We start from the raw sequence: 251,420 nt of genomic DNA, 5'->3' as shown, positions 1-251,420 counted from the left end.
TTTTGGTAGGTACCCTATTGAATGTACTCGATGCCACACAATGCCATTCATTTGTACAGAGAGGGGAATTTGTTACGGCAGGGTTTGGGTCACGAGAACAAAATGGGAGGACTGACATCTAGTGGTTACTAATGAAAATGTGCATAATTTGTTACTATTTTTTCCTCAGGACAATTAAAAGTAAAGCAATTCCTAATAAATGGCCCAAGAGTCACTTAGCATTTATAAAATTTGAAGTTTAGAGAATTTCTGATCAGTTCAACCTTCTGTATTCTGTCAGCCTCTGGTAAGCAGGAACTTTCTTGCTCGATGACTGATGCCAAGGGCTGAGTTTGAAATCTGATGCCAAGGCATAGTTACTCTCAACACATTCTAAGGTCTTTCCGTTTCTGCTTTTCATTTCATTGTTTGTTTTTAGGAATATTTGTATGTGGCTATCCCTTTCCCACAGCCAGAATGACTTTAGGATCATATGATTTATTTTATCTTGTTAGGGTGTTGAAGGGAAGAGCTTAGTTGTGAGGAAAAATTATTTGAAAATCACTCTTTTCTTATGTTGAGAACCTGTCTTTCTCATTTATTGCTCCTGGTGTTAGAAGAGTTTACAGTGCTCACTTCCACTGGGAAGGATTCTAGTCTTGGACTTGACTTCTATCATACAGCCTAGGCCTCTGCTAGCTCAGGCAATTTTGTTGAATGGATTCTGTCTAAGGGTACAGAATGGATTACACTGGTATGATGCCTGATGGAGGAATTGGGTGGTTTTAATAGGTTCTTTCCTCTTGTCATTCCAAGGACTCATTTGCTAGGCTACCAGTACAGACCAGTGTAACTGATCTTTCTATCGAATAAAAATTTCAGCTGTTTAGTTCCCATTGAAGCAGGAGCTAGGGAAAATTTCTCTCGCTTCAGGGCGGTGCTTAGCTTCTTGTGTTATACAACAGTATGTTTTCAGGTTAAATTTGAAAGGCCAAGAAAGGAGCTACTGTATGGTTCTATTTTTTTAGATCTGAGTAATGAAAAATGTGCCTTCCCATTGGTCTGGCAGGCTTCAGAGAGGATTCAAAGAGACATTTCCTCAGATTTGAGAAAGGAGTGAGCTCCACTGAAATTAGATCAACCTCTCTCTTCTCTGAATTCCTAGGAAGTCATAAGTATATTCAGAAATCCTTCTGCCTTTCCCCAATAGTATGAATGGTCAAGTTTAGACTAGTTGAACCAGTAATTAAAGCAATATGGCAAACTCTGTGCTCCAGAAGGCTGTTGGGATTTATGGTATATAAATACATATGTTGCTGTGGAAAGTCTTGGGAAAAGAAATGAGAAGTAGCTGTGTCAATCTGTTTGGTCATATGAGTCTTTGATTGGGCTTGGATATGTCCAGATGACTCAGTATCACAGTATCACCAAGGTTGGAAGAGACCTCGAGGATCATCGAGTCCAACCTGTCACCACAGACCTCATGACCAGACCATGGCACCAAGTGCCACGTCCAATCCCCTCCTGAACACCTCCAGGGACGGGGACTCCACCACCTCCCTGGGCAAGGTAAAGAAGGAAATAGGGAAGAAGTGAGGACTCTGGCCAACTTTGTTTCGTTTCAGTTCTTCAGAGGTGCAGAAATGGAGATAGAAATATAAAGGGGGGTTTGGTACATGTGCTGTGTGCATTAGTGACATATGCATCACAGCTGTGGGGCCTGAAAGGAAAAGGAAGGAAACAGGTGATATCTGTTGTGCTCAGAGGAAGTCAGTCTGGTTTTGAATGGTAGCAAATGACAGATTTTTCTTTTAAAAATCTCTGCTCTCATATTGTATGAAAGGTACAGGCTTGTTAGATGCTTTATGAAGCTATAAGGTGAGCTCATTTGGTGCAAGTTTTGTGGAGAAGCTTATACTGGAACAGGGACATAGCCTAGTGATGTCGTTGAGCTCCTCTGGAACAGGGAGTGTTATGGACAGGAGCTGCATGTAGGGGAGAACAGCGATTTTTCCAAAACTACAGGAGTTACAGCTACGGGGATAAGACAGAAACCACTCTGAATTTAGCTTCAATGCTCTAACAGGTGGCAGAACTTCTTCAGAATGTATGCCTGTTGCATTTTAAATTCTGCATACAGTTTTGGTGTGGTGTGTGGTATCACAGAGATTACAGGTGAAGCCACAACAGCTTCTTTTCCTGCAATGCATCAGGCCTCTTAGGCCTATAGTGTCAATCACGTTTCTCCAGCCATGGTTTCATGCATAAAAGCTTAAGAAATACTGTACTGGGTCAAATCTATGGCCCACCTAGGCTGGTATTTCTTCCTTGGACAGTAACAGCAGGCAATACCATATTGGTCTCCTCAGTCATATGTGAGCAGAAATTCACTGCTTGCTGTGTTTGTAAAGGAAAGTTATTGCTTTTGTCATTTTAAACCTATCTTGCACGTAGTTTGAATGAGTGCCCATACTTCTAGTATTGCAAGATTTGGTGAGTAATAGTCATGCTCTCATTTTCTCCACTGCCTTCATGATTTTATAATCCTTAGCTGTATCCCACTCAGCCTGCGTGTCTCCAAAGTGCAGAGGGAAATCTCTCCTCGTAAAGCAGCTGCTCCATCCACTAAATTCTTGTTGTAGAATTAATGTGCTTGCATGAAACACAAGTGCTTATATGTGGATACAAATCAATCTCTCACTAGCTGCATTTCCCAGCTGTCTGTCAAAAGGCAGCGTTAGCTGCCCAATTAAAGTAGCCAGAGCTATCACAGTGTAACTATTTTTTTGAGGACCTTCTATTTGACCTTTTTTAAAGCTGTAGCAAGCAGATTCCAAGAACATTTGTGGGTTGAGTTGCAGCAGCTTTCTGTGTTTGTGGATGGAGACTGGCCAATTGACAGCCATCCCTATGGATGTCTAGCTTTTTCTTGGCCTGAAACCAGCTGTTACTAAGGCTAGATCCTCACAAGTTGCATGTGGAGTTTCTGGTCCTTTGGGTTGCAGTAGGTCTTTAAAGGAAGGTGACACAGGCAGCATCTGTCATCTCAGTGGCCTCTGAAAATGGTGGAGGTTACCTTCAGGGGAGTGGTTATGATAAAGCTGTTTCTTGTATGTTACTGTTCTTGACAACTTATTATAGATTGAGTTTTCTTGGTTTATTGAGAATAATCCAGATATGGGTTTTAGACAGAAGCTAAGGAATTATTTATTTCATAGATGACCAAAATAGCTCTTCTTGGGACCAATGTTGAACAAAGACAGTTTTCTCAGTTTTAAGTCCTGTAGCTGATTTGACTGGATAGTGAAGAAAAAGCTGAAATATTTAATCTTATTATATTGGTAATATAGGAAGATGACTGCAAACAGAAAATTATTTTTGGTGGTTTGGTTTGTTTGTTTTAGAGAAGTAAAAATTATAAAATAGGAATGAGAACAAGTGTTGGTTTCAGATTCTGGAATAAAATAATATGTCCACCTTCTTTCATTTTATTGCTAATGTTATGTGGGAATAATGTGAGCTACGACAGTTTTGTGTTGTAGTGACCCTAATTGTGTAAGGCATGTGGTGTATTTTCTCTTGCAAATTCTAAGTTCTGCAGCACCTTTTCTGTATTGGAATGTTTTTCTGTCTCAAAAATAATACTCCCCAGAGCTGATCTTCTATGTCCCAGCTGCTGCAGTTTCACTGCCAAGAATGTAACCTCGTTCATCCTTTGCACCAAGTGGTGTCCTGGAAACTTGATAGGTCAACTAAGAAATGACTGCATACCAGAATAAACTCTCCCAGACAGCTAGCAAAGAACAAATGCATAAACGTTTGGTTCACCCAGTCTCTTATTATCAAGGCATTTTCTATAGACAATCTTAGGATCTGAAATTGTGGACTCAGCAAAGATACTGTTTTTGTAGTGAATCACAATCTTCCTTCCCATAAACTCTCAGCATTGCACACCATGATTTCTTGCTCTCTTCTTCCTTAACAGAAACACACAACGTTCTTCCTTCACAGGTACAAGCTGTTTTCTCTCTCGGATGCTTTACCAATGCTTATCTAAGTAAATGGAGAGTTCATGTTCTCAGTATGTACTTGGCTGTGCTTGGAAAAGATTTCTGTTTTTGAAGGCTTTTCTTCCAGCTATCATGTTTTGTTTAACAAAAACTACTACAGTGCTCTACAGACTCAGAATAATTTGCAGCTACAGCAATGCTCATGATGTGAGGAAAAAGCTGACTTAGGGCAACTGCTCCTTCTGCTGTCTTATCCACCCGCCAGAAGCTCTGCACTTACAGTATTCATTCAGCTTTGTTTTCCCTGTAACACAGTTATGTTGCTTGGTGGTGAATCCTTGTGCATTGTAGAAATTTTGAGACTCTTTCAGTCCCTGGGCTTTCAGCAATAAAGTCTTAATTTCTTAGTCACACAGAAAAAGTAGTACATTTTTACAGGTATATTAGCATAAAAATAACAATTTTGTAGCAATAAAATAAATATACAATATTTCCAATTCCATGAAGCGTCACATTTATGCAGATTTTAAATACAGTCTTTCTAGGGTTTGGCTTTATAAAGTGACACAAGGAAATGTTTTATTTAATTGAAAAAGGAAGCATCCCTTGCTTTCAGCAATTTTTCACGTACAGGACATACATTGCTACTTGAGAACCTTCCATGTTGCATAGATAATATTAAAACTTCACTGGTGTCCATGTAACACAGAGCTAATAGGGTAATAATTCCTCGGTGGTTCTGATTGTGTTTTTTTGTTTGATTTGGTTTTATTTTGTAACTTTCCTTCTGGGAAAACTTGGTTTTTTAAAGAATAGATAATTGCCAGTATTGTGAATGAGATTCCTGTGGTAGACAAGGCATTTCAAAGGGAAAGCAACATTTCTTGGAAGGTCATGCAGCAGTCACTTGATCTCTTAAAGCCTGTTTTCCAGGCAAATGTCCTAGGAACAACACTGTGAACTCTCACAAGTTCTTTGCCCCTGATATTTGTGAACTGGCTTGTCCTAGGGGGTTACAGCTTCAAAATGCTTCAAAGGTGGATATTCAGTCTTCATTCTAGCTGAGACTTGATCTGCAAACTATTGTAAAGATCGAGACAGTGGCCTTAAACAACATTAACAGCATCTACTTTAATCTGCTTTGTTTCCGAGCAGTAGTGTGCTTTTAAAGCAGGTCTGGTTGTCCTCCAGTTACTACATGGCGTGATTCTTGTGTGCCTGAATCACATATGAAATCCTTTGGACAATATGGAGCCAAAAGCTGTGATTCCAGGTATGCACCAGATGCATGAAACCCACAAAAAGCCACAGAAGTGAGAAGCAAAGACTGATTCTCACTTCTTCAAAGCCCTTAACAATCTTGCATCATTAGAAGGGTCTCAAACTACAGAGAACACTTGCAGTATAGATTCATGCAATAGTTTGGGTTGGAAGGGACCTGTAAAGGTCATCTAAGCCAACATCTCTTGCAGTGAGCAGGTACGTCTTTAACTAGATCATGTTGCTCAGAGCCCCATCTAATCTGACCTTGAATATTTTCAGGGGTGGGGCATCTATTACCTCTCTGGTCAACCTATTCCAGTGTTTCACCACCCACATTGTATGTTTTCTGTATATCTACTCTGAATCTACCTTCTTTCAGTTTAAAAATATTACCCCTTGTCCTGTCACTACAGGTTCTACTAAAATGTTTGTCCCCATCTTTCTTGTAGGCTCTCTTTAAATACTGAAAGCTCACAGTATGATCCCCTCGGAACCTTCTGTTCTCCAGGCTGAATGACTCTACTCTCAGCTTTTCCTAATAGGTGAAGTGTTCCACTCTTCTGAGCATTTTCGTGGTCCTCCTCTTGGCGTACTTCAACGGGTTCATGTGTTTCTTGGGCTGAGGACTCCAGGTGGGGTCTCAGCAGAGCAGAGAAGAGCAGGAGAATCATAGAATTGTTAGGTTTGGAAAGGACCTCAAGCATCATATAGTTCCAACCCCCCTGCCATGGGCAGGGACACCTCACACTAGATCAGGTTGCTCAGAGCCACATCGAGCCTGGCCTCTTGACCTGTTGGTCATGCTTCTTTTAATGCAGCCCAGGATGCAATTGGCTTTCTAGGCTGCAAGTGCGCATTGCTGGCTTATGTCCAGTTTTTCATCCACCAGAACCCTTGAGTCCTGCTCAGCTACTCTCAATCCCTTCCTCTGTCAGCCTTTGCTTAGTTTCTGTTCTGTGGAAAAAATTTGATGTAGTCCTGTGAAAAGGGGCCATGGGACTCCTATTAATTGACTTCCATAAGTTTTGGGTCCTTTATGAGCTCGTGATGAAAAGAGAATAGACTGTGAGGTCTAAGCAAATGATTTATATGAGCTTCACTCAGAGGTTTAACTGCAAGGCTCAAGCAAAAGATTAATTTGAACTTCACTCACAGATCTAATACACCACTACTACAGGTTTTCACAGATAGGATGGAAGAATGCATGATTACAAATTAAAACCAAGAATATTGTACAACAACCTCAAAAGCATCAAACCCAACATTATCTCTGTGTTAGATAATCATCTGAGGACACAAACTTACAGCATGCTAAATATTCACTTACCCTTCCAGGTAATGACTCTCAATTCCACAAAAGTGATGGTGTCTGGTGTCCTGACCAAGAGGGAAAGCTCTCCATGCAGGCAAGATGTAGCAGTGCAAAGGCAACTCCTAATCCAGTTCTTAGGGGTTTTTATCCCCTGATTTACGTGACTGTGGGCAAGACTGTGCCTGAGTGGATTATGCTGTCTGGAATGTTTATCCATGGCAATGTAATGGAGTTTGCCCTTCTCTTTATTCCATCCATGGGTGAGGTTCACTATGGTGAAGGGTAGTGAGGATCACTGTGGTGATCTTCTGAATGTTTGGATCCACAAGATTGTTGGCTGAAACTGGCACTGAAACTCTCCAGCTTATCTTTATTTTATTTTCTTGTACAATTGAACAGTGGTTTGAATTGAGAGTAAAGAGCATATTTTTTGTTGGATTTCAAGGCACAGCTCAGGTTTTGGTTCTCTAAATGATGTAGTCCTGCCCTGTTTGGTCTATGGCTTATGGAGTGCTTGGAACTGAGCACCTCATGGGTCATCTCTGGATAGATACAACTTCAAGGCAATCCAAGGCTGTGTCGCTTTTACCATCTCTTTGAGTCTCCTACATGCACTGGACATTGCCAAAACATGTTTAGAACTATGAGCTAGACAATTCATATGGGACTTCATTATAAAACCCAAACTTTGGAAATGTTTTTTTTCTTACGGTTGTGACTATTTTCCTTATGGAAATCAGTGGACTAAGAGAGAATTGGGAGACTGTAAGTACAGCTCTGAAGCCATAAAGGGGATGTTTCATTGGAGAGAATAGTACTGAGGATTTCTATCACCAGGAACTGGTTTGGGAGAAAAATAGAGTGAGTGGAATACTGCAAATAATGGAATTTGTGAAGGGTTAATAGTTTTCCTGTCAAAGGAGAACTAATAAATAGGCAGCCTCAACTTTCTAGTTCTCCATGTGAAGGGGGAAAGGAAAAAAATCAGTATTTTTCCATGACAAAAATATAAGCAGCTTTATCCTGAATCTGCCAGCAAGATCAAACAACTTATTTTTGTGTTTCAGTTTTCTTCTCTGCAAATTGAGGGTGAGAATATTGGGCAGTTTTTGTAAGGTGGTTTGGTAGCTGTGACTGAGTGCAAGCGAACACCACATTCTCCTTTGAGGCTGAATGCTCAGCACAATGCAAACCAAGAAGTTGCTGGCTAAATAATAGTGGAATTTATGAGCATATGACAGTCACAAATAATGTCAGTTGCAACTTTACAGAAATTCACATGATTTATTCTATTTCCTTCTGTGTTTTTTTTTCCCCTGGGGGAAAATCAGGCAATTGCTTTTTTTCACTGCTGATCTAGCAGCTGCAAAGCTGATTCTGATGACCTCTGATAAGTGATCACAATAGTTCAAAAATTCATATTATTTTCAGAGTTGGTTTTGTGGAATCTTTTTTAAATGCCTGATTTTGTACTTGCTTTTAATAAATTATTTAAATAGTATGCAAAATTTAAAAAGAAAAAGCACTTGATTGACTTAGCCTTTGCTTTAACTTTTTTTTTAATTAATTCCCAAATAAATATTTACACTCAACAATTTAATTTGTTTCACAGTCAACAATTCAATTTGTAGCTTGCACTCTGATTTTCACAGGTCTGGTGGCACCCCTTGTGTCCTTGAGCTACTGCATGTAACACTACAGTTCATATGGTACTGCCTAATAGTTCTGCTTTCCCCCAGAAGCATCAGATCTCCTGTGTGTGTTGTAAATGCTCTTTCTGTGTGAGTGTGAATGGCTGCTTCTGGTATTTATGGATGTAGGGCAAGAAACAGACACCAGAAGACAGCAAATCAGAGAGGTAAAGAGTGTGCTGAGAGGTAGTGTCTGAAAGTCTCCCAAAACCTGATAAACTCCAGGGGTTAGTAATGTTAAATCCACAAGCATGGGTATATTAGTATGCTAGTCAGCCAGATTTATTGATGGCTGTCAACAAATACCAGGATCAACAGTGAGATGCTTGACTTGCCACATCTGAGTCAGTGGTGGCTGCTATCTGCAGACAGGTATATATACAGGTATATACACACAGCAGGTGAAACAAAGGAACTCCTGAAGTGCTTTCTGAACAGCTGCCTGGAAGCCCTTGTATCAGTACAATCCCCTGCTTCTAGTGAAATGGCTGGATTTGGCCTTGCAGCTATTACTCCAATCTAGTAACTTCAAGTTAGTGTTGACATGCTTGTGAGTGAGCTGTGAAGTGGATGCACTCTGTGTAGGTACCTGCTATTCAAATTAACTACTTAATTTTTTTGTTGTTAATAACAGCTTTATTAAGAAAAACAAAGTGTTCTTGTAAATGTGGGCTGTGATCTCTGTCTGCCTCAAACTTGATGCTCTCTCAGGGAAAGAAAGTTTCAACAGGTGCACTGAATAATCCAAGCATATAGATAAATCTGTGTAAGTTTTTCAATGACTTTTAGCAGGTAATGAGTCCAGAACCAGTCTGGAGGACCAGTCAGGGAACTTCTGCTGGTACATACAGGGTCTGTATGGCATGCTTGGGGCCTGCCTGTAGTTCTTTTCATATGCTCTTCATATTCTCTTCATAAAATTAATTGAATAGGCTTATTTAGACTAGTCAGGTTATTTTAGTGGGTACCACATTCTGAGGTGCTGAGAGATGTGGGAGTTTTTTGGATTTGGCAAGCTGAATTTTGGCAAAAAAATATAATTTACTAAAATTACAAGTTTGTTAAACTACTTGAAATATGTTAGCCATGGGGTTTGCTTTAATAAAAAAATATTAGAATACAGTCATTTTATTATTATTTGGAAATTTGATTAATGGATACCTAAACTGTATCCACTTTGCATCCTGGAGGATGCAAAATTTTGTTTGAAAGGAGAAATAGTGTTGGAATGTATATGGGAATGGACTGGAAGACCTAGGTCTAAGTTTGCCACATTTTGGCACTAGTAGATATCATTCTTTTTTTCTCTGTATCTTACATGTGACTGGAAACAGGAATATTAGTTTCCTTCTTTCTCAGTTCCCAGAGGAGTTTCAACTGTCATTGAGTTAACGCATATTAAGAAACTGATAGGAAGCTTCAGCAGGGCTTTCGACCCTGCCTGCCATAACATCCTCATAGGTAGGTTTTGGATGTGTGGGTTAGATGAGTGGACAGTGAGGTGGGTTAAGAACTCACTGAATGACATAGCTCAGAGGGTTGTAATCAGTAGTGCAGCATCTAGTTGGAGACCTGTAGCTAGTGGTGTTCCCCAAGAATAAGTACTAGATCCAGTCTTGTTCTACATGCTCATCAGTGATCTGGATGAAGGAACAGAACACACTCTCAGCAAGTTTGCTGATCATACAGAACTGGGAGCAGTGGCTGACACACCAGAAGACTGTGCTGCCATTCAGTGAGACGTGGGCAGGTGAGAGAGTTGGGCAAGTACACAGTCCTGCACCCGGAGAGGAATAACCCCATGCACCAGTGCAGGTTAGGGGTTGACCTTCCTCATGAGCACCAAGTTAACCATGAGCCGCCAGCAGTGTCCTCTTGTGGCACAAAAGGCAGTGGTGTCCTTGGGTGCACGCTCTTCTGAGTGTGACCAGCAGGTCTAGGGAGCTTCTCCTCCCCCTCTACTCTGCCCTAGTGAGGCTGCTTCTGGAGTACTGTGTCTAGTTCTGGGCTCCTCAGTTCAATAGGGATAGGGACTACTGGAGACAGCCCAACAAAAGACAACAGGATGATTAGGAGAATGGAGCATCTCTCTTATGAGAAGAGGCTGAAAAACCTGAGGCTGTTTAGCTTGTAGAGACTCAGAGGGGTTCTTATCAATTCATGTAAATATCTACAGGGTGGAGGTCATGAGGATGGGGCCAGCCTCATTTCAGTAGCGTCAAGTGACAGGACAAGGGGCAATGGGCACAATCTAGGACACAGGAAGTTTCACATGAACTTAAGGAGAAACTTCTTTATTTTGAGGGTGACAGAGCCCTGAAACAGTCTGCCCAGAGAGGTTTTTGTGTCTCCTTCTCTGGAGACTTTCAAACCACCCTGGATGCATCCCTGTGTAACTCGATCTAGGCATACCAGCTTTAGCGTGGAGGTTGGATTAGATGGAGTCCCTTACAATCCTACCTTTCTGTGATTCTGTGAATAGTGAAACTAATTAAGGCATAATGTTTGGTGTTGGGTTTTGGTTTGTTTTGTTTTTAATTCAAAAGCTGGAAAAATAGAGGGACAATCGAAATACAATTTTTTTCTTCTGTTGTGAAGACTGGAAATATGCTCATCATGAATAATGACGTTTTATAGACATGAAAGACCATTATGTAAATTTGCATTTGTCAGAGCTGCAAAATGGAGACTAAGTGCCAACTGTGCTGGCAGTGTTATGCAGACCTTTGATTATAAAAGGCTGAATTCTGTAGAGCACACCAGTGCTCAAGAGACAGGCTGGTTAGAGGAAAAACTCAAGACTTTTATTAGCTGCAAAGGCAATTCAGTCAAAGAGGTGTTCAGCCTGCAGGGAATATCCGTTTCACCCTAGGCATGCTTTTACTGTGTGCTTCACATAGGGCACAGATTTAGCAGTCCCCTGAAAATATTAAGTCTGCATGAAACATGGCACAAGCTTGCAATGACAGTAGGATGGCTTTTGGGAGATCATAGAGCAGCTTTTAATATTCAAGTGCTGTGACTGTGTATCCATTAAAAAAAATAAATCTGTGGTAAAATCATTAGCCCTAAATTTTAATGGAAAAAAGTAAAACTGGTTAGTTCTTTAGACCTTTATACCAAGATTTCCATTGACTTTGAGGCAAGGATTTTGTTCAGTAATGAACCCAGTAACTGATTCAGTCTTTACAGTTATTACTTGTTTGTGTTTTGCTGAAAGGTGATCTAACAAAGAGGAACTCTCTATGATTTTCAATATGATGCTTATAAAGAGTCATTTAAGGGTTACCCTAAAATTTCAGGAAAAGAAAAAGCAGCAGCTATTTGGTTAGCTAAATATTTATTTTTCCAACATAAATGCAAACATCTTACATTAATGAAATGATTAGTAACTTGCAAGGCTGTGCAATACAGAAGAAAAGCTTATTTTCTTATTAGCTATTTCTCAGTTATTCGCTTCACCCTTGGGTGAATTAATCTTACACTAGACACCAAAACATCAATTGTGATATTAACTGGTGGAGGATGTTGCTTTCCTCATATTGCTCACCTATTTTAGTCTTCAATGAAAAAACAAAAGAGAATCCAGCTCTCAAGACAAAGTCTCCCACCTAATTGATCAAACCACTGTAGGAAACTGACCAGGGATAAAACTTGGTGCAAACCTCAGAGTGATGGAATAGTTCCCTGGGTAAATAATTCCAGCTGAACAACATTTAATGTGTAGCAGAACTGTGAGGAGGGAGACAGTGATATCTAAGTAAAACAGTTTAACCCTATGAAGGAAGCTCTAGGGCAAAGATGGCTACAGTTGAACCTTCTCTTTGCCCTTACATTATACACCTCTTCCTTGAATAAAACTTATGAAGTGCATACATATTCAGGAGAAAAGGTTAAATGTTTGTGTTAAGTTGCCTTTATTACCTATTATAAAATCTTCATAACCTATCTGAGACATGAAGGTCTAAAATAATGTACTTACTAAAAGCAGAAAAAGCCCTATGCTTTTCCAGCCTTACGGCAATTCCAGGCTCGTAGTTTGAGCATGCTATTCCAAGAAATGCAACATGAGAACAAGGGAGGAAGGAGAGAACTGTTGACACCAAAATCACAGATTTGCTTGCTCCCCTTTGTTCCATGCCAACCATGATACCTTCTTCATTTTCAGTTACAAATCAAGTTTATATCCAGAGTATTCTTTGATGCTGTTCTTATTCTACCAGCTTTTCGTCTGTAAGTTTGTGGTCTCCAAGATGGATTAGTATACCAGTGCTGAACATGTCCTTATGAGTCAAAAGACCTTCAGCTTTGTGGGGTTTAACTTGCCTTTACTTAAGGGAGTCATTGCTCCAGTTGTGTATCTGGTTTCTCCCATATTTATCACTAGGGTTGGAAGAGACCTCAAAGATCGAGTCCAACCTGTCACCACAGACCTCATGACTAGACCATGGCACCAAGTGCCACGTCCAATCCCCTCTTAAACACCTCCAGGGATGGTGACTCCACCACCTAACATGGTCCCACATGATTGTGCTCTGAGACTGGAGTCAAGTCCATGATGAGCTATGGAGAGTGGGAATTTCATGACTGATGACTGAATTTATCCTGCTGTTGGGTAGGTCTGTAAAAAGAGAAAAATCTCAGCAGAGCATGCTGGTCAGTAGCAAGGTGAAGTCTGGATAGGGTGAAAGGGCCCTTCCAAGTCTTGTGGTACCTGTCTGTCTGAGTTAAATGGCACCTAACCTTGGTCAGGCCTGGAAGGACACTTTTTGTTCAAAAAAAGAAAAAAATGTACACGGTGATAAGACCATTTCCTTTCTCACAGCGTCTCCTTTAATGTCAGGCCTGAAATATGAAGTCATTAGGGGATATTAAAACAGTGCTGACAAACTAATTAACAAAAGACATTACGCCGGATGGGCTCAATTTATCCTTTTTAATGGTTCTTATAAATGGGTGCCGCCAATTAAAATTAATAAAGATTTACCAGCGATTGCCCAGCTTACACTGCTAAGGAGCTCCACTGAAGGTCGCCTTAAAGTCAGCCTCCTCAAAGCTGCAAGTTCAGCTCCCCGTACCAAGCCATGCTGACTTACTCTCAGTTATGTTTTTCCAGGCAGTTTCTCTGTATTTGTCTGAAGTTTATACACTTATGCCTCTGCCTCTCTGATATGTCATCCATCTGTCCATGGACTCAATGGAAAAATATCCCCCCCCCAATGCATTATTAGATTGGACACAGCTTCACAAAGGAGAATCTCAACAATCGCTATAATGACAACTTTGTTCTTTCCAAATCTGTCTGTTATGAAGAAAATCTTGACATATAACTTTCTTTTAAACTGCTCTTTGGTTTTTTGCTGTTAAAGTATAGCAGTGTCCGTGCTTAAGAGCAGAGTAGTGCTGATCAAGAATGCCCTGTCTGGCTGTAGCTTTGTTCAGCCCAGACCAGACTGAATTCTGCTAGGCCATGAGCTGCTGTGTTCCACCATGTTTGTTGTTTGTGTGCAGTGAACAAGGAAGATTTGGAATTCATTCTTCTATTTGGACAACAATGAGAGCCCTCACATTGAAAAAGATTCAGCCAGCTATATGGGAAGTTAAACACTGGCTTGCATAGGTGATTAAGCATTAAAAATATTGATTAGAAATGCATCAAGGGAGAAGTCTCTTAATACTCTAGTGTCTAAAACTTGATGACAAACAGTAACTTTTCTGCAACCAGTTCACTAACAGCTAGATAGACTAGACATGCAGCCACTAACTAGCCTAACTACCTCATCTCTGAGAGGCTGCCCTCCATTTCCATTTTACAAGGCAGTGGGGCAAGTAAACTGGCTGAATATCATTCTGTTCTCCTTTGCTTTCCTTGAAACAAATGCTATAAGAAAGACTTCTCTAAGTGGCTAGGTGGAGACGCAGCTGTAGCTTGTGCTGGGCTGTGTTTGCATGTCATCTTGATCTCTGTGTCATGGGAGTTTATTGACTGTAATGGGAGACAGACTGTATGGAAATGTCTGAATAAAAATTGAATGATTAGGTGCAATCCTTTGGCGGTGGTGGTACGGATTCCTTGGAAGGCATCACTCAGGGATAGCTGCTGTTGTCTTCTCATGCATGTTTAGAACTAGAACTCCAATGTGAGATAGCAAGAACGCTCTTTGAGATAGCAAGAACGCTCTTGGCAAATACCAAACAGTTCCAGATTTGTTATTTATCATGCCTGATGAATGACTGCCGAATGTTGGAAAGAGGAGACTACAAATGGTGCCCTCTGTTTTGTTCTTTCATTTCTTTGAAAAATACTGCTTAAGCACAGTAATTAACAGCTACAAAAAGCAGAGGCCCATGGGAGCAATGTAAAGACAGTGTTACATGAGCTGGAGAAACAGCTCAACTGCTTTTGTGGCAAACCACCTCAGATTGCCACAACCAAGTCAAAGTGACCCTGATGGGTCAGCAAATGAAAATCCAGGGAAATGAGAAGAATTAAATGTGTGAGAACATCAAGAAAAGTGAAGCTTCGTGTTGATGTATATCTGTAGCCACCTTCCTGGAGCTAGTTTTTTTACTTTCTTCACTTTTGCCATCTTACATCCCAACTTCTGAGTAAGGTAAGCACATAGAGGAGTTCTATACAGTATATTCCAGGAGTGAACATGTCCTCCTTGTGAAGCCTAAAGGACAGGATAACTAAAGGTTTTCAGATTTTCTGGAGGGGATGAGGGGGAGGCAGTGGGAGAGAAAGGAAGGAGAACTGGAAGGAGAAGAAAACTAAGGAGCAGTTGGAGAAAAAAACCCACAACACAAAATATTGTTACTGAGCATAGTCTCTCAAATTGCTCCTAACCTTGTGCACAATTTCAGTAACTCCTCTAGATGAACATTAAGATTTTCCTTGCTTACAAGTAGTATTCTTTGGCAGAAAGGTATATTATTTCTTCCAAACAGAAGTGTGGTAGACTGGGAATAGTGGACAGACTTTGGGTATTGAAACTGAGTTCTCTGGTCTGTTGAAACAAGCCTACTGCAAGATTATAGGTTTAGAAATATGAGTCCATCTAGGGTTTTCCAAGAATCCCTTGCAAGTTTCCTGTCTAAATTTCTGTGTTTGTTATATTTGCTGCATGAGAAGACATGAGACATGGGCTGGGAGCACTGACACAACACAGTGGTATAGCATTTGATGAAATCTGTGGTGTGGCAATGGATGTATTCTGAGCACAGAAAGGCTAAATCTATTACCAGGCTTTCTGTAAAGTTCTCATCTATGGCTAAATCTGATAGTTTCAAAATACATCTCATTGCAGAACCCTCAGAATTCCTCTTGAGCTGGATATCTAAATGCCACAATAGCAGCAACACCTATGAGACCAGTTGCCCAGAGCAAATTCTCTGTTGGCTTGCCTAATAAGTTGATATTTAAGTTGATGACAAGAAGGTATTTGCACACCTCTTCAACGTTGATTTTAGTAGTATGCAGCTTCTGCACTCTGCCTATTCCACTTGATTAAAGTCTCATTTTCAGTAGTGTTGAAAATATCCTTGAAATAGGTGTTTTGTTGAATCCAGTTCCTACTCTATGTACTATCACACTTAATGTCGTATTATCAGAGAATATCATAAAACTATGCATTCTTTACTATGACATAGTACATCTTTGGCACAGATATTCATGGCAGAGGTCTTAATCTTTGAAAATCTCCTTAAGTGTCTTCTATGCTAGCATATGGGGTGAAAGAAAACCTTTATGTTTATCATAGTGTGAATGCCTGCCTTTGTACTAGTTAAGGGTATTGCTCTTTTGTTAATTGTATTAAAATAACCACAGACCTTTAGGCTTGTCTTGCCTAATAGTGATGCTTAAAACAAAGATTGTTTATCATCAGGTACTTCATTTTTCATCTTAATTTTCTCTTCTCTCTCTGATCCAAATGTAAGAAAGAGCTTTGTGGTGTCCCTGTAAACTGTTTGTATTCAGTTTTCATGTGACTCAGGAGAATGGAAACTGAAAAACAAAAGAGAGAAAAAAGGAAACACATGTAATTTAAGAAATACTCAGCTAATGGCAGGATATCATTCTTTTGCATATTGAAGCTCTTACCTGATCCTAACTGCCTGTAGAAGAGGATCTGAGGCTATGCATTTTCTTCTAGCTTTGTACTACTCAAGGGGTCCTACTGGAAAGCTGGAGAGGGACTTTACATTAGGGTGTCTAGCAATAGGACAAGGGGAAATAGTTTTAAGCTGAAAGCAAGTAAGTTTAGATTGGATCTTAGGAAGAAGTTCTTCAGTACAAGGGTGGTGAGGCACTGGAATAGGCTGCCCAGGGAGGTTGTGGATGCCTCCTCCCTGTGGGTGTTCAAGGACAGGTTGGATGAAGCTCTGAGCAGCCAAGTCTAGTTGAGAGACTTCCCTGCCCATGGCAGGGAGGGTGTAGTAGATGATATCTAAAATCCCTTCCAGCCTAAGCCATTCTATAATTCTTAAATTCCCAGTTGTGTTGCAGGTTTGATTTTCATCCCCACTGAAATAGCAAAGTAAATGGACAAGAAAACAGATGAGAACCAAAGGTAAAAAGAACAGAGCACTGTGATTTCAAAATGTCTAAAAAGCAGGAAAGAAAACCCTAAGAATGTAAGAAATTTCACTTTCTCATCAAGTTTATTTCATAAACCAGTATCATTTTGAGAAACTATTTTGGAGCTTTCCTAGTTTCAGCTCTGAAAGTGTGCAGGGCTGAGGAGATAAAGTGATTAATAGTGGCAGTTCTCAGTATTTGTCTGGATCTTCCCATTCTAATGGGCTATACAGCTAAACTCCTTGGCATCCTAGAATCTCATTATACAATACCTACAAAAAACCCTACAGCTGTTCTGTAGCCCGAAGCAAGACCATATAAGATCTAGAAAATAAGATCTGCTGCCAATTGCCCCTCGTGACAGAAGATACTGGTAAGCTATTTGGTACACCCTTGAAATTGATTCTCCCCTATGCAGTGACTGCCAATCAGACTTATTCAGGAAGCCCCATTCCTGGATGTTTTTAAGGCCAGGCTGGGTGTGACTCTGTGCAACCTGGTCTAGTGGGAAGTGTCCCTGCCCATCGTGGGGGGTCAGAACTAGATGATCCTTGAGGTCCCTTACAACCCTGGCTATTCTGTGATTCTGTGAAGTTAAAGGGGAATATTGGGGTGTATGTGTTGCAACTGCTTTGCAATTTCCTCAAACAATCCTGCACTAAAAGATCACCAGCTTTTTCCTGCACTCTTGATGTACAATACATTAATTGTGCCCTCCCTAATTCCTGCTTCAAGATAAATCTCTTGCGCTCCCATTATTTGGCTAATTGCTGTAGATTATATGGCAGTCAGGTGCTCTTTGGCAGGGAAAGATTAATGGAGGACATTTCCTTTGTTTTGATTTCATTTGCTAATTGCTGTGTGGAGAGGTGGTTATGTTAATTCATCCTCTCTCCTTGTTAGATAGCAGGGTTTTGTTTAGCATCTACTGGAAAAGGAGTAGATTGCCAAGAATCCTGAATTTTTCTTTGTCTTTCTCTGTGGATTTTGGAGGGGAGAGGTCTTCAGTCAGATGGATATATCACTAGTTAGATGGATTGCTCACATGTTTATGTGCTTTTGTATGTTTTCAAGCATAGGAAGTGCTAATTATTGGTGCAAATATAAGGCATAAAGAATTTTCTGCAGTTCTTCTGAAAACTGAATCATCTGGTTATTGGCTTCTTTGTACCTCTGTCAGACTTGTGGTAAAAAGCCCAATGAAAAGTCTGGGCCTTTTAACTGAGCGTGTACATCATCATTCTGGCCACTGGACAAAATGCAGGATCAGAGACTGTGGGCAGCTAAACACCCTTGCTCTTCCACCCAACATGATAAGAATTAAGTTCATCCAGTTCCAACCTTCCTACCATGGGCAGGGACATCTCACACTAGACCAGGTTTCTCGGAGCCCCATCCAGCCTGGCCTTAAATCTTCCAGGGATGGGGCTTTCACCACCTCCCTGGGCAACCCTCACCACCCTCATGGTGAAGAACTTTTTCCTAGCATCCAATCTGAATCTACCCACTTCTAGTTTTCCTCCATTCCCCCTAGTCCTGTTACTAGTTCTGTTTTTATTAGGTAATTTTAAAAACAACTGTCACCAAATGCGTAGTTCTTTCCACTTTAGATATAGAGGCAGAAGGAAGGGAGGGAGTTTGAGCTATTCACACTTGTTATCCAGAAAGGAGCCCAAGCCAGTCACTGGTGGCTGAAAATTGCTGCCATCTGTTGCTTGTTCACTAGCTTTTGCAAAGTGTCTTGGATGTCAGTCTTTCCTGCTGAGACAGATGTTCCCATTGCACATCTGCAGTCAGGGATTTGTACTAATTGCCCTTTTCCATTGACAGGTTCATCCACAGCCATGAAAAAAATCCACCTTCGCTGCAACAGAGACATCTCAAAACAGAGATTTTATTGGAGTAACATCTGAAAGGCATAGTTGGGAGGAATCTGCCCAGTGCCTCCTATAATTTAATTTTCTGTGAATAAATGAGACACCTCAGTCTCCAGAGTTATCACCTTGACAGTTTTTACTGGAACAAAATTACTTTGGTTCAGTGGCTGCAGCTATTAATTTGGGGAACCAGGCATAAAGTCTTTATTATGGAAGACTGCCAGTCTTTCTACCAAGAAAACTGCCAGCTAGTCCTCTTACTTTGGGGAAGATGAACAATCTGGCCATCTTTAGATATGGTTGTTTCAAAGATCTTTAAATTGAGAACAATAAAATCAGCCCTGGATAGTGGTAGAATAAATTGTGCTAAGCTGTATGTTTCTGATAGTTTGTAGCAAAATGGAGGGGCAGGGTTTAGTTGTCTTTGGATTTATGAACTCTAATTATTTATTTTTTTTAATTCCTGATGCAAGCCTTTCTACTTTCACTTAATGACTGTTCATTATTTTTCAATTACCATGACAGTATCTGCTTGTCTCTTTGGTAAACTCAGAAGAAAACATTTTAGGGCTTCTCACTATTTTGTCGCTCTGCTGAGGACACAGTCTCAGGCTGCGCCAGGGGAGGTTTAGGTTGGATGTTAGGAAGAAGTTCTATACAGAGAGAGTGATTGCCCATTGGAATGGGCTGCCCGGGGAGGTGGTGGAGTCACCATCATTGGAGGTGTTCAGGAGGAGACTTGATGGGGTGCTTGGTGCCATGGGTTAGTTGTTTAGGTGGGTTGGATTGGTTGATGGGTCGGATGCAATGATCTTGAAGTTCTCTTCCAACCTGGTTTATTATTCTGTTATTATTCTATACTGTTCCAAGGTAGACTCCCTGTGCTAAGGCACCATCCATTTCTGTTGTGCCTGCATAATTCCTTTATCCTTTCTGCATCCTTTATAATTGTCTCCCCATTACTGTGAGCAGAGCTATAAGATGGCCTTAGCCTACAGCCAGTCTTGGATGAGCAGTAGAATTCTACCTACTATAATGCCCATACTTTAAATAACCAAGAAATGGCTTATCTAATCTTGGACATCACTGGATTGTAAACTAGGACCCTTCAGACGTTTCCTTAAACTTCTTTGAGTGAACCAGGATTTAGTGTTCAGAGTGTGTACTGTATGAAAGCTGTTAGAATTTCTTTGTGTAGGTCTTCAAACTATATTTCACATCTCCCAGAATGGTATAGGTTTCAAGAGGCTTAAGATGCTGCCCTACTTGTGGTCTCCTAGAAGCTGGCTGTGCAGCCTCAGCTCTGCTTTGCTCTAAGTGATTCCATTTGGAGCACTTGGAACTCCTCTCATATCAGGTTGGCAGACTCTGGCCTCAGGCAGGACTCTTGGTGTAAAGTAGTCATCACTAGGAATGTGGAAAGTGTTTTTCAGGAATCTCTTCATAGATGCTGAGAACTTTAGGAGTTATTGCTCATGGTCCAGCAGGGAGAACTGCTTTATTTTGCCAGATGTGTCACTGCTAGAATGTTTCTGTAATTGTGGGTGAAGGTGATGGAAACATGAAACATTACAAAATGTTTCATGTTGGAATTTGTTTAGAGAGAAGTTGTGACTAAGAGTGGTTTACAGTAGGTGTCTGAGAAAGGCCCGCCATGAACTAAGTCATGTGGAAATGATTCCAAAGCACTTAATGTATTTTGCAGTTCATAGTACTTATTATCCATGGCTCTCAAACCACTTTCAAGAGAGTTTAATGTTGTGAGAAGTCTTTAACACAGGGACTATTGTTTTGCATGGAATAAGCTCACAAAATCACAGAGTAGGCTGTTGAATTGGGCAAGGTGACTGGGAAATCCAGAGAGGAAAGTTGGGTAGGAAAAGGATGAGGCTCAAATCCTCGGATGATTAAACAGCCTATAAATGCACAGGGTACTCATTGTTCCAAGTAAACTCTCTGAACTTTGCTTTAGGAGTTGTAGCTCTTAATTCATGTCTAAACTCTGGCTATTGCTCCCTACTGTGATACCGTTAATGAGACAATTGCAAGGCTAAGGGAAGCACTGGTCAGTATAAGGAGCAATAGCATCAGCAGACTAGGGCGTCTTCAACACTAAGTGTTAAAGCAAGCAGAAGCCCGCGTTTTATGGCAAGAGGATCAGATAGAATAGAATAGAATAGACCAGACCAGGTTGGAAGAGACCTTCAAGATCATCACGTCCAACCCATCAACCAATCCAACCCACCTAAACAACTAACCCATGGCACCAAGCACCCCATCAAGTCTCCTCCTGAAAACCTCCAATGACGGCGACTCCACCACTTCCCCAGGCAGCCCATTCCAATGGGCAATCACTCTCTCTGTATAGAACTTCTTCCTAACATCCAACCTAAACCTCCCCTGGTGCAGCCTGAGACTGTGTCCTCTTGTTCTGGTACTGGCTGCCTGGGAGAAGAGACCAACATCCGCCTGTCTACAACCTCCCTTCAGGTAGTTGTAGAGAGTGATAAGGTCACCCCTGAGTCTCCTCTTCTCCAGGCTAAGCAACCCCAGCTCTCTCAGTCTCTCCTCATAGGGCTTGTGTTCCAAACCCCTCATTGCCATAACATTGCCATCATGATATTGAAGTCATTAAGTTTACACATATAGTAGCTAGTGCTGCTTGAAAAAGCAAAGGAAAAATGTGTCACGGGGTAACATGTTGTGGCCAAGCAGTGACACAATACTTAGCTAGAAGGGGTCTTTATCATACATATATATGTGCTTCTGAAGATTGAAGTGAGCTAGTAAATGTTTCAGTGTGTGAGAATGTTGTTACTGGAAATATGGGCTTGTATACACCAGCCATTTGGAAAGAAGTTCTCAATGAAACATCATGAGCAGCAAATTCACCAGAAGAGTGGAAATTAATGGAACTGAAAATGGTAGTGCAAAGTGTTTGGTCCAGTCCTTGCAGTTTCTGATAAACTTGAAAGCTGTGTATAGGGAAGAAGGTTAGGACGTTTAGTCAGATGTCTCTACTGTTTTGCCAGCTGTTGTTAGTGCTAGTAATAACTGATTCCTCAGGGTGACTTTCTTGATCTCCTAATCTTTTAATTAGCAGGGTCTGATAACATGGAGGTGACCTCAATAGACAGGGCAATGGAAATTATATTGAATCCCAAACAGAGAGGAGACTTTTGCACTATTTTAGAGTTGAATACTATTATTTAACACGTTTTTTTATATGGCAGCATTGTTCAGAATATGGTAATTCACAGAATCACCAAGGTTGGAAGATACCTCAAAGATCATCAAGTCCAACCTGTCACCACAGACCCCCTATTAAAATAAACTAAACACATGTGGAGGACAGTAGAATATGTAGCCTTGAAACCCACCTAATGCTCTTGCTACAGGAACAGAAAATAACCTCTGCATAGCTGTACCACACATCTGTTTTACTTCTGTCCTAAGCAAGAGAAATACTGTCTGCAGCAATGGAGGGATGGAATTGACAATCCCAAGCACTGATATAGGCTGCGCAGTGACTGGCTTGAGAGCAGCAAGAAAAGGACTTGGGGGTGCTGGTGGATGAAAAGCTCAACATGAGCCACCAGTATAGACTCGCAGCCCAGAAAGCCAACCAGATCTTGGGCCGCAGCAAGAGAAGCATAGCCAGTAGGTTGAGGGAGGTCATTCTCCTCCTCTACTCCACTGTGGTGAGACCCCACCTGGGGTACTGCATCCAGTTCTGGAGCCCCTATTACAAGAAGGATCTGGAGGTGCTGGAACATGTCCAGAGAAGGGTCATGAGGATGATCTGAGGGCTGGAGCTCCTCTCCTGTGAAGAAAGACTGAGAGAGTTGGGACTATTCAGTCTGGAGAAGAGAAGGCTCCCAGGAGACCTTATTGTGGCCTTCCAGTATCTTAAGGGGCCCTACAAGAAAGCTGGTGAGGGACTTTTTAAGGTGTCAGGCAATGATAACAGTAGGGGGAATGGAGCAAAACTAGAAGTGGGTAGATTCAGATTGGATGTTAGGAAAAAAATCTTCACCAGGAGGGTGGTGAGACACTGGAACAGGTTGCCCAGGGAGGTGGTAGAAGCCTCATCCCTGGAGGTTTTTAAGGCTGGGTTGGCTCTGAGCAACTTGATCTAGTGTGAAGTGTCCCTGCCCATGGCAGGGGGGTTGAAACTGGATGATCCTTGAGGTCCCTTCCAACTCTGACAATTCTGTGATTATATGGTTACCTAAACATAAAAATCTCATCCATAATGCTCTGGACTGTTTTTATCTTCCTACTTGGAAATAACTTGTTCAATAGAAATGGAAAACTCATTCTCCTGTTGCTTGCCCTTTCTGATTTTCAGATAGTCAGAAGATGTCTGTGGAATTTGCATTGTCTTGTGACAATGTTGTGATACCTCTTGAGTGTTTGTCTTCTTTCCAAGGGTGCATTCACTGTGATAAGCCCATACTAAGTGGTCTGTTGTGTTGTTCCCTGGAAGCGTTTGTCTGCCTAAAACTGAAGCTTCCTTTGTTCTGTGTGCACCATGTAAGTCTGTTCAATTCCTCTTTTGTTGCAGCTTCAGCTTACTGACAGCATAGAGGCACCGATCTCTTTCACAGGAAGTGAACTGGATATTCTCCTTCCTAAAAGAGGCCAGAGAGATTGTTACCTGCTGTTTGATGTGCAGGATGCACCCTTGAGAATCCTTGTAAACAAGCAACCTTGTAAAGCAGCTGCCAGCTGATACCCAGTAAGGAAGACAGCCTGTAGCTTTCTAAACAATAGTAAATACTACCATTTATTTATTGTTCCATGCTACTCTAAGAGAACACATGAGAAAAATATTTATTTTTCATACTTTCCCTCTCCAAAAAGAAAAATCTAGTCAAGGAAATACAGAAATTGTAATCAGGAGGAGTTCTACCTCTCAAGTATGTGATGGGTGTTTCAGGCAATTTTTTCCTCACTGAGGAGAGGTCCAAGGGCAGATATAAGGTCATGTGAAGTCATTCTACTTTGCTAGCAGTGCTGCTATGCTATAGCTGTGTTTTAACATTGCTATATATGGCAGTTGTATGGCTATTTCATAGACACCACATCTCACCAGCTGCTGTCACAGGGTGAGCTGATTCCTGAGGTTCATTATTATCTGTGCCTTATAAGGCCAGAATTGGAGGGTGCAGGGAAAGCTCTTTTATGTTATGGTACTTTGACTTCCAAGGAGAGGTGTTGAGCAGGCAGAAGGTAGACAGGGACCTTGGTGGTATGTGAAGGATGCTGGGTAGTCTTGGAGTCCTGAAATGGATCTGTGGAGCCCCTGCTTTGATGCTGTTCTATCAACTTACATTTTAACAGTTTTAGAACTGTGTTACCTGCTTGTTTATATTATATAGGAGGATGCTAATTCCTCATCCTCCCCCCAGCTGAATTATACATATCCAGTGAGGTGCAAATGTGTGTTATTTTTTTTATTTACTTACTGATGCAGAGAAGGTGAAACCACAGAGATGAGCTATGAACATATGGGTCCAGTCACTGCAGAACTGCAGGAGGCACTGATCCTTACTCTAAGAGCTGTAACTGAGTGGATTTCCATGAGAAAAGAATGATTTTTACATAGTTTTTAAAGCACTTGAAGCACATCCTTCCAGTGATGTGAAAATATATGGAATTATCAATGGAGAATATGATGCCCAGCTGTGAAAAGACCTGGGAGATTAATAAGGGCTGGCTGTGAGAAATGATTTAGAACTTGACAGCTCAGTCTCAGATTCCCAGGGGAGAATAAGCCAAGCAGTCTTATAATTTCCTATAGTCTCAGAAGAAATGCCATAAAAAAATTAACCTTATTGCAAAATTAAATTTTAAATGCAGAATGCAAACAGGCAGTGTCCTTAATAGAGGCCAGGAAGGTCATATCCATTGATTTTGTTTTTCACCTTGTGGTCTTACCATCTGAGAGTACTGTCATCCCCCAAGTTGAATTCTGAAATAGGGAGTTTGCAAGTGCATTTAATCAATCTGTAATTATTGATTTGGTTTGAGAGAGGAAAGTGTGGTCAGTGAAATGACTGGCTGGCTATACTTTCTATTTTCCCCACCAGGACCTAAGCAAAGGCCGTGCTAGCCCAAGACCATGGCCTGAATCTGTCCTGGGGAAACTTTCTGCAATGACTTCCCTATCTTTGATGATTCCTGCATTGTAATAAGGGACAAAAATTATTTCTTGTTGTCATACATGTTCTCCTTGCTTGTTCGGCCCTTCAGAGAGAAAATTCCTCCAACAGAGCAGATGACAGGTGTCCAAACCAGATTATAGCCAGAAACCACCCCCCCCCCCCCCCCCCAAAGAGGGTATCTGTTCTTTCTGGGAAACAGCAAATGCACATCAATCATAACAGCATAAACAAAAGGCAGCCCATGAAATGTCAGTAGACCTGACCATAGCTGAAGCTTTCTGGCATTTCAACAAATCTAACTGTATCATGCAAAATCAGTTCTTCCAATGCATCATAACCAGCAAATTTTCTCAGGTAGATGAACCTCTTTCAGGACAAACTCGACTGTTCTTAGGCTGAATGGGTCATTTCCTTCACAGATCAATGATTTTGACATCAGTCCAAGAGAACAGGCTTAGAGAAATCAAAATATGGACTTGAAAAAACTCTAGTGATGACACAGTGAGAGGAATTCTGAAGTTGTGTGTGAAGAAGTCAACAAACAAATATAGTTAGGCTTTTGTTAAGCACTGGCTTGTGTTTGCACATAGAGAATATGGACAAAGGGGCCTCCAGGTAAAGCAGCTGGGGTCTGCAGTAAAGGTAAATGGCTTCAACGAGGCATACCTAGCATCTGTTTTTATAGAGCAGTAATTTCCAAATTGTTTTGATTGGGCATGCCAATCAATAAAAAATGTTGAGCATGCTCCCCCAAGCCTGGGACCTCGCAGGCAGATCTTGAATCTGCTAGGCTGTGAAGAAGCTGTCTGATTTTTCTGAGCTTGTGTACACCCATTGCTTCAGCTGCAACAAAATCCAGGATGCACCACTCTGTGCTGGAGATACCATCAGGCCTGGTATGAATGCAACTAAACACTTCATTGTCATGATCTCAGACAAAGAACAGCACAAAATCCCCTGAAGAACAGCTATTGAATGATATTGTTTCTCTAGCACGTTGATGTTTTTGTCTTAGAACTACCTCGGGGAGAGATACCTGTTATTTCCATGGTTATGGCCTTGCCCTGACAGGGTGCTCAGCATAGCACAAGGCAGTGTTGTGGGCCCTTTTTTAAAATGCATAGGCTGCAAGCCCTGAAGAAGTTAATGGGACTTGTGTTTGCTGATTTCAACAGATTCAAACCAGCTTTTTCTCTAAAGCAGATACAGCACACTGGGGAATGAGATGAGTAAATTACTAAGATTGATGTCTTCAGACAAAATCAAACTTGCAGAGCTTAGATGTCCAATACTTGATTCTCAAAGTTCCCTGTTTTCATTAAAGCTGAAACATGCTAGGAAGTGTTTTCACTGTTGTTGGGGTCTATGGAGAAATGAGAATGATTTCTGCTAGCAGGTAGCAGATTTGGCACAAAAAATAACATTTTTGGGGAAGTAATTATATCCATCTGGTTGTAAACGAGACATTAAACCTTCCATTAGAACACTATCTGAAATACCAAATCCTAAACTGAGCAAAAATAGCACCACTCAGTAGAGGTTTGACAGCTTAGGGTTCAGGATCAAGAAATTTTTGGAAGCTCATTATCTTCTTCTAGTCTTAGAAGTATAAAATTTATAGATTTTCAGTATGGTTTGAAAAATGTAGTTCCTAATTTTTCCCCCCCTTTATTTAATCAAAATCATGTATTTTTGAGTTGTGTGATAGCATTTTTGATTTTTAGTAAGAATATAATTTCTTTTAAAATGCCAGATCTCTGAAAAGTGCATTTAACTGATTTCAAGGAATCCCTTTTGGCTGTAGCCTCCTGGGAGGTCAGCCCATCAGGTAGCAGAAGCTTAAATTCCAATGTGTGTATGTGCATAAAGGTAATCTCAAAAGGTATTTCCTTGCCTTTCCTATTTGCCAGGGATAGAAAGAAAGTTGGTACTTAGTAAAATGTCTTAGTTTGCTGGAGTAAGGAAAGGAAATGGCCTCTGTGTTTGCTTTGTAAACTAAACTTCTGTTTTCCTGAGCAGGAGTTTGAGAATCATTTGCAAATGAAGTATTTTCTCACTGCTGAGCACCATGCAACTCCAGGAAGATTAATGTAATCTATCTGGTTTAGTCTCTTGTTCTTTAGATTAACAAATTAATCCAATTTCTTTGTCCAATTTTACTTCCACTCTGGGAGTTTGCAAGGGTATACGGATTCAGGTTGAAGACTCAAACTGAGAAGCAGGAAATGTGATCTTTAATCTGCTTTAATCTTGCCATGCAATTTTACATTTTCTATTGCTAAGGAAATGCTAATTTTATATTGGTGTTCACCATTGCCCTCTTTTTGATACATGCATACAAGCTGGTATGCTAGGTATGGCCTGACGAGAAGGATATGCTGTACCTGTACCAGTTTCAATTAAACAATGCTGTAGTTTTAATGTGCATGCATTTAGTATCCTAGTTTTTATATTTTATTATACTAGAAAATCATGGCTTCATTTTTATCAGAAGATTAATTTATGTCAAGATCTAATTGGATTGAAAATGCAATTCAATTACAGTGCACTGTTGAAAGTAGTTTTACTTAAAGCTAAAGAAAATGTGAAATCTGAGTCTAAAATACTCACCTCTACATAGAGAGCTGAACAGATTCTTTCCATTTGGTCATGTCTTTTAAACTATCTTAATTTACACTCTCACACCTTATTTTTCTTAATGTTTTGTAAAGAAAAATGAGCTTTCCTAGTTCTTCAACTCTCAGGGTTGAAAAGTTTCCTAAAAGCTTGTTAGCTTTCAGTCAGTAAGTCTTTGAACTGGCCTGCATTAGGAATAGTGTGGCCAGCAGGAGCAGGGAAGTCATTGTGTCCCTGTACTCTGCGCTGGTTAGGCTGCACCTTGAGTACTGTGTCCAGTTCTGGGTCCCTCAGTTTAGGAAGGACATCAAAACACTTGAATGTGTCCAGAGAAGCGCAACAAGGCTGGGGAGAGGCCTTGGAGGTGTTCAAGAGGGGACTGGACGTGGCACTTGGTGCCATGGTCTAGTCATGAGGTCTGTGGTGACAGGTTGGACTCGATGATCTTTGAGGTTTCTTCCAACCTTGGTGATACTGTGATACTGTAACTGAACTAAGTGAATAAACCAAAACATCTACTAAGAAAAAAGGGTCCTGTTGTCAAAATAGCAGTCTTGGTTTAAGAAGCCATGGGTCTAGAATTTTGGACAATGACTTATATAGTTTTAGTGGTTCAACTCGAAGTGCCAACCCAGAGCCTGTACTGCTTGCTCTTTTCAAGGTGAATTTTAAACTAGTTATTAAACAAAAACCAAAAGGGAATATGCTTCCACACTTCACCTGCTCTAGTTTACAGTCCAACATAAGGTTAAACTGCAGATATTGATTGCTTATTCTACATGTCTTGGGACAGCAGCAGTGGCTGTTGGCTGACAAAAGGAGCAGGTACCAAGTGGGTTACATATATATACATTGCTCTGAAAACAGTAAAAATGTAATCTCCATCCTACTATTGCTGGAAAGTAATGTTCATAATTTCATTATATACTTTCTGTTTGGAGGTGAATATGTTTCCTTCTAAGATAATTCTGTGGTGTCTTTTTTGTTGTCGTTGTTGGTTTTGTTTTGTGTATTTGTGTGTGTTTGTTTTTTTTTCTCCCCCGAAGAATAGAGAATAGACTTCGGAAGCCCATTGTAGATTAAAAGTCTTGGTTTGACCAAAACTTAGAATTAAGGTGCAGGAATTTGGGTAATGTTGGTAGAAAATACTGCAAAATCCTGGCTTCTAAAACCAGCCCATGACTGCTTTCCCTAACATCTCTTCATCTTCAGTTATTCCTAAAAAGGATTAAACTGATGCACACCAAGGGAAAGAGCCTGCTCAGGTTTTCTTAATATGCAGCCTGCATTTTCCCTTGCTTTGTGTCATCAGGTTATCCTATTTCACTGTTGCAATATAACTAGTTGAATTTAGCTTTATTTTCTCTCTCTTCATAAATCTGTGTTGCCAAACAGTTGATAGGAGGTCCCAGCAGTGAATACTCATGGAGAAATTCCAGCAGGTGGATGTTTGTCCCTCTTTTTCTCACTGAAATGTCTGTGCCCCTATACATTTGGTACTTGCCATATACTCTGAGTGTCCTCTTTCTTCCGTCTTCCACTGTCGTCCAGACAAGGTCTTACTGCTTCCAGGCTGTGTACCTGCACTGAGTATGTATCACTGGTATCTTCATTTCCCCTGCTACCTTTGAATTATCTTATTTGATGCCTGGAGCTCTCTTCAGTCAGCTATTCAGTCAGCAAAATTTGAGTCCATACTGCTTTTCCTCAAGTTTTTCCCTTACCGTGTGTTTAAAGAGAGATTTGAGGGAAATCAGGCTGGTGGCTCTTGCTCTTTCAGTGGGGAATAAATGCCTCCCATTCTCAAAAATATCTTCTCCCCTCCCTTCCTGCCCCCAGGGAAAAAGCATCCTTCCTTTGCTCTATTTTTTATGGGTGGACTCGAACAGAGACAGGGAGCCTTCATGATTCTTTATAGAAGACAGTTGTTGAAGCCTTTTCTCCTAAATAACAAATACTATCTATTACCATTTTTACTCTCGCCTGCGCTTAGAACCAGAACAAACTTAAAGCTTTGCTTCTAGCTGTGAGGCGGGTCAGGACGTCTCCGTTCCTGTAAAGCAACTCGGAGACTGTCCAAACGTTGTTTCTCACGGAACTCTCCGGGTCAAAAGCTTTCGGCCCACCCCGCCGGGGAGGCTGGATTCTGCTGTTCAAGCTGGTGGCCACAGAGGGGCACCAAAGCCTCACGGTTAGGGCAGCTCAACTGGGCGGGCCGGTGTGGGCCGGCTGCCCCTAGCTCGCGAGTCGGACGGGCGCTACTGGCGGCAGGGCTGCGGGGAGCGGGGCTCTCCTTCGGTGACTGTCGCCAGTCGCAGGGGCGCGTTAGAGGCAGAGCTGGTGGTAGGGAATGCCCGAAGCTACGGATGGCCCCGGCTATAGGGGTTTGACACTTCCCCGGCCGGTGATCCAGTCTCTGCGCTTGCTGCCTTGCTCCCCGCAGCATAGTGTGGCCATCGAGCCCCGGGCACAGGAGCGCTTCGGGCTTCTGCCGCAGCCTGCCTTTTGTATTTGATTGCTTGCGTGGCAGCTGGGAGGAGAGGAGCTGAACGAGAAAGCGTGTCTTCCTTGGAAAGTTTCTCGTGTTACCTCATACATGACATGGGTGCTGTCCTCTACCACCATCATCTCTCCCAGCCAATTTCTTCTGTGCATACTTATTTCAACGATGCATTTAAAAATTCCTCAGAAATCTAGAGTAGTCTTTCAAAGTCACATCTTTAAAGGATCTTCCTTTTCACTGAGAATGGCAGACAGTCAGTGAAGAGCAAAGATTGGTCCAGACTTCCAAGGATTTGAAACAACTACACAAGCATTCCTTTCAGTCATGGCACAGACTCAAAGAAATACAAGTGGCAGGTACTGATGGGAGTCTGCCCCATGCTGTTTTTGTAGCTTTACAGGAAGAGAGTTGGGAAAGGCTGTTTCTGCACTGTATCTGAATTTAATGGAACAAATGAATGCTGGCATCTCTGGGGACCAGGGCACACTGAATACTGCAGTGGAAACCTTTGAAAATCACTATCGTATGGTTTGCTTCCATTTAAGGCCACCGTTTCACCCTAGGCTGCCTGCGGCCAATAGTTTGTTGTACAGCAGCTAGCTCCATTGGGAGGTGGGATGAGTTACTAGTGGATGGTCATACTAGGCAAGGTGGCAAGGGAATCCTTGAATACAGTTTGGTTTCTGAGATAGGGAACTGATTAGATCTTCCCTTCACATCAGAAGGAGATTATGTGAAAGAAAAGATACCATGAAACATACTGGTAAGAGGTCTTTTTACTACACAAAAAAATGCTGGGTGCTTAGGCTCCACAGCTGATGCTCTGTCTTCAGTGATGTTGACCAGGCAGTGCAGTTCAGAACTGGGACATTTCTGCTTGTGCTGGCAAAAGGGCTAAACTCAGAGCTAGCTTTAGGCCTTTGTTCTCTTTGGCTTCTCAGATCTGAGCTGTGATTCATGAGGGAGTCTGGAGGTGTCTGAGACCAAACACGTTGTGGGACACTAATGGAAAGTGTAAAAAAATATCTGGCATGTTACTGAGAAAAAGACTTATCAGTCATGGTTATTTTGTGCATTGAAGAGATGTGTTCATAGGTGTTTACAGAGAAATTGCTAACTCAAATGAGGTTGTGAATGTCTTTCAGTAACTTTTCAAGGTAGACATGTCTTTGCCTCAGTGGAAGGTTTCTGCCTCAGTGGAAGATTTTGTTCCTGAACTCTTGCTATATAGCCATATAGTAATAGATGGACACGAAAATGCTGAGTATTTGTTTGCAGCAGCGTAGTCCTTTTTTGATAGAGACACTGAATCCCTTAATCTGTTGAGGAAACTACCAAAAACTACAGAGACTACAGCACTGAGAAGTGTAAGGGCAGACTGTGGCTTCAGGCTTCCTACAGATACCAATTTTCTTAGTTTTGGGGCCTGCCTGAAACAACAAAGTTGAGGAACGTGGTGAGAGGTTAGAGACCAGAGTACAGGTCTGTGTTCAGGGGATGAATCTGGCAGCAAACTCTGGCTGCCTGGTGCATGAACCCTGATACCCTGCAGTGCCATGGTATATTTCTCAACACACACTAAAGTACTTAGCTAGGTTTTTAAATGTTTCATTGTCCTATAAGATGGTTCAGAGTCTTAAGTCCTGAACTGACTAATGGGGCCCCAAGGCAATAGGACTGGGTTACATGGTTGTTGCAAGGTCACAGTAGTTTATCAGCTCCCATTTGCTGGCTTTATGCTTTGAAGATTTTACAAAGCTTCAGAACTGAAATCCCTTTTCAGTTCTCTGGCTCTGTGATTTTTGCCTTTACTTTTTTAATGTAAACCAATTAAATCTCTTATGGGAGACTTCTCTGTTTGTAGAAGATCACATAATCTAATACATGATGGGAAGAGACTTCCGAAGCTATACATGCTAGAGAAAAATCCTGCCGAGTTTTCTGTAGTTTATTTCACCTCTGCAAAACCTGACATGTGCAAAAAATATTTTAACCCTATATCTGGAGAAGGCAATGTGCTTGTGCATCACATGATGCTCCATAGGCTTTTCCAGTCCATTAGTTTTAGTTACCACAGAAGAGTGTTAAACAACATCCAAAATGAAAATGCAGTCACAGCTTGGCTGCAAATGGGAGAAGTGCAGGAGAGGAGATGTGTAGTGATGTAGTCACCCCAAAAGACAACACCAAACAGTACTGATAGGAAATTACAGCCCTTCCTGCTAGCTTCCATTCCATATCCAGAGTGAATCTTCTCCAGGGTGGTCTCATAGTCCTTGAAATAGTGAAGAAATCCCCAGATGGAACAAAAGCTAATATCTGCTATTCAGAGATTTCACAAGACACTTGACTTGCTTATTTTAAAGGTGGGTGGTTTTTTAAAGAATAGAATAGAATTAACCAGGTTGGAAAAGACCTTTGAGATCACTGAGTCTGACCTATCATCCAACACTATCTAATCAACTAAACCACGGCACCAAGCGCCCCATGCAGTCTCTTCCTAACACCTCCAGTGATGGTGACTCCACCACCTCCCTGGGCAGCCCATTCCAATGGCCAGTCACTCTTTCCATGAAGAACTTCTTCCTAACATCCAACTTAAAGCTACACCAGGGGAGGTGCACACTACACATCTCCTCTCCTGCACTTCTCCCATTCACAGCCAAGCTGTGACTGCATTCTGCCCTGCTTTTGTGTGCCAGAAGTCAAAAAAGAAAGAGGAAGTAATGGGAAATTTGCTATGGAAGTCAGCTGATAAAGAATAGGGATATAACTAAAGCTAGTCGACACAGCTTTATGGAAAGTAAGTCTTGTCAAGCAAACTTCATCTCAAGAATGTATCTCAAAGAATGGATTGTTAAAGGCAATTGTGTAGATGTGATGTTTTTATTCTTTCATAAAGCATTTGATTCAGTACTGGATGATAGTCTGGCTAAAATTTTAGTATCACAGGATATCAGTAAAGTGCCTATTAAATGGATTAAGAACTGGTTAGCTAAGATAGCTCAAAGGCATCATTTGTGGGAAGTATCACTGAATGAGAGAGCATCCAGGGGATTTGGCAAGAACTGATATCAAGTTCAGTGCTATTCAACAGTTTTGTCTATGATTTGGAAGTAACTATAAACCATAGCTGAGCTTTTAAGTTTTGCAATGTCACAAGATAGGGTAATAAATAGAGGGGAAAACTATATAAAAAAGTGATTAGCATCACAAGGAAGGCTAATTCTAGCAAAACATGTATTAGCAGTCATACACTTGGGACCAAGTACTATAGCTCTTCCTGTAGCTCTGTACTGCATAAAGGCTACTGCAATCCCTGGAGCTGACTACAGGAGCAGGAAGTAGGAGTGATTTTTAACCTACCTATATGGCATTGACAGACTGCAAGTAGAATATAGTGTATAGCTCTAGTATAAACTTTTGGAAGGAAGGTAGTAAAACCAGAGACCACAGCAGAGGAGTTTGAATAGGCAAATAGAGTTCAGTTTGTTTTGTTTCAAAAACATTGAGAAGTTAATTAATTAAAGGTACCTTCATGGAGGAGAAATGAAAAAAAAAAGTCAGGTGTGCCTTTTTGCTCACCATTTCTCAAAAGGAAGCAATATCTGGAAGCTAGAGCAGTTCATATTAAAACTGCTAGTGTATTTTGTATTAAAAACAAGGTACATTTCTTTCAGTAGAAGAATGATTGAGTATTGGAAAGACTAGCAAGGATGGGTTTTGTTTCACAAATACTCAGTATGTATCCAGTGCCTTGACGAAAGAATAGTTTTAACTCATTAGCATTGTGCTTAAAGTGCAGTTCTGTGGCCTGAAATATAAAAGAAGGCATCCACATGGTCTTTCTGCCCTTAAGTATGACTCTGTGAAGTAAACAACAGGCTGAAGAGATTCCTGTTAACTAAGCATTGTCCTTGCGTCATATTGAGGCTGTACACAATCCTCCTGTATCTCTCCGTGCCAGTATGCAGAAAGAACAAATAGGATGACCAGATGATGCACTGTCTATAGGTATACACTCACTGTATGTAACCTGCAAGAACCTGTCGTTCTTCTGTTTTGTGCTCCCAAGCCTTCTGTTAACAGCTTAGGCTATATTTACAATCTGCCACCTTCAGTGATTGCGCCAGGTCAGGCCAGCCTGACTGTATCTCAACCTCTTTTTTGGCCCCTCAACTTACAGTTTGAGCTCTTGGCTTTTTTGAAGACTTTGCTTTGTCCATACTACTCTACATCCCTCTTCATCAACTTGGAATCCAGGTAGGCTGTTTCTCACCATCTGTACTGGTAGGAGTCAATATGAGAAGCTGTGGAATATGAAGAGGTGCCAAGTCCTAGTAGGTCCAAGTTGTAAAAAGATCTTCTGTCTCCCCTTTCTTTGCACCTATGGGTTTTCAGATTGAATAGAGAGGAAATACTTAGAGGCTTTTGATGGAAATTAATAGACAAAGGTGGGGAAGAGCCAAACAGGCACCAGAAGCTATGGAGATACAAGAGAGCAGAAGAAATGGTATGAGGAGACTGAGGGGAAGTCTTCAAACTAAGAATTCCCATTAGAAGATTTCAAGAGACTAAGCAAAATGGTTTTCAAACAAAGCTGCTTTTTTGAAAACCCAGAGGCTTATGTATCCCCTTCATGAAAGAACTGCAGCACCATCCTATTTTTTCAATACTAGTGGCTATGGGCATATATCCTCTTTTATTTTATGCTTCCAATGGAGTTGGATTCACTGAGCTGAGGCAATAGCCAATCCTATTGTAAATACTAGTGCTGCTTTCCTGGCAGTACCCCTGCATTCCCACAGTGGTTGTGGCCTGGGTGAGTGACCCTTGCAACCACTTTGTGCCCTTTAACCTCGCCTTCTTTCTCTGTAATGGCACTACCAGTGATTTAATAGCATTAATGTTTAAGCCTTTCTCAGATCATTCTACTTCCATTGGCCCTCCTCTTTCATCTTAATTTGGCTGAAAGAAATGGCAGCTCTTTCTTGCTGTTTGCTAATGAACCTGCCTAGAGCAACTTTACAGTTGGCAAGGAAAGTGATGTGTCTGTGACAGAAAGCAAAGCCTACCAGAGTCTCTGTGGACCAAGACTGTTTCTCGTATATGTTTTATTTTCTCAAATTCGATGAATTATTTTGTGAGTATTATTTTTTTTCCTGTTGCCTATATGATTAATCATCATTTTGTGAAGCTTTGTCAGAGGAAAAGAAAAATCTTTGGCTTGAGGATAGACGGTATCCAGGTGGTCAAGATTCTTATGTGGAATACTGCAAATATTTACTGAAGCAAATCTGAGATGGACTTTTCCACAGGCTAGTGCTGTGGCAGCTGTAGGACTGAGCTCTTGCCAAAGCAGCACTTATTAATTCACACAGTGTGAAAAAATTCCAACAGCAGAGCTGTTCCCAGAAGAAGAAATTACACCAGTCAAGGCATTTAGCTGTGCTGGAGAAGAGCCAAGTCAAGTCTCAGGTCCAGAAAAGCAGACCAGGAACTTGAGCCCAAATCTCTCATATCCCATGTAGGGCTTCTATGTACAAGCTTCTGCATTGCCCACTGCAAATTAGGGAACCTTCTCTAGAAAAGATTTCCTCAGGAGAGTGAGTTCCTGCAAAATAAGTAGATTTCAAAACATGGATTGTTTCCCAACAAAGCTGGTTATGACAAACATGGAAAGAAAGAAAAAAGCAGCTTGTGAGCAGTTCTGTGGACTAGGGACAAAGTAGGGAGAGAGGGAAGTGCTAGGGAGATAATTAGATAGTTGGCCAAGCATGGACAGACTTGTGGCAGCCACTTAAGCCATGTCTCTCTTGAATTCCTGCAACTGTCTTCCATACTTGGGCTGAGGCATGTGGTAAATGAAGAAATTTTATATGGAATTGTAAGGAATCTCCTCAATGCTGTGCATGCCTGAAAAATGCCACACGCCCTTTCCTTTGCCTGTTTCCTTTGTGGAGGAAGAATGGAGCTGTTGATTGATGTGTGCTGCTTTCATGTGCAGACATGGACTTTAGAGATTTTGGTCTGTGTGAAAGCAAGTGCTGCCTTTACATTTGCTCTGCTTTTCCTGTTTTCTGTGCCATTGTTTTCAAGCAGCTCCTAGGGCTGTTTGTTTCAGATACGTGTCTACTTCCTCTCTCTGCTCACTCAGACCAGGGCTGCTAATCAGTGCTATCAAAAGAGATATGAGTAAATCTTTGATTCACTGCTTTCCACTTCCTAGAATTATTGTTGTGCTTGCTTGTAACTGGAAAGATGCATTGCTTCCAAACACTTGGTGTTGCTTTATGCAAGTGCAAGGTCACTTCCACAGCACTGGTTTTCATTCAGTTCCACGGCTGCTTGGAAAGCATTCTCAAATAGCTGTTTGGCCTTTAGAGTGAGTTTGTCTTAGTCTATTGCCAGTGGACATCTGGATTAGGATCACAGCTGGCACTAACTGGCCCACTTAACAGTAGTCTTGGCAAATAAGCCAAGGCTTGAACAGACCATTAGAAAATTAGAATTTCAGTGATTTGCAATCAAAAGACTCCAAAGAAATGGATGCAGATGGTCCTCTCACACTCCTAGAAATGATAACTCCAAAGGAGTAAAACTGGCACTGAAAAGGCTTCTTTTTCTCTGGGAGACACCCCTGGATGTATTGCAAAACTTTGCCAAGTTTCCTGACCAAATGCTTTGTATTCCTGGTGGGGCTTGCAAAGCCAGGAGGCCTATAGGAGACAGGCCTTCATCTTTCTGTGGCTTGTTCATCATCCATATAGTGGCTAAATGTTTCCACTATGCAGTTGAGGAAACAGAGGGAATGTTGCTGGACTCTCAGAGTCTAGACAGGATGGTGGGACAGGCAGCTAAATGAAGCTTCTCTTCCTCCAGATCGTTCTTCACAGCTTTTGGGTAATGCTTCCATCAGCAGCAGTTGCATGGTGCAATTTCTGCAAAGAAACTACTCTCCTATGAACGTGAAAAAGATTCACATCTGTACCTATAGACTTACAGCAATTTGAAACTAACACTCTAAGCTGAAGCTGGATTTTCTTCAAATATTTCCACTTAGGGAAGAAATTCACTAAACCAGAGGTGTTTGTGTCCTTTGCTTGCTGCTTATCTGATAAATTGTGATGAAAAATAGTCAGCAGTCAGTAACAGCCTTTATCTGGATAGCCCTGAATGAGGCTTTGAGGTGGAGTGTGTTGAGTCTTCCTCTTCAAAATCAGAGTGCTTCTGCCTGTGCTATTAGCACCATTTTACAGTTCAGAATCTATCTGAACAAACTAACCAGCTTATTACTATTTGGTAACATATATCAATCTTAATCTGGAGGGAGATGTGTGCCCAGGCAGCCAAGAGGGCCAACGGCATCCTGGCCTGCATCAAGAACAGTGTGGCCAGCAGGAGCAGGGAGGTCATTCTGCCCCTGTACACTGCACTGGTTAGGCCGCACCTCGAATATTGTGTCCAGTTCTGGGCCCCTCAGTTTAGGAAGGATGTTGACTTGCTGGAACGAGTCTAGAGAAGGGCAACAAAGTTGGTGAGGGGTTTGGAACACAAGCCCTATGAGGAAAGACTGAGGGAGCTGGGATTGCTTAGCCTCGAGAAGAGGAGACTCAGGGGTGACCTTATTGCCCTCTACAACTACCTGATGGGAGGTTGTAGACAGGCAGAGGTTGGTCTCTTCTCCCAGACAGCCAGCACCAGAACAAGAGGACACAGTCTCAGGCTGCACCAGGGGAGGTTTAGGTTGGATGTTAGGAAGAAGTTCTATACAGAGAGAGTGATTGCCCATTGGAATGGGCTGCCTGGGGAAGTGGTGGAGTCGCCGTCATTGAAGGTGTTCAGGAGGAGACTTGATGGGGTGCTTGGTGCCATGGGTAAGTTGTTTAGGTGGGTTGGATTGGTTAATGGGTTGGACATGATGATCTTGAAGGTCTCTTCCAACCTGGTTTATTCTATGTATGTATTCTATGTATGTATGTATTATATTTAATCAAAGGCCAGGACACCTGTGTGAATTATGAATTGATAAATGAATGATAAATGTTTAAGAGCAGGAGTCTTTCTGCTTCAGGAGGAGAAACAGGCACTTGTTAGAGGTGGTTCAGGTGAAATTGCTTTGTGACTGCCCTCTGAGGAGATTCTTATTCAAGCAGTGGGTGCTAACAGTATAGGAGAGGAAAGGGTACTTGGAAGAATACGGCTATTCCTCAGCTTGATAGTACACAGGCTGCCGAAGGATATGGCTTGTCCCAAGTGCTTCCTTTGTGTAAAGAGGGAGGACTGGCTGTGGGATACAAATCCTTGTTGCCGTGCGTATGCACAAATTAAATCCCTCTTGCGTCCAAAATGATCTTTAAGAACTTGATTCAAGCCTCCACCAAGGAGAAACAATATCATACCAGTGCCTTTTCTGCACAGAGAAAATAAAATTCATTTTATGCTTTTGTTTTAAAGAGAACCTTCATCCTTTTTGTCATGCTGTATCTGTAGGTGTCAACAAGTAGGCTTAGATATCAGATGCAATCTACATGGTTTGGATCCTTCTGTCTAGGAGATTGCCCTTGATAGAAGACTATATTGTAACCTGCTTGTGTCTGAGGTAAGAGAAATCATCTTTAAAATGTGAGAAATAGTACTGTCCCAACTATAGCTCTGGGACACTGTTGTTCAGAAAAGGATATGGCAATGAAAAACTTTCTCTACTATGAATTAGTGTGTCTGCAATCTTATCTGGGTGTCTGTTAAGCTAGCCATTGGCTATAGAACTGGAATAGCACCTTGCCACTATGGTTGTGTTGCCTTTCAAGGCAGCTAAGAAGGTGGTGGTAATTACCTAGTGATGCCTGAGCATCAGATCAGTTCTGAGGAAGTGGATGTTTCAAAACATTACTTATTTGTTCACTTCACCAACTGAAAAATATGTTGTGTTTAGCTGACACCAGTTGTAGTATACACACTGGCACAGAGTATGCTTGAGAAATGTGGGGTTTTTTTCAACCAACTGCTTTTCAGCCCCTCAGCCTCCAAATGCTTGTGCCTTTCTACATGATATGCTGGAAATGCTCTTTCCAAACTTCTTTACCAAGCTGCTTTGAATGTCTGTGATCACTCTCAACACTCATGTCTTCTTACAAAGCCATCCATGTAGGATGTTGAAGTTCTACAAGGAAATTGCAATGATGGCTCAACTGCAGTTTATTACTACTCTCTGAACTGTCTCTCCCCGTTTTTTCCTTCCCCCACCCCTTTTTGTGTGTGTATGTGTGTTCATTACCTTAATAATTGTTTATTTATGACTTTAGAAACTATCCTTCTTCCTGTGCCTTCTTACACATCTGGGCACTACTGTTTCAAAACATTCTTGTCCTGGACTTGAAGGCTGTTGCCGGTCAGTGTCCCCAGGACACTGTCACCTACTCTTGTTTGATGCCTGCCTGTTTTGGCAGCAGTTTGTAGTGCATTTTTCTATCAGCATCAGTCCTGTGCTACATTTATTTCTGTTGCTGATAATTTGGCCCAAATACAAACTACTAAGAGATTTCTCCAAAGGGAAGACTTCACACTCCACACAATCACCTCCCAAAATGACTATAATTTTTGTTATTTGATTGACCTATGATAGAGACATTATTTTTACTTTAATTGGTGATGTGTAACAAGGGAGTTAAACAGATTTCAGAAGTGTAGATCAAATGCGTATCTGAGTGATGGAAAACCAATGAGAAACTGACTGTTTGTGAGTTCCTGGGGAAAGGTCACTGTTGGCAGAATTTCCCTTCAGCACTCAGAGGACTGCAATGATATAGTTTGCCAGATTTCAAGATTTTAGTGTCGAGAAATTTGGTAACTACGTTTAGAAATGGTGTATCTAAGTCAGCTAAACAAAACAGAGGAGGTCATGGTGCTTGCCTGAGGTTACAAATAAAGCCAGTATCAGAGATAGAGTATTGCATCTGCAGATTTGGTCAGGCTGTGTGGCTCCAGTATAGAAATGTATAACTTGTCCGATCTTATCTCCATGGGGCAGTGTTAATATGACTAGCAAATGCTTCAGAGTTCCCAACAAACTGGTGGTGGGGACTTCTAATTAGGCAAAATCTGTACCATTCAACCATGTGGAAGCTTACTGCAAGCTGAAAGATTTGAATGGGATGAAAATATTATGTTGTCACTTCACACCTGATCCTCCAAAACGATGCCAGATGTTTGAACAACATAACTCTTTGTGCATGTGGAATATTTTTCTCATTTCATCTTGCTGATTTTCTCTCATTCTTGATTCTCTCTGCTGATTGTCACATATCATTTCAAGAACTAACCCTGTCTCTGACTGCAGCTATTCGTTATCAGCCCCTTTGCCTTTACCCACTTCCATTTGTAATTTAAACACCCTAATTTAATAGGTTTGTCTCATTATTTTGATTAATCATATTAACTCGTATTAATTAAGAGATGGATTTAGGTAATGACAGAGGTTAATGGAGTCAGTTTTCGCTTTCCCCTGGTTTTTCAGGGAAGGGGGGACACAGGGATAGGAGGGGAAAATAAAAAGAGAGAGTAAAAAGAGTGAAAAAGAGAAACTGTTGGGGGGGAAATCTCAGTTAGCAATCAGAAATTCCCTGCTAATTGAATGTCTGATTTTATTAATGATGAAATTTATAAAGGTCCTTAAGAAAAGAAAAGAATTTAGCCAGTTCAGCAGTTAAGTGTGAATATTAACTAACTCCAAGATAAAAGTTAAAATATCCATTTTCTTTTCTTTTCTCTAGTTCTTTAAACAAAAAGCTCTCTTTGACACTTCATCCCATTAGAGCTTTAGCTTCTTTTGCTATCCATTGCTAAATGGCTGCAGCCTGTGCAGAGAATATAATGTCCTGGATGGTTTAAGAAATGCTGACCTTGGAGGGCAGGAAGTTAATACATGCGTCACCACAGTGCTTATTTTCCTTGATGCATTGTTAAATGGAAGAAGGATTCCAGCTCTGTCCTACACTCTGTCTCTATCACACTTGTTTCCCTCAAGAGAAAGATCAAACTGTAAACAGTGACACTTCTTGACTATCCAGATTTGGGGACTACAATGCAGTCGCTTGCCCTCAGCTATATTAAGCTTAAGTTTGGAACACAGGCAGTCTCATGTGAGTTTTTAATTTCATCCAGCTGCTATCCTTATACCTAACTTGACTGCCACCCAGAAGAGATTTTAATATAAATTCCAGAAGTTGATTACTTTTCAGTGATCTGTGATTAAAAATAGCAGAAATCTAAAGTGGAATTTTTTTCATAATCAATATTTCAGAGTGGGTGAATGAAACAAATTTCAGTTAAAAAGGCTCTAGAGGAGTTGAGATCTGATAAGACTGACTGACCTTTCTGTGACTTTGATAAGAACTTCTCAGGATATCAGGTAGTGATAGGACTAGGGGGAATGGAATGAAGCTGGAGGTGGGGAGATTCAGGCTAGATGTGAGGAGGAGGTTCTTCACCATGAGAGTGGTGAAACCCTGTGTGGGGTGTCCCTGCCCATGGCAGGGGGGTTGGAACTAGATGATCCTTGTGGTCCCTTCCAACCCTGAATGAAACTATGAAAAAACAATTTTGCTTTTGCAGTGATTTTCATAAGAGGTAAAAATATACCACATTTCAAGATTGTTGGCAATTTGAGGATGTTGACAGTCTGTTTCTATGATGTTAGAAAACACTGTAAAATTAGCACCCTTTGTTGTTGTTGTTGTGTTTTATCTTTGCTTGATTAAGCATAGGTGAACTAGGGAATGATTCCTGTGCAAAAGGACAGTTGACCTGAAGAGTAGAGAACCATGAGTTCAGAAGATCCAGCTGGTGTTCGCTTTAGCATGTGGGACTTGCAAAGTACAAAGCTCAAAAGAGAGAAAATTCTAGGCATGTAACATTAAGGGACTTCAGAAATAGATGACTGGAAGCATCTAAATGCAGTCTGACATTATGAAATGACCCAATGAAATGTCACCAAATTGGGAATGAGAACAATGTGACTGGAAGCATGTTTTTATTCAGAGAGCTATGGCCTTGTTCAAGCAGGGAAAAGCCTCTCAGGCAGACTTTGTCTCTGTGGAGTCTCCCTGCATGGTTACCGACCTATTACAGCTGCTTCTCTGCCTGGGAATTTTCCTAAAACTGTAGGCTCTGAAATCCTGCTTTCCCTTGAAGAATTCACATTTTATTAAAAGCATTCAAAACTTTTATCTCTACAGAAAGGCTTGAAACAGTAGAATGTTAAAAGCTCAGAAAATGTAAAAGCCTGAGAGGAAAAACCAATACATTTATATGCATATATATATATATATATATACACACACACACATAAATGTATATATAAAAAGCAACAGTACTCCATGGTGTTTTAAGACAGTTTGGGGATTATTTTTGAACCTGACTCAAATGTTAAGTCTTTCATTTGCAAAGCTGTCAATGATTTCAGTGAAGTTTCAGATGGACTCATTGAGGGTTCAGCTGGACAGAGGACACAAGATACAGTATTTTTCATTGTGGGATTGGGAAGATTGAGCTACTCCTTTTTAGAGATTTTTAGTATTTGTACTGTTTGAATTAATATGTGTTTAAGAAGCAATTGTGCTTAAATGAGATTGACTTTAATGCTTATATATATTTTAAAAGGAAAGATTGGAAAAAGTAACAGCATGGTGTAGATACGATATTTTTCTTACGAAAAAGCCATAGGAGTCTAATTCTGATTTTACATGTGTTGAATTTACACCAGGCAGAAGGCAATGGACCTGCTTCACAGTATCGAGTAGCATGAGGTCAGAATTGAGTCTTCTGTCTTAAAGTATTCCACCTCAGTGTATACACACTTCTTTGTGGGTGCATTGTATCTCTTTGTCTGTGCCTATTCAAGTGTATATATTTCACAGCTGCTGTCTGCATCATTCACTTCCAAAACCAGCATGCATTCATTTTCATAACTTTTTGTTCTATTACAATATTAATGGGACTCTCAATGGGGAAGGACAAGAGAAGCATTTTTAATGTTTATCTGACAGTTGCAAATTTCACTTGAGGTTGTTTACTGGGATCTGATTGTTGGCAAAGAGGAGTAGGAAAGGCAGCAAGATGAATGGGATCACAGGAAGAAGAGATGTATTTATGGGCCCTCTTAGCACCATCTAAAAGTAATAAAAAGTCTTGTCTTACCCCTCCTTAAGTTTTAAACAACAAAAAGTGAGGGATTGTTTTAATTAACTTCTATTTAATCCAGGTGGCCTGTTCAAAGCGAGACACTTTGCATTTAGATATGTGAAAATTAGATTCAAGTCCCAGTGTATAGGTTTATTCTCATTCAACATATTTTCCCTATTGGGGAAAATACCTAGAAATAAGGGAGTTTGTGGATGAACATACATGCAATGTCAAATTGTGTATCAAATTGTGGTTGGACCTTGCCTTTTTTGACCTTCACAGTATCACAGTATCATCAAGGTTGGAAGAGACCTCAAAGATCATCAAGTCCAACCTGTCACCACAGACCTCATGACTAGACCATGGTACCAAGTGCCACGTCCAGTCCCCCTTTGAATACCTCCAGGGATGGTGACTCCACCACCTCCCTGGGCAGCACATTCCAATGGCGAATGACTCTCTCTGTGAAGAACTTTCTCCTCACCTCCAGCCTAAACTTCCCCTGGCACAGCTTGAGACTGTGTCCTCTTGTTCTGGTGCTGGTGGCTAGAGAGAAGAGACCAACCCCTTCCTGGCTACAACCACCCTTCAGGTAGTTGTAGACAGCAATAAAGTCTCCCCTGAGCCTCCCCTTCTCCAGGCTAAATAATCCCAGCTCCCTCAGCCTGTCCTCATAGGCTCCTCCTCAAGGCCTCTCCCCAGCCTTGTTGCCCTTCTCTGGACACGTTCAAGTGTCTCAATGTCCTTCTTAAACTGAGGGGCCCAGCACTTCAGTTGTAGAGCTATTGTAAGTGAGGCTTATTTGTTATGGGGAGAGCTGAATCTTTTCCCAATTTTGCTGTGCAATTTTACAGACCCTACATTTTACAGAACTGGCTGTCGCATCTCCAAATATTCTGTGCTGCAACATCACCTCAGCTAAAAGAAAATTAACAGTCTTGTAATTCTGCTGTTCTTTTGAGTCCATGCTTTAAAATGTTCCAAATATCAGGTTCTCAACTAGAAATGCAGAGAGCCTAACTTTTCACCAGCCAATGTTCAAGAATAGAATAAAAAAAAATTATAGACCATAGATAACACAAAAATTGTAGAATGATAGCCTAAGAGTATTGTGTTAAGCTCTGGGCACCTCTGTCACAGGCTGCTACAGAAATAGAACAATTTCAGAGACAGGTAGCAGGTTGAGTTGTTTGGAAACCCAAACTATCTCATCTGAGGGAAAATCATTGGAGATGATCATGGAAGTGTGAGGGGAAGGTTTGATTTTCCATGCAGAAGGAAATCCAAAGTAATTGGTTATATATACATTCAAGGATGCTGAACTGTTAAATGCTTATTCCTGGGAATTACATCTTATGTAGCTCTCTTTCTGTTTTTCTCACTAGGCTGGACTTTTTTTTTGTGGATTATAACTCCTTTGACTTCCTTGACTCCCTTGCTGAGAAGCTTTGGTGAGGATTTAGACCACTGTTACAGAGCACTGTAAAAACATGAAGTTTCCAGAGGAAGAAGAAACATTCCCCAACATTTCGTCAAAGGTAATTGATTTGGGGAAAGCCTTGGAGGAACTTTCAGTTATCACTATCTGTGAGCATTTGGGCTGGATGGTTTATGTAGGGGCTTTCTTTCCAGGCATATGGTCCTGTTTTGTCTGGATCCCTCCCTTCCCCTTTCTGTGGGCCAGAACCATGCGGGCAGAGAGCATGTAGTCATGCACACAGTCCAGTTACTTTGAAAACTGTCTTGTGGCAGTGAGGAAGGAGGTGAGAAGATACTTGAAGAGACACAGAGACATCAGAGGAGTCCATATGTCACTGCCTGTAACTCTGATCACTGCTTATCAATTACCTGGACTAATTCCTATTCAGTGTTTAGGGTAATTACAGTTAGGTTCCTTTCAATAGTTTGGTTAATTACAGTTGCATATTCCCTCTTGTCATTGCCCCCAAAAGAGAGGTCTGATCCTGGCCCTACTTCCTGCTCGCAAAACCCAAGTTTGAATGGTAACTAAGATTGTCTGGAGCAATGCTTTATTAAAAGCACAGTGCAGCAGCAACCATGTTGCATAGGCCTTCATTGCCTAAGGCTTCCACAGCACTTTTAAAGCAGTGAAGATTTGGTGTGTCGTTGCTCAGAAACACTCCCACGTACTTTACAGAACAGACAGTGTAAGCTTGGCTGTTCACTTACCACTAGGCTGCACATGCAACTCTACAGTGTCACTAGTGACTGGCCACATTAAAAACTGGAACCTTCTTATTTGGAAGACCTCTGCAGGAAAAGAAGAGTTCTAACTTTTAATTTAATAGTGGAATTGCTTGTGCAGTATCTGCACATCTGTCAGCTGGCTGCTGGAGCCAAAAGCATGGTCCACATGATGAGCCCAGGTCCTGCTCTCAGAACTGCTGCTAGGGACTTGCTCAATTTGTGATTATGAAAATCTGTTCTGAACTGAAATCCTGCACTGATCTCCCACTATGCTGTGCTTGTGAGATGGCAACGTTTCAGAGGCAGTTTAAGGCTTAGGTCCTTTCATGTTGGTACAGGAGCTGATGTTAACATCGTTGCTCTAGAATTTGATAAATGTGCTAATTAAATTCTGTGTTCTGTAAGTGCTGTTACTGCAGGACTGTTCACTTTCTGTCTTGACTATTGCTGCCAGAGTTTTGAAGTAACCTGACACATAAATGTTTTAGAGGTGACAATATTTTAAATGGAGGTGAAATAATTCATAAGATCATAGTCTCATAGAATCACCTGAGGTGGAAGGGACATCTAAAGGTAATCTAGTACAACCCCTCTGCACTAAGCAGAGGCATCCTCAACTAGATCAGGTCCCCAGAGCCCTGTCGCCTCACCTTGAATATCTCCATAGATGTGGCCTCAACCACCTTTCTGGACCACCTGTTCCAGTGCTCAACTGCCCTCATTGTAAAGAACTTGTTCCTAACATCCAGTTTAAATCTTCCCTTCTCTAACGTAAATGCATTGCCCCTCTTCCTATCACTGGAGGCCTTTGCAAACAGTCCCATTCCAGCCTTCTTGCAGACCCCCTGCAGGTACTGGAAGGTGGCAAATAGGTTTCACAACCCCAGCTCCCTCAGCCTGTCCTTGTAGCAGAGGTGCTTCAGCCCCCCGATCATTTTCACAGCCCTCCGCAGGACCTGCTCCATCAGATCCTTGTCCTTCCTGGATTGAGGATTCCTAATTCCTAACTACAAATTCCAAGCCCTTTTTAGAATGAAACATTATGTGTACCTTGCAGTAGTAGACAATGAGCCTTCTTTCAGGCTTCCATTCGAGCTACAAAGCTGCTGCCATCTCAGTGGGATTTATACATTTGTAAAGCACAATGGTCAGTGTTTGTCAGTGTTTAGAAAAAGCATGCAACCTGCATCAAAACTGTAAGACACAAAATAAAGCAACTAGGGCAAAGGTTCCCCAGACCCCCTCCTTATTTTCAAAACTCTTAAATCAGTTTAAATTTGAAATCTGTGTTAACTGGTGGGCTGCACTGGCAGGATTCAGACTTGCTCCTGTGATTTATACGGCTGGGAAAGGAAGAACTTTTGGAGCATAGTGGAGGTTTTTTCACAAAACACATGCCTCATGTGTCTGCTTGGGAGGAATGTAAATATGAGTGTGTTCCCTGGTGGTTGTCCAGGTGATAGCCTCTTCGGCATTCACTGAACAGCCACCTGTCTGCTTGTAATAAATGATGGCTATAAAGGGAAGTGATAGCAGCCATGATACAGCCAGAGGCATTTGTTTATATTTTTATAATATGTATCAGATTGAATAGAAATTATCACTTAAAATTGACAAATGGAGAGTGGAGATAGTTGATTGGTATGAGGAAGCTCAGCCAGAAGTGGGCCAGCTGTAAACTTTCTTCAGTGAAGGCTATTTGCAGAATGCAGGTGTTGAGCCAGCCAGTGATTAATAGTAAAGCTGGAGGCTTGCATGTGTCAATGGAATCATAGAAACACAGAAACATTTAGGTTGGAAAAGACTTTTAAGATTGAGTCTAATCATAAACCTAACTCTGCCAAGTCCACCACTAAACCATGTCGCTGAGCACCACATCTACACATTTTAAATGCCTCAAGAAGTAGTGACTCAGCCACTTCCCTGAGCAGCCTTGATATCCAATGCTTGATAATCATACCTTTGTATGCAGAGCACACAGTCAGTAAAGCCCATCAGAAGGGATCCTGATAGAGGATAGAGGGTAGGGGCCACTGTTTTGGGTGTGAAGTAATTAAGTAAATGGAGGCCAAATCAGGGGTGGACTCTGTCATTTCTCCAGCAGAACAGTACTGACATCTAGTGTTGCCCTTTGCAATTTAAGTGATGTACATGACCAGGATTGATGAAACTAAGCAAAGTACACCTGGTTGGATGCAGAAGTGCTGTTTTATGTTACTATAATGATAATACTGTTATGTGAACAGAAGAAAGCAGTATTAGCTTGGAATCATAGAATGCATTGAGTTGGAAGGGACCTTTAAAGGTCATCTAGTTCAAACCACCTGCAGTAATCAGGGAGATCCTAAACCAGATCAGGCTGCTCAAAGCCCCATCAAACCTGATCTCCAAACCTGGTCTCCAGGGATAGGATCTCCAGCACCTTGCTATGCAACCTATTCCTGTGTTCCACCAGCTTCATTGTAAAGAACTTTGTCCTAATGTCTGATCTAAATATACCTTTCTCCAGTTTAAAAACATTGCCCCTCATCCTATCACTACATCCCTTGGTAAACAGTCCCTCCCCAGCTTTCTTGCAGGCTCCCTTCAGGTACTGGAAGCTATGAGATGTCCTTGGAGCCTTCTCTTTTCCAGGCTGAACAACCACAATTGTCTCAGCCTGTCTTTTCTGTGATCATTTTTGTGGCCTTCCTCTGGACTTTCTCTGTGAGGTCCATGTCCTTCTTGTGTCAAGGGCCCTAGAGCTGGACACAGAACTCCAGGTGAGTCCCATCAGAGCAGGGTAGATTGGCAGACTCACCTCTTTTGACCTGATGGCCATACTTCTTTTGACACAGCCCAGGATGTGATTTGTCTTCTGGGCTGCAAGTGCACATTGTTTGCTCATGTCCAGCTTTTCATACACCAGTATTCCCAAGTCCTTTTCTGTGGGTCTGCTCTCAGTTATATCATCCCTCAGCCTGTATTGACTATGAGGACTGTCCCAGCCCAGGTACAGCACCTTGCACTTGGCCTTGTTGACCCTCATGGAGTTCAGCTGGCCCCATTTCTCCAGCTTGTCCAGGTCCCTCTGGATGACATCTCAACCCTCTGGCTTGTTGACCTCACCATTCAGCCCGGTATCCTCTGCAAACTTGCTGAGGGTGCATTTGAACCCACTGTCTATATCATTGATGAAGATACTAAGCAGAACTGGTCCCCATATGGACCCCTGAGGGACACCGATTGTCACCCATCTCCATCTGGTCATTGAGCCATTGACCGCGACCCTCTGCACACAACCATCTAGCCAGTTCCTTATCCATTGAACAGTCCACCCACTGAATCTGCATCTCTCCAACTTAGAGAGAAGGATGGTGTGGGGGCCTGTGTGAAAGGACATCCATTGGCCTTCCCTTGTCCACTGATGTATTCCTTGGATCTCTTTCAGTTCAAGAGACTGCCTTATATGACTGCTTTCTTGAATGGTTGCTACTATTTTTTCCCTTTATCTCTGTGCAGACTCAGCATTTCCTCTTCTAGATCTGGAAGCTGAGTAAGAAGTCTAAAAACTGATCAGGGGCTGGAGAGGGAGCCAAGTAAATGCAGTCTGCAAACCAGCTGAATGTTTTAAACTCCCACTAGCTTTTGATCCCTTTTGGCAAGCTTCAGGGAGGGATACTGGAACTAAAGAAATCTTAGACCAAAGATAGAAAAACAGTTTCTCAAGACAAGTGATATCATGTCTGCTGCTTGGCATAAATGTAAAACTAGACAGGACAAATACCTAGAAAATATGGATCTACTAGAAACAGTGAGCCATGTGCCCTCTATGAACCGTTTGTCAAGAGAGCTTTTTGGATTCTACATGTGAAGATCTATTCCTGCAGGTATCTGCAGTGACCCACCATGTTATTTGCTGTCTGAAGCTATTTAGATTTGGAGTTGTTGCAAGAAATTAAGTGGGAGTAGCTAAGGAAAGTAAGTGCAGGCAAGAGTGCTGCAGTGCAGGTCAGTTCTGTTCATTGTGCTTGCCTCCCATGCTGGTATGAAGGAATAAACATAGAATCATTATCTCTACATATTTTGTAGAAGAAAAATTATGGCACATGCAGCAAGCTCTGTCACAGAGTTTAATGTCTTTTTACCTGCTTGCTACCCTCTGAAAACGTTCCATTTAGGCACAGCCACCAAGCCACAGATAGGCGTCTGTGAACCTATGGGATACAGAGCTGACTTCAGTAAAAACTCCACATAAGAGGGGCTCATCACATAGCTACTGCCTGAGTGGGAATAGACTTGGTTATGAGCTGTCCTCGTGCTCTTACTTCTGTTTACTGAAGTGCTGCCTTATGCCTGCTAGGGGGGTTACCTTCTAACTCTTGGAGTCTTGCCTTAAATCTGTCCTTTCATTTTGGTAGGAAACATATGTCCCAAATCTCTGAGAAATCATTACTCCTGATGGATGATAAGTTCAGGGAGTGCTGCCAGTCAGCCCTCTGCAAGGACTTTCAACCTGGGAAGAAACTCTCTCTCTTTGTTTTCTGCCCCAATATTGAAAGCTACTGGGGAAAGGATTATACATGAGTGGAGTCATTCAAAAGGGCATTACAAAAAAGTGAAACATTTGAAAGAAGCATCACTTGCTCCAGTGTGAAGAAGCCATCAATGTGTTAGCTCTGCTAAGGGCTGTTACTTTAGGTTTCTCCACCAGCAGTGGAAGCTGCTGGGTACAATTGAGCTCGTTTTTCTTATGCTGCTAGCACCCAAAATGCAAATGTTGCTTTGTCTAGCTTGCATGGAACAGCAAACTGTTCTGACTGCAGACCACTGGCTTTGACTTGCTTCCTTATCTTAAATTTCATTTCACACCTCATGTTTGTGCAGTGCAATGGCTTCTCTCCAGAGATCTGGCTTAGACAGAGTGTACTACTCTACTGACTGCTGCCTGATCTTGCTGGGACAGACAGTTCCTTGCATAACTTGACAAATCACATAACGCATGATGTGATCAATACATCCCTTCCATACTAAAATTCCAGTAACTGGCTTGCTCAAGCAAGTAGGAGACCAAACCTAGTACACATACAGCTCAATTTGTGCTATGTCTATCAGCATGTTGCTTTTAGGGATTTTTGTCACAGATGTTGCCACTGTAAGATCTCTAGAGCTGTAATTCTTTGTGTTTCTGCTGAAGAAGCATCATTCAAGAGTAGGACATTATTTTTATCCCTGTGCTTGGAATGATGTGCTTGTTTGAGCTTTGTTGTCACAGCTGTGGGTTTGTATTCCTAGTTCATCACTGACTCCTGTGCCCAGGAGAACTCAGTATTGGTCTCTGTAGTGCAGCACAGCACCATAGAGATTCTGAGACAGCAGTACTAACTTCTGAAACCACTCCAAAGACTTCAGGCAAGAAGAACCACTGAAGCAATGCTTTTTGAGTGTTGCAAGCGCAAAACAGTGAAAAGGCACAAAAATTATTATTCATAACTACATAGTGACTGAAGCAGGCAGAAGGGCTGGGTAGAGATGTGGGCTGGCATGTCATTGGAAAGCAACATGGAATGAGTGTGCCTGGAAGCTCATTCCTCCACTGGTAACCTACAAAACAGCCTAAGTGCTTGTGGAATTGATAACAGAACCATGGCCTGACCATAGTTCAACCCTCTACATTCTACACAATAACAGATATGAGATGTAAATATTGTCTTGGTTTTGTATCTAAAGTAGGGATGAGAATTTCAATGCCAAACGCAGGGACAGGTCATTGAGCTTGCCCTCCTCACCACCTCTAGAAGGCATGTCTTTAGAGCTGTAATCTCAGCTACACCTGAGTTATTCCCTGGGAGATCTTATGCTTGTAAATAGAGTCATTGTGCTGTTAAGTGTACATATCACTGTCAGTCTCAAAGCATCTGTGTATGTTGCATGTAAACAAACTGCAATGTTTGTGCACCTGACTGTTTCTTTTGATTGCAGCTGGACCCACAGCAGGCAGGCTGTTTGTACATACAGTGTCAAGCCTATAGTCATGGCAATAACTGGCATAACTATTACGAGAGAAGACCATCTGACCCTAGCCCCTCTAATCTCTGAGGAGCAGCTAGAATGCAGGGGGATTCATCTTTTACTACATTTATCCTTCAAAAAATGCATCCGTGAATAAAACCACTGGGCTGAATGATAAAGGAGAAACTCAGCAGTCTCTTTGCTGATTTCTTAATATCTTTATTTTGAAAAAAGTAAGCTATCCTTCTTGTAAAGCTTAAAACAGCAGAAGTTTGACACTTGTTTTAAACCTGAAAGTCCTTATTGGAAGAAAAAAATCTGTTTATTGCCTTATCTTTACCACACTTTCTTTCTATGTTACATTGACCAGTTCTTGTCATATTCAGAGAAGCACAGAACATTCAAGTCTGGTACTGAGATGAGGAGGTGCTGAATAAAGTACCTATAACTTTGCTTAGATAAATGCCACTGTCATGATACTATAAATAGAGGCTGTGCAGCTGTAAAAATTAAATTAAGTACTGGCAGCAATTAGGTATTATCTCCTAAATATCTTTCTTGGCAGGTGCTGACACATACCTATAATTGCAATGTGTGATGGGGTGGAAGAGATGTCTTATGAACCCCTTAAACCAACAAAAACATGTAACAAAGCAGCCAGTTTCTCCTACTCTTTGGTGGTTCACTTTCTGATGTCTGATGGAACACCATTGATCTGAAGGGCAGAGCTGTTGAATCCATCTGTCTGGTATTTAAGTAATAACTTAATTTGCTGCAGCTTCGGTGTGGCCATGCTTACTCTCTTTTAAGTTTAACTGGTCATTATCTTGCATGTTCTTACTTTGTGCTCTTCTCGTTTCTGAAATTGAAAGTGTCTAATGCCATTTTCATTTGGGAATGCTAATTTTCAGAGATACAGTTGAGCTATAGAAATATTTAAAATGAACTAGAGGTAACAGTCAGTGATGTGACAGCATATATGTTTAGTGCTAAAAGGCTGTGAACTCATATCAGTAAAGTTATGGGAGATACAGGAGACCATGATATATGTCGATTATGTAGCTGCAACCATGGGTTTTCTTTTTCCAACCAGGACTTCTGTATATAGAATCCTGGCTTTTACTCCAGTCTGAAAAGTCCTCCCTATTTCATCAGCACAGATGTACAAAAAAAGCTGTGGAATGAGAGAAACCAAAAAGGATCAAATTAGTGTGCAGGGGATATAGTCAGTGAAGCTAAAAGCGTGAGCTGATAAAAGCTATTGCAGTACCAGGGAGAAGCAAGAGGCTCGTGCATGGTTCCTCAGCATGCTTCCCAGAGGAGAGTATCTTACCTCTGCTTTTAGTAGGGAAACTTTCTATATTTGTCCTCTCTATCCTCACTGACAAAAGCTGTGTGAACTATGGCAATATGAAGCAGATGTAAAAGTTTGAACAAGAATTTGTATAACTTGGTAATGACACTACTGCCTAATTCTGGGAAGAACAGCAGTGTTTGGTAATCCAGAAGTCTAGGAGCTTCCTGAACCAAACATTTCGTATTAATGTGATGAAAGGTCCTTACAAAGACCTTTGTAAGCCTAGGCTGGACTACATTTAACAAAGCGAGAGGGGGAGCAGTAGGAATTTGATCTCTCTCCATGCCTGAAAGACACACAAAAGTGTAAACAAAACACCTTCATCCAGCTCCAAACCAGCTTGTAGGGCAGCAGTGCCTTGGATGCTTTGATGGATTCAAATTAAAAATGCAGAGCTCACCTTTAAAGTAAGTGGGAAAGAGTTAAGTGAAACCCTGTGACCTGAAAGAAGAGAGGAACAGAAAATACCATCTGTAAGGGGCATTGTTTCAGAGCACAGGAGTTCACATTTGTTTGGTATGGAATTTGAAACACTGGAGGAACTTGCTCTTACGCCATAAATGAATGACTACTTGTCATGTTAAGGAGAGCAAATGTAGCCTTGTTAATATGGCTGCCAGCAGCCCTGCCATCGCCTTAATCAAAAGTCTTGATTTAATTATACCAAGGACCTGCCAAAATTGTCACCTTTCTCAGAACTCATGGCAGTCATAATACCTATGTGAAACAAAACTGTTTGTAACTACCTTCCATGCTCAGCACAGGGTGGTGAGGCTTAGAATACAAAGGAATATTTATGTGTGAGTGACTGGGCTGAAGATGTACAGTGGAGAAGGGGCAACTCCTCAGATGCAATATAGGAGCCTGCAGACTGTTCTTACTTGTGCATGTTATAAGCCCAAAGAGCAACAGGTTGTGCACAATCCAACCAACTCCAAATGAGCTCAGCCACAGATTCCTGGCAAAAAAATAATGAATCAGGAAGCCATTAGTTGTTTGATACATACAAAAGCTGTAACATAGTGTACATGACTTCCCCTTTCTTACAGGTTTGCTGCTTGCTTTCTCAGGGATTTGAGTCAATTGAGGGCTTTGCATGTGTGCTAGCTATTGTCGTCGTCTTTCTTTTCCCCCACCTCTTCTCTTTATCTGGGCTTCTGGGCTGATATATACCTGCAGCATAAATATGAAGGTGTCCAGGCCACCCCATCTCCCTCTTTACCCCCACAGGATGTTTCAAATATGTTAAAAGTTAGTCAAGAGGACAGCTACAAAAACAACAGCACTGCCATTAGTTCTGCTCCTCCTACTCCCCCAGGGCTCTCTGTGCAGGACATAGGCATTGTTGTTAACAGGATGGTGATCCTGCCTTCCTCTATGGTGCTTGAAAAAATGGTCCCTCTAACTACTGTTAGACTTTCATCTCACTCTTGAGTTTTGTTTCCCCTCCCACTGCTTCAGCTGTCTAATTAGTCTCAAATTTCTGTCTAGAAGGTGACCTCTGCATTTTTGCTCTCTTGTTGTGGGTAAGGTACGAGAGGACACTGGAGCACTGATGCTCTCATTCTTCTCTTTCCCTAGAGATCCTGCATGCAGGTGACTCCTCTTCCTATATAGGAGTGATAGCAATTCCCTCTAGAGTACATCAGTGCTGCCCCCCTGCCCTGGACTGCTGCATGGCTATGAGACGTATAGTGTCTCAAGTCCTTCTTCAGTAACAGTTATTGAATCATAGAATGCACTGGATTGGAAGGGACCTTTAAAGGTCACCTAGTCCAAAACCCCTGCTGTAAGCAGGGACATCTCCAACCAGATCAGGTTGCTCAGAGCCCCATGAAGCTTGACCTTGAATCTCTCCAGGGATGGAGCCTCCACCACTTCCTGAGCTACCTGTTCCTGTGTTCTACTACCTTCATTGTAAAGAACTTCTTCCTAATGTTCAATCTAAATCTACCTTTCTCTCCTTTAAAACCCTTGCGCCATGTAGTAGTGCTACTGGCCTTTGCAAACAGTCCCTCCCCAGCTTTCCTGTAGGCTTCTTTCAGGTACTAGAAGGCCACCTTCTCTTCTCCAGCCTGAACAACTCCAATTGTCTCAGCCTGTCTTCATAGGAGAGGTGCTCCAGCCCTCTCATCATCTTCACAGCCCTCATCTGGACCTTATTCATCAGGTCCACATCCTTCTTGTGTCCAGGTCCCAAGAGCTGGACACAATACTCCAAGTGAGCTCTCACCAGAGCAGAGCAGGGTGGCAGAATCACCACTCTTGATCTGCTGGCCACACTTCTTTTGATGCAGCCTAGGATGTGATTGGCTTTTTGAGCTGCAGCTGTGCATTGATGGCTCATGTGCAGCTTTCCATCCACCAGTACCTTTTTGCCCTTTTTTTCCATGTGAGGGGTGTGATCTAGGGCAGTGCATCTCAGCATATCCTTAGTGTGTAATGGTGGTCTGTGACTTTTGAAAGTGATAATTACGTTCCCTGTAGTTTTCTACTGAGAAACATCCACATGCTTTACATGGGTTAATGAATTAAGTACCCCATGTGACATCGATCTCTCTCATTGTGCTTGTTCTGGGGGGATGAAGGAAGCTAAGCATCATGATGGCAACTGACAACAGCTACTTGGAGCTACATACAGACCAACCAGCTCTGCCCACTAAGCCAGTGTACATTCATTATGAGCTGGATAGCTTCTGGGTCCCGGCCTGTAGCCACTATCATGATATTAGATAATGCTTCCTGTTCTCCTTGCCTCTTTCCTTTTCACTGTGGCTCTTCCTACTTTCTACCTGAACCAATTCCAAAAGGAGAGAGCTAAGAACACAATAACTTAGGGTGGGAATTTTTCCACTGCACCCTCTCCCCGCTCCCGCTCCTGTCCATACAAGATTGATAATGAAACCGATACCTTTCACCGGCGTAATTTTCATATTTAATGAGCGTGACTCAGAAACTATTACATTAATTAGTCAAATCCCACAAACCGCTAATGGTGCACACAGTAATTAATATTGTATTCAATTAAAAGCTGACCTGTTTCAGGTGCCTTCCACTGGTTCGGGAGGCTCTTTGCAGACAGCGTATGTTCTAGTGCCTGAGGCCAAGGCTTTTATTTTGTTCCAGTGGTGGGCAAGGGAGGTAGTCTTTTTTTTCCTGTTTTGCTTTTATGTTTTGGGTTTTTTTTTCCCTACATGAACATATGCTGGTTTCTCTCCTCCTCTCCATCTCTGGATCTGGCTGCTCTCACTATACAGACAACCTGCTTGCTGTGATTTATGGGTTAGCACAGTGTGGGGCTCACAGACTGGAAAATTTCCAGTTTACACAAGAATTCCCTGAAAAATGAGCTTGGTTAATTTATTTCTTTCATTAACGAGTTTGAACTGTGAGATAATCTTTCTGAAGCCCACTACCCTTGCCTTCACAAACCCTGAGAAGCAATGAGGTCTGCTATTTTGCTTCCACAGGGCTCAGACTTGTGTTTTAACTAGCTGTGGACAAAAAATGTGTGGTCAAAACATTCTGAGAACCCTTCTGAAACTTTTCCAATGAGGTGTTTTGTTGGGTTTTTTTCTCACCTGAAGGTGAGGGCTGGAGGTCCTAGAACCTAATGTTAATGTTTCAGACCTGCTCATCTGAGTTAGCTCAACTGCTGTATCCTGCTGAAGATGGGGGGGCTGCTGCTCATTGGTTCTGTGGGAGCAAAGCCTCTTTGTTGTAGCGGCCACCTCCTATTCAGCTGTGGTCCACTGATGACTTAAAGTCCACAGACCATGCCCAGTAATCTCCTGTCCTGATTCTTCCTGTTGAGCAGGGGGTGAGGCGTTGTATATAGATCCAGTCCTGATGTTCTCAGCTGCTGATGTGATCTGAGGACCACTGGATACAGTGACCTCGCAGTTGGGTGATGCTGCTTCAAATCAGTTTGGGCCATCCCACTGGAATTATTAAGAACTTTTTGTGCTATTTTTCTTTCCCTTCTTTTCTTCCCCTGCTGATGTGGTCATGGTTATGGTCCGTTTCCAAGTGCTCCACAATGCCTCTAGTCCATGCCAAATGGCTTGGAATATGCTAGCTAATCCCTTCAGCAGATTCAGAGAACTTGTTTGGACTCTGATTTTCCTATGTTCTGATATGCAAGAGGGCAGTACTGAATACAACCCTAAAATGTCTCACTGGAGTTGAATAAAGAGTAACTGTCTCTCATATCAGTTGTGTTTGTAGCTAAATATTAAAATAACATTTGTAACAAAATCACCCTGATTTCTTCTGAATTATTTGGTATCTGCTTTGACCAAAGGCTTTTCCACTGAATTGCTGCTCTCTAACCACAACTCTTGGGTTCTGTTGCCATGTTCTGTTATTTTCCTCTACTGATAAATATGTTCATACAAAGTTTCTACAGAACAGAAGGGGAAAATATGCTATTGTTAAAAAGACTTTGAATGAGAAGCACATTAAATATAACTGTGATTTCTTCCTAAATAAGTTTAGTCACCTTAAGAAAAAAATAACCAGAAATGCTCTGAAACAAAATAATACAGATGTCTTATAAACATCTATTACTATCCTTTAAATCAATAGAATTTACTGAGAAGGAGTTAGCTTAATATCATTAAAGACTTTCATGGCAGATCTAATTATGGTGTCTGCACACCAATGCTTGTTCATTAGTCCAGCTAAAATGCTTCTGTTTGTGTTACATTTGCTACACTTGCGATGTCTTTCAGACTTTAAAAAAAAGTTTGTGGACCTCTAAACCACCTTTCTGTGGATGTGTGAACTCCTCTGTGGTGATACTGAGCCTCCTGACAGTCTGATTGTTTCTCATAGATGTCTTTTATGGGGTTTTTGCAAATATTTTGAGGATTTCCAGTGGTCTGCAAACCATGAGTTGAAAACCATTAATGTGGATGATGTGGGCATGCAGCATTTGACTTTAATATTGTGTAAGACAGGAAAAACGGTTCTTTATGTTTGTTGTCAGAAGTACCCTTTTCAGTCAAAAAGTTCTTCAGACACTGGTGTTTCCTCACTGGTTCTGTCTGTATGGAAAAGGGCATTTCCCTCTGTCACTTTAATATCATGCAGAGCCCACTGTTGTTTTGTGTCTGAGGGAATGGACATGTGGACATGGCATTTTGGGGTGTGGTTCAATGGCCATGGTGGTCTTATGCTGAATGTTGGGACTCAGTGATCTTAGAGGTCTTTTCCAAGAGAAACAGTTATATGATTCTGTGAATTTCATTGGCATAATCAGTTCTGTAAACCTGCCCATAATATGTCTATACTGACAGGCATGTAAATACAGGTAGAAATGCCAGCAGTGGTCATACACAACCATAAGGATGTTCTAAGATTGTAATGTTTCTGTTACTGGTCAGCTATTTCGGTAGAACAAATATACAGTTAAAGAACTTGACACTGACAGTCCTTTGCCATATATTTTCTGTTTTAGCTCTAGCTGTTTGTTCCCTGGCTTCTTATAAAGCATAATGGTTTCTTCATTGTTTCAATGACTTGCAATCCTTTGCCTGATACCTGATAAATCTTCTAGCCCTGAGCCCAGAGACTTCTCATTCCTTTTTTTTCCCTCCCCAGAGACTGAATGAGTAAATTCCTGGCCAATGCCAAATTTGTAGATACCCAGAAGCTGCCTGGTTTGAAAATACCTGCTTTATTACATATTTGCATATCTGATTTCATATCTCATGTGGACAGGGACATTGTCTTGGCTTTTACCAAGATTCCTGCAGGCCTGATGGAAGATGCTTGACTGTGCCTGTGAACATATACGTACATCATCAGAATATACTTGCTAGGAAAGTTACCTTTTCCTTCTGTTCCAGTTGAGACTCCTCTCTCTTCATCATCTCTGTTGCCTCACTTCTATCATGCCTTGGGACAGCTGCTCTCACTTACTTATGCACTCTCTGAGACATTCCCTGTCCATTCTGCTTGGAATGGAAGTCACCAAATTCTTGCCCCTATTTGGAACAGAGCAGGATTGTCAAGAACCTGTGTTCCAAAGCATGCATGGTTCTCTTCATTCAAAGAAAAAATGACTGTGGAAGTGCTATATCCTGATTTTAGATTTAATTTTTTTTTCATGTTTACAAAGAAGGTACATAAATCCTTGTTTGGTTTTGGTTTGTTTTCTTTCATTTTTCCTGATAGGACTGGCTAAATCCCAGCCCAGATCAAACCTCTCTCTCACCTTCCTTCTGAGGACATTTATATTCACTTCCATTATTACCTTCTGCTGCTGCTTTTATACATCTCCACTAATACAGACACCTAAATAGAATAGAGTAGAATTAACCAGGTTGGAAAAGACCTTCGGATCATCAAGTCCAACCTATCATCCAACACTGTCTAATCAACTAAACCATGGCACCAAGCACCCCATCCAGCCTCTTCCTAAACACCTCCTGTGATGGTGACTCCACCACCTCCCTGGGCAGCACATTCCAATGGCCAATCACTCTTTCTGTGAAGAACTTCTTCCTAACATCCAGCCTAAAACTCCCCTGGCACAGCTTGAGACTGTGTCAAATGAGTAGTAACTGATTCAAATGATTTTCTTTTGTAGCCCATCATCTTGGATGAAACATCTGAAGGTGGCACATGTAGTGTCATCTAGAATTGGACTTGGAAACTGACATTTGCCAGCAGTCTCAAGAACAACAGAGTATATTGTGATCTTAAACTTTCTAAGAGCAAAGTGAGAATCTTTGCATTTCCCCTATTAAGTAAATGGTGGTTGTATTTAAGAGCACAAGATGTAGCATGCTCAATGTGGATAGCTTTCAGAAAGTAGGAGACATCTGCACTTTTCTGTTCATAATGCCAAAGAGCTGCTTGTGAGTATGATAGGACCCTCCCATGCATAAGGAGAGCATCTGATGTGGTTGGAACCTTCCCAGCAGACTGCAGATTTCCTCTCCAGTGAGTGGGATTGTTTAACTCTTTGCCATCCAATATTCCCTTTGATGTGTTAATGATGATAGGGCATGAGCCAGATAAGACAATTGAAAAGGTTCAGTGAGGTAAAAACTGTGCTTTCCAGTGCTGGAAAATGTAAGATATCTTTTTCCTTTCTCCCCTCCCTTCACCCATTCTAAATTCTCCCCTCTCTGTGTCCCTTGCGATGTGTAAAAAATCTAGTACTGGAAAATAGAGCATGCTTCAACAACATCATCAGGAACTGGAATTTCTGTCAAGTAACATCATTACACTCTTTACCTGTTCATCTGTGGTGTCCTTACCTTTGTCTGTTCAATGACTTAGCTTTCCAAGACGGGGACAAAAACAGCCGCTACTGAGCCTTCCCTGTGGATGCTAAGCACTGGCTTAATGTCTCTCATCAACACAGCTGCTCACACCACACTGCTCTCTAGTTCTCTTAGATCCATGTTTCAAATTTGCTATTTGCTTTGCCTGTTCAGACGGAGGGCAGTCAGGAAACTAATGTGTTTGTTTCCATGTATTTGGAAAGTAGTTGGCACAATCCTGGAATTACAATCCTGAATCCACTGCTCCTTTTGGTCCTTGCTTAGGCAACTGGGTGGATGTAATTTTAAAATAAAACACTTCTAATGTGCATCATAAATTTACAAAGGCCTGCAGTGACAGGATGAGGGGCAATGGCTTCAGACCAGAGAAGAGAAGATTTAGATTGGATGTTAGGAACAGGTTCTTTACTATGAGGGTGGTGGAACACTGGAACAGATTGCCCAGAGAGGTGATTGAGGCCACATCCATGGAGGTATTCAAGGTGTGGCTCAACAGGGCCCTGGGCAGCCTGATCTAGTTGGGGATGTCCCTGCTGACTGTGTGGGGTCAGTCTGGATGACCTTGGGAGGTCTCTTCTGACCCAGACCATTGTGTGATTCTGTGATTCTCCCTTCTCACCTCCACATTCTGCAACTGACATGATGTATTTCTAACTGACGCTGTTTTCTGACTGGTGATCTTCTGAAAACTGGTAAGAATCCAGAAGGGTTACTGACTTAGTGACATGAAGAGCAACAGGTTTTTAGTGAAAAGTTAGCTTGCTCTCTCCTAATAGCAGCTGTAACTGATAATGGGTCTGAGCTTTCGTGTCCCACTGCTCTCCTGTGACACCTGAACCACTGGGCAGTACAGTTGGAGAAGTCATGATGAAAACTTTTGCCACTCACAACAGGTGTCCCTCCAACCTTGATGGAGTGGCAGTATTAAACACCAGCCAGGCAGGCCAGCTGCAAAGTCTTGTGGTGTTGTCTGGTGGTTTAAAATAGGTTGGCAGCAGAAGTGCCAAGGTACTGACAGGCTGAGTCCTTTCTTACCTCTGCCATCAGAGTGGTTCCAAAGACTGTTTGTAGATATGGTGATAGGTGCTTTATATATATAAATATATTACATACAGTGAACTCTGTGCATCTATGTCTCTGTGTGTATGTGTGTGTGTCTCAGCACAGGAGAGAATCCAACAATATTTCACCCAAATGAGAAATGTTATTCTGCAGATTAAAACCACGCAGTGCCTGGTTTTGTCTTTATTTATGCCTTTCTATTTCCTTCTCTGCTGACATGGGTGCACATGCCAGGAAGCACTGAAGGACATAATTGGCGTTGTGAAAAATTATTGGGAAGCCAGGACGTTCCCTTGCAGTGATCCCCCCCCTTCTCTTTCCCATCTGTCACCATCTAATGTGACAAAGTTTTTATCGGGCATTGAGGCAGAGGAGATTAAAAGTAAATACTGCAATCAGGAAGCAGCTGGGGGGAAAATGTAACACATTTCACACTAAGCTGAACAGCTCATCAACTTAGCCTTGTATATCTATGTTGGAAGAGAAGGAGGGAGGGCTGCAGGGGGATGGTGTGGTTCAATATGCTCCTCCATGCTGGGAGTCCGTGGAGGATCATGTGTTTTCCTGTGCAAACAGAACTTGTGCTTTCTGGCTCTTGCTTTCTTTGTGAATGAAAAAGTCCCAAATACTGTTGTCCCAGGCACTGATTTTTATATATATATATATATTTTGGGACTCCCTTCCTGTTTTAGTGATGGCCCTGGGTGCTGTTCTATCCTGTTCAGTTAGGAGGGCTTTACTAGATCTGTAAGTCTGGATGCTGTGGGCTCCTGTTGCACAATCTCTGGGGAGCTGCAGGATGGAAAGTTTGTTGGCTGAGAGACACTGACTACAGGCAGATAAAACAATGTTTTAGGTTCGTGAAACTGGACATTGAGATCTTTGGTACAGCCTGTACTGGGTGCTGTTATATTCTGTCCAGACTGATCTACCTTCAATCGCCAAGAAAACTGAATAGTTGTGTGCTACATTGCTTTATTCTTATTTGTGTGCATAAAAATTAAGGTCTTTGAGCACTATCAGTTGCATTACCTTCTTGCATAGCTTTCTAAAGTATTTTTGTTAATTTTCAAAACTGTCACCAGTGTCCTCTTCCATTTCTATAGTGTTGCTATGAAGTGAATTTGGTGCTGGTGAACAAGAGTAGACTGAAGCATGTGGAGAAATGTCAGAACCGTCTCTTTATCTTTGGGATAAACAAAGCTTTGGAAAATGATACAGGCTTACTCAGCATCCCTGTCCTGTGAATGTATCTCCTGCCACAGAGAGATGATATCCTTCTAGATCAGGAGAATCTTGGTTTCCAGCATTTATTTCATCTGTGGTTTTGATCTCTTAGTATCTCTTAGTATCAGTCAGGGTTGGAAGGGTCCACAAGGATCATCTAGTTCCAACCCCCCTGCCATGGGCAGGGACACCCCACACTACATCAGGCTGGCCAGAGCCTCATCCAGCCTGGTCTTAAACACCTCCAGGGACGGGGCCTCAACCACCTCCCTGGACAACCCATTCCAGGGCTTCACCATTCTCATGGTAAAGAACTTCCTCCTCACATCCAGCCTGAATCTCCCCACCTCCAGCTTCGTTCCATTCCCCCTTGTCCTATCACTACCTGATATCCTGAGATGTCCCTCCCCAGCCTTCTTGTAGGCCCCCTTCAGATACTGGAAGGCCACAATTAGGTCACCTCTGAGCCTTCTCTTCTCCGGTCTGAACAGCCCCAATGATGCTGAGTTCCAGTAGAAGTCCACTCTTTGTCATTTATGCTGGTATTTCTTGTGAGGTGGGAAGTGATTTTGCCAGCAAATGGGCTCTGTTCCTCTTACTTTAATCAATCTTATGTGATTTCCTTAATCTACAGCTACTTTCTGGCTTTCTTGTAACCTGCTCTTCAATGTTGATGAGGTGTCCTGTTATTGTTAGCAAGTTTTCCAAAGATAAAAAAATCATAATCTTTCCAACTACTTGCTGAACAGTTGAATTGTGGAGTGTCTCCTTACATGGGATCAGCTCCTTTTCCTGTGCTTGGTAGTGTTTCAGGTTGTCTGAATGTATAGAGTTTGTTCCCCTTCTAGACTTGGTTCTGAGGTAAGTTACTGTCACTTTTAAAATAATCTTTTTTGGCCAGCAGTTTCCTAGCACTCCTGGCACAGCTGTAGTGGGGAGCCACCTGGGTTGCCATTTGGTGGCGTACTCTGCTGATGCCAGCCTAGGGCCATCCTGCTAGAAAAACTTGGTCAGGCTGTGAAACATGACAAGGAGAAACTGCATCCCAACCTCAGTAACTATAAGATGATTCTGTGGCTTCTCTAAAGATACCAAAGAGCAGATTGTGAGAATTTATTGATAGTCTACCAACCTGCTTGTGCTTTCTTATACATATTTGTGCCTAAATATTTGTTTGGTAACAAAAGTGGAACCTGCAACATCTTCCAGTGTTCACTTAAAATAAACTCCTGACACTGGACTGCCAGCAATGTATATTTTGTCTGTATAATAGCATTTACATGACTGGCTAAGGAACTCTGATACCTCCAAAGGATGAAGAGAATGAGGCAAGGATTCAAAAACAGGCAAATGGTCATAATTAGACTTTTTCTGGTATCCCTGTATTATGAAAAATAGGTAAGTTATTGAACTTGGTTTTTTTTCAGTAGCTCATATGAGCTCAATAGCTGCTTGCTGGAGTTTGGCAGCTAAATACTGATAACACTATCTGCAACAAGCAAGTAGCTGCCCTCATTATGGAAGTACTCATTTGCTCTCATGTTGATGCTGTCACATGCTTTATCTTAGGTCTGTGAGACTTGATCTGGTCTTCTATGTCATTGTTTCTCCAAACATTTGATGGCCATTGTCACATCTTGTAGACCAGAACTGGGAATCTTGCTCTTATTCTCACTCCCCTCCTATTGATATCAAAGCCAGGAGGAGAAAAAGGAGCCACACTGATATGCAGAATGTAAGATACAAGAGGAGTTAAACAAATGATGGAGAGGCTTGGGAAAGGAGGTAGATGGGCAGAGAAGTGTGTCAGAGAAGTAAGGCTGGACCTTGAAAACCTCCAAGGATGGAGATTGCAGTCTCTGTAGGTAACAGTTTCTTATTATTATTTATGGTGAAAACATTTTTCCTTGCATTCAGTCACAATCTCCCTTACAATTCATTCCACAGTCTCTTGTTCTTCTGTCACGTGCCTCCATGAAAATCCAACTGTATATTAATAACCTTTTATGTGTTGGAAGGTTGCTTAGGGTTCCCCTCTTGCTAAGCAGGCTATTTGTATCAAAATGTTCTTTTTATCTTTGTGTGTGCAAATACAAATACCTACTGCAAAGCTGAAGGTGAAAATTAAGAATTTGAAGTAAAAATGAGCTGAAATTTGGCTGTACAAAAGTTGTGAAAGCTAGGCTGATATAATAGGCCTTCATCACACATCATTTTATGATGGTCCCTTAAAATGAAAGAATATATGATGCAGATTTTAGGCTGTATCTCTCTTCTTGCACTGTTTAACACCATGAGCTCTAATGCAGATATTCTGAAGCTAAATTTCTTAGTATTTATGACATAGCTAGATATTAGAGGGGAGATGTCCGAGAAATACCTGATACTCCTTTTAAATTCCATGCTAAATGCAGCTGTCTGTTAAATATAGCTGAGGTTCTCACTTAAAATATAGATGATAAATGGAAATACAGTAATGTTCTCCTGTTCACTGAAATGGGGGAGCAGTCTTGCTGTTGGGCAATGTTTTGTCCCATTCTCTCTGCCTGTACCACAGGCTTCCTTATATATACTTCAGCATTCTATTTGCTGTGACAGTCACTGCTGTAACCAGCTTCCACTGAGATAAGTGGGCAGGATATTCACAACAAGGAGAGAGAAGAACATGCCTGCCTAGAGTCTTAAAACTTCACTCACTTGCTGTCCAGAAGATTTTACTGGTATTGGGCAGGCTATGAGATCTGACCAAAACAGAGGTGGGATGTGTATGTCTGGGGGGCTGACTGCAGCTATATTGGCTTGAATGTGTTATGAAACCACTGGATAAATGCTCTTGTGTTTTCTGTGTGATTCCCCCTTCCCTTGCCCCAGGAATGCATGTTACATGGGGCCTTTCAGGCTGTTGTTGTCTGATAGATTTGTTTTTCAAAATATTCATATCTTCAAGAAGGTTTTTTTTTCCCCCTGTCTTAATCTTTCTCAGGTTTTGATCTCTCTATTTTTTATTTTTTGGTTGTAGCTATTATTGTAGTATTCCAGCATGGTAATTTTGATAGGCCAAGAAAGAAAAGACAGTGGTCAAACCCTGAAAGTTACATGACTGCTAGCATTAGATTGATACCTTTTACCTTCAAATATCTACAAGCTATTTCTTTTTGGATTCCCAGATAAAACATTTGTATTAAAATCCCTTAGGAGGTGAGTCTTTCACACAAGTGTTGGATGACTTGATATGACTTTGTCCTTGATCAGATTAGAACGAGCAATGGTGCTGCAACCATTTCAGAACTAATATAAAGGGGAGGATAAAGGTACTTGGGAGCTTCTTCAGCTTGCACCTGTGACATACTAGTAAGAGCTACTGTTGGCATCTCATTTCTGCATTTGTTTTTATGCATCTCTCTGCTGAAGTCATGATGGCAGAGATGTTTTTGCTCCTTAAAGCTTTTAGACTGAGTGGTGAATGTAGAAAAAATACTTGAAGTTTGTCTCAGTCGTGAGTTCTGCACTTCAGTCTGTGTCCCTCAGGCCTAGAAGATGTGAAAGCTAGAGTCCATATTTTGGATTCCCCTTCACAAGTCATCAAGGTGAGGAACAAAAGCAACTGCGTAAAACCAGGCACACACATGGGGCATTTCCTTCCCTACCCCTAGTTAAACAGAGGAGAAAGCAAAAAAATACTAATGCAGATGATCATGGTGTGGCTAATAAATTGCTAAAAAATATTGCCAGGAAGGTTGCCTGTGCCTTCTTCCTGTTTCATTCTACTGCAACCTAGAAGAAACCCACACAACCTATATTGATGGCTCCTGATGTTCAATCACTAGTAGCTTTCTGTTAAATAATGCTTTAAAAAGAGAGAGAGAAGAAACTGATTTGTTTTAGCAGTTACTGCCTCAGGGTGCAGTCATGTGCACAGGCAGGCTCAGCTCTTGGTGGTGTCCTCTCCAAGGATTGCTTTGCTGCAGGAAGCTCTGTTAGTAGAGCAGAAAGTAGCACTTCCCCAGGGTTAGGTGGATGCTTTGCTCCTAAAGATTCTGCCTTTTGGATAAGGCACAAAACTGAGGCTCTGGACACTTGCATATTTGAATGTCTTCCTTGTCTTTCTTCTAGGTGTGTTACAAGGAGTGCTTGTGCTTTGTTTGGGCAATGCCAAGTACCGTGATGAAGTGCAAGTAACTCAATGGGATTTATAGGAGCTTATGAAGCGGAGAATAAACCCCATAGTTTGCACAGTAAATCAATTTGTAAAGCGCTTTGGGATCTTTCTGGCTGAAAGGCGCTGTATAAATGCAAGCCATGACCATTCATCATTATTGAATATGAAATAGAGATATACACTCTATCACACCAGCAGCAATAGGCTTGGGCTCATGATTGCTCACAGGACCCAATCAATCATCAGATCACGACATAATGCAGCTAGAATTAAAAAAAAAAAAAAGGGGGGGGGGGGGAGAGAGAGGAAAAAAAACCCAGAGCAAATCATCCCAAGCAATGCAATTAATGGGTATCCAGTATAAATGGTGATTTCAGTCAGGGAGACTGGGCTTTTCCTGGGTAGTAGAGTTGATACCAGAGCCATACAGAGCAAAAGAGAGAATTGCTAATCTATTGTTAATAGGGGAAGACTCCTCACCAGCAGTATGCCATGTAGACATTCACTACAGCTAAACTGAAACCTCACTCTTTCTGTGCTTTTCAGAATTAACTTTTCTTGTTCCATCTGGGAAATGGAACAGAAAATGTTTTAGTATAGAAAATGTTAGTGTTTGTTCTACATTGAATCACAGATATACTCTTCATTTTTCACACCAACCCTGTCACTTTACCTTGGTCATCGTCTGTAGCATATGCACAAACACACAGTCTTGGTAGGACAGAAGAATTTGATCTAGACTGTGCCTTACATGCCAGGTTGTATTATCTGTTTCTGTTGCTTATCCTGGGAGACGCTGTCTGCCATAATGTTCTCCATTTTATGCCAATTAAGTTGAAGTGTAGACTGTTCCAGTACGCTGCTTCAAATGCCAGCCAAAGAGGGCTTTCTTCACTTCTTCAAGAACTTTTTCTGTCTACATATTTGCTTTATGAGGGAAGGCAATACCTGGGATGAGCTTCCCCTCCTCCTCCTTTCAATTGTGCTGATGTAGCTGTCTCTCAAACTGCTGTGATGCTATGGAATATAATATTCTACTCTCATTTGCTGTTTGTTTGCTATTACCAAAAAGAGATTGAAATTTAATAAAATATAAGGGAGAGGTTGAGAATTGGAATAAAGTTGGTGGAGGGTATCAGCAATACCATTACATAAAATGGTTTTACCACAGGTCAGCTTAGGAAGAATGGGTAACTCCCTTCAGCTCTTCTACAGAAATGATCACCAAGCAGCAGCCTGCAGATTATACACAGTCTATAGTATCCTATATTGTTGCTTGCAGCTGTCTTCATCTCCAGTACAGAGGTGTAGCCTGACATACTCTGGGATTGTTAGGTGGAGCAGATCCAATGTCTTAGACACAACTTCTGTGCCAGTGGTGCTGCTATTGCAATTCAATATCCCATCAGGAGTATGATGATTGGATTGGGAGATGTAAGATGCTAAACAATCATCTTCTTGTTCTGGTAAACCTTCTGCTCAAGACTTTCTGTCAGCCATCAATGTGACTGTTTCAGCCACTTACCTGCCATCAGGGGAAACTGTATTCCTTCCCCTAGGGCTTGGCTCTTCCCCATCATGCTTCTCTGGGAATGGGAAGGTTCTCCATGTTTGGGTGCAGATCTTGGTCTCCTCTGTCTCTGTTAGAGGCTAACAGAAAAGCTCCTGCAAAGACTTCCTAGATTTAATTGAGTAGTGATCATAGAGTGAGTGCATGTATCGAGTAAGCCATTAACGTCTCCTCATCAGACATTAATTAGTAATTTTACTTCTTATCTCAGCAGGTCTCTGAGAAGCTATAATGAAGGTAGCAGCTGATACATAGGTTGATAAAAGAAGCAGAAGTATGTTTTCTCTTTTCTTCAGGATGGGAATTACTTGCAAGGTAAGATCTCAGCCATACCTTGTTGTTTTGCTTTTGAAAGTGGTGCTACATAAAACAACCCCTTACAAGTATGTTTGACAAGGCTTATTCTCACTGTTTTCTGGTTTTCCATGCCATACACCTTTAGGGTGCATCTCAAATCCCCAGAGATCTGCAAACAGTTGTTCCCAACTCTGTAATTCTTATCATTGCATTACAACATTGCAATTGCATTGTTTGTGGAGGTTTTTTGTTTTGTTTTGTTTTTTTTCCCCAAGCAGAAATCAATATCCTTTCAGTCAGGATTTAATGGCTTCTTGATTAATTAATTAGTTAATGTAGCTAATTTTATAGCTTCTTGATTAATTGATTAATCAAGTAATGTTTTTTGCAGTACTTTGAAATGTAAAGTGTAGTATAAGTACTAAGCAATAGGATATTGTTAATTATTTGGTTGGTTTCAATATGAGATCTGCTAGGGAGTTCTTTCAGTTTGTGTGAGTGGATGTTTCTTATATATCACAGAATCACAGAATCACCAAGGTTGGAAGAGACCTCAAAGGTCAGCAAGTCCAACCTGTCACCACAGACCCCATGACTAAACCATGGCACCAAGTGCCATGTCCAATCCACCTCCAGGGATGGGGACTCCACCACCTCCCTGGGCAACACATTCCAATGGCAAATGACTCTCTCAGTGAAGAACTTTCTCCTCATCTCAAGCCTAAACTTCCCCTGGCACAGCTTGAGACTGTGTCCTCTTGTTCTGGTGCTGGTTGCTTGAGAGAAGGGACCAACTCCCTCCTGGCTACAACCACCTTTCAGGTAGTTGTAGAGAGCAATAAGGTCTCCCCTGAGCCTCCTCTTCTCCAGGCTAAACAATCCCAGCTCCCTCAGCCTCTCCATGTAGGGCTTGTGCTCAAGGCCTCTCCCCAGCCTTGTTGCCCTTCTCTGGACACGTTCAAGTTGGTTTTGTTTGTTAAAGGATATGTATTGTCCTTAATTTATAAACAATATGGCAAATACTAATATAGATATGAATAACCTTTTATTAACATGAAAATTGCCAAAATGTGTCAAAAGGTTCGATGTATGGTTAGAATATATCTACAATGGGGTGTATTTGGGCAACTGTAACAATTGAACAATGTTATGCAAACCGGGAGGAATATAGCAGAAAAAGAATAGCCTGGGAGCAAAATGGCACTAGACCATAGTGGGGGGGAGGGGGGGGTGGAGACTTGACAAGAACCGTTAAGCCAAAGAGGCAATGAATTAATTACAGCTGGTTGTATCCAAATTGGGAGTGCTGCTGTGTAGTAGAGGCTTTGGTGTGCTCATGCTCCAGGCATGGTAGGTGGCAGGAATGCCACATGGTCTTTGATGGCTGGTCTGGCTTCAACAGACAGTGGGCTGTTAATGACGCTATTGTGACGGGTGCTTGCCTTGTCCTTGGGGAAACTGAGGCACAGCAAAATCCTGGTTGCAAGGGGAAGCAGGCTTGACTCCAACACCTAAGCTCATGGCTTCTCTTGTAGCTTGCAGTATGTAAGCTCATGGCTTTATCCCAGGTGCTGGACTGGGCACTTGAGGCAATGCAGCTTGAAGCAATGCAACCTTGTCATGCCAAACAATGTTCAAGCATGCAAGGCTTGAGCAAGGCAAGGTGACTAGAAATCAGCCTGTATATAAATCTTGCCTGAGATTCAATTGGGCCAATAGGGCATGTGAAACCAGCACATAGTTACCCAATGAGAAGGAATTCTGCTAGGCTGTGGCCAGAACACATGCCCTTACCCAGATACAGAGTTGTTTACCAGACATGCATGGTCCTGTCCCCTTTGTTCCTTTTCCCGAGTCACCCTGAGTTTCAGCAGAAAGGAGGGGGAGAGAGGGACCATGTCTGGACACCTTAGGGCCTATCTGGATTTGTGCTGGGGCCATTTGGCCCTACCATGACATTATTATTTCAGAGTCAGTCTGTACAAAGCAGAGTAACATAAAAAGAGAAACTGTTAACATAGAATCATAAGGTTGGAAGGGACCTCAAGGATTATCTACTTCCAACCCCCCTACCATGGGCAGGGACACCTCACACTAGAGCAGGTTGCTCAGAGCCACATCCAGCCTGACCTTAAAAACCTCCAAGAATGGGGCTTGTACCACCTCCCTGGGCAACCTGTTCTAGTATAATAATAATAATAATAATAATAATAATAATAATAATAATAATAATAATAATAATAATAATAATAATAATAATATATTATTATTATTATTATTATTATTATTATTATTACTATTATTATTATTATTATTATTATTATTATTATTATTATTATTATTATTATTATTATTATTATTTAAAAAAAACAAACAACAGGTTGGAAGAGACCTTCAAGATCATCGTGTCCAACCCATCAACCAATCCAACCCACCTAAACAACTCACCACCCTCATGGTAAAGAACTTCTTCCTAACATTCAGTCTGAATCTACCCACTTCTAGTTTTGCTCCAATGTCTCTAGTCTTATCACTACCTGACATCTAAAAAGTCCCTCACCAGCTTTCTTGTAGGGCCCCTTAAGATACTGGAAGGCCACAATAAGGTCTCCTGGGAGCCTTCTCTTCTCCAGAGTGAATAGTCCCAACTCTCTCAGTCTGTCTCCATAGGAGAGGTGCTCCAGCCCTCTGAGCATCCTCTCTGTTAAAACTCTGTCATGTTATAGGAACCTGTTGGCAGTGTATGTTTCTTCAGTTGTTGTATGCATCTGTTGTTCAGAGTGTGCATTTATATGCACAAGAAGATATCCTTACCAGAATGCTGGTTGCCTTACAAGATATTTTCTGGTATATAAGATTGATATATTTAAATAAGCAAGTAACCAAGTGAATTTCTGTATTTGATGGTGATTACTTACTTTCTTTGGTTAATAGTATAAATGGAAAGCTTTACCATGTCCTGAGGCCAGTGCTTAGCACTAATACAGCTAATATTACAGCTGCTGTGGAGCTTTATTGACAAGGCTTGTACCAGTATCATCTTTTCCCTCTCAGCATAGTTCCAAAGATATTGCTAAGTTTGCATTAGCAGGTTTTGTAAATGTGTTTGCCTTCATCACAAAATCACATCTTCCTAAGATCACACGGAAGTGGCAGAGACATGACGTAACTCCAAAACCAAGGAAGTTTTCTAGGCCAAGCAAATCACTAGAGGTAGTAACAGGCAATTAAGTATGTTAATATGTGAATAAATAAAAATGGAAGAGTCACCACAACAGAGGATTTCACAGTATAGAAAAATGTGAAATCAAGCCCTGGGCAAATGCAGGGGGTGAGAGGAAATGACCCAAGATATGCTGCAGTTTTATATTACCACCTAGAAAGAGGTTTTGGATCATTGTAGTTAGATGTCCAAAGCATTCACTCAGTGGCCCAAGGACACAGTCATTCTGTTCCTGCTCTGTCTCTAATCATCTTTAAATATCTGCTCTAGGCCATTGCCAGAGGTAATGTTCTAACATTGATTGCACCCTTGACTGACATACCTACAGTGTTGGACTAAATGGATCTTGTCTTAGGAGATTATAGTACTTGGGCAAAGTGGAAAATAGAGCAGACAGAGGGGAGTAAGCAGCATGCTCACAGAGTGTGAATTGTTTAAAATGCAACTAAATAGAGTAGATACTTTATTTAAAGTTTAATAGCTGTGAAATCTGCTCAAAGCACTCACGGCAAAGAGAAACATTTAGGATAAACCTTTATTTAGAATAAACCAAACCAGGTTGGAAGAGACCTTCAAGATCATCGCGTCCAACCCATCAACCAGTCCAACCCACCCAAACAGATAACCCATGGCACCAAGCACCCCATCAAGTCTCCTCCTGAAAACCTCCAATGATGGTGACTCCACCACCTCCTTGGGCAGCCCATTCCAATGGGCAATCACTCTCTCTGTATAGAACTTCTTCCTAACATCCAACCTAAACCTCCCCTGGTGCAGCCTGAGATTGTGTCCTCTTGTTCTGGTACTGGCTGCCTGGGAGAAGAGACCATCATCCCACAAGTTAAAATGTAAATAGTTCCAGAAATAAAATTCATCAGAATACAAAATCTGGTGATGTGTACATTGGGGCAGTAGGTATGACCAGTTGTGGAACTAGATTTGGGGAAAAGGTAGAGCTGTTCCTGGGGCAGAGCTAACACAGGGTGTTCTAGTGGAAAAGCACAGCTTGATCAATACATAATGGGCTCCTCAGGTTTTTCCTCACTGCTCCCTGCTATGATCTCCTCTCTGGAGAGCTGCACTATTTTCTGCTACTATCTTGACCAGACAGGTCTTATTTTTTATATCCTCCTCCCTCTGTTCATTTAAACTCAGAGTGAGAAGGTGTGTGTGAGTGCTCAACTCCTGGCCTTTCCTCCACCCTCCACTCCCTATCCTCTGCTCCAAATCAGAGAATTTTCTTTTGCCCATAGGTTGGAGACTGTACTGCTAGAATGTTTTGCTTCTGCTTCCTTTCACTCTGCCAGGAGATATTTTCTCCTTGTTCACTCTCCTCAGTGGACCTCAGATGGTGCATGAGGTCTTGGCGAAGGCAAAAATGGCATTTACACAAATATGTAAGGCACAGATACTGTGCTGGGAAAAGAAGTACAGTAGGAAGTGAGGAATTACAACTTGTAAATTATGCTTTAATACCCCTAAATTATCAATTTCCAGCACATTCAGTCACCTCTACAAACCGTCTCTTTTCTGTTGTCCTTATGTGTTGTATTTACAGCCTTTGAATTACAAATTACATGCTTTATTTGTGATGTTGCTAAGATGTGTTGAAAAGTTAATGCTGTGTTTGAGAGAAGTGTAGGTTAGGATCCACATGACTAGAGAGCACCTCTGCAGAAAAGGACCTGGGGGTCCTGGTAGACAAGTTGAAGATCTATCAGCAGTATGACTTTGAAGTAGTGAAGGCGGAGTACATACTAGGTTGCATTAATAGGACTACATCCAGGAAGCGGAGGGGTGATTATTTCCCTCTATTCAGCAAATGCAAGACTGTCCCTGGAGTCTTGTGTCCATTTTTGGGCTGGGCAATACAGGGACGATGTTGGCAAACTGGGGCATGTCCAGCCAATGGTGAGAAAGATGATTAGAGAACTGCAGCACATGAGATAAAAGGAGAGTCTGAAAGACCTGAGTTTATTCAGCTGGGGAAGAAAAAAACTAAGGGAGAAGTAATCATAACCTTTAAGTACATAATGAGTAGTTAAAGAGAAGATGGAGACAGTTTCTATTTGGAGGAACACAACAAAAGAATAAGAAGCAATGAATACAACCTGCAACACTGGAGTTACAACAGCTATAAGGAAAACGTTCTTCATAATGGGAGCAGTTACAGAGCAGTTGTCATCTTCAGAGAGAGTCACAATTTGCCTTGAGCAGCCTGATCTGTGTTCAAAGCCCGTCTTGCTTTGAGCAGGGGTTTGGACCAGATGACCTCCAGAGGTCCTTTCCAACCCTAATTCTGTGATTCTAAGAACACCTTGTAAGACAGCTACACTAAATTGTACTGTCATTTAGCTTACAGTATGGGAGACCAAAATAAAACTAGTTCCTTGCCTTAGCAAGAGAAACGGGCAGAGAGCCAAATGAGATACATGAGTTTTGGTTCTTTAGCCTTCTCTTGAACTGAATCAGAAGCATCTCCTGAAGAAAGGGCTCCCTTCACTCAACAGTCCCTTTGTTTGTTATTACACAGTAGGTGTTTCTTGCCCTCACACACCTAGTTAATGATGACTTTCAATGGCATTAATTAGAACTAGAGGAGGGAAGTGTCCCCCTGTGAGTTTATTTGTACTTGATAACTACTTTGGAGAAATGAGCATCACAAATGAGGGGTCATAATCAGAGATTAAAGTCCCTGCTCCGTAAACTGCCCTACTGAACAGAGAATATTGTGGAAGCTAGGTTTGCAGTCAGACATTGTTTAATGTCTTCGTGATTGTTTTCTTGCAGCTTTATTTTGTCTGAGGGAGTATCAGAGTATCATAATCTTTCCTCAGTTCTGCTGACTGAGAGAGCTTTTGAAAACAGAAATCCTGAAGGAGTTCCTGTAGTTAGTGCTGAGTTTCGGGTAGCACGAGAAATGCATTTGTGTGTTGGTTTTGTGAGCCTGTTTGCAAGTGTTTGCCTATTTTTGCTCATTTTATGCTTGCAAGTTTTAGAATAGTGTAGGTAGGACTTGGTATTCTGCCAGCTATGGCTGGCAGTAAATACAGTGTCTTGGGCTATTCAAATTAGGCGTAGCTAAAACTTCCCTAGGGAGCTTGTGCTGCAGTGAAAGACATTACCTATAGAATGGTGGAACTTCCATCCTTGAAAGTTTTCAGTACTCAGCTAGACAAAGGCACAGCTGACATGTTCCAGTGGTGGTAGTAGTCCTCATAAGGCAGTGCTCCAGTCCCTTAATCATCCTTATAGCCCTCTGCTGGACTCTCTCCAGTAGATTCCTGTCCCTCTTGGACTGGGTTGCCCAGAACTGGATTCCCGGTGGGACCTCACTAGGGCAGAGTAAAGGGGCGGGAGAAACTCCCTTGTTCTGCTGGACACACTCTTCTTAAAGCACCCCAGGATACCATTTGCCTTCTTGGCCACAAGGGCACATTGTTGTTCCCTGCTGGCAAGCAAGAAGAATATGAAGAAACCGTGGTTCACACAAGCTAACAGAATTAATAACACTTGCAGAACTGCAGGTCTAGCTCTGCTACACTGAAGATAAAGTGTCTAATGGAAAGACTTCTAAGGCCTGTCTGTTGGAGACAACTGAACGAATTAAGCTCATAGGTGACCTCTAAACCTTAGTCAAACTGCTACTGGTTCCACTACAATATTCTTGTTTCAGTATGAGGGCAGCTCCTTGTATTTTGGCTGGTAAAGGTAGAGAACACATTTGAAATTATGTTTAGCTTGGACTGGCAAAGCTTTCTCATGTATGCAAGTGACTGTGTATTGTTTTCAGTACTTTACTGCTAGGTTTATATAGATGAAGTTTCACTAGCCAATGCCTAGCATATAAAAAATATTTAGTAGGATGAATTTCACTGCAGCAGTGCATCCTCAAGGCTGCAAATAGGCTTGTGTTCCCCACTTGTATGTCCACGCTCTGCTCCCACTCTTCAGCTGGCAACCATCTTGTATCACATTTTATGGAAAAAGGCATGACTGGTACTTTGCAGAGAAGCCAGAGCTTTTCTGTGCCACATAGCAATTCTGTAACAATGAAGTTATTGGTCAGAACTTGGGACCTTTTCCATTTATACCACAGCTTTCCCAACATCCATAACAGAGGTAAGCTTTATACTCTGCATATTCCTTGGACATGCCCTGAATGATCTCTGGAAGTCCCAGGACACACCATACCCTAATGGGTTGTGTGGCCTGTTCCAGGATCTCCTCTGTCCCTGAGCTTTTGACATCAACCTCACTGACATCAACTTGCCTTTTTTTTCAGAGGCTTGCTATGGCTGATGGTAGGGTATGTTCTTGGTGTGGTGTGAGCTTTGAGTTGTCTGAAGAAGAGGCAGATGCACCATATCTGTTGCCTTCCACTGTGTCCCTCAGAGGTTATTTTATATCTATTGCAGCTATGCCCAACTAAAAGTTGTAATTACAGTTATATACAGGAAAGTCAGACACGTTCTGCTGTGGGTCTACATGGATATATGAGCACATCCTCCATTAAGCTGCTTTCCAGTGGCACTTCACTGCTGCAAAAGGTTTGTTTAGTTTTTGTTTCCTTTATCAAATCAATCTGACTTCTTTTAAAAGAACCAAACTTGCCTGTAGTATTGTCACAAGAGGGCAGAATCAGGGTTTGTACATGAGGTAACATTTAGCACAACTGAACAAATTGCTGTGTATCAGCTGAGATGTGGTAACAGCTGTGTGCACAACTAGCCTGCAGCAGACATGGGGTAATTCCACTTAATGCTGTCTTCTCCTAGGTTAAGTCAAATGACCTTGCATTTATCACATGCCAGGAGCATGCACATGCTCAATTATCAAGCTAAGATTACATGCCACGACTTCTTAAGGCTAAGTAACTTAATCCTCTATCTGAACCCTAAAGGCTGTTTGTGTACATTGAATAGGTGTCTTCCCTAGATATTTTTATAAAGTCAGACTGCACTGTTAGCCAGAGTTGCATTTTATGCTCTCTGGAATGCTCTGAAGAACCTGCAGCTCGTTTGCTTGCCAAAAAGCTGCTTCTGGAAACCTGGGAATATGTAAGAGTAGTCCAGGCCCAAGTGATGATATCTTCACCCTCTGAGAGTTCCTCAGCATGAGCTACCTCTTCACACATGGCTGAGGTATCTCTACTACTGCAACAGTCTCAATTTAACAGTAACTAGAGCTGTTGACTAGTTCTGTTTGGCTGTTATGATAATTGCACACATCACAAATCACCAGAAATTTGGTTTCCCATTGATAACAGACTTTGAAAATGGGTTCAGTTTATAAAGAAGCTGGGCACACCTTTGAAATTAACAAAGCACTCACTGGGAAGTTCCTACTGAACTAGTCTGCATCAATTTGACTGATATCTAAGACAAGTTAAATGGATACATGGCCTCAGATATGGTAGGGTTAATTCTAGTGTTAGTTCAATGTGGAAAAGAGAGGGCTCCATAGAGACGTTATTGCAGCCTTCCAGTACCTGAAGAGGGCTACAGGAGAGCTGGAGAGGAACTTTTTACAAAGGCATGGAGTGACAGGACGAGGGGTAATGGCTTCAAACTGGATGAAGCTTGATTTAGATTAGACATTAGGAAGAAATTCTTTCCCATGAGGGTGGTGAGGCACTGAAAAATGTTGCCCAGAGAAACTGTGGAGGCTCCAACCCTGGAAGTGCTCAAAGCCAAATTGGATGAGACTTTGAGCAACCTGGGCTAATAGGAGGTGTCCCTGTCTGTGACAGGGGGCTTAGAACTAAATGATCTTTAAGGCCCCTTCCAACCCAAATGAGTGTATGATTCAAAAAAGTGAACAAAAGCTCAAGAGAATGTAAGTTTCTCACTGTCTAACTGACTGCTCAATGATCATCAGCAACAGTGGAGAACTACATGCCCCCTGCTTTCGGGGTGAGTGCCATGAGGGTGTAGTCCAGTTAGGGCATAAAAGGTGTCCTTCAAGATGGCTAAGTCTTTACCAGCAGGTGGCACACCTACAGGAGGTGTTGCATTTAATTTTTCCTGCAAATCCTCTGGATACTAGTCATGAAAAGGGAAACAAAAAGGAGACTAAATTCATAAACAAACTTCATGTCTGAGTTGTCCAGGTTCCTGAGTGAGCCACATAACTGATTAACTCTGTTCTTTCTAAGATAACACCTATTCTAGTTTGTAAGACTAGTATCAGTAGCTTCTACAGTGCTATACACAGCTGAAATGTAATCATCCCTATTTAAGAATCATCTCTATGGAGGCTACAGGTCCCAACATGTACTGGGGAAGGCCATTCAAACAGAGGTGACTTGTTAGATGGGATTTGTAGCTCTGGAACAGTGCCATGATACTAGAGAAGATTGAAGGGTTTTACTCAAAAAAAAGGTGAATTAGAAACTTGTCTTGAACTCCCAGCAAGTTGCTCTCATTCAGGCAAACTTTTGGTGACTACCGTCTGATTCCCCTTTCTCGCAGCTGCTGCTAAGCACTTGAGATGGCTCTGGCTTGTTATCTTTGTGGGGATAGAGCAACCTGTGCTATGTGTGTGTGCGAGCATGCATGTGTGTGTCTGGCTGCCTGTCATTACAGCACTAATGGAAATACTGCACGGATCACAACTCTCAATTAGCTCCTCAGGAGATTGCTGTGACAGCCAGTTACTGAACAGCAAGGCCTGAAGGAATGAATTAATTTGTAGTACACGGCAGTTAGAGTCACAGTGTTAGCAATGGAATGAGACAGCAATAGACCCTTATTAGGCTTAAAAGCTGTGTGATTCAAGAAACTGTTACCTGGGGAACAACTCTTTCTTTCTCTATCACCCCCCACTAGGGTTAGGAGAGATCCTGGCCCATGAGTGAGTGAGTTTGGAGCTCTTAGTTTGGTCCTCGGAGTCATTGTCTGCCTGAGGCTGTTTGGCAGCCAGCAGTGGGCTTTCATTCAATGCAGACAAGGGCATGCTGCTCCACTCCTGGCGTGAAGCCAGGCCAAAGCCACTAAGTGCTATTCAGGGGAGGTAAGGCTATCTTTCTGTCCTCTTCAAACAATATCTCTCTTCCTTATTAGTTCAGATAACTATATCACAGAGGATATCCTAAGGCTGCTGCACCAGGGGATGCTAGTGTCTTACCTTTGCAATGCTACATTTATACACAGGGGAGCAAAATGTGCTCTGTAAGACATGAGCATGCAGGTAGTCTTTGGAAAGTGTTCCTTGTAAAAATGGAAATCTTCATAGACAGTGTGAAGTTTCCAGAGCTTCTGCCACAAGCAGCCACAGGTTCCTTGTATCCTGAAGTACCACACTATGGGTAAACTATACAGTCTCTTATTCTGACATTCACAAAGCTGAATACAAAGTTAAGTCTTGTAGTGCATCAATGATGCAATGACTTTTCCTTAAAACTTGTTTTTAACATATTGTGTAGAGATGTCTTCATAGTGTTTTTTTCACAGTGGGTCACCAGCCTTTCTTTTCCCTTGATCAACCACCTAGTGAGAAGTAATGCCATGCCAATGAAGTTTTAGGCAGGTTACTTCTTTTAGCTGGGATAGATCTGTCTCTAGAATGGTGTGACATACAGAGATGGAATGGAGTAAGGTAAAAGTAGAAGAAAGTTCTCAGAGCAATCCTTGCAGAAGGTAAGAAACAACAAAGGAAAGTTTCCTAAGGACTGTTCCTGTAATGAATTTGGTGCTTGAGAACAGAACTCTGTTGTGTTCTGGTAGCCTGAGGAATACCTTAAGTACCAGGTAGGAATAAATGGCCTGTGTCTGAAGTTTTTTATGTTCTGAAAGAAAGATGTTTAGAGTGGTGAGGAAAAGAGAAATGGTTACTGACAATTCAGCCCCCGAGGGTGATTGTTCTCTGTTTGTCTGTTGAAAGGAACAGCACCAACAGAGCCTTTTCATGCCATCCTGGTCTTGAGGCACAAGGGGAGTCCTATCTTTTGAAGGAATTTCTGACAGTCCTTGAGTTTGTGGTCCTTGCATTGTCAACCAACAGACTGAGCAGTTAACATTACCTTTGTTAACAGAAAGCAGGAAATAAGCCAAGCTCCTCTCAAAGCTTGTGTCTTCACAATTTGCAAGTCAGCAAATTGGTTGTAAAAGGATTTGCAGCTCTGGCAGTGCTCCTTCTGTAGGCAGTATCACTTTGGTGTGTTTTTATTTTCCTTCACATTGGAGTGCAAACAGTCTTTGATCTTTGTGTCTGCTGCTTGTATCAACTGTCTTGTTCCCTGCTGCACATTCTGACCAGTAAGTGGTGCTCCCCTCTTCCTTCCTACCACTCCATTCCTTGCACAGAGCTAAGAGGCGCTGTCATACATTGCTGTCTCACCCAGACGGTACATACTCTGATGTAGCTACAGTAGTGGTATTTCAAATGTGAGCCCTAAAGGTGTGTCTTTAATGACCAAACTTCCTGGCATTGTCCATATTGGAGATTTAGATACTGCTACAGAGGTCCTCGGCTAGGTTTTTCTGATGAAAGACCCAACTTGATTTTCATTCACAATGCTGAAAGTGGAGAACATTTATGTGGCTGATATGGCCCTAAAGAGGTTAGAAATCTTACGAAAATGAGACCTTGGGATACACCATTTTTGGGATCCACACATCCCATTGCTGTGTTCTTGCCAATTAAAGGAACATACTTCTTTGCTGATATATGTGATATGGCTGATAGGGCTCCACTGGCCCTTTACAGCCAGGATGTTTTCAGTAATACAATTCTACTATGAATTTTGAATGGCCACAATCCAGATGTTCTCCTCTGGATCACTTCTCCTCTGGATCACTACTGTACCTTTTTTTTTTTCCCCTTTCCTCCCTCCCCCCCCCCCCCGAAACTGCTAATATTCTGTCCTGGTACTCGTATTGAGTTTGTCCTTCTAGGTGCAATTGATGACAACAGGACCAAGGCAGAAGCAGGTCTTGCCTTCTGTTTTGTTCTTAAGGTGATGGTACAGGTTTTGGAAGTATCAAATAGCTACCTGAATGATGTTTTGTTACAATGATAGAGAGTAAAAGGTGTATGAACAACATGGTGGAAGAACATGGTGGGAGAAATGGACCAAAACAGAGAGGCAAAGGAGATGGGAGTACAGAAAGAGAGGAAAATTGGTAAATAAAATAAAAAAAAAAAAAAAAAGAGAGAGAGAGAGAGAGAAGTGACTAAAGCAAGAGAAGAGACAGGGAGATTCTTTCCTGATTAGAATTCATGAACTCCATTCTTACATTAAGTCTATATATGACACCTGGCCTTTAATGTGAAGCTGCCTATGAGCATTAAAAATTAAAAGCAGAAGGTAGGATCCATCCATCTCGGGCAGCGCTGCTCCCCTCCTATCTGGGCTCTGCACAAAGCTATTACACATTGATAAATTATTTTGGGTAATAGCTGAGATATTACATTGTTTCTGAGTGAAGGTAAAATCTCTTCATGACATGGGCATTTATCAGCAGCGCATTTCATCCTATTTATTATGGCCGAGACGAGATCGTAGACTGCGGGCAGAGCTGGCACATCGTGCTGATCACCTCCCCCATCACCTCCCTTCCCTCTGTCACTTAGATGATGGGATATTGATGGAGCTCATGACAAGTTAATTATTAACTAAAGATATGCAGTTCACCTTTGCCAAGGGAGGGGGCATAGAAGAGAGCAACGATAGTTCTTAAAAAATAAATATATCCATTGTATCTGAGGATTCTTCTCTCCACCTTCTTCTCCCTTCTCCCTGTGATACTATACAACCCCCCAAATAAATCAGATGGGTTATTGAATTCTGGTGTGGTCTAGAAGGCCAACAGAATTGGAAGAACCTCTAAGAACTTTAGATCTTGTTCAAAACCTCCAACTTTCCACAGAAGTTTTCTCTGTTGGTTTGTCACTGGAAATAGTGGGGAGACATTTTCACTGCCCACTGAGTAACAGTGACTTCTTTATCTCTGGGGAGGACCAGAAAGCAGAGGCACAGAAATTCTGACTCTGTCCCATAAATTAATGCTTTCTTTTTCTGTAAGGAAGAGCTGCCTGGCATCCTCTGGATAGTTCATCTATTCCTTCCCACTGAGTGCTGTGTGTTTCCTGGAAGGCTAGCTGGGTTTGAAGGACAGAGACAGGAAGGCAGAGGATGCCAAACCAATTCTTGCTTGTTTGCTCCTCTGAGCTCCTAAGCCACAGAGGATGAGTTTGCCAATACATGAGGTACTATGTCATATTTGCATCCTGGTAGTCTTGGTCACTGAGGGAGACAGCTGCTCTATAACTTTTGGGCTATAGTATCAAATACACTGTGGTACAATAAATAAGAGTTGCTCAGTTGTTTGGCTGTGGATTGAGTAATCCTTCAGTCTGCATCACTCACCTTGGAATAACACAGCCATCCAGCACTACGTCATGGCCATGCACGATGAGTTAGTGTCCTAGCTGAGCTAGCGTCTTTCTTGTTTTGCTGAGAAAATAGCTATGAGCTGCATTGGGAAGTTTTCTTGTTGGCAGTCTCATCAGAAAAGCTGAAGTATGAATAACCCCTGACTAATTCTGCAGTTTATTGACTAAGGGTTTTTTTAGTAACTGTGTTATTTGATGTAAACCATACCCTCCTCAGTGCTGCTGCACAGGAGCATAAGGGAAAACAGAGCACTATTCTTAGAAATCCAATAACTGTGTTCCTTTGGATCGGTGCCCTATGGTGGAATTTCAGGAGCAGACATTTTGTTTCATGGATTTTTGTCTTCTCTTATGAAATCTGGCAGTTCTAGTTCTGGGCTAATTCTGGAATATTCCTTTGTTAAAGTAATATTAGTATGTGTTTATTTAAATCAGATACATTTCTTATTCCATAGATTGGAGGATTCTCTTGGGAAATACAGATTTCTACTTCTTGGCCTCAAATTGAGAGGGTTTAGGCACTTTTACAAAAGATGCATTTGGATTCTCAGGACTAAGTCTCTCTGAGACTACTCTAGATGCTCTTGCACTGAAATTGGTATATGTGAAAGCAAAACTTTCAGCCTTCATATGCTTCATACACTTTGGCTTCCTGAAATATCTTGAAAATCTAGCTGCTTGCTATTAAAAGTATGAGAGATGGGATTTGGCTCCCAAGTACAGATAAAATGAGCAGTTTCTGAAGCATGGTGGGTAGATTAGCTGTCTGGACTCCAAGTAAGAAACTGCCCATCACTGCAGTAAGGCTAATCTCCCTGTCCTTGTCTGGTCATAGTGATCAGTTTGCCCTCTACTTAATATAATAAAATATATAATAAAAATGTATTAACAACTGTGAACCACCCTCATCCCCTTTCCAAAACCCCAGGGACCATCCAAGGTTAGAGGATGTGTAGTATATTCACCTCAAAGAAAATCCACATTCATTATCTTTAGCCTTTTACTGCACACCTTGTCCTTGCCTGTTGCCTCTCTTGCAGCTGCTTTTTACTCTGGGCCTTGATCTGCAGTCCCTGCCTACACAATGTATCTGTGTTGACATCAGTGACAAAATACTAATGGTGGAATACCTGGTGGTCCCATTTATCTTCCAAAGATAGTTTTCTGGTGAGTTTTGTGAGAACCACATCAACCTGTGAACTTGTAAATATGTGTTCAGGAGGTCTGGGCTTTTATACTGTCTGACCCCTTCAAGGCAGTGACTCTATCATTGTTTCCAAGAAGGCTGCCCACCTGCTGGGTTTGGTCATGACAATGCTTAGAGGTGTTTTCTAGTTTTTTACTATACCTAGTCCTTCCTTCTAAACACCTCATAATTCAAACTCTGGTTATTTATTCAAAGAATGCCTTTCACAATATCATAGGTAGCAGCAGGAGTTCAGTGTTGTCAGGTTGTTCAAATAACACACAGTTCTATAGTAGTATGAATAAGGAAGCAATGGAGATGGAATTGCTCCGCTTGAACCTGAAGATCATTTGCTGTGACTGACACAAAATGTGTTGATAGGGTGCAAGGACTCCACATAGTTAAGGAACAGCTGGACAGAGGGGTCACATCTGCTGAGAATGTAGAAAGAGGCTTCTTGGGCAGGGGCTCAGCTGTTGGTGTCCACACCAACAAAGCTACACCTTTTCAGTTGTGCCAAGCTCCTGGCATTAGAAGCAGCTGAGATGAAGACTGAACCAGCTGATTACCTGTGTGTGAAAATATCTTTTAATTTGGGTGAATAACCCCTTTTATTTTTATATCTTAGTTCTAGACTAATGACATCAGCTCCTGGCTTGTCTGTTCTTGTCCTTTATTCCTGACTATTCTCAGGAACTTGCTCTTCAAGTCTTTCTCACTGATAAGGGAAGGTAGCAGAAATCTAGCCGTTCTATCTCCTGTGGTACTCTATGTGCTGATGGGCAAAACGTTATCCTTCAAATCATTCCTTGTGATCCACTTCAGTATTTTGCTGTCCATAAGAAATGTGCTATTTAGTAGTATTTATTTGTCTTACAATTTATTTTTTTTAATTAAAAGGACATCTTAAATGAGTTTATCTTAAAATCACGTACTCTTGCTTTTGCTGAGTCTGTCACTCCACGTCACCTCCTTTCTGACACTTGTTTCAGTCTTGCCTGTCGTGTCTTACCTGAGTCTTCCTATGGATTTAGATAAATTGAACAGTGAGACCTTGAGCCTGAGAGAGGTGTGGTGGCTTCAGGTGGTACCATAAATTAAATCATTCCTAGTAATAATCTCATGTGCTCTAGGCCATGCGTGTTCCTGCTTTGCAAAGATGGCAAGCACACACACACAAATGGTGGAAGCCATGACGTACCACTGTGCTTGTTCTGTGTACATGCAAGCATCACACCCCCCCACCCCCACCCCTACATTCCCCTCACCATAGCATAAATGGTATATCATGTTCCATATCCTCCCAGGTCAACCCTGAGAAATAGTTTAAGCAGCTCAGAGAAACACACAGCAACTTAAAGAGTTAACCCCACAGTAATTGGAAGGTGGTGGTGGGGAATAGTGTAATGGAGGGGTGAAGAGTTTCCATAAACCCATTGCTTCAGCTCAGAGAACCTGCTAAGGGGCAGTGGTCAGAGAGAAACAGAAGGAGAGAGAGAGATATCAAGTGTAGTAATCAGAATGAAAAATGGAGCTCCAGTTACTTTAAACAAGAGCTAATTTATCACGAGAACGAGTGGATAAGTAGCTGAGTTTCAGGCGTTCAGTAAGTTCCCCGTTCTGCTCCAAAAATTATTCCACCCCTGTCTGCATGCTCCCATAAATCATCTCCTTCTTCACTTCTGCTCCGATTACCAATTACTCCTGCCTACGACACGCTTTCCCCTGCCCGACACAATCTGATGGGGCCCTGCCTTTTAATTTTACAAATGCTTTTTTCTTCTTGCCTCTCAGCTCCCTGCCCCTACTCCTCCCCTCCCCAGTTTCTTTCTGCATCTTTGTTTCCCCTTTCCCTCCTCATCTGCCTTTTTTTTTTTTTTTTAATTTGAAGAAAGGGAGGGCAGTAATGTTTTCTGGCACCTCCCCCCAGGAGGTTGACTGAGCTGAAGGAGAGGAATAGAAATTAATTATTTTCCCCAATCTGAACTCTCTTTGGGTTTGTGAGTTCTCTCCCGGAGCACATGACAAATTCTAAATCCAGTACAGCTGTATCAAAGATGGAAGTCCTGTTCTTGAAAGGATTTGTTGCTTTTTATTGAGTCTTTGAAGGAAAACATAGGGTTTTTTTCCTCCCCCCCTCCCTTTTCTTTATTGTACAGAGAGCATTTTGCAGCATAGAGGTATTTTGTGAACTTCACAGCTGCAGGCAGGAGAATTTTAATTTCTACTACAGTGTGTTATTTTCCTGCATGATCATCACCACTGTTAATATTTGCACTGAACTGGTTCTAGCTAGCTGTCATACAAATATGGAGGTTCTGTCCTGGACCCAAACCTTGTTAATTTAGACTAGGTCCACACAAGAAACTTTTATGGGCTTCATTGATTCTGTACACTTAAACCCAGCTTGTACTAATAGGCAAATATCTACCTTAGAAGAATGTGTTGAATGCATTGATATAGGTATGCCTTTCTAATATAAACCCCTTTGATACTGCTATGAGTGGTGTTCCAGTGTACTGTAAACCTGGTGCACTATTTAGATGCTGGATGGATTACATATATAAAAATCCTAGAAACAGATTTCAAACATCAAAGGACTGCCATGCAGTTGTGCATTGTTTTGCTTATATGTATTGTCTCACAGCATAAATGATTGCTGAATGTTTGCATGAGCTACAGTTGGAGCATTTGAAGTCACTGTGTGTCAAGTTTATCAGTTCAGCAGAGATACAACAGATCTGTTTGATTTCAGTAAAATAGTTTTGTGGATGCTTTGTTAATTGATGCTTAAATAGCCTGTGGGAAATAAAAAGGTGGTTGAAGGCTAATTTACACAATCTTATAGATGCTGGCAAGTCCTAAGTTGAAGAGAGATATTTACATAGGTTATCAGTCTAGCCTAATGTGCCACATTCAGCCAAGTCGCCACAAGGTTTAGTGAATTTGAAAAGACAAAATTCCCTTCCCCTGCTGGGAACAGGGTAGGCAAAGTGACAGCTCTGCCTGCTATGCTGCAGAGAAAGTGGCTGTCCAGAGTTGGGTTTTGTGCAGGATAATGGATGGAAGAGATGGATTACTGGGTGATAAATCACACAAAGGAACTGGCTGGTGCCAGAACCCATGAGCTAGGAGGTAGCTGGCACATTCTGCAGTGGGTATTGTCATCTCAACTGAGGAGCAGTAGTCCTTATGCATAAGCAGTAAAACAAAACAGGAGTTAATTATAGTGCAGCTTTCTGACAGAAGGACTTTACAGCAAAACAAGGATGCAAAGGGAATATGTCAGCTCATGTTTATCCAGCATTTTACCTTTTTCTAGTAGAAGTAGAATTATTCCTTTGTGTCCTCATTCTCCTTTTTTTATTCTCATTTGTCTTTATTCTCATTCTTTAAAGCCTTCAGTGTCATTTTCTGATCAAGGAGTATCACAGGCATCTTTCAAGAAAGGAATAGAGGACCTAACTGAGCATGACTCAAGTCATTCCTTTCCCACATCCTGTCAGAATGGTTGCTGGTACTCACTAGGTAACTCAGTAATTGATTTTACTGCTCCACATCACCTTAAGGACAAATGATACTCTGAGCTCAGTGTACTCTGGACTGGGCAATCCATGAGTAAGGAGTTACTTCAAGATGGTGGAAATTTAGCTTCATCCTACAGCACCTTCCTGTGGGCCAGGCTGGATGTGGCTCTGAGTAACCTGATCTAGTGTGAGGGGTCCCTGCCCATGGCAGGAGGGTTGGAACTAGATGATCCTTGAGGTCCCTTCCAACCTCAACAATTCTATGATTCTATGATTATGGTGGGCATTGTTAAGTGCATCTACAGAGTGGTGCACTCTACATTTGAAATCTTTTTCCATGAAGAGCAATACAGGGCAAATCTTACTTCTACTGGCTGCACACCTGAAAGTAGAGTCTAGAAAGCAAGCTATGATTCTGACAGTGAGGGGAAACTGCTGGTTCAAGTTGAGACTTGTCAGGATGAAGTGTGTTCTGTTTACCTGTTCATAACAACAACACAACACCAACAATTTCTTATCACTAAAAGCATAAGGGAGAAAGGGCTATAAAGAAGGATACCCTGTTTTCACTATCCTGCAGTGAGCTGTCATCACAGGGTAAACTGTACTAAACTAAAGGGAATTATTCCTGACTTGGGGTATCCCAGTCCCCACTGCCTGTGTAGATATGGAGATGACATTGGTGATGTTTTTTAAAGAGAGCTATCGAGGAAAGTTGATGGCAAAGAATCATAAGGGGAAGCTACTCAAATGATGCTTGTGCAAAGTGTTTCCAACATGCCATATTTCCTGAAATATGCAGCAAAAGCAGAGCTTGTGCAATTCTCTAGGAGGCTGGGGAGGGGGTGGGAGCCCCCAAAGAGCAAGTCTTTGAATTCATTTCCTCATGAGCACAGTAGTCCATGACCAAACTCTACATCATCAAGTTTTGCATATAATCTCTAAAGCCTTGTGCAGCCTTAAACTTTAGTACTTTCAGGTGGATACTGTTGTTTTTAACAATGTAAAGGGTTTGACTGAACCTTAGTAAAGTCATATGGAACTAGCCCATAACTTGTAAGGCAACTGCAGTTCACTCTACCCAGACATAAGGGCTATCACCTGACATACCAGCAGGCTGGTGGCACTGACTATCTCTTTTACATAGAGATCCTTGAAGCTTGACCTATATTTTTTGAACATAATTTTAGAAGTGTAGTTCAATAGTAGATGAATCTTCCAGATGGCTCCTCCCAAGGACCTGGCATATACTGAAGATTGACATGACAGATCCACTACCTTACTGTGCTGTCTCATTGTGGAAAAACTCTGTGTGACTGATTTAATGTGCAAGTTTTCCCTAGGAATCCCTGCTATTTCACAGCAGCCTCGTTCAAGAGAAATTACCTTAGTCTGCATTGAATCAAGCTTTTTACAAGTTACATCTTTGGATGCTCTGACATCTCCACTATTTTATGGCCATATAAAATTGGACAGAGAAAGAATGTTTAGAAATATTTTGTTCTACTCTGCAGTAGATGAACATGCAGGTTCTGTGCCTAGCTGGAAGCGGACAATTAAGTTGAATGACTTGAAACTTGGCAGAGTTGTGTAAGACTGCAAGCAGAGACTTCTAAATTTGCCTGGACTCTCTTCTGCCCACCTCACCTTCTTTTGAACTTGTTAGGTAGCTTCCCCTGAGCCCCCCCTCCCTCCCCTGCCCCAGGGAGCAAGGGCCATGTGTTCTCCTTACTACCTCCCACCTCTATGTGGCACCGTCCTTAAAACAGTACTGGCTGCTATCTGGCAGCAAGAGCATATCTGAAGGCTTCCGTGGAGGCATGGATATGCCCGAGGCTTTCTCTGGAGAGAGCTATGGCAGGAGCAGTGGCCATCAACACTTCTCCCTGCTTGTTCTCAGTACTGCCTGTGAGAGCACTTAGCTCAGGAGTCTGGAGAGAAGCTTGTCCCTCCCAGCCCAGCTGAGTGTGTTTATGCACCAGGAGCAAGGCTGAGAACTACCTATTTGTTCCAGAGAAGAATGGAGGGCCTTGATTAAGTGACTGGATGTTTATGATAGCACCACTGTGAGAAAGGACCTTTCCCATATAAAAGTATCTCCAGGCTATACTAATGCTACCTGCCACATCCACTGTGTCTTGTAGACAAATCTTAGTGAGGAAGGTTATCATGGAACTCTTTAACCAATCCCCTCATATGTCCATCACGCCTTCTTGCCTAAACCTCACTCAGAAGAGAAAGGACATGGCAGGTTTAGGGATGCCCTGGGAGGGAGGGATATGGTTGTATTTCAAAATCTCTGCTTAGCAAAAGTCTCTAGTACCCTTTTTAGTCTTGAGGTTTTTCGGTGACAGCAACATTAGTGTAAGGGAACAGGACTTAACACTTGAGCTGCCTAAAGCACTCTGTCTGAATGACTCATTTAATACATTCAGTCTGTTCCTATTCTAGTGCTTGTTTGGCTATTACTTAATTAGCTGACATAGAGTTTTCCAAATAGTGTATACTTCTGAATTTTCTGTGATGAATTTTATTTTACTCTGTCAGAGGAGGAAATGGAGTTTATGTGTGTTCTAAAGAGAGACAGTTTCTTCAAGATGTCTGCTTGCAAAAGGTTGAAACAGGACAGTGGCAAAAAGAGACAAGTGGATTTCAGAAGTAACACTCTAGTTTATTAACATTGTTCCCTTAACATTTTCTGGAAGTTGACTCTGGAATTTCTTACTCTTGTGACATGGCAAGTGTTACCTCTGACCTTTCTAGAGTCTTAGAGAAGCACAGTTTAGCTCTGCTCTGCAAAGTGATCACAGTCAACTTTTCATTAACAGAGTGCTGGGATGCCCCAGATAGTGGGGAAAATGGAAAATACATTCCTGATAACTGTATTCAAATGTGTTACTTTCTTGTTAGTAGTTTAGTTAATATTGCCTCTGGAATAAAAAAAAACATTTGTGATCTTTTAGTTTGTAGTTTGAGTGAGGCAGCAAGGCAATAGGGCAGGCTGCAGGATTCTGCTCCTCCCTTATCAAGTGAATGGGTCCGATATGTGGCTTTCCAGAAGATATGTGGATAGAGGCAGGGGAACTCTAGCATTGTGCCTGTCGCATTAATCAGGGCCAGACAGCATTTAAGCACCAGAGTATTTCTTACTGACAAGGCAGAAGGAATCAGAATATAGTGTGGTTTTGTGAGATCTGAAGGAGTTGACTCATGACAAGTTATGATAGCCTTATAAAGACAAGCACATTGTGTTTGGAGTCATTAGGCTTTGAGTATTCACATTTTCCCCTAGGGTTTTAGCCACTGTTTCATAGAATTATGGAATCACAGAATGCTTTGGGTTGGAAGGGACCTCCAAAGGTCATCTAGACCAACCCCTTCTGCAGTAAGCAGGGGCATCCTCAGTTAGATCAGGTTGCCCAGAGCCCTGTTCAGCTTCACTTTGAATATCTCAAGGGATGGGGCCTCAACTACCTCCCTGGGCAACCAGTGGCAGTGTTCACTATTCTCATGGTAAATAACTTGTTCCTTGTTTCATTTATGGATGTGCAGGAGAGAGAAATAGGTGTGTGTTTACGTTGCAGTATGAACATGTATACATGCACTGATGGCCAAAAAGTTTCAACAGAAGCCATTCATGTGGTGCATTGGAGCCCAGCAATACCGACCTCAGGAGCCCTACGGGGCTCATCTATTCCTTTGGCAGAAAAAGCCTCCAGGGTTTACGGCAACAGGTTTTCAACTTCCAACTGAGAAAGTTTTTGAGTAGCTGGTGTTTCCAGGAGCCCAGTACTGCATTGAAGCATAACTATATTCTGCATTGAAGCATAACTATATGTTGGAGTAGCCTGGCTTTTTTTGTTTATGTGCTTATTGATAAGGGTCTTCTCTGTGGTTTTGGTGCACTGTTTTGCTTTATTCCCCCCCCTTTCCTTTTTATGGACATGTCTGAATTTTATAATAGGACACATGCTATAAATGAATGGGTACACATTTATTGCAGTTACATTTAATACACCCTGTGATTCACTGTACAAAAATGTACTGTTTCAGTTTACCAACAGTCTACTAACTCAGCTTGCTTTCTTTCAGTCTCTCTTGCTGTGTTTGGGTGTTTCTCAGACCAAGCAATATTTTTATTGCTATTAAATGCCCCCCTCTCTAAGTGACAGAAATCTCTCTTCTTTAATTCCAGACACTAACTGGGGCACTCTTGGGAAATGTTTTTTTAATATTAGTTCAAAACAAGAAGAGACTGGATTAAAAATAGAGGAGTACAAAGACTCTGGTTATACTGCTGAGATGCCAAGGCATGTGCAAGACAATATGGCTGTAGTAAAGAGACTATATCACCATTGCTCCCCCCAACAAGGGGACAGAATTACCTACTTTTGTACCATAAACAGCATACTACTAGCAGGCAAGAGAGATTTATCTTTAGCTTTTATAGTAGTTTTGTACTCTTCAAAGAAAATGACCTGCACAAGAGTAAAATAGAAGGTGGGATAAAATGCAATGAGATAACTGGCTGTGATAAGATAACTGTTAGAAAATCATTAGATAAGGTGTCACATGATGATTAGCAAAGGAGCCATAAGGGTGACAGCAACAGGTAGTGCTGAAAGTTGGAAGTGTTATGCTGAAAGGACTCTTTTCTCAGGACTGATCTTGTCTTGACCATTAACGGCCTCGGCCAAATGATCAGCATGGTGCTGATGAAAGGTACAAAGCTAGAAGGCATTTTCAGCATAGAGAAGCTTCCACTAGAGAAATAGAACCACTGTACAATTGTCCAAGACTGAAACAGCACATAAAATTCCCATCCCCCGTATCCCAGAAGATGAGTATGAAGTGGAAGAGAGCACTGAAAGATAGTAGGATGGCCAATGATATGGAGAATCTGTTTTACAGAACATTAAGAGCTTTACTTCTTCAGTCAGGCCAAATGACGAAAGAGGGGATATGATTTCTGTCTATAAATACATCAAACTACAAAGCCCTCAAGAGACAGAACATCTATTTAAGCTTAAGGACAATGTTGGCACAAGAACAAATGGGTATAAACTGGCTGAGAATAAATTAGTCTGGAAATTAAATGAAGGTTTCTAACCATCAGAAAGAAAAGTGAGATTCTCTAGCATTCTTCCAAGGGAAAAGAAACAGGATGAGAATGATCTTGCATGAAAGGGCTTCTGTGATGGTTCTGGTAGCAGGAAGAGAGTGGGCTACATGACCAAGGAGTCTTTTCCAGAGTGTGCTCCCACCCCACTCTCCTTCCCTCACCCTATACCATGCCCCTTGTCTTTCTTGGTACGCTGAGCTCCACTTGCTCCTGCTCTGAAGGCACTATGGACCCCTTATCAGAATTCTGCATTACAATAGGTTGTTTTTAATCCTTCCCATATCTCCCTTATTTTTTTCCTTGCCAAGCTTGCTGGGCTGTAATGTTTCCCTTCGTGTAATCCATCACAGACACAATGTCGCTTGTGCAAATTAAAATGCACCTCAGAATAATAAAAAAGGGCCTTTTTTTTTTTTCCCCCTTCCTTCCCAGCAGCAGTTCCTCAACACAAACCATTTGTCTCTGGGAATAAATTCACGAATGTTAACCCTGTGTGCACTCCTGTGGGGTATACAGCACCTCCTGTGGGAACAGTACTTAATGGAAACTTGTTCAGTGGAGCAAGCTGCCTTGCGTTGTGGACCGTGGAGGCACCTGAAACTGTAACCCACTCCTTTCCTTGTAAACACACTGGTGAGAGTGTCTGGTGCAGTAAACTAAGGGTCCTCCATGGCTGGACAAAGAAGTACCACCTAGGAGAACTACATAGAAAGCCGTGTGGTGCTCTACAGAACTCAAACAAATGGTCTGAGTTGAGAACTGTAAATTGGGACCTTTAGAAACAACCAGTGGAAACTACTTGAGTGATAAAAAAAGTCACCAGGTTATCCCATACTGCTCTAGAGTTCTGGAGGCTATAATTGGCCTGTGGGTCAGGCACTGGTCACTTGTGATTTAGAAATAAAGCTACAATGAACTGCTGCTCAATGAATTCCATCTTTGCCGAGACAGTGCATGTAAAAGGTTAAGTCAAGGACAGGATTTTATTTCTTTGTTCTTTCATTTGGGGGGAGGATGTGAATTTCTCCTCAGTGGCATATAAATTCTATGAAGTTAAATATGAGTTTAAAAAAATCCTTTTTATGTGACAAGAAAGGTCCAGAATTGGACTGAGAGGTAGGCAGGTATTAGAGGATCTGCATGCTTGACCATAGACAGGATGGGGCATTGCACAGCCATCTAGGCTGGAATGGTGTGAGAAAAGCAGTGGAGATGATAGACAAAGACTGAGTGCATTCCCTGTGGAAATACTCCTATAAGGTCATTATTGAGAGATATCTTTATGGCTTATGGTATAGGTTTTTGGCTTATGGCTTAAGCTTTTATACATCTTAGATTTTGCTTACACAGAGCTGGATGATTTTTCTTACTTCCCCAAACAGCTCTTTCACTCAAGAATTTGACATTGTTTTATTTACAGTCACAGTGAAGGTCTCGGAGGGTCACCTTGTGTTCTGACAGGACCAGTATTCCTCACTCTTCAACTCCTTTCTTGTTCCCCCTTTTCCAGTTCAGGAACTTGCTAAGCTCTTCAGTGTGTGACCTAATTTGGAACTAATGTTTCGTTCTTAGTGCAGCAACACTTACACAGCTTTCAAGCACAGGGCTTGACTCATCTACTTTGACTTGGGCAGAAAGTATGTCCCAGAACAGGAGCTCGATTAAACCACACAGGATACAGAAAAGACAGCTGATGCATGAGGGGGGAAGAGGGCAAACTCCAGCATGAAAAAAACAATCCAGAGCTTCAGATCTGTGGCAAAGAAGATCACAGTATCACAGTATAACTAAGGTTGGAAGAGACCTCGAGGATCATCGAGTCCAACCTGTCACCACAGACCCCATGACTAGATATATTCCTTGTTCTTTGAAATAACAAGGCCAGGGGTGGTTAGACAAATGAGCAGTGGGGAAATGTACAGGCATGCTGAGTAGCACCAGTTAGATTGCCAGAGGAAGTTCTTTCTTCAGGAGGGCTGATTTTCACCTTACTAATTCCAGTGACCTCAGACATTATATTATGCTGTAGAGTCTGGGTAGGTGGCCAGAATTCACTCTGTAGAGCAGCAACTTCTATTCCTGTAACATGCTTTTTCTCAGCAGCAAGGATGCTCTATTCTTCCTATTTTTGAGGGTCCCAAACAAAGAACATAAAATCCTGGGAGACTGTTCCCTTTCAAGTCATTATTTTTACCCACTTCTTACTGCAAGTCTTGATGTTTCCAAGCTTCATCTTTGTCATCTGAAAAGAATAATTCCAAGTTTGATCTCTGCTCAAAATTTCTGGTGCCAAAGAAATACTGCTCTTTCCTTATGGTGCCATTGCCTTTCTTAATCTCCTTGTTAAAAGGCAAATTTGCCCATAATTCAAAGACCCACCAATTTTCTGGTAAACTTTCTATTTTCAGTAGATACAGGGAAGATTTTAATTCCTTCCAGCCTCTTTTCCAAAGGAAACAAGGCTTAAGTGACCACACTGTCTGTGTGTTACTGTCTTTGTATTTGTTTTTTCATTCATTCACAATAAGTTTTGAATTGAACCTCTCATCCCCAAATTACTTTACCTGAAAGAGATGCAGAGCTCATATACTAGGTTTCAAACATTTCCCTGAACAGAGAAGGCAAATTTTCAGTGTCTGAACCCCTTCTTAGACAGACAAAAGATAGTCCTGTGGAAAACTCTGGAGTTCACCTGTTGTTATATGCAGCATAGTAATTTCAGCAGAAGACACAGGAAGCTGGGATTCATTTATCCCACTGTTCACAAAGCTATGTTTAATGGATTTAGTAGGTGCTTTCAGAATTCCCCAGACATGCTACCTGGTACGTGAATTATTATGTTATTTTATATTGCCTTCTTCGAGGTTGTATTCATATTTGCCATTGCATTTTGTACCATTTCCACCGAATACTCACACTTTTCCTGTTTTGTTTGTGTTCTTGAGCATAGGGTATCTTTAGCAAAGCAATTCTTCAAATTTCTAGTCCATGGCCACACCTCACAGCAGGAGGGAAAGTAGCCAGCAGTATTCAGAAACGAAAGCAGAAAAGCCCAAACTGGTATTGAAGAGCCTTACAGAGTTGTCTGCAGTGAGATGAGAAAGATGCCTACCTAGTTTATGGACAGTCAGGTGGTTAAATATGTTGTAGAAGTTTTAGATCGTCTTCAATGAGGGTATTTGCAAAACAAAGGGTTTGTAAGCAGTAGGAGAAGTAGGAAGTTGTGAAAGCCTATGTTTAAATCCTCCCTGTGTTTGACCTTGGAAGCTCACTTCCTTTAGAGTCTATTTCTCCAGATGCAAGCTAAGGACAGTAACAGCTCTCTGTGTCTCTTGCCATTAGTGGAGGAAGATGAGATGTGGTTGTTAAGGGAAGAATCATCAACTATTGTTACTGCTCTTTTAAAGAGACCTGGAGTTTAACAGGAATGACTTTCAATGGAGTTTAGCAGGAATGACTTTCCAGCACCACCTAATATTGAGAGGAATGGTCCTGTCAGGCCAGTAGTGCTTGAAAGTCCTTCCTGGCTACTGGCACCTAGGTTCTCAAAGTGTCCTGCTTTCTGTTTGATTCAGGGTGGGGAGAGGGCCAGCTCTGGGCATGGAAGGAGACAATAGGGAGCTGGTAAAAGCTAAATAAGGCATGGCACCTCATCTCATTCTTAACTCTATGCTGGCCGTTAATCTTTTCCTCACTTCCAAGCTTTGGACTGCAATGAAGGCAGGAGAGCAGCTGCACTTAGCAGAACATTAATTGATTTGACCTCACAAAGCCTGACAGAGGTGATGGCTCTTGCAGCACTGCCTTTACTGGCTATTGCTGGTCACCTCCTTCTGTGAAGATGAGGTAAGCCCCAGGAAGGGATTTTTATTCTTACCTGCAGGATAGCAAAGCTTTCTGTGGAGTTTGAATCTGGGGGGCAAACTGTGAAGGGTATTAGATGCTGTGATCCTTACCTTCTGGGCTGTTTTTTCCTTTCTGTGTTAAGGCAGTGTCCCACAGCACCCTTTGGTAACTACTAGGACAGTGTGGGAGGAAGTCCATAATAATCTAGAGCTCTCAGCCCACATCCTCTTAGAGCTCTTCTGCACTGGCATCCAGAACTGACCTGATCCCATCTGTTGAATTCAATGCACTGTGGAGCAGCTGAAACTCTTAGCTAACTGGAGAGAAATTACTACACCTTTGTCCCCTGCCTTCTTCTGCAGGAACCCAGGGAAGATGAATAGGTCTGTTGATTCAGAACAGAAGTAACTTGATAGTTGTGCACTTCTCTGGAAAGCAACTGCACTGCCCTGTGCCCATGTCTTGTTATGTGCTGGCTTCATTGCTCTGACAGCATGAAAGATGTTTGGTTTTGCTTCTAATGTTGTTATCATTTATCATCCTCTTGTAAAGCCAGAACCCACTGCTCACTTGCCCTCCCTCTATGCTGGGTTTCCTGCTCCCCCTCTATTCCTGCCCTGGTAGGGAAACAGCTTGTATGCCAGAAACAAACTGTCTTTAGGTACTAGAAAGGACAGCATCTTTTCTGCTCCCTGATGCAACTGTTGTGACCAATAGTGGTTTCAGGTCTTGGACTTTGAAGAAACAACTCCGGCTATTAGAGTGGAGAGCTGATAGAAAGTTTCCTTGACAGCTTGGTCTTTGTCCCACAGAGATGGTACCTGTTTCTGAATCTGAGGAACTCTTCTACAGCTGATGCTTACAAAGAACATAAGCTGGAGAGGACATAATGCTAGAGACAGAGAAAGGGATGCAGTGTGCAAAATGCAAACACTTCAGCTCAGCGCAAGCTTTCAAAGCTTAAGGCTACAACATATCTCTCAGCGGAATATATGGAACTAGAACATAAGTGAAAAAGTGTTTGTCTGTGGTAACAGGTTGGACTTGATGATCTTTGAGGTCTCTTCCAACCTTGGTGATTCTGTGTGTAGGTGATTCTGTGATCTTCTGTCGTGCATCCATGTCCTAGAATAATCCACAAGCAGGATGCTAACTACAAAGCAGTGGTCCATCAGTTTCTGTGGACAAGCTAAAATAGCTCAGAGGCAAGCAGAAAGGTTGGGACTTGGACATGACAGGATGAAGTAAACAGACTCAGCATTCACCCCTTCCTTCCCAATGCAACAATTTCAGATAGCAACCTGAAGCTTGCAAAAATGTAGTTTGGAGCTGGAGGTATGCAGCACAGTGTTGTCATTTGTGGTGTAACCATGAACTGTGACAAAGGATTTGTTTCTCCTCCCTTCCCTGTCTCACTCTTGGTCCAGCAGTACTGATGAGTCTCATCTCTAGAAACCTACAAGCATTGTACTCTGTTTGTGGAAATAATGTGGTTTTGATGAGATCTGAGCCTCAAACCTCAGGCTCGGAGACAAGGCCTCTAAATGTTCCAAAATCCTCCTAGGACAAAGGTGAACCCAGCACCAAGCAACTGTTGAACCCAGCTGAACACTTTATTGAAAACAATCAGCAATGGCAATGCAGAAAAAGAGGTGTTCTTCAATTTTTTCCCTTATCACATGTAGTCAAAAGGAATTAGAGAAGGTTAGAAGAGTGAAGGAAGAGAGGACAGAGATAACAAAAAGTAGAGAGAACTATCACCACCTCAGGCTCCAGCACTGTGCACTGTTGTCTCCAATCTGAGGTTCCTAGATGGTGGGGCACCAGCCTGGCCTGGCTGACTTTGCCCCTTTTATAGTATCTGGTGCCTTGGGGTTCTCCCCTTGGGCAAAGTTTGTGAAGCATGTGTGCTTAGAAGGTTCTTGAAATGGGTCTGGGGGTTACAGGGAGTCTCAGGGCTCAGCTTATTCCCTGCTATGATGACTGTGGCACAACCTTTCTGTACATGCATGTGGCCTCCGTCCCGAGCCAGAGCAGGGCAGTTGACTTTGCAAAAACAGCATGTTTAAGGCATACTCTTTAGGCCAAGGCTGTCATAGAATCAATAAGGTTGGAAAAGACCTCAAGGATCATCAAGTCCAACCTGTCACCTAAGACCTCATGACTACTAAACCATGGCACCAAGTGCCACGTATGACAGTCTTCTCAGCCTACCTTGGAAAGTCAGGCTGTAATGGTAAGAATGTTTGCACATGGACCAGCTTCATGAAGCTTTTAATAATGTGAGCTCCTTTTTGGGGAGGGGGCAGCACTGGGGGTCTGGTATCCTCTTAGTGGTTTAGAAATGTATGCATTAAAATTCTGCAGCTGGGTTGATGGCACCATCTCTGATTTCAAGCTCGTGGAGCAGGTTGGCCCTATGCTATTAGGTGTTTTCTAGAAAAGCAAAAATTACACTTCACTGAGTGGCATATCTGGACAGTATTTCTCATATAAACTCTATGTAACTCTATGTGGCTTGCCAGTTTGGAGGGCAATGCTGAGAACTGCTGCTTTTTATCATCTCCCTCACACAGCACAAGCTTTGCTTTTGTTAGGCTCAAAAGGATTTTGATAGGTATTGGACTCCAGGCAGAAGCCTGTTTTGGTATGAAATCTTCCAGTAAGCAGAATGATCTCACTCCATGGGCAGGCCATCATCCTTTTCCTATGCATCTGCTGGAGCTGCCAGCATTAGTCTCTTACTATCCTTATTTACAGGCAATAGAAATGTTGTGCACACTTTACAAATACATAAAAGAGAAGATTCTCACTCTGCAAGGAGCTGTCAGTAACTCCTATGTACAGGAGTCACAGAAAAATAACCCAAGTTCTGAGGAAGGCAGACAATGAGGATGAGCTCTGGGCACAAGTCTTTGTAAAAGGAGGCTGTGGGAAGAGGGAAACTATTTGCAACAATTTGGTACAGGAAGCAGGTGTGAATGATGCAGCTGAGGTGATGATGGGAGAAGTTAAGAGAAGGTTGCAAGGTAGAAGGCTTATGAGCTGAGTCGAAGAGAAGTAATACTGCTGTCAATGGATGGCTGAAAGCAACCTAACTAGCAGTGCTCCACTAGTTTTCTGCTCCCAGCACTGAGAAAATTGAGGACATACACACCCTTTCCACTGTCTTTCTCCCACTGCTCTGGCTTCTGAGAAGGGCAGGGAATGATGTTAATGACTATCATTGCAGTACTTTAAGTTCATCTGCCAGGAAGGGACAAGGGTTGCATTTGCCAGAGAATTCAGTTGTAGGTGGTCCTACTCACTCCAGACAGGGCCCTGCCTTCGTGGCTTAGGTAGAGCCCATCGGTGCCTGACAACCATTCCTGTACAGTCACAGGTAGCCCAGTGCAGGGACTTGTGCTGTGACCTCACCAGGCAATGGCTGTGGGCATTACAGGGCTGCCACCATCAGCCTTGCAGAGCTGGCACAAGAATTGTGATGGTGTTTCCCTGGTGACACTCAGGGCCGGTGTGTAATGTGTCTCATCCTTTATGACATGCTAAACAAATCCTTGCATTATTTCTCTCTAGTTTCCATTGTCAGCTTGTGAGCCCCTAGGCTGGATGTGAACCCCTGTTTGAGGTATCTGTAAGCTTAACAGCAGTGGAGTTTTAATCTCTCCTTTATGGATCTTTGTTCCTCTGTGAAACGGCTTACAGCCGGAAAGTGTCACCTGTCCAAGTCAGTGTATGTCACCTCTGCTGACCTTCATCCATAAGTGTGCTGGAGATTGTAGAAGAAGGCTGCAAGGTTTTGCCTTTTTTATGTGTCTGTGGTAATGGGCAATGACTGCTAGACAGAAAGACTCCCTTGTCCTCACTCCTCGCCTCCCCCTGTGACTCTGTGCCCTGTCTTTTATTAATCTTCTAGGGCAGCACTATCAGTGGCCCATCAAGTGTTCAACATGCCCTCAGTTAGTAGTGCTAACTCGATTAGGGCAGTGAGGAGTGACTTACAGGGGAAGCTCTTCTCTACAGGCAGTATTTGCATACAGTGATTGATGCTGATATGTCCTCTAAACACATCCACATTTTGCATTTTAAACAAAGCAACTGCTGTAGAACTGCTCCCAGTGCCAGTATGGGGCAAACCTTCCCTTTCTTAAAGTGGCCTCTCTCTTCCCAAAGAGGACTTTCAAGTGGGATGAAGAGAAGGTCACTAACCTTACCTTATATATTTGGAGAGGAAGAGACAAAAGCCTGCTGTATGTCTTGGCTTGTGAAGTTGCTTGTGGACGGTTTTGGGCTGTGTAGGCAGTGTCACACAGTCAATAGGCTTTCCACCAAGAAGGTCAAGCTTGAATAGGATGCACAGTCTGACATGCTCCATGTTTCTTTGAAACAGTCTTTCCTGGTCAGATTTCAGGCTCAGGGTAGGCTCCTGTGACATTCATCAGCATCTCTCTGTATTTGGAATACTCGAGCTGGCTGGCACCCATGCAGCACTGGATATGTATGTGTATTATCTGTATGCACAACATGTATTGCATGGATGTACAGCACTTTACCTTCTGATCTTTGTGCTTCTCTTGGAGGACTTGCAACACACTGCTGGTTGCTGATTTTGTGTCTGAAAACTTCATGGTTTTGCAAAGCTAGGCGCTTCATTGTCAGCCTGGTGCTGTCTGGCTCCATAGATGTGGGAGCTCCATGAAGAAGGTGGCCCTTTCATCTCCTGCCATCCCATATTAATTTTGCAAATGTGACAAGCTCAGCTTTGCAAAAATAACATATTGCCCACGTCTTGTTCTATTTAACATTGTATTCAAATGGTCCAAGTGCTTGGTGACGTGGGCCGGGGGAAACAGAGCTGCAGACTTTTCTGTCACTTGACTGGCAGCTGGCTTCCAGGAGTAATTATAGCTGTTCCGTGCCGTGGTACACCAACCCTCTTGGGGACTAGCGAGGCGTCAGGTGCACAACCACTCAGAGGCGAGAACAGAGATGCTCCAGTTCCCAAGCCATAAAGTCCATAAGCTTTATCAATCCTAATATCCACTTGGACTTGGGACTAAAGTGAAAAGAAAGAATTGTGGTGACCTTGCTGAAGGTGTTCTAATTTTCAGGAATCCAAATAGGGAAATTCAGACCTTAGGAGTTTGAAAGTAAATTGCATTGCCATCCTGTGGATGGGATGCATGGAAGCTGATGTCTATTCAGAAAACCCCTAGTTTCTCAGTTAGAATGATGAAAATTGTAAAGTTGGAATGCTTAACAAAATACAGAGTCAGCTTCTAATAGCAATTTAACTATGGTAGTGTCCAAGTAAGCTCTGAAGTTAGTTTGATCAAAGCAATGTGGGTCATTAGTATGAATTATAGTCTAATGTGCTTGTTAATGTCACTACTTAGTGACATTTTCTGCTTACAGAATTAGGTGTTAGAAACATTAAATACTTAGAAAATGAATATACAACATAGATAAAGTAGTACAGGATCAGCATGGTTCTTTGAGGCCTTCTTCAGGATGGTGTTTCCAAGACTGCATATGGAGGTATTAGGTAAAACCCTATCTGCTCTGCGTGAACAATAAAAAACTGTTACAACTGGTAACTTGTGACATTTCTGCTAAAGTAAATGTGATCTTCTGTAGTAATTACAGCACCAGAAGCAAACCTGCCAAAGTAATGAGTGTTAATTAGGCTCTATGTAATCTTAAACTAATCTAAGTCAATAATTACTAGGCAAGAGAGGGTTTGCAAATATTCATGGCCAATGATCTAAACAAAATGAAACAGTAATCATGGCTAGCTGTGCATATACCAGCTGCAGGCTGGGTGCCTTTACACCTCCAGCACAGGTTTCTGCAGGGCAAATACCAGAGCATCTGGGTTTTTTGGTTGGGATCTCTCTGCCTTTAGTCTCTGATGTTTCCCCACAGATAGGAACTTAAATACATTGCCTGCTGTCCCAGGTGAAACCCGTGTTGGTTTCCTTCTTCTGCTTTGTCCTGGGTTTGGCTGGGATAGGGTTAAATTTGCTTTCGGGAATCTGTGAAGGGCCACCCAGGACAGCCACCTGAGCCACCCAATGGGGTACTGGATACCATACTGACCTCATGCCTCCTGTATCAGTTGGAGGTGGGGGATGGCCTGGGCAGGTGAGGTGGTTTGGGGCACATCTTCATAGGGTGAGCAGGTTGCATTTCATAGCACTGGCTTTATGCATTACTTCACTAGTACTGTTGCTATTCCTGTTGTTTCTTTGTTCTTTGTAGTGTACTACTGAATTCTCTTTATCTGAACCCTCTGGGTTCTGCATTTTGTTCCAAATTCTCCTTCCCATCCCACCAGGGGATGGGGCTAGTGGAGTGGGTAAGGCATGTGTGAGCAGCTGCCTGGGGCTCAGCTGCTGGCTGGGTTTGAACCATGACGTGCTTCAAGCTCCCCTGTTCCCATTTCCTTGAGTGGAGCTTACTCTGAATTTATCACCTGTTCTGCTTCTGGCTTCTCACATCCTGACTGTGCCCTCAGTAGCATTACCACAACTTGGCCAGCATCTTTCATAGGTCACTGCTTCCTCCCCACTACTTGTTCAGAGAAAGGAGCTGTGCTGCAGTAGAAAAGAAAATCCTGAATCAGTGGGGAAGGAATGTGGATGGGAATGCTTATTTCCAGGAAAAGTGCTTCCAGGCACAGAACCAGGACACCTGATGGATCATTCTTGTTGGTGTATCTTGCCAAGGAAACTGAAGAAATCATCTGGCTTTTGTTCCATCTTAAGGCTCTATATGGATCAGGCATTGTATTCATGTTGCTAAAATGTTCTCACAGGCTCTTGCATGGTCTGCACATGGTAAAGCCCAGTATGCAACAGTTTAAGCAGTTAGCCTCCTAGAGTGTACAGTTCTCATCTGTTCAGACTAGGACAGCTGAGAGCCCCAGCATGAATCCCTAGGACATCAGGTATGATTTCTGCTACCACTGCTTTCCTCTGTACCACCCACCATGGCAATACAGTTATTCCATAAATAAGCAGAAATATTTTCCTTATGTATTTTTCCTCAAGATAATATTAGGTGGAATAGGGGAGGATGAAAAGCCATCTTTTCTGTAGGACATAGCCAGATAAAGTAATGAGGAATGGTCTAAAGCAGGATACTTCACAAGAATAAACACAACTTTTAAGATACTGAGGAGAAGTGGCAAGAAGGCAAGGACACTAGAAATGAATTATTTGTCACCATCCTTTCCTGTGTTTCTAATTTTACTTGATAATTCAACCAATTTACCTGATTCAAAGTAAAGTTCAGTGGTCTGTGACTTCCTAGATCACCCTATATACTTTTTTTTAGAACAACTTACAACGTTTGCTACACTTCATTACTCCAGTAGAACAGACAATTTTAATGAGAAGATTCATGTTTTCAGCAGCCCAGCTACTTCCATTCCAAACTCCTACAGATCTCTTGGGTGTACATGGTACACTGTGCTGGTGATTTGCTGTTCTTCAGCAGTTCATTCCAGCATATCTGCACTCCTGACACTTCAGTCTCAGAAGATGTCTCATCTTCCTTACCTGGAAAAGGGTAGTTCTGGGAGAGAGATCTCTCCAGTGGAACTCTCCCTTTTGCAGTCTTGTCCACAGAAGCCCTATCTTTTGACATCTGGGTAAGTATTTGCCTTGAAGGCCTGCCTATCAAAGAGACTTTCTTGTGTGCTGCAGTGACACAGCCTTCTTTCCTCTGTGAAGAATATTAGGAGCACATGAATGTGGGGACAGGAAGGACCCTGTGACTCACATAAATGTTTGCAGGTTGAGCTGCATTTCAGAGATAACCATACATTTTGCTGTTGTACCTCCTGCTGGGAAGCAGCCTCAGAACTTCCTTACTCTGAATCTAATACCCCTCATTCCCTCTGCTTTGGATTCTTTGTTCCTGGCTATCTAACCTCACATTCGGGGTAATAGTGTCAATTCTGCTTCTCATTCAGGGATGACAATTCCCAGAGAACAGAGCATGTGGTGAGGGTATGGGGAAATCTCTTGCTGGTGGGAAAAATACCTGTTGGCTTTGAAGAGTGCTGGACTCTGCCTGCCTTGTTCTGATGGACCTTTCTCAGCCTGCTCAATATTAATGTCCCATCTGCAAGTACAAAATATGAACTAGAAACATGTAATAGCTCCCTGTCACATATCTTGTATGTGGGAGTCTGAATAGGCTTCATGGATGTTTTCAGGAAGTCTTCAGCTTTGTTGACAGTGAAGCTCTGAATTGCCACGTTCCCCTTTTGCTATATTTTTTCTTTCCCTTTCCCTTCTTGCATCTACTTGCAAACCAGGAGAAATCATCCAAGATTCACTTGAGGAAGAGAAGGAGCAGAGCAGTCACCTTGAGAACTGTGTCCAGTTCTGGGTGCCTCAGTTTATAAAGGACATTGAGGCACTTGAACGTGTCCAGAGAAGGGCAATGAGGCTGGAGAGAGGCCTCAAGCACAAGCCCTACGAGAAGAGGCTGAGGGAGCTGGGATTGTTTAGCCTGGAGAAGAGGAGGCTCAGGGGAGACCTCATTGCTGTCTACAACTACCTGAAGGGGAGTTGTAGCCAGGAGGGAGTTGGTCTCTTCTCTCAGGCAACCAGCACCAGAACGAGAGGACACAGTCTCAAGCTGCGCCAGGGGAAGCTTAAGCTCAAGATGAGGAGAAAGTTCTTCACTGAGAGGGTCATTGGTCATTGGAATGTGTTGCCCAGGGAGGTGGTGGAGTCACCATCCCTGGAGGTGTTCAAGAGGGGATTGGACGTGGCACTTGGTGCCATGGTCTAGTCATGAGGTCTGTGGTGACAGGTTGGACTCGATGATCTTTGAGTACCTTGGTGGTACTGTGATACTGTCATAGTGAGTGCTAGGGTGAGGAACAAGGAGGCATTAATATATATATTTTTTAATCATTACTTCTCTCCTTCTTTGCCAGGAGCATGCTGGCCTCTCATTTGTGCACTACATTCTCACTGATGCAAGGGCTGCTGATGAAGGTAGGGTGAAAATCTTCACGCCTATATCATGGTTTCCTACTATGCTGTTGAAACAGACAGTAAAGCTAGTCAAGACGACTAGCTAAGAAACAAACATTGTGTTTTCTCACCTTTGTCCTGCTTTACTCATTTCTTTCTCCTTGGAAGCTCAAAATATATCTGAACACAAAGGTGAGAACCTTCCTGGTCATGTGAAATGATCCAGCAGAAATAAGTGATATCTATGGTGTGGACTGGCAGGGAAATAATATTATGGTCACATCTCCTCCCTTCCATTAAGAACTGGCGGTTGAGGACTGTGAAGAGAGAGAAGTAACAGAGGAGGGATTATTTTCTTAATTGCTTATCAGCAGTAACTGTGAAGCATAAAGCTAACTGCAAAGGGCGTTTCACTCCTCAGCACAGACATGCTGAGATGCTGCTTAATGTTCTTTCTGTGTTGTTATTATGTATAGTTTTTCTTTTTAACCTCTCCTTTTCGTTTTGGAAGCACTGCCTGTTCCCAGCTCACTGGATAGCTAGTTACCTGATGAGTGCTCATGGAAGGCATGATGCTCTCACTTCTCAATCGTGTCTGGGAAGTCAACAGGTCACTTTTGTGAAGAACATCTAGCCAAGTTCTGCTCACCTTGCAAAAAACTTTCCCCGTGCAGGTTACCCCCTTTCCCGTGACATACCACAACTGAATGGCAGCTACTCACTGGCCTGGTCAGTTCTTGTTGCAGTTTCTGTTCTTTGACTCTTTTGATCTTTGAAAAGAACGATTTGTGCTGTGGATTGTGTAGGGCCAAACTCAGTGAAAAGGGCATTTTCTGTGATCACTGTGTGAGAGCAAATGTTACCAGCCGAGTATGGAACCTAGTACCAAGGAGATGACAGTGTTTGCACTTAGCATGGTGTCTCACTGACATCTTGGGGGTAATGCACATCCTTATATTGGGATAAATAATGTGCAGAGTAGTCAGGTAGCTGTAGGTAGCCTAGTGGTATCTTTGTGAGAATGTCCAGAGGATTGAGAGGAGCAGCTTCACAACATGCTGTGGAGCACCTGACAATCACAGACTCCAGGGTGAGTCATCGATGCCCCCTTTTGTGGACATGTTCTGTATACAAAGAAAACACAAAGACAGTTCTTGAGTCACAGTCCAAGATGATTCAGCCAATGCAGTGATTAAATCTCCCAGGATTTGGCAGGTCCCAGGCATCGTTTATCTGAGCTTTCAGCATGCAAACAGCATGCCCTGGGGAAGAAGAGGTGAGCTATAGGCCTGTTTTAGGAACACTGAGCAGCCATGGCACAAAATGGAGACTCCCGCCCAAATGCTTGCAGCAGGCAGTGGATGGCTCAACATGCTGGGCAGCAGGGTTGTGCAGCTGCAGTCCCTCTTACAGAGTTAGAATACACTCAGGGTATGAAGCTTGTACTTGTCTCACAGTTCTACTCTGTGTTTTACTAAGGGGAGATCTGCAGAATGGGATTACAGTTACTTTTCTGGCAATTAAGATTTTACATAAAATGTTCATACTACTAATAACCTTCTCATTTTAGTAAACCCCAGGTATTTTATTTGCTTCTCTACTGAATTCTTATCTTTTACTCATTTACAGCTGACAGATTACATGGGTCATGAGGTAGTCCAAGCATTTTCTTTTTCTTTCAAAAAAGTAAGGTAGTCTTTTGAGTCAAGAAAGCTGAGAAACAGAGCTCAGTGTCTGCTCAGTGCATGCCCAGGCTTTGCACTCTCTTTTTGCCTGTTCCTTACATGATTGCGTTTCTAGGCACATTCTCAAGGTGTTTATTATTTATTTGTAAAATGGTTTTATTTTCTGTAATCATTGAGTGTGATCATGATGGTGTTTCTGTAACTGCTATAACTCAGTTTGGGTTAACAACTATTTTGCCAAGTGAACACAGCATTGTGGGAAGAGCTTTTCTAGTTCAGCACTGGCAACACCATATGTCCCTGCGTGCTACCCTGCAGCGTGGCCTGGCTGCCCTGTGCAGGCTGGATACTGAAGCTCTTTTGAGGTGTGTTGTGAAGCCTGAGGTGAGCAGGTTGGTTCACATAGTTTGTCTAATTAACCAGAGCTGCCAGAGAAGCTGCTCTGATCTAGTCTGACTGTGGACTGTGACTGAGGCTAGTTCTTCAGTCCTGTCTACAATACAACCTTGAGACTGAAAGGCAAATGGCAATAAAATTGTCATTGTGCAGAGACCCTCCTGCAGCTTTTCCCTTAGTTTGGTGTCACTTTGGTGACGCTGCATTCCTTGCAGGGCTGGAAAGCCAAGACATCTGAGCAATGAAAAACAATAAACATTCTTAACTTTGGGGTGACCCTACTTCCAAGCAGAAGGTATCCAGAACATTCTACTCGCTGCTAGCCACAGGGGCCTTGTTTATAGGAGAATTGGAATAGTCTGTCCCACAAGGGATTTGGAGCAGCTCAGGGTAGTCAGCTTTCACAAGAGGCTGAATATTCACTCGTGGCCTCTTCACCCACATGGGCTGTGTGAGAGAAACAGGACAGGAGGAGAGAGGCTGCAGGAAGAAAGGCTGTCACAATAGTGAAGAAAAGGAAATGTATCAATGTAGCAAAGGCTGCCCAGGGAAAGAGGATTATAGCTGGTGCTTCATCATGAGAAATAACGGAGTTGTGGTGGAAAGAGGAAATGTGAAGAAGCATTTCCTGCAACTAGAAAAAGTGAGTTTGAACTGGAAATGCTCAAGACAGTAGAAGGAGGGGATAGCACCCTGGAAGACTGATGCCTGTGCTATTGCTCTTCCCATAAGTGTTGCTGAATTTCTATGATATGACAACAAAAACAGTGGGGGAAATAAGTGGCTACCCCAGGATTGGTTGCAAGGGTTCGTTAGACTGAAAAATATCTCATGAAATTGTGCTTCCTAAGACTGACCCCAAGGCTCATTGACTTGCAGTAGCATTAACCATGACAAAGAAACCCCAACAAAACCAAGACCAAAACCAAGAGTTTGCTTAATGTGTTCAAATTTAATAATGCAAATGGTAGTAGAAAATTACTTGCAGCATTGACTGCTTCCAGTGTTGCAGGGGAAAAGAATTTACAGTGCTGGAAATGTAATCATTGAAGGTGATTATAGTTTTGGCTTCAGTTAAATAATTTTCCTTCCAAATACAACACTCCTCACTCCAATTAGATTATTCATGACTTAGGTACTACACTTGACTTGATTGGCACGTGGTGTAAATTAATCCCTCTCCAAAACATGATTTATGTGCTTTGTTCTAACTGATCTGTTAAATGCAGCCTTGTTTTGTGGTGATTCTTGCCAGTTTAGGTGAAGTGATTTCAATTTGCACTGCTCTAGCCTCACCCCATCTGATCACTGCCCTGCCTTTTATTATTCAACAACTGCAAGTATATCAGGGATGTGTGACAACGCTGATTGAAACCCTAATGCCAATTTCTTCAAATCAGAGAACAAAATATGGAATGATTTCATACATCAAAATAACGCACTTGATTCTGAGACTTTTTCTGAATGTGCTGGTCTTAAACATTTAGAAAAGCAAGAATTTGGTATTTTGGAATTAAGCAAGCTGAGGTTCCTAGACAGAAACCAGCTTCTAATTGTGCATTAGAAAGGAATAGATAAAAATAAAATCACTTAGTCGATGCATCAAGGAATACATTAAAGTCTGCTGGTTTTAAACCATTATTTTTTGTCATAATAAAAGCATTATATCAGAGAAAATCCAAGGTGCAGTTTTGGTTTCCTCTGTTTCAGATGGATGAAAAAAGAGGAAAACAAAGATCTCTTGGGGAAAAGGCTGCATCCATGTAAAGGAGGAAGGATTAAAATCTGTTACTGTTACCACTGGTAAAAATACACAGTTTAAATAGGCTAATCATAAGTTATTGTGGAGGTAAATATGAAGTCCAGAAGTTCTGTGAATGAAAACATAACTAGGAGATGCAATGGGCTTGTGTGTTTGTGTGTAGACAGCTACAGAGAGGTCTACTTTTGTCTTTGTGTCTTGGCTAAGGACTAGGGTTTTGTACTTGCCTTTAAAGCATCATTAAGTGGTCACATTTTCCTAATTTAATTGGTACAGTATGCACCCACTGAATGGGGTAAGCCTGGTAGCTCTGCTTCCACCCTGAGAGGAAATGACTGTGTGAGTGACCTAGAAGATTGTGAATAGTAGGGACAAATAAGCAGGGAACTGTTTTGTCTTCTAACACAAGCTGCAGGAGCATGAAATAGAGTGAGTTGATTACATGCTCAGAACAGGCAAAGGAGATACTTTATTGAACAGTGATCCATGGAACTCATTGTTACAGGGCACAAGGGCCTGAACCCTTGTGGTTGACAACAGGACTGAAGAAATTAATGAAGGAAAAGTTATTGAGGACTGTTAAATGCAAAGACCTCAGGTCTAGCTCATGTGGCCTTTGATCCTGTTTTTATGTTCGTCTCTGGTCATCTGCTGCTGGCCACTTTAGCAGGGATGGGAGATTGGGCTATATTGGTCTGCAGTCTGAGCCAGTACAGCTGGTTTTGCAGAGAAGGAACTGTGGATGTTGACTGATAGCTGGCTGAACATGAGCTATGAGCATGTCCAGATGGCCAAGAAGGACAATGGCGTCATGGCCTGTATCAGGAATAGTGTGGTCAGTAGGACCAGGGAAGTGATTTTTCTCCTTGTTCTCAGCACTGGTGAGGCTGCATCTCAAGTACTGTGTTCACTTTTGGACCCCTCACTACAAGTAGGATGTTGAGGATCTGGAGCATGTCCAGAGAAGGGCAACAAAGCTGATGAAGGGTCTAGAGCAAATGTCTTGTGAGGAATGGCTGAGAGAAATGTTGGTGTTTAGTCTGGAGAAAAGGAGGCTGAGGGGAGACCTTAGGACTCCCTACAACAACCTGAAAGGAGGTTGTAGAGATGTAGGGTTCAGTGTGTTCAACCAAGAGTAACAAGCAATAGGACAAGAGGAAACGGCCTCAAGTTGCACCAAGGGAAGTTTAGATTGGATATTAGGAAGAATTTCTTCCCTGTGAAAGGATTATCAAGCACTGTAGCAGCTTCCCTAGGAGTCCCCACACCAAGAGGTGTTTGAGTTGTATAGATGTAGCGCTTAGGGATACAGTTTAGTCAAGGACTTAGCGTTAGGTTGATGATTGGACTCAATGATCTTAAAGGTCTTTTTCAGTCTAGGCAGTTCTGTGATTCTACGTGCTGTACATGCTGCCAAGAGCTGGTTGGAGTCAGCATGTGACTGGTTAGATGAGGGGCTTGGTGAAGCATTGAAGTCTTTAGCAAACCTATGATGTGTCAGTGGTCGCTGTTGTCTGTCTTTGCAGTTTCTCTTACACAGCATGTTTTGAACCTGTGGCCAGGTCTGATCTTTTTGTGACTTCATTCCTACTTATAATTATTTGGATGTTGCTAGTCCCAGAGCTGAAGGCTTGTCTAATCTCACCCAAGCCCGGTAGAGACAAGCACACAAAGGTCAGAAGTGTGATGGGGCTCAAAGCTAATTATCACTAAGGTAAAGAGACTCACTGGCTGCAGTTCTTTCGGAGCAAGGCTGTTGGTTTGGGCTGGTTGGCAGCAGTGTTTTGCATCTGGGCTGTTGTGTTTTGCTGAACCACCCTTGTGCTTTCTAAACCCATTAGTCATTTATCAGCATGTCTCTTCCAGCCACTCCAGCAGACTTCTAGGCTAGTCTTCCTGCTCCCCAAGTGTGGGCATCAAGTTTTGCCATGTTATCATTTAAAATTGGGTGCAGTGGGAGAGGATGCCTCTAAAGCAAGCCAGGCACACAGCACAACTGCTCCAGCTTTTGGCTACTGGAAAGTTGTACACTGAAGTTTTCTGTATATCAGCTAATGTTTCCTTTGATTCCCAGTGTAATACCTTAGTGTGAAGTGGGGGGGGGGGGAGGAAAGTCATGTTGGTTTTCCTTTTATGTTGTGTGCAGGTCACCCCAAACAGCTACTGCAATCATGTTTTAATGTTTGGAGCATAAGAGCATATACCAGCAGTTAAACATACCTTTGACTTGGAGGGGAGAAAAACGTTTAGAGAACTCAGCATTGATTAGTAAAGAAACCTCCCCGCTCCCGCTGATCAGAGCAAACAGAAGATCTTCCTAGCCTTTCCTGTGAAGCTTTTCTGTAAATGTCAGGCTGTCCTCAGTTCCTGCCAGTGCTCAACACACTTACTGAAAGACACCCCCCTCGCTCATTTTTTCTTTAGCATTTCAGTGTGAGTGAACAACAGTAAGGAAAGCCTTGAAAACCCCAAAGCAAAAGGGCGCCCAGGCAATGTAAAGAAGGCAGCTGCCACTTCAGAGGTAAGGGACTGAGGATGGTGTTTAAAGAGACCACTGTGGCATGGACTCTCCATAGTCCTCTGGCTACCCATACCAATCTCTTGCCACTGGCAGCTCCAGTACCACATAACCTTTTCAGACCTCCAAACCTACTGAATCATAGCATCAATAAGGTTGGAAGAGACCTCAAAGATCATCAAGTCCAACCTGTCACCCAAGACCTCATGACTACTGAACCATGGCACTTGGCCATGTCCAATCCCCACTTGAATACCTCCAGGGATGCTGACTCCACCACCTCCCTGGGCAGCCCATTCCAATGGCTAACAACTCTCTCTGTGAAGAACTTTCTTCTCATCTCAAGCCTAAACTTCCCCTGGTGCAGCTTGAGACTGTGTCCTCTTGTTCTGGTGCTGGTTGCCTGGAAGAAGTGACCAACCCCCTCCTGGTTACAACCTCCCTTCAGGTAGTTGTAGACAGCAATAGGGTCTCCCCTGAGCCTCCTCCTCAGGGCAGGCTGCAAAGCCTCTTTGTTGCCTGGTTTAGACACATCATGCCAGTGAGTGCCATTGCCTGAAAGGAGAACCTTGGCAGTGCTAAGTAAGGCATATGGAGATGACAATGCTTACACAGGGTGTGACAGTGTCCATATTCTACAGTAGAGTCAGAGGTGGAATAAAATCCTGAGGGTTGTTTCTCATGTCTCTCTCACAAGTACCACAGTAGATTTCCTTCTGTTTTCTCAAACAGACATGAGCTTGGCCTCCTGTATTGCCTGACCACCAGTTCAATGCAAATGCCATGAGCTCAGCACTTGCACCCACTTTATAAGCACTGGACAGCTGCTGTAGTGCTTGCCACACTCATGATGTCACTGTTGGGTTTAAGCCAGTGGTCTATTTTATGATTAGATATGATGTTTTTCACTGGAATAACGTTAAGGCTTTTTCATTGCCAGCTCATGTTTATTCCTTGCACCAGTGAAGGGCAGAACATGAGGAAAAAAGGGTGAGGGGAAGAAACAGACCAGTCCATGGCAGAGACTGACAGCAGTGCCTGTCTAGGAAGTCCTCAGCAAAGCAAATGTCACAAAAAAAGTGCTTGGTGAGAAAATTTTTTTCCTGGATGAGGGAAACCACCAAAGTAATGTTTCTGAATGCGAGGGCTGGGGCTCTCCTCCCCTTCCACAGCATGCACAAACCACGCCTCCCACCTCAGCCTCTCCTGGGGGGGGGGGGAAACAGAATGAAGCAGCTCCTAAACACAACAGCCATTACTCTGAGTTAGTTTTTCCATTTCTGTGTTTTATTTCTTGTCTTGTTTGAAATGACCTGTACCACAAGAATACAATTTATTTAACAGGTTGTTACTTTCTTTCTTTTTATTTAGTTATTTTTAATAGGTTTTTTTTTTAGGAGCAGATAATAGTTAAGTAGATACTGTTTATTTCACTGTCTATAACTCCCTGCATCATTCTCACACCCTCTGTCTCTCTGGCTTCTCCACATAACTCAGCCACAGAGTGGCCTTTGGCCATGTGATTGATTATAGCTTGTGGATACAAAGTGGAAGCTCTTTTCCTCAGCTCCAATTGGTAATAAAAGCTCAACAAGTTACATTCTAGGGTCTTTCTCAGTGACTTTCTCCTCTAATAGCTGCTTATATGTTTCTGGTGCAGCATGTTTTATTTTATATATCTGTAATAGTTAAAAAAAAAAAAAAGAAAAGAAAAAAGGTGACAGCTTACAGAGGAAAATGCTGCCCCCGTAGCACGAGCGGCACTGCAAAGTTCTGATTGTTGCTGGGGCATTTCTTGTCGCTTCACAGTTTTGCTGCAAGGTGTAATGCCCAAGTTTCCCCAGAAACCTGCTTCTGTGTGGTATTTTACCTTTTCTTTTAATTGATCCCCATGAAATTTGTTTTGCATTAGAGGCCAGACACAGCTGTTGGCAGAGAAGAATGTGCCCAGAACAGAAGAGCTGGTCACTTGGGAAGAACTGCCTTTTGTAGCAGCTGATGGCTATGTGGTTTCTGCTATCCACACCCGCAAAGCAGGGGCTGGAGTTGCTTTGAACGTATTTGCTGCACATGGACTTCAATGCTTATTCACCGTCACTGACACACTTACCTCTACCACTTTGCTGTAAGTCACAGAAACCTTTTGTGTCCCAAGGCTCAAGCTCCATCATCTTTTGTCCCAGGTAGAAGGACAGCTGTATGGTGCTGACTCTGTGATGCATAAGGAGCACTGACCCAGAACCCATTTCCTAGTTTCTGCCTCAGCTTCCACATACCCAGACCTCTGTGTAAGAGACTGTGAGCATTACCCTTCTCTGCAAGCTTGGCTCACTGTGTAGCTGGACATGCTCCTCCTTTGCAGCAGTGTGGTAGAACTAGTGATGCACAGTGGATCTGAACAACTGGGAATTGTGTGTGATTCCTACACTGGTCTCACAGTTCTGAGTAACTTGACCTGATTCCCAATTTAAGGTGATACAAGCCTTTTAAGGGTTAAATCTAGACAAGTATTTCTGTCTCAGTTCCTGGGGAAGAGTTTGCATTCCTTGCTTAAAGAAATTAATATATGCTAATTACTGTCTGCTTCAGTTCCCATCCTATTTCAGAAGCAATGCAAACATTTCCAGGGATATTATCTTCAAGCAACAGGGGACATCCAGATGGGCTCCAAGGTTATGCAGCTGTAATGGAGAAAGGTGGTCCTGGAAAAAAAAATGCATTTGGTATCTTTATGTATTGCTCTGCTGAGGCAGGAGCTGCCTCCATACCATAGCCCTACGCTAAACAGCCAGCAGTCTCTAGGGGCTAGAAGCTAACTTGGCAGCTCTCCATAATCATGTTTTGTAGACAGTTCATCCTCCCTGGTCTGGACAGCAGGCCTAAGTCCAACTATAACCAAGCCAAAAGAGCCCTTCTGGGTTTTTTGGTTGGTTGGGTTTTTTTTGGGGGGGAGGAAATTGGTTGGGTTTTTGTTTGTTTGTTTGCTTGTTTTTAATCTAAGTGACCTTTTTAGCCAGGGCCCAAAAGAGTAAGAATCATCTCTCAAGATCTTTTTAGCCCATTTTGGGACACCTACCTTTGCACAGCAGTCAGGACACAATGTGCTGTGGCTGAGCTGAGTGGGACTTGGCAGAAAGCAACTGTGGTCAGGTGAGTCAAACTTACAGCACATTTGTGAGAGACTTATGCCATAGGCAGAAAGAGCAGCACATGACAAGCTGGCTTGACAGTGATAGTGTGCATTTCACTTTGGTCCCTCTCAGTCACAGATGGGTACAGTGAATAAGAGCGCAACCAAAAGCCTCTTGTTTTCTCCCCAGCTGCCTCTGGGTGGGAGCTGGGGAGAGAAGCACAAAGATCTGTTCAGTGCACCAGGCCACTGTGTTATTGCTACTGCTGTGAACACAGAAGCAGTACCGGCTCTGTGCCTTCTGCCCCTTAGGTCTCTGTTGGTTTACTAATGTGCCTGAAGCAAGATTGAATACCTTTCTCAAGTGAGGACAAAATGAGTGAGAGTAGCTACCACTGTGTAGTGCAGGGAAAACTCAAAGGAGACAGAACTGAACTATCTCAAGGAGGGGGTTGGCTACAAGAGCTGAGAGGTCAGTATCACTTAAGTGTCCCCAGATTCTGAGCTAGCCTGGGCATTGTTCTGCAGCACTGACTGCTGTGACACACTGCTCCAGTAGAAGACAAGCACCCAGTGCCTCATCCCTGGTTTGGAAGGCTTCCTGCTGACAAGAAGTTACTCTTCTGCCACACCACCTTTCTCCTGTGCTAGCCAGGAAGGGTTTGAAGCTTGAGAGGAATAGCAGTAGAGCCAGTGGTGTCTCAAATGTAGGTCAGAAGCTTTTTCTTACCTCTACTGCTGGCATGGTGACCATGCTGACCACAAAACAGTGAAACTAGGTTCCATCAGCTCAGCCTGGCTCAAAACTAAGAGATCTAGAAAGTAAAATCTCAGAAAATGCCAACAAAACAGTTTTGTAAGTCACCCACATCCACCTCCGGCTACTGGGAATGCAGCAGTTATGGCTTAAGCAGCAAATCCAACCCAGGGCTTGGAGACAGCAGGAACCTGATTACATGAGAAGAGTAAACAAATACTCCCTTACTTCTCCCACCACCTCAAGGTCAGATATTTGCTTTCCTATCAGCAAAAGCACCTCTTACCAGAGCAGGTATAATCTAAGCTAGGTCTTTTGCTGCTGTTGAGAATAATAGGATGAGGCAGGGACAGACAGTAGTGGGGACATTGGGGGTTTCATGCCACCCTCTAATTTATTTCCCTAGGCTGCCACAAAAAAGCAATCTCTCAGGCTCAAGAGCTGCCTCCTCCAAAAAGCAGTGCCCTTGATTCCTAACTAGCATTTGGCAACAAGCCTAAGTCTGTGGAGGCAAAGAGCTATTACTTTAATGAAGTCTAGGAAAGCCCTGGTTTGGGGTGTATTTATATTTGGGCAGTAACCATGCAGAAAAAGCCTTGTATTCTCTGCCACAAGGAACAAGTGGGGAATGGCACTCAGCTGAGCTGAAGAGGCAGGGGTGATACACTATGGGGTGAAAAGTGTGGAAGAACTGTAGTTAGCACCACATAGGAGAGGATGCAGAGATTATCAAGTCAACCCAGCACGGAAGCATAACATTTTTTCTTGCCATCTGGGAAAGGAGACTTGCATTCTCTCAGGGACATACATCCTGCCTCTCAAGGGGCCTGCGGGGATTGTACATGGGAGGGACTAGCCAGGCGTAATGACACACTGTACAAGGTCGCAGAATATCTTACACAGTTAGGAGCATCTTTCCCAGTAAGAAGTGGGGCCTGTATGTACAAGTGTTAGCTGCTGCTAGAGGAGCCTGGGAGGCAGCCATTTTTATCAGACAAGGTCCAAGAGCACTCTGCCAAAAGAGTATCTGCTCTGTCGCTAGAATGGTGACCGAAAGAAGGACCCTGGCTGCTCTTCTTCCTATCTGACCCCTCACAACACCAGCAGATAGTTTTATATTGACTGTATTCTTCCTCTCTTCCTGATTCTGTCCCCACTCCCCCTTCCAGCACTGGCAGAGGGAGCTGGGGAGCAGGTGGCCTGGACAGCGCTGAGAGTATCACTGCTTATAAGGACTGAGCCCTAATGACCACCTCAACAAGTGCAAGAGCATATTCTGGTATTTCCCACAGAGAAAACAAACAAAACCCAAAACAAAACAGAAGATAAAGAGGTGACTGATTTTAAAAGAGTTTTCCCCCTCCTGTACATGAGATTCTGCAGTCAGGCCGACAGATAGACATTAAATAATTCTTCCGTAATAAGTGATTGGAGATAAAAGCTGGCGGTGCCTGCTGCTGCTGTTTGGATCTCTCCGTTGTCTGCATCTTTGTTTCTAGTTTGTTCCCTGGCCACTGTCGGCTGGCGTTGGGGCTGTCAGACCTTTGCCTCTAGCATTTCTAGGAAGAGTTTATGCATGGGAACCTTGCCCTGCAGTTTGATGCTGTAGAAGTGCTGCACAGCTTTGGCCGCCGTCTGCCGCAGGAGGGGCAAGGTCAGAAGCAGCTTGCCTGCTCGCCGTGGCTCCTCGTTGCGCTGACTCAGCTCGTAGTCCTGCAGGGCTTCGTGGAGAAGGTCCTGGAGTTTCTGCACTGCATCCATGTCCTCTATGTGCATGGAGTCTGGGGGGAGGCAGAAAACACAGCAAACAGGTAGGTCAGACATGAGTAAGGAAATCCTTTCTTGGCCTGAAGCTAAAGATGCTTCTCTTTCTTTTTTTTTGTTTTTTTTTTTTCAGGGGTGGTTGTTTTGTTTCTTAAGAAGAAAAAAACACCTTGCTGACAGATATTGGTGCACTGCTGTGATGCTCAGCATCAGCCCAATTAGCTGGCCTTAGCAGTGCAGGGACAGTTAGGTAACCAGGGTTAAGTGACACTTTGCGTCCCGTGTCCTGCTCCTTTTGCCGGTCACCTCAAGGCTGTGCAGGGGTCAGGTTGGGAGCTTTTGTGACTTACACATTCACTTGCCCTCCATGCTCCTTATGAGGAGAGTCACCCTGCAAGGGGCAGCAGCTGCTGTGCTGCCACTCGGGAGCAATCTCATTAAGAATAATTAACACTGCTATAGCGCTTCATCTGTCTAAACTGCCTAATTGTTGTGCAGCTGCTCAGGGTGTCAGTAAGACAGAAAAGACCCAGTAGGTCACAAGTAGTGTGCCCAGGGGTGTAGCCAGCCCCACCTTTGTGCATATGCCCCTGGTTTTGGAGGCTGCCAGCAGCTGCTCAGGGAGTTCCCTGCTTCAGTAAAGGAAACTTGCATCTCCTGCAAAGTCTCTTCCCTTAGGCTGCCAGTTAGATCCTACAAGCTGCCAGAGCGGCTAGCAGGGTTTGCAAGGCTAACACAGCTCTTTGGTGTGTCTCTGAGGCAAAGGTAGTGACCCAGTTCAGGGTCAAACTGGGGAAATCTGCTAAACTTGTGGGTAAGTCATGGTGATAGAGGGCAGCACCAAAGAGTCAGAGAAGCTAACCAGGCACAGCATCACAGGTTTCCCCCCTTTTTATCTTACTGATGCTTGTTTCTTTCTTACAAATACAGAGCTGGAAACACTGCTGCCTTGCCTTCATTGTTCAGAGACTTGCAATCAATACTGAACCCATTGATAAAGATTTCTGCCACAAGGTAATCAATCCAGAAGCAGCAGCAAAGGGACACTCTGGCAAGCATGCACACACACACATAGTTGCACCATCTGCTACTGCAGCCAGGCTTTACAGTGTGGCAGTGCTCTGGCTCAGACCCGACACAAGCACCACAAATGTGAGGATGTGGGTTTCTCAGTGTGACAGCAGTGAAGGGGAGCAAGGCTGGCTGATGGACCAAGATCTCTCTAGAAACATGTGTCATCTCTGTGGAGAGCACCACACAAATTAATGACTCTGAAAGCTGTAAGATACATGTACAGTAAAGGCTGTTTCTGTTCAGAAGTACCACAACATTATGTCTAGCATAAAAGCTGTTTAAGAAGCTGCTTAGAAGGAATGCAACCCAGACTGTTCTATGATTCCATGATTCTCTCATTAGAGGATACTAAAGGGTTATGTTTCCAAGAAGCCTACTGAGAAAGGACTGTTCTTGCTGCATTTGCTTTTTGTATCAAAGAAACCAAGCAAAGAAGCTCAAGAGAAAAGCCAGTAGGTCATCACAGTGACCTGAGACAGCCACAGAGGTTAATTCTGAAGAGTAGGGAGGGAGAAGCATGTTGCCAAGTAAGTCTGGCAACTTCTCCCAGCCAGGTAGCATCTCTGGAAAATTTCCATCCAGGAGAAGTGAGTGGGATCTATTTCCTGCCAAGTTGCAGGGTGTCAGTTTTGTTGACTAGAAGTATCAAGAGGAGGAACGCGGAGAGAAACGTCCTCCAGCCTTCCTGTTTAGTGTCCTTCTGGCTGGAGGCACAAGTGGGGAGAAGTAATCACAGTCCATCAGTCTGCAGTTCACAGTGGGTGCTAGAAGCACTTCATAGTAAGTCATAATTCAGGTCAAAGAGGGTGCTCTGTTTTGGGGTACTGATGCTCCTGTACAGCACACAGAATCCCAAAATTGTGTCCTTCTGCCACCTGACTTCTGTAAGGTGACAAGACTGAACAGGAGGTATGCAGGGAGAGAAATTGGGGCAATAAAGATCAAAGCCTGCCCCACTACCCTGTTCTTTGCTGAAATAAGCTCAAAATTGGCAGCTGACTGAAAAAAAAATAACATTGCAGGATTAATTTCCTTGCAATCCATCAGTGAGCTGGTATCAATAACATTGATAAACTGTTAATTACAAAATCAATAGCTATGAATTTTTACAGCTGTCAGAGCACTGAGGTGGAGGGAGGCTGCCTGACCCCATCCCTGAGGGTCAGCTAGCCCAGAAGTCAGGCTTCATGTCAGAAGCCCTTCTCCAACATTGCTGGCCTAGGGTACAGGGTGGGTATGAGAATGGACAAGGCCTCCTCATCTAACTCTTTTCTTGCAGCTTCTGGCAGGAGCAGGGGGAGCAGGGATCTCATAGGACTCATTAGTACAGAATTTGCTACACATCCCCTTTCTGTATCCAGACCTTGTTCACTTCAGCTCAGCACTAAAATGTGTTGGGGAAAAATAAGGTTTGGCTTGTCTGGGATGTCCTTAAATGAAGATGTGTTGTATGCTAACCTGGAAGGCTCTTCACTACACATGTTGATCAATTTCTCTTCCTGAAAAAAGAAGACCTAATAGTGCCTAGGAAGGGACTGCTGGCTCTGAAAGGTAACAAGCTGAAGTCTGCAGCACCCCTATTCTGTCAAAAGAAAGGATGACCATATTGTTGGGACATGCCTGCTGCTCTGGGCATTAAGAATGAATTTCTCATCTCTCTAAAATGCACTTACTAAAAGACAGAACTTACTTGGATTTCTTTGCCAGTCCCAGCAGGTGTGTCCTTGGTGCATTACACTGAGGACTCGGACACCAGCCACAGCTCTGGCAAGGTCAGCCTACTCTCAGCTTCTTCTCTAGTGAAGTGTGAGTGAAGTCTTGCTTCTGTTCTCATTTATGTTAATTCCTCAAAACAAAGGGTTAATATGAAAGAAAGTCCCTAGCAACTGGGTTGGATAAACAATTAGGGATAAGGGAAATGTAGGAATTTACCTCTACAGCAGGCAGAAAACAGGTGTAGGCAGCACAGGTGCTAATGTTGCTCGGCTTTGAGCCCTGTCCCTGACTCAAGGAAACTGAGGCCGGATCCATAGGTAGGCTGCATTCCTACCATTTGGGGAATCAGCTGTTTGCATGCAAGCACACACATGCAGGCTCTGCAAGTCTGCTCCATGTAAAAAATACATGAAGAAAAATAATACAGTAAAAGAAGCTGAAGGTTGAATGTGAAAGTTACATTAGAAAACTCCACCTGGCCTATTCTAGCTTCCTTAGGTGTGTTGTGAGAGACTCAAAGAACATTCAGAATGACATCTCACAGATGACTTTCTTATATCTCAATGCAAATAACAAAGCAAGGCTTTTGTGGCTTATGCTTCTACATAGTTGTGCACTAGAAGAAACCACTGAACTCAGAATGGCTTTTCCCATCCAGCTGAGAACATGTGTTAGCTAGGGATTCCTGATCCTTACCTTGGTTTGTTTACTCCACAGCACTGCAAGCAGAACCCAAAGGCACCTGAGGAGTGATGGCTGTTTTGCTCTTATCTTTGCTCAGTGTTTCAGCACTCCTTACACAGACTGTTCCATAAGAGCTGTTCCCTGGGTTTAGTACTAAAAGCATTGAGAGCAACATCAATAGAGACTGCTTCTGTTGCACAGGGAAAAACTTGACAGCACAAAGGCTCAGGTTCTGCAGTGTCTCTGTGCGCAGCATGAGCCAGATAAATGTCACAGTGTGGCACTTGTCCTGTTACCCTGTCACAACCACTACCTTAGCGCTTCTGCCTCTCTCAGGAGCCCTTCTCCCTCTTAATTTTTTGACCTTCCTGGTAGACAGGAGGCAGTGACTTTAACGAGAGTTAATTGTGTTGCCAAAAGCCACTGTCCCACAACTGAGAGAGGGCAGCCTTGGCCATCTGCCCATCCTGGTTCAGTGGCAAAGTAAAGGCAGCAATTAGAACTAAAAAAGCAATATATGAGGAACTGAAAAAGGGAGCTAGCAATTTATATGAATCAGAAGTTATGAAGTGTGGAAAATCGATAAGAGAAGTGAAGGACACTGGAGGAAAATCCATGGCTGGAAGGGCTAAGGACAATAAAGAAGTTTTATAAATATTTAAGAAATAGAAGAAAAATGACCATTTGTAGGAAAGCTCTTTTCACCTGCAGATGATTAAAGTATTAATAGCAGTGCAGAGGAGGTAAGTCCTCTGTACTTCTGTCCTGTTTAGAAAAAAAGCAGCATTATGTACCTGTGTTATATGCAGATGTCTGTTGTTTATGCAAGATGTTGGACAACTGTTAGGGGCAAACCTCACAGAAATCAGCAGAGCTGGATAACTTGGCTTTAAGAGTTCTGAAATTGCTGGTGAGGCCCATCCAGGGCAGATGAATGATGAACAAGGCTTGGTATTTTTGAGAAATTCAAGATGACTGCAGAAGTTCAAATGATGATCATATTTGCTGAGGTCATATCTGATAGCTGCCATATGAGCCCAGTATGAACCAGGGCAAAATAAAGGGAGGGTGGGGAAATACATTCCGTTAAGATGTATAAGATGGTAAGTTCTTCACCATGAGGGTAGCAGAACACTGCAGCAGGTTGCTCAGGGAAGTAGTTGAGGCTCCATCCCTGGGGATATTCAAGGTGAGGCTCGACAGGGCTCTGGGCAACCTGATCTAGTTGAGGATGCCCCTGCTTATTGCAGAGGGGGTTGGACTAGATGACCTTTGGAGGTCCCTTCCAACCCAGACTGTTCTGTGATTCTATGATATTTAAAAGACATGTAGATGTAGCACTTCAGTGCCACCTGATTTGGTGGTGAACTTGGCAGTATGGGTTTAACAATCAGACTCGAGGATCTTAAAGGTCTTTTCCAACCAAAATGATTTGAGGATTCCATAATTCTACTGCCAGTCGACACAATACTTTGGAACAGAGGTCTTGTCAAACAAACCTGATTTCATTCTCTGATGAGATTACAAGTTTGGTTGATAAAGTTAACTGCATAGATATAATAGACTTAGGCTTTTATAAGGCATTTGGCTTAGCACCACAGGACATTCTCATTAAAAAATTAGCACTATGCAATATCAATAAAGCACACTTTCAATTGATTAGTAACTGGCTAGATGACAGATCTCAAAGTAGCTACCAGTAGTGAACTATCCCTGAAGGAGAAGATTTTAGTGGAAATCCAGAGGGATCAGTAAAAACTAGATGCTACTCAACATTTGTATCACTGAGCTGAAAGCAAATTCTTGATTGTCTTTTAATTTGCCGCTGCTATAAGAAGTAGGATGACAAAGGGGAACAGGATGGTGTAAAATGGTCAAGACAAGGCACCTCACAGTATTCAGGACCACTTGCTTATATCTGAGGTATTGTATCTATAGCCAAGGAATGCAACTGTGGAACTTTATCATGTCAAGCCTGTCAAGTGTAAAAAGACCTGAGGTCATAGGACACAGATCAGCAAAGCCCAGTATCTGGAGGCTGAACTCAAGCAAAGTGATGCCAAAGAGATGGGGCCTTTTTTTTTCCTTTTGGTAAACTGAGAGAATGATTAATTATTAGAGTGAAGTACCATGAGAGACAGAGATTCCTCCTGTTTTAATTCCTTCTGGAAGGTGGCTTTAGGAAGACACAGACATTGAACTCGCTGCTGGGCTGCAAGGGTGAATTCTGTGACTTGGGTCACACAGTTTGGCAAGAGCTGATGTGAGACGACAGGATTCAAGTGGTGTAGAGGGAGCCCTCATCACACAGCAGCTTTAGCAGTTTCCCTTTCAGAAGGGACTCTTGAGCCCATACATGTCTGGCTTTATGCAACATCAGTGCAGCACACAGCACCTCATATCTCCCACAGCCTGCTCAGTTGAGGGCTGCAGCACTCCTCAGACTACAAGGGAAGGCACTGAGCTGAGGACTGTGGCCTTCCTCGTTTTCCTCACAAGAAACAGAACAGGCAACATCAGGCTTCTGCCACCATGTTTTACTCTCTACCATCCAGATCCATACTGTCTCCCAGTTAAAAGGGGATTCAGTGTCTGTGGTCATTGAGCACCCCCCAGACAGAACTAGGTAGCCCCAACCCCACAGCTTTTAATGGGACTTGGAAGTGTGACCAGGGTTTCCTGTTTGCTGTAACTGACCAACACTACTGAGGTGGATGCCAGCATGGGTCACATACTGTTTTCTGAACTAACATCAGTGGGAGTGAGCTTGCTAGTGAGCAAGGGCCTCACAGCCTTTCTTTTACTGCCAGAAACCAGCAGCCAACCCATCTGTGTGTGGTTCCACTCCCTAACACAGGCTCAGTGCACAGCTAGGGCATTAGCAGCAGCAAGCCTCATTTGTCCCTGCTCTCCAGCTTAGGTCTGGCTCTGTGGACAGGCAGAAGCTTTGAGGATGTTGCATGACACAGAGCACAGTCTCGGACTTTAGGTTCTAATTTCCTCCCAGGCTAGGTAACAGTGTGGGACTTGACTTCCTGATTGCAAGGCTGGTGGGGCCAAGGCTGTACCTGAGTTGGCGAGGGCCAGAGCTTTGAGCGTGACAAACTCCTCCTTTTCCACCTTGAGCTTCTTGTAGCGGCGCACCAGTTGTAGGATGGCCAGGTAGAGCTCCAGCAGCCCCGTCAGGCGAGAGTGTTCTTCATCCATGATGTAGTCCTCAGCATAGACGAGCTTGTCCTCATATGGCAAGGAGCGGTACACAATGCCCAGGATGAGGATTTCCATCCAGGCACTCTGCAGGAGACTCATCTGGTCCCCAAGGGACAGGTTGGAGAACCCTGACAGGGCAAAACAGAAGCAGGGTCGAATGAGTGGGGAGCAAAATCTCTAAGAGCTTATTAATGTGACCCTGCCTGTGTGGCAATCACTACATGTGGACCTTATCCTTCTCTTTGCTCCTGTGTCCACCTGCAGCCTCAAACAGGAATTCTGATGCTCTGACTGCATTTGTTGCAACCCAAGGTTAGTGATAACCTCTTATCATCACACCCTGATCTCCGCACCATCAGCTTTCTATCCCACACAGCCAACAAACCTACCCAGTGCCAAAAATACCCTTATGGTGCCATGCAAGTACCTAAATCACAGCCAAACCAGCACCCAGCAATTAACCAAGTTATTCTCCTCAAATTCAGAAAGTGCAATGACCACCTGGAGACAGACCCTGAAAGCCCCAGCGGACACTTAATAAAGCAGGGAGGCAAACACAGAGGCACTGTCTCCCTTGAGTGTGGGGTAGGAGGAAGGGTGCATGAGAAAGAAAATTGTCTGATATGTCCTCTGTTCCAGGTACCCTTGAAGGCCAGACCATGAAAGATCTTAGGAGACAGGCACTGTGCAAGTCATTACAGACAAGGATGACAAACACATTGTGTTGGTCCCTTATAGGCAGCTCCCAGCCACCATTGACAGGCAGGGACTGTGCTTTTTGGCAGCTTCTTGCATCTAAAGGTTCCCAAGGGAGCACTCAAACACACCTTAGCTGGTGGTGGGTGAGGTAGGTGGTGGTGATGCTCCACCAGCCTCCCCTACCAGTTTTCTCCCCAGATGCTTATTAAGCCTTGGGGTTCACCAAGAGGCCTGAGAGCACATTAGCCTCTGTGCAGGAGCCTCTCAGCCCCCCGGCTGTGTGCTTTGTCCCACAGTCCTCCCTGCTCTCAGTTCTTGGCCCCATGTTGCCCCACTTTGAAGTCTAGGTAGCCACCATCATGATGATAATTTGATTTCTCTTGTTATCAAGTTGGCAATTAACAAAAGAGCTGATGATTGCTATATTGACTGACTGTGGGTTCTCTTTTTCTATCTGCACTATCTCAGATGGGGAAGGGAAGGCAAAGGGTGGGTGAGTGGTATTTATTTATCACTGCGCCATGTTTTGTGCTTGTGTTGCCAGGGGAAGCAAAGGGTGATAATGGCCTGGCAGCCCTTGGACATCCAATTTCCCTTATCAGGCCACTGAATAGAAAAGAGACCCCAGGCCACATTAATTAACAGATACCAATCAGCTGTCACGTGTTGTGTGTGCAAGGTCTGAGGGCAGCAGTGGGTGGGAGGGAAGAATCAATAAACCATTGGGGAGGAGTGCCAGAGGGAACAACTAAAGAGGAGTCCAGGGGACTGGGGAGAAGAGCTGCAAATCCAACTCTACGATTGTGAGAGTGATTCTTGCACAGCACATCCTATGCTCCACAAAGCCCTGCACTGGGTGAAACCCACCCCTTGCTCAGGCTTTGAGTACTTCAGGGGCGCCTTGTCCCTTGCCTCACTATTCTGCCCCTTACCTCCTGCAGTCAGTACTGTGCTGCTCCTGACTACAGCCTTTCTGAGTCAAAACGCGGGCTCGGGATCTTGCTTCCTCTGGTCTGCATGCTGAGAGAGATTAGCCCTGAGACAAGGGTAATGGTGCTGTGCACAGCCACTGTCAGTCCCTAGCACCTGGACTCTTCTCCTTTGGTCACCTCTCTCCCACTCTGACCACGGAGAACAGCCCTGCATCTAGACTGCTGTCTTATGTCCACCTTTGGGGTCAGTCACGTGGCCTTTCTGCATCTTCATTCCCCATCTGGACTACAAAAGAGGTTATGACAGTGCCTCACTGCAGTCTGCCAACAAAATCTGTAAACAGTCATGTAGCAGAGTGAAAGGATCCAGGACAGACACAGCTTACGCTGTTCTGATAGAGAATAAAGTAGAAAAATTGACTTAACCCTAGCCCATACATCCAGCATCTCTGTTAATCACTCTTCCCCAGAGGCAGTTAGGGCAGGTAGGAACTGCACAACAGAGACCACAGTTTACCCTACAGGAAGGAGAACAGAAGAGCCAGCTACAATTGCCCTACCCACCTGGGAATACCCACCTGGGAAAACCCCTGGTCAGAAGTGCTCCCAGGTAGCCAACTACTCCAGCTCCAGCAAGCAGCCATGAAGGAAGGAGCGCTGCAGTGCCAAGCCTGAACTTGAAACTCATCTGACAGAATCAAGACCCTTTTCCTCCTGTGTTTACATGTGTGGAATGCAAGGACTGGAGGACTGTGCCTGTATCACTGCAATCTGCACAGACAAGGGAAGATCATATAACCCGAGGTGTCCCATGCTGTAAAATTCGAGGTCAGGAAAGGTAAATGTTAACTGCATCCAGCCAAAATCACAGGCTTTCTATTAGAGGTTTATAACACTGGAGAAACTCTAGTGAAATTCAACTGTCTCACCATCTTACAGTGCCCTGCAGCTGCATTCCTGAATTGTTTGATGGCACAGCACCCAGAAAATGCCCTTAGTGATCTGTTTCTTGCTGCTTTTCTCAAGTCTGATCCTGACAGGTGATGAATGCTCCACTGCCATCCCTAGGTTCCCAAAAGAGGTGCCTCTGTTTCTAGCAACAGAACTGCATGCATATTTTCCTCCTTCTCAGGTGCAGGTTGAGAAAAGGTGATGTGACATTCAGGTTTGCTGGGGCTTTTTTTGGGTGATTTGTAGGGTTTTTATGATTATTATTTCAGTGGTTTGGCAGTGGAAGCTCCCAGAATTTAAAAAAAAAAAAGAAAAGTCACATAATTTGTGGCAAGTGAAGTTCATAATCTGTTAATTTATTATCATTTCTGTCATCCTGGAGGGCCATTAGCAGAGGTAATAAAGGGAGATGTAATTATAGGATCTGAGGCCACTCCAGACACAGCTGCTGTCACTCCACTTGCCATATTTCATTCTGTGCTAATACTATCGTCTTCCTAGTGAGAACAGCACAACAGCTACCCTGGGAGAGCCTTCACCATCAGCTCTCCAGAGAAGTCTTGTCTCCCTACATCAAGGCATGCAGAAAAGGTAGATGTTGTTCAGAGACAATTAGCACAGAGGGGGAGGGTGAGTAGTGGGCAGGGGGCTTCATACAGAAGGGGACAACAACTGGATGCTGGCTAAGCATGGCCTTAGAGCTAATGGCTAATAAAGCTATTGAGCTAATAACAGTTGCTAAACACCATTAAATCATACGTTCTTGTTATCACAGCAGAGTGTCTTGAAGCTTAACTGGTTTTATTTGCTAACACTGTGGGGCAGAAATTTGTGCTGACACCTGGGATCCTGAAGGGTTGGTATGACTTTTAACATCACACTGTACTTTACTAATTCTAGGGTGACTGCAAGGCAGGAATATGTGACTTTTGTTCCTTTCCCTACCTCTTTCTGTCCAGGAGTTCATGCACACAGGAAGCAATGTCCTATTTTGCTCAAAATCCTTGGAAGGCAGATACACAGGGCATGGATAATCTAGACACTTGGCAGTCTCCTGGCCCTGCCTTGCTCTGCCCCCTTGCTGCCTAACTCAGTATGCTTCATACTGCTTTTAGAACTAGAGGGTATTTTGTTTCATCTTTATGAACTGTTGTTTATTATGTTTGTTTCTCAGTGCTGCTCCTTTGTGTAACAATCCCTGAGCTCTCTCTGGTGCACACAGTCTGGTTAGAATGCTGCAGCTGGTCTGAACTGTGCCAGGCTGATGGCTGTTAATGTGCTGCAAGGACTTTGATAAGAAAGGAAAACACTCAGATAAAACTGACATGATGGCACATGTGCCCTGCCTTAAGGATAGAAACAGCCTCCTTCACAGTGCAGGAGTAACCTCTACTGTATTCCAGTTCTGGGATAATTTCACTCTGGGAGGTTGGGAGATTCTGCAGGAATCTCAGAGCTGAGCATCCCAGAGCCACAAGCTGGGGAACTACAGCAGTGCACCCTTTGCCAACAGAAACAGCCAAGGTTAAAAGAACACCCAGCAGCACCTCACTGGACAGGCACAGCAGCTAATTGCGTTGCATAAAAGCCACTCCTGTTAACACCTCAAGTACTGGGTTAATGGAGCAATCCAGGCTGAGTTCCCTAATCACCACTGTAACCCTACTTGTGATGAATCAGCCCCAGAGGGATTCCAGCACTAGTGATGGGTGTAATCCCTGCAGATACTGCAGATCTTGTAAAGAAGGGTACCACTGAGATTAACCTCTACTCAGAAACACTGTCCTGAAAGAGTTTCTCCACACTTCAGTCTCACCACTTAACCATCTGTATACACAGCCCAGGAAAGCACTAACCCTTGAATCACAGGAGGAATATTGCCTCTGGAAAAAAGAGAAGCATCCAGGAAAAAGCCAAAAGAGGAGCTACAAAGAGCAACAAAATACGTGGGAGAACTAAACTGTCTGATCACTTGTGCTAAGATGCCTTACTAAGGAAGAACTTAAACCCGAGAAGCAAAGCAAGAGAACATAGACCTGAGCAATGGAAGACAGACAATTTGCAGTATGGGTTAAATCCTGTGATTCTGTGGCTGAGCCTCAGACACTCTCCTGACACAAGGAAGGAGGACAGAAGGGAGGAGATAGCTGCAGTGAGCTGTTCATAGTGAGTGTCTGAAGCAGTCTTCAGAAAACAGCCACGTAAATCCCAAGGACATCCTCTAAGTTCCCTGGCTAATCTGCTGCACACCCAAATCCAACCTAGCAATTTTTGTCAGAAGTGGGGGTGAACTAGAGAGAGGGGGCATTTTCCCTTCCCACTCCAAATTTTTGTCCCCCAGAACCTCCTTGAGGGCCATGTCTGCTCCTTCATCTTGGGAACATCCTACCTACAGGTGTAAGGCACTCATTGGATATAGCCAGTAAGCCTTCTGAGGCCAGCCACATTGCCAGCAAGTTGTTCTCATTATTGGTCAGCAAAGAAGCCTGGAGATTCCCTGACAACAGTGAGTAGGTCCTGCTTTGGGACGTGTTCTATGATGAATCCAGCATGACAAAAGCTTTCCTGACTCAGAGTAAAATGCCCACTACAGTCAAAGTGGGTACCTGCCTGGTCATTAGCTGCAAAGTTCAGTCACTGCCATAACATTTACTCATCTATAAACACAACAGACCCAGGTCGTGTTTATGCACTGCAACATTCCCAAGTCCACTGACCGTCCCAAGGGTAGTTTCCCATGTGATTTGACTATGCCACTCAGTGCCAGGCACAACCAAGAACTTTAGCATATCATCTCAAAGCCTTTTGCATAAGCCCAGGACACACACACAGAGTCATCAGTTTATGCACCTACACCATTGGAGTTTGTTACCAATGAGAGCCCACCACAAGCAGTTTTTGTGACAGTAATTTCCACCCACCACTGCATGTAAAATTCCTGGTTGAAGACAAAACTGATAAGGACAGTGATAAATAATAGTCCCTTTGCTGCTCATGCTTATACCCTTGCAATTCCTCCTATTTACCTGGGATGTGCTTTGCCCAGCCAATGATCACCACCAATTCCCTGTCTGCCAGGTCACAGAGGGTTGTCAGGGCTTTGATGTCGCTCTCTGGCATGGTTGGATCAGGCATGGCATAGATCTTCTCTGGCTCAGCCACCAGCAAGTGGGAGACGATCTTAGTCACTGCGCATTTCAAAGGAGAAGTAGTTGTTATATCTCTCATGACGTAAGCTGTCTTAACAGCCCTTTCTAGAAGGACCTTCCTGGGATAAGACATGACTACAGAGTCCATAGGGCCTCAGGAAAGGTTTCAGTTACAACAGAAGACTACACCGCAGCTACACTAGCTGTCGTGATCTGCCTATGCCAAAGCAACTCTGTACAGGGATGACAAAAGCAGGAAGCTACTGTAAGGTTGTCAGTCATTGCCTTAGGTCCAACTAGGGTAGCAGGAGGCATGAATAATCAGATGGTGGGATGTGGAAAAGTTTAGAGAACTCTGGTAGTATGGAAATCAGCATGGTAGCTTGGATACAGGGAGAGGTCAGAATATCACTAAATGGAGTCACATGATCTCCTGGGGAAGGTCTGGTATTTCACCTTGGGTACAATGAATACAGCACCTGGACTGTACCTTAGGTGTTACCTGATCTGCCTCCACACTGTGATCAGAAGGGAAAAATCCTAGTGCTGGGCACCGCTATGGGAATCAGAAATGACAACTGCTCCCTTGTCCATTTTGGCAGAGCAGTAAAAAGCAATGCAGTGGTTGCTGAGAGGACCACAAGTCCAGACCAGTACATACGTGGCTTTTTAGCTGGAGGAGGGATCTGCAAGCTCAGGTAAGTGCTGCTTTCAGAATCCAGTCTCCTCTTGTATTTCTGACGCCCTCCACGGACTCGATCCAGACGAACACCTGCAGGTAAAACAAGATAAATCCTCATGATTCCTTGGTGCCACAGGGAACATTGACATGCAGATGCTAAAATTTGCTAAGACATTCCCCACACTCCAGGGAGCTTCTGTCTCCCACACACTTGAGATCTCATCTGAACCCAGCAATCCCAATAACACAGCTACACTGCCTCCAGCTCTAACCACACTGCTGTGAGCTTTACTTTTATTCAAAACATTAATGAAGACAAAAATTAACCCATTCAAGCTTTTGAATCACCATCAGTCTGATGGGCAAATGAAAACCTTCAGACCTCAATGCCCTCTAGGTGCTCTTGCCTTTAAAAAGAAAGACTTTAAATGTCAATCAAACCTGCAGTTATAAAAATAGATTGTTCTTAAAAATGAGAAGTGAAATGTTCTGTGACGTCTCGCTGTTTGTATTTGAAAAAGTGACCTAGAGCAAACAGATTATGAACTACAAATGGATGTTGCAGCCTTCATCAAGTACAGCAAATTTAGTAGAAGTAGAACCCAAATAAACAGAAACAGCCTCTACTACAATAAAGCAACAATAGAGCTGTAGCAGGAGATACTGAAGAATTTGTTGCCGCTATTTCAAAATACAGTAACTCAAACTGCAAATCACACATTGAAAACAGGTCCCCATGACTGGGAAGTGACTGACTGACCACATGCAAATCCCTCTAGCAGTAGCACTAGCCCAGATGCTGCATTAGTACAACGTATGACGTTAAGAATGAATTGTGAACAAAGCCATAGGTGGTTGTCCAGTTCTCAGGTCTCTGGTAATCGGTTCCTGTGCAACTGGGGTAACTCAGGCTTGCCAGGAGAAAAAGAAAAAGCTATTGCAAAAAGAAATTAAAGAAAAAAAAAAATCTTTGCAGGTAAATGTAAGAGAATTCAAAGAGAACAAAAATTTCAGTGGACACTACACAAGCACCTCCAGAGAAACACAAGAGTCCCTCTAGTCTGATGGTAGGAACCAGTTATGTGATACACTTACTGCTAATCACATTAAGCCACTGATATTTCACAATCAATCCACTACATAAACATGAACAACTAAAAGCAAACACTCCAAGTCACTTTTGAAGTGATGCTTTTTAACAGTGTGTAGATCTGACAAACCTGCAGTCTGCAGGCAAATATTTTACCCTAAGAAGAGGCTCAGGTCTGTCACTTACTCTTGCCATGTTCACCTACCACATCATGGAAAAGAGGAAGCTTTTACTGGAATGCTCACACCAGCCCCACACAAAACTCTTACTTGTCACAGCATCTAGATCATGATACTCTGCACAGCTTAAGCATCCAACCCAGCTTGACCGACAGACAGGACAACAGCACTCAGTTCTACAGTCTGACAGCAAAATCTCTGACTCTAGCAGCACCCCTAGGAGTTATAGGTGGCATTACCTGCATGGCTTCATGGTGTGTGGGGACAAGCTCACAGGCATGATGTTATTTATGCTATATTGCTGCTTCCTTTTAAGAGTCCTGCTGCTTTCACTGAGCAGGACAATCAGGAATGAACAGGCCTGGGGCACTCCAGAGCAAAGGAACTGCTGCTGCAAGTGGCTGCTGTGGGAGGACAGCAGACATTGAAGATGCAGAGAAAGATATGAAGCCAAACAGGTGAATTCAGACCACACTGAATAACTTGCTTTCCTTACCCCATTTTATATTTCTGACTCTGTGTGGAGAACTCATTGACATGCCTAAGCCTACTACTCATCACTTACATAGTAGGTGCCTCTGAAAAAGTTGCCTACTGTTTCTTCTACTTCCAGCAGCAAGTAGTCTGGAAGTTCAAACACATCCAGAGAATGATTTCAGATAGGGCAGCCAGGGAATCCCAAACTTGAGATTATCTAGGGATATCCCTGAGGAACAGCACTAATGAAGTCCTGGGTGAAGCAGGGAACTTTCATTTCCACCCATGTTTTTTTTTCCCCTCTGTAAGTGTGCCCTGGTTTCCTAAGAGAGAAGATACATGCTCTGCTGAATGAATGACATCCACCTGTAAGCCAGGAGAGAAAGGAGAGACAAATTACAGGAACTGCCAGTAAATCAAGTAATCAGGTGAGAAAATGGAAAGGGTCAGAATAAACAAAGATTATACAAATATTACAGAATAATTTAGAACAGGCTGCAGGACTTCGGGCCTAAATCACAGCTCTCTAGGACCTTCACAGAAGAAGAATCATAGGGGGATCCATTCTCTCACACCTGTGGGCAGGGTGTTGGTGGTGCAGGAAGACACCATTCTGAGCCCAGGAAAGAGCAACACACAGCCCTCCAGGATGCTTTCACTGTGCAGTTTGATAAGCAGCAGTGAGGCAAGACTGGGAGGGATGGGGAGGAAATGGGGGAAGGAGCTCATTTCCTTTTCCCAAGGAGAAGCATGCCATCCTCCAGTCCTTGGCAGAAGGAAGGCTGCACAGGTTGCAGCAGTATTAGGGACCCTCAATCAGATTATAAGGACACAAAGGACTTAAGTGCATTAAAAAAAGATAAGAGAGACGCAGAGAGATTTGCCCTCCATCCCTCCTTCCCTCACCAAGCAGATAGAGGTCTGTTTGCCCAAGGACTTTGCCTTGTTAATTTTGAACAAGAGTTTGTCCTCTTGTTCCCCATCCTGTGTGACACTCCTTGAGGCAAATGTTTTCAATCAGCATTTGCAGTACCATTATTCTACCCTGTCCTCATCACTCCAGCCACAGAGCTGGTGGACAGGCCGACCCCTATGTAGTGCCAGCTGCTGGGTGCAGCTCGCCTGCAGGTGCTACAGCACACAAAAATGTTTCAACCTGAGTCCCTGACTGTGACACTCCAGACACAAGCATCATGGCAAAATCCCTTCCCCAAAGATCTGATGAGCAAATGGGTTATATTTAGATGGGAAGAAAGGGCATGGCCAAAAATCATGGCCTGGTCCTGAGCTGTGGTATTCAGGTGGCTTGTTAATGCCTGCTTTTCTACTCCGATTGCCTTAGTGGCTGATTTTAAGATAGGCAACTGGTTACAATGCAGCTCCAAGAGGGGCAGTAAAATAGAGTGAGGAGATGCAGTGGGTGAGCTCAGAGAAGCAGCATGAAGGAAAGCACTGAGTAGAGTAGAAATGGAGGGGGATGCAACCAGAGATATGAATGGAAGTGAGAGCGTGTGTGGAAAGCAGGTGGGAGAGAAGGCCAAGTAGTAAATACAGTACCCCCATGGACAATTTCACACCAAACATGCAGCCACCTAAGCTTTAACTGCAAAGTGCAGTGGCCACTTACAAGATGCAGCTGGTCCCTACAGAAGACTTACACAGGATTTGCTGTCATGGTCTGGCAAGAAGACAGCAGCAAGAGAAAGCAGTTGCCTTGCCTTCCGGTTCCTGTACAAATCCATTTCTTGTGTGGATCAGAACTGGCCAGTTCCCAGGTGAGAAGGAACTCATCCTGCAAAACTGTCAGCACCCATAGGCACTCCTGAATCCCTTCCTTCTTGACTGTGTCAGCATGGAGGGGCTGCTAGGACAGCAGTGGAAGACTTACATACACAATGTGAGATGCAACAGCACAGAGCGATGTTTGGGAAATACTAACCCTTGATAACTTTCTTTTCTGGCAGCTGCTTCCTCACAAATGAAGGCTGTCTGCGCTGGAAACATCCTCCTGCTCCTCCCACTCCCCTGTGCTGCAAGGAAGTGCTGCTGTTCATTGAATCTTGTTACCTTTTTAGGGGCCCTGCATAAAAGTCCAGGCACCCCATCTAACCAGGTGTGGAGCTAAACCCAGTGTCTGCCGTAGGGATTGAATCCCAGCTCACCTTCAGCAGCTCTCAGCTCCCCTGCCTGTCTGAGCCCCCTCTGACCTAGTGTGGAGGAGGGCAGGACTTGTGCAGGACTTTTCAGCTGAGCAGCCTGCCTGGGGTAGCAATGTCAGTTTTCTAAGCGTCCTGTGGGTGCCACTCGTGTTCCAAGAGCTCTTGCAGAGAGGTCTGTGCCAGCACCAAGCTTCTGCAGTGGCAGAGCTGAGCTGATCTGTTCAAGCTCCCTGCATTTCTCTGACATGCCCCTCGGAGAGACATCTGCCTGACAACTTTGGGATCAGATGTCCCCTTGCTGACTTGATAACATCAGGCTTTGGGTTTTTTTCTTAATGGAAGTAAAATAATTCCAGCTTTTTTTAAAAGCTGGACCCAGGCCCAGTCTGTCGGAAGTAAAAATAGCCAAGTGTGCAGAGGTGACAGCACACAGAGCCAGGCTTAGTTTCTCTTTTATTTTCTGGGTACTAAAAATACTCTTAAAAGCTCTGTGAAGCTAGGCTCTGGGCAGTGGGAAATGCAGTCTAGGCCCAGTGTCAGCTGTTGTGTCAGATTACGAGCCTCACCTCACTTTCCATTGAGTCCTATCACATGCCCATGAACTGATAGGAACAGAAAGATCTATCTTGCCAAAAGAGCTAACAGAGGAGCCAAGCTACAGGGTTTACATGGTACAATATGTGTCTAGAGGTACAATATGTGTCTAGACCAAGAAGGAAACAACTAAAGAGAACACAGGGCAAGTGCTGGCCAGGCAGCAATGCCCACATGGGCGCTTCTGCTGAGCTTCCTCAACACGCCAGCCAGGCCCGGTGCCCACTGCTTGTTCTCCCAGGGTCTGAGCTGGGGTGGTGCTCTAGCTAACAGAGATGCCCCAGTCCCCAGCAGCAGCAGTCTAATGTACATGAATTGGCATTGCCTAAGGAAGATGGAAAGCATAGCTAAGGTCAGAGAAGAAAGGCAGGGATAACAGTTGTGCCTAAGGTGTCTTGTACAGAATCTCCCTCTCCCTTTTTGCTCTGAACTTGAAGAGAGACAACAGGATGTGGCAATGGGGTGAATGAGCCAGGAGGCCTATCAAAGAAACAGAGAACAATGACCATAGAAGTTAGGCTTGCCAAGATGGGGAAAGAAACAGACCACAGGGAAAGGCATCTCTGTCAAACAACAGTGCAGCATGACCAGACTCTTGTTACTCTGAGATTCCAGTATGGGAAAGGGATAAGACCTACTACACTCTTCTACTGCAAAAAGAGGCCAGTCCCTGGAAAATCTCCTTGTAGGTGACTAATGCAATTGCCCAACTCATATCAAATACAGGAAATCAAACTGAAGTCAGCATGGCCAGGAAAATCCAGAACAAGCATGGTACAGGTCAGCAAGCCTGGGAATGACACTTGCAATGGGAGGGTGGGGAACTCACCTGGGGAGGTGGACAGTGGAGTTGAAAAATCCATCTCCTGTGTTGCAGAGGTCTATACAGACGTAAAATCAGTTCAAGCAGGATGTTGCAGCCTGCTCCAACGTTGATGTTTTCAGGGATATGTTGGTCAGGTAAGAATGCTCCTTTGCTGTCTGGCTATAGAGTCCCTGGACTTGAAGGGATGGGTTGGCCCTGTGTTACCTGGCCATATCTGCTGCCAGAGGCTGTCTATGGCTTGGAGCAATGGCACAAAGCATCCTTGCTCCTCACATGGAAAAACACAAGCAGCATGTCCCAGGTGCTTGGTCCAAAGCATACAGGATCTAGTGTAACCCACACAGCTTGCAAACCAACTCTTCTCCAACGCCAGCTGCATGGCTGCCAGCTCTGCAGAGATGTCTCTACAGCATTAGCTATTGCTGTCTCTCAAATGTACAGCTTCCCTCCTGTGCTGAGCCTCCCTCATCTCACTTCTCAATCACCCTGGAAAGTCAGGAATTAACAAGAACTCCAAGGGCAGATGGGAATAAAGAACACCTCAGTACCTTGTTTAGCTCTCTGTAATAATCTCCACAGGTAAACACACACTCACAGGTCCATGGTCCATGCAAATGTTCTGCTTTTCTTCTCATCCCAACCCTCTAAGCAGTCTGAAGCAGGACAGCACCTTTGTTGGCTGTGTCACTCATGGCAGCAATACCTGCACAGCAGCAGGCTGAGAAGTTCTGTGTGAAAAGAAGATCTGCAGGCACATGCTTGGCAGAAAAAGACCAAGGATGTCTTTCACAAGAGGACCTAGAAAGATGACAAAGCTCTGGCTCCACAGACTTTCCAAGAGATAGTGCTCAGAGCTACATCCTCAAACCAGTGCTTGCTGCCTAGAGGAACCAGCAGCCCTGCATGTGATTAAACTCAACTTACTTTGATAGCTTCCTTCTGAGCATCTGGGCTCCCTTGACAGACAACAGAGAGAGCCTGGCACCTCCACATTAATCTCTGGCCAGACACTTACCTGAGGAGCAATGATGACAGATAGTTCTCTTCACTGAACAACAAAGGAACTCCTGCAGGGTCAGACCAATGCTTTCTCTAGCCCAGTTTTCTGTCTCAGTCTGCTTAGGTAGAGTGTATGAGCCTTTTGGAACAGGCAGAGGAGCATAAGCTTGGGTCAAGAACCAAATATTTAGATACATGACATAACAGAGTGGCCTCCATCCCTGCAAAGAGAGAGGCCTGCTTGTGATGAAGGTCCACAGAGGTGAGGGAGTTAGACCCATCAACACAGTGCTGCTGCTTTGGCCAGCCTCTTAGAGCACTTCTACTTGGGCTTTGCAGCTTTGAAGTCTCTCCTGAGGTCCTCAGCAGTGGCTTTCCTAACACTAAGAACTAGTGTCCACTTACTATTTCATTCTTAAATTAGAACAGCTGTGCCAGACAACTCTGAGTAACGTACCTCTCAGAATACTCTGAAGCCTAAGGGTTGGCACAATCTTAAAAGGTGAGTCAGGGGAAGTGATTGAGAATCTCAGCAAAGATGAGTGAATAGCAAATATAAGTCACCAGAGACTGAAAGCATAGATGCACATGCCTCAAGTTGTAGAACAGTGGGACATGCATTCAGTCCCACCCAGCTCTTGCTCACCTCAGAGGATTTTACCTATTGCATTGTGAGAAATGCCTAACCACTTGTAGCATAATGATTGGGGTCTAAACATCCCTGGATGGTTGCATCTTTTGTCAGCTTCTCCTTTTTGTGTAAGTTGTAAGAGCATTAAGCACCATTTTTGGTGACAGGAAGCACAAAGTGTTTATCATAAGCTTCTGTAGAGGTGATACATACATAGAATAAACCAGGTTGGAAGAGACCTTCAAGATCATTGATGTCTCTCTGAACCCACACAGATGGACATCTTGTCTTGCAAAAGGCTCACCACAACATGGTGGGCCTTTTGGAACATGGGTTCCCCTGGACCATCCTTCCCAACTGGGCAAAGGCATTAACAGGGCTACTGTGTTGGGTTGCCTGGTGGGACCCGTGGCTTGCTGTGGGGCTGAGGAGCTTTGCATCCAAACATCTTTGCACCTGCCTGCAAGCACTCCAGCACGGGGGTTGGACTGGGTGATCTTTTGAGGTCCCTTCCAGCCCCTAACATTCTGTGATTCTGCGAGATGTGCATCAACAGAGCCTAGGCTTCACGTTTGGGAGTCCATATTCATGAATGGAGATTTAAGGCAGTTATGGCAAAAACCTAGGCAGATTAATAATTCAAAATTAATGGGAGGAACCAAACCAATGAGATTCATAATCCATTGTATATGGCAGAAAGTGTGGAGAGGTTCTTGGTCCTGTGGCCAAAGAACAGATACCAAGTGCCATTAGCCCTGTGTGGACTTTGTGGCCACCCACCCCCGGGAAGCCTCCTCTTTGGAGAATTATCATCACCCTGTCCAAGGCAGAACACCCTCTGTGTCACACCAGCAGCCAGCGCAGCTCCAGACACATCACAAACGCTGGGTCCATGCTTCGGAAAAGAGCTGGGTGTGAATGACAGATATCAAGATGCCATTCACTACACCTGGAGGTCCTCTCTCAAAGGACAGGGACTGCCTGTCTGCTTTGAAACACAGGAGTATTACAGAGAAAAAAATAAATGATAATTTGTCATTCTCTGGTACTCCTTTGGATGCCTCCAACAGTGATATTTCTGGCAGCGGCTGGAGGCAGAAGACTCTATAAATACAAAGCCATTAAATCACATGAAGCAGCAACCTGATCAGGGCTGCCTTTTAATTTCCTGACATGAGCTGGCCACTAACCCAATTACCCAGAATCCCCGAGGAGCCCTCAGCCTTCCCAGGAAGCGCAAAGCAAGAACCTGAGCATATTGCAGGGATGTCAGCTGAGCTTTCACTGAAATCAGATATCTTTTTGAGAATCCACAGTCTGGAAGCAAGGATGGGGGCAGGAGGGAGAGGGGAGACGCTGCTGGAAACACTTTGCTCCATTGAGAGTTTCTTCCACTTGAAAAGAGAAATGAAACCCCTTGCTTTTGGTTATGTTGCTGGCAAGGAGCTTTGCTGTTAATTTGATTACCTGGATTTCAGAGAAGGATGAAGGCAAAGTTACTAAGCAGAAGGAGTTTGAGATGGCCAGCACATGGAACCCATTGTTTAGATCCTGGATGACTGCATGCAGTTTACGACATCACAGAGCCAGACCTGCCCAGGGTGACAGGTTTGTGTAGCTGGGAGACAGTTTGAACACCAGCCTCCAGCTGCAACTGGCAAGGGAATTAATGAAGTTAAGAGTAAATACTAGGAAAGTTCCACTGGCTAAGGTTTTCTAACTAGCCAGGGTTTTGAACAGGAGAGAGACAGTCACTTTGGAAATCTGGACATTACAGGCCCACCATGTCTGAAGTGGGATCACCTCCAACATTCACAGAGATGCAGACACTTAGGGTTTTCAGGTTACTGTAGACTCCTGGGAAGCAGGGTATTCCAAAAGACAGCAGGGACAGAAGGGGCACAACTAAGAGCTGAATGAACTTAGTGGCTCTCTTCTTACTTCTCATTCATATTTCAGTACCTGGCCCTTACAGTGTCAGTATTCACACATCCCAGAAATTACTACCTCAGAAATGAGATTAGACTGATAGCAGTTCAAGCTTGGGGGGAATGGTAACAAAGACTTTGGGTGCCCCATTAAATTTTAGCATCTTCTCTAGCATTTCTTATGGAAAATCATTAGGGGCAAAGGAGCAAAGCCTAGGAAAGGAATGTTGTACCTGGGAGTGCTGCACCAGAGCAGACACGCTTCTGGGAAGAAACAGTCATGTAGATAAAATAAACCACATGCCTTTCCTGGATCATTGAACAACCTCCCTCACTGTTACATAGCTTCCCTTTTCTGCATTCAGCTCAAGACCACCTTCTTTCCTTCAATTAGTCAACTTGACCCTGCTGGGTGACTCCTGACAGCCAGGAGGCTGGGCAAGAGGACAACTTCTCTTCAAAGACATTTACAGTGGAGCAAAACATCTCACACACGGCAGGCTTCCTATCCTGGGAGTTCTCACTCCTGCTTTATCACAAGAACTGCATGTAGATGTGGGGACTCCAGAAATACCTTATGCTTTTCTGAAATAAGGTATATCTGGTCTACCACAGGACACATCCCCAGGGCCCTGTCAGTCTTTGCCCTCTTTCTTGGAAGACAACCAGTGACACCTGCCAGAAACTGGGCAGAAGCCACTCACACATCTCAGAAAGTTACTCTTGGGCCTCAGTCACAAGCAAGACTGTGAGGAGACAAGTCTGAGTGCTGCCAGGGAGCACAAGACAAATGACTTTCAGCAGCATAATACCCATTATTCCTATTAAGAAGGAAAGCAAGACTCAAAGGAGGGGAGGAGGTGCTCTAGACACAGTAGCATAGATTCTCCTGCAGCTTATGCAGAAGACAACAGTGAAGTTGTGCCCCTGCAGCCCATGACGGACTACAGTAGTGCACATCCACCCGCAGCCTGTAGAGGACATGCAAGAGCAGGTGGACATCACCATCCCTGGATGTGTTCAAAAGCCTGGTAGATGTGGTGCTTGGGGATATGGCTTAGTGGTGGACTTGGTAGAGTAGGGTTAATGGTTGGACTCGATGATCTTTTGCAACCTAAATGACTCTACAATTCTATGGCAAGCCACACCTTTGTGGACAGCCCGTGCCAAAAGAGATTCCTGGTGGAATCCAGGCAAGGGTGAGTTTTCTGGAAGAACTGTGGCCTGTGGGGGCTCACACTGGAGCAGTTTCTTCCTAAAGGAAGAAAAGACCCATGCTGGGGCAGGTCCTGAAGAACTGCAATCTATGGGAAGGACTCATACTGGAGAAGCTCACAAATGACTGTATCCTGTGGGAGGGACTCACAGTGGCGCAGGGGAACAGTGCAAGGAGGAAAGCGCAGCAGAGATGAAGTATTATGAAGTGACCACAAACCCCCAGTCCCTGTCCACCTGCACTGCTTAGGGGGGGAGGAGATAGACACAATGAGTGAGCTGAGCCTAAGAAGAAGCAGAAGTGGAAGGAAGGTGTTGTAGTTTTGTTTTTATTTCTCTTAATAAATGGCTATAAACAAAAGTAATTTTCCCCAAGTCAGGTTTTGCCTTTTGTGACAGTAATTGTTGAGTGATCTCCCTGTCATTACCTTGACCCATGAGGCTTTTCATCATATCTTCTTCTACTGTTCTGCTGAGCAGGGGAAGTTAGCAACTTGCTGGGCACCTGGTGGGGCAGACAAAGTCAACCCACCACACTGACACTCAGAGATGAACTGACATCACTGTCCTCATCACAGTACCATTCTGCAAGGTGACACATAGAACTGGGACTTCAGAGAGGCAGCAGAGGTGTGGACGGCAATGCTGTGACAATGTTTAACCAGCCAATGTCCAAAATCAAACCTCTGAGCCCACTCACACAAGCCATGTGTCATCTGAAATGACACCTGCCTCCTGCAGCCAAACAAACTGCTGTGGAACAGAAAGGCCATGTGTGGCTCAAGCATGAACATGAGTGGCCCAAGACAGGGCATGCTTTCCTCCACTGGCCACCCCAACTAGCCAGGCCTGTATGTAGGGATCATCTCCTACATTTGGGGTCAGCAGTAGGTTGTTCAGGTTGCCCTGGTGTTTGCAGAGCAGAGGGGCACACAGGTCTACTGCATGAAACCGCAAAGGTGTATCATCTCCCACTGCCTGCAGGCTGGTGCTTCAGCAAGAGCAACACAGCACAAGTGTGCTGGGGATAGTGCTTTGCCACAGAGGCACTGGGACCAGACTCTGATGGAATTCTGGACTCCAGGTTGAGCAGCTTCCTATCTGAGCCTGCTAGAGAGGGGCTAATTAACGCTCTCTAGGGACACGCTCCAGATGGAAGGGAAAAGTGAGAGACAGGCAGCCAGACAGGCCAACACTTGAGACATCTGAGCCAGTTGGGCTCTGTGGGCAGAGCTTTCCGCTGCCGCTTTCCCCAGTGAGTCTGGCTTGCCCTGCAGCGTCACGCCAGGAGAACCTGAGACAGCAAAGCTCTGGTGTCAGTGCAGCTCCCTTGGTGCAATGCATTGATCGGAGCTCTCTTAAAGAAAGTGGCCTGGATATCTGAGACACCTATTGATTGCTCCATTGGCTCTCTTCCTGCCCTGATCCCCATTCACTCAGCACTGCACCTCTGTCTTGAGACCAGTCTCCCCACATCTTAAAGGGGATTCACAGCTATTCAACTTCCTGCCAGCCATGTAGGGAGAAAAGAAGTTGCCTGGTGACCCTCATATGTACTACCCAAGAAGAGAGCCTAAGTCTCTCCTGCAGCATCAAGCTGAGCATTTCAAGTGTAAGGCAGAAGCCTGAAGTCATTGTTACCTGTTTTTGCCATGTTTGAATCCTGGCACCTTCTGCCTGAAGAACAGGCTCCTGCCCCATGCTCAGTGGGCAGGAGGTGGTATGTATGATGACAATAACCAAGAAACTCTTTCCTCAGTGGAAGAAATCATAAAGCCCTTAATTAGTTACTAATGCCATAGCATACTAATGTTCTTCAGGACAGTTTCTTCACTCAGAAATATCTCCATTAAGTTACTAGCCCAAAGGACATCAAGGAGAAGCCTGTCAAGAACTGATTTATAGACCTTGCCTTTAACCACAAGACCATTTTGCTCCAAATTCCTGGTAATCAAGCAGGAGAAAGAACTTGGCTTAGCAACCTTCTGCTATGGATAAAACTAAGGAAAAAGAGGCAAAGTAGGAAGGGGAACTACTGACAGGAAAAAAAAAATCATAACTCAAGTATCAAGACACATCTTGTCCTCATAAATGCCTGAACACTGCAAAATGGGCTCTCTGGGGAAACCAAGACATCAGGGACTTTTAAAACCAGTTAAACTACTAGAAATGTACAGCTGGGAACATTCCTGCCCTGGCAGAGAAAAAGGATAGATGAGCTCATAGGGTGAAACACCAGAGGTAGAAAAGGCCAACAAACCTTTGTCAATTCTGTATTTCTGAACAAGCAAGCAGTTACAGATTTGTTCTTTCCAGAAACTCCTGGCTCTGTGGAGACCAAAGACTAGAAAACTATTTTGTTCTGTTTGGGGATTTTGCTTTTAAAGATGTGTATTGATTGAATCCTGTACAGAAACATTTTGTGCTTCCACCAGGCTTCACATAAAGTTAACTAATTGGTCCTCCCAATCATTTTGCAAAGCAGAGCAGTATGACCCTTAGTTCTCAGCTTGGGAAACTAAGCAAAAGAAAGAGGAAAAAAAGATGCCTACCAGACATCACTTGCCCACTCTGTGTCAGGATACAGGAGTCCTATTTGCAGATTGCCACTGCTCCTCTTGATATTGTCACATGTTCCTGCACGCCCTTACCATCGATAAATCTTTGTACTGTATATTCCACAGCTCTAAATATTATGGGCAGGATCACAGATACACTAACATCAATAGCAAACCACTCTTCCCCAGTGGCTTTAATGATGTCAAATCAATCCCTGGATGAACAACTAAATACACTTCAGGAGAAAAAAAAAAACCAACCACCAAAAACCAAACAGAGTAAACTTCCAGTTTGCCATGAGTAGTGTCCCGTAGGGTTCAGGAGTCCAGGTACAGGATAGTATGAGTGAACCTACCTTGCTTTCCAGGCTAACTCTGGTTTGGAAGGAGCTAACTGTTTTCACACAACTTGGAAGCTAAGTCACAAAACTCTTCACAGGACCCTGCTCTGAGTTGTGTCAAACATCCCAGCAGAGGATGCTCTGGCCATGCAGTCAGACATACCAGTGGCCAGCTCCTGTGACTCTGCTCCCCCAGCTGCCAGCTCCAAGAGGCTCAACCGTTTGGATGCAGGGCAGCACAGACACAGGCAGCCAGCAAACCTGGGCCCATGCTGCTGCTCAGCAGAGTGATTGGAGCCACATCAGGCTTTTAGGGCTGTTTTATGGAATTCATATGAGCAGGCTAGAGTATGTTACTTCTCTGTGCTCCCAGTGCCACTAGTGTGTATTGGTGTGTGGGCAGGGGATACATCCCCTGCTTGAACTACTGCATGCAGAGAAGCAAATTTCCAGTGGTCCCTCTTTAACTCCAAAAGTAGGTGCCTCCCTCCTAGCAGTGGACGAAGAGTCTACCACCTCTACACTTAGGTCAGGGAGGGTCAAGCTACAAAAGTCTGTGTCTCCTCCCCCTTGTAACTGGTGTGCTCTAGCAGGAACTACACATCCATCAAAGAACAGAACGGGGTTTAACATTTGACCTACATTCTTAACAACAACTAGTCACCATCTGCATGCCCCTCAAGAAATGACAGAGCCCTAGTGATGCTACAATGTTAGTAAGGTGCATGCTGGCATCTTGGCTTCAGCCATAGGACTTGTGCAGAGCAAAGCCAGCTGTGGTTCCTTATAGTTAAACAGGCTGCCATGCTCTGCCAGGCATAGAAATACAGAGGGTTGCATGCAATGCTTCTCCTTCCTTACCCCTCCTCACCCTCTGCCTATTCCAGAAGGACCCAAAGAAAACAAAACTCTAAAGTCAATCCATAAGAATGTATTCAGTTTCCACTGAATTCTCTGTAGTTCACTTTGAATGGACAGGGATTGGGGAGGGGGCTTAGGGGAGGAAAAGCAGCATAAGATAGAAGCTGAACACTGCTCAGAGAGCACAGCACAGATCAACAGGCTGAGAAAATGCAGGTTGAGGACACAGGGCAGGGGACTTCAGACAAACCTGTGTTACCCACCATCTTCAGAAAGTCTTCTGAGTTGGAATGTGGGCAGACCTTCACTGCACACTGTGCCATAGCTCTGCATTAACTCCACCCTTCCTTTATGAAGCCAAGCCAACCTAGTCACGATCATGCAAAAGCCTCTTGTCCTCAACACTGCAAAATGACCTGGGGGGCAAGAAGAGCAACATCCTCCAGCCTTGGGCTCCTTTGGGAAAGGAAACACTCTCACACACCCAGTTTCCAGTTATTTGTCAAATTTGCCAGTGCTTGAAGTAACATCCTAGCATGAGGGTGCTGAATAGAACCACTCTGCTCACTGGAATGCCCTCTTGATCACTGCCCATCCTGACTCCTTTACAAAGCATGTAAAAAGATAGCTTTGGAGAGCCAGAGGGCAAGCATGTAGTTAGCTCAGGAGATCTGCAAGGCCTGGAGTGCCAGGTACTGCTGGGACAGAGAACAATTCTCAGTCTGACTCTGTCTTACCTTCTTTTAGCATCCCCACTTTGAGGCATTTCATGAAGCGACAGGCCTGACAGGACTTGCGCCTCCGTTTCGTGATCTCACATTCGTTGGTGGCCGGGCAGCTGTATTCAATATTCCCTGCAACCAAACACAGAGATGGTCACCCATGAGCAGGCTGTAGTGCCCATATGTTCCCACCACCATCAGCCTGTGCATGCTGTGTGCCTGCTCACTCGTTTTGTACACACACGTGCTGAGACCACAGGCGGCTGATGACATCTCTTAGAAAGCTCAGCGCATTGCAGAAGAAAACCCCAAACTGCTCCAAGCTTTGGGGGAAACGTGCACATCCAGGGGGCTGACTGCAGAGCTGGGCTTACAGGCACAATGTGTCCTCCAGGCATGTCATCATGCCTTGTGCTGCATCCCTTATAACCTGGCCCATTCCCTTAAGTCCAGGGCTTAGAGTGGGAGCAGTTCAGACATTAGCAGCATTCCCTTTGCCGCCAGTCTTACTCCATGTCTGTGGGATGGATGTCACCTGTCCTTTCTTGCCTTGCTTGGGGAAGCAGGGAGCTCAGAAATGGCATTTCCTCCTCTGCTTCTTCCTGCCAGCTGGCACAGAAAAGCAAGAAAGCAGTAGGCCTGGAATGAGAAAGACGGATAAGATGTGCTGTAAAATGAGCAAAAGCTCTCTATGCAAACCTCTCCAGTTTTACTTTATTGGTCCTGTGTACCTGCCCCTCATCTCCCTGCTCAGAGCATCAGCATTTCTTTCCTCATTCCATTTCATTCATGATCACTTCATAGCACTGCCTCCAAGGAAAAAAAAACAACCAAAACCCAAACCAAAAAAACCAGGGCAAGAAGCATCCCAAAGTTATTCCTGGACACACTGTATTTTATCACAAAACAGGAATGTAACTGAAGCATGGAGGTGAAGGTCTGACATGAGGATGTAGGTAGAATTATACTGGATCACAGTGTAATGAAACAGGTTTTTAGTCCTAGAAGACAACAAGCAAAAATAGCTGTCTCCATCCTGTCATTCACTTTGGAGGTGAGGGCTATTAAATGTTTGCCATGGAGCGAGACCGGAAACCTAAGCTTGACACCGATGCATTGACAATGACAGTATGGTTGAGGCAGTTTAGCTACTGGGGAAATTAGGCAGTTCCAAAAAGGATTTCTAAGCTTTACAGTCAGTGTAGAAGGATGGAAGAGTTGGTTGGGTGGTTTAGAGCAGGAAGCTGAGATTCAAGATTTCAGTCGGAGCTGCAGGGAGGAGTGCAGGCAAGACCTGAGAAAACACACAGTATGGACTTTCTATACCAGTGGATCAGAAGTAGAGCTCACACTTTCGTAGTGCTGGGACAGGACGTGAGTTTTGTTCCTATTTCTGTAATGGATTTCTGTGCTCTTGTGCAACACCCTTCCATCCTCTAAATAAAGACCAACAATCTGACAAATTCCAGTCTCTAAAGGTGGTGATTAGGCCTTGGGACTAACTAAAAAGGCATAAAACCCACTGGAAATTCATGGGAGAAGACAGAGCACAGATTCAAAAAGAAGAAAGTGCCATCTGATTTATCTCACTATGCTTGGCACACGCTGGGTGAAACCCCAAAAGCACACAAGCCCTGAAGGTGATCTGCCTGCTAGTTATAAACCTGCTACCTCTTGCCTCTGGTTTTGTCACAAGACTTTGCAACTTGCCCTTATGCTCCAGCCCAGCCACCGCATTCCTCACCACTGCACACCTGCCACCAAAACTGTTTGCAGGAGCAGAGTGTGCTGCAAAGCTGCTTCCATTCAGACTGTATTCTGTCATTGTGCAGAACCTGAATTTCAATAGCCAGCAACATATCAACATTCTCAAAGAGCTGGAGATTGAGATTCAGGCTTCGTCTCAAGGTAATAAACTAACTCCTGCTCTTTAGATACAGACCTATAACACTTTGCAGATCCATGAGTATGGAGGCCCTCACCTCATGATCAAATACTTGCTGTGCCCCACACAGGAAGGAACAGCGCAGGAACAAATCTGTGACAGAACTCAAATAGTCCTGCTTTGGGAGGTTTTGCCTTAGTTTCAGTGCCCAACTTCCTCACTAAAGCCAGAGGTCTAGAGAGATGTGTGATTTCAGATTTTGTGGTTCCAAGGCCAAAAATTTGCCCTCTAACACACAGAGACACTCACTACACCAAGGGCACTGAGCCCTTACAGCAGCAGGAAGCAGTGACAGCCCTCACCTGGCAGCTCCACACTGTGTCAAGCAGATTCCCTGCTTCCCTATGCCCTCAGCCTATGGATCCCTTGACAAGCAAAGTACTGGAAGTGGTCTACAAAACATACATCACAACTAAATGTCAGAGCACATGTACAGATTACCATCATGTCTCCTTCTCTGGAGACATTCAAAACCTGCCTGGATGCATTCCTGTGCTCACTACCCTAGGTGATCCTGCTTTGGTAGCAGGGTTGACCATCTTTGGAGGTCCTTTCCAAACTCTAATGTTCTGTGACTCTGTGATATATGTGCTGGTATACAGCTTCAATAAGCAGGGATCATGACTGTCAAAGGAGCAGAGCCAGAGGAGGGTAGGCCCTGGGCAAGATCTCCTTCCTGGATGGCAAAGCAGTGGCCACCATGTAGTGCAGCAGCCCTATGGTTTCCTGGTAAGCACAGATTTATAACACACCCAGCAATGGTGGGATGTTCTGTTCAGCATGCTTCTTGCTCCTTATGCACATTGTGCCCAGTCTAAAAGCAAAAGCACCAGGAGCTGGGTCTTCCAGCCCTCCCTACAGGCACAAAAGCTAAAGGTGAGGCCAGCTGTACTCTCTTCACACCAGACAACGCTCTCAAAATAAATGGAGTTTTATATCAAGCCCCAAAACATGCTCTGCACTGCATGGATTGGGAGCCATGGCTGGAGGCAATACCTGCCATTATTGCAGGAAACAGGGACATCATCAGGGAAGGCACAATCAGCATTACCCAAGCAGAACTCATCCAAGAAAAACCACCCTCTCCAAAACTTTAATGAAGTTCTCTGACTCTTGGTTTTTTTTGACTCAATTTCTTTTATGGGTGCTGGGGCTGGCTGCCAGCACAGTGAGCTGCTCATAGCTCCCTGTAATTTCTGTAAGTGCCCTGTGATAAAGTGATGAGATTAACTCATCGAAATTCCAGCAGCCTCGCAGCGGCTGCCGGCCACACCACCCGTGGCTGCCGGCACCGGGGCTCAGAGACAGCTTCCCCTTCACTGCAGCAGCTGGGGGTGCTGCAAGGCCTGGCAGAAGAGAGGCAGCACACAAGGGTGCACAGGGACAAGTCTGTCTGGCAGTTCTAGGCTGATGCCTAGGAAAATTTTCCACAGATTTAGTAGAAAAGTAGTTGAATGTAAATAAATTGCCACTGGATGCAAAAGGCCTAAATAACCCCATCGGTCTGACTACCAACATAAAGTTAGTTGTATGAACTCACTCTTGTTCTTTTCAGCTTCTTTGCTCTAGCTGATACCAGCTGGTGCTTTTGCTTGGCTGCTGCTGACCTTGGCTGCGTTCCTGCTGTGGCTAAGCACTAATAAGCTACTCTCTGCTCTTTTCTCTCTCTTTGGGTTGGGGGGAAGGGAGCAGGGAGGGGGTGCTGTTGGTAACCCCCTGGTTTTATCCAGGGGGCTTCTTGTGTTGTAAATGTTGTGTATTTTACATCTGGAAACTGCACACAAGAGCTTGGTCTCTCAAGAGACCCCACAAACACCATACCTCTGTGGCAGAGGAGGGACTGGGAGAGAAGAATGCCTCATTGAGCTTGGGGAGCACAGTAAGGTCCTACCCAGCTCCTGCTTAAGTTATGGAAAGGGCTGCTCAAAGGAGTTGAGGTCAGAATTACTACAGCCCTGAGAGCACAAGCTGCTCCCTGCTCATTGATCTTGCCTTTCTCTAAAGTCTTTCTACAACAAAATTCAGGAATTATCAGGCAGCAGTAGCCAAGAAAGGCTTTAAAGCTGAACATTCCCAGCTTTTGTTTCCTGAAGAAAACCCTTCTCTCTCCTATTTTTCTGGTTTATTTTTCTTGGTTTTCACCGTTCTTTACCTCTCCTCTCTTCCTTGCATACTCAGCCTTGCTCTGCACTGTTGCATGCAAACCTCTCATCTCTTTTGGATGACTTCTGAGGGCCAGATGACTGCAGCTTTTCCACAGTTTCAGAGGAAAACCCATATCCAGACACATCTGCTGTTAAGTTCCAAGTTCCATTCATTCAAGCCTTCCCTTTCGCCTCTCTGATTTGACAGAGCGTGCTGCAGCTGTGAAAACGGTATGGTGCCACTCTCTGACAGATCCCTGGGGCCAGAAAGCAGAGAGCAGCAGGAATTCCCAGGGAGATCCATCTCATAGGTGTCCCAGCTCATGCATTTGTTTCCTTTTATCAACATTTTTGTAACAACTGTTACACTGCCCTCCCGGGGCTTGTTGCTTTGTTGGGAATTTTTCAGCTGGGTTTTGGTTTGGGGGATTTTTATATTGTTGTTGTTTTGTTTTGTGGTTGCCTTTGTTTGTTTGTTTGTTTTACAAGAACTGCTTGCAGAATTCTGTAGTCTTAGGTGTAAGGCCTCCATAGTACAGCTGTTCTGCATGGCTGGGACAGTGTGAAGGATAAAGCAAACTGGTTTTTCAGTAAGCCATTAGCTCAGATGACTCTTTCATTTCAGTACCCACAAGCTCTTGTCCTGAATACTTTTTATCTCAGATCATTTGGAACCTGAAAACTGTAAAACAGCCCTCAGTGAATGCAGTACCAGACCAGCACCAGGCTGACCTTCTGAACCAGGATGGCAAATGCTGGTAATATGCATGGAGTGGGTTCTCTGTTAATTTCATTTAAACCAGCCCTTCAAACTGAGGTATCATACCCTGTGTGTTGGTGTAAGAGTAACAGAAATGTGAGGGCCAAGGTTTCAGGACTCTTGGTACTATCAGAGGGAAAGGGGGTAACTATAGGTGTAACACCAGAACTATCTGCCTCCTCAGGGCGGCACACTTGGCTCCTGCTCCTCAAGAGAGGATCTGGACATTTCATACAACCTTCCTCGCAGAGACGTGGTGCTGAGTGACATAGTTTAGCACCAGAGTTGGTTGGACTCAATGATAGTAAAGGTATTTTCCAACAAAAATGATTCTATGATTCAATGAAAACAGCCTCCTGCTTGCACTAAGACCCGAGATGTCCTGAAGCTCCCTGCTGGCAGCACGATTGTAGGGTTTCTGACACAGAAATACCTCACTGAAGTTCCACAGTAAAGATCCTTCTGCACAGAGCTCTCCGTGCAAATGCACTGAGCTGAGCTGAGCTGCACTGGAGATGGTTTTCTGAATCCAAGTGCTAGAGCTGTGAATAGTGAACAGCTTTCAGGCTGTTCCCCAAGATCCAGTGCTTGGGGAAGCTTCAATAGTTTTTGGAAAGCTCAGAACATCTCCTATGTTTTGGCTGTGAACTCCCACCTGAAAAGTTGCAGGCTCATTTCTGAGGGCAGAGAGACAGGACAGGCCTGGCTGCTGTGGCTGCTGCTGCAGGGACACAAAAACTCCCATCTGCATCTCACAGACCCTTGGGTGATCCTGTGGATGGTAATATTCTTCTGCTCACAAAGACGGGCAAGCTTTCTCAACCACTCCTTCCATCCTTTGCAGGAGCCACTCTAACCACTGAAATGACAAGCAGGAAGTCCCAGAAGCCTCTGGATTTTGCTACAAGCATGTTATAAACCCTTACAAGTCCTCTGAGCTGCATTACCAGCATTTTAAGCCCCTTATTGGTGTAAGAGCATCCTAGCACAGCAATTGTGTTGCTACACTCACTGAGTTTGAAGCCTGCAAGACTCACACAGGGAATTTGCAGGTGCAGGCACTTTGCCTGATATACAACCTGTCTGTGTAGAAGTTGTTGGCAAATGTGTCTCTTCTCCCTGACTTTCCAGTAACCAGGTCTTCCCAGTATTGCTCCTTGGAAGTCCTGTTGTGTCACCCTAGGGGTGATATACATGAGGTGATTCACAAAGATCAGAGAGAGAAGGGCTAATTCAGATTTATTTTGCTGGGCTTTAAACTTTTACTTCAATGGGTCAGTTTAGAAAGAGCCTTAATTGTCACCATTTGAAGACAAAAAATAGATGAAGGGGAGTAATAGCCATGAATATGTTCTAGAATCATGGAATTGTTAGGGTTGGAAGGAACCTCAAGGATCATCTAGTTCCAACTCCCCTGCCATAGGTAGGGACACCTCACTAGATCAGGTTACATGTTCTGTAGTTGCAATCCAGTATTTGTCTGAGAGTGTAATTGTTGCTGTGTGATGCCACATTATGGTTGGTTTAGAATAACCTTTATTATTAGAATAAACCAAACCAGGTTGGAAGAGACCTTCAAGATCATCGTGTCCAACCCATCAACCAATCCAACCCACCCAAACAGCTAACCCATGGCACCAAGCACCCCATCAAGTCTCCTTCTGAACACCCTCAATGACGGCGACTCCACCACCTTAGGCAGAGTAATACCAGATTTCCAAATGAGTATATTGCAAACCACTTGGTGTGATAGTCCTTTATGATGTGTTTTCATTCACAGAATCACAGAATTGTCAGGGTTGGAAGGGACCTCAAAGATCATCCAGTTCCAACCCCCCTGCCAATGGCAGGGACCCCTCACACTAGATCAGGTTGCAGAGAGCCACATCCAGCCTGGCCTTAAAAGCCTCCAGGGATGAGGATTCTACCACTGCCCCAGGTAACTTGTTCCAGTGTCTCACCACCCTTACAGTGAAGAACTTCTTCCTAACATTCAATCTGAATCTACCCACTGCAGAAACATCCAAAACACATCTTTCATGGAACAGACCCATCCCATCACACTCAACCAACAGGAATTTCTTAGTTTCAAATCAGATCTCTTTTAGGTACCAGTAGTAGGACAATTCAACATGCTTGAAACTCAGATTCTCTCCTATCTTTGCTAGATTACACCTTCCACAATACTCACAAAGTCAGGTGGTGCCAACGGCACGTGGTTTTGTGGAGGGCATTTACATCATGGAGGTAAATGCAAACTGCCACTAGAATATAACAGAGTCCCAAAGCACAAACCAGTACAATGACAGAGAAATAGGATAAATTTTTTTCCAGACAACCTGGCTGGTAAAAAATGCATCAAGTCAGTTCAGAATTTCTGACTCTGCTCAAAGCATGGGAAGTCCAGCCCTGGGGTTCAAATTAGCACGTGCAGAGAGAAGGGCCTGCAGTCCAGTGGTGTGTGCTGTCAAGTTTTCACCTTTCCATCTCAAACAGTGCCAGTGCTGCAATGTGGAAATGACACACAGGTTTCCAGGCCTTGATCCTTCTCCTGGGCCATGTAACACAACATGAGAGAGGTCACAAGTGTAACCTCCCCATAACCTGTGGGCCAGGTTGGGATGTCTTGCATGATCCCAGTTAAGCTCAACAAAACCAAGCACTCTAATTCAGCTTAAAGTGAATCAGTGGTTACATTTTCCTGAATCCTTTTTCACTCCTATCATCATAATCCTCATGAAGAAAACCTGACTTGGTAAAAATCTGCTTCTCTTTGGAAAAAATCCACTGATGGAAAACACCAACATAGCAGTGTTGGTGAAATCAGAGGTAATGAGCCATATCCATGCTGGCTTTCACCCTATCTTCTCCCCATCACCTGAAAAGCAACATCCCCCATGCTGTCCAGGACAGCCCAGCTTCCCCTGGCCAAGCAGGAAAGTGAATTGCAGAGTTGTCAGGCTCCATAAAGGTCTGCAGCTTGAATGTCCATTCTTCTCACTGCTGTAGTAGCAGTGGGAGAAGCAGAGCACTTATCACACATCCTCTTGCCTTAAGATATGCAGGAGTTACATGAGTTAATGCAGATGGAAAAAAGAGCAATAGGCAGACTGGAGTCATTTGTGGCAGTGGAGGAGGGGTATAGTTGGAGGGGGGGACATAGTCTGAAGTTCTGCTTCAAGACCAGGGGTATCTAAATAGAACTGAGGTACTCTAACCATACAGGACAGTTTTAGACCTATTTTATAGAAGCATGCAGTTACAGGACAAGGGGCAATGGCTTCAAGCTGGAGAAGAATAGGTATGTTAGGATGTTAGGACAAGTTCTTTGCTATTAAGGTAGTGGAAGACTAGAACAGGTTGCCCAGGGAGGTGGTTGAGGCCTCTTCCCTAGAGATATTCAAGGTGAGGCCTGACAAAGCCCTGGGCAACCTGATCTAGTTGGGGGTGTCCCTGCTGACTGTGGGGAGTTCGGAACTGATGACCTTTGGAGGTCCCTTCTGGCCTGGACCATTCTATGATTCTATGCACATCTACTATGTAATACTGTTACCAAATGTAGGGCAAGCAGATTAAGTTCTCTCACAACAGTAATCAGTTTTTCATCTTTCAGTGCTCAGCTACAGAAAAGTGAAGTGTGTGGTCTGGGACCACAAATGGCTGATGATTCATTTACCTATTGCATCTCCCAAGCACCTGGGAAATCCTGGGGACAGAGCTACACTTCTGTGCTCAAACCCTTGAGTCAACACCATTCCTAGATACCAAATTCATGACAAGTCTTGTGACTCTAGCAGGGAATGCAATTATGTAGCATACACGTCTGCATGCTTTCTGATCACCCTACATCCATGCTACTCAGCCTGGATGAAGATTTTCCCATTTCTTTGGTCAGATGCTTAATACACCTACTGAATATAATACAGATCCAGAATGGACACCTTTGGATATTCTTTTGCCACCTCCTGTCTCTTTTACATGATCCTTAAACCCTTTCCCCCTGCATACCCATGGCTGAGATTGGGTATTGCATGCACCACAGCAGAGCTCTGGGAATAGTGCATTTTCTTGGCTGAACCAAACCTTGCAGCCCTGTTTCCTGCTAGTCCCTCTGTCCCTTTGGGCTCAGCCTTCATCTCCACAGCTCAAATTGCTCACCCTCTGGCACAGCACACTCAACTCTCCCACTATTCTCAGGAATAAAAGCATTTTGGTACCTCAGTCACCAGCCCAAGCTGATGACAGGGTGAGAGAAATCTCCACTTATTCCTCTTCCCCCATCTGTTACATGTTAATAGGCCATCAATTAGGGAACCATAGGGAGAATATGGCTGTGCAGGGGAGAGGGCTGACACGGGCTCTAGGTACTGCTGCCCTGCATAATTTTCTTTCCATTTTCTCTGAAAACTCTGCAGAAGTTTCTAGGTCTTTTTCTCTCTCCAGGTTAGGCCTCTGCTCTGCTCTGCCATGGAGGTGCTCCCACGAGGGGTTAATTTTTCAGTCTCTTCTTATGTAAGGAGCCCCTAGGGCCTTGCTTCAGTGTATTACCCTGTCCCTCCTTTAGCACCTGAATGCGCCAAAAAGAAACACTGGGAAGGAGTCCAAGTGCTGGAGGAGGGACAGAGGCAGTGCTGACAGTCAGAAGTGCAAGTAAAAGTTCACATTCAATCACAGGAGATTCAGCAATGACAAATCACAAAAACCCTGCCAGGGAAGAGGCCAGTGCACTAGTGATGGCCATGCTTTCCACACAGCATAATAAAAGAGGAAGAGGCAGAGGGGCGATCCAGAGCGGTCATTTACACAGCTGGATAATAGCAAGGAGAGACATCTAGAATGTATGAAATTAAGCTAGGAGTACTGAATTTTGTAGAAACCTGGGCTGAACTGCACCCTGTAGTGCTCTGTCCCCTCCAGAGCTGAAGATCCCCAGTGACAGAGTGTAACCAGGCCTGTTCAGTGAACAAAGGTAACATGAGTGCTCTCCCCACGTGCATTTCTTTCATTCCACAGGAGACAAGGAAGTGCTGGCGTGCTGTACTGACCCCAGCCAATAGCCAAATACACACACAGCTGCTTGCTCACTGGACATCTGCCTCTAGTCAATCCACCATGGCTGGGTAAACTTAATATACTTTTTACACTGAAAGGTGAATGATCCTGTCCTCTTTTCCAGTTCAACAGTGTAGGAAATAAAGGGAGTATCTGTAGGTCCAGGCATGTTTGGTCACATGGGGCCATCCATGGCTACTGGAGCTCGCCTGGATGCACTCCCACCTTTGGCTATGCTGTTGTACCTGCATCTGTGCACATCTGCAGCATACCTTCAGCAGTCTGGGGACACAGACACACCATGTGTGAATTGTACATGCAGGAGCAAAGCACTGCAATTCACCTACACATGCACTGAGGTTTTCAAAATCACCTGAGAGATCTCTCATCCTTGACAAGACTGACAAAACCTGGGTATCTCTAGCTCTTTCAATGCCTTCTTCACAGAAGTTGTATCTTAATGAAAGGGGTTGGTGGAACTGGAAAAGGAGGAACTTAGGATTGATTCTCATCCAAATGCCCTGCTGCCCAGCTTTTTGGTGAGGTCTGTCTGGGGTCCATGGCCACCAATTAAGACTGGTAGGACACAGCGTGACCCTCTCCACTCTCGTAGTGCTGGAGCATCCTCCTCAAGTTGCAAACCTCTCTCGAGAGAGGCCATCTCTAGACAGGGGCATCCACTCTTCTAATGGGCCTTAAAAACACCTATAGAGCACAAAACATGTCCTTTCCAGACATTGCTCCACTAGCAGACATATTATCAGAGGCTGGAAGATCCACCACCAGATCTATTGGCCAGTCAGGCTAGGAACTTGACAAATGTTCCTAAAATCACAAAGAGTAACTCCGTGTCCAGGTTGACTTGGGAGGAACAGTGTTAAACAGAGGAGAGAGGAAGCACACAGAAGGGTGGAAGGTTAGGGGCATTACACTCACCCTCCCTTTCCTCCTTTCCTATTTCACACAAACACCGGAGTCTCAGCAATGTCTGGAGCTACCTCCCAGTTTTGCTATGGAGTGAACAACTGGGTTTCCCTCCCTTCCCATCATACCTTGAATAGTCCTCTTGAAGAAGGCTTTGCAGGCCTCACAGGAAGCCACGCCGTAGTGGTAGCCAGAAGCAATGTCCCCGCAGACCAGGCAGAGCCGCTTGGGGATGGCGTTGAGCATGTACTCGCACTTGGTGGGGGAGTCCTCCATGATGGCGCTTGCGCAGTCATCGTAACGCTTGCGGCAGGAGCCACTGCCGATGCCTGTGCCGTTGAACATGGGTGGCGAGTCCAGGCCGTTGGGGTGGCCGCCCATGGCGATGCCGTAGCCACCGCTGGCGTCGGAGGAGCCGCTGGGGCTGTGGTGGCTGATGGCGTCGATGCCGGAGGATGGGCTGGAGGGCTCAGTCTTGATGAAGGACCCACAGCTGGAGGAGAGGTGCCGCTCCTCCGTGGCCATCCTGCCGAGCAGCCTGTGGGGAAAGAGCAAAGGCACTCAGCAGCCTCCTGGCCAAACCCAGCTCCAGGCTGGTCAAAAAGAGAGCCCTTCTGGTCCTGCCTCAGTCCAATTCCATTGGCACTTCAACCCCACCCAGGTCCTTCTTCAGGAATATCAGTACAGCTCACTAAGAACAGCCCACCTACACCACACAAACTCACACTAGAATAAAGATCAGACTATTTTAGAAGATCATTATTTCAGGCTGTTCACAGGCTACACTGTTGGGAAGGGGCAACAGTGATGATGAGGGCTCCAAGTGCAATCTATCCCTGGGACACCAGGCAGAAATGAGCCTGTCTGTGGCAGGCCAGGTGAAAAGGATGATTGGTTCATGATGAGCTGCCCTGGCTCCAAGCAAAAAGTTCACTAGTGGACTCTGAAGAAAGGACCTGCTCAGACTGGATTTTTATTTGTAATTTGATTAATTTTCATCTTGGATCCCTTCCACCCCCACACTTCACTATCATTACTAAAAAGGGAGCTTAGAAACAGAAGGAAAATCATCTGATCAGAAGTTTCCTCTAGCTCAATCTTAATCTTTCATCTATTTACTGGTATGGGGCTTTTGCATGGAGATGCTTCTCTCAAATTCCTACTGCTTAGAGAAAGGGTATATGGAAAGGACAGCATCTTCACTGAATTCACAAGTTCTTCTTATTTATTGTAGTCACAGATAGTCTTACTCCTTATATAAATATTCAGTCTTTTTTCTCTTTTTTTAAAGAGCACTGATAATTTTTATGCCCTCTTGCAGCAGTGATTTCCAGGGATTACTTGTGTGGTGTAAGAACCAACAAACAGATCCCACTTTTATTTGCCTATACTGTACTTGCAGCCTTTCAGGCTTCCTGAGCACCTCCTGACTACCCTTCTCAGGAAATGTACTTTTGCCATGATCTCTTCATTCAGCTTTTCATTATCTATGTAATTGCTCCTCACAGAGAAGTTTTTGCAGATGGAGGACAGACAGGAAGGCGATTCAAGACAGCCAGCATGGTTTTACTAGGAGCAGGTCCTGCCTGACTAACCTAGTGGCTTTCTGTGACAAAGAGACTATGTCAGTGGATAAGGGACAACTTATGGATGTGATGTATCTGGATTTCTGCAAGGCCTTTGACACAGTCCCCCACAACATCCTGCTGGCCAAGTTGGAGAGATGGATTTCGTGGGTGGACTGTTCAGTGGATAAGGAATTGGCTGGATGGTCACATCCAGAGGGTGGTGCTTAATGGCTTGAAGTCCAGATGGAGAGCAGGGACAAATGGTGTCACTCAGGGGTCTGTACTGGGACATGTGCTGTTTAATATTTTTATCAATGACACAGACAGTGAGATTGAACAACCTTTCCAACCTGGTCTGGTCTGGTCTGGTCTATTCTATTCTATTCTATTCGCGAGTTTGCAGACAACACCAAGCTGTGTGGTGCCGTCAGTACACCAGAGGGCTGGGATGTCATCCAGAGGGACCTGGACAGGCTGGAGAGGTGGGCCCAGGTGAACTTCATGAAGTTCAACAAGAGCAAGTGCAGGGTTCTGTACCTGGGCCAGAACAATCCTCACTATCAATACAGACTGGGGGATGAGGTGCTAGAAAGCAGCCCTGTGGAGAAGGATTTGGGGGTGCTGATGGATGAGAAGCTGGACATGAGAAGGGTAAGGGGCAATGGCTTCAAACTAAAGAAGGGCAGATTTAGATTGGATATCAGGAAGAAGTGCTTCACTATGAGGGTGGTGGAACACTGGGAACAGGTTGCCCAGGGAGGTGATTGAGACCCCTTCCCTAGAGATATTCAAGGTAAAACTCAACAAGGGGCAGCCTGGTCTAATTGGGTATGTCCCTGCTGACTGCTGGGAGGTCAGACTAGATGACCTTTGGAGGTGCCTTCTGGCCTGGACTATTCTATGATTATCTGCTTCATCATCCATCTCTGAACTTCCTCTAGTCTGGCTATTTCTGTTCAGTCCAGAACAGAGTTCAACGAACCAGCTCCTCAGCAGCATGGAACTGGCACTGTTCCATCCCTTCTCCAGCTGAAGGTCTGGACAGTAGTCAAGACAAAGGCACACCATCAGTCACCTACTGACGGTACCACCCTATTTTCAGACTAATTTTCACCCTGTCTATTATATAACTCCTTACATTGTTTGCTTCCCCTCCCCCTTAAATAAAAATCTTAAAAGTCACCATTTCCTCACCAGAGAATATCAGCAAGTTACTTAATGCAATCCTCAGATCTTTTCCTGAGTTGCTACAGTTAATTTAGAATCCATTAAGATGTATGAAGAATCAAATTAATGCCTTCTGGTGTGCCATGCTTTGCAATAGTCAACAGTGTATTTCATCTACCACTGTGCTGTCCATGCACCCAGCTTTATTAGGATCCTCTGGAGTTCTTCGGTCTTCCTTGATAATTTGGTGTCACCTCCAGAGTCTCATTGTTCACTCACTTCCCAGATCATTAACACATGGATCAAACACCATAATACTGATCTTTGTGGGTGATTCATGTTAACCTTTATCGTGCTGAAAATTGACTTCTGCTTCCTTTCTGGGCTGGGTATGCCTACCCTTTCTTTTCTGTCGCAGACACTTTTTAATTGATAATATTATTAACCCGAGAGGTTAAATTTTCCCTTCAGCAAGATAATTTGTCAAAGGCTTTTAAGAAAACCTAAACACATGCATTTTCCTGATGACATGTCCAGAGAATTCTGACTGACTGGGGATGCCTGACTTTTCTTTTTGGACACTCTTCTTGGTTTAAAGTTACCATGCCATGGTCATGGGAGTAATTTCTATTTCTGTTTCAGTTCCAACCTATTTACCTGGTAGTCGGGGTGACTCCTCCTGCCAAGAGGTCAAGCCCATCCATGGAATAGATAAAACATTCTGTGATATAGCAAGGCTGGAGTGTACATGTATATATATTATATCCGTGTGTCGAGATGAATGTATATGTTTGATATTCAGCAACTTCAGAGTTCTGCATCCTTATGATCTCCTAATTTTCCCTCCTCTGTTTCATCCTCGATGTTTGACCTCATCTTCTATCTCTGGAATCGATCAGCCAAGTTTGTTCTTTGGCAATACTGTTGACCTTGAGAGTATGGGCAGGCATCTCACATTCCTCAGCTGCTTTGCCTGGTGTTACTTGAGAGGAATCCAGAGTTTGGTCCCACTCAGAGACAGCGTGATGAGTTGAAGAATGTCCATGCTTTGCCCAGAGGGTCACACTGCACTAGAGGCCGTGAAGTCATTACAGGAATAATTACAGAAGGTGCATTCATCTTTAATCCCACAGGACACCTAGACAGATTGCAGCTCTCCTGGTGCACAGGCAGCTGACTGTGTGGAGGAAGATGAAGCTCTGCTAGCTGAGACATCTTAGCATCTCACAGCAAAGCTGAAAGCTGCTGTGCTAGACAGTTTTTGGAAGCTTTCCCCAAATTAGATGTGACTTTGTAGTAAAAATCCAAAGAACACTGGGCACAGTAACACTGGGTCAAAATAGAAGACAAAACCACCATAAAACACTGCTCTGCACTAAAGAACTCCACAGGAAAAGGAGTTGGAGTGGTAATGTTAAGGGCAAATAGAAGACAACACTATGTAAAAGGCATGACAAAGAGGTGAGCTGTACTGTTAGATTCAGTCAGCAGAGTTCAAATCTCAGCTTCTTCTCTTAGGAAGCCCAAAATTCACAGAGCACCTCAAGAGGTCCCACTGAGGTATTTTTGTCCACTGAAGAAAAAAAAAAAAAAGAAAGGAAAATACAGGGGAGCTCAGTCTCCTGCTAGGACCAAGTCAATTCTCAACTCACAACCTCAATTAAGGACCCTTCCTCCACAAGACAGGTGAAGAGTAACTATCTGATGGTGGATCCAGGATAGCAACAAACCTCCTACATTCTTACAGCTAAGAATGTTCCCATTCCCTTCCAGGAAACAGTAATGCATTGTGGGTTCTGGTTAGATGTGAGGCTAAAGTCCTTAACACCAAGAGAGGTCAAAGACCCTAGCTAAGGTGACTCCAGCCATTCCAGAGTTTGTGTTTTGCTTTTCTGGCCTCTGGAATAACTCACATAGTTGGTTATTGCTGTACAGCACACACTGAATTACAGCTCACCAGCTCTGACTTTCCCCAGGTCTCATGGAGATCTTGTGGTGATTTTTAAACAGACTCAGTGTCCCCTGGCAATGAAATACGACATCTTGAACTTCAAGAAGAACAGCTAAATGTTTTTTGCAAAGAGTTCAAAGTGATGAACAGCCATTTTGCTCGGCTCTAGTTACCTTAATAGAAATGTAAAAGGAGAGAGACTTGATCCAACTCTCCTCTGTGCTGGCACAGGAAACTCCGTTACTATTTCTGTGCCCATGTAACAGGCTTAGAAGTTCTAAACATTTCGTTCTTTTCACCTTTCCTCATCATAGGTCATTCCCTCTAATCCCTTTAGTATCTTTGTGGCCCTTCTCTGGATTTGTTCCAACTTGCCTGGGTTTCTTTTGCAGCAAGATGCCCCAAATCGCACAGCGTGATGCCACAGCACTACGGGGGAGGGTCACTCTGGAAAGCACACAGCTGGGCACACATATGGACCAACTGCCTGACATCAGGTTGCACACCAGCTCACATCATTTGATAGCTACTGTCTCACTGGGACCTCTCTGAACATAATACAACATGAAATTTGGAGATTCTCCTTGTTCCAAAGTAGATCCAGTGTCATCTTTAAACTACATCCTGCTAATTGCCACTTGTTTTACCAAAGCCTGTTACTAAAGCTCATTTTTTCAGCTTAGCTCCTCTTCCCCCCCTATTTTTTCCCCAGTATTTTCAGGTTTGTCAGCTGTAAATCTGAGAACTATGCATTTTACATTTTCCTCCAGGTCAGTGATGAAACCAGTTTAAAACCCAAACACTGCCCTTTTGGACACCAACTTTGCAGAAGGATAAAAAATGCCTCTAAGCCTTCTGTTTGCACTCTGTGGGCTCAGCCCTGATCCTTTTCACCGGATTTGCATTCAAAACCAGTTTGATCTTATTGCTCTAATAAGATGCTGCAGAGACTTGTGTCAAAAGCTCATGCATGGTCCAGAGACAGTCCACCCACTGCATTTCTTTTGCCCCCTAATTATCACATTGTATCAGGGCAGGTTATTGTCTCCTGGACTCTGTTCCATAAACCCACTGCCCTCTATCACTGAAAGAGCTGTTAGCCTTTAGGAGCCCGTGACTGCCCTCAGACAAGCAGTGATTCTGGATGTAAATACACAGATTTAGACCAAGTCAGGATGGCATTTTAGGGTTTTCTCCATTAGTGTTACCTCCCCTGGGCAGTGATGGTGGGTTCTGTTAACAGTTTATCTAATTTTTCTCTCTTTTTTTTCTTTTTACATTTCAGGAATTAGCAGTTTAGGATCAATGCAGATAAGGCTGCTTTATTGCACATTATTTGAGGTCATTTTTGCAGAAATAGTTATCTGCACCTATGTTCATGGTTTCTGATAATGAAAATGAGAGGAATTCAGTACTCTACATGCCTTCACCTGACTCAAGAGAAAATGAGGCCCACCACTCACACCTGTTTAGCAAGACAGGCAGAACAATATCCATCTCCATAAGAGAAGGTAACTTTTCTGCACCAGAATTCTCCTCCATTGGCTGAAGGTTACAATTCAGCAACTCAATACAATCTGAGCATCTAAGTGCTGATGCAAGCCAAAGTATCTGACCCTTTACCTTCTCTATACAACACTGCCTATTCCAAACTGAACCATGGGAATTTTAGAGGCAACACCGCTGAGCTTCTCTAGTGTCTGACCCTTAGTACATAGTTTTCCATAGGAAAGGCAGAGATAGCTTAGTGCTATACTCCAGTTTCCTGGAGGAAGATAAGGACTGGGCATCAGAACTTCTGCCATGTTAAAAAAAGAATCGAATCAAATCGAATAGAATAGGCCAGACCAGACCAGGTTAGAAGAGACCTTTGAGATCATCGCATCCAACCTATCATCCAACACTATCTAATCAACTAAACCATGGCACCAAGCACCCTATCCAGTCTCTTCCTAAACACCTCCAGTGATGGTGACTCCACCACCTCCCTGGGCAGCCCATTCCAATGGCCAATATCTCCTTCTATGAAGAACTTCTTCCTAACATCTAACCTAAACCGCCCCTGGCACAGCTTGAGACTGTGTCCTCTTGTTCTGGTGCTGGTTGCCTGGGAGAAGAGACCAACCTCCACCTGGCCACAACCTCCTTTCAGGTAGTTGTAGAGAGAAGTAAGGTCTCCCCTGAGCCTCCTCTTCTCCAGGCTAAGCAACCCCAGCTCCCTCAGCCTCTCCTCACAGGGCTTGTGCTCCAATCCCATCACCAACTTTGTTGCCCTTCTCTGGACACATTCCAGCAACTCAACATCTTTCCTAAACTGAGGGGCCCAGAACTGGACACAGGACTCAAGATGTGGCCTAAGCAGTGCAGTGTACAGGGGCAGAATGTCCTCCCTGCTCCTGCTGGCCACACTGTTCCTGACACAGGCCTGGATGCCATTGGTCTTCTTGGCCACCTGGGCACACAGCTGGCTCATGTTCAGCCTACTATCAACCCCTACCCCCACGTCCCTTTCTGCCTGGCTGCTCTCCAGCCACTCTGACCCCAGCCTGTAGCACTGCATGGGATTGTTGTGGCCAATGTGTAGCTCAGTCCCTTCACCAGTATCTTCTGATAAGATCACAAACTCATCAACCCAACACTTTTGATACTTCCAACAGTAAAACTGAAGTTGTCATTAAAATGAACACCGAAATATAGTGGTAAGGCAAAGAGGCTTGTGAAGGGCCTGGAGCACATCCTATGAGGAGCAGCTGAAGCAGTTGGAGTTATGCAGTCTGGAGAAGAGGAGGCTGAGCAGAGACCTCATCACTCGCTACAACTGCCTGAAGGGAGGTTGGAGCCAGGAGGGGGTCAGCCTCTGCTCCTTGATGACAAGGAACAGGACTACAGGAAATGGTTACAAGCTGCACCAGGGCAGGTTCAGGCTGGACACTAGGAAATATTTCTTCACTGAGGGTTATCAAACAATAGAATAGTCTGCCCAGGGTGGTATTTAAACATCTTGTGGACCTGGTACTTAGGGACATGGTTTAGTGTTGACCTTGCAGTGCTGGGTTGAAGGTTGGACTAGATGATCTTGAAGGTCTCTTCCAACCAAATTTATTCTGTGATTCTGTGAATAGTATCAGCTGAGGGAAGAGGAGAGACAGAGAACACTCAAATCTTCCTCAGGCAAAACATTCTCTATTCTGGGCACACAGAAATGTAAAAGGTCAGAAATGGGTTTTTCTGGGTGGTTCTCACAGCTGCATGTAGATTCCAGACAGAATGGAATCTTGATTATTTTTTGTTGAAGTCCTTTAAGACCTACCATAAAATGGAAAACCCCTGCAGGCAAGATGCCTGTACAGCTTGTAACTTCCATGTGCCCTATGGCTGTGCTTGTGGAACTGCACTGTAGCCCTGAAGTCCATGGATAAGGAGTCCTTACAACAGATGCAAGCGTTATTGACAAAACCTGAGAAAACTGCCAGCATAAACCTGTTTTCTTCAGGCCCCAGCTTGTGACAAAAGCACACTTTGGATTGCACAGACATTTTTAAACCAACTATGAAAGACGAGTGATGTAAACAGTGATAAAACATCCAACCTCTTCTCTGGTACTGGTCTATTTTGCTATCAGTATTTGTTAGCCTAGATGACATAAACCTGCCCTGCATGTGTAAATGAGATGTGCATATCCTGCCATTTGGGTGATACAGACTCTGTGTCCTTTATAGGCCACACCTGAGAGCTTTGCAGCTCACAGCTGACTGATGAACAATACAGATCACCTTCTCAGGCACTGGCTGCAGCTCCAGGAACAAGCTAAATTTTGTCAGGTGTTTTTTTTTCAGATATAGGAGACAAATAAATAAGGTTTTCCAAGTGGCAGGCTAGACATGACAGCTGCAGTAACAGCCAGTGTATTTTTAGGTTACATGTGCAGAGTTAATGTCATGTAGCTGAGATGCCCACACCTGCTGGGCAACTTGCTCTCACCGTGGACAGCTCAGATGTGCTTCCATCCCTACCTTTCCAGTTTGAAGACAGCCACCGTGGCACTAGGGAGCCAAGGGTTCTGCACACCCGTTGGTTTCTCCTGCTCTTCTTGTCAATATGGACTTCAACTGAGAGAGGCTCCTCATCTTTACTGACAGCTCCCCCTCCACACAACAGTCCAAGAATAATAGGATCCACCAATGTGACATTTTACTCCTGTACAGCAGAGGACTAGACTCTGCCATTGCAGCCACTATCTAGGAAGCTTTTCTGGGCTTATTCTATCATACAGGAACATATTCTGTTGCCAAGGCAAATTTCATTTATCTTTGGGGATAGGCAAGAGCTCAGGTAAAACAGGTGTGATGGCCATGACCATAAACATGAATCTCCAAGTTACCAGTGCACAGGCTTTAGAGGTTTTGGGGTTTGGTTTTGGTTTAAAATCACAGCATTTTGCACTCATGTTCCTGAAGAGCACACTGAGATCTACCGAAGTGTGTTGCTAGAAGAGACACATTCTGCCATGTAGACTAGGGGAACATAGTCCTTGCACAGCAGGGGAGATGAGAGGCCCAAGCTGGGTTCTTTTGCAAATTAAGGAGATGGAAACAGCAAGTGCTCACATTTTGGCTCTTACACAAATAGTACTTACTTGTATAATTCCCAGGAGACATTTTATCCCTTTGACCGATTGCATAACCAGAGCCCAGTTACATATCAGTAGATCTTCTCTAGTCTAAGTTAGCTCATGCTGATGGAAGCTGCAGCAGCTTCCTGCAGGCTGAAGGCTGCTTGTGAGCAGAAGACATTGTGGGTTTCCTGATAGCCTTCATCCCTCTCTCAATCCTTGCAATTTCTCTTCACTCTTAGGACAACACTCTTGTTAAGTAAACGTAAGAATTATTACACAGATGAAGAGACAATTAATTTTGAGGTGTGACATGTATTACCTGTTCACTCTCTTACTAACTCATTGCCTTTCAAAGGTACCTTGGCCTCTAAGTGTACTAATGGCACTCCCCCAGCGTGAATTGCTTTAGCACTTGAACTAATGCTTCTTGCTTTTAATTACTGTTGATATCACAGCAAAATGAGGACCAGGACTGACATGCTACTACCCCCCTCCCCCACCACCCTATCCCCACCATTTATCAGTGGTTTATATTTCCACTTCTTCCCTCACTATTTCTACATCTGGAAGACTGCGCATACCAGGTCAACAGTTTTGCCTACACACAGCAAAGCTGCAACTCAGTCCCTGTTGAAATGCTAAACTAGACCTTCCTTTCTTCTTGAATGTCTGTCTTTATACTCTGCCTATCTAGGGCATTTATAATCTATACCTCCCTTAGTACCTTCAGCGTCCTTCAGACACTTGAATGAGATTCACACAACAACGTGTTCAGTAAAGCACACCTGAAACACTTGTACATCAGACGTTTGCTCCCACCTTTTCAGCTGTGCAAGGAAAAGAAAATCTCCAGCAGCACCATTCATATCACTTGTAATTTTTTTTGTCTCCCAGCCTGATACCGTGCTTTATCTCACACAGGCATTATTTTTAACCTCTTAGCATTTCTGAGAGAAAATATCCACCAGTGCAAATTCTTTAGCCTGCACTTCTTTGCATTTTAAGATATCCAATGAAGGCACCTCTCCCTTCAATCTTGCCTACAATTCATGATGAACAATGGCAGGGACAGAAGTGAGACCCAGAGGTATTACTTAATTCCTCTAATCATTTGAGGAAGGAGTTAGAATGGGGGATACTTAAAAATCAAGGACACTACCCTAGAAGCAAAAGTGAAAAGAGGCTTAAGAATTAACATCTCTCTAGGAATCCAAGTTTGCTGAAAGGAGATCTTAGCTTTATTCAGACAAAATCTAAACTTTTGTGTTCCACAACCTGGATGTATTTAGGAACTCTCTGAGTCTGACCTGTTAGTTTTCTTTTTTGGAGGGTTTCTGTTTCTAATAATACAAAACTCTCAGTTGTAGTGGGGCTCTGCCTCCTGCTCCCAGCCTTGCCAAGACGATCCAGGCAAAATAGATGGAGTTTGCCTAGATACCACCTGTAGCTCTTCAAGAAATTTATAATTAAGTGCCTTATCATGAGAAACATTACTCAAACCCAGACAGATCCTGAAAAACGGACTGACATTTGTTCCACATAAATTACAGCATGGAAGATAACAATGGGCTATTATTGCTTTTCTGTTTGAAATCTTTTCTTATCCCTGCCTCTTCAGAAAGCATTTTAAGATGGTATAACAGCAAAGCAAGATAACACTGTGAGAGCAAACACTGGATCTGGTATGAGGCAGATGTCCCAGAATCTCTAGACAATCACAGTATCGTAGAATGCACTGAAGTGGAATGGACCTCTAGAGGTCTAGTCCAAAACCCTGCAGTAGGCAGGAGCATTCCCAACTAGATGAGGCTGCTCAGAGCCCCACAGAGCTTGACCTTGACCCAGGGACAGGGCCTCTACCATCTCCCTGGGCAACCTGTTCCAGTGTTCTACTACCCTCATTGTAAAGAACTTCTTCCTAATGTCCAATCTAAATCTACACTTCTCTAGTTTAAAACCATTGTCCTAATGCACATATCTTTGCAAAAAAAAACAAGCCAAAACAAAATTGTGGAAGTGAGTTGAGCTGTCAGTGAGGATGGAGGCACAAGAGAAGAACTGCATGGGGTCAAGGACAGAAAAGAAACCTCTGCTACACAATGAGGCCAAGATACAGCACTTGAGCAAGCAGAGAGAGGGAGTATGTCACACAGGTAACTGTACACCAGGCTCCTCTCAAGCTAATCAACACCACAGGTTTGTGGACAATAGGTGATATATGCAAACACCCAGTTTCCTCCTGCACACCTTAGACTGATGTAACATACAGGATTATCTTTAGCTACCTATTTAAGATAACCTCAAGGTTCAGTTTTGCTGAGTCTTTAAAATCCCACCTGTGGCAGGTATTTAGCAGATCTCTTACCACACACTGCATGTATCAAGTAGCCAGTTGCCGCTGACCCAAATTCCATCTTCAAACCCTAATGACTTGTTCTAAATCTACTTCATTCATCCATCTTCCAGACTGTTTGTCCCCATTTCTTTTGACTGTCAAAGGAGTTGGCAGTCCACCCAAGCCCTACCTGAAGCCCCATAGTATCCTGCTTTCTTAGTTGCCTGAAGCAAAAGATGAGGAGGAAACCATGGCCAACAAAGCACATTAGACAGAAAACTGTGTAACAGAACACACAGTTTCCTGCAACACTTTGTGTAACCTGCACGTTTATTGCTCTAGAAATAAATCCCCAAACAATCCAGTCCAGACAAATTCTAAAGCAAAATAGTGTTAAATTACCTCAATTTGGTATCACCTTTTGAAAACACAATTAAATATGATTACAATGATCCTACAAAATTATCCCTTTCTGTTATGGTGAACAGATTATCTTCTCCTCCCAAGAGGTTTTCACTTTCCCTGTGATTATTTTGGCACATGAGAGGAAATAACACAAACTTGCAGTATCTTCAACCGCAGTTTCACTCCCTGTTCCCTGTCTTTAGCAACCCTACTAATAGGCAAAGCAGAAGATAACAGACAGAGCAAAACAGACAGGCAGTCAGACACGCATAAAGACACTATGCAGCTGCTTCTACGCTTCCATATAGAACCTTTCTGAGATAGCTTAAATATTATATAGCTTTATTCTGTAGGGTGTCTGTATTGCAGGTATGTATTCATCTAATGCACTTATTGTGCAAACACACACAAACTCCCTCCTCACACACACCTTCTTCATCTCTCCTTTCCTCATTATGTGGATGTGCCCAGATACCACGCTAGCAACTTCCCTACAGCAGCCAAACTATGACTTCATATTTCCAGATCATTACTATGAGTGTTCAGACCTTTGCAGCAAATATAATGCACTAAAGATACAAACTATCAAACCCCCACTGCCTAACTGAGCTACGTCATCCACAGTCTGCACCTTGAGTCACAGCCTTGTGTTCATCACAGCATGAGAGAGAGAAGACCTCACATGATCTGTCTGATCCTCTATTTAAGAACTCTCTGTTCTCTGTCCAGAGGTCTGGAACCTTTTGCAGATGCTACGAGGAGGGAGGGCTGCCCTCTTCAAAGAAGGGACACAAAAAGAAGCAAGCCTCAGCCACCAACGGTCCAGCGTGACCCAACCCAAACCCGCTCACCCTGCCGGCATGTCCTCCCCACTGCGCTTGTTCCCTTTGCCCTTGGAATGCTATCACTTATTATCACGCTGACTTCTCCAGATGGGGCATTTTGGCTATTGATCTGATAAATAAACAGCCTGCTCGCTCGATCAAAATGTTATTTTGCATTTCAATTACTGTTCGCTAATGCAACCTTCATCCCGCCAAGAGTGCTGCTGGCAATGACACTCGACCTGGCACAGGCGTTTGCAAGCAAATTCGGCAGCGCCTGCTGCAAGCACCTAACGGGATTACCAGCCTCCATTAGATGCATAGAAAGAGAAGGAGATGGACAGACATCACTGGGCTGAAGGGGAACAGATGTGTGCAGAACAGAAGGTGTAAGCAGCCCAGGCAAAGGGTAGGGACAGGCAGAAACACAAATCCATTTACAACACAGCTTTGCTAAGTATTTTGGCAGTAGGAGGTCTTGGAAGCTAAAGACATTCCCTCCAGTGGACAACTGACAGTTCATAGCAGATAGGCTGTGCTCTCTGTGTGTGAGCCGTGCAAGAGTTTAGAGCAATGGGAAATGGAAATCAATGCCTGGTGACAAGCCAGCAGTGAGCACTGCGAAACCATCGGGGCAAACAGGGTTATTTCTAAAGCAAAGGTCTAGAGCCTGGCTCTACCGAGGGTTCAGTAGGGCCCTGGAGCTGCATGCAGGATGCTGTGTGTAAACCTTCAGGGAAGAAACTCTCTTAGTCCTTGTTGGATTCTTTAGTATAGTGAGAAATATGACTGCCTTTGGAGGATCTGGAGGTGATACAGTAAGAAAGGGGCATCCAGAGGTGTTGGTAAAAGACGAATCCTTGGCAGGTGTTGGGCTCTATTAATTCAGCACTCTGTTTACACCAAGGAATCCTTTGCCAAAGGCCCAGACTGCTTTAACTCAAAGCCTGCCTACAGTGGGAATCACAGCACCAATAGCAAGTCAGTGAGGGGCCACCAGCAGTGAGGTCAGGCATGACCATATGGTTATGAGACAGCTTCTAGTTCCAAGCTCTTCTGCTCATATGACGTAATTCACCAGGTGGCTGGTTTTGTGCCAGAGTCCTGCTGCAGGATGCAGAATGCACCCTGACCCCTTTTGTTTTTCCTACCTAAATTCCTGAATTAAATGCAACATGTATCACAAAATGACAACCATTTGCCAATGCATGCAAAGGGTGGTCACTGCTTTCACCACTCCCTGCACAACGGGGCTGCACTGGACTTAACTCCTAGCTGACAAGGTAACATAAATAGCTGAGAAAATACATTTCTTTCAATTTTCAGAGATCCTTTGACAAAGATCTTTTGCCAGACATGGAAAAGTTTCTCCCATGTCATTATCAGCCAGCACCCAGACTGAAATTGCCAGTCATCCATGAGTTAAAAATAAACAAACGCATGTAACACCCTGACATTACATAAACTAAATGCTAAGTATAACACACTGAATGTGATCAATGTGATGCACAAAGACAGAATCTATAACTCCACACACTCACACTTCATCTGCCCTGTGTGCCCAGCCTCTCAGTTCTCTCTGCCCCTGGCAAACTAAGCCTGTGTCCCACACCCATCTACTCCTGGCCAAGTCTATGTGTAGATCTTTATTTTCCAGGTCTGTCTCTGTGCCCATCCTTTCTCTGAGCCCACTCTTGAGAGCAGAGTTTCTGTGAACCATTCTACACCTAGAACACATCTCCCCACAACCAGGAGGCACTCATGCCCCAGACACAGCCTAAAGACCCATATACATATTTTGACTCCTAGTTGCTGGCTCTGTATTTATGACAGCACAGTGAAATATAGTGTACCAAGCCCTTAAAATGTAGCCAAAATATCTCAAAGTCTGATTTCAGCCTCAGCATTAATCTTCTCATAGACTTCAGCAAGTCATCGCAACTCTCCAGGACACTGCTTCCCCAACTGAAAAGCAGGGATACAGTCCTCAATTACCTTCCTCTCCGGAACCTTGTAAGAGTTAATCAGCAACTAGGACTGAAAGAATGGAGCGTGGAGATGAATGTGCTAAATGGAACGATGGCCAGATAAGCCCTGTGCTCACATGATGGCCTCTGCTCCCGATTATCAGTAGGATTTAAACCCCTTTCTTCAGCACTGCAGCCCACAGATTTGCCTCTGTAAGTAGTATGAGTAGTTAGTGTTTTCCTGCATGCAAGCTAGCCAGAGGTCTGTATTGTACAGACCAATTCTGACCTCCTCCTATATCTGACTGTACTTTAAGCCCAGTCCCCTCTGACCCAGTCTACACAATAACCTTATCTCTAATACTGCCTAATCCTATCTCCATCTCCCTAGGTGCTATTTCACACACCAACTGCCTCCTGACCAGATCACCATGCCATCTATTTTTCCATCCTCCTTTGCAGTTACACTTCAAGTTTTTAACCAAACATTCATTCTGTTAAAAGATGCTGTTGTTCCACCACAGAACCAAGTCAATCTCGACAATGTTTTGTACTGTAAGAGTTCCAAAACCACTGAAGAAAATTACATATTTAATTTTGCTCTTTGGCCTGTCATGTGCTACCTCCTGTATTCTTTGACAGACCAATCCCACACTGTCTCAAGAACATAATAAAACAAAATACTGGAAGTGTCCTCAAAATAAACCTTATTGGAATTTCCACTCTGCTCAAAATTTCAGGGTGCAGCCAGATTTGGGGTGAAATAACATTTTTAAATGACAAATATTCTGTGAAACCAGATTCTCATTTTCGTGCATGTCCACTCCTTGTATCTTCCACATAACCCTCTGCTTCTCTCAGCAGGTCTCTTTTCTCTGTTTATATGCATTCAGAAGTAGGTATGTTCTAATGCACACAGAAATGTTTCAACACTTCATGCCAGGCAGCATAAACAGATACTGGCAAACACACATCAGCGTAATCTGAAAAGGTGGAATTCTGGAGATTCAAGAGTACCATGGAAACGGTGCCATCAACTCATAAAAGGGTTTTCCTGTATTACTCAGGGATTATCTCACAAACAAAAACCAACCCCTCTATTTTGAAAGTTGAGTGCTGCTTGAGAAATCCAGCACTGCTCCTCCATCTGGTGCCGTTTAAGCTTTACCTCATTCCCTCTGCATCACAATGAAATCACTGCTGGCATGTGATCAGAAGCTCTGAAACCCTGGCTCCCTATCAACTTATAAAAATTGACCTGGACATTTTATCCACTTTGACAAGAGCCTGAATGAAACTTCTTTCTCATTCACTCATTGCAATGAGTGCTACTTCTTAGCACCTCTGTGAGCCACAGAACAATGCTTCACTCTGCATCCTGCTGAGGAGAAATTGTTGGAATTGAGTATAAATACCTTACTTGCCACCTAATCCCTACCCAGCATTTTGTAGCTACACCAGAAATAAATCACAAGTGGTTGTGATGGTGTCTTGTCTCTTCATTTAAGCCTTGACCCAACTATTGTTGAAATCAAATCCTGATTTATAGTTGATCTGAATAGAAACTGGACCTCAGGATCTGAAGAGTCATCTGACTGTTGAGCAGGGCAGCTATCTCATGCCCTTCACTGGATTTCTGGAGACTTGTCTCCTAGTGTTAAACTACTCCTTCTTCAAGCACACTTTCAAGTGTCCTTGAGAAGGAAAGAAAATGGAACAAATCTTTCCCAACAAAGGGCTTTCTCAGAAATCCCTACTTACATTAACACTCTTCTCCTGACAGTCACACTGCACAGATTGATGTCCCTACCCACTCACTGCAAATCTTGGGGTACAGTGAATCCAGGTGACATTCACTGGCCCAAGCATCCTTTGGAAGACACTTGGCTGCCATCTGTGACAGTCCTGTCTACCCTATGCACTTCACTCCAGAGATGAAATTCAGCAACAATACGCTTCCTAAAAAGATCTCCCTAATAAGGATTAATTTATTTCCTTGGATTCATCTTAAGTAGATAAATAGTCCAAGCTCTAGGTGCCTCTGACAAGTGTCCTGCTTGCAAAGAAGAGGTAAATTCTGTCCATAGTCAAGCAATTTTCTCACTTCTCACCTTCCCATCCTTGAAATAGCATTAGTTTCAAAACAGGATGAATTTAAACAACTCAAGATGCAAATGAGAACAGCTACAAGCAGCAAAACCCTCTCCCAAGCTGCACCAACCACCAGTCCACAGGGTTAAAAGCAACTACTCCATAGGAAAATCACTGTCCATCCCAGCTACATCTGAAGTTTCTGTTCTGATTTCCTGAGGTACTGACTGCAGTGCTGCTTACCACTTGGCATTCACAGCAAATCTGGTACAAAATAGGCTGGATCAGCAAGGAAGCCACAGAGACTGGATTGCAGTGCTGGGAGATGTTGATCCTGACTGTGCACAAAGGTGGTGCAAACATGAACATCAATGATTGTTTTCCTATTTTTTTGGTGCATAATTTAGCTGAGGTGTTTAAGTTCCTGACAAACCTGCAAACACTTTATAGTTCTCTGTCACTGCAGAACTGCTGGATAGAGTTTCAGGCCAAGAGCTGCTGAGAGTGTGCCTTTTGGTGTAAGGAAACTTGAATTCAGTACAGCAAAAAACTCATACAACTACACCATGAGATCCCTCCAAAGTGCCTCACAGCTTGAAACCCTGTTTGAGGGGTACACAACCACTCAGACATGGGACAAGTGCTTTTCCTGCAAACCTATAGTCTTGGATCAGTTTGAAGGACTAAAACATGAAGGTTTCAACTCAGAACAGTGGAAAACATTTTTGTTCAGAAAAAGCAGTGGCTTGCAAAACAGAAACATTATTCAGAGCTTATAGATTTCCACAAATGCAGATAAGTTAATTTTAGTTACAGCTGGTTGAAAAACAAAGAACCCACGTTAAAAAAAGCCACACTGCATAACATACCCTCCCCCCCCCGCTCCCAAACATACACACTTCACATTGCTCCTAGAGAACCAGGAGCTGAAGTAGTAGAAGAGAAGGATGAAGACTTATAGATTCTGGTGTATCCCATCAGAGCAGTGTTTATTCTAATCAATCAACTGAAAAAATAGCAGCTGAGAGTAATTATTAATAATCAAGTAAAATTGGATTATTTCTCTGCACTGCAGTACTGTCTGGGTGGGGAGGTTGCTGTAGAAATAAAGTTCATCAGAGCAAGCTACTGAAATAAAATTGCTGACCTCAGCAGTTCATCAGACAAGGTGAAAAAAAGAACCTCAACTAAGCATATGGCACACTACCTGCAGAGCATGAAGGCTAACAAAAATATATCCATATGCCATATATCCAGTTGTATAGCCAAATTACAGCAGTAAGACCCACTCAGAGCCTTCCCTTTCTGAGGTATCTGGGGTTTTGTGATTCCTTATTCCTGAAAGCATAGCCAGCTCCCTCTTCCAAAATGTGGTGCTTGAAAAAAAGGGGCTCAAATAGTGTCTGAATGTGTTGTGTCCTCTGTGCAGTCATGATCTTGGCTGATTTTATACTCAAGCAATGGAGCTCCTATTACTGGAAAGATATGGACATGCTGGAACATGTTCACAGAAGAGCCACGAGGGTGATTAGAGGGCTGGAGCTCCTCTCCTATGAGGACAGGCTGAGAGAGTTGGGGCTATTCAGTCTGGAGAAAAGAAGGCTCCAAGGAGACCTTATTGTGGCCTTCCAGTATCTTAAGGGGGCCTACAAGAAAGCTGGGAAGGGACTTTTAGGGGTATGAGATAATGATAGGACTAGGGGGAATGGAGCAAAACCAGAAGTGGGTCGATTCAGATTGGATGTTAGGAAGAAGTTCTTCACTGTGAAGGTGGTGAGACACTGGAACAGGTTGCCCAGGGAGGTGGTAGAAGCCCCATCCCTGGAAGCTTTTAAGGCCAGGCTGGATGTGGCTCTGAGCAACCTGATCTAGTGTGAGGGGTCCCTGCCATTGGTAGGGGGGTTGGAACTGGATGATCTTTGAGGTCCCTTCCAACCCTGACAATTCTGTGATTCTGTGAATGAGAACACATCATAAAGGACTACCACACCAAGTGGTTTGCAGTATACTCATTTGGAAATCTGGTATTACTCTGCCTAAACCAACCATAACGTGGCATCACACAGCAACAGTTATACTCTCATACAAACACTGGATTGCAGCTACAGAACATGCACTTTTACTTCAAAAACAATGCCTCAGTCAACTTCATTCACGATCATATAGGGGCAACTGTATCAGCCATTTGTGTCCATGAGTGCCTTGTCTACCCAATCACCTGTGTGTTTTCTAAATACTTTGCAAAGTTGATTTAGGAGCCTCCATTTGAAAATGTAAGCCAGGCCCATATGGTATTAATGGCCAGGCTGGGTATAAACCAGTAAGGTTCCTTTGCAATAAATGGAATTGCACCAATTTACAAAATTTAGGCAGCAAGTCCTAGAAGATTGTACTCCATGCAAGAGGAAATACTACCCAGCTGCAAGGGGAAGACCATACTGCTACTGAAGCAGGCAGAACTTGGGAGCTTTCTAACATCTGTGAGCGCAAGACCTCAGCCACAAAACTGAATTAACACAGCAAACATTTTGTGCCTAACAGCTTACTAATTACATTTTCAAATTAAATATTTACTTCTATCTTGAGTATTTCTATAGTACCCAACAGAACCTAAGATGAGTTACTCCCCCATTTTCTTAAACAATCACCTAAATTAAAAATAATCCTTTATTTAAAAAGGGCCAGGGGGAATCTGAAGAGTTTCCTTCCCCCCTGTAACTGTTGGATCACACAGGATGCCACCCAACCTCCAATACATATACTACATATATACTACATATACTACAGGAATAAGGGATCTGAAGAGTAAAGGTTAATTATACAGCAGGCAGTGGATGTACTTATCTGCTCCGCTAAGTCTAACGATCCCCAGGGCAGGCTCTTACATACCACCAGCAACAGAACACCCCTTTCACCCTCCTGCTGCAAACACCAGCTGTGTTGGCTGTTGTTTGGGGGTTTTTGTTTCCCATTTGAGGAAATAAGAAGGAAGGGAGTGACATATGGTTTAATATTTTACTTCAAGTTGAATCAGTCCTGAGAAGTTTTGATAGCATGAATCATCTTCCAGGGCAAAAGCACACTAGTCCTTCTGCAGTGTTAGTGTCTGCATTGTGTACCAGCCCATGGAATGGGATGAAGGAGCAGGAAGATGAGAAGCAGTTCTGGATAAACAGCACCTCAGGCTCTCTGTGTTTGCATGGGAAGAAAGGGTTAAGCCTGTTTTAAGGTTCACTTTGTTCTCCATGGTTTGTGCACAGCCAGCAATCAATCAATCTTCTCTCTTTCCTCCCTTTTTTTTTCCTTTATTTTTTTTTTCCTCTTTTTTTTTTTTCCTGGGAACCACTGCAGGAATATCATGCTCAGGATCTTGTTTAAATCCATGACTCTTCTCTGTCAAGTCAATTCTTTCTATACTCCCCCAAGACCCCCTCCCAAGACTCTCCCTCCCCCTCTTGCCGAAAAGGGGCCTTCTGAGCTCGTTTTGCTAATGTATTCTCAAACCAAATTAGGGGCTCTGACTCTCGGTGAAGTTCGTGAGTTAGTTGCCACGATGCACTGAATTAAAGATACCATCTTGGACTCAAATCAGATTAGAGCCCACACACACACATGCAAAAGCCCACTTTGTAATCAATTTTATAAAGGGCCTTCAGCAGAGATACACTAATGGTATTGAGCTAAGATCTTTAAACTAAGTCTGCAAGAAGTCTGCGGAGATAAAACACACACTGTATTAAAGAGAAAGCTCTTCACTGTGCCCTTCCCACCAAGAACCCTGAGCACATTGGAAGAGCACCTCAAAACACAAAATGGATCTCCCAAACCTGAGACATTGCTTCCTCTCCCCTTTGTCTTCCTGCTTCAGACCTTTATGTCCTTTCTTTCTCTTGCTTCCTGTCTAGCTGCAGCAGAAGGTTCCTGACACATAGGGTAGAGGAGATAGGTAGCGGAGCTACAGAGTCATGGTATGTGTCAGGAATTAGACATAACAAGAACATGTGAACCTTTTTAGGCCTGTTGCAAGAAGCAGGTAAGGTGGCCAATCAGCTGACCAGGTTCAAGGGGAGTTTGTATTTCAATACAGGCGGCAGGCAGTCACACACAAGATGCTAGGCACAGCCCTCATGCTTGGCACATATAGTTGGGGTGCCACAACAGCCACATCCTGACTGAGTTTATGGTAAAGGGTTGCCTTTAGAAAGCAGCAGCTGTACACACCCAGCATCTTCACATCCTTCTGTCCTCATCTCTCTCTGATTAGCAGTGAAAGTTCTCATCTACAACAGCACATTTCCCTCTCTGAAACCAATGATCTGGTTTGAAATGTAGCATCCAGAAAAAGAAGAGCAAGAAGATAAAAGAAAAAAATGTTAAGTAAGATTGCCTGCAAAAGCTAACTATGAAGGAAAGGCAGAAAAGAGTTTAGTAAAGAAGCTGCAATTGATGATGTATTAGCCTGGCTGTTGCTCAGTCATCAACAACCAGGGGATAAAGCAATCTGTGAAGACTCTGCTTTTGCAAGGGTCTCTGTATCAGATTGGGAAGAAATCTGCTCTGGTTTAGTATTTTCCAGCGAAAGTAATCAAAGCGTTTCACCTGTTAGAAATATCTTAGAACCCAGCATCAGCCTTTGTAACTCTCGACTTTCTAACACACCGAGTCTAGCAAAAGGACAAGGGGACACCTGCCAAGGTAAAAGAATATCTGTGTCTTAACAAAAATCACTTCAATAATTAAAATTCCTCTTTAGCTGTCAGGAAAGACACTGCTTAGATCCTCTAAAGTTCTCAAATGGTATCTTCATTTCTGAAACTCTGCTTGGCAAATAGAATTGTGATGGTCTGCATATGAAGCAGAATCCCTTGCAAATCCTGGCAAAAACACATCAACCACAAATTTCCCTGACCAACAAATAGCTAAAAACCACACAAGCCTAACCATGCACTAGAAGAGACCACCTGAACTTTCACAGGGCCAGCCTCCCATTCCTTGGTAACAGTTCGTAGAGCTTGGAAGGACACAGGTAGCCTCCTGCAGCAGAGAAAACCCCAACTACACCTTTTAATGCGATGCAGCAACAATTTTGCAGGTACTTGAGCTCTGCTCACTGTTAGCACAGAACAAAGAGGACTGTAGGTGCCTTTTCAGTGCAGAGCTGCAGTGCACAGAGACCACAACTCCCAGGCTGCTACCTGCAGTTTGCATGACCTCTTCCTCCACATTAACTGCATGCATGCAGGACGTAATCCAAAGGCTGTATGAAACCAACAGGTGCAGCTTGTGACCACAACAACCACCTCCACTCCCTCACCACCTTTCTCTAAACAAAGTAAGGGGACCTCAGCAAGAGACCTGTGGCAGAAATGGGGTCTCACAGAAGCCTTGATGAGCATAATTTCTCAGAGCTCAGGTGAGCTCCACTTTCTCCAAGACAGCTTCAGGCCTTGTGCCACTGTGGGGTTTTACAATGGTCATATGCTGAGGATGATGCCAGTTTTCAATGCAATTAACCTTTGCAGCCTAATGAAATGGCACTATTGGCTGTGGTGGCAGCAAAGAGCCCCTTGACTCCAGATCCTGAGGATGGGTTATCAAGGTTGCAGAGCATTAATGCTCCACTTCTATTTGCAGGCTGCAGCTAATCAATGAAAGGAGCAGGCAATGCCAGCCCCGGCATCGCGCTCCAACATCATATTGATCTCTGGGAGAGGGCACTTGGGTCTGCGCCCATTGATCTGCTGTGTCACAGGCAGCATTCTTCCAGGAATGCACCCCGGACAGCAGAAGCACACAGCCAGAAGAAAGGGAGAAATTCCTTTGGCAAAGCCTAAGGGCTGACCCAGAGGCAATACAAAGGCAGCAAACTGTCCTGTGGCTAAAGAAGAACAGGATGGAGGATCAGGCTTTTGTGTCGTTTTATTCTCCATAGCTGGAAAAAGACCATCACAAGAGACCTCACTGAGGGGGGGCAAAAATTGATGTACCCTGAGGGCTGACACTTTGGAGCCACTTATATATGGGGACCTTTATTGTTGTTGAGCTATAAAGGGGAAGGGGCAGGGTGCAAATCTGGTATTAAGGTACCAAGTATAAAAGATATAAGGCCCCAGACATGCACTGAATGTGGAGGGAGGGAGAAACCAACAGGTACTGTTGTCTACTACATCAAGCCATCCTGACAATGCAGCCCACAGAGATTTCAGACTTGGAGTTCTGAAGAAGTATAAACCTGACCCACATTTGCCTATGACTTTAACAGCCTCTGTTGAGATTTGCTTTGCAGTGCTTAGTTGAGCTCACTTCCTTAATTTCAAACCTGCCAGAGAGTTCTCACCAACCTCAAGCACTCACCTCTAAGCACATAGAGAAAAAGATTACCAGGAATGGTCAGCATGGATTCAAAAAGGGGAAATCAAGCTTGATCAATGTCATAGCCTTCTGTGACTAGCTAGGTAGGTGAAGGGAAAGCAGTGGATGCTGTCTGTCTCAGCTTTGGCAAATCTTTTGATGCTGTCTCCCATAACATCCTTATAGATAAGCTTATGAAGAGTGAATTAGATGGGTGGACAGTGAGGTGGACTGCGAACTGGCTGAATGGCAGAACACAGAGTTATGATCAATGGTGCAGGGTCTAGTTGGACACCTGTGGCTAGTGGTGCTCCCCAGGGGTCAGTACTGGATCCAACTTTGCTCAAAATCTTCATCAACAACCTGGATGAAGAGACAGAGTGTAGTCTCAGCAAGTTTGCTGAAGATGATGTGTAGAGTCCAGCACATGGGGAGGAACAGCCTCATGCATGACTACAGATGAGGGGTTGACCTGCTGGAAAGCAGCTCTGTGGAGAAGGACCTTGCAATCCTGGTGGAGAAGTTTCACCATGAGGCAACAATGTGCCTACATGGCCAAGTACAACAACAGCATTCTAGGGTGCATTGAGAAGAGTATAGCCATCAGGTCTAGGGAGGCTCTCCTGCCCCTCTTCTCTGCACCTGGAATACTGTGTCCAGTTCTGGGCTCCCTAGGTCAACATGAACAGGGAACTACTAGAGAGTCCACTGGAGGGCCACAAAGACAATGAGAAGACTGGAACATCTCTCTTATGAGGAGAGGCTGAGAGACCTGGGGCTCTTTAGCTTGGAGAAGAGAAGACTGAGAGGGGATCTTACAAATGCATGTAAATATCTAAAGGGTGGGGGTCATGAGGATGGGGCCAGACTCTTTTCAGTGATACCCAGTCATAGGACAAGGAGTAACAGGCACAAACTAGAACACAGGAGGTTTCACTTGAACTTAAGGAGAAACTTCTTGACTTTGAGGGTGACAGAGCACTGGACCAGGCTACCAAAAGAGGTTATGGAGTCTCCTTCTCTGGAAACTTTCAAAATCTGCCCAGCTATGTTCCTGTGCAACCTGACCTAGGTGCACCTGCTTTAGCAGGGCAATTGGACTAGACAATCTCCAGAGGTCCCTTCCAATCTCTACCATCCTGTCATTCAGAGCTTTAAGATGCGTTTGCCCATGTGCACTGGCAGACTTTCTTGCTTTGTGCGTAGCCCTCATGGAGCAGCATATTCTTCCCCCAGAACCCACATATTCAAAGGCAGAGGGGCAGGAGAAAGAATATGCACACAGGAAACACATTGTGAAAAAAATGCAGTTCTTGTTAATGCCTTTAAAAATGCTGAGCTATGCACATCCTGCAGGACATCCAGTAGTATCTACTTCACTTGGAGGTCAGTCTGAAGTTCACTATCAGGCAAGACTATATACAAGACAAGAATTTTCAGATGGAAATCACTGAGGCTTTGTAACTTTTGGCTATAGGGAAGAGAAGTTGAAAAAACCTTGACCTCTGCATGTGAAAGGACAAAAAGTCTTATATCTAGCAGTGATGTCTCAACTCTCAAAGAGCAATTTCCCCCCATCATTACAGAAAGGCACATTTTAACTCCAGTGTGTGTTTCAGGATGGTTAGAACTGAATCTAGAGAGCATAAGGAAAAGGGTCTCCTACAACCCCAGCCAAAACACTTCATATTCTTAGTTTTGCACTTCAGCGTCTGTGATGTGTGGTCCCATTTTCCTGGGAAATTGAGGGAAAGCTGTTGAATGGCACCCCTGCCACAATAAAGGCAGGTGCTGCTCCTAGTGGCAATTTCCAGACAGGTGAAGATAAAATGCCAGTGTTGAAACCTCAGCAATTAGATGGTGAAGGAGGGAACAAAGAAGTAAAATTTCTGTTGTGGATACTGCTAAACTTGGGTCTGAACAGAGAAAAAATAGATGGTGAAGAGAGACTGTTTGAACACTCCTAATACAGACATTTCCAGTGTCAGGTATCCACCTGGTGCAAAGTAAAGTGTCCTTATTGGAATTTTCATTTCTTCAGAACCTTTGGCCATTCAAGTCCTAAACATGAGAAATAAAGGATAACAGTCTGGAACTGCCTAGGAGATAAACCTGAAGAGAAGTTTTGCCCTACCTACACACCTGGAAGTAATCAACCCATCAATATTGCCCTTCTTCAAACTACCAAACTCCCCAGAAGAGCAGAGGCACATAGTATTCAGATGGGTAGAATCCAAAAGCTTAAACTTGGCCAATCTAGGCCAAAGCAACGCTGCAGATTATGGGGAGGCCTAGCCGAGTTGAGAGGAGAAACAAACCATCAGTGGCTCAAAAAAAGCATGTGATACAGTCCTGGGAAGCCCCAGAATTCACTTATGAACCAGAGGCAATCTACAAGATGGGAACAATGGAGAAATTCAAAAGGTGGTAGAACTGAGAAACAGAAAAATATTCTGATAACTGTAAACTAAAGACCGCCTGGATCAGACTGCAGAGGGCATGTCTTCAAAGGAGACAGTCAACAGGTAGACAGGAGAAGCAAGAAACACATTTTGTCCTTTATGACTCTGGCACACAATATGAAGAAAGGCAAGACACAGACAGTGGGATACAGATGCTGCCAGGGGAAAAACGTCTCTGAAATTAATGCTTACACATGCAGGGCAATACACTGAGATCCCCTCTGAAAGGAGAGTATTTTCCACAACTACCAAATGTGCTTACCTCCAACATCTGAGAGTGCAAATCAGGACTGCCATGTGCAGTGTTGGTTTATATACACACATATAAGAACATACTTGGAAAAGAAGCAAAGAAGACTTTGACATTCAGTCAAAACTTTTGTGTCAAGGTAGCACTGATGCATTTCATCTTGACTACAGAAATTGAAGCTAAAGGGCTCAGCACAGGCCGCCCATCTTCAGGAACCTTCTTTCCACCACAGCACAAATGGCAAACAAAACTAATTTATGGTGTGGTAATTGGAACAGTGCAGGGTGTATTATTAAAGGCATTATTCCAATTACAAAAGACCCAAAATGTGAGGCAGTGTACTATATATTAAAGATATGTCTTTGTCCATAAGAACTCACATTCCAGAGATAGATTAAAATAAAGAAAAGGGTTCAATGCAGAATTTACAGGAGATGAGAGAATCAGACTTAGAGTGTTTGCTCAGTTCACCTAGAGAGGTGAGAGAAGAGCTGGGAACTGGGCTTCAATCCTGATCCCAGCTTTAGACCATCCAGCTTTCTTAAGAAACAGAAAGTGGGAGAGTGGCTTAATCACATGAGTGACTTTGTGTGCTTCCATGTACTCCATTTATTGGTAGGGACAGAATACCATAGAAAAAAAATCAACAACATCTTTTCAATAGAACCCAACAACAACAAACCCCACTATTAACATCTGCAAATCTTTTTGATTTACTCCATAACTTACACTATAAACACATTTGAAGAGTTTTCAGGAGGGTTTTTTTTTTTCCTCTCATAATGTAAATTTGCTTTGGTTTTGTTTCATCTCTTTTGAGAGAAAGACTATTTTCTCTGATAAATGACAGCTGTACAAGGACAACTGTTTTGTTTCAGCACAGCTAGGAAAAAACAAAACAAAACAAATTTCTCAAGTTAAAATCTTACCACTGCCTTGAGGAAAAAAAACAAGAAAGAAAGAAAAAAAGAAAAAAAAATCCTGAAGATCATAGCATTCACTGGGAACATGAACCAGACAGCAGAAGGAAATCCTGGAGAGGAGAAACATCCACTTGAATGACTGCAGGAGAAAGAAGGAAACAAGGAAGGGTTCCCTCTGCCAGACAGCATTAACTCCGCATTCTGTGAGCACCACAGCTAGGGTTTGAGGAGTCTGTGCTGCCATCTTCAGGGATGCTCTCATCTTTCTATGACCCAAAATCACAAATGAGGGAAAAGAGAAAGATGATCATTTCTAACACACACACACACACCAAAAAAAAGTAAGAAAGATAAAAAGGAAACAACAGTTCCACTCTCTCCCCTCCAAGATTGCTGGTTGCCTTGTATTGACTAGCTCACAGAGAATCATAGAAACAAATCTTGGGAAAGCTAAATAAATCCTGCCCAGTCCATATGAATGCCCAAGCTGCAGTAAAGCTAACTAATCATTGGTGTTTAGTCCTGATTTCTCTCTTCTAATCTAGAGCAGGATCACGTGATTATTCACTGAGTCTTGACAGCAGATGCTCAGTCGATGCTAACTAACCATCTTCTTTACAAAGCAATTTCAAAGAGGCAGAGTAAGAGACCCTGACCCCTTCCCACAGGGCTGAATTAAAATGAAACAGTTAATTGTGTGCCCACAGGGTTCTTAAAGCCCTGTTTTGCAAGAACAAATCACAAGAATTAAAAAAAAACCCTCATGTATATGTTAGTCTTACTCAGACAAAACAGCAAGATTTGAGATGCTGCAGGGATATATGCCACGCAGTAATGAAGGTAAATTGAAGAGGACAAACCAGATTCTCCTTGTTTCTGACCTAGCAGACGAGCATATCTCAGTTTTAAAGTGCCTTTTAATGTGTGCAACTCTCCCTTCCCCCCCCCCCCCAATCTATTTTACACTGCTGTGTATTCTTTGCCTCTTCTCCAAGCTCTTACCTTGTTACACATACCTTACATTTTTCAAATTGCTTTACGGGCTCCTGGCCACAGGGCCCTCATGGATAAAATATTGCACAACAAAACATAACCCATTAATACTGTGTTTTCAAGTTGAAAATCATGTCTGTTCACCAGCTGCTATGCTGAGACAGGACTTTCTTTACTGGTCATAACACTGACTGAACAGGAACTCTGTTCTTCCCATCTCTATTGCCCTCTGGCCTCGCAATCCCCACAGCCTCAGTGAACGTAACTGCTTCATCTCCTCAATGTATCTAAACGACAACATCAGAAATAACGATTCAGTCACATTAAGTACCAAGTGTTTGTTCCCACACAGGTCAGCATAATCGCTGAAGGTTTCAGATGGTGAGTGGGTACAAGAGCAAAAGTATCTTCTGATTAGATAGGCGGAGGCAGAGTTTGTTTTACCTGTGATGAAACCTGAATTTGTACCAAAGCTGAACTTATCACCTGCGTCTCTGAAGGTGATCTCTTGGTGTTCTGGGTAACATCTGACCTCTGTCATCTCCTGTGAAGCCTCAGTGGGCAGCTGGCTGTAGCAGCATCCAGCTATGGTGGATGTGTCCTGTCCCATTAGATAACAAGAGCTGGGCCACCCTTAAGACTTTGGAGGGAAAGAAAAGCCTATTATTAATTAGGCAGTGTGAAGAGAAGTTGTAATCCTGTATGCCCTTGGGAAAAATTCCATAGTTATTAGGCCAGGTTGGATAAGTTCTTGGAGCAGCCTGGTCCAGTAGAAGGTGTCCCTGCCCATGGCAGAGAAGTTAGAACTAGATGATCTTCAAGGTCCCTTCCAACTGAAACCATCCTATGAATCTATGTAAAACAGTACCGTTGTGTTTTATTAACAGCCCATTCTTTAAAGCTTTCAGCTTTGTGTTTTATTATCTTACAAAATGGAAGGGCTCTTTTTTTGTCCACTGAGGTCACTGCAATAAATATATTAAAAAACTATAATTTACAGTGAATATGAAGCAACATGCAACAGCTTCCACCCACACCCCACCTCTGTAGTTCTTCTGCAGCATACAGCCAGAGTTCAAGAAAGAGTTGGCCATCCTATCAGAATTACAATGGAAATACTGAAAATATAATGGAAAAGAAGGAACAACATAAATGTCCGAGCTGAAATTTAATCAGAACAATGGCATCCACCAAATAACCAACACTGCAAAACCACAATGGCTGCCAGGGGCACAGAGGCAACCCTGGTGCCAGGCTGAGGGGCCAGCTCTCAGAGCAAAGAATTTTTCATCAGTAACACCAGCTCTTGCCCTGCCTTCTGTATTTGCTTGCTTGCCTCCTGCACAGCTTTGCTAACCTGCACGAGAAGTCAGGACCACTATTTAGGGTAAAAGTGAATGAAAGAAGGAGAAGAAAGTATGTTATTTGCCCCTAACTGTAGAGACTCTTAATGGGGAAAGAAAAAAAAAGACAAAAAAAAAAGTTGATTGAACAGAGCAGAAAGCTGTCACTTTGCTGATGGAGTATTGTAAAGCCATTCCACAAACTTTAGTACACAATCTCTTCTCATGTTGTCCTGGCTCTTTCTGTGATCCCTCACATGCACTCAGCTTGGTCCCTCAGTTTTGACTGTCTTTCAAACATGCACCTGCCTTTCCCCATGCCATCCCTCATTTTAGTCAACCAACTGGTTGCCATTGTCTCACAGCCAGCACCTGTGACACTTCCCTCTGCAAGACTCATATCTACTGAAAACAGGGGCAGAAAGCGACTTGCAAATGATGGGCGAGATCACAGAAACATTCAGGCTGGACAAGACCCTCATGATCACCAAGTCCAACTGAAAACCCTACTCTACAAGGTTCACCTCTAAACCATATCCCCAAGCACCATATCCAAACCACCTTTAAACACATCCAGGGATGTGCAAGAAAGGATCTTTGCTCTGGCTTTTCAAAATCTTTACAAAACATGAATGCACTCACAGCACAGAAAAGTGCACAGATTACTTTTCTTTGCCCCAGTGCTGGCCTGCTGCTGGTCTGAGGGAAAGAACAGAACTAACAAATCCTTTATCTTCTCAGCTTTCTGATTGCTGCCTTGGTGCCTTCTTTATTAGAATAAACCTTTATTAGAATAAACCAAACCAGGCTGCAAGAGACCTTCAAGATCATCGCGTCCAACCCATCAACCAATCCAACCCATCTAAACAGCTAACCCATGGCACCAAGCACCCCATCAAGTCTCCTCCTGAACACCTCCAATGACGGCGACTCCACCACCTCCCTGGGCAGCCCATTCCAATGGGCAATCACTCTTTCTGTATAGAACTTCTTCCTAACATCCAACCTGAACCTCCCCTGGTGCAGCCTGAGACTGTGTCCTCTTGTTCTGGTACTGGCTGCCTGGGAGAAGAGACCATCATCCGCCTGTCTACAACCTCCCTTCAGGTAGTTGTAGAGAGTGATAAGGTCACCCTTATCCATTTCCTTTCCAATCCATCGCCAATCCATTTCCTTTCCCAGTTCATGCCACACTTTTCAGGGCAGTACCATGTTTCACCACACCTCTAACAGCAGGTAGCACACTGCAACCTGGGCCTTAGGAAGATGCATTCTCCATATTGTCCTGGGGTGAACCCATAAAGCTGCTGCTCTTTGCCTCCAAACCTCTGCAACTGTTCCCAAAAGAAGATGTGGAGTCACTGGGGAGGTGTGTGTCTCACTGGATGTGTGGATGCCGCTGCAGTGGAGGGATGAAAGACAAGCTCCAGAGGTAACAGCAGTGGCTACTACAGGTCACTGCAGAGACGCATGACCAGGGCTGGCAGGAGGGAGCTTATCTGTGCTGTGCTTTGGTCTGTGCAGTAATCTCAGCCTCTCATTTCATGAGTGCTAAATTCACACAAAAATGTTTTTTTTAAAAGCCACCACAGGCGATTAAGCTATGATCTAGATTAATTAGCTGCCATATTTCATTTTTTAAATCAGGACTGGCCTGTGCTGACACCAGGGAAACTTATAAGATTTTTACGCGTACCTAACTGCCTCTGATTTTTCACACTGCCTAGAACTGAGTGGCTGCTTCCAGCCTCACTTACCCGCACCAAGCAGCTGACTGCACCCACTGCTGGAAGCAATTCTGCTGCACCCCTGGGGATGGGTGGTGGGCTGAGGCTGGGGGACCAGGCATCTCCTGATGAAAGTGCTGACCCTGATGTAACCCACATGCCCCAAGTTGCATTGCTTCAGTGTTGAAAACAAAAGATTGATGAATTGTATAATGTACTTCTGCTGTTGCTAATTTTTCTGAGTGCTGCTGTTTGGTGTCTCCTGGAGGCTGACAGGCCCCTTTGGCTACAAATGAATATTTAGTCCATCCTGGCAGCTGGGCTGCTGGAAGTAAAAGATGCACCCCTGTTCCCCATGTGATAAGCAAATGTCAGAATGCAGATCAGGACATGTCTGGCAGAGGGTCAACATCATCACATGGAAACACAGTTCACCTTCTACCTCCTTTTCCTCTGAAGATCTTTCACTTTGAACCTTTACATCCCTGCAGAAAGGAGAGGACAGGTATCAGGCTTGTTTAAGCAACATCATGGACTACCTCTTCCAAAATTAACTTCTGAGGTACTAAATGCTCCTATCCAGCACTGCACTGGTCCCTGCCCCTTAAAATTGTAGCTCCCCAAAGCAAATACTCTCCAACTCACCTCCACAAAGTATCTTTCAGTCTTGATGAGACCTTAACCAGGTATTGGTTCAATAACCTTAATCCTAAATATACATCTCCTGCTGGAATCAGGAATTCTGTCAGAGATTTAATATGCTCATTCAGCAAGCTCATGCTCCTGTTATGCTGGTTTATATACTGCCTTTACAGCAGGAGTCCTAACACAACCTCCCTCATGCCAAGGAGATGCTCTGAGATGCTCCAAAATGGAGCTTCATGCAAGATATCCTTGCTTGCTTTAGTACAGATGGACACACACAAGAAGCCCGTAAAGGGCACACGCATAAGGCACAGCTGAGGTAGCAAATTGGTTTACATTAAGAAGCAGAAGACAGACACCATGTAACTCTCCATATGTTCACTGGCATAAAAAGTTTTCTGTAAAATATTAATGCAAAGTATTCCACAGAACCTTCCTTTCCTTACCCATCTCTATGGACACTTGCTAGACCAAGCACTACAAAATGTAGAGCCACCAGAATAGGAACTACAAAGCAAAGTCACCGTCCCACGAACTTCTCCAGCAGGTAATGCCACATGCCACATTCTCTGTTCCCTTCCAAGCAGCAGAAAGTACTTCAGATAAAAAGAAAAGCTGGGAAAAAGTGAAACTGGTCTCCCACGCCACACTGCTAAGAGTCAACAAGTAGGCAACAGGGAAGTGCCCTGTACTCCTGAAACACAGTAAAAAGTCTTGAAACAGTATTAATAGCCAGCAGCAGCCACCAGAACAGGCCAGAAACACTTTTGAAATTGCTTGATGGTCTCCATTGCCCTCCTTTTCCAGTTCACTGACTGAGCTTTTCTCCTAGGGATATTCTATAATATCTCTATCACAATTAAAAGGGTTACTCAAGTTTTTCCTTCTTCCACACCAGGCTGGTGTTGCTCTAACTTGTCCCAGCCGATGCACAGGACTCCACTCCCATCCCACCTCACAGCAATGTGTCCTTTCTGCCTCCCTTCACTCCCTCGGAGCAGAAGTGCACCACAGTCTTCTTAACAGCTGCTAATGTGCATCTTACTTTTCTAGTTACAGTGATGCTAAACACAGTGTAATAGATCTCCTCATCCCAAGGGAACAGTTCTCTTCCTTCAGGCCCCATGACATTACACACAGCAGATCTTTACAATGTCAAAAGCTCCATTTCAAAGCTCCTCTGCCCTCTGAAATATCCTGCTGCCCTACTTCTCATCACTGCTCTCCAGGGCAATTTACTCCCAGCACCACCTGGCCTTCAGGTTCCCCACAACGGGTGCAGGAGGCAGGCTCTGCTTTCAGCCAGTGACAGGGCTGTCAGGTGAAAGGGACCTCTGCGTTTGTGTGGGCAGGCTTTGCATATGTGCATCCTTCTCACCTCACAAGGATGTTGCTGACAACTTTCACCTTGTAGCAGAGAGGCAAAACAAGACAGTCTGCAAATCTGAAGGAAAGGCCATTTCCAGTCCATAGACCAGACAGAGCAGACTGAATTAAAAAGCTGGGAGAGAAAAAAGCAGGAGTTTTGTAAGGTTTGGCCAGATTTTTTTCAGCAAATTCTCATTCAGTTTTATCACAAGAAACCTCTGCACATGCTAGCAAAATCTTTCTTCCTCCCCTGTGATCTCTCCCTCTACTAAAACTGTTGTATTGTTAAAATTCCAGCTTTCTACAGGAAGAAATGACTTTGTGTTTTCAATGTATGCTCAATAAATTAAATAAGGAAAGTGGTGAGAAATGGATGTTTCCTTCAGTGTTGCAGACAGAAACCTCAGTCATGTGGCAAGACGCAGCCACAGCGACTGGACTGCTGTCCTCAGCTTTTCAGTCACCACCGCTCCATCACAGTCTGATCTCCAGCTTTGTGACACAGGTTCTGCCCTTGCATATCCTTCCTCCAGATCACCAGCTCCAGTCAAACACAGCTTCAACAGCATCTAGAACAGTAGAGTATTGCCTACTGTTGTTTTTAGCATTTCCTGTCAGCAGTGGGGTTCTCAGGATACTGCAGAATCAGAGGGTGCTAAACACACATTTCCTACCCCCAGGGGAACATCCCAGAGTTTTTATTTAAGTCACAGCTTGTTACATTTGCCTTCCACTTTTTCTTGATTTTATCTACTGCTATAGATCAGATGCAACTGCTGCTCAGGCACTACAGAGAGACCTTAAAAGGAGCTTGAAATCAGAGCTAGGTCTCTTCTTTCCTGCTATTGTGTTCTAATCTCCTTTCTCCTTTGTACAGGCCACCTTCTTCCACAGGTTTCATTCTCATAAACCTGGCAAAGTGCATTCTCACCTGGACCTTTCTGGAATTCCCCACATGCTGTAATGCTACTTTGGAGTCCTGCTTTACTCACCTCTGCTGTGTTTTTATCCCAATAATATTCTTTGCGACTTCAGCGAGTTCACACTTCACCTCCTCTCACACTTCATTTGGCATTTTGTCCTCTGTGCATTTTAGCAATGCATCAAACTGCTCCCCAATTACCACAAAGTAGCCTTCTCCAACATACTCCAAATTATTCCCAAAGGGCTGAAAGAATCATTTCATGCATTGGAAGCGTGAAACCTGAACTCTGAAAGAAGCAGCCAATGATCTGAGGCACTAACAACACCTGGCAGTTTTACAGAAAGAAAAAAATCACTAATTTCTGCCCTTCCTAAACAAAGCTTTAGCCCTTCCCTCCTCCTGCCCACACCCTTTACCTCTACCATGATCTCTTACACTGTTTCCAGGCATATCTTCCTCCACTGTGATATTGAACTGAATGGCCTAATATCAATCTTATGCCACTTTTATGTTGGTGTATCCCCTCTGACTTTCACTGTTACCTGTCATTTACTCAAGTGAAAATGACAGCAGACTCAGGTCCAAAGCACCTTCAAAGATGGTTTTAAGAAGCAAGTTCCCAAACGTGCTCAAAGCTTGTAGATGGCTTCTCTATCATGGGGCTTCTGCTTGTCGGGTTTCCCATATAAATTCTGAACACCAGCCTCTTTCTTCAACAACAGTGACAGCATTTCATGGTTGTTAGCTGCTCTCAGAAGATAAAGTAACCTGATAGACATTACCTATTGGTGCAAGTGAATCAGAACCTGTTAGCACAGCAGTCACTCCTAGAAGGCAGCAAGTCCTGACTACATTACTGCCGGCAGAAGGTTTTCTATCACGGTAGAAGTAATTTTAATATGGCATCCTACTCAAAGACTTTCTCTATGGCTATTAAGGGCTTTTTCCCTGGTTCAGTAGTCCACATCATGAACAGTGTCAAATCCTTATCCTAACTCGCATATTTGTGGTGTACCAAAGATACAGTCAGACTACTCAGACGTCATTCTCCCAAAAGAAAAAAGACACAACGAGTATTGGGAACAGGAGACAAAATAATGGCAACCCCCAAATGAATGGATTGTCCCCTGTTGAATTTGCATTGAATCGTTACTCACTACTATTCATTTACCCTGTTAAGAACCCTGATAAACCAGCTACTAAGAGGATACCTGAAACAAATACCTCTGTGTGTTCATCATATGTGCACAAGAAATTCCAGTATCTCCTAATGACACACAATAGATGGTCTTGATAAACCAATTGTGAATCTAAGACAACACATCTGTCAGTCTTAACTCACACTGCAAGAGTCCAGCAATTCAGACCCCAGTGACACAGTTACACTCCCAGCTGTCAGTCACCTATGCAAGGACATCAATATACACTGCCACGGAACCAGGAAGGGGATACTTCTCATCCACTTAGGCTTAACCTAAATTTACCTAAAGTTTCTATGTGTCAATTTATTGGAAAGAGATTGAAAAACTAGATGGAGTTTTAAGGCACCACAAAACAATTGGGTAAACTCCAGTATGAGGGAAACAGTAAATAAAGGAGTATAACATGAGGGCATGGACTGAAACTCGGCATGATCTGTCTGAATATACACAGACACTTCTTCACCATGAGGGTGACCCAGCATAGGTTGCCTAATGAGGTTGTGGAGTCTCCCCTCCCAACCTAGAGATATTCAAAAGCCATCTTGACATGGCCCTGGGAAACCAGCTCTAGGTAGCCCTGCTTGAGCAGAGGGGCTGGACCAGATGACCTCCAGAGGTTCCTTCTAACCATTCTGTGAGAAAGTAAGAAATTGTTTAATTTAGGAAACAGTGTGCAGACACACAAAAGATGCACTCACAAAGACTGCATGAAACTCACATGAGAAACTAAGGTTTCTCTTTTCTCATGAAGCTTTTTTACCTTGAGATCTCCACAGAGGGAGATCTCCTTCAGGGGCTTTGGTGACATGTCCAAACATGTGAGCTGTGGAAGAGTGTATGTAGTGTAGGACACGTCAGGGATGGCAGACTCCCTGCAGGATCCATGAGGTGTACAAACATGGAACCACTCTCTTTATGCAATAATGACAGCACTATGAGATGCCAGGGGGTTGGACTAGGTGACCTTTAAAGGTCCCTTCCAACCCAATGAATTCTATGAAACCCACACACACTTTTTAGAGGACAAAGTAATGTGGACATTTCCAAAGAGCTGGCAGGTGAATAGAAAGGAGTGATGGCTCGTCTCCAGGCAGGCCCTGCAGCCCCTCTCACAGCACTGAGGTGCCCGGCGCACTGTCGGCGGAGCCCTGCAGATGGCTGCAGAGCTCTTTCAGCTCCTACCTGCACTAGAGCAATGGACAGGTGGAGGCAAAGCCACCGGCCAGTCCCTCACTGAAGGAAGGAAAACTATTCTCCTTTTGAAAGGACACTTCTCCCTGTGCTGCCTTTATTTCTACTCTAACAGCCAGTTGCCTGCAGGCTGAATATCACTGTCTTTAACCTCCCAAAGATCCTGTGTTTGCAAGTTTTCCCACAGCGACAGCTGAAAGAGAGATGCTGTGGCTCTTAAGTGTGACAGCAAAATCCTCTTACAGGAGGAGAATTTGTCGCTCAAGATGGTTTTCTCACCAAGGCTCTGTAGACCTAAAAATCTCTTGCAGAGCAGATATTTTAAAAGATTTATCCATTTCTCTTCTTGCCAATGGCAGCCATGTCCTCTTCCTCCCCCAGACCTCCATCTAACTGCTGAATGGCTGTCTGGTGCAGAAGAGAAGCCTTCCTAACACTGTCCCCAAAACAAGATGCCTCTGCCCACCTTCCTTAAGGCTTCCTTTAAACTCTATCTTTAGCCCTGAACCCTTTGAAAAAATAATAATAAAAAATGGAAACCTCCACCCCTCCACCCTTACTCCCCAGGAGCCATGCTTCCTACTGCCTTCTTTCCCTTCTCCAGTATTACACAGCAGATTTATCTGGGGACAGGGCAAGGTTTTGCATCACAAAATTTTGGGTGCAAATCTTTCCTCTGTCTCAAGGGGACCACAGAATTTTCTGTGTCCACCCTCCATCAGCTACACACCCCGAGCATAGGATCGCCTGACGTCTGTGCAAGCCTCTCACCGTGCTATGGACAGCTCCCCATCACAGGCATGCTGACACTTGGTGGGATTTGGTGCTCAAGTCACATTGTCTTCCTTGAAAATCCTAGATGCAGTAAAGTAGCATGAACCATTTCTTTATGGTATGTATTTACCTAGTCCCTTTTCAGCCTACATGTCTGAATCAAATAAATTACCTCCTAAGAGAGAGTTGAGAACTTACAATAGACACCAGCCGCCCAACCTCTTTTAATCCATCCAATATTAGGCTTGTTAGTCATCGGGATAACAATCCTATTTGCAAATCAGCTACCTTTATCAAATAACCAACGGGACCTAGTACAATACCTATTAGCCCAACAACATCACCACCAAGATATATAACTGCTTCTGTACAAAAACCTTTCTTCTAATCCTTCTTAAACTCAACAAGACTGATTGTTTTTTATTATTCATGAATTAATTTTTAACTCTTGGTCCAACAGGGGAATTGAATCTATAAGGTTTTGCAGAGACTGAAGCAAAGTAATAGCATGTTGAAAAAGCAGACCAGCCAAAAGCAGGCATTTTTTCCTTCTTTCAGCCAACAATTAAAAGTGGGGAGGCAGCACATCTGTTTTTCCCTAAAAACCTGTGGGGGAAACGCTAAGGAAAATCAGTGTAGTAAAACATGAATAAATACCACATCATCGTAATGTGAGAGCTTCTCGGGTTTGTTTCATAACTACATCATTTAAAAATGGCTGTGGAATTAATTTTGTTCATGTTTCTAAAAAGCAATTTCATGTTAGAACAGGAAGTCAAGGGAAAATTTCAACTGAGATAATCCATATTATTACAGAAGCAATGATCTTGGGCAGTGATTAGGGCTTATAGTTCCTTTTGCAATGACAGTCCTCTAGCCGTAAGTGCTAGGAGAAAAGGAACTGTTTTGTTTTCAAATAAAAAACACTTCTAAATAAAATTTTAAAAAGAATCATCAGAAACACTGCAGGTGTTGAAATAAAACCCAAAGTATCTCATCACCTAATAACCTTCCAAGTAAGCGATTCCATAAGAAGTAGCACACGTATTTTGTGCCTTCAAAAACCAAAATCACATTAAAAACAAGAAAAAACCCACAAACCCCCCCAACAACAAAACAACACACACACAAAAGAAAACAAAAGACAAGAAAACAAAACCAAACAAAAACAAACCCAGACATTCCCAAAATAACCACGAATAAAGCAGGAGAAATTCCAACCCACTGAGTTTACTGGTACACGAGCCTAACTTCACCTGGACAATGCTGTAGCTGGACCTATGGTCTGTGCACGATTTTTCAGATTCCTCTCTGACACTGCATGCAAAGAAAAGCTCTGATCCTCTTTTTAAAAAAATCACAAATTCCAACACACATTGATTAAGAAGAAAGAAGAGCTAACTGCAGTGTTTTAGTAGCACCTAACCCTATATCACCTGTAATTGTGTAAGAGAAATGCCACTTCATTTATTTTTAAGCACAAATTTTTGTATAGGGTATGTTTGCACAGCATTCTACATTTATAGAACACCTTCTGTGTAAGGCTATGAACAGACATACAGGCTTTAATGAGTAAAGACTTGGAACAACGTTGTGTGGATGGCAGGCATACCCTGTCCTTATAGGTTTATACAAGAACACACATGCAGAAATACGTTACCATTTGCAGATAGATTTGCATATGCATACAAAGACATGTAGTAAGGACAACTGTTCAAGTGAAACAGTACACTATGCAATACCAAATAAATGTGTGGTTGTATATAAAATTATGTGGTACACATCTGTTCTGTTATAGTACATGCATCTATATGTGGAATTCAAGGTGTACATGCACACCGATGTATATCCATCCATATACTTAGAGATGTTTGTACGCAAGAAAATCATTTCTTTTGTACTTTGACTCATTTCTGTCCTCTACAGTGTGCTTGGTACTACTGGGCAACTTCAGTCAACTATTCTGAAGGAATATATTTGCTACAATCTAGTAAGACAAAAAGAACGCATGAGAACTAAAGCCAACATCCCTCACCAAGCCCAAGTACTGACATGCAAAGTCCTGTGTTGGGAGTTCCTTGGCTTTGAATCTGAGTCTTGACTGTACTGGACAGCTGTGGCCCCTTCCCTGCCCTAGTCCCTGGCTAGGCTGCATTGTAGGCTGCACATCATTGCTTGGAAGTCACTGTTTAATATAGTTCACTGTATGGAGAGCTCTGGTCCAGACAGATATCTTTGCACTACCAATGAGTCTGACAACAAAAATTGCCAACTAAAGACTATCAGGCAACAGGCTTTAGTTTCATAAGAGAAGGTTTTCAATGTCTCACTGTACCATTACCCACTTAATCTACAAAAATGACAAAAAACTACCCCATCAACAGAAACTCAAAAACTACAAACACACTGAATGAAACTCTTAGAGACAAATATAGAAGCAACATCATGAAGAGGAGCTGACAAAGGACCGAATTTGTATGTCCTAAAGAATTGAATGACGCTTCTTCCTCTTCAGCACTTTCTGAACTACTAAGAGTAGATAGAAATCACACGCCATACATGGTCCAGAAGCAAAGAAAAAGAAAACAACAGCAACTCCCTCAAATTGCTGTATAGAGATAGTTTAAAAAAAAAAATAAAATAAAAGGCAAAGTATGATGAAAAATTAACACATTGAAAATGCCTATCAGCTAATTCTGACTTAGGTGTACTTCAAAAAACAATTCTAATCCAAATCCCTAAAATCAGTTAACACCTTATGTTCTCCACCACTATGTTGCCACATCTGTGAAAAATTCAGCCAGATGAGTAAAATTTCTTAAATCACGAAACAAATAATATGACTGAGGATGAGAAACTTGTCAGATTGACTGAATAAAACCAAAAATGACACAGAAGACTTTAGGGGGGAAAAAAAAAAAATAATAAATCTGTTAAATAATAATTCTTTAGTGCCCTTATTCTCAGCTGGTTGTTTAATATATAAAATGATGTAAATCTTAGTGAGACATTTGGCTTGCAATCATTCATGGCAGCACATTGGAAAAAAAAAAACCCTCAAACATACCTGCGTCAACCCACAGGAAAAAATCATATTTTTCTCTTATTTTCAGCCAAGTGCTCACACCTCCTTTAAATCATCATCTCCATACACAAAATCATAACAGGAGAATTGACCTTTTTTGTTTTTTTCTGTTTAAGCTGTTCTTTCGACCTTTCTCTTGAGTAAAAGGACAGCGAGACAATACACTCACCAGCATTGTTCACAGTGACGGCTCCATCAGCGGAGATTGAGGGCCATTACTACTAAAGGGAACTTTATAGTGCCAGGAGTAAAAGGAGGCAAAATTAGAAAATAACACTCCTAAATACGCTGTGTTTACAAACAGCCTCTTAGAGCAGCAGACACAGAGCAACAAGAAATCTTCGTCTAAAACCAGCTGCAGTAAAACACACGACATCAATTCAAAACAAAAGGTGCTATGAGAAATTGTCTCCTGTTATTCAGGAGCTGGAGGTCCCACTTCCATCACCCACCTCACAGGCCATTCTAATCCAAGAAAAAATATATGACCCTTAAAAAATTTGATAAATCAAACAATTTCTGGGAATGGAAAAGAAAAATCTGGAGTGAAGGAAGGGGTTGTCGACAGAAGCTCTTACCCTACCAAGACTAAAGTAGGATAGGCTTTCTTTTTCTTTCCAAGCCTTCAACAGGCTGCAATGTTTGTGAGATGTCCTTACAGTCACAACAAAAATTATATGAAAATGGCTGCCCATCTCTACCTTTAAGCTATTTCCTTTTATGCACACAAAAAATACAAGACTAAATAAAACTCTGTCCAAAACAAGAACAGACCCATCCCAAATTTTATCACCATTTAAGTCCTATCCTGGAAATAAAAAAGTAAGCAAGAGTCAATATTTGCATGAAAAGGCAAAGTAGCCCTCTGCTTCCTACACACACATAAGTTTGTGATTTTATGAACAGATTCTCTGTTGTTCACTAAATCCTTTATGGATCAGGAATATTCTTTATATAGAGACAACAAATCCTAATCCTAAAGGCAACCAGACTGAGATTTGTCAGGATCCCACTAAATAAACATAATTTCTTAAATATTTATTCCTCCCCCATTCGGAAAGGGAGTGCAGGAAAATTCCAGCTCAGCAGGGACACAGAGCCATCGCAGGTTGTGTGATAACAGCTTGCCACCTGCTTTTCGCAAGTTGTCTTTGCGAAGTGCAAGGGGCACTGAATAGTAACGTTGCCTGTGGTGAAAGGAATGCACTGAACAGCTCAGTATGCAAAAGCACTTACTGGTACACAGTGCTCTTCACAAAGGGCATTGCAGAATGCTTTCCAGACTCTGTCAGAAGTGCTAGGAGAGGAAATATTAGTGTGCGTGTCGCAGGAGGAACATAAGCACTTGCCATCACGATAAAAGAAAGTATAAGCAAATACAGATATAATACTGCTCAAGCAAAAGAAACCCCAAATCCAAACCAAAAACCACCAACCAAAACAAACAAAAAACCCCAACAAGCTGGGGGAGGGAAAAAGACAGAAACTTAGCAGCAGACTAAAAGGAGCATTTCTTTGCAAGAACAGCAAGGGTTAACAGCAGCATACAAGCTCTGGTCCAGTCAAGATAGGGTCAAACGATGTGCACTGAAAGTTTCAAGTCCTGAATCCCCTAGAGCTTGTTTGCTAATTACATTTGCAATTACAAACATGACAAATATATTATTATACAGTGTTCCACCTTGAGCAGGCATGTTTCTCCTCATGGACAGTCACTGCCAGCAGCAGACTCTCAAGCACTGGAAGAATCAAAGTGCACTGTGCTCCAGCTGCAAGGATCATTTTGTGGGCATCTCTATTGCTCTGAAGAGACAGGGCAAAGCTTTAGAGAGAGGCAGCACAGCAAAGATGGAAACAAATGCAAAAAAAAACAAGTTACTGCAATTTCATTTCAAAGCAGCAAAAATCACCAGGTCAACAGCTCTCACTAATGAATAATACTGAATTGTGTTCTGTCTTCAATGAAAGGTACAAAGCACTTTACACGTGCAAGCTACACAGAGCTGCTGGCTATTCAGAACTCAAATGCAGCCGATACCAGGAAGACGTAAAGAAATCAAGATTTTCCTTTCATGGGCAAGGTCGCCATAGCCAACTACTGCTAGTATCTTCTTTTGTTCAGTGCCTCTGCTAAACTACCAACCACCCAATTCATAGTTTGCTGTGGAAGCTCTGATGTTTCTCCTTCTCCCACCAGTTTCTACAGCAGCAATCCCTGGGAACCTCACAGCAGCAAAATTTACTTGCTCGCACTGTACAAACTAAAAATTCTGTTGTGCTTTCTGGCTGTAAAGTTACTGTCAGTAGCTCCATGAAATAAAGAACATCCCCAGCTGAGAAGAATTTCCCAGTCTCTGCAATCCATGGTGGAATTCTTGACATGCAACACTAGCTACTGCTATGACCCCAACTCCTAAACCAAGGAGTGCAAGTTTGAAGGAGAAGTTGCGGAAATGATTTTGGCTTTTATATGCAATCTTTGTCATCATATTTTTCTACTTTTATTATTTCTTCCCTTAATTAAATCTGACTTAGCCATTTTACACTCTCTGGAGAAATTCAACCATACTTCCAACAGAACCTGTAAAGTTTACCTAATCTCAGCTTGAAACCTTTTACCTTCTCCCTTCCTCCATCCCCTAAAGGGAGTTTATAGCCTTCGAGCCCTGGAAGAATTGGTAGAGAGACCCACTGACACAATGCCCAAAAGTTCCTTTTGAACTGAATTTACTTGGAGAACGCAGGTGTTTTCAAATAACATGATCTCCAGAGCAGTAGTAACAGTGCAGAAATGGGGCTAAGGACTAACAGCAGAAAGGGCACAGGGAGTAGAGCAGCTTTCTCTTGGAGAGGAGGAAAACGGGATGTGAAATCTCTGTCACAGCAACTTTCTCTGATGCAATCTCTCCAAAGTCTTTCCCCTCTCAGGCTAAATGCAATATTTATTGATTACATCAAATCAATGCAATGAAAAAAATTCTATTTTTTAAACACATTGATCTTTCCATATTTCTCAATAATTGATAATGATTAGATCATCTTTACTTTTACAAGTGGAATTGGAAGAGGAGGAAAAAAGTTGATATAAATACTTTAAAGGTACCAATGTCCTCATCAGGTTTGTGCACAATAGGCTTAGCGTACTGAGACTGCATTCTATGATGGGAACCTCATCAGGAACCCAGTAACTAGGCCATTTCCCTTACAGAGGTTTTTCAATTTATTCTGTCAATAAGACAAACAACTCCCTCCCCATTCTCCCCAATTAACAACTCCTCCCTATCCCAGACTTTCAGAGATACTGAGCAGACAACTGTATTCAGCTTCTTTGTCTCAGATTTCCTCCCATTCAGGGAATATGGAGATTTCCAGTAACCTCTGAAATCAAGTCACATTTTCTCAGTCTGTGCACTAGAATCAGTGACAACAACTTTGCTAATTCTGTGCTGTAATGTCCAGAATTCACTCCTTCACTGATTTAAAATTCCAGTGTCATACCTTTCCAGCTCTCTGTCAAATATATCACTTATTCCTTTCAACTTTTTCCTTCTGTTCATAAAATAATTTTCATTTTTATCAGATCAGTGACTCATGTGTCTTTTTTGTACATCAGAGGAAACGGTGTAAGAGACAGCATCTGGCAGGGTGCCCTCATTTGCCAATGATTTTTATTTTCCCTTCATGATGGTTCCTTGGTCAGTTTCTGCCTGTCATGTAGAATATTAATTAGAAAAAGAGATGGCAATTCTGTAGTCCTATCAACATTTCTAGTGGCAACTAGAACTAGGCAGAAACAAATTCTCTTGGATGTGGAAGTTAATACAGAGAAGTAAAAATGCCGTACTTCGCTCTCCTTTGAAACAGAGACATGCAACACCAATATTCAGTATGACCACACACACATATGTGTGTGCACCTACATAAAAATATTTATAGATGCACATGTGTCTGTGTGTAAATATAATCATATCTTTTACATGTCAGAGTGTACCTTTGCGGCGTCTGCACACACATTCTCTTCCCGCTGTACTGCAGACAGACGTCGTCAGTACAGTGTAACTAATGTATTCTCGCCATATGCCCTCACCTGAGAGACAAACTGCAGGTACAAATCATTGTCTTTGTTAGTTTCATAATTCAAACTCATACAAAAGCTTCTTCCTTGGAGCAGCATCACCTAACCCAGGACCTCGGCAATAGTTCTTCCAAAGGTCAGTACCAAAAGACAGTAGGCGGTTTCTAAAGAATGAATTCTTAGGCAAGAAATTAAATACTTAGACTGCCCTAGGACACGCAGAGGGTCACAATTAGGAAGAAGCATTTTCTCGCTCTCCTTGCAAGATCCTGCGGTGAGGGAAGCCACACAACCTCCTGACCAGAACTTTCATAGGTTCCAGGTGTAATTGCTCAGATCCAATTAAGCAGGCAAAAGAAAGGAAACTTTCACTGCTTGAGGAAGACAAATCCAAAGCCTGAAGAGTGGGATTAGGAACAGTGAATTTCTTTGCTTAGTTTTTCTTCAGGCTCTTCTTGGGTCTGACTGTTAAAAAAATGAAGTTCTCCTTAAACTCCAAGGTGAAGGGAGTCACCTCTTCTCTCCTTTGCTGGTTTGTATTCTCCCTTTCTCAATAACTGAGAGTTGAAATACATTTTCCAGGTAACATATCTTGAGTGACTACATCTACTTCTCTTTCTACATTCTACTCTTCTTCCTATTTTCTCCTACAGCTTAACGAGCAAATTAACAAAAATAAAGGCAGTTTGCAATACTTTTAAATTTGCTTCTAATTTAAGATTGAATTTGACAAAAATTCCTGTCCACATAACTACAACCAGTTGTTTTTCTTTAAATAAAGCAAAATAACTACTAATACCTTTTCAATGGCTAACAATGAGAAGAGTCAATCAGCACAAGGGTAATATGCTCACACAGCTATGTAGTGACATGGGCACAGATTTAATACATGTATTTACTTGATATCTTAATATAATTGTGACAGTGGGAGAAAAAATAGTGATTAAAGGTATATGTATTGGGCCAACTTTTATCCTCAGTTGCAAGAGTGTAATCAGAAATGTAACTTTAGGAAAAGCAGAACGTAAATCAAACCAGTACCTGACACACTGGACATACACCTTTAAATATACTCTATTTTTAAGGCTTCTCACATCTTTCACTTCCAACTTTTTTCAGACTTAGCCCTACTTCCTTGCATTGTTGTACTCCTTTAATTAAAAATATTTAAAAATAAAAATATAAGGAGATCAAAAAAATAGAGGCTGAAACATTTTTAATTATGTTTCTCTTTCATCACCAACCTCAACAATGTTAAAGAGGTTAGTTGGCACACAGTGTCAAACCAAGCACTTCTCTAAACAAAGAGCTCTACAACAGTTTCTCATCTCAAAAAGCAGCACTCTCTGTCTAGTGTAAAGCCGTAGGGGCTCAGTGGTACTTCCCCTAGGGCCATCTTCATCTGCCTACCCAGCGGCCAAAGAGTTGTGAATAGGGTAAGGTGCACTTGACATTATTGACAGCTGTCTGAGAGCGGATGGATAAGTAAAAAAGGGTTAACAGTAATACAACATGCAGATCATTTCTTGATATTTTTATGTTGTTTGAGTTCCTTTTCTCAATTCCAAAAGTAGAAAACACAGAAGGAAAAAAAGAAGCTAAGAGATGGTATACTAAATGATGAAGGTCTAGCTTTAGATTGTGGCATTTTGTTCTTTTTATTTTTTTAATGAAGCTAAGTGCACTTTCTATTTTTGCCTTAATATTAAAAAATTCCCAGCAGCATACAGAATATATTTCCCTTAAGAAACTGTTTGTTTATTTTTAATTCAAAATGAGGCAGCCACAAGTGAAGCACCAGTGGGGAAAAGAACATCACATGGGTTGGATTATTAATTTCTATTAACAATACTAAGTCTCATTTTAATGAAACTGCTGGAAGCAGGGGATTAATGGAAAAAGAAATGAATGTAAGGACAGATGGAATATCAGGGAGCAAGAGACAGAAAGACAAATAAAAGACAGCTGTAATGAGGAAAGAGGGGTAAGTATCACTATGGGGGTTTTGTTTGGTTTCAATTGTTTTAATTTTACTAAGTGCAATGTGTTCTTAAAACAAAAGCAATGAAATAGGCAAAATTACTTCACTCCCACCTCCGATGACACCACTGAACCTGCACGACATATGGATTAACATGCAAAGACACAAAAGGGGACTCCACTCAGGGTGAGATTTATTGGAGAAGAGAAATGCATGTAAAACTAATTGCTCCAGTCAGCTGGATGCAAACGCCGCGATTCTGCCCTGTTCCCTAACTTCACCAGAAGGATCAAACCAAACTTAACATACTAAAGTGATTTTAAACACAGCCCACTTCGGAATACAAAGAGCACTAGCAGGTGCTAAGGTATCAGCCACTGGTCCCAGCTCGGGATGCCTGCTTGCCACTCTTTCCCTGGGCAGGCTATCCAAACAGGAAACTGTGAGAAACTAAAATTCTATAGGATATTTCAGGTGAAAAAACGGACTTCTAAAATAAAAGACAGTACTTTAATGGATCTACTTTGTTTAATTTTATATGTGCATCTTTATAAACGTCTAGCAATTCATCCAATAAAAATCCTAGCACAGACGGGAAGTAAAACTGCGCAGGAGGGACTGCCAGTGTTCACTGTTAGCTGCCTCTGCCTAGGAGATGAAACATTAGAGGGAGAAGTTACAGGGCAAGAGAGAAACGCACCAACACACCGACCCGCTGAGCGCCGCTCCGCCGGCGCTGCTGCACCTGCCTGCTCGCCAGACACCGGCGGTGCCCCGAGGGGCGAGAGGCAGGCAGCAGCTCTGCGGCAGACAGGCAGCGGCACTGCGGGGTCGCTGTCCCGTCCCACCCGCAGCGGGACGCAGCGTCGGTCCCAGCCCGGCCCCGGCCCGCCCGGCCCCGACCCGGCGCACTCACTGGTTGTGGTAGCCGAGCGGGTCGGAGATGCACAGCTCGGAAATGTCCATCAGTCCCGTTTGAGCATTCCCGGTTGGAGGAGAAAAAAAAAATTAAAATAAAAAGAAATAAAGAAAAACAGGAAAGAAAGAAAGAAAGAAACACGAGAGAACAACTAAACTGCAGCGGGCAGGGAGGGCGGGGAGCGGCGGGAAGAGGAGCCGGCCCGAGCCGGCGGCGGGGCAGCCAGCGCCGCGCCGCTCCGCTCCCACACTCGCGTGCGGACACACTGACGGTGGCAGGAGGCGGGCGGCGCGCAGGACACGGCCACGGGGGATTTCGCCGCCCCGAGCCCCGCTGTAGCTTTAACGCCGGGAGACGGATGGAGACGGCAAGGCGGCTATTGGCTCCCGCGCAGGGGCTGGGCTTGGAGCGCGGCTGGGGGAGGCACGGCCGGGGGGGCTGCCGGACCCGGCACCGGCACCGCAGCGCACCCGGCGGCACCGCGCGGTCCCGGCAGGCGCCGCGCTCCCCCAGGATAAGCGGCGGAGCGTCCCGGGCCGGGGCCGCGGGAGTAGTGCTTGCGGGGTGCAGTGCGGGCCGCAAGCTGAGCTGACCCTGGCACTGCAACTGGGGCGACGGGGCTGCCGGCAGCGCGGGTGGCACGAAATCACAGCTCCTGTTCAATCCCACCGCGGGAACGATCGCAGCGGCAGCACACGCTCCTCTTCCCTCTTACCCACTAATCTGCCTGCCCCGGGCACCGGCTATGGAGGTCAGAGTTAAAGAAAACCCTGAGGTGAAAGGTGCCCTAGGGGATATTTGCAGCCGCTCGCACCCCGCATGGGCACGCCGCGGGTTCCGGTTCCCCGGCCAGCCGCGCAGATGCATGGCACAACACACGCCGGCGGGCCACTTTGCACATGCATGTCACAAACGCGTAACTCCACACACACGTACTGCGTGCAGCGGCACAGATCACTTCTCAGCCCTACACAGCCCAATCACTGCACTCAGACTCCAGCTTGCCCACACACACACGAACGGTTTAAAACACGCTTGCACAGGAGTGCCCCAGTCCTATTTCAAAGCAGTGTTAAGTCAGGTGTCACTTCAGCGCAGCTCATTAAATCGCACCAGAATAGATCCTGGCACCTGAACTCAAGACATTTGGGATAACGGCACATTTTCCCAGGCACAAAAGGCACAGACCCTCAGAAACCTTTCCGAGCATCAAAACTGGCACACACAACTAGCCTCATTGATAGACACATTTGTGAAGCTCTGCCTGTGTATGTAGTGGCTGCTGTTAGAGTTGGCGTGCCTTCATGGTGCCCACACAGACTCAGAATTTTGCTGAAATTTACAGCGATGCATCAATACCTGCCTGAAGGTCCATCCCCATGTAAGCAGGCAAGACTCTCGGGCACGTGCTGAGCACACACCGTTTTGCACTGAAAGCCTGACTCACACAGAGGTGCCCCACAAGGTCAATTTGTTCTTTACCACCTACTCTCCACCGTCCAAAGCGCACTCATGCAAACCTCACTTGTCTTTCTGCTGCACTTCTACTTCATGTTTAGTGTCCACTGCTCAAATATATAAAGACATCCTTAACAGATAAATAAGAACTAGAGGCCTTTTGAAAAGGAAAATATACACAAACACACCTGGATAAAAGACTCACTCTTATGCTAGGCAAATGAAAAGAACCAAAGTAGGATCTAAGAGGGTATTAATACAAAACTCAGAATCTAATTTGAGAGAAGAGTGTACAACACCATAAGGGCAGAGTAGAACTTTTCAGATGAGAGGGATGACAGAGCACAGAAGAAAATACAGTGTGGTTCAGCTATAAGCATGGCAATAAACACTGACTAAACTAGGCTAAAATTTTCTGTACAATTGGTATTTGTAGAAACTGGAGAATATTCAAAGAAGGGGACTGGTCAAATTCACAATGTAAACTGTCCCTGCTTTATTGAAGTCTATCAATGTAACTTCCTCACCACCTCCCCTACCAGAGATCTTACAAACGCCACACAAAATAATGGTATGCTCCAGCATGTCCCCAGGCTCTGCAGGGACAAGATGTGTGATTCTGATCAACTATTCTTAAGGCATAAGGACAGCTTAAGTATGTCAAAACAGAGGTCTTTTGTGGTGAAAGGTACACATGAAGATGTCACAGAGACCAGATTAGTTTAGAAAATGGGAAAGAGAGAGAAGACTCATCCATGGTATTGAGTACAGCAGAATCTGATTGCCTGAATGCTGCAGGTGACACAATTCAGATTCTATATCTTTCCAGGAAGCAGAATTAATACAAATGGAACACATACACCTTTGCATACCTAAGTGATATATTAGCCCAGGAAAAACTCTACATCTTTAAATGTTGAAGAGATGGAAGATAAGAGCTTTAGTGGGGCATTAGCATTAGTAGGACCTAAGATTATAAGCAACGAATCTCACCAGCCACATCGGAGAACACCTGCCTCAAGCAGAGGCAAGAAGGACAAAACCAGTACCAGTATGTTTCAAACAGAAATTTGAGATCAGACAGGGACTCAATGGTGACCTGTTTGCCCCACAAAGAAGGTTCCTGATGCACAGTAGCAAAAAGAGGTTACAGGAGGCACACAGGGTCAGGGCCTGGGCAGGATATAGTTTGAGAGCAGTCAGGACACTTGTAGTGAGCTGATTTTGACAGAAAAGTATTTTCTCCAGAAAGATGCTCCCTGGCAGGATCCTGATTGGGCAGAGATTAGCGCTGGTGTGGGCTCTCTGTGAACGGACACGACAGTGGGAATAGGCTGGCAAGGCAGGTCCTGCTCTCCCAGTAGCTGGTGCTTTTATTTTGTGTTTTATCTTTTATCCTAGCTAAGGTGAGGCAAGCAGGGAGCCATGTGATTGCCTGGCACAAGGTCCACAGGGCTGAATTAACTGACATAAGCGGTACAATGGTGGGTTTGTACTCTGGAAATGGGCTGCTGCTGACAGAGGACTGCCTGGGTAAGGGGGGTATTTAGAGAGTGGCGCAGAAATGTGACATTAATCTCTCTGACCTAGTGCAAATGGACAAATAGACCTTCCCCTGCCTTCAGAGTACCTGTGCAGAGGCTTGGCTCTTCCTTTCTGACAAGGATAGAAATAAATACTCTCTTGCTGGCTAGTCCTGATCTGCAAACCTCAATTTCCAAGAAAGCAGACTGATCCTGCAGGCTGATTTTGGAATTTTGGAAGGCTTCATCTTTTGCAAGCCCCTCTGCACACAATACTTGCTGAACTCTTCTTGCAGCATTAGCCAATTGCTTTTCAGCCCAAAGAGTAAAGAAGGAAACACTGATCTCAGCATGGCCCTCCTTCCAATATGTGTGTTTATCAAAAAAGTACTAAGACGAGGTTAGAAAAGACTGTAGGATTAAGCTGGCAGATGTGGAATCCAAAATCCTCCATTTGAGCAAATACAAGGCAGAACTGCACATCCAACTACAGCACTAGCTTGCCCTTGGAGCATGGCCTTTGTTTGCCATCCTCACTGAATCCTGCCCTGGAACTGTGACTTTCTCCTTTGGGAGGGGCAGGAACAGTCCTGGCCACACAGCCTGTGACCTTTGAGCAGAGCATACCCACAGATTCTCTACCCATTGGGATGACTTTCATAAAGCAGCCTCCGGCTTTTGAGATCACCAGCTCTCCTCACACCTGGCCCAAATGCAGAACAACAACTTTTCATCAATGTTAGCCTCAGACAGAGCACAGTCAGAGTGCTATAGGCTGATGGAACTATAGGCAGCATCAGTTCTTTGAGACATGCAATTTCCTTCCCCAGAAAGAAAGCAAGAATTGCAAAGACATGTCTATCTGCTTTTGCTGGCTCTTCCAAGAGATGATGGATAGAGACTTTCTTTGGAGATTTCCCCCCATCCTTTAATGACTAATCTGGTTTTTGATAGATTAATTTTTTTTTTTTACTTTCTTTTAACTTTTATCATAAAACAGTGATCAACTTTCTAGCAAGCTGACTGATTGACAGAAATTTCATTTGATCTAATATAGCAGTAACCTACAAATCATGCCAGACAAACTTGATTTCACTTGTTGATAAGGTTAATTTTTTTGTGTGAATAAGTAAAATACAGCAGAGGGAGAGATCTAGTTACTTTTGGGGGTTTGGGATTTATTCCCCCCCCCCTTTTTATGAAGGCACTATTATTGTATTTTCACAAGGAAGTCAGTGAAGTGGTATCTGCATGGGGCAAAAAACATACATAATAATTAGAAGTCCTAAACTGGACAGAAGAGACTTGTGGACATGCATTCTTATCATGTTTGCTAGGAAAAAGAGTTCAATGACAAGAGACCTTTCCCTGCCTCCATCTCATTTAAGGAAATGAGTTACAGAGGGGTTACTGTGATGAATTTAGAATACAACTCTTTCATTTGGAGGTGACTCAAGTCACCATGTTGCATGCCCTGATTCCTCCACTTTTGCAAGGCTAGTAACCCTGCAGGGAAACTTAGGTGTTCTAAGCACAGGTCTCTGATCACTGGTAGGATTTCACAACTCCCACACACGTCCTCTTCCACAACAAACAGCTAACCCAGACTCTATCCATGAAGACAAAGCAGCCTTCTTTATTGTGGGTTCTCTTCTATTTTCTTTCACTATACCCAAACAAACCAGCTTGCTCTTCCCACCAAAGGCAGTGTCTCATTTTCTGCCAAGCCTCACAGATTTTTTTTTTCTCTCTTCAAAATCTAGTTTGCCTTATGAACTGTATACTTTTGTCTATTTAAGCAGGGAATAGTTTTCACACTGCAATTGTAATTTTAAAGCAGCTGCCCATCTGAACATCCTGAGACATACTTCAAGCATTGCTTCATCTTTAAAATGTCTGTGCTACAATTCCCAACCTATAGACTACCAAATCACATGGTAAAGGGGTTATGTAGCTTGCCCTGGACCAATCTGAGCCCATCTGTAGCAGAGCAAGAGTCTGAACACAAGTTAACCTGTACTGTTCTGCCTTGAATGAGAGTTCTCTGTCCCCAAAGTGTGACCTTCCATTAAATTCCATGCTTGGATACAACAGTGTTAGGAGCCCTGAGTTAAGACAAACATAGTCCCTACGCTGCCAACAAAGAGTCAAGACTGTCTTTCAATAACCCCCATTTTTTTAGGGCCAGTGCTGTTTTGGGTCCTTCTACACCTGCTCTTGTCTTTGCAGCATTAATAGCAGGGCTCTGTTTGCAGAGCAGATCATGTTCCTGCTGATATCTTAGATGAAAATGTACACAGACATACACGTGCACAAAGACAAAACCAGGTGAAGGCACACTAACATTTGTAGCGTTCAAAACAGAGCATCAGAGGCAGGTACCAAACATTTTGTAAGTGGAAAAGAATAAAGATGATAAAGAGAGATACCATTTTCCAGATTTTGGAAGAGATTGTGGTAAGAAACAGAGAGAGGGAGGAGAGGCAACTATATAATTGGGATTATACCTTCTGCTCTCTCTTGCATCATCAGTTAGATAAGGTATTTGATAGGAACTTCTCCTTGCCCAGGAAGCAGACAAAAATCTTCCTCGAAAGAGACAGGTAGTTACAGGGGTAGATGAATCTCATAGGCTTAGAAGACTTCAATCAAGAGCTGTGATCCAGCTCCAAACTTCAACCTGTTGCTGACCTAGCACATTCACTGCTCTTGCCAAATTGCAGCAAAGCAGAAAGAAATCTTTCCCGATCCATGATCCCAGGTATCCACAGAGCAGTAGCTGGGATATTTACTTAGCTATCAGGAAGAAGGAGGGAATACAAGGCATCAGCTGTTGACAATCCTCTAGAAGAGAGGCATCACAAGCATTGCTTTACCAGTATAGTGGTTCTTCCTGTCAGACAGGACATAAAGTCAAACAGTATCTTTTCATCTTTAGCTTTCCTAGCTCAGTACACTAGCTTCATGTCTTGTATTGCACAAGGCCAAGAAGAGAGCTAAGGAGAACATTCCTCTGATTTGGGGAAATGATTTGCTGCTTCTCTCTCCAAATTCATACATTCCAAGTCCATGCATTATAATCACCTCAGGACTCTAATATTCACAGTACCAGCTTACTTACTTACTGAACCTCTCAAAAGAAATATGTCTTGTCAGGAGAAGTAACAGGTATTAACTGTTACGCTGTGAGCAAAGAATTGAAATAGTTTTGGCATGTGCACTGATAATGCCAAGTGTCTCAATTCAGGAAAGGAGTAGGGCCTAAAGAACAAAAATGCTTCAGAGTTACTACTGTTCAAGAGCATGCCCACCGAGGGCTAGGTAGTGAAGATGGAAGTAAATTTTTCAAGTCTGTGATTGAAACAAGAACCTAAACGCAAACAAGGTAACTTGTTTCCTGGCAACAGCAATGGGGTGGCTGCAGTGGCCCTGGCTTTGCAGTTTGAGTACTATGACATGGCACAAACCAGTGGGTAAGGTTGCAATTTCTTCTTTGCTGTGCTCTCTGCTTAGGTAATAGAGCACTTAATGGAAAGTGATGTAGGTGGTTTTAAAGCGGCAAAGCAGTGAAAGGACTTTTCCATCCAGGCTATAAGGGATGAAGAAAACAAGGCTGAAAGACCTTCCATCCCTGCAGCAACCTCCATCTGGCCTCATTTGGGCACAGTCAGTAGAAGACTATTGACATCATCAGGTCAGCCAAGCCAAAAACAGAGGAGATCACTGACAGTGGATCTATGCAAAAGTACTTAACAGTGAGATGAACCTGCAAGTCCCAAGTGACCTTAGGAAACCTGATGCACAACAGTCTGGGAAAAAAAGCAGACATCACCAGATGATCAGGACTGCTCTTCTGGTCACCTTCTCCAGCCTTAGAATATTCCATTAAGGAGCTATGAGTTTTGGCTATAGCAAGACATGACAGAGGTAGGCTTCCTTCTGGCACACTGTATCAGCAGCACAACTGCAAATCTTATCTGCTCTGAATCTCCAAACAGCTTGGTTAAGTACACAACCACTTTGAAGGTTTGTTCTGTAATAACTTTAGTGTTTGAACCACAACACAGATTTTATTCACAACTCCCTCTTGAGTTCATTTATTACCTGAACTACATTTATTTCACTTTCTGGACAAGGGCAAATTCATGTGATAGATTGTTTGGTTAGACACTTTTGCCAAGACCCTATCCCAAGCATCTCAACATACTTTTTAACTTCCAAGTTCCAACAACTGTATCTCATTTAGACAGCTGCAGTAAAACATGTTAGGAAACCACTGTTCTGTCTAAAGATCATTAACATTCAAACATTATGCTTACAGACCATAAATGATCATGTTTTTGCAGTACTTTTTCAAACAAAACTGGAGAAAGAACAAGAAAACCAGTTCTTGCCTATACCACAAAACATCATTTAGAAGAGGCAGGGCAACTCAGGACCATGTAAACATACCTGCTTTAGCTACACAGTATATGTACATATAGTATCAAGAGGGTAGCCAGTCACAAGGAGACAGATGCTGGCTACCAGGAAAAGAAGTTTTTCTATGCAAAGGAAAGAAGTGTCACCAGCTCAGTCCTACTACTGTTATGCAGTATCTAGGAGATCCAGGCACAGAGGCAGTTGTAGGCAGTGATAAAGCCTTCTCCTGATAGACCTCAACATGCATCATTGGATTTCAGCCAAAATGCCTTCATGCTTCCAAGTCACATGTCACCAGCATCACTGTTCCCGTGGCAGTGTTATAAAAGTTTACTTTTCAGAATCATCATTAAGGCAAACTCAAATCTCAGTCCCATGAGATCTGAGAGTGACTTCGGTGCTACAACCTTCTAGCAACAGGTCCCCTCAGTCTCCACAGTGCTTACAAAGGAAAAATCCAGTTTGGGTCTTTTGCTCATCTCTTGAACACCTCTGTTTTAGGGATGATCAAAGACTACCAATGCCTCCCCTCTCTGCTCCTCTGTTGAATGTGCTAATCTTCCATTAAGTATTTACAGTCAGCTGAAGTCAGTAGTACTCAATTCATCTTTTAGACCTTGCCTCTCAATGTTTGGCAGTATTTCATAACACATGTGGTCAGCAAGTCAGCAAAGGGTAGACTGACTTCCAGAAGTTGTGCTACCAGGTTTGTCCTGGGAATCATGCAGCCTGGAAAGAGCACTTCTTACTAACCCCACTGCTTTTTCAAAGTACCAAGAAATTAGACAGGAGGAGACAGAAGGAAGACGCTAGGAGAGAATGACTGTCACTCTATCGGGTACAGAGGTCTGCCAAACAGCCAACAGCATGGCACCCAGGAGAGCCCTGCTTTGCTTCCTAGGGAGAAGATACCAGGCAAGAGTACCATGAGAGACCACTTTGTTTCCAGGGGCTGATCTCATGAAGAGGGTAATTAGACTGATTGGTAAAACAGTATGGTTAAAACAAACAAAAAATTATTAGCCTTGATTAGCCAGCAATCGTTAGGGTAGAATCAACCCATTTGGAATTGTAGGTATGGCAGCTGCATTCCATACAGCTTGGTTACTGCCTCTTCCTGAGCACTATGGGAGACCATAACTGGACTGCAACACAACACAGACTGTGCTAGTACACATCATATAGGATACCTGACCAGCATTGTAAGGTTGTTCAGAAGATGCTTTGCATGCTCTTCTGTCCAGTAGGTAATTCTGCCTACTTCCAGAAGTACAGGATACTGTGCATAGACAAACCTAGATGACACCCATCAGGTGAGCAATAAGTGTCTCTCCAGGGGCTGCACTACAATACAAACCATTTTGACTACATACTTGCTATGCAAGGACTTTTTTTAAACTTCTTGTTTGTTTAAACTACAACAGTTCATATATGTGAAGTACAAGAGAATTAATATAAGTCCTAAATATTTGGCAAGCTCTCAAATACCCACTAACGAGATGCTGTAGGTCAACTTGAATAGACAAGTGAGAGCTTGCACTCCTAACTTATGTTTCCAAACTTTTAACTACACACTATGGGACAAAGGATAAACACTCAGCTATCTCACTGATTAGCTCTCCCAAGAGTAAAACATATCTTAAAAAGTGCAGTGTCTTAGAGAGGTGTAAAAGTTACTAAATGATTGTGTGATGTCCATGGGCACCACATGCATCCAGTGCTCTCAAGCAGGGGTCAGTGCTTGCTGAAGCACTTTGGGAAACAACACCCTTTAGAGGTTTGCCATAGGGAACCTGGTAGAACCAGTAAATTGAAGCTTCACCTTCACTGCTATAATCTTTTGCCTCAGCCAGAATTCTCAATACAATATAAATACTGCCCCAAACCCTCTCTCTAAAAGAAGAAATTTTTCCTCCAAAAATAGGAAGAGAAGCAGGGTCATCAGATGAGGGTGAAATTGGTTTAAAAGCCATTAAGAAGAAATAACCCAAGCATTCAGGAGCAATCACAGCTGCTTGGGCTGATCAGGAGAGACAGAGGGAATTATTTATTTATGGACTTCCTGCTCTCCCTGAGCGGGTATCTCCACTGGGGAAGCTTTACAAGGAGTGGGAAGCAGGAGGCAGGTGCTGCTTGGCATCCTCCAGAGGATTTCCTGGCCTAGGCCTCAGGAGAGTTAAACAGTTCATGCCCAAAGCATCCAAGGACCATCAACTTGTCCTTCTCAGAGCAGGAAAGGCCAGAAAGAGCATCACACAGGTTTCTACTAGGATGAAACAGAGTGCCCCAAGCACCCAAATTGCCATGCAAGCTTTGCGCAGCTTACAGCAAGATCCCTTCAGAGCAACAGTGCTTGAGTACACGCCGTTTCTCTCTTCTCATGGTTCAGCTGCTTCCCTTTAAACACAGATCAAATGTCTCTAGGGACTCAGCAAGCATTTAACAGACCTGCCTGATGGAAGGACCTCCAATGAGAAAACCAAGACCTGAAACTCCCAGTAGACATCCTCAATTCAATCCACAGCTGATAAAGCAGCCCTGAAGTTACATGCAACTAGCTTCTAACTGCACAGAAAGCACATGAGTCTAGCCTGTATCCAAAGCCCATCTAAAAGAGGAGGGCAGGACTTCCAAATTAAACAAAACAAAATATTTGAATTGAAAAAGTCAGCATAGAAATATGGAGGCATTGATATCATACCAAGAGTTCCTTTGCAAGATACACTACTGCCTTTCCTCATGCCATTTTTTATATTTACCCCAAATTAGAGGGTGAAGAGGAGTTATCCCCTAAAATCACAGAGTTCCCTTCAGTATTTTGAGTTGACTCTTTACCACTAACTAGGAAAGCGTTGTAGAGACAGAAGGATCTGCCCAGGCAGACAGATCTGGCAACTATCCTCTTGTTCTGGCTCTGGTTAGAGGACCACAAAGGGGAATCAGAGCTCACAGACTATCAAGCACCACCAGAATTTTTCACTGGAGGAAGCTGCAGAAGTGTTACAAAAGGGTCACTGATGAGGACCAAACAGATTATGAGAGCAATACAGCCTGCACTGTGTCAATTCCTGTCTCCCTGCAATTTATTACTGATGAGATGCCAGAGATTGAGATGAAAAGGGCAGGAGCAGACAGTGAACCACTGCTTTAGACACATCTCAGTCAACATTACTACTTCATTCCTGCTCTGCCTCTGCTAGTGTACCTTGTGTTATTGCCCAGCAATGACACTCTTCTTGAATTCTGGTCTCAAATCAGTAGGTTTTTTCATGCCATTAAAGCTCCTGCAAAACCAGTTGCAGTAGCAAAACAACTCATTAATGCATAAGGTGCTTTGGGAAATCTTTGAAAAGGAAAGGACTGAAGAACAAGAGAGTATCATCTTCATTGAGATCAGCGATCCCAGGTAGCCTCAACATCTAAAAGGCACAAAGTCTAACAGCAAGAGCGTTTCAGTGAGTCCTAACTCAGACTGCCTCCTCCCCAGTCTACTCTTCCCCATACATAACAGGGATTTCTGCTACTTGTAAATATATAAAACCAGGTTTGATCTCTCAGTCTGTGTCACTCCCAACAAAGAGCAGTATAAAAATTATCGATTTTCCATTCAGTGAAACTGGTCTTATTTGATCTCTCAAAGGAAATTTCCTTTGCTGCCTATTTAGAGACAGGTTGCATTTTTGCAGTTTGTCTAACCTTTGTTTCCCACTCTGGGAAGAACATCACCAAGTACTGATAGCAACTTCACCCTGCAGGGAACTGCTCCAAAGCAAACTGCACAGCCCAAGGAGCTAGAGCACAGGCAACACAGGACTCTCTGGGGAGCTGTTCTGCTTTGACCATTGACTTGTGGCTTGAAAAATTCTTTGCAGGGCCAAACCAAATACACCACGAGTTTGTAAGCATTGGGGTTATTCATTTGTGTGCTTTAACATACATTGTTTGGGAAATTCAATTCATCTCTTAATTCGCTAAATACAGCTTTAGGTTCTGAAATCCTCCAGAGTGTGCAGCATCCTTTGCCACTTCATGCTCATTTGCCTTCTTTATTCCTCTTCCAAGTTGCCAGAAGACAAAAAAAAAAGTAAGTCCATTTTGATTCTGTTCCTAGCCAGCCAACTTTTCCTTCAGAGCCAGCACGCACCATTCCACCCCACCACAATGGTCAGGTTACAAACCCAGAGATACTTCTGAAACACTTCCCAGTGAGATTTTCCAGTCACAATAATTTCTGTAGCAATCTTTGTGCCTTCACAGAGTCGTAGTTTTGTAGAAATACAAAGTTCCATCTGTACTCATTTACATGCTTCTGACAGCCAGGAGGAGGCCTCTGCTTTCTGCTAAGGTTCATTCAAGACCTCTACACAGATAGCAAATGCCTCCTCACAGCTGGGCAGAGCCAGCCCCCAGTGGCATTTGGTATTAGCGATGCCATGTCCACCTCCTCTCCTCACAGGCTTGCTTTGTGTGAGAATGTCACTGCAGTGCAATTCAAGGTACAATTTTAAACAGATTAACTTAAGATGGTGAAAAAGGCACTCATTACTGTTGAAATTAAACCTGTTAAGACATCTTATGAGCAGAAATGAGGCATTCTCAAACTGGCAGGAGAACATCCACAGTTTGGATTTTCACTAGCTTAAATGGATTGTTATAAAATCAATGCAGTTTGAAGTGTATAGCTTCCTTGTGTAGAAAAGCTCTACTGAGAGCTGAGGAAACAGCAACACATGTAAAATAAATGACCCTGCAAGGGTGCAGCACCCATTAACAAGCAGGGAGAAGGAGATGAGGAGGGAAGGTCAGCTGCTTGCACACAGCTTTTTAGGGAATACTGCATTCAAATTGACTGCCTACAAGTACCCAAGAAAGGGCATCTGGAAGTGGAAGCCAACAAATGGAAGTGTCAGTGACATATCAATATACTCAGGATCCCCCCTTGGCTGGAAAACACAAAGGGGAAAAACATGGGACATGAGGGCACTTCCAGAGATGCAGAATGTTTCCCGACTCGTACAGCATGTGCGTTGCACAGGAGTGCAGATCTCTCAGCCAGAAGAGGATGCAGATTAGTTATTGTAAAATGAACACTGCACAGAGCAAGGATGCAGCACTCCCGCCCTCCATCCCAGCCCACAGAGCCTTGCTATCAATAAACCTTCTCAGAAGACAACAGTCTTTCTGGGAGGCTGAGGTCAGAATCCACTCCTGTCAAACAGCTCTCCAGACCAGGACGTAACTGTGGCTGGCAAAACATGTTAGCTAATGAAGATTGAGTCAGGCAGGCAGAGACGATTCCCTCAGCCTGTTAATCCACTTAGGGAAGAAAGAGGGAAACCTGAGCTGAATTCCTGTGCTCCCTGCAAGGGCTATGCTGCACTGGCTTTAGCACCTAGGTAGAGCAAATCCTGCCAGAGCTGGACCCAGGAAATGTCTGGGTGCGAGACTAGTGCTTACAGGAGCAAGAGAAGAAGCAGGAAACTGGAGTCCCTAGAGAGAAAGCCAGGGACAGATTTTGTGTCCACTGGGAATTAGTGAAGCAAACTGAGCTTTACTTGTATTCTCACTAGGAGAAAGCAAGGAAGGGCTGAATGTCAGCTAGTATCGAACAGCAGGGCAGAAAGAACACACCTTGCATCCTTTCACAGGGCAAAAAAGCTTCCCAAGGGGTCGACTCAGATTCTTGGGTTAGAAAGTCAGTGTTTGTGCCCCAAACAGACATACCAGCAGGGACGGAAAGTCAGCGTGCCTCCCACTCAGCGTCAGTGGCGGCTTGTGGGCATGATGGGTGCCAATCCAAGGAAATGTCAGATTCTCCTTAACCACCAGAGGGTGCTCCCCATCTCAAAGACAGAGTCAATGTCACAGCTACACCCAGGCAGCTGGAGGAGGCTTTATTTGCAGCAATCGTGGGATTCAGGCAAGGGAAAAATTTGAAAATTAATAATAAATAATAATTAACGAGTCTGATCCTGTGCCTCACCTCCGTCTCCCCACCCCTCCTGGGCAGGCAAAATAAGGCCCTCTGTCCTATTTGTCCTCTGCATCCTACTCAGTCAGGTGATTTACCTCATGTTGGAGGTTAAATCACTTTTATTCTTCCCTCCTAGATGGCGGATCCAAAGCATCAAACAAACATTTTCCGCTTGGTAGGTCTGTAGAGAGTGAGACTCTGGCTTCCATGCCTCTGAACACAGTTAGGATCACACCCTTCAGTCACACACAGTTGTTGCAATGCCAAGGCCTGACCCTGCACTCCCACAGTGGTGTGGGGGCCACTAGTCCATGTGAACAGGATCTTTTTCTGCACTCTGTCCAAAGCTGGCTTTCCAGAGGGCAGAGTGCCTGTTATGCCAATATGCCTCGGGAGAGTATTTTCAGAACAGTTTTGGGGCAGTAACACTACCTAACTCTATCAATAAGGCACCTGTGGGGTAAGGCCATTCACCTTGGTAATGCAGCGACCCATAGCCTCTTATTGAAGGGAAGCAGAGGGCTATGGCTAGGATGGCACATTCAGTAGCTGTGCACCTCACCAAATGCTACCTTGTGCCTCAGCCTCCCGTTTACATAGCTTAGAAGCAATACGCCAGAGTTGTACCGTATGTGGAGAACAGAGCAGTTAGGATTAATTCATAATGGTTATATTGCACCCTGAGATTCAGCAAAGAACAAAGCATGCCAGGTAAGATCAGGTGCTATGCAAAACAGACCAGCTCTGCTGACGTGTCTGGCATAACATCTGTTTGTCCCAGCCTCAGCTTACTTTGATGGCCCGGGTCTGCATGTCCCATGGGGGAAACCAGCCTCCACTGATGGCTCCCACCCAGCACATGCGCTGCATCTTGCTGTCTGACCACTACAAGAACAGATCGTTGGGGTTGTTTTTAATTGCCCTTTTCTATCTCCTTTGGCCAGTAGTGCCAGGCCCTGCCTAAGGGGGATTTTTGCCAGAGTTCCTGTTCTTGCTTACCATGGCATCACTGTCCTCTTTAAACCATACATATCTTTTTTTCTGATGAAACTGCTAAAAGTGAGCAGTTAAACCACTGTGCAAGGGACATTTATTCAGTCTCTTGAATAGCTACAATGTGTTTGATAGGTTTGGCTTACTTAATTTCCAGAAAGCAGCATTATCTGCAGCACATGGGAACCAGTACTTTTTAAGTCATCATTGGCTAAAAATGATAGCAGTCATCCTTGAAAGAGTCATCACATTCTACAATCTAAATAGGCCAATGAATTCATCTGGAACTTGAGACTGTGAATGGAGAAGAGAAGGGGAAAATCTGTGAGGGGGAAAAAAAGTTTATGGTAGGTTTCTTAGATATTTCCAATAGACAATTCTTCTTCCTACAAACAAAAAGTCAAGGGTGCATGTCACAGCTCCACTTCTCAAACTCTTTATAACACTCTCCTTTGGAATTAGCAAACACCAGACATGCCATGGAAAGGTTAACCTGCATTAAGTTTGGACATTGACTATCCCAGCACTATCAGCACTCAATTTCTCAACTTTATAGATTTTAACACTACTCTATCACCATTACAGTCTTTATATATTTGTTCCTAAACACATATCAAAAGTGTGGCCACTCAAAATCAGGTGTTTTGAGCATTCCATTTCTGCACACTTTCGCTGGGAGCTTGTGCTTTGTCATTCTTCCTGCGCCCGTTACAGCAAAGACTCTTAAAGTAATTCCATAACCTTTCTGACATTCTCCTGTCTTCTAGATTTCTGCAGGGGAAAATTACTGGGGGTTTTATTGTTTTAATTAGTGCTAGCATATTGTAAGGTCTCAAAATATCCCAAATTCCTTCACTGTTAAGAACAGCAGCATCTGGGTGTCAGTCTTGCTCATGACAGCAAATTACAGGGTCAGATCTGCCTTTTTTACTCACACAAATCTGTACCTCAGTGGAGACTACAACTTGTGGAATACATAAGCAGGTTTTGACTACCTGCAATTAGCTGATCTGCAGCTACATGAAATGGCAACGCTTAATTCAAATGGAGAGGCCAGGACAACACCATCTCAGGGCACATAAATTCTGCAAAGCATGACAGGACCCATAAAACACAGACAAAAAAAAAACTTTATGTTAAATAGGGCAGACTACAAATGAAGTCAAGAATTTGGAAGTGCCAGAATTCTGTTTAGTTGTGATAAATACTCTCAGCCCTCATGTACATATGCATTATTTTATAGCCCTTAATTACATGATCATATTTTTTCCACAGTACCCCATCTCAGACTGCACTCAGAAGGGATTGTTCCCATGTAATGAGCAGCTATTTGAGATGCTGGTTTCTACTCATTGTTCACTGTGTGGCCCCAGGCCTTATTTACCACACATTATTCAAACCTGGCTCTAGAGATTTATTCATTTCCGTATGTGTTTTTCTATGGGCTTATCATTACACTGTCCAAGAACTTCACTAGCCCAAAATAATTTATTTTCACACACCTCTATGGGAGGAGGGGGCATTTTTATTCCCATCTTACGGGTGAATGACTGAAGACCATATTAAAAGGTATTTGCTAATTATGGGTACTCAGTCTGAGACATCAACAGCCTGACTGATCTGTGCTTGTATAGCACTTTAAATTCAGTGGATTCCCATTCACTCCATTTGCAGTTGTAAGCACTCAGTGTTTCTGTAAAGTAGGTCCTTTGGGATCAAAAAGGTCCCCTATAAAATAAGGAACACACAATTAAACAACTGCTGGCACAAAAGCTGTTCCAAATAACCTGAAAACTATCATACAGAAATGGTCACAGGAAAAAAAAAAAGTCAACTGGCAGGTCAGAATCTCACTGCCTCAGCTATAAAAGCTACCCTTTCTCTCCTGCAGTCCCTTGTCTCACTCAGTACACACCTGACAAATGAGGCAGGGGTCCTACAGACGGTCTCTTTCACTGTGCAACTCTGATTTATCTCAGAGCAAGTCTATTGCATACAGTGAATGAGGCAGGGGTCCTTGGAAGAAACAGCACAGAGTGACATAGCTAAAACGAGTTGACTAAGATGCACAGCTGGGTAGACAGAAGAGTACGTAGAGGGAAACTGGACTTTCACCAGCTTCCACTTCCTGTGTTAGCACCTTTCAAAACACTATTTTCACAGAGTGTGTTGTTTCTTTCACAGCAAACAAATTCCCTCATGAAGCATCACAATGACACTTTTGTGGATTATCAGAAGAGACAAATCCATCACTTGGACCACTACAACCAAGGTAATGAAGTAAATGGGCTGCAAGGGTAGCTCATCGACTTTTGTGAAGACTAACATGCAGAGCATGAAACACTGAATTTCAGGTACTGATGGCAAATAAGGAAGAATGATTCAGAAGTTCAATCCAAGTCATTCTTGCCCTCTCTTCTCCAGATCATCCCACTTTCTTCTCTGTACTACCTTTGCCTTCTCAACCTAGGCCTTTCCTTTGCTCTCCAAACATGATTCCCCCAGCTACCTTGTTCCACAGCTGCTTACAAGTATTTGCTTCCTCTCCTCACTTTTCTGCTTAGCTTCCTTTGCCATCTTTGCATTACTGTTTGGTGGCCCCACTTCCTGACACCACCTCTGCCCCAACACAGCCACAGTTGTCCCTGCAGTCTGGCTCAAAAACACCAAGCTGATACAGAACTTTGCAAAGAAGAATCTTCTTGATTAGTCCTTTAGTGAAAGGAAGGCATAATTCATGAACATGGCATACTCCCTACATATTTTCTTTTAATAATACATTTTAAAAATTGTAAAAATAAAAGATAGCTTTGATAAACATTTCCATATCTGTCAGAGGCATAGAAAGTGTTTACAGCAACAATTAAAACTTGGCAGTGGTAAAAGAACTGAAACTAAATTCTACAGGAAGCACTAGTAAAAAAAAAAGATGGTGCCACTAGCCTGTTTGTTGTACATGGTAGTGGAAATGAAGATAAAAATTAAGGAAGTTGGTTAAGCACGAAAGAGTGCTGATGCCACCTCACTCCCAGACTTATCATGGTAGAGAACATTCGCTTTTGGATGGCAGGCCTCTTAAGGAAAGCAGAGTATGCCTACTCCTTTATACATTATCCTGGTAGCTTGTAGACGCTAGTTCTTGTTTGATATGTACACTTACACCGTCGCACGTGTGCATCAGCTGGACACAAGATCATAACACCTAAACATTTCAGAGTCAAAGAAAATAGGGCTAGGATCAGGTCAAGTAGTTGGTGCATGCCTCCATCTCAACAGAGGATCAGCCATAACAGCATTATTTTTGACAGATGCTTTTTTTGTCATCAACACAGGAAGGACACAGACTTGCTGGAGCTGGCCCAGAAGAGGGCCGCAAAGATGATCAGAGGGCTGGAGCACCACTCCTAGGAAGACAGGCTGAGAGAGTTGGGGGTGTTCAGTCTGGAGAAGAGAAGGCTCTGGGGAGACCTTGTGGCATTTCAATATCTGAAGGGGATCTATAAGAAAGCCAGGGAGAGACTGTTTACAAGGACATGAATGGTTTTAAACACAAGAAGGGTAGATGTAGGTAGTTCTTTGCAAACAGGATAGTGAAATACTGGAACAGGTTGCCCAGAGAGGTGGTGAAGGGCCCATGCCTGGAGATGTTTAAGGTCAAATTTGATGTGGTCCTGAGCAACCTGATCTAGTGAAAGATGTCCCTGCTCGCTGCAGGGGTTGTTGGACAAGATGACCTTCAAGGGTCTCTCCCAACCCAAGGCATTCTACAATTCTTTTCCAGCCTGTTCTGAAAACCTTCCAGCCCTTCTCAAACAGTCTGTTCTAATGTGCCTGCATCACTGCTAGTACAAGTTTTTAACATCAAGTCTCCCACATGGCAATCAAAGCCCATTTACTTCCAGCGGACGTAGCAAATGGCTTAATCACTTCCTCTTGGACAAAGCCTCTTACTATTTGAAGACACATTCTGCAGACCTTGTCCAATATCTGGATTTCCACAACAGAATTATTAACCTACCTAACAGAAATAAATAAATTGCACCTCAGTTCCTCTATCTTCATTCCTTAGTCTCCATGGACATCTCTTGCAAACACCTGTGACACAGAACATGGTTGCAATGAGCGGGCTGGCTCACAGTAGACAAGTCAAACTTCACTCCACTAGGAGACTCCAGCTGGTTCAGGAGTAACACTTTACTCCAGTTAGGAAGAAAAACAAAAAAACCCAAAAGAATAAAAAAAAGTATTAGGCCTTCAATGAGGCAAATCTCCCAGCTGCATTCAGGTTCTTATGTTTTGTCAAAATCTTGAGCCGAAATTCTGGGAAACTTGAGAAAATATCTTCTGGTATCCAGTCTATTACCTATTACATTCATTACTCTACTAGCTAGAGCAGCAAAATTTCTTAGCTTTCCTTGAGGAAGCTGAGAACTGTGCCTGTGGTCCTCACTCCTAGTGCTGTGCCTTGTGCACAAACCAATCTTTTCTCATTGATGAGCAATGAATATCTAACAGATTTCATATGCAGCAGCTCCCATGAAAATGGGAGTCCACATCCTTGGTATCATAGTATCAGTCAGGGTTGGAAGGGACCATAAGGATCATCTAGTTCCAACCCCCCTGCCATGGGCAGGGACACTCCACACTAGGTCAGGCTGGCCACAGCCTCATCCAGCCTGGGCTTAAACACCTCCAGGGATGGGGCCTCAACCACCTCTCTGGACAACCCATTCCAGGGCTTCACCACTCTCATGGTGAAGAACTTCCTCCTCACATCGAGCCTGAATCTCCCCACCTCCAGCTTCATTCCATTCCCCCTAGTCCTATCACTACCTGAGATCCTGACAAGTCCCTCCCCAGCCTTCTTGTAGGCCCCCTTCAGATACTGGAAGGCCACAATTAGGTCACCCCAGAGCCTTCTCTTCTCCAGACTGAACAGCCCCAACTCTTTCAGTCTGTCCTCACGTGGTGCACATGGGTGCAAGAGTGTATGGAATGGTCAGGCTTGTAACTAGAAATGTCACAAAGTTTAAAATGTGGGACTTGATATTATTCAGGTAACACAGATTTGCTTCCAGTGTTACAAACTGTGAGCTCCTAGGGAAGCCAGGAGCCATTCTGTGCAGACAGGAAACCAAAGGTCCTTCTCAATAGGAGCAATGGGTACAGGCAAACTGACAGCTCAGAGCGCATGTAACTGCTCTGAATGGAGTGTTTGCACAACTGCACAAGAGCATGTCCCTTGGTGATCTTACTCACAGGCCTTGGCCAACAGTAAACAAGACAGTGGAGCTTGATTCATGAGGGATGACAGGAAATCTATAACATGGGGGCTCTATAATCTGCTTGCTACTGCGTGGCAAAATGAAAGAACAACAGTCCAATTACTGAATCCTTGCTGATCCCAAGCACATTCTCCAGATCTTGTTTTGCTCAGAGCAGTCTATTGTCACCAAGGGAAGGCAAGCTCCAGCACAGGCCATCTCCCATGCCATGATGGCAACAGCATTTGAGAAGCACCAGATACAGTGGATAAAAACAGACAAGACTGGGAAATGAACTTCAGAGCAAATTTCTGGAGAGCAACAGGCTGCTGAACTCAGTTCACCAAAAGACCACTCAAGTGGAGATCAAATGCTGCACTCCTTTGCAGACCTTCCATCTCCCAAAAGGGCTGGTGAACCAGGGAGCAGGGAACAACCATGGCAGTCCAGCCCAACCACTTGGTTTGGTGGGGTCTTGGAATTCTATTCTCTTGCAAGAACGCAAACCAATCACGATGCAGCTCTATGAAACTAAAAACAGGGCTATGATCCAGCAGGACACCACAGCTAGGTTACAAATGGCAGCCAAAAAGCACCGTGAGAGGAAAGAGACAAAAGCTGGAGGAAGATGTGGATTCTGGGGCCAGAGAGGAGAAGAATCACTGGAGATATGATCCACAGCAGGTGGAAAGCTAGCCCATGAGAGCACAGCAAGCCTGTGACAACAGCAGCCACAAAGCAGACTGCTTTCCTACTGCCAATGCTGAGGGCATGTGGACAGACAGAAGAAGGATTCTTTCAGATACAATTGCGGTGTTGGTAGCAGAAGGGGGGGAGGGCTGCCAATTCCAGACAGAAGGAGAAGGAAGTAATTTTGCTTCCTACTGTGCAGTGTCAGAAAACCCACAGGGCTGCCCAAGGCTGGGAAGGCACAGGACAGCTGAGCTGGGGAGGCTGGCATCTTAGAGGAGACAGTACTCTCATTTTTCTCTAACCAAATGTAGACTTTTCATTCCTCGTGTCTCTGGATTTTACCACTTAACACCCTTCAGATCTACCTTCTGCCCACTAGGAAAGGGGCAGGGGGAACCTTTCTCACTCTCGCAACAGGTAAACAGCATGGCAGGATGGGGAGAGAGAAACAATTTCAACTCAATTCCTAGCAAAGGCTTTCTTTGCTGAGTGCACACTCTGGGGACTGCCATCCTTTCCCTGCTTCCCACCACAACCATCTCTGCTGCCACCTCCCCTCCCTTGTTATCTGTCAGTAAACAGTAATTAAAGAAGTGGCCTGCTTGATAAAGCTCCCGCCTGCCCTCACACAGTGCTGCCCTCTCGGACGTGTCTAATTAAAATCCTGATGAGAAGATGAAGAAATCCCAGCAGCTGGGAGTCTGCTGACTCTCCCTGCGCTCGGCCTCTTCATTACTGACGACGAAGCAGAGAGATATAAAGGACCCCAGGAAACGCTCCGACAGACCAATCGATACAGCCTTTTGTGGGACGTGATGGTCCGCTCAGCGCTGCCTTTTGAACTGTGTGGATAATGAGGATGCTGGAGCGTGGCTCCCTGCATGGGGCTGATGGGGATAGACTCCCCCAGTAGTTCTGCTACACTGCTGCTCCCACGAACGGCACCCAGGACCCCTGCAGCTCGGCAGCCACTCACACCATATAGTGAATTCACACAGTTAGAGTGGCTGGGGCATTCACTCGGCCCCCACCAACCCAAGCTCCAGAAATCAGTGCTCCTAGTGCCTTAATGCTGTCAAACCTCTAACCACGCCATCATTTCCGTGCAAACACAGAGTGCGCATGTGTGCAGGTACACTGCAAAGTGCTGAAAACCGGCACAAACCTTCCCTAAATGAAACCAACACCATGTGTACATTGCTGTGTTTACATGGAGATTTCTTCATGGAAATGCTGTTTTCACTGCTGCCCCCCTCACCCCCAGAGATTTTGTGCTGTGGTGACATTCTTGGTATGAACAAAATGAAACAGTAAAAGGTTTATATGAAGTGCACAGCAATATCATCATTGTGAATCACCATATATAGACACACTTCATGCAAATGCATCCACTGAATGGTTTTAGTTTTCTGGGTTGGTTGTTTTTTGTTGTTTGGTTGTTGTTTTCTAATTGTTTGGTTGTTGTTTTGTTGTTGTTGTTTTCTAATGTGAGATCAGCTTTACATGGAAATGAGCCCATTTTCACTGGCAAACTCGTATTTATCCATAAGACCAGAGATTTCATTATTGTTAGTTTCAAGATGAAAGCAACAGTGAAGAGATGGAAGTAGACCTATAGTTTTTAAAATCTCAAAGAGCATTCAGGTGTCTGCCTCCATGACCCTTTTGAGCAAGCCCAGGGGAGGTAGAGTCAGCCTGGGAATTAGGAATGTGTGAGAGTAGAGGTGTATATATGGTTGCAAATACAAGTGCTTTATGTACATGCATGATGGAAATACATGAGTGAGCTTTTATCTGAATTCATGCCTCCTGCCTACTACTACTCATACGACCAGCATCATCCCAGTAAGAGCTGGTGCTCTTTTTAGAGTCCTGGCTATGTCCTTGGGAGCTAGTTTAGCAATAAACTCTCAGTTGTTTTCTTTCCCACTCTCCCATTTTTAATTACTCTTCCAGAAAGGGAAGGGAAGGGAAGGGAAGGGAAGGGAAGGGAAGGGAAGGGAAGGGAAGGGAAGGGAAGGGAAGGGAAGGGAAGGGAAGGGAAGGGAAGGGAAGGGAAGGGAAGGGAAGGGAAGGGAAGGGAAGGGAAGGGAAGGGAAGGGAAGGGAAGGGAAGGGAAGGGAAGGGAAGGGAAGGGAAGGGAAGGGAAGGGAAGGGAAGGGAAGGGAAGGGAAGGGAAGGGAAGGGAAGGGAAGGGAAGGGAAGGGAAGGGAAGGGAAGGGAAGGGAAGGGAAGGGAAGGGAAGGGAAGGGAAGGGAAGAATTTGGGGGAAAAAAAAAGTTTCCTAAACATCTCATAAATTACATTTACTTATTATTTTCCAATTTGCTGCCATCCTGCTCCACTCTCCCCTCCCCCACAGCCCAGGCCCAAAGTGAAACCAAGTAACAAATTCCTGGACTGAGCTACGCTTGCAAAAAAACCTCAAACCATCTCAAAACAAACAGTCCGTAGCAAAATACCATCAGTAACAAGAAAAAGTGATCAACCAAATGCAGAAGCAACAGACACAGTGGTAAAAGCTCAGGAGTGCTACTGAGAAGGGACTCTCAAGAGTCACCTGCAGAATATGAATGAAGAACAGCACCAAAGGGCAGTGACAGAAGCCCTGCTGCTGGGAAGTTCACAGCCTTTCTTGACCCTGTGAGCTCCCGTGTCAAGAGGTGCTGTTGCACAGAACAAGGCAGCAGTGCTGGATACACAGAGCTCTCCATGCAGTCCCTGCCTGTCCTGGTACCTGTGCTTGATGGAATGACACATTGCCACGGCAGCTAATAAATAGAAGTAATTTGATTAGCCTTCCCTAACTAGCGATAAGATCCTGACAAACCCTTTTTAATGCGTTTCTGGAGCAGGATGAAATTGTTTCATTTGGCGAGCAGGGCCCCACGGGAGTTGCCTCCAAGCTTCTTTAGCGAGAGGTAAAAATATGCCAATCATTAATGAGGGGAGAATTACAGAGACTTTAATGCAATCAGAAAAGAGGAGCCCTGAGGCAGCAGGGGAATAAAACCTGCCCTTAAATCAGAGGCAGGCAGCCAGAGCATGGAAATAAAGGCATACACAAGCATGTACATGCACACACGCATACCTACCACACACAGAGACCACGCACAGCTGCTGCAAATGCACTGGGAGTTTTGACTGGGCAGCAAAGACCTATCTCAGCAAATGGTGTGCATCTTCCCCAAAAAGCATTTGTGAAATCACAAGCAGCTATATCCCATGTGGCAGCCCTCTCCCCCTGCCAGGAGGGGACCATTGCCTGTTCAATCTCCACCCCTTAACACGCACGTTCAAACCAAAGCCTTTTGTGGAGGAGGCATACTAGCTGCTCGGGTGTCAAGCGTCAGCAGCGAGGCAGCTTTGCCAAGTTGAAAGGTGCCTCTCTCAGGGCTGGACTTGCTGCGTGAACACAGCATGTACAAACCCCTCACTGTCCTCCAACCATGGCACTCATGCCAGAGGCAGGCATCTGCAGTGGATGTTGAAAGGCACCTCCTCCTATCCTCTCCCCACTCCCTCCCTCAGCCACTTCAGTGAATTCCCTTCCTGAGGTGAAACAGCTCTTGCATGAATTGTGTAACTTTTATTCCTAAGTGAAACAAAAGTCTTTAAGCTGCTGGCATTTCCCCTGGCACTGCGGCAGGAAGGAGCTGTCACAGACACAAGTGGCCTGGCTGGCTCAAATTTTTCAGGTGTCTGTGTTCTTTCACAAGCTTCTTCTCGGACAGAAAGTGTCCCATGTTTCTGCAGCCACCACGATGGGGATGCCTGCATCAGCATGGTCCATCCCAGGGAAGGCTAGTTCCTGGTTTAATGGGATAAAAATCAGGATGGGAGTTTTCTCATGTCTCTTCCAGATTCTCCACCTTGTTTATGTGAAAATAATTAGCTACAGTACCAAGACACCAAACACCAGCCACCTTTTCTCTGCCAGATACACAAAACATGATGCTACAAAGGCCAGGCGTGCAGTACTTCAGCCTTTTTCCCTAGACTGGGTTACCACTAACATGTAGTGGAGCAACAGAATGGGTGCTGAGAACTGCCAGAGGAAACTCAGTACTTACTTTTGGCCTTAATATACACTTAAGGGCATGTGAGATAAGCATTTCTTCCTTCCAGCTCTCCTGCACTATAGTGAGAGAGCATCTGTGGCACTCCTGCCCTCTGCTAGATGGAATGACTGTTCTGCTCAGCATACACTGTGAAAGCTAAGCTGCTGCTTCTGCTACAGATACATCAGGCATCTTTGCCACAAAAAGGCTGTGCTTCTACATACACTGGGCAGCTGTGAGACTAAAACACCAGTGTGCATGGCTATTAGCCATTTAAAGCCACAAAGCAGTTACACAGTCACCAAGACTGAGAAAAAAGATGAAGGGCAAGTAGAGAGGGATCTGTCCTGAGATACTGAGCTTGAAACGTTAACAGGTAAGGAAGGGTGCAGAGCTGGCACATTCTCAAATGTGTATCAAACACAGAACTCCATGTTCCAGCACTAGACATTGCAGAATACTCAGCCCCAGACAAGGGAGGGCATGTCCCTCAACAGCAACTCCTACTGGCTGCTTGAACCATGTGATGACAGGCTCCCAAAAGTACAGCAAAGCTCTCTGTGCCTGAAAGCTCAGAAGGAAAAGCATCTTAGAGGGTAAAGAGAACTCCCAGGGTTCTCCCAAATTTGCTTAAACTTTATGTCTCTAAAACTGAAAGGATCAGTGCAGTCTTGCTGTTGGGCACATCATTCAGCCAGACTGTATACCCTTGAAAGTCATAGAACTAACTTTCAGAAACAAACAAGTGACACAGGACCATCAAGACTGCAAAAACTAACTAGCAGGAAATTCATCATTGCCATAGCACAATGCTGTCTAGCATCTATAAAACCTATTTCTGCCTTTTCCAGATCTGGGTCAGTTTTGGTCCAAAGCTACAGCTGAATTCTGTGATTTCTTCTGGTCAAGACCTTTAGGCCATTCAAGATAGTTGCTAGACTCCCACCCCGGGTTCATTTCTAGCAGCTATACCGATTCTACTGTGGTCACAGTCAAACCTAATTTGTGGCAGCACTCATGCACAACAGCCTTGTGCCAGCCACCTCCTCTAAGCAGCAGGCAGAGGCCTAAGATGGTGTCACTCTGTGGCTCCACACACAGGACTTGCCTTGCTGCAAACAACTTCTTCTCATTCTGGTTTGTTATGATTAAAAATGCACATCACCCAGCGAGGCCTTGGAGTGGAACCCATCTGGAAATTGGATCATTAATATTCCTTCTCATGCCTATTGCCACAATTTCTTACCTCTCCACAAGCAATTGCTAACAGTGCAACAATTTAGGGTCTCAGACTAGAAATGAACAGAAGTCAAAACTGTGTCCATTGTTACTCCAATTCATCCGCCCAAGCCCTGGCATCCCATCAACCTTATGCCAGTGTGCTCTATAACTGATGTCTTTCAGACCTTTGACCTGCCTGTCCCACATTATCTACCAAAAGGTCTTCAAGATCCATAGCCTCTTAAAAAAATCAGGAAAGGGATGCAAGATTATCCTCACTACTGAACAGCTGGAAACACAAGGAAAGAAAACAATTTGTTTGACAAGTATAGCCACTGTGTGGCTCTAACTCTTGGTCAACACACTTCCCACACAGTTCAAGTATCGTGAAAGGGCTGGAGGCATGAATGCAAATGAAGAGTAGGATATACCACATCTTGGAGAATCCCACAAATGGGGATATTTTTGTTTCTATCAAACAGGAGTACCTATGGTGAGCTCACCTTAACCCTGTGTGCTTTTACTACTGCAACTCGTTAACTAGGCAGGCTGTGAGAGGTGTGCAATTCCCCCATCACTTCTACACTGATTCATCAACAAAGAGGATCCAGAAGAATAGAAATGGCACACAATAAGTGATTGAAATCCTCCCACCAGTCATTGTGCTCATTCATTGGCCTGCTTGAACCTTCCTCCCTGTATGGTGTTTATGTTAGACAGCAAGAAGCACAACACAGTCAGGACTACATCACTGACCATGGAAAGAATAAAACACAGAAGATGTATTTGCTCAATGTGCTAGAGAAGATTCTAGCACCACCACTGTGGATTGCTCATGCACATTGGTACCAGGCAGAGGAAGTTTGTTCTTGTCTGTCAACAAACTGAGCTGACATTCCTTTGGCTGCAGCCAGCACACTGAGGCCCAATGTCTAGTCAAGCGGTGGAGAAGACTCAGGTGGAGAAACTTGTTAGCAGCTAGCACAAGGAAGCTGGGAAAACAACATTGGTCACAAGAGCCAACAAATTTGGCTCCAATCAATTCTCCATTGCTTCATTCAAGTCCCCTAAAAACACATGCTTCCAGTAAACATTTTGCATATTAGGTAGCTAAAATCCTTGGGAATTAAGGAATTTGTTACTTGTTATTGAAACATCCATTAGGCTGAGGACTTGCTCCAAGCACCTATCCATAACACAAATAGCTCCACAATGAAGTGTTCACTAATACAGTGCCATGATTTGATGTTAAATTCCACCACCACACATGAATTTTTGTGTTTGGGACTTGGACTTTGGTGTCATTGTTTCTTTAGTTTTGTTTTATATCAGAAATAGTAATTTTCAGTGGAAAAAACATTGGCAGTAAAAGGCACAGCTACATTACCATCCATCTCAGTGTAGAAACAAGAACAGTGAGTCTCAGAGTGATGGGCTCAATGAATGGTGCACAGCAGTAACAAGTCAAAGGAATTTGGAAAAAGGAGCTGTCCTACCAGTCAGATAGACCCTGCCACACCAATCTGAAATAAGCACAAAGAAATAATAAAAGAAGACTCAGGGGATCTAAAAATACATAACTGGTCTTAGCTATCTAAAGTATGCACCTATTTCAAACCCCAAAACCTTATAAGCTTACTGTGCCACACCAGGGACATTTCCCTTCCAGTAAGAGGAAGTAAGCACCATTACTGCCTGTTACCTTTAGCAGCTCCAGCAGTTGCTCACATCTCAACCTAGTGGTCTGCTCACAAGGACAGAACTTTGATTGCTTCTGAAAGTGAACAGAGCTCCAGCAAAGCTGAAGCTGCACCCACACAAAGACAGGTAAGTGATTAAAAGTATTTTAAATAGGTAAGAACAAAGCTCTGCCACAGCTCTGAATTACAACATGCCATCTCTACATAAGGACTGGTGACTCCTCCTGCATCAGGGAAAGCCACAAACTGACAGGCATGGAAAGCTCAGTCATTCAACCTTATCTCAATTCTTGAGTGTAAACTTTTCCTACCTGGACTGAGAGACAACCCCTAAGCCTTCCTGACCCACCAAGTCCCAGCCTCCAGAGCAGACCTGTGATCAAGTTACACGCCTTTCTAAAGGGCCTTCTTTGTGAATATTAAAAGGGCAGAGCTCTTAGTCTTGCTGAAGGAGTGCTGGCTGCCACATCACAAATTAACATCATCCTCAAATTATTTTGGGGGGGCAGACAGAAAAATCTTGAATAGTTTCTCCTTTCCTGCCAATTGTTCCTATCCTCAGTTCAGGCTGGATTCCCCCTTCCCCCTGTCCTCAGCTAGCACCACCAGGCTCAGTCCTCCTCACCCTAGCCCCCCCTCCCCAAGGACAAGCAAAGTTATTACAATAATGAATTAGCCAGGCTGCTTACTGCTGCCAGTGGCGAAGGCAATTATCCCACTCCACGTCCCCAGCCACCGCTCAGCTCCCTCATAAAGAGAGGCTTTTGGGGCCGCTTTGTGCTTTGATTGGAAATGAAGAGATTGCTAATTAGGGAACCCCTGCTGGGATCGGGCTGGCAGGAACAATGGTGAAACGGACGGAGCACACGTCCATTTAGAGAGGGGGGGAGAAGAGAGAAATGTGAGCTGTTCTGTAATGTAGTGCATCCTCCACTCACACCATAAACAACAGGGCAGACAATTTTATGAAGCTTTTCACCTTTTAAAGCATGATATTTTGTTTGTAGGAAGCGATAATTTGGTGTGTGTTTGCATAGGTCAATGCCTGTAGTTTCTGTGTACAGTATGGATTGATGCATGCCTGCACGCAGGCACATACTCATTTCCAGAGGCATTTTCTTCAAGAGCGTGCCTACCCAGCTGACAGTCCCGCATTAACAGAGAAAGATGCTGAGAAGAGCCTGTTGATGAGTATTAACAGGGAATTTTAATGCCTGAATTCACAAATCACCAAAGTTGAAACCAACTTAACCATATTAGTCAGTTCACCTGAGGCTGGCCCAGCAATCGCTTCCACTGCTTTGCCCATGTGCTTCAAATGACAAGTGGACCTCCAGGAGAAAATGTCACCACTAACACAATATTTTCTTAAATTTGTCCTGAAATGTCTTCTTAATCCAATTGCTTTAACTGTCCATGAGGTGGGGGATGGGGGTCACAGGAGCTAAATTCACCTCTCAGCTGATGAATTGTGTGCCAAAAAATTAGACGCTATCTCCTTCACAGTGCACAAGCACATCTGGACAACTTCATAACACTGCACCAACAGCCCCTATACACATAGCACACTTATTTTGGCCTCTAGACACTTTTAACTCTGGTCAAAGAGAAAAATACTTCCCCCAGTAGATGAGCAGGCAAATCATACTACTTACAAAATACAGCCTGTCAACAAAAGCACCTTTCCTGCACAAAGCTAATAGAAAGCAGTTGGAACCTACACTACAAACAACCAGAATGCACTGAGTTGGAAGGGACCTTTAAAGGTCATCTAGCCCAACAACTCCTGCAGTAAAGCAGAGATATCCCCAACTAGATCAAGTTGCTCAGAGCCCCATCAAGCCTGACCTTGAATGTATCCAGGAATGGGGTTTCTACCATCTCCCTAGGCAACCTGTTCCAGTGGTTCACCACCCTCATAGTAAAGAGCTTCCTCCTAATGTCCAGCACTAATGTCCAGCATATCTTAGTTAAGTAATTCTATCAGGAAAGCACACCACTACAATTTTAAAACTGAAACTACAGTTTTTAACCAGATATTTGACTTGCCACACAGAAAATTTGCACACTGTTGATTAACACAGTGCACTACACAATAGGTGACCTATGCAAGCTAAAGCAAACTTCAAATGTTAAGTTTGAATTTACATTTCAGAATTCCCTTGCAGGTACTGAGTATTTGAATACAGAAGTGTGCTGTTCCCCGAAAATGTTTCCAGTAAAGCACAACTCTTAAGAGAAAGTGAGGACTAAAGGGTGGAAACACACCTGAACTGAAAATGACTTTCAAATTCACAGACATTTTCTCCCTGCTGTTTGCTCACCTCCAGTGTTTATATCCTTCAAACAGTTGTAGGTAGTTTTCATGTTCCCTTCTTAGTCATCACTTACCCAAGCTCCACACATTTAGTTCTTTTGATCTTCCCTCATAAAAACAATCCCTCCAGCTCTGTTATCATTTTTGTTGTTCTTCTCTGACTACCTTCCAAGTTTCCTCTGCATTTTTAGCTGCTAGTGCCCAGAGCTGAATGTCTCACCAGAACTGTACCAAGCAAGAACATTACTGCATTGGTTCATGGTAGTGAAACATACCTGCCCACTTACAAGGCAATTGGGTCTCATACAAAGACCCAACATATGCAGCCTGCCCACTTGGTCTGTCATGCTCCATGACAGCTCAGATTGGACTTGCCTGTCACTCATTGCCCCACACTCTCTCATTCAGTTCTCCACTGTGTTCCACTTACCTCATGGGCTCCCCTCCTGTAAGTAGAGTCTGAAACTAACACCCTCTGCTTGAACCATGCTTAGGGTTGTTTAGGTTGCTGACAGCCCTGACCACTTAAAGCAAGGAAACATCTACCTAGTAATGCCAAGGACCAAAGTGTAATGTGGTGTACAGTGGCAGAGCTTGTTTAGTTTCACCACAGCTTACATCAGCTGAAAATTTAGTTCCATAAACCTTAGACTGTCCACACAATCACATCATTCAGAAAAAATTACAAAGAAGGTATAAGTCACTCCAGCATCTGCATTTCTGATGCACAAAGCCTGGTCACCTTGATTGCATAATCTAAGTATGTTTAGGTATAGAGCTGTAGTAAATGTAACACAAACAATTCAATATATCTACTAATTGGTTCCGAAATTCTTTGGCAAAGCACTTACAGGTTCTCTTCTGAAAATCAAGTTCTAATTTAACAGAAGACACATGAAATGTATGGTGAAATTATGGCTGTACAGGCCACGTGCACTTGAGACTCCTGAATGGGCTTCATTACTACATCTATTCACAGGGTCAGATTTTGACTAGCCTTAGTATTTTATCAAAGAGGGATACAAGCAGAGAGCCTTCTCATGGCACTATGGAAGGCAGGTCAGGGAGAGATACTGAAAGAAATAATCAAATGTTCTAAAATCCTGCAAGAGAAGAAAATCCATTCCCTCTCAGACTGACCCTCTCATGGAATTGTTTTGGCTGGAAAACACCTTTAATACCATCAAGTTCAACCATTATCTAACTCTGCACTACAGACACCTTTTGACCCTAACAACAGGCTACTAGTTCTGGCCCCATGTGAACCTCACTTTCTTTCAGAGCACAACTTCCAGTGAAAACATATAAGCACCCAAGCCAGGACTTCTTCCACAGATTCTCACTACATTCTGCCACATACAGCATGGGCAAAGCCCAAAGGCTTTTAGAATGTATTGGGTTTCTTTCTCTGGGAGATTTCAGTAAAACAATTTTATTTTTAAATTGTCAATGAAATAACCACATCTCTTCCTCCCCTCTGCAGAGGTGTTGGTTTTCTTTAAATTTGACACAAATAATCTGTTACATTCAGGGAGCTTAAAACTATGGTGTTCTTGCCTATTTGTTGCTTTTAGAGAGTTTACCTTTTACAAATCAGATTGCAGAAAATTGAAATGTCCCCACACAAAATGCAGAACCTTTTTAATCCTCCTCTGCTGCTGAAAGGGGAGATCCCACCACCATTGTCACCTGAGCCACATTTGTCCTGCCTCCTTCCTTGTGTTAGCACATGTGTTTGCACAGTTCAGACTGGGCAGCTGATCTGGGTGAAAAATGTTAAAAGATTAGTTCAATTCAAACTGAACACAAGCAGGATTACTAGAAGTTCAAGTGTACACAAATACCTGTATCTGACACGTGATCCTCACATTACAGATGCTGTGAAAGTTGTGGAACCATCAGCAACCACAGAATCATAGATGGTTTGGGTTGGAAGGGACCTCCGAAAATAATCTCATCCAACTTCCATGCACTGAGCAGGGACATCTTCCACTAGATCAGGTTGTCCAGAGCCCTGTCAAGCCTGACCTTGAATATCTCCAAAGATGGAACCTCAGCTACCTCCATGGGCAACCTGGGTCAGTGTTCCAAATGTCAAATGGTTTCTTAAGAGCATAATATCTGTCTATTTTTCTTTGAAAACTTCCCCTTATGTGTAGGTAAATGACAACATGGTTGAGACAGAATTGAGATTGAAAGACATAAGTCACTGAGCTGAAAAGGAAGATGCTTTCAAACTAATACCTGCTTGAAACAAAGTCTTCCAGTGAGAGATCTGAGAAGCATGATAAATTTAATTCCAAGAATAGGCTAAGGAGTGACCTGATCTAATTGTAAGTGAGGGAAAATTTAATAGTGGAAAGTTCTTTAATCTATCTTTAAAAGAATGCAAGATGAGACTAATCCATATATCCAAACCTAGACAAACTCCACTTAGTGAAAAAGACATTTTTTAAACAGCAGGAACTGGCCATTGGGTCAACTTACCATGGGACATGCTGGATAATGCATCACAGTGTCTTTATATGAAAGTTGCATTTCTCTCTAGAAGATGGTCATGCTGAGGTGTCACCCAGGTAAGTGCAGGAGTGACTAGGTGGACAACAATGGCCTATGCTGTTAAGTTAGGCCTAGAGCATCAGAGTGGTATGGACATGCCTTAAAATCTGTTTAGATGCCTTGTGGTTCTTTAAGAGCTGTGGAAAACAAGTGAAGTTTTTGCAAATCAGCATCTGCTTTGGTCTGCTGAAGTCATGCACTTTGAAGTGCTCGTGTTGTTCTCTACTATCCAGTGCTTGTTTGTTCCCAATAGGCTTCAATTAAGAGGAGTCATACGTGTTTTTTACAAGGCAATTTCTGATACATTATAGTAACCCCGCTATGAAAAACTACCCAGAGGACATATGCTACATCTACCAGAATGTATAAAGCCTATATAAAGAATGTATAAAGACTAATGACAAGGACTGTGCAGTGCACAACCTGTACAGAGTATGACCTGGATGAAGGAATTGAGAGTACCCTCAACAAGTTTGCTGATGATACTTGAACTGGGGGGGTGGCTGACACCCCATCAGGCTGTGCAGACATCCAAAGAGGTCTGGACAGGCTAGAGAGCTGGGTGTAGGCAAACCTCATGAAGTTCAATAAGGACAAGTGCAGGGTCCTTCATCTGGGAAGGGATAATAAACTGCATCAGTACAGGTTAGGAGGTCATCTGCTGTAGAGCAGCCCTGTGGAGAAGGACCTGGGAGTCCTGGTGGATAACAAGTTATCCATGGGACAGCAATGTGCCCCTGTGGCCAAGAAGGCCAATGGTATCCTGGGATACATTAAAAGGAGTGTGTCCAGCAGATCAAGGGAGGTTCTACTCCTCCTCTACTCTGCCCTAGTGAGACCACACCTGGAATACTGCACCCAGTTTTGGGTTCCCCAGTTCAAGAGGGACAGGGATCTGCTGGAGAGAGTCCAATGAAGAGATACCAGGATGATTAAGGGACTTCAGCACCTCCCCTATGAAGAGAGACTGAGACCTGGAGCTGTTTAGACTTGAGAACACTGAGAGGGGATCTCATCAATGTGTATTAAATATCTGTGGGGTGGGTGTCAAGTGGAGTTGGGCAATCTGTTTTTGGTGGTGCACATTAATTAGACAAGAAACAACAGATTCAAGTTTGAACATAGAAGATTTCATCTCAACATGACGAGAAACTTCTTTACAGTGAGGGTGACAGCACTGAAACAGACTGCCCAGAGAGGCTGTGGAGCCTCCTTCTCTGGACACATTCAAAACCCATCTGTGCAGACTACCCTAGGTGATCCTGCTTGGGCAGCAGGTTGGACTCAATGATCTCTGGAGGTCCCTTCCAACTTCTAATGTACTGTGATCCTATGCATGAATTATAACAAAGAGGAAAAGCGATCTGTTAAATATGTCCCTGGCTTGAACTCAGTGATTTTTGAGGTGGGTCAAGATGAGGGAAATGAGATTTTTTAATTTTCTTTTTTTAAATCTTAAAGGCCTCCCCTATTGCTTTGTAATTTCATTCAAGCTTCATAGAGTAAATTGCCAATGGGAATAAATACTATAAATCCAGTACACCATGATTACAAAATGAGCCCAGAAGGCCAATTGCATCCTAGGCTTCATCAAAAGATGCATGGCCAGCAGATTGAAAGAGGTGATTCTGCCACTTTACGCTGCTCTAGTAAGACCTTGCCTGGAGTACTGTGTCCAGCTTTGATGCCCTCACAACACAAGAAGGACATGGACCTGATGGAGCAGGCCCAGAGGAGGGCCACAAAAATGTTCAAAGGGCTGGAACACCTCTCCCACAGGAACATCTTGAGGAAGCTGGGGTGGTTCAGTCTGGAGAAGATGTAATAGCAACTCTCCAGTACCTGAAGGGGGCCTACATGAAGGCTGCAGAGGGACTGCAGTGATAGCAAGAGGGGCAGTGGTTTTAAATTAGAGAAGAGTAAACCTAGATTGGCTGTTAGAAGAAAGTTCTTTACCATGAGGCTAGTGGAACCCTGGAACAGGTTGCTCAGGGAGGTAGTTGAGGCCCCATCCTTGGAAATATTCAAAGTCAGAATCAACAGGGCTCTGGGCCACCTGATCTGATGGAAGCTGTCCCAGCTCAGTACAGGGGGTTTGGACTAGATGACTTTTGGAGGTCGCTTCCAACCCAAACCATTCTATGATTCTGCAGTGCTACCTATTTGTCAATCAGTCAGTCCCAGTACGTTTGTCTCACTGTGCAGGTTTGCCTTCACTACTACACTTATGTGTTTCCAATATGGGTGCACTGGAAGCCTGAAGTCAAGCTGTGAACTCTGTTGTAACACCTGCTCATAAACGGAAGAGGAAAATCCTCATTCTGCCAGATTCACAAATACTCTAGCTTAACACACTCTTCTACACTGAACAGATAAATCCATCATTTAATTTCAAGTGAACATAGCTATGTTCCATCAGAAGACACTATGTCATAGTATTCAGGAAAGTATTTTTCTCTTCTTCATTATATGTCAATTTACTACTTTGTTGCCTACTGAAGGGTCCTTGAAGGTGCACACAGATGTTCTCCAACTGCCCCTCTGATTTTCATCATAGCAGGCTGATGCAAAAGGCTGTTAAAAACTGATCCCTTGTCCTTTCTGCAACCCCTCTCAGACATTAGCCTTGGATTCTAAAACAGCATTTGGAAGACACACTTTCCTGCTACATCTTACTGCCCCTTGCCTCTCAGTGAGGAAAATCTACATTGTCTTTTCTCTAAAGGGATCACAGCAAACTCTTCATTCTTCCAGATTCCACCTTTCTGCAATGGTGACCCAGAGCTGACTATATTCACCTCATCATTTATCTGGAAAGACAAGGAACTTGCAAAAAGAAAAAGAAACCACATATCCACCCAATATTTTCCCGAGTTTTTCTGAAATTAAACTCTTCAATATTCTAGATGAATTCAGTGAGGAAGGGCAAAAATCCTTGACAGCATTGTTAATTTTCAGAAAGTCCCAGTCACATTTACTCATCTAAAAAGCTACACTAGCCACACTACCTGGATAGAGGAGACTGCAGCCCTCAACTGTATTCTCAGTTTTAGGTACTTGACTGAAGAAGCAGTCACTGAATCCTGGCAGATGCAGACTTCCATTGCAGAGCTCCATGCACCCATGAGGGCTGCAGCAAGGCTCAGCCAGATTATAGCTTGCAGTATAACTGCCCAGCTTGCCACGTGACAGGAATGCAGATTCATTTAGTGTGCTTTGGGTGAAAGCTTGGAATGCTTACAACCAAGAGATGTTTATGTTATCTCTGGGAATGGAGATCCACCAAGCTGGCCTGCCAAGCAGCTGAAGGTGCAAGTCTTGTGAAGATAAGACAGCCTTGTTCTAGCTAAAACTAAAGAGGCAAGGCTAAAACAACAAAACCAAGCAGCTTCAAAACAGATTTGGAAAGCTATAGTTCCTAAGTATGGTAATGAGTCAAATGAAATACATGCTGAACACGTATGACTACGTTACATAACTCTCCACTCAAATCATGCTAAATGTCACCCAGGAGGCAGGGACAGCGGAGGGTTAGGATACAAAAAATGCAAGGGGAATACCTCTCATCAGGGGGAATGACTGAAGCAGAGACAGGGATGGTCAAGAGGCTGTGCTCCTCTTCCTTCACCTTCTTGGCAAGAATTGCCATTCAGTATAAAGCTTTACTTTTTGCTAGCATTACTATTATGTATCAGCACTACTGTGAAGACTTGCACCTCTGACTATGTCAGATGTTACTAACTAGAGTTCAATTACTTCCAGTTAGTGCATTTTTCACCAGGAATCCCAAATCTGTTGCACCTGTTGCTTTAATAAATTAATCCTATCTTTATTTTAACTTTCTGTGCCTGTTTCAGTGAAAGTCCTTCCTCTGGACCTGGAAGAATCCTGAGGCTCTAAGACAGGCAGAGGCTGGGGATCTTACCCATAACACAACCCAGGTGCAGGACTTACCAGGTGGCAACTTCTCCAAAAAGCACTTCTCCATGCTTGAGAGAGAATATCCTCCTACCTACAAAGAACTGCTATCTGTGATTGTCCTTGCACTGTGACTAGAAGACAAGTTTAAGACACTAAACTCAGAGTGTGAAACCTTGTCAATAGAACCACAATAACTACACAACAGTGTAAGAGACTGATGCAAGGTTGAAGCAGGTGGAAAAAAAAAACAGAGCCTACTGGAGGCAAGGAGGATTTAGACACAAGACTCGTGTCCAGGAAGTGTTGAAGAGTGCAAACAGCGAGGAAGGAACTGTGCAACAAGAAAGAGAGCTAGGGAGAAAGAAAGTAAAAAGAACAAAAAGATTAAACTGAATAGCCAGGAAAATTTGTCTCATAGCAGAAGAAATTGAGCTGCAGAACTAAACAAGAATGGAAGAAAACTATGCAAGCAAAGCAAATCAAGCAGAAGAAAAAGAACTGAATAACCCAAGAAGCATTTTCCCCATCTGACTGCTGTGATTCCACAACCTGGGATAGCTGGTAAACTTAGGAGAGGTGGAGCTATCATCACAAAATAGGCATAGAAAACGAAGGATCAACACCTGCCCCAGATGAGCAGCATGTCATTGATACAGTTTTCCATGATCAGAAAATATTACAGGCTTCCCCTTTAAGGAACATTTAAGCATGAGAGTATTTTTCCTTCTCTAATGATAGGTGATGGAAGTGAAGGAGGTCAGAGTCCTGTAGACCTCCTGGCACTCCCTGTGGTCTAGTTTAGGAGGCTTAAAAGGATTCAGATTAACAGGGGTGGCTTTGTCGATTACATACAGAGAGGAAAATGACCCCATGTGGTAAGTGTTTCCAGGACAGCTGCTCCATTTGTGAAACGCTGCTGCATACCAGAAATAAACTCCTACAGTCAAATTAGCAGCTCAAGTCCTCTCTCAGCAGAAACGTGCTTTTACCAAAGTTGCAGCAGTTCCCAGATGAATGGGAAACCAGTAGTGTAAATTCCTGCTCAGCTCCACTTTTTAGTCTAAAAGAGATGTTTGTACAATATCAAGTCAGTCTTCATAGCCACGTAATTGCCACATGTTATTGATGGGCTCAAAACAGAGAGGAGAATTGGGAACATTACTAGCTAAAGATACAATGGTTTCCCAATGCTCTAGGCCTGTTGTGTGTTTTTCAGGTCTGAGTGCTTATCAGGACTTTAATTGTAAGAGATTTTAGTGTTGATTCCCATGTTCATTAGCACCTACCAATGCAAAGTACTGAAGAAACATGCAAAAGATTACAATCTACATTTGAAGCAAGACAGGAGGGACTGTTAGCCCTTACCTGGCCTCTTCTAGCTCCCAGAAAGAAATGCAGAGCTGTCCTGTTCACTACAGGGGTGAATTCTAGGCTATGAAAGTGAATTTGCCCAAAAGCCCCAAGCAGTCATGTTTTACTGAAGACATGCATTAAGCAGCAAAACTACATGAAACAGTCTCCAAATTTACACAGGTTTACAACTACAAGTTTACAGGTGGCTGCATTGAGGAAGGCCCATGAAATCCTGGGGGAAAAAAAGCCAAAACATCAAGCTACAGTCTTCAACAAATAACAGGGCACATCTTCAGTACTGTGGGCTCACAAGGTAGGTGTCATACAAGAAGTAAACTACTACATATAACCCCTGAGTGCACCAAAGTTTGTGGTCTTCCCTCTTTTTCACATCATATTCTTATCCTAAAAGCAAAACATCTTAGTCTTATTCAAATGCCCTCTTCTCTCTGGTAAAACCTGGCAAGGTGCTCCCAGGTGCATCTCTGCAGAAGGAAGATACTGCAGGCACATCACTCCCCTTTGCTCACAGATGGGAAAGATGAAGACAGAATCCATTGACGAAATGTCAAGGAACAAGTATCAGCATGGGAAAGCACCTACTGGGTGTTATAGTGTGGTGCCCACCTAGTTCAAGAAACCTTCACCATCTGGTCACAGCAATGCAATGCTTTTCTGACTACACACACCACCAACCCAAAACCCATCAAGTGACTAAACCTTTTGCAGAGCCATGCATTGCAGAGTACAGGATGTTGTACATCGAAGCAAGCTCACAGCTGCAGCATAATGTGGTTTTAAACATGAATACCTGAAAGCATCCTCTAACCCATTGCCTCCTACCTTTTGGGCCTACTTCTGCCCATCACATTCAAGCACAAGGGCCACCCAGTCAGTGGGAAGAAACATAGTGCCAATCAAAAAGGATAAATTCAGGAAGCACTCTTTCTGCTTATATCAGCCACACTTCCTGGATTCATTCTTATCTTCACTGCTACTTTCACAGTGGCATAGCGTATCTATCCTAGTGACTCTCACAGCTTTCACTGGCTGTAACATTAGAAAAACATTCAGGGTAAGCAAGTTCAGGTATCCCAAAACACAGGTACTGCATGTCTGTAACACAGTATTGTGTCAAGAAGTAATTCAGCTCTCTGCCAAGAGTGACACTGCTTCCAATTGCAAGAAAATCTGGGAACAGCTCTGCCAGATCAAGTTAAGAAGTCACCCAGTCCCATATTTTATCTCTGGTATCAACCATTAACATGTGCTCATGAAAATACTATAAAAGGAGAATGTTTTCCCTGCTCTTCACCTTGCTGCACCTTTGCAGACCTCACAATTAGCATTTTGGCAGCACATGGCTTAGGCTGTTTCCTCTAGACCATAACATGTACTTGCCACTGATGAGTCCACATGTTCCATAAATTCCTTTGTATCCTTTTGAATCCACCAGTAACTTCACAACTGAATGATGCAAAGGCCAACAAATCCCACAGCTTAATTTTGTGTCATGTGAAAAAATACTTCCTTTGGTTTATTTAAAGCACTTGATTTAAGGAGAAAATGACGACTATAGTGTTGAAAAAAAGGGGGGGGGAAACACACATGCAGTATAAAGATAATGAGAACATGTAGCAGAGCTGTATTCTTAGCTAGGAAACTGCTAATTTTGCAAAGCAAAGAATTAGGCAGGTTTTACACAGGATAATAGAAGTCTATGCTTTTTCCTTGTTATCGTTTAGTTAAGTGCCTAGCAAGTAAAGACACCTGCACTCCAAACAAGCCACGCTTTCAGCAATACATGACCACAAATTCCTACCTTGGTTACCCTCATCTTTCTTCCAGTCACAGAATACATGACTGACTCTACCCCCTGGTAGTCTCTTGTCTTACATCAGATTGGAAGTTCTTTCAGACAGAAGCTGTCTCATGGCTAAACACAGCAGCCCCAGCAGTAGGGAATGCGCCATGATACAAACAACAAGGGCAAAATGGAAGCAACAGCCAAAGCTGCCTGTACAACTCATACCCATAGTCTGAGAGCTAGTTAAAAAGAAGTAGAACAGTCACAGCATGAGATTTATTAAGTAGTAGATAATCATTTTACATTACATAATACACAATGTTGCATACTATATTAAACCCAGTATTATGAGCCTCAAATGTTCAACTCCTGATCAAGTCCCAAAATAAACATAATTATATTCTATATGATACACTGATGGTTATTCTTATCAGCCTCTTCTATTTAAAAAAAGGGCAAAAATCTCTGGAATTGCTTTTTAGTTGTTTCCTGAAACTTTGTGGTCTAGACACTTTTAAAGCAAAATTGCAGTTTTTCTCATCATTTGCTTTTGCGTGGTGGAGAGGGAAAGTCAGATGTCAAGTGCAGCAATAAAGTTGTTGGCAACATCAGAGGGTGAACTATAGAAATGATATACAGGGTAATTAAATGGCTCTGTAAGTTATTTCTGTACCTTTACATACAAACTGCCCTAATAAAGAAGCATTTCACAACAGCTTTTTGGCCCTCCTGGCTTTGTGCAAGATTTTGCAATACCCTCCCAAACAGTCCCAAGCTTTCCTGGTCTTCTGACTGGGCTACAGGAAGCTGCAGAGGCCTGCCTGAGATTCCTCAAACCACAACATATCCAGAAAGAGAAAGGGTGCAAAGCATACATGAGCACAAATCAGAGAAAAGAAAATGAGACAGTGAGCATGATGAACAAGCCACTCTAAGTTCTGGACTCACACCTGTAGAAACAGGAGTTATCAGCAATGGTCCAGCTAACAGTATGAACCAAGCCCAGTTAGTTCATCAGCTGATTTGAACTGGTGCCTCAGGGGAAACAGTGGGAGGGCTTCCCTTGCCCACTGTGCTACAAGGACACCTGAGAGTCCAAAAACAGGCATGGACCCTCCCAACCTTTGCAGGCTCATGGTTGCAGAAGCAACCCAACAGATCCAGGGCTGGCATTCTGTATGCTGTGCTCTTTGGACATGTGTTTCATCCATCTATCCAAGCAGTGCAGCTGAGAAGTTGCTCCCATAGCAGGTGGGTGTTTCTACCTCTGCCACCCTGAGGGCAGAAAGAAATGCTTGATTTCTCAGGTAGAGCTTGGATCTTCAGTGCAAAGCAGGTGGGATGTTTCATCATGCATGCCCCCATCAGCCCACACAGGTGGCTAGAAGTTAACATTGGGGTCACAGGATCAAAAAGCACTCACCTGCCCTGTTTCAATTTGCAAGCAAGACCAACTGAGAGGTGACTGCCAACTGGCCAGAAAGGGCAAGGGAGGGAAAGGAGATGGGAGAGATGGTTACCCTGTGATGTGATAGCCTGAGACTTCACAGAATGCTACAGACCAAGGCATTGCCAGGAAAGACTCAGTACAGTAACTCAAACTCCCATTTGCAGCCAGTCTCCATTAAGCACCAGCAACCACCACCACCACTTGCTGAGCCACCTCCCTGCACATGCACCTCTCCCTGGGAGCAGACAGACATCTGAGTGATAAACTCAACACATGTCTAGCACAGGGGTTTTCTGGAATGGGTTAGCAACAGAACTCTTCCTTTGCACCACCCTAGGTAAACAGAGGGTATTGCTAGTACAAAGTGCCTCAAAGTGGCAGGTACAGCATTACCACTTCAGTGCTGTTTCCTAAAGGATCAATAGGCCAAGACAATCAATTCTTCTGGCTAGTCATTATTCCCCAGGAGAAACTGTGGCTCTCATTCTCCATCATTTAACCCTTCACAAACCTAACAGCAGCCCCATTAATTCTGTCCTCTTTAAACACACATTCCATGAGCCCATGTGCCAGAAGAGACTACAGAGCTGGAAGTAATATAGCCAGGTGAATATGGTATTGCAGAGAGGTATAGACAATTACTCCAAAACAGCAATAAGATGTCTATATACTGCCCTTTGAGCCCATGGAGACATCCTTGCATCTCATTTATTTGTACAGTATAGAGGTTCCCAAAGAAACCATAGCTCTCTATGCGTCACTGCTTCTCTGTGCAGAGAGTATAAGGGGCTCCCAGAGCACCTCCTGACACTCACATAAGAGTGCTGAATAGGCAGTAGGTGGCATGGACAGTCCTTACAGGAAGTCAGAAGAGTAAAGCTTACTCAGATACACACAAACCTGCAGTTTAACCCTGTACAGCAAAAAGAGTAGGAGGGATAAGGAGAAAGCTGAAAAAGAATGGAAGAATTGTGATTACCTACAATGTGAAAAGGGGAATAAGGGATATGCAAAGCAAAACACAGGACTGTATTTAGAGGCTGCAACAGCACAAAGCATTTTGCTGTGATGATGCAACTCTCCATGGAATATGGAGAACAGGCAAGAAGGAACCCATTTATGATGGGCAAACCACAGCAGACCAATGAAGGGACTCACCTTAGACTGACCAGGGAGTCTGTATCAGAGCTAGAATTAAAGAATAACACTGAAACAAACAGCTTGGTAGAAAGATTGGCCATGAATACATTCAAGCTGCACACAAATGTTTTCATCTAAAAAGCCATGGGACTTGCAATAGGCTTCTAGAATGATTTTTGTGTGAAGCAGCTAGAGGATGCTGAGGCAAGGATTCCCTTCCTAGCCTGTTTCACTCAATAAATCCCTGCTGTCCTCCCACACACATAGATGGTACTAGCCAATGGTTATAACTTCAGTTCTGCCATACTCCCAGTGCTACACTCTCTGGGTCCAAAAAGTATGACTGCAAAAATCACATTCATATGATGTCTCCACCAATCTACATGAGTTCACATTGCCAGCAGAGAAAGGTTGAAATTCCCATGGCCATGGGGACACAATGCAACAGGGAGGAATTTCTTATTTAAAGGGAAGCATTAGGAAGAGCTGCTAGGGAGAGTAACTGTGATTTTAAAAAGCCCAGAAAACCTGTGAGGAAAGAAAGGCCTAAGAATGGAGAACAAAGCAAACAAAAAGAAAGCTGACAAGCTTGGTGACAGACGTCCCCCCTCTTTTCACCCTGAAAGTCATCCTCTAGGTCCTATGAGCTTTAGAGGAATGTTGGTGCTTTAGTATACAGCTACTGGCCATTTGCTCAGACCTACTACAAAGAGGTAATCACAGGAGGCTGGGGAAACAAGAACTTCTGGAGTATATTTCCTGCTGATCCAAGAAACACAATTATGAAGGGAGAGAGAATCCGTTCTGAGAGCAGTGTGAAACTCTTGTAAGCAGGATCATTCGTATCTCACATGGCTGAGCAAAAGGGCAGGAACTTCTTAATGAATAAAAATAACCACTTATACTTCCCTCTCATACATGCTGGGCATATGTTTTCCAGTATCCAAGTAAAAAGATTCAGTTGCAAGCTTTATCCCATTAGAAAAGGTAATTTCCCCTAAAGATATAGCCCTTTTTATAGAGACTTTCCAGACTTCTGAGACTTAAAAACCATCATTACTTTCAAGTCATGATGTCAACTAAACTGTCTGCTTTAAAAGTTTAAAGGGCTGCAGCAGTTCCTTCCCTGAAATTCCTACACTACCAGAAAATATTTTTTTAGATATCTGTGGCATGCATGGAGGACAAGAACACAGTATCTTTCTGTGTAGCTGGTGGAAAAGTAAAAAATCAGTTGTTAGTTCCCCAGTTCTTCATAAACATGTGTGCCAGGTAAAGCTGCACTGAAGTACAGCACCTGCACTGTAGACAGCAGCAGGTCATTCATAGGATTCAGCATAGCACTGGAAAGGACAAAAAGAGGAGAAGGAAGAGTATTTTGCCTGAAAGGTCAGCAGGTGAAATCTAAGTATAAACTGCTAGGCCATGGCCACAGCAGAATATCACAAGAGACAAAAAGGCTGAGGCTAACAGAAAGGAAACTGGGAGGAAGACAGGAAAGCAGGGAAAAAAAATGTTATACAGTGTTCAGCTCAGCCAGAGAAAGCTCCTGTCTCAAAGTGTTCTGCTGTGGGTGCCAGTTATTAGAGGGAGAGAACACAATCATTATGTATTTCAAATGCATTTAATAAAGTACACTCTAGCTGATGGTGCTCTCCTCAGCAGGTCCAGGCACGGACCACAAAGAGAAAGGGGCCTCAGGCATTCACATCAGGTCACAGTTTTAAATAATTTTTAAACTAGGGCAAGGTGCCAATTCTTACCTCAAGCTGCTGCACCCAGATAGACACTGTCAGCAAAACCACCGAGTGCAGTGTATACAGGATGACCATCAGTACATGTGGCTCCAAAATGAAACTAACTTAGTTTTTTTAGCCAAAGTGTATAAACCTGGAACTTCATTTCCACAAGCATCACCAAGAACAAATTGAGACCTAGTGCACAGGCCAATGTCACTGAATGTTAAAGTGGAAGGAAGTTACCCTGCTACCTTTTGTCTTACAAAAATCAGAAAAGCCTTCAGGTGGCTGATACCAAACATACGAAACCTTCCTCAAAAAAACAACCAAACACCAAAAAAAAAAACCCAAGAAACCCACCCAAAAGAAAAAAAGCAAAGTGGGATAACCTTGTAGCCGGTACAAGAATCTTTTCTTCAAGCTCTGCACTTGTATTTGCAGGTTTTGCCATGGGCAAACCAGCCATTTGGGATTTAGGTGAGATTGTTCTCTGTAGATGTTGGAGTACTTTTGATGGCAGCCGTATAGCATTGTACAGGCAGAGAAACTGAGGAATACAGAGATATGACTTGGCCATGTGTCAGAAGACAGCAGGTTCTATTCCTGCTCTTTTTCAGGACCTTTTTACAGAAGAGAGGCAGGATCATGGTACGGTCTTGATCTTGTGCAGCTCACTTGCTGCAGACAGATTTTCCAAGTCCGAGCTTGGGGCAAGAAAACCCACTGCTGGCTTGTTCACAACACACCAGGCCTTAGCAGTACATAGGTCATTCATGTATGATGAACTCATCACAAAAGCCATCAGGCTTTTGTGACAGCAAATCCAGTTCTCCAACACAACTATTTGACGTAAGACTCCAGCTAAACTGAAGGACAGGAAAAAAGCCCCAAAAGATAGCAGTCTGCAGAACAGAAGCAGCACATATTGACCCATACACACTTCTTTTTCTTAAGAAAATGTAATCCTAGAGTTAAGTAGAACCAAAGCCAAAAAGTACTGCAAAATTAAATTGGGTCTTCCAGGCTCTAATAATAAAAAGGCAGCCCACCATCCAGTCCTCCTCATTTAGAAGAGTTATTTATTTGGAGTTTCTATTAATCTGCTGCATGCACTGCATGTATCCTGCTTCACTAAAGAGCAGCCTTTTTGAAGCATCACTTGACTTTGTTTTAAATATCTTGCTACAGTTTCCATTTTAGCTCTGTGAGATTATTATTCTCTCTCACCAAACTGAAGTTATACAGCAGTTGAAAATGCTGATGGCTTAACTGGTTTCTTCTTTTTCTTTCCTTTTTTTTTTTTTTTCCCCTTCTTTTTCTTTTTCCCCCCTCTCCACAGCAGCCCTGAGGGGTTTTAACTCTTTCTGCAGCACTGAAATCCTGCTTTTGGAGTTCAATGTTTAACTCGCGCTGGGAGACTCATAAATATTCGGAGTCACTCTCTCCCTCTCTGTTTGATTAGGAAATGAGCCTTTAACTCAATGTAATCCCCAAGCCATTAACAAAAAAGCCCTCAACAGCTCCACTATTAGAATTTCACTCCTAACCCACAGAGGATTGAATTAGATTAACATAACTACCCACAATCTGAGTTTATTTTCTGTGCCAGATAGAAATGTGTCTTCAGGAAAGGAAAAGAAGAGAGCAGGAGAGCAAGCACAGCATAATGAAATGTAAAAATAGAGAGATGAGAAATAGATGGACAGACGTACAGGTGAAGTGATGAAAGAAGTAAGAGAGACAAAGCTTCACAATCTTTAATAACTGGCTGCTGGCTTTGGGGGGGGGGGGGGGGGGGTGGTGTTATTCAGAAGGCCCCTAAACCCAAAGAATTGTTTCAAGAAGAACACTTTTTTCCTGCTGATGTTTATTCCATATTCTCAGGGATTTACAGCCAGACACCTGAGCATGCCACACTCCAGACACCTGTGCAGCAGATTTGGCACAGGTTTTATTTATAATTCCCCAAAGATGTCATGCTCAGCAATGAAAGTAGGGGCGTGAAGAAGAGAATCTGCATGTCAATCATTACTTTTCAGTCAAAGAAACAAATAAATCAGGATGAAACAACAACAAATGCTTGCTGTTTGGGGATTTAAGGAACAACAAAATTCATGCAAGCTACAAACTATGCTGTGTAAAGTAACTTTGGTGGCTGATAGGTGCTTAGTCCACAAAACCTGAAACATTAATGAAGCAGAAACTAAATAACAAAGGCTTCCTTCCACATAATGCATCAAAGTCTCCCTTCTAATCAAAGATAACTCTCTCCCTCCAGATAAAACTGTTCCATAACCATTGACTGGTATGCTACAGGACAGCAGAGCTTAGTTGCTTTCTCCAAATGCAGTAATGAAAAGATATGGCAAGTCTGACAGGGGAAAAAGGCTTAAAGAGAAGGATAAAGTCCAGCAATTATGTGGACACAACTATTGAATAGGCCAAACAAATTCTTAAGACTAAATCTTTCCTCACTTTATACTTGGAAGATTTCCTTGGGAATGCTTGGATTTCTGCAAAAAAAGGTATAATAAATAAGTTTTTGCAGTGACTTCTGAGCATGGTCATGCTGATATTTCTGTTTGTGTAAGGAAGAGGGAAAATCCAGGTTTTCTTTTTTTCAAGCAATAAAATGTCTCTTGGTTTTAAATTTTTAAGGGGACCTCAAACCAGCTATATGGTAGATTCTTTGTTAGTTACAGAGAGACCAATTTTATGTCTTCAATGCCTTTCAGAAAAATCTGTTCTCCCTTTATTAGACAATAACATTGCATTGTCACAGAGAGGCAATAAATGTAATATCATGCCAAAACAAACAGAAAAGGGACTTAGATCATTTAAATACATTCATTTTGAAGTAAAGCAAGAAGCCTTAATAAGCAAAATGAAGCTTCCTATGATAAAAATAGGCTGACAGTTTTGTTTTATTTGGGGGAGGGGAGCTTTATAGCAAGGAATGTATTGTAATGATCATTTTGGGCCTTATTTGTGTATGTAAATTCACCACGTTCATCCATCTCATTCTAAAAGCCTTCCTTACATCTAGCATTCGAGCTGCAAGATGGATTATTTATAGCAATGGTTAAAAACTTAGAAAGAAGACATGTGCAGTCAGTATGGTTTTGTTCCCAGAACTTAAGGGGAAAACTTTTGCCTATTATAAAATGCACTCCAAAGAAATGCAAAATAAAGAGCAAGCTTTTGTGTCACCTTTCTACAGTCAGTCCAAGCAATTCAGCTATCCTTAGGATTTGATGTTTTAAAATAGGGAGCTGTGGTTTTATTATTTTATTTTTATTAGACACTTCTTCCTCCAAATTATTTTCAATTCAGCTTAATTTTACTTATGTCACTTAACAATTAAAAAAAAAAAAAAGAAAATTTTTTATATCTTATATATAATGAAAAATTTGTACTGGAAAATGTAACACACCAAAGGTAAAAATTGTCACGTTGGCCTTTTTGGGCAGCAGGCATCATAAACACAAGAAATGAAGGAAACTTTCCTGTGCTTAATTAAATATAGAAGCCTAAATTTTGCAAAAAGATATAATTCAAACCTCTGAGACAAAATTATGAAACAATAAAAACCCCTCTGTGTTTTCACAAAAACATTATGCTAAAGCCTATTAATAATAAACATTTTAAACAGCACTTTCTGACTAATTATTCTCTCCCCTCTCTTCACATTTCCATTTACAAAAACACATCATTCACAAAAATACTCCAAAAAAACGTGATTGCTCAAACATTTTTTCATCTAGACTGCTTTAAAGCAAAGTGCTTGTTGGTAATGATAAAGTAAGTTCCTTCTCTGACTGCCACTGCACCGACTTTGCAAAGACTAGCACCCCTCTTTTGTCACTGAAGAGACTTCAGCTGCTTTCTGACTTTTAAAATGAAAGCAACAATCAACTGCTCCATAATAAATGCATTCACTAAAAGGAAAATTTAATTTAATCTCCCTGCTAAGAGAAGGTTTGATATGAAGCTGGGGGGGAGGAGAGGAGGGGGAGGAGAGGGGCAGCGGTGGTGGTTTGTTGGTTTTAATAGAGGAAAGGGTGTTGCTTGGTTCTTTTAAGACAGGACTGCTGAAGTTTCCAGGTTTGCATTTACCAGCATGGGATAAATAGCACCTGTCCTTGGTAAGCCCTTAAGCAGAGTTACGTTATACATTGACCTTTTTGGAATGCCAGCAAACCTGACCGTTTCTATTCCCAAAACAAAACTGTTCCACTCAAACTTTCATCTACTTATTTCCAACAGAAAAAGCCACACTCGAATAGTGAAATCACCCAATTTCTACAAAGTTGTGAACCAACTCCTCTCCTTGTGGGTCACACTGACCTTCCTTTGACAGCATGAAAACAGAAGGAAAATAAAACCCTTACCTTTAACCATGCTGAGATGCTGCTATAATTTTCAGCCCAGATAAAAGGACTGGTGCAGAGTAACATTTGGCTCAAATCCCCCCCCCCCCCCAAAAACCAAAAAACAACCCCACAAATGCAATAAAAGGTAGAAGTTTGCTACTTACATGCTGCAGGCTGAGAGATGAAGCTCGAGGCTGGAGTAGAATTTCCCTTGCCCTCAGGTGTTTCTAATTGCTGATTAAATATCTTTTGGTTCCGCCTGCACCAGCCGACAGTCCCCTCTGCGTCTCTGTCTCTCTTTGTGACTAGGACACAGTACTCCGAGTCCCAACCTATAAATAGATCCCAGCTCTGTGATTGATATAACAGGCAGCTGACAAAAAAAAAAAAAAAAAAAAAAAAAAAGGCAAGAAATAACCAGGTCGTAAGCAAAGCAGCAAAAGCTGGGCTTTTAACTCTGCACTGTGCCCAGGGAGGAGTCCCCCACAGTCACCCGTGGGCATCAGAAAGAGAAAGTGCAAGGCAATTACTTTCCCAGCAGCATTACAGCAACTTGAGGCATGTAAAGCGAATGAACAAAATTCAATGCACAAAGAAGGAGAGGGAAAGCACAACTGGCAGACTGCACCCAACTCTTTTGCAATCTAACAGAAATAAATGCCATTTTAAAGACAAGTCAGGGATTCTGACAGAGTGAGAGAGGAGTTCAGAGTTGAGCTCGGGGGGTTGGTCCAGGCGTGCTTGTAATTCTGCTGCAGAATAAACTAGGGCTACTGGGTAGGAACTGAACATCTTGGCAGTCCGCTTAGGGTCTCTGCCCACAAGCACTATTTGATGAGGCTGCCCCTGAAAACAAAAATTAAGGCATTGATGGTATCTCCCCTATTGACTCAGCAGAAGTTACTTAGCTCTCAAGGACCTGAACCATCATTCCTGCTTATGCCCTTGACTGTCAGGAGAAAACTGATGAGTTATAGATATCATCCCAGCTCTTTTGCAAACACTGTGCTGGGAGCCCAACATCTGGTCAATGACTTGAGAGAATGCAGCAGGAATGCTTCTGTCCTAGTCCCCATGAATAACCATAGGAGAAATGGTGCTGGGTTTTCCCCAATCTAACCTCTACAGGTTCTACTGTTAGAGCCACAGT

The 251,420-nt window shown here is 43.5% G+C and overlaps 1 protein-coding gene across 4 annotated transcripts; it reads right to left on the bottom strand.

Annotated features, from left to right (window-relative positions):
- Positions 1–112,014: 112,014 nt before the first annotated feature.
- Positions 112,015–250,581, bottom strand: ESRRB (estrogen related receptor beta). 4 transcript variants are annotated; one of them, XM_068165563.1, is made up of 7 exons: positions 250,435–250,581; positions 155,294–155,703; positions 144,356–144,472; positions 129,740–129,850; positions 128,956–129,117; positions 123,206–123,475; positions 112,015–116,680 (listed from the first exon to the last, which is right to left on the bottom strand). In XM_068165563.1, coding segments are annotated over exons 1-7 (1,317 nt in total). In that variant the 5' UTR covers positions 250,437–250,581; the 3' UTR covers positions 112,015–116,435. The 4 variants fall into 4 exon arrangements, with proteins under 4 accessions (XP_068021664.1, XP_068021663.1, XP_068021666.1 ...); XM_068165562.1 differs by lacking the exon at positions 250,435–250,581 and adding an exon at positions 202,300–202,568; XM_068165565.1 differs by lacking the exon at positions 250,435–250,581 and adding an exon at positions 197,009–197,056.
- Positions 250,582–251,420: the final 839 nt, after the last annotated feature.

The sequence above is a fragment of the Melanerpes formicivorus genome, unplaced genomic scaffold, assembly GCF_026170545.1.
Source record: "Melanerpes formicivorus ecotype bairdi unplaced genomic scaffold, bMelFor1.0.p_v2 SCAF_90, whole genome shotgun sequence".
Taxonomy (NCBI): Eukaryota; Metazoa; Chordata; class Aves; order Piciformes; family Picidae; genus Melanerpes; species Melanerpes formicivorus.
This window is presented reverse-complemented; position numbering and strand designations above follow the sequence as displayed.

What these genes read in the sequence shown, in the direction of transcription:
- ESRRB (XM_068165562.1), bottom strand. Translation starts at nt 202,349, where the DNA reads ATGGACATTTCCGAGCTGTGCATCTCCGACCCGCTCGGCTACCACAAC. An exon ending in CCGCTCGGCTACCACAACCA is followed by an intron (nt 155,704 to 202,299) that starts GTGAGTGCGCCG and finishes CTTTCCCCACAG; the next exon opens with GCTGCTCGGCAGGATGGCCA. An exon ending in CTGGGCAAAGCACATCCCAG is followed by an intron (nt 123,476 to 128,955) that starts GTAAATAGGAGG and finishes TTGCCCTGTCAG; the next exon opens with GGTTCTCCAACCTGTCCCTT.